This window comes from Polyodon spathula, chromosome 1 (assembly GCF_017654505.1).
Source record: "Polyodon spathula isolate WHYD16114869_AA chromosome 1, ASM1765450v1, whole genome shotgun sequence".
NCBI classification, from domain to species: Eukaryota; Metazoa; Chordata; class Actinopteri; order Acipenseriformes; family Polyodontidae; genus Polyodon; species Polyodon spathula.
The window spans coordinates 71,529,950-71,774,949 of record NC_054534.1 but is presented as its reverse complement, the minus strand read 5'-3'; the positions used below and the strand labels follow the sequence as shown (position 1 = coordinate 71,774,949).

Below are 245,000 nucleotides of genomic sequence, written 5' to 3'. Positions count from 1 at the left end.
TCTTCACAGCTAGCATGGAAATCGGGGAAAACAGTTCCGTCAGCGCTTCAACTACAAGGGGGCGAGAAACATAGCTCAGCTTGGAAGATAAAGCATTCCATGTTGAGCGATTGTCAACAACCTGGAACAAAATACAGTACAAAGATCTATATCGACACTATAAGATTGAAATACATGCCATGTATTGTACAGTGGTGTAAAACCCAAAGATAAACCCAGTTTGTGTATATTATTTGGGACTGCACTACAGCGATTAACTCTATCTCAATTAACATCATGAATTAACTGTTTAGGCAATGTCAAAAAAATCCTATTTTTTTGTATGCCATAGTGATTCAGGAGATTATACAGCTATATTGCTATAATGAATCCATTCACTGAGATATTTAACATTAATTGAATCCTCTGTCTGGCTTTATTGGTTGCAACAGTATCTCACCATAATTAATGAAAGAAAAGACTGTTCTAAGCTCAAATACCAATATAGAATTATCCTTACTATCCTTAGACCAAAGATTGCAGGTTGGCTATCACCATAATGTCCAGTCAAAATCATTTTTTGGGTCAACGTGGCATGACCTAGAATATATAGGATTTTCATGTTTGAATATTCCTTCAAAATTTACATTTTAAATTAGTTGGAAAACAAATGTATAGTTTGTATCATATTTCATGATAAAATAAACCCAGTACCCAATTAAATTACCAACTAAATAAGAGACAATATGTGTTGTTTCTTTCAGATGTCATTGATGCATTGGCTTAATTTTGATAGCCATTTATAAATTCTGTTACATGAACATGGTCAGTTTTTTTTTTTTTATTTAGCTAGTAATTGGCAATTGATTTTGACTTGTTTTTTTCTCCCAATTTGAAATGGCCAATTGTATTTAGGATCAGGTCACCGCTACCACTCCCGCGCTGACTCGTGAGCAGTGAAAACTAACACACACTGTCCTCTGAAATGTGTACTGTCAGCCGACCGCTTCTTTTCACTTTGCAGGTCCGCCATGCAGCCAACCGAGATCTACAGCATCGGAAGACAACACAGGTCTGGGCAGCTTACAGGCAAGCCCGCAGGTGCCAGGCCAGTCTACAAGGGTCGCTGGTGAGCCACGACACCCTGGCTGACCTAATCTGAGGATATGTTCCAGCTGCAAGTATGCAAGCTACAAATCAGACAGTGTACAGGGATTGCTTGCACAAGTTATGTACATTATAATTCAGCCTTGCAGTGTGCACATATCTATTATACTGCAGGAGATGGAGGTGCTTTAGACAGTTATACAAAACACCATATATCTGAAAATAATGCAACTAGGAAATTGTGCCTTTGAGAATTATATAATAATTCAACAGGCCTGACTGATCGTTTCTGAGTTGCTGACCCTGGTAAATGTGTCTGGACTTGATGATTTGGGGTGCTATAGCTCATGGAAGAGACTCTCACAGTACAAACTGGGGCTGACGATTAAAGTCCTAACTCAAATTGGTTTGGTCTGGGTCTGCAGCAGAAGGAAGCTTACAGGATGGATTTCAGAGAGATTTCAACATAGTCCCAGTGGAAGATGGAAACATAGCATGAGACCAGGAGGAGAGCCTAACTGTAAATCTGAGCTAACTGAGGATGCTCCTGGGAGAGGAGGGTTGAAATATATGTATAGAGTTACAGAACAGTAACAAGAAAATTCTGCACTGCCAGCAGAGTTTACAACATTGTATTGCAGGCTTGATGTTAAAATTGTAGGAAACAAATATCTTGATACTTTGCAATGATGACAAATTTCTAATCAGCATGCAATAAAATGGTTCCACAGAGCAGTGTACCCTTTCCTCACAGTCATTTTAGTCCTCTGTTCTTCCTAATCTACATTAATGACTTAGATTCTGGTATAGTAAGCAAACTTTAAATTTGCAGAAGACAAAAAATAGGAGTTGCAAACACCATTGCAGCAGCAAAGGACATTCAGAAATGTCTTCATCTAGACAATGTGGGAAAGCTATAAATTACACCTATCGATAAGATACGAGCCTATAATATATATATATATATATATATATATATATATATATATATATATATATATATATATATATATTATGTGAAAAATGTTGAATTTAAATCAAAGGAAGCAATGTGAAAACTTTACAATGCATTAGTAAGACCTAGAATATTGTGTTTAGTTCTGATCAACCCTGGAAAGAGTGCAAAGAAGAGTGACCAGAATTATTCTGGGTTTAAAAGGCATGTCATATGCAGACAGGTTAAAATAATTGAATCTATTCAGTCTTGAACAATTGATATGCGGCAATCTGATATAAGCATTCAAAATTCTAAAAGGTATTGACAATGTTGACCCAACTGACTTTTTTAAATGGGAAAACAAAACAAAACAAGGACCAGGGGTAACAAATGGAGATTAGATAAAGGGGGTAATGTTGAAGCTGACACCCTGGGATCCTTCAAGAAGCTGCTTGATGAGATTCTGGGATCAATAAGCTACTAACAACCAAACAAGCACGATGGGCCAAATGGCCTCCTCTCATTTGTAAACTTTATTATTAAATAAAGATCAGCTCACCTGCATCTCCCACAGTGAGGTCATGAGGAGCAGCACCACTGCTTTCAGTTCAGATGTGTTCCCCAACATCTGTAAGGCGCACAGTATCTGGGAAACACAAAACTGAAATACGGCAGTATTTTACTAAATCCAAACTTTTCTCCATACTTGCCTTAGCAAATTGCAGGAAAGCACATTACTTTCCTGTTAAGCCAACTATGAGTAAGTTACCAGAACACAATAGAAACATTAAGTACATTCGAAGTGGAAATACCCCGACAGAAGTTATTATGATATCACAGCACTACCCTGATAACAGCACTAATAACATTTGATTTTGAACCAGTATTGCTTAGTGGACCAGATATTGTAGCACAGTAATACCAATATGATGTGGTACTACTACCCTGCATTCTGCATGTCATCCCTGTTTCATATGATGGATGTGCTCCTTGACCTGAAGAATCACCTGAAGAATAACCAAGGCTAATCAAGGTGCAGTACAGGAACACCGAGTCTGAAGCTTTGTGAACTAAATCCTGTTGGCTTTGCACAAGTGATCTGCATAAACAAGAAGGAATGAATCTAATAAAAATATATTACCTTGAGCTTTGCAGTTATACTAAAAGGGGAAACACACCAAGTAATACAAGAGTTTCATTCAAATCACACATTAAATTACACAGACAGTATATTTTAACACCACAATTTTCAGATTTATTTCACACATTTATTTATTTATATTTTTCATTGAATTTACATATTGTGGATTTTGATGTTTTAATTTAAAGAAACAATGTAAATGTAAAATAATAACACCATACCTGGGCATGCAGTTCTTTTTTTTTTTTTTTTTTTTCCCCATAACGTTTTATCTTTTATTACAAACATGAACTTCCTTATAAATGTTTTTTTTTTTTTTTTTGTTTTGTTTTGTTTTAAATAAAAATATGTATCTGCATTTTCCTAATTGTGTGTTCGTTGTGATTATATGTTGTTGTTTTTGCTTAGATCACTATTTGCTAAGCTTGATACATTTGCCAGCAAAGTTTGCTTCTGAAAAACTCATCAAGGCTGATTGTGGGGACACAGCATTAGAAATATGACCAAAAATCTTCAGAAATTCAATGACAAACATTTCAACTAGAAATCTTTCTCAATGAATGCAATGTTTAAATATGGGGAAGCATATTAGCATTGCACATGCTTCAATAAATAATGGATCACCTTGAGCTTCAGTGCAATATTTTACTAATATAGTTTGTAAGTCTTGCACACAGTAAAGAAGAAAATCATATAGAACACACATATTAGGTTAAACAGGTAAGAAATAAAACATTAGTAAAACATAGATGATATAACGTGCCAACATTACATGCCAAGTACAGTGGTGTCATTATTGTCTATATTTTCTATTACTGTATTCCCCCCCCCCCCCCCCCCCCCCAATAACCTATACACAGATAAACTAGTTTACTGAGAAATGTAAATCATATGGGCCTACAACACATTTTTAGTAGGGATGGGTCAGTGTACTCGAATACGCGATTACACGAAAATAAAAATAAAAAATATTTAATAGCATATTCATATTAGATATTCGGGTACCGGTACTTGAAAAAGACTTATATGCTGACGCTTGACAAGTGTTCAACCTTGTGCGTTCATGTGGATGAGGACAATGCTTGTAACAGCAAAATTCTACAGTAAACGTATTCTTTTTTAAATTGTTGCCAATTGTGTTGCCTTGTCATCAGCTAATGTTTACAGATACCCCCGCTTGAGTTATGACGGCACACAGCCAGGTTGCTAGGCAGTCGTGAAACAGCTTCCGGCAGCACGGCACCAGCTAACTTTAAATTTGTAAACAGATGGATATAGCAGGTGCTAAAAAAGGAAGCCTAACTTTAGTAATATTGAAATTAGAACTCTAATTTAGCTTTATGTTGAATAAAAAGCCATACTAAATGATAAGCAGAACAACGCAATGACTAGTGAGAAGACAGCGTGAAAATAGTTAACTGTGGACTGCAGTACAGTACAATGTAAAACATCTGTTGACTTTCTGTGAATTGATGGAGGAACGTCAACATTTGCACTGACCATTAAAAGTACAACCAGGTATTATACTTGTTTTTAATTATTTACAGGTTATTGAATAAACCAAGTAAATTGAACAAAGAAATATCGAACATTGGTTACAAATTATTCACTTTGTGAACCTGGCCGGCTCCTCTGAAGAGTGAACATGAAGTTTAGTGGCTTACACTTTGTATGCTGTCGGCTGTAGTACACATACGGATTTGCCTTTTTATTCATTATTTTGGGTATTCGAATACACGAAAATGTTGGGCCCCGCGTATTCGAATAGGAAACTATTCGAAATTCCCATCCCTGATTTTTTAGCAACATTAGCTTGGATAATGGATTATTTACATAAAATGCTTATCTGCCTCACTTGATGCACCTTGCATGTTGCTTAGCAACAACAATATCTGCATCACTAATCACCCATAACATAAGGAAGTAAGCAAGCTGGGTCTAGAGTCTCATCAGCCCCTGTACACCTATTTTCTATTAAATGTTGTGTGTTATCAAATGGAACGTGGTTAGGCACAGCTGCATTTTAGATATGCAAGATACTTTTGGCAGCTTTTGTGGAAGGAAATAGTACACATCACAATAAGTGACTCAAGCTCAGATGTAATAATGCCACAATGTCTCACAGTGATCACTTTTATACTAAAAGCCCTTTTTCAGCTGTTTAAAAAAAAAGTAAACACAGTGCAGTAAGTGTGTTGTCATTCAAGACAACCTTTTAAATCTTTTGTGTAAAACCTTTTCTTTCATATACCATCAGCTTTGTTCACTGCAGTTATATACAGTGCCTATAGAAAGTCTATACCCCCTTTCAAAATGTTCACCTTTTGTTGCCTTATAGTCTGGAATTAAAATGCATTAAAACAGTTTTTTTTTTTTTTTAATTCATTTATCTACACATCCTACCTGACAACTTCCAAGTGAAAAAAAAAATTCAAAACATTTGTAGAAAATCAATTAAAAAAAAAAAACTGAAATAGCTTGGTTGGATAAGTGTCCACCCCCTTGTGGTAGCAATCCTTAAATTAGCTCAGGTATAACCAATTGCCTTCAAAAACACACATCAAATTAAGTGGCCTCCACCTGTGTTAAATTGTAGTGATTCACATGATTTCAGGATAAATTCAGCAGTTCCTGTAGGTCCCTCTGCTGGGTAGTGCATTTCAAAGCAAAGACTCAACCATGAGCACCAAGGAGCTTTCAAAAGAACTCTGGGACAAAGTTGTTGAAAGGCACAGATCAAGGGATAGGTATAAAAAAAAATCAAATGCCTTGAATATCCCTTGGAGCATGGTCAAGACGATTATTAAGAAGTGGAAGGTGTATGGCACCACCTAGACTCTGCCTAGATCAGGCCATCCCTCAAAACTGGATGACCGAGCAAGAAGGAGACTGATCAGGGAGGCCACCAAGAGGCCAGTGGCAACTTTGCAAGAGCTACAGGCTTTTATGGCCAAGACTGGTCAAAGTGTGCATGTGACAACACTATCCCAAACACTCCACAAATCTGGCCTGAATGGTTGGGTGGCAAGGAGGAAGCCATTACTCAAGAAAGCCCACCTTGAATCCTGTTTGAAGTATGCAAAAAAAACATTCAGGAGATTCTGTAGCCATGTGGCAAAAAGTTTTGTGGTCTGACGAAACTAAAGTGGAACTTTTTGGCCTAAATGCAAAGCGTTATGTTTGGCGTAAACCCAGCACAGCACATCACTCAAAGAACACCATCTCTACTGTGAAGCATGGTGGTGGCAGCATCATGTTATGGGGATGTTTCTCATCGGCAGGGACTGAGGCACTTGTCAGGATATATGGGAAAATGAATGGAGCAAAGTACAGAGAAGTCATTGAGGAAAACCTGCTGCCATTTGCAAGAAAGCTGAAACTGGGACAGAAGTTCACCTTTCAGCATGACAACAACTCAAAGCATACAACCAAAGCTACACTGGAGTGGCTAAGGATCAAAAAGGTTCTTGTCTTTGAGTGGCCTAGTCAGAGCCCTGCCAAAGGTGCTACCACCAAGTATTAACTCAGGGGGGTGGAGACTTATCCAATTATGATCTTTCAGTTTTGTATTTTTAATAATATATACATTCTTTTCTCAATAAAAACTTTTTTCCCCTTAACAGTGTGGAGTATGGTGTGTAGATAAGTGGAAAAAAATCCTCATTTAAATGTATAAAACTCTGAGGCAATGACACAACAAAATGTGAAAAAAAGTTCAAGGGGGTTTAGACTTGAAGTTCAAGGGGTTTTTTCTATAGGCACTGTCTGTGTGTGTGTGTCTATATATATATATATATATATATATATATATATATATTTGTGGCAGCACGGTGGCATGGTGGTTAGTGCTGCTGCATCACAGTGGGTTCAATTCCAGCTTAGGGGTCTGTCTGTGTGGAGTTTGTATGTTCTCCTCGTGCTCATGTGGGTTCAAAGACATGCTGTTTAGTTTGACTGGTCGCTCTAAATTGCCCTCTGTATGAGTTTGTGTAGTGCCCTGCGTCCCATCCAGGGTGTAGTCCTGCCTTGTGCCCTGTGTCTGAAGGGTTAGGCTCTGATTCACCACGACCCTGTAAAGAATTAACCGGTTAATAATAATGGATGGATGGATATATCCTTGAGTATACAATGGAACTCCCGTGTGCTTGGGATGACATATGTCCACAGATGTGTGAAATCCATGGATAAATGAGGTGTCATTGCATGTGACTAGAATGCATTAATAAAATACAGAAACAAGTAAAGTAAACCAAAATAACATTTACTGGAGATGTATGCAATACAATATATTACAAAGACAGAAGAATGTTTTAAAATTACTTTACTTTGACAGTGGTACTCCTAGCAAAATCTTTTCAAAATGTGATACACCTCCAACCCCGTTTCCCTAGCTTTTTGTTACCAAAATAAATACATATATTACAAAAAAAAAAAAAGTACAACACTACAAGATCATTTTATGATGGGGATAAGCCATTCAGCACATCAGAGCTCACAATTTTCCTAGAACCGAAGTTGTGTGGCTAGCAGCTAGAAATATCACAAGGTATTATCGCTGATTTATTCCACGCATTAATATTAAGTAATGGTAGCTAAGTGTTGGTAGTTTTCTGTGATTTAAAACAAAACATTAAATTCTATTACATTTGTTATTCTACTTTAAAACTAAATAAATAAGCCTGCTGTGTAATTTAAATTTGTCTTCCATTACAACAAAATACATACCAACTAAAGAGTTTTTTTTTTTTTTTTTTTTACAAAAAATTTTACACGATTCACAGTTGCAAATCGTTCTTTTGAACCTTGACAAAGTCCATTATAGTCTTTTTGTTTCAGTGAGGAAAAATATGTTTGCTGTGCATCACGAAGTAATTGCCTCAGGAGAATAATTTTACAGAATCCTTCTGCTATTCATACCAGGACATGAATCCTCACATCTGTAGCACTGCTGTCTTGGATTCAATTCCACAGGTTAGACTGACGCAGGCGTCTTTGTGTGTTTGTGTGTGTGTGTGTGTGTGTGTGCACCACATTGGCAATAATGCACTGTATTTCAGAGATAAAATTTATCAGGGAGCTGCAGATAATTGAAGTCGCAGATGAACGGAGTGTGGATAAATGAGGTTCTGCTGTACATGTTCCAACATCATGACGCTACCTGGTCAGTAATTTCAACTTCAGTAAAAACAAACTGACACCATTATTACTCTACAACAAGCACAGTACAATGGAGAATAAATAATAACTTCCAAATAAAGATATGGATATATAACCAAACAATGACAAGAACTTGAAAACAATGAGGTTAAGACCAATAACACAATAATTTAAGGAGACATTTTTTAAAAGAGCAAGAAAATGAAAATACATGGAAAAAAAACACTTGCTGATATAAACCTCAAAGTTGTATTTGCATTCAGCAAGCAAAACAAGATATACCCGAAAAAGACTTGTACAAACACATTTCGAATTTCATCTTGTCAGTGAAAAAGAAAAATGGGGATGACTTTGAACAATGTCTTTATTTGAAATGCATTATTTCTACTCGGTTGTACTGTGCTGGCTGCAATGAGAGCGATAATGGTGCAGGTTTGTTTTGAAATGTTATTCACTTTTGTATGCTTTAAGAAACATAGAATACAGTATATAAAATAACATATGGGTCAGAAAATATTATTAATCACACAATAATATATGTCTCTAGTTAGTTTTGGACTGTGTCACTCATGCATTACTGCCCAAAACCAACTCAAGACATTACTGTGTGATAATATATTCCGACCCATACATTATTCTATTTATGCACACACACAAACAACTCCTGTTCAATAATCATCCACATCTGGAAGTCTAACAAAGGGAAACAGATTTTTTTTTTTAAATCTTTACAAATAACATTGGCAGACCGCAAAAATAAGGTTACCCTTCAAGGTATTTTTTTCCCCCACCAGTGCAAGTCTGTAAACCTATGTCATTAAGGATTCAAGTTAAAAGTACAGTATAGTATATAATTTAACTGCCAAGTTCAAAGAAAAAAATTCTCATACAACTGGCAATTAAGAGCTCTTGACAACGATCCAGGGAAACATAAAATTTTAACACAGGATGCAAACCTTCTGGAGAATGCAATACAGTCAGTGCCAGGGGCTACACAACAGTGTTAGAATATAATAAGCTTCAGTGCTTCAGATAATTCTTTGTCTTGCTTTAATTATATTGCCATGTAGGGCAAATAGTCAAACAATTTGTAACCAAATCAAATTTTAGGTCTTACTTTGCAGCCATGAATATTGTACCATCTTACATTTTTCAGATTTACCATCAACTTTCTAAAAATCTATTTAACAGTATGAGTGTAAAAATACACTAAAGCCACATGATGCAATAGGTATCACAATATGCAGCTCACAATAAAAGCGATGATCCTGATGGACTATTTTTATGTGGCTCTTGGTGCACCCTCCCTTGGCTTTGGTCACTGCCTGGCACTGCCTTGGAAACAAGGTAGGCTTTGATTTTTCCCTATGGCCAATGCATGATACCATACCCATATCTGCTGGGGCTTACTTAAATAGTTTTACATACAATGGTACTGCAAGTCAATGTTTGAAGTTATTGTGGCTGTTTGCATGTTGGTGTCTCACTGCCAGTGGTATTAACTTTTAAATCCTTCCTTGTGACAGAGAGCGAAGGAATCCAAGTCAACAATCTCCGTCCTGACCTGTGAGGGCTCTGTATAATAGGAACAGTGTGCCCCGGACTAGATAGTTTAGATGTTCATTCCAGGGTCAGTTGGAAGTTGGCCATCCAGAAAGGGGGTGGAGCCACAATAACACCTGAAGATTGCATGTTTGTTTACCTAGCACACCAAACAAATGAAAGAAGCACCAAACTTTGGTGTCATTATCTCTCTCAGACTTCCCCTATAGTCTACTACAACCCACAAAAAGATCTGACCAAATTCAATGTGAAAAATGCATCAGACAGGGGGCAAATACTTTTTCATGGCACTGTATACATATACCATTAGGCACAAGGTGGCCTATGGTATAAGTTTATAACCAACTAACTGCATTGTGGTGCCTTGGCGTTCATTAGTTGCTATAAACGACTCCTGTTATGAATGGACATTTTGGACAGCTCAGATTTTAAGGCTTTTTTTTCTACACAGGAACATCACCAAAAAAGTGTATTTAAGATGCTTGTTTGCAAAATCTTTTTTTTTTTTTTTTTTTTTTTTTCAGACTTACATTAAGAGCTAACTCTTGGTCTAAATTATATTTTCACCTTCTTGTATTAAGATGCCAAGGATGACTCATGGCATGCCCTACCATAATGCACCTTGAAATATTATTATTTTTATTGGGGCAAATATATTCTCCACATCCAGACAGATTAAATATTATATCTGACCTGGGGCTAATCTAAATAAATTACAAAACATCGTAGCATAGCTTGTGTAGGTGTTTTGCTGATATTGGTGCAGTGCTTCGCAGAAGACACAAAATGTAGACCTGACATCTTTGAGGATTATATTCACTTCACTGTCAACTGGGGCAGTAATCTCTATAGTGGTTCCCCTACAATACTCTTCAAAGGAGACAGAACCCCTTCAGGGTGCTCTGCTGCATACCACTAATGGCTGTAATAATGATATTCATAGTAAAGTGCAAACACGTTGCTGACAAAACAGTCACACACCTGAGATACATCCGCCTTGGCCAATTCAGCAGCAGTTTTCAAGGCAATTTCAAAGCATTCTCCATTTTTTCTAGGAATGAAGTAGGCAACGAAGTAGGCAATAATAACAGGAGCATGTTATAAACCGCCAGATTCAGACAGTGAGCAAAATAATCTGTTATACAATGACATTAGAAATGCATGTAGCAAAGGAGAAGCCACACTAATGGGGGATTTCAACTTCCCAATATGAAATGGGAAAACCCGGTGGGTAGCACGACAGACGAAATTGAAATGGTAGAAATGACAAATGACTGCTTCCTAACACAATTTGTCAAGGCACCGACTAGAGGGGAGGCATGCCTTGATTTAGTCTTTTGAAATAACAAAGACAGAATAACTAAAGCAGAGGTCAGAGAACCACTGGCAAACTCAGACCACAACATGGTCTCATTTGAAGTGCTTTTTAAAACCCCAAAAGTAATGACTAAAGCTAAGGTTTTCAATTTTAGAAAAGCAAACTATGAAGGTATGAAACAGAGACTAACAGAAGTAGATTGGAGTAAAATAGAGAAAACATCCACAGAAAAAGGATGGCTGTTCTTCAAAAATGTAGTACTAGAGGCACAAAACAATTACATCCCTAAAGCAGACAAATCTATATGTAAAACTAAATTGCCAAAATGGTTTAATAGATCAATTTAAAAAAATATTCAGTGAAAAAAGGCACTTTACAGAGCATTTAAAAGGGACCAAAAACTAAGTACACAGAAAGAGTACACGGAACTGCAAATGCAAGTCAAAAAGGAAGTTAGAAAGGCCAAGAGAGAAATAGAAATGAACAATGCCAAGGGGGCTAAAACCAATTCCAAAATGTTTTTCCAATATTACAACAGCAAGAGAACATTCAAAGAGGTGGTTAAATGTCTAAGAGATACAAATGCCAAAATCATAGATGAAGAAAAAAAAATAGCAAATATATTAAATGTTTACTTTTCACAAGTTTTTACAAAGGAGGACACGGACATGCCCCACAGGTCAACCAGTTCCTATCCAGTTTTAAATAACATTAGCATAACCGAGGCAGAAGTGTTAAAGGGACTAGGAGCTCTTAAAATAAACAAATCCCCTGGGCCGGATGAGATCCTCCCAATAGTACTCAAAGAAATGAAATAAGTTATTTACAAACCTCTAACCAAGATCATCCAACAGTCTCTTGACACAGGGGTTGTACCGACAGACTGGAAAATTGCAAACATAGTACCGATCCACAAAAAGGGAAACAAAACTGAACCAGATAACTACAGACACTAAGCCTGACTTCTATTATATGCAAACTTATGGAAACTATAATAAGATCCAAAATGGAAAATTACCTATATGGTAACAGTATCCTGGGAGACAGTCAACATGGTTTTAGGAAAGGGAAATCGTGTCTAACTAACCTGCTTGATTTATTTGAGGATGCAACATCGATAATGGATAATTGCAAAGCATATGACATGGTTTATTTAGATTTCCAGAAAGCTTTTGACAAAGTCCTGCATAAAAGATTAATTATCAAACTGAACACAGTAGGGATTCAAGGAATTACATGTACATGGATTAGGGAGTGGTTATCATGTAGAAAACAGAAAGTACTGATTAGAGGAGAAACCTCCGAATGGAGTGTGGCAACCAGTGGAGTACCACAGGGATCAGTATTAGGTCCTCTGCTATTCCTATTCTACATTAATGATTTAGATTCTGGTCTAGTAAGCAAGCTTGTTAAATTTGCAGACGACACAAAAATAGGAGGAGTGGCAAACACTGTTGCAGCATTCAAAATGATCTAGACAAAATGATCTAGATTCAGAACTGGGCAGACACATGGCAAATGACATTTAATAGAGAAAAGTGTAAGGTACTTCAAGCAGGAAATAAAAATGTGCATTATAAATATCATATGGGAGATACTGAAATTGAAGAAGGAATCCATGAAAAAAGACCTAGGAGTTTTTGTTGACTCAGAAATGTCTTAAGCTAGACAATGTGGGGAAGCTATAAAAAAGGCCAACAAGATGATTGGAATATATTGTGAAAAGTGTTGAATTTAAATCAAGGGAAGTAATGTTAAAATTGTACAATGCATTAGTAAGACCTCATCTTGAATATTGTGTTCAATCTGGTCACCTCGCTACAAAAAGGATCTTGATGCTCTAGAAAGAGTGCAAAGAAGAGGGACCAGAATTATTTCAGGTTTAAAAGGCATGTCATATGCAGACAGGCTAAAAGAATTGAACCTCTTCAGTCTTGAACAAAGACAACGTGCTGCATTCAAAATTCTAAAAGGTATTGGCAATGTTGACCCAAGGGACTTTTTCGACCTGAAAAAAGAAACAAGGACCAGGGGTCACAAATGGAGATTAGACAAAGGGGCATTCAGAACAGAAAATAGGAGGCACTTTTTTACACAAAGAATCGTGAGGTTCTGGAATCAACTCCCCAGTAATGTTGTTGAAGCTGACACCCTGGGATCCTTCAAGAAGCTGTTTGATGAGATTCTGGGATCAATAAGTTACTATCAACCAAACAAGCAAGATGGGCCAAATGGCCTCCTCTCGTTTGTAAACTTTCTTATGTTCTTATGTTCTAACGAGCAGAGTAACATGTTCATGGACTCTTTTGTTATAAGGCAGTGTTGACTGGACCTATAGGCCAGTCACAAGCTGCAGTTTGGTTTTGGCTCAGTTTATCCAGTATGTCCCAGGTAATTAATATGTTTCTGTACCAGCTACTTACTGGGAATGAAAGCTGAAGAGGGTTCTAAAGGGATAAATAAGTCACATGTGTAAGAGGCATACAAAGTGAAGTGAAATTTTAAACAATTCCATAAAATTCATATGCACTTGGAAAAAACACATCTATATCACATAAATAACTTTAAAGAAACTACAAGTGAATGTCTAGTGCAGATAAGTAGCGCCTGTAGTTTTTCACACTTTGTCTGCTTACTCGCAAATTAGTCCTACAGCCACTTATTTCAGAGGATTCATTAATAGAAAGTTATATATATATATATATATATATATATATATATATATATATATATATATACACACACACACACACACACACACACACACACACACACACACACACACACACACATATATATAGTAGATTCCACTTCTAAGACATTGTTGGCATGCATGCAGTAAACTATGCGCTGTTCTCGTCTTTGTGAACTTCATATATAAAATTATATACGTAATTTAAAAATATATATTAATATCCTGAATGATCATTCCTGGTATCCTGGTTTTATTTGCTGCAGAAGGGACTCACAGTAAATCACAAGACCCGAGAGGAGCAAGTATACCATGAATGGCCATTCAGTATTCTGATTATACCATATTGTACTTTTTTTTTTTTTAATAGATAGAAATAAAATGTGTACCTTTTTGTATATAAATTAATTAATTCAGGTATTATTTTACCTGCCGGATCTTTACTTTCATTGTCAATATGGGTTCATTTCGGAAACCTTGTTTATGGCCTTTTTATTGGTAGGAAAGCTTGTACTGTTGCTACTATATATACACGCATGTTTTCCTTGTGACAATTAAAAAATGTATCAGTTACAATGCAATACCAAAATACTGTATTTTTTATAATACTTATATTTTCACAACACACAGGATTTGGTACAGTGTACTCAGTTTATAAGAATCACATCCATCCCAAATTATTTGATTCATAAGCGGTTGATTCTTAAAAGTGGACCGATATGACCGATATGTATGGGATGCTGTTGCTACTTTCTGGTTCCTAATCTCCACAAGTGCTGGGAGTTCAAACTCATGACAAATAAATAAATAAATAAATAGATTCTGTATGACTGTTAGTAGGGATGCAAATTTACCTGAAAGAGTTGAGTAGGGAGGTTTGCAGAGATTACAGAAAGTAACATGTTGGCGTGCAGCTCCCAATCTATCATCAGTGAAAGTACTTTCATGCTTAATTTGTGCTCATGGAACGTGCTGGATTGGCAGCACTGGAGATTGAAGTCTTATATTTTATTTCACAGAGCAGTCTTTGCACAAGCAATGGTAAATGTGATGTTTTCCCACCCAGCCTCACATGCTTGGCTCTAAGGGATTAAGATTCAAACTCAGGCCTCCAGATGTATATACAAATAAAAACAAGAACATCTGGGTTTTTTTTTGTTGTTGTTGTTGTTGTTGTTGTTGTTGTTGTTGTTTTTTTTCCATCACTTAGACCTAAATAAGATATTATGGAGGTCTTGAAAATTAGTGGTTGTATACAAAATCATCTAATAAATAGTTTTAACTCTTCAGATCAACTTCCAGATGGGAAAGCCTGGTACTTTATTGTTTTCGAGCTGAAAATAAAAACAAAACACTTTCTACTAAGGGTAAAACCAAGTTCAACAGAAACAGGCTGTTCAGATAAGTCAGACGTAGGCAGATCAGTAACTGGCATTTCTTGACTAAACTTGTTCTCAAGTAAATCGGAGCCCAAATCAAAACATAGCACTAAGGTAAGTTTTCAACATAATGACATAAGTAGACAAGGGATATGTAATGCTCCATTTACAAAACTAGAGCTTTTGACCTACAAACTCATGTTTTCAATTTTAGACTGTAAATGCACTGCCAGTAACTGACTTCTGTGCTTCATTCTACTATATGCCTTTTTCCATTATCTTCTGTTTGGATGCAGTAATTATGCTGAAAATAGCTTACACACTTTAGTTTTTATGAGACCAGATGGACTAATTAAATCACATGAAAACTGTACTGTGGAATAATAAAATATTTAAAAAGCATTTTCTTTCCTTTCATAAGGATAACAGTATCACAAATCCTATTCTGTTTTGCTGTTTATATTTTCGTTATCTTTTGTAGGTTTTTTTAATTTAAACACAAATATAATATTTACAGTTTGATACTTAGAATATTACATTTACAATCATTATTTCTTTATCTAAAAATTGATAATGAGGTCAGGAGCTTGCTGATTCAAATGTTGTTTGAGTCAAGTTCCCGATATTGGCTAGCAACCTACAACAGCCTTTGTGCTCCCACAGGTTAGAGAAGACCACATTGACCCCTGCTGGTCAGGTACCAGAATGATCACCATTCAGGTTACCCTGGGTTCAAAAGCTTGGCAATATCCATTGCCTAGGTGAAAATAGGCTTAATTGGTTTGTGCGTTCAGTGATGAGGTGACATTCAAAATATGGATTGGGCACTTAGGCTTATACCGTCTTCATTGTAGTCTATAGTTAAAGTTAAAAAATTTGACCTTTAATGTCATAATGCGGGGGGTTGAGCAAAATGGTAAACAAGAGCTTTTAACTTTAGCACTTGTTCCATGACTCACCTCTGAAGGGGCGTCTCTATTTCATTCAATGAGTTCAATCAAAGCAGAGCACTCCCCTGTGATCCTCAGGCTAAGCGAGAAGGCACATAGCAGCTGGTGCTGCACCAGGCACAGCTCCTTCCTCCAAAACCCAGTGTGCACCAGAAAACTCCAGGAGAGCTCTTTAAGGAACATGGCAGACTCCACAACCTGCGTCACATTGTTTACCTGGAGGAGAAGAAACATATCCTGACTAACCGAGTCAACAAACACCCAAAACCAAAATCATTCAGACAGGGAGACAGGATGTTCTACAGACATTTTTGTGATTATTGTGAATTATAAAAAGCTTTTACTTTCCAAAATTAAAAAAAGACACCTTTTTTTTTTAGTCGTTGCCAATTATTTTTTATTTTCTCACAATTTGAAATGGCCAATTATTATTTAGGCTCAGCTCACCGCTACCACCCCTGCGCTGTGATGAACACACGCTGTCCTTCGAAACGTGTGCCATCAGCCAACCACTTCTTCACACACTGCGGATTCACCATGCAGTCACCCAGGAGCTACAACGTGGGAAGACAACGCATCTCCCGGGCAGCTAAAAGGCAAGCTGGCAGGCGCCCGGCCAGACTACAGGGGTAGCTGGTGCGCGGTAAGACGAGGACACCCTGGCCAACCTAGATCCTCCCCACCCCCCAGCGACACTCAGCCAATTGAGCGCCGCCTCCTGGGAACTCCCGATCACGGTCGGCTGTGGAATAGTCCAGACTCGAATCGGCGACGTCCAGGCTATAGGGACAAGACATCTTTTTTGAGTCATCAAAGAGGCCTTCTTTTATTCTCAGTAAGTGAAGTTTGGAGCTAAATACATAAACTCCCATGTGCAAGTCTTTATTTTACAGATCCAGTAGATCCAGTCAAATCCAATGTAATTTGTTCCAGGGGCCCATAAATGAACAATGTCAGGTACAGAGGGTCAAAAACACCAAAGTATGATACTGCACATATACTATAAAAAGAAAATCATAAACATTATTGCAAAACAAAGCACTGTAATACAATATTTGGCAGTTTGCAAAACAGCATTCCAAAAACAGTTCTTACCATGCATTTTCAGAGACAGAAATGGCTTTCAAAAACAACAAGAAAAAAGCACTTACACAAACTGCCTTTGGAGGTCAGCAAAAAAACCTTGTTCCAGCAGTTTAACAGGACAGACATTATATGAATCCCTCGCTTTCTTGTTCTGTTCTACATAAACTTTGTGACAGACAGCATGTAAAAGATGAAAATGCATCCCCAAATGCATCGTCTTTTCAGCTGCCTCCTGGTCTGCAGCCACCTTCATCTTTTCTTTTTTTCTTTTTTTTATAAATATATATTTTTTACCTCTTTGAATTAAGTACAGATCAAAACCCACAACCCATACCTTCTTAATTAGTATATAACAGGAACAGTATGATAACAAATGTTAACAACAAATAATGTATTTATCTATATAGCGCCTTTCATATCATGGTATTACAGACAGTGTGTATCATGATCAAGAAACAAGAGAGAACAGTATAATCACACAATAAACAAAATACAATGATATTAATGAGCAAATATCTAGATAGGACAAAAATAAAATAAATAAGAATAACAAATAAAATACAAAGTTAGCAGATAAAAATAGATAACAAACAGATTAGGTTAAAAAAAAGCTGATCTATAAAAATTAGTCTTTAATCTTTTATCTTTTCTTAAAATCATTGTAGTAACCTAACATTAGTAAATATTATATACTAGCACCTGCCTTTTATTTGCAAATTTATTGTGTCATGCCAAGAGCTTTATTTACTGTCTTAGAACAATAACAAAATGTGCATTGATCAGTTTCAATCTGTACCGTTCAGTTGGTGCTAGCATGTATAAATACCAGAGGTCCATCTGTTAATAGTGGGCCTCTTTACTTACAGGATCGGATATGATAGGTTTGACTGTACAGCCTTTATTTAATACATTTTATACATACATACATATATATATATATATATATATATATATATATATATATATATATATATATATATATATATATATATATATATATATATATATATATATATCAAAAGTATTCAGACCCCTGACCAATTCTCTCATATTACCGAATTACAAATGGAAGATTGAAATTTCGTTTTATTTAATATTTTATTTTTAAACACTGAAACTCAGAATCAATTATTGTAAGGTGACATTGGTTTTATGTTGGGAAATATTTTTAAGTAAAATAAAAAACTGAAATATCCTGCTTGCATAAGTATTCAACCCCTGTGCTGTGGAAGCTCCCAGTTTGCATTGATTAAAGAAATTGCCCTAACGAGGACATAATTACCTTACCATTGGCCTCCACCTGTGAACCATTAAAGTTGCTGTCACATTTTCTGGATAAAAACCCCACTGTTGAAGGATCATTGGTAAGGCTGTGAATCTGAAGGAAAATTAAGACCAAAGAGCATTCTACAGAAGTTAGAGATAAAGTTGTAGCACTAGCTACATGAATGCAGCATAAGTAGTTTGCTGCCTGCTGCTCTTAATTGAGTATCATTATACCTGGCCAGGTTAATTTAATTCTCTGTTCAATTGCTAAATAAGTAATTTTGTTCTCATTTTTAAAGTGGAACTTTCAGATTCCATAAGGTAAATTTAGGTGAAGCTATTTCAATTTACTGTTAACTTTTGGTAGGGGTTTATCTCTGCACTAGACTATCTCTCTTGTTTTAACTGATGATCTTTTCTTTAATTGCCTCATGGACATTCTATTTAGATTCAGGTGTTTTCCTTAATTGCCTTTGCAAAGGTCTTATTGGGCTTGATGTATCATTAAGTCTAAGTATCTTAATTGGTGGCTCTTTAAATAGGACTATTACTTCCTGGTGGAGAGGTTGGTTCCTTTTTTTTTTTTTCTTCTTCTGGGGGTGATTCTTTTTTGGGTGTGGGTTTTTGTGGATGCAGAGTGTTTGAAGAGGGAGTTTGCTGGTCTGTAAAGGAGAAATCAGGAAGCAATAATCTTTTGGTTGTTAGAAACAGTATTTTCTCTAATCTGCCATTTTTCCAGTTTAAATTAACCAGTTATCTAATCTCCTGCCAAACTGAAACTATCCACATCATTCAAATTGTTTATATGGATCCGAAGAACAACAACAGTGATTAATCCATTTATCATCACTTTTTGTCTTCTTACCTGGTTGGAAACTCCAAGCTCTACAGGACCAATGAAGAACTGGGTGCGATCCCCTAATGGGGAGGAATCTTATTTTTTTTCTGCTGGATTATCTGGGCTGTTCCAACTGTTTAGGAGTATTATCCTTTTTATTTATTTATTGGGGATTAATGAGCACCCAGCACAGAAGTTTCATTTTTGTTTTGTGTTTCAACTTTTTGATATTCGCAGTATGGATTGGATAATATTTTGGGACTTTTAAAGTATTGGTGGTTGTTTCATGGACATTTTTTTTTTTTTTTTTTTTATAAGGACTGCCTGATGGACTGTGGTAAACATTTTGAATGGTTCAAATGCTGTCTGTTTAAAACTCATGTACTCCAAATGTTTGATACATCTGTCTCAAGTATAATTTTCCACACATATTCAATAACATCTGCTATTTGAACTCTGCTGTTGTCTTCTGGTATAATTTTCTTCCTATGTTCTATTTGTTGTAAACAATCCTGACTTACCCCGCAATTTTTCTTAGTTCTGTCACGCAATCCTACTGCTGTGGAGACTTATATTGTTCAGGGTAGTTTATTTGTATTTCCGTCAAAATCCTAGTTATTGGACGTTGCTTAAGGATTGGGTTTGTTACAAAGTAATAAATGCACAGATTAGAGAAAGGGTACAAAATAATATCCAAGTGTTTGGATATCCCAGTGAACACAGTTGGATCAATATTCAGGAAGTGGAAGCTGCATCAAACCACCCAGGCACTGCCAAGAAAATGCCGTCCCTCAAAACTCAGCGCTCAAACAAGAAGGAGACTTGTGAGAGAAGCCACAGAGAGGCCAACAATCACTTCGAAGGAGCTACATAGTTCAGTGGCTGGGAGTGGAGTAATGGGGCACCAGTCAACCATATCAAGAGCTCTGCATAACACTGGCCTATATGGGAGGGTGGCAAGAAAGAAGCCATTACTCAAAGTAGCATCTGAAAGCACGTCTGGAGTTTGCCAGAAAGCATGAGTGACCCAGCTGCGATGTGGGAAAAGGTTTTGTGGTCAGATGAGACCAAGATAGAGCTTTTTGGCCAAAACTGAACGTGCTATGTATGGCGCAAACCTAACACTGCCCATGCCTCAAGACACACCATCCCTAAAGTGAAGTATGGTAGTGGCAGTATCATGCTGTGGGGATGCTTCTCATCAGCAGGGACTGGGCATCTTGTTACAACTGAAGGAAGAATGGATGGAGCAAAATACAGGAAAATACTGCAAGAGAATCTGCTTCAGTCCGCTAAAAAAATGAAGCTTGGGAGGAAATTCACCTTTCAGCAGGACAATGATCCCAAGCACAAGGCCAAAGCAACATTGGAGTGGCTCAAGAACAAAAAGGTGAATGTCCTACAGTGGCCCAGTCAAAGTCCTGATCTCAATCCCACTGAGAATCTGTGGCACTATTTGAAAATTGCGGTCCACAAGCATCGTCCAACCAACCTGAACAACCTGGAGCAAATCTGCCAAGAAGAATGGGCCAAAATCACTCCGACACTGTGTGCAAAGCTGGTACATACTTACCCCAAAAGACTTAAAGCTGTTATTGCAGTGAAAGGTGGCTCTACCAAATATTAATGTGTGGGGGTTGAATACTTATGCAAGCAAGATATTTCAGTTTTTTATTTTTCTTAAATATTTCCCAACATAAAACCAATGTCACCTTACAATAATTGATTTTGAGTTTCAGTGTTTTAAAATAAAATATTGAACAGCATGAAATTTCAATGTACCATTTGTAATTCAGTAATATGAGAGAATTGGTCAGGGGTCTGAATACTTTTGCAAGGCACTGTGTGTGTGTGTGTGTGTGTGTGTGTGTGTGTATGTATGTATGTATGTATGTGTGTGTGTGTGTGTGTGTGTATATATATATATATATATATATATATATATATATATATATATATATATATATATATATATATATATATATACATCCCTAAATATCTCTCAAACTGTGCCACTTCACTGGCAGCACTATCCCACGCTGCCATTGTGTTAGCAGCTGTGGATCTTAACAAAGGAATAATGTCACGTAAATTATCTAACCAGATAGAAGAAAATGATACATTTGTTTAATAATTGAGTAGTTTTAGGAGAATGCGTGGCTGAAGAGTGAGATGTGTCTAACAAGAAAGAGACTCGGAGGCAAGGAAGCTGCAGTTTAAAGTGCAAACAGCAATTTAATAAACAAAATAGCACCAAACAAAAGGGCACAAGGGTCAAAACAAAATGTTCAAACAAACATGGTTCACAGGCTGGGGATCCGCCTTCACTACTCACAAAATGTACAACACAGATTAACAAAAAAAAAAAAAAACTCAACAACTCCTCTCTCCCAGACACAGAATTTCTGCTTGCATTTATGCAGGTGGCCACTCCTCAATTAGCACCAATCTGCACTAACTGGCTAGTGGCTACATCTGTGGTTGCTGGACATTAACCCTATCTCTGCTACACAGTAAAACAGGGATATTCCCCAGTGAGACCAATGCATGTTTCATTTGGCCTAAAAACTGTGCATTTAAGATATTTGGTGTATAGAGAACGGTAATACAGACCTCTAAGTTACTCAACAGCGTAGTTAAACAGCAGAATCTCCCCTCCGAATCATCACCTTGGATACTAATTTTAAGGTTCAGCTGTCAAGAATAAGGACACCCCTATGTTTATTCTGGACAGAGGAATATGCAATTACCTTGTAATGTTTATTTTGAAAATGAGCAACATCATTTGAAACAAAATGAGTTTCCTCCAAACATGCAATATCAATATTTTTCTTAAGAGATAATCTAAGCACTGTGCTCTCTTTATAGGATGATTGCCCCTTCGTAAATTCCAGGAGACAACACTAGCCATGGTCCAATATAGGAATAAAGATCAGGGCAGTGAACAAGTAACATACATAGCACTCGGAAAACAAAGATATGTGACATGGAGCAAGATCACTGGCTCGGCACTCATCCTACGGCAATATCCTATAGGACAGCAGCATAGCAGTGACAAAAAACAGGAAATAAACTGAGAAGAGTATGTGGTTCAAAAACTTGGGATAAAAAAAGAGAACCAGAGGGAGGACTCTGCATATTATAAATCTCAAGCCACAGTTAACATCTGCACTCCCTCTCACTCACTGATTCCACTCCTTATCTAACCCCAAATACCAGCCTCCCCTTCCCTACTTCCACCTCCCCAGCCTCCCTCCCCACACCCCAACCAATCCAACAATTGTCATCGTGAACCAGACTACCCTGAGAGATAAACCATCTCTAGAACAGGAAAAATGAACTGCAAATTGAACTGTAAACAGCACGCATATAATCTAGTAGCTCATGTATTCAATGTTTAGGGAATGAATTAGAGTACAGATTGTCACCAACTATAACATTAATGCCACAAATACTAATAAAGATTGTTGAACTTAACACAGCCATGTATTCAAATTATCAATAATGAACTACAGTAGTATTCTTAATAGGGTTATCATACCCTCTGCCGTGAACATTTCAGACACAGGGCCCATTTGTATTGTTCCATACCCATAGTTAAATTTGACTCAGAGAAGCACAGCATATAGCTCTGTAGATAGACACCTCATACATTGAACTTGGCTCAAGTAAAGTGGGTACCCAAGAAAACAAAAGACACAATGTCTTATTGTTACAGCACCACCTGTGGTGAAAACGTATGTCTGTCATTCTTAGCCTGCTGTGTTCAAATGAATGAAAACTTTGCAATATATGAATTAATACATTTGCTTTCAAACTAGCATAAATGCATAGCAATTCCTTTTGGGGACAACCTCAACAGCATAATGCCAACCCTTCTTTATAATTTAGGAGTGCTTCTCATTTTAAAGTAATAGCAAAGATAAATTCCAATTAAATTTACAATTTGAGAGCACCCCAAACCTTTTTTTAAACTAATCATAGTTTTTAAAAAAAAAGGGGGGGGGGGGGCTTTGCGCAGTTGAATTATGGAGTGAAGAAGAAAAGCAAACTATAAGCACGCAAAATTACCAAAACTGAACTAAGCCCCTATTTCTGTTGCACTGTAAATGAACTATAAACATTAACACCCGGATTAGAGATGTCATTACTTAAGACCTTCATAAATCTCCAAGCTCGCTATCAACCAGGATCTCCCTGGAGGTCAAGACTATATAGAGAAATTGGTCACGTTCACCCAGAGCCTGTCAATCAGCGAAACAAAGTGACTGTCTCCAATCTGAACGACCATCTTCTTCCTTCATAGTTTCCCACACCTTTAGGTACTTCAAACTAACCTCCAAATAAATACTTGCAGTCTACCAGATTGGTCCAACAAATAGGTATACCATGAGTTTATGAAAGACTTTATGAAAAATGAAAAAAAAAGCAGGTACCTGACAAGTTAACCTTGTAAGATTCTAGGTCAAATGCAAGTTCAGGAAGCCCTGGCTTTGAAAAATTGAACCAAATGAGATGTAAAGCTAGGGGGGGGGACCCTGTCTAAAAGCTTCCTTACCACAGTGAAAAACAAGCTGATTAATATAACACAATATAATGCACGGCTATCAATGTAAAAACTAACCTAGGATGTAGCAAAACGCTATCCACAAACTGCATAAAAACTCACACTACAAATAGGATAGATTTTGGGGAAACTGACATTGGAGATTTACTGCAGTTATCTCCAGTTAACATTCATGCTCCAAGATAATCTGAGTTAATTAAATCAGAATAGCAATACATTTCTCACAATATTTTCCAAGCTTAATTTACACAGCAGAAGGAAACTCGTTAATCTCAAGTCAATAAAAGTATGTAAATGATTTTTCTTTCTGGTTTATTTTTATTGTTTGTTTAATATATAAAGCATGCCAGAGGCCATTTTCATAACATCTTATTTGTCACATTATCTTAAAGTGCAGTAAAGGTGATTATTTTAATTTTAAATATACATGTAAAGAATTTCCACGTCATTGCACTATAAATAATATATATATATATATATATATATATATATTATATATATATATATATATATATACACATACATACATAGTGGTTATATATATATATTATACACACACACACACACAGTGGTTTGCAGAAGTATTCACCCCCTACCAAATAATGTCACATTTTGTTGAACTACAAATATGCAGTTATAAGCATACACAATTTTTCAAGCAAACTTTTTTCTTTCATTCAAAGCTGTAGTGGTTAAACTGAACACTGTTATATGAGGAGGTTATATGTCAGCAAAACTTGCAAAGAAAATGTATAAAAAGAAATTTACTGGTTGCATAAGTATTCAACCCCTTAAGTCAGTACTTGGTAGAAGCTCCTTTTGCAGCAATTACTGCTATCTGAGTCTTTTTGGATAGGTCTCTACTAGCTTTGCACAGAAGAATGGACAAAAATGTCACCATTCTTCATGAAAAAATTGCTCCAGTTCTAATAACTTTGTTGGGTATCATCGATGGACTGCAATCTTGCTGAAGTCTCACCATACATTTTCAATTGGATTCAAGTCAGGACTTTGACTGGGCCACTCAAGAACATTAATTCTCTTCTTGTTCAACCACCCCAGTGTGGCTTTGCCTTTGTGCTTCGGGTCATTGTCCTGCTGAAAGGTGAATTTCCTCCCAAGCTTCAGTTTTTCAGCAGACTGAAGCAGATTCTCTTGCAGTATTTTCCTGTATTTTGCTCCATCCATTCTTCCTTCAGTTGTAACAAGATGCCCAGTCCCTGCTGATGAGAAGCATCCCCACAGCATGATGCTGCCACCAACATACTTCACTGTAGGGATGGTGTGTCTTGAGGCATGGGCAGTGTTAGGTTTGCGCCACACAGCGCTTTGAGTTTTGGCCAAAAAGCTCTATCTTGGTCTCATCGGACCACAAAACCTTTTCCCACATCGCAGCTGGGTCACTCTAATGCTTTCTGGCAAACTTTTGGTTCATTGTACTGCTGAAATGCGAATTTCCTCCCCAGTTTGAGTCTTGGCTGACTCAAACAGGTTTTCCTCAAGGATTCACCTTTACTTTGAACCATCCATTCTCCCCTCTATCCTGACAAGCTTCCCAGTTCCTTCTGAAGAGAAGCATCCTAATAACATGTTGCTGCCACCACCGTGCTTGATAGTTGGGATGGTGTTGACTGGGTGATGTGCAGTGTTGGGCTTGCGCCAGACCAAAGACTTGGAATTTAGACCGAAAAGTTCAATTTTTGTGTCGTCTGACCACAAAACATTTTCTATATGTCTGTAGTATCATCTATGTTTTTTTTTTTTTCTTTCCCCCGCAAACTCCATATGTGCTTTAAGATGAGTCTTCTTGAGTAATGGCTTCTTTCTTGCCACCCGTCCATACAGCCCAGCTTTGTGTAGGGGCCGGCTTATTGTTGATGTGACTCCCATCTCGGACACAGAAATTTGCAGATGTCTCAGGGTGATTGTTGGCTTCAGAGTAGGGTTGCCACCTGGCCCCATAATTCCGGAACACTTTGGGACGGGACATGGTTTTTAAGTTGCCCTTAAAATGAAAGCAATAAACTCCTGAATTGAGCACTAAGCACTTGCTTAATTTATACTGCTTCTTAATTATCCGAATCATTGTGATAATACAAATCTTACAAAATAAAATAAGCATCTTGAATAAAGTTGTGTGTAGGTTTATTCAAGATATTTATTTTTATTTTGTACAAAATGATATTTCAGTTCTCAATATTTAAAAGATGCTATTTTATATCCTATTAATTAGTAATATATAGCCCTAATTTACATTGACTCTCCCAATTAAATAACACTGATCCAGTGTTCACGCTGTCTGGTGTCAGGAATAAAGAACAGCTGCTGAGTATTAATGATTTCGGTGGGAGGTGATATACTATTAGAAACTATAAAGAAACTTTAAAATATATATTTTTAAAACTATTAATAAAAAATAAATATTGATGATGTACTTATTTATTTCATTTGTTAAAAGCTATTATTGTACTGTCATGCCGTCTCAAGATAATTAATCACCAGAATCAATTTAGCAAAGGTTTAGGGCTCAATTCACATGTTGATTTCCTTCAGTTTAAAGGCAACTTCAAAATCCTGTTCTGTCTCACAACGTTCAGGGATTTTGGGGCCAGGTGGCAACCCTACTTCAGAGTGACATCCGGAACCAGTTTCCTGCTTGCCCAGCTGCTCAGTTTGGGAGGTCGACCTGATCTGAGTAGTGTCTGGGTGGTATAATGCATCTTCCACTTCTTAATGATGGACTTCACTGTGCTGAGAGGGATAATCAGCGCCTTTGAAATGTTCTTGTACATTTCTCCTGCTCCGTGCCTCTCTACCACTTTATCCCTGACTTGTTTTGAAAGTTTCTTGGTCTTCATGGTTGCTTTGTTGGATCATTATGTGAGTTGCAGCTTGAAAGTCTTTATATACCTGAGGTAAATTATCTACAAGTTAAACCACTTTGAGTACACACAGGCTGAAACCATTTCACTAATTTTGTGACCTTTCAAACAAACCGTTTGCACTTGAACTGATTTAGGGCTGCAGTGGGGGTTGAATACTTAAGCAACTGAGATTAATCTGTTTTTCTCAGTAAATCATACTTATTTATATTCTATATGCATTTTTTTAAAATCAGTGTGGAGTAGTTTGAGTAGATTCTACATGTAAAGTCTAATTTGAAAGCGTCACGGAGAACGCTCCGGTTGACAACAAAATGTGAAAACTTTGCAGGGGGGTGAATACTTCTGCAAACCACTGTGTGTGTGTGTGTGTGTGTGTGTGTGTGTGTGTGTGTGTGTATATATATATATATATATATATATATATATATATATATATATATATATATATATATATATATATATATATATATTTTAACACATCTTCTGCACTAGTGATGTGCATCACTCAATGATATTGGAGATATAACTATAAAGGTGTTGTTTGTATTGTGAAATGCCTTTGAGGTGTATTCTCCAGTGGTCAGGATACCTCATGGCAGGGCTGTATCAAGGGCTGAGGGAGAGCTGAACTTCATTTTAATATTACCGTAAGGGGGATTCCCCGTATGACATTCATACATTTCTTGCAGAGTAAGCAGAAAATTAATTATTTTGCAACACAAAACACAATTCAAAAGTAGCATACTTTTTTTTGTTTTTAAATGCTTCATTGCGTTATGACAAATTCAATGAGAAATGGCACTTTCCTACACATACAGGAACACAGAAAAACATAAAACACAATTTAAAAGTAGCAAATATTTTTATTTTAAATGCTTCATTGTGTTATGACAAATTTAATGAGAAAAATGGCACTTTCGTTCTGCGATCAGCTTTAGAACACCAAGTGTGATAGACATGACGGTGATACATAGGCGGTCCTCCAAAGATTCTTGTGTCAGCCTGTTTCATGCAGCTGTTTCATGCGTTTTTTTTTATTGATGAGCCGGTATGCCTTGCTGCAACACATTTTTTGGGCGGGGCTGTGTGTGTGGCCCGCTCAGCGTCTGCCCGCTGGTAAATTAAATTGCTGACCACTGCTCTATGCTCTCTCCAAATGTGAGTCTTGACATGACTATTTTTTTTTACGGCATTAAATTGGGATTAATTTCTGAGCATACCCAGAGCGTAGGCTGAAATCAGAATATTTTATCATACACTGAACAAATATACTTACTTTAATGCACTTACTAAACAAAGGAAATATCTTTACTTATGAATGTATAAAAATAAGTAGAAATCATAGATTGGGATTTGACAGAAAAGTTTCTAAAAAGTAGAAAAAGTATGAAAAATATTACCCTGTTTCTGAGTTTTCCTTAAGTGAATTTAATCTGCACACAACTCTGGATAGTATACCTTATGTATTTTTTTTATTTAAAAAACTGGCAAACTAAGATAAGGTGTAACATATTTTACATGATAAATGCCTGCAATGTAGATTATAAATTAACATATGGCATGTATCAAATTGTTGATTTGTTGCATTCTCTATTTCAGACATTTCTATGATAAACCCTGGTGCCGATCAGATCTTCACACAGCTTTAACAGAGTTGCTCATTTTAACGTTAAATATTTAGAACCCGTATAACCAAACAAAAAAAAAAAACCACCAAACCCTCGAACTGTGTTTTTTATTTTTATATTACATTTCTGTGCATAAGACTACATTTGTACTGTACAAGATGAGGGGATAGAAAAAATATTGAACACAAAAATATTAGCATATCCTTGCTAACATTGATATTGAAAATGGTTACAACAGTGGCCAGTGTTCAACACCTCTATTTAGGTCTTGCAGCTGGAGTATTTTAAGGCAGGACAAAAATGAGAAAGATATATTAAGCAGAAACATATAATCGACACAGAAATCGGCCACTAGTCTGAAAACTTTGATCTTTAAGTAAGAGGGCAACATCAAAGTCCAGTAAGCATTGCACCAAAGTGTGTAGAATGAATGGTGACCCTCTGGTTCTTAGCTACAGTGCATCGACAGCTTGACCTCAATACCAAGAGGGTCAGATGCCTTACTGTAATTGTACCATCACTGCACTGACACTCAGCATTATGATCACGGCATAAGAAATTATGCTTGAAAGAGGTGCTTAACCTTTGGTTCACCTTAACCTTTGGGTAAATCTCATAACCCAAGAGCTCTTCAATCTGATTTACCACATGAGTAAAACAGATAGAGGTTATTTTCATAGCATTTCAACATAATTAATAGGGTGAGAGGGCTTGCAGGCGCTTAGATAGCCGTCTTCACAGCTGAGACCCTTCAAGCTGTCTTTAGGTTCTTCAGCCATATGTGTATGAATGGACAGACTTCATAGAGAACACATTCTTAAAATCAAATTACTTCTATCATTACAAACAAATTGTTGGTTATATTTCTGAATTAGCCATATTAACACCATGTGTCACCCCTAATAAGATCACAGACAGATACCATAGAAAGGAAAAATGACAGTATATGAAGGTCAGAGTTAGTCATCATTTGTTCTCCTTGTTTTCATGTACCTTCATTATCACTGTATTTTTGACATCTTTCCACCCACATCATTAACAAATAAGAAGAGGAAACAACCTACATTACTGTAAATGGGCAGGAGCATTTCTCTTTTCCAGTTTCTGAGGAGTCACATTAAACATTCCTGTCAAAAAAAAAAGGAATGAAAACAACATTGTTTGGCTCTGCAAACCACAGAAGTTTTTACAACAACAACAACAACAATTATGTGTGTCTGAAATGGTTTTAGTTAACATTTATTTTTCAGAGGACAACCAAATTTGACCAAGAATACCAAGAATACAGCTGTGACAGAATTTGAAGAAAATAGGTCCCTAATTTCACAAAGTTAGCTAGCTTTGGACAGATTAAATAAAATGTGATACTGATGGAACTTTTGCAGAACAACACCCACCTGGGTGAGACGCATGAGCCACACCCAAACAAAAGTCTAAAGGAAGTCTCAAATTCCAATGCACACATAGAAGAGCAGGCTTCCTCTCACCATTAGTTTCTTGTGTTACAGGAAACCACACCTGGCCTCACATATTTTTTGTAATGAAAATACATAACTGAATATATGTCAAATATTCTTTAAACTTTTTTAAATTGTACTCTATTACTCATACATTGAATCCTCCTAAAAAGCAGGAACACATGACATACACACTGAAAACATGAACGCACGACATTTTATATTAGCAGTTACAGTATGAAGAACTGGCTGGTGAATGCAAGCAAGTAGCAGCAGCACATCTCTCCAGTACAGAATAGAAAAGGAAGGCAGAGTTGAGCTGATCTGTCTCTCACTGGATTGTACTGCTGCTACTCTTACATAATAAATCAATTATCTGTGGTGTTGGGTTGAGGTTTCTTTAATCTTCATCTTTTATCATTTGTAACTTCTGTAACTTTGTATTATTGTAACTGGTTTTGATACTGGTATCTTTATAAAGTCAGGATAAAAATAAATATATAAATAAATAAAAACTTTTTATCCTTTTTATTACTACTCTTACAAAGATAATAAAATAAACCTCTATTTTAATAAAAAATGCACTTAACCTTAAATCAATCAAAGTTTGTAAAAAAAAAAAAAAAATACACCATTTTATATAATATCTCGGTGTCTAAGAAAATATTAAAGCAAAAAAAAAAGATCACAAGAGGAGAAATATCATAATTATGTTCTTTCTTGGATTAGCCAATTGTAATTATACATCCCTAAGTTTTTTTTTTTTTTTTTTTTTTTTTTAAGTAATTGTATTTTAACGCTATATAGTGAAATGAATAAGAAACACAGAACAATTCATTGTTCTCTGAAAACAAATATGTTGCTTCTATATTACTTCATTTAAAACACTACTGTCTGGTTGCACAGACCCCAATTAGAACTAATCTTGGACTACCTCACATAGGACTAATCCAAGATGAGTTCTACGGGTCTGAGAAGCAAGCTGTATAACCCATATTGCTATAGTCCATTTTTTTATTATTAGATTCATTGTATATGGTTAGATTCGGTAGGTGAGCCCAACCCCAACTCATTGGTGATATGGTCATTTGCTAATTCCTAGTCCTATTAATACAGCTGGTGCGGCTACAGTTCTGAAGTGGACAGGTATAGACTGTGTTCTACCTGGCAGATGGAATGAGATTCAGAATGTTGCTGAGCACATATTGACAGTCTGCATGGTCCTGAGTCACAGGTACCACCAGAGCACTACAGCATGTAGCCCGCACCACCACATTGTCACTGCAGCACTTCTCACATAGCAGCTCCAATGCAGGGTTCTGAAAAGGAACTACGTCAATTATAAAAGGGCAAGAATCGTCCTCCTATTCATTCCAAACTATATTTCTTAATGTTACAATGCCAAGGATCATCCTTCTATTGATTCCAATGGGCTATGTGACATCATAACCATGATAATATCTCAGTACATTAGAACAGTTATCTTTTCTAAGCAATTACAACCTCATAGCCATTATATTATTCCAATATGACTCTCCATGGTGTGTGTCATAGTAGGATATCACCACTTCTTGAGTTGTGTTTAAATTGCTCACATGTCTATCTAGGGGTATCAATTTAGAACTGAATTATTTATTAAAAAAATAAACTCAAGATTATAATTGTGTATTGTGATTTCTATTTAAAAAATCAATACTTCGGTTCCAAATGTTTCTATATGTTTAATGTACCACTTGTGGCTAAACTAATTTTAATTAAAAAATGTTGAATTGGTTTTGGACTTCTTGGCCTGTTTTTTTTTTTAAGCTACTTATCATGAAACCAATTGGAATGCATCCCTTCCCCATGGCAGCAACCGCTGCTTCCCAATCCAAAAATCCTTTACTCCAAAGCCCTGATGTGCAAAAAACCGGGATGGTACTTAGCTTGTGCCTAGCATCTTCCAGTGACCTCATTACATAAAAGGGGGAGATCTATCAAGTATTATTCATATTTGTACTTTCATTTTGCATCCCACAAAGCCAGACTGCCGTGTACAAATTGATGCTGCTCCACATGGTAAAATTAACTGTTGTTAGTATCACTCTGTCGCAGGACACATTCTTGAATAAGGACATCACATTTTCAAGTCTCTTCTTAGGAACTAAAGCCTCCACAATGTACCAAGCTCTGTCTTCAGGCAATTCCTGACAACTGAATACTCTTAAGACATGTTGAATGTAAACATGGAGACTGCCATGTTTACATTCAACATAGTATACAGCTACTGCATTTGATACAGATATAAAACTCAGCTACTAAAGTTAGGGTGGGCAACATTATGAAAATTGTATATCAATATCGTGCATGTGTTTTCATATCGATAATATCGAAATCTTGCAAAACAAAGAATTATAATAACACAATTGCAATATCAAACATATATACAGATAGACATTATCAGATATTTACATATGAAAAGCAATAACTTACTTTAACTTAGTGGTGTCTGGTTTGCCACATCCATGGAGAAAAACAAGACCTTGTTATATTGTTTCATTATTATTCCATCATCAGCCATCTCAAAACCGAAATATTTCTATACTTCACTGTGCACAGACTTTCTAGCCAATTTGGAAGTAACTGAATCTTCAGCTGCTCTGTGTGTGTAAATAATACTCACAACACCTCTAAAAGTATAAAGAACGGTGTCATGCCAAATTTTGCACTATTTTTAAGAAGTGTCTTGATGTTTTAAAAGTACAGCTTATTTATAATACCAAAAGTTCACATTTTAAAAATGCATTAATAATAGCGTAAGTAATGAACCGCTGACGAGTGCACATATCTCCAAATAATGCAAAACGAATGGCCAATGGTGATTATTGCAGCATGAGAATAGCTTTTGGTACCTAAACATCAATCAATGCAATAAAATGGTTAAGTAATACTTTAGTTCTCACAGCTTGGACGGAGGCAGTTTGCGTCTGGGCTGTGCAAAGAGGCCAAACTTTGCTGGGGACTCCAACTAGCATAGTCAGAAGACTGTGATCTTCTCACTCAAACTTTTTTTTTTTTTTTTTTTTTTAGCACTGCAGTGGTTAGACTCCTTACAGCCAGAAGGAAACAAATATTAGTATTGCTTTTTTAGCATTAAGAACATAAGAAAAGTTTAACAATAAGAAAAGTCCATTTGACCCATTTAAAAGTGCACAATCTAGTCTTTTTTTAATGTTCCCAGTATATGACATCTTACTTCTTCACCTGGTAGGCTATTCCATGTATTTATAACTCTCTGTGTAAAAAAAGTGCTTCCTACCTTCTGTTCTAAACTTACTTTTACTCAGCTTCCATTTGCGCTCTCGTTTTCTTATCTGTGCTAAATCTGAAGTAGTGTCTTGGGTTAACTTTATCTGTACCATTTATGATTTTACAGACTTCAATCACGTCCCCACTTTCCCTTCTTTTTTCCAGGCTGAAATGATTTTATTATTTTAACCTGTCCTCATAGCTCATCTCATTAGGTCCTGGGATCAGCCTAGTTGCCCTTCTCTGTACCTTCTCAAATGCAATGATGACTTTATTTATTTATTTATTTATTTTTGTGTAGTGAGGTGATCAAAACTGCACATAGTATTCCAGGTGGGGTCTAGCTGTGGAATTGTTTAACCTCTCTAGACTTGTATTCCATACTTTTTTTGCAATATAGCCTAACATTCTATTTGCCTTTTTAATTGCCTCACCACACTGGCGAGATAACGATGACTCCACTATAACCCAGAGATAACCCAGAAGTCCTCCTTTTCCATCTTGTTCATTTTATACTTACAACATGGATTTTTATGCCCAGCATGCAATACTTTACCTTTCTTAACATTAAAATCAATTTGCCACATGTTTGCCCAGTTACAGAGAAGATACAAATCTCTTTGAATTAGCTGGGATGCAGATTCCACTACTCCCCCAAGTTTGGTATCATCTGCAAATTTGACAATCCTGCAATGTGTATCTTGGTCCAAGTCATTTATATAAATGAGGAACAGTAAGGGGCAAGTACAGACATTAAGAACATATATATATATATATATATATATATATATATATATATATATATATATATATATATATATATGTTTAAATGAGCACTATACCTGGGCCTGAATAAGGGAAATAAAATTCCAATCTTTTCTTTAAATCTTCATTTTAAGAAGGATATTGCTGAAAGAAAAAAAAAAGGAGAACAAAATAAATAAACTTACTGGGCCTGTAATAATCTTTACACCAAAATCCAATGCGTACCATTTAAAAAACATACAGATGTGAATGTTACAAAACACCAACCCATTATGGGCACTTTTAAATCATTAAATAAACATATCTTTGTTGCTTAATACTTGTTTGATAATATTTGTTTAATTTGGCTAGATCAGTTCTCCAGTAAAGACTGAATAAACACTCTAGAACGGTGACACAATGTATGAATGTAAGTTTCGTAAGTGTCTGTGTAAGGGCTGTTTACTTCACTGCACTTACTGTGGAGTACATGTTTACAAATAAGTGTGGAAGGCCTAGGTTACAAGGATCTCAGGGACACGGGTACCCACATCCTTTATGCACGCATGGTTTGTTGGGACTCTCAGGTTTGCAGTTGTCTGCGTCCCCGGGACATTCCGCTGTGGTGAACTGGAAAACATGGACCCCAGTATGTCTTGGATCAGAGTGGACTAAAAGACTGAACACTATATTGAATTGCACCCTTTTCATGACCTCAGGCATAAGCTTTCTTGCTGACTGCTTACCAAGCATAAGCAATTGTCCCTGAAAGATGTTACTTAGCAGCTGCTAATGGAAAGAAATGACTCAGATGTTTAAACTGATTTTTTTTTTTGCTGTCTATTTGGCTGTACTGTAGTTACAACACAGCTACTGGTTCATTCTTGGCAGAATTAATGGTAGATGTTGGGTACCAATATTTTTTTTTCCCCCAAAATTACTGTAGCTAGATATAAAGAGAATCAGTCAATCATATAAAATGTTAAAATTAGCTCCCCTCAAGTTAAGTTTAATATTAATTATGTTGATATAGTTTTAGGAAATGTAGCGAAAGCAGGACTTCACCTCCCACTTTCCTAGAGCTTATGTTCTCCCAGAATTTTCTCCAAGTGCATGGACACAGTTCTGGCACCCCTGGTCAAGGTCCTCATTTACGTGGACAGCTGGCTCATCTATGGCCAGTCGTGGGAGCAAGCTGTGTCTCACATGGCTCTAGTGACGGAGCATCTTATCGGCTGGGGCTCACCAACCTGGAGAAGAGCTCCCTGCAGCCGGCGCAAGTGACGGTTTTCCTGGGGATCCGGTTGGATTCCCGCTCCATGTTCACTTCCCTGTCGGCCAACAGGGTAAGTGCATTGCAATCCCCTCTGTCCCTTTTTCATCTCAGACAGTCAGTGCAGATGGTGCTGTGCGAACGGTTGCTAGGTCTGCTGGCCGCAGCCTTCTCTGTCCTCCCTTTCGGTCTGCTCCATATGTGCCACTTGCAGGCATAGCTCAATGCCCATGTAGTTCACCCAGCTCGAGAAAGACACCACCAGCTGACGGTGTCTCGGTCATGCTGGTGTGCCCTAAGCTAGTGGAAGAATCCTCATCACCTCAGCGAGAGAGTAACATACTGGAGAGAGGTGCTGACCACAGACGCCTCCAATCTCGGTTGGGGGGCGGTTTGGAACGACAGGGGGACCCGAGGGGTCTGGACTGGCAGGTGGCAGTCCGCCCAGATCAATGCTCTGGAACTGTGGGCAGTGCACCTAGCCCTGCTCCATTTTCAAATCAGTGCTGCAGGGCAGGCATGTACTAGTGCGCTTAGACAATACCACTGTCGTGGCATATGTCAAGGGGTTTCAAACCAGGCAGCAGATCTGCTGTCGAGGGGGGCTCCTCGGCACGTCGAGTGGCACCTGCATCCCCAGGTGGTTGCCATGATTTGGCACAGGTTCAGCAGCGCGACAGCCGACCTGTTTGCCTCGGAGGAGTCCACACATTGCCCTTTATAGATCTTGATTCAGAAAGGCAGGTGCCACATCACATCCGTTTATAAGGTTTTACCGACTGAATGTGGCTACTTCAGGTGCACCTTCTGTGGGGTCCAGAGTCCTTGATGCAGCTTGCCCTCTTGCGCAGCAGCTTTCCAGTTAGGCTCGCGCCAGGGCAAGGCTTGTGGCTGCTTTGGCTCAGTGCCACAGCTTGGGTATACATTTCCCAACTCATAATGGTTGACATTTCGAGATCGAAAGGGAACATTAGGTTACCTACTGTAACCCTGGTTCCCTGAAAAAGAAATGTAGACCATTACATTTGCGAGGTCGCTAGCTTGCCTTTGTTGCCATATGGAATCAAATGGCGAAGGTTGCTGTTTGACATTGCGTCTTGTTCCAGAATGCAAGAGACATGTGGTCACACCCGGCTTATCGGGCATCTTTTTAAATATGTGCTCAGGTCATGTGACATGACAGTCATTTCCCAACTCGTAATGGTTTTTTACGGAACCAGGGTTACGGTAAGTAACCTAACGTTAGCAAACTACAGTTGCGCAGACACTGCATCAAGAACAACTCCTTTGACCAATATCTTTATCAAACTACTGCCATGGTTAAATCTTCAGCCAATTTGCCTAAAATATCTTTTAAAAGTTTCCCTTCACTGACATCACTTATTTGTGCTGTTGTATCACTTAAGACTGTATCTAAGCCTCTAATCTAATCTATGTATTAGTCAGTGGTTTATTTTTTGTCAAATTACCCTTTGTATATTTTCATTATATAAATTTGTTTTTAAATTACCATTTTATTTTTACAATGGAAAAGTGACAATTAGTGTGTGAATCACTCAGAAAACATGATTTGTGTTTGTTTGAATTCATATTTCATCAACATAACTGGCTCGCTGTATTTCTTTTCTTGTTGTTTTATGAATAAGTATAAAATTGCCTTGGTGCCTTGGGTTGGATTTATAATTTTGCCTTATTCTGCCCCCTAGAACTCCTACTAAACGCAATGAAAGAAGTGTGTATTGTAATGCTATAGGATTGTTTGTCACTGCTTACTGTTATTGCTTCTTTTGTATTATGCATTGTTGAAAAAAATGTCAACTACAACAATAGCAGTGCAATAGAACATTCAGTCTGGAAAGGTATTTTAAGAAAGTAATTTTAGCTAAAATGTAACTTGTAATACGACATGGGAAGAGCATTTTATTGTATCAAACATTTACTTTGGGATTTTTTTTACATTTAGACTTTACAGATTTGGCCTTTTCTTTTTTGTGCACATCATTGTCTCACTGGTGAGAATGTCTGTCTCGCCTCCGGGGTTACAGTGCTATCAGATACTGCACTCAGGTTCTTCTTAATTATGGAACATCATCATCACAGGTCTAATATAGCTACAGGAGGTAGAGCTGGAAAAAAGAAAAATCAGGGAAATCTCTTTTTTTACCTGTCACACATTATCATAGCCATTTGTTATACTACAATCCTTCAAATGTACTAGCAAAATTGCATTGCAATTTAGAAAATGTAATTTGTTGCATTACAAGGGCCTTACCTTTCAACATGCGACCATGGCTATACACATCAAATACATATGTTCTTGCCTATTCCCCCAGGGCCATACATTTTTTGGTTCATATTGGGCGGGTGGCAAGTATGATGAGGGTCAAGGTACACTTTCCCAATACTATACTATATGTCAATGTACGTTGAATATTACTTTGAGAAAAAAATGATGAGGGAGCTTAGTCTGTTCTCTGCACATAGCAGCATTTACTAGTTAAAGACCTGGGCATGAAAACTGGGTTCAAAATAATTTTCAAATCCACCTGGAGCGCAAACAGGGCCTTAGCAACCTCAAGGGTAGAATGCAGCAAAGCTTTATATTAAACTTTTTCAGTATTCAACAGTCTTGAAAAGAACATTTCACTAATATAAATATATATATATATATATATATATATATATATATATATATATATATATATATATATATATATATATACACACACACACACACACATTAAAAAAACTTAACCACTGACAAGTGCAAAATATATCACACCAATGCATTATTAATTTTGTTAATTATCTGACATGTTACACATTATAATATACCTTTAATATAAGGCGTCACCTACAACTATTTATTCTATAAAGCTTTTGAGATAGGCTAATTCCCAAAAGATAGCAAAATACTGGGGTAAAGCTGTTACCAAGCTGAATAATGGCAGATTGCAAGTCTGCTGTGATGAGGACCCAGATCTTTGAAATGGCAACAATACATGAGGGAAAGCACACCCATCTTGACCTGATAATGTAAGTAAGATACAGTACATTATCTGCCCTGGTCCTACTAGCGCCCCATTCATGCTTCAGACAAACAGTTGCAACGCAATAAAAGGTAAGAACACCTTTTTTTCTGAATTTGGGATAGAGAAGTTTAAGACTTACTGTTTTTTGAACAGTTCAATAAAAAACAAATTAGGTTTGCTGAGTGCATTTCACAGTACCCTGAGCGCCATGGAGGGGACATTCAGAGGCAGTTTTTTTATTCTCATTTTTAAAATTGTCATTTATTATTCATAATTGCATTTGTAATATAACTCAACGTACTTTACTATATGTGCAGTCAACAAAAAGGTTTTATTAGTGTCACAGAGGGGACAGCAGAAAAAAAAAGGCCTTTTAGAGTTTCAAACAATTAAAAAAGTCTGTGAAGTTAATATAACTATTAAGATAATATAACTATTTAAATCATATCAACAGGACTAGACGAGCGAATCCTTCCTCTTCCACCAACATGACAGTTCACTTTCTCAACAATTTTACCTATAGATATCCAGCTGATATCCCCCTCTTTATAACTGCATACCTTTCCACATATATCTTTTTTTTCTCATAAATTGCACATAAAGCTCTTCTTGGAGATGCTGGAGAACTTCAGTGCATCTGACTTCTGCTAGGCAAACATTTTTTACATATGTGACAGGGACAAAGTCTCCAGCCTTGATCACCCAAGCGGGGGCCTGTTTATGATTTGCTGTTTTTATTTCTCTCTGGCTCACTTGGAGGTGCAGTTATACCACTGGCATTAGCGCTACTTTGGAGCTCAAGGAGCTGGTGGTCAATACAGATATCTTGCAAAATAAAACACACATTTCTTGCTATTGAGATAGTAGTGCTATTTGTTTTTTGAATAAAGTGCACAGAGTATATGGGATGGCCTTTACTCTTTGCCATCTCATGGACAGCATTTCCATTGTGCTTCTTATCTGAAGTCTGGAATAATACAGGACATGGATCTTCTTGTACTTAGCCTGTGCAACCTTTGCAAAATCTTCTGTGTTCTGAACAACTGCACGGTTCTGCAAGATGGCTCTTCACTCAGATCACTTGACTTCAACTGGACCTTTCCCATGTGATGTTTGGAAGAAGCTCTGTGTAGCTGATGATCCGAAATCTAATTAATGGTATAATTGGGGCTTCTAGTTTTCGGTTTTATTTTCCATCTCTCTCCCTCCCTTTAAACCTTAATTAATAGTTGTTAACTGAATACCAGATTGTTTAAATTAGCGACGCACTACTAAAAACTAATGCTGTGGAAATTAATAAGCTGAATTTGGCAATTACAGCCAGAACGAAATGCAGGCTCAAACTGAATCAGGTGATGTCAACTCACATAGTTTGTTAACTCAATCAAGATATGAGGGTAAAAAGAAACAACTTGCTTCCTTTGTTAACTAGTGTTTAATTAAGAAAATGAATCGGCTCAAAATAAGGTTTAAAGGGAAATCACGTGATCAAAAACAAATCCCGAAAACTAGAAGCTCTAGGTATAATACATTATTCAGATTGCACCGATTTTTTAACTGGGAATCAGCCCCATCACTCCAGTATTGCACTTTGTTCACAGTAGTTTATTACCATAATTGTCATGGGACAATTAATCTGAAACGACTGGAAATGACTTGTGCAATAATTCACTATCATTTCTGCAGTAAATTACTGCAGTAAATATGATTACAGCTTCATTTGACCAATATGCAGACATGACCTCTCATTTGGATGTTTTCATTCAGTTGGATGTTTTCAGAAAAGAATTATTTCTCCCAGGTTCAGAACTTCCTTTATGTATCTTAGCTCCTTATGTTGTCATCTAGCATTAAAAACATGTCACGCAAAAGGCTCAAGCTGCCACTGGTAATAAGATATAGCCTTATCTTCACTTAAATTATATAAAGGATCCACTGCTGCATCTGCTCCACAGTTTTGACAAGTTCTTTCAACACATGAAGTAGATTCCATGCTTTAACATGTTTATGAATATGCTTTATTATACCTTACTGTTCTTTACAAAGCTTATCTATGCGTTACCATGCTTTCACTTTGTTTTATTGCACTTTGCTATACTTTTACAATGGCAAACTTGTATAAGGGCATTTAAGCATAGTGTTGTGATAAAATGTTTTAACTGTTGTTTTTTATGATTAGGAAATTAACTAAAAGTACTGTAATTGAAAAAACTGAAAATGACGCCAAAACAGTAGAAAACAAGAACAGCAATAGGAAACACTCTGGCCTGGTTTGACATGCCGAACACTAGTGTTACCCAATGCAACATTTGTTACAGTCCAAGATCAGTGCAAAAATTCAAACAGGATATGGCTTAAACTAAAGTAAATTTGAAGGACAGTTTGCTAATGAAGACAATAACGACTTGGGCCACATTACCTATGCATTTCTCCAACAAGTGGAGAAAGTGCAAGCTGCAAGCTTGTGTAAATTACTGAAAAATTATTATGCAGATTATTAAAACTAGAATTTCAATTATTAGCATTTGGTGTTTATTTGTAATCATTTAATGGTTAACCATATTTAGCGCCCATATGAGAGCAAATTATAACAGTTTTAACTTAATACCTTAACGTATCCAGCATTTATAAATTGTAGCAATATCAGTTAGATATTATTGTTGTATACGGTATCGTACAGTATCTAATTCATAATTAAGACCTTGTTGATAATCAGGCTAGCTGGAGTTACTTACATCAATAGGAGAAATACTTTATGTGAACTGTATGTGTAGAAATAACATTAAAACAACTTTAAATGTACGGTACTGTACCTTGAACTTGACATTGTATTTATAAAAAAGTGCAATATGCCAATTATACCAGTCTTGAATACAACCTGCTTTAATAAAGAATAGTTGAATATTGTTTACCGTCTGTGTTCCTTGGTGTGGGTTGTCGGTTGGTTGCTGTTCCCCTCCGTTGATGCCGTAGGTGGTGTAGTCAGGCTATATTCTTTATCACTGGGTATTGGGTTGTCTTACCAACCCCCTCTCGCCGGTGTAGCACGTTTTTGGCGTAAAGTTGGCAAAATTAACGGAGGCTAACAGCAACTAGACACCATGCCAGGGACAGATCCCCAAGTTGCTAACCTGTCTGTAAGGATGATGCCTTTCTTCATGGGGGCACCTTGGATTCCCAAATATAAGGGTACTGGATCAGAGATTAGATTAACAGAATGGAAGGACCAAGTACAGATGATAATGGGTATGCAAACAAGCAGATTTTGTTATTGGGGCACTAGAAGATGAGGCCAAACGGGAGATATTATTATAATTTGGAGATCAAGATAGGCAAGCTCCAGAACAGATTTTTAAGCAGCTTGATCAATAGTATAGTGATAAGGTCCTACTGCAGTACTGCGCTCACGTTTTTTCAAATGCACCCAAGGAGCTAATGAGAGTTTACAAGCATTTACCCTCAGTCTACGAGAATTATTCTGCATGTTCCAGCGTCAAGACTCCCATGGCCTGGATATTGGAGATGCCCTCCAGCATGACCAGTTTATCCTGGGCTTGAGAAGAGAGAGCCTGCGAAAGGAGCTACGGAGGCAAGTGAGGAGGAATGAGCATCTGCCATTTAAAGAGATCCGGCAGGAGGCTGTACTGTATGAAGAACAGTGCAGTGAGGAGGGGAGCTTGCTTGCCTGTCAGACAGTAAGTAAGAATGTTTCAAACTCTGTAGGAAGCCATGAAGAGCGGGGAAAAGCCTTTAGAGAACAAATGCTCCAAGAAATGAAAGGTCAGTTTCAAGCCATGACGCAGGACCTAGTTAAAGAGCTATAAGTGGAACATAGTGGACGTCACGGGAATCCCGTTGTAGCTCCAACCCCTCGCGGTGCACCACCAGGACGGAGACAGAGAGGCTTCGAGGAGAACTGCTCTACTGAACCCAGCGACATCAATGGGATCCCCGAGGTAGGCCAATCTGTCACCAGTGTGGAAATAGTGGGCATATAGAACAACAATGTAAAAATAGAGGGCAGGAGCTGGCTTTAAACTAGAGGAACCTGTTGCTGTGGACCAAGTGGTGGGTGACTAGTGCAGGTCCCTCCACTAGAATTGTAGGAACATGCCCCCGGGTGGAGATACTAGTGGAAGGAGTGCCAGTGCGATGCTTGCTGGACACAGGTTCACAGGTCACGATGTTAACTGACAGCTTCTTTAATTGTCAATTTAATGACAAAGTGATCCAGAAAGGCAACGAGAAGTGGCTAACTTTGAGGGCAGTGAATGGCCTGGCTGTCCCATATGTGGGCTATGCAATTTTGGATTTCGAAGTCGAGGGGTGAGGATTCTGGTGCCCCTAGTCCGAGGTGACTGCTTACCATCTTATGCAGTAATGAATGTGATTACATCCTGATGGACTGAGTGGTTTCAAAATGAACAAACTAACTCTACCTCCTTTATTTCTCTGTGATCCTGTGAGTCGGCAAGTGTGGGATCAGGCATTTGTAGATTGCCAGCGAGTGACCGTTGGCAAAGCCCGGGATGGATTTATGGGGACCCTCCAGCCTGTGTATAATCAGCCAGTTCGAGTCCCTCCACAGAGCGAGATAGTTATATGGGGTAAGACTGGAGCTGTGAAGACCGGCCGCTCGTATAATGCCGTTGTGGCGCCTACTGGTGAGGTAGCATCCGTGAAGGTAGCCAGCACTGTGAAGAATGGGCGGGTTCCAGTTAGAGTGAGAAATGTTCATTCCTATCCTGTGTTTCTGGGAAAGTATCAGAAGCTAGCGAATGTGTATGTGATAGATCCTCTGGAAGTGAGGGAGAAGACAGATCTTCAGCTGACTGAACTGGAGCTGGGTGTCATAGAAATTAAGGTAGTTGAAGCTGAAACGAATAGGGAAGGTCAGAGTGATTTACAACCACCTCAGCTTTCATTACAGGGCGATGGGCTGACATCTCAACAACATGAACATCTGGATGCATTACTGCTCAAGTGGAAGGTCTTTGCAGAGCACGAGGAAGACTATGGCCAGACTGGGGCTGTACAACATCACATCCTTACTAGAGATACTGCTCCAACCCGACAGAGGTACTGTCCTATCCCGCCGATGTTGTACAAGGACCTCAAGTCGCTACTAGGAGGTATGTTGTAATCTGGAATTATGAAGGAAAGCTGTAGTCCATGGGCTGTGCCCATGGTGTTAGTGAGGAAGAAAGATGGTGCTTGGTGGTTTTGCATCGAATACCATAAGCTTAATGCTGTAACCCACAAAGACGCTTACTAGCCTGAAGAAAGCAGAATGGTACTCAACACTTGATCTCGTCAGTGGCTATTAGCAGGTGGAGATGGCTCCTCAAAACAGAGAGAACACTACCCTTGTAACACCACTAGGTTTTTATGCATTTCAGAGGATGCCCTTTGGCCTGTGCAATGCCCCTTCCACCTTCCAAAGGCTGATGCAGCGATGTCTAGGAGGAGAGATCTCTGAGTCTGCACTCATCTATTAATTGTATACTCTGTTAACTTTGCAGCCCATTTGAAGCAACTTGACTCCATCTTTGAGAAGCTGTGGAGGAATGGACTTAAACTCCAACCAGAGAAGTGAAGCTTGTTTCAACAACAGGTGAAGTTTTTGGGCCATTTAGTGAACCGAGAAGGGGTTTCCCCAGAACCAGCCAAAATAGAAATAGTACAACACTGGCCAAGGCCGAAAACTGTCAAGCAAGTACGGAGCTTTCTAGGGTTTGCAGGCTACTATAGACGGTTTATTGCCAGGTTAGCCCACATTGCCAGCCCGCTTCATGGATTGTTAGTAGGGTCTGCGTAAGAAGGGAAGCCGAATAATAGGAAAGAGGTCCAATGGACTTCAGAATGTGAGGCCACTTTTGATTGTTTTAAAGGGGAGTTGATTCCAAGATGGGCAGGAGCGTGTCACAGCCTACGCAAGCCGAAGCTTACACCCAGCAGAGAGGAATGATGTGAACTACAGCTGTTTCAAGCTGAAGCTTCTGGGACTGAAGTGGGCAGTAGCAGAAAAAATTAAAGAACACCTATTTGGAGCAAAAGTAGCAGTATACACAGATAATAACCCTTTAGCCAATCTCCATACAGCAAGACTTGGAGCGGTGGAACAACGTTGGGTGGCACAACTTTCAAGCTTCCAACCTGAGGTGAAGTATCAACCTGGAGAAATTAACATTAATGGCGATGTTCTTTCTAGACTTCCGGAAGTAGGTTATGTGGAGGCAGGCGAGGGAACCAAGGTTCTGCAGTTGCGTTCCCAGGCAGATGACCAGGTGGACAATAAGCAGAGTTGGGGTTGGGACCCAAGTAAGTGGCAGCGAGAACAGGGACAGGACCCTGCATTACAATGCTTGCGAGTATGTGAGCCGTGGAACTGCACCGACTGGACAGGAGTGGAGACAAGACACTAGTCATTAGCTATGACCTGACTGCAACAGTGGAAATGACTTGAAACGCGAAATGGAGTGATGTGCAGGAGGACACTGGACCAACACCCATGAGGTACAGTTACAAGTTCTTGCCCCTGAGCAGAACAGAAAGCGGATCTAGGAGACTTGCCACACCCACGCTGGTCACCTAGGAGTCGACAAAACCTTGTCCGTGCTGAGAAGACGTTTCTTCTGGCTCAAGATGGAGAAGGATGTGCAGTACTGGCATGCAACTTGCAACCGCTGTAACCTGCAGAAAGCTTGACCAGAGGGTAAGGCTAAGCTAGTTCCCATTCAAACTTCTGCTCCTTTCGAAGTGTTAGCCATGGATTTTTTTATCTCTTAGTAGACCAGACAATACCTATCAGTATATTTTAGTAGTGACAGACATGTTTACAAGGTTTACTTGGGCTATCCCTACCTGGGATCAAACCGCCATCACAACAGCTTGTGTATTATGGCAGCATATAATTCACTGTTTGGGTGCCCCAGTAGGTTCCATTCGAACCAAGGTCCAAATTTTGAATCAAAGCTAATTAAGAGTTTGTGTCAGTACTATGGGGCCCGCAAGAGTAGGATGACCCTGTATCATCCTCAGGGCGATGGGCTCTGTGAACGATTTAATCAAACCTTGCTAAATTTGCTGTGCACGAGACTACTGGGTACACGCCCTTCTTCCTGTTTGGAAGACATGCTTGCTTCCTTACAGATGTGTTGTTTGGTACTCCAGAAGCAGAGAGGGAGGGAACTTTAAACGAGTGGGTTGCACAGCACCACGCAAAATCGTCCAGAAAGCAGTCGGGACAAGCTGCTGAGAGGTCCAAGAACCACTATGACCGTACTGCTAGAGATGCCCCATTATTGCCTGGAGAAAGGGTGCTGGTATCTAGTAAACAAAGGAGGGGTAGAGGGAAATTAGCTGATAGGTGGGAAAGTGGACCCTATGTAATTGTAGGTAAAACTGGCCCGCAAGAGTCAAGCCAGAAGGCAAAGGTGGTCCTATCCGGGTTATGAAACTTGTTGAGGCCCTGTATTTTGAATCTCCAGGAAGTGTTTGATAGACATCCTGAGATATTAACCCAGAGAGAAGAAGCATTCCAGTCAGTGTGGGGCTATTTTTTCCCACACCGTGCTGGTGAAGAAGCCCCTCCCCTTAGGAGATCCGAAAGAGAAAATAGGGGAAGGCTTCCTGCAAGGTATTTGAAGTAGGCACTTGTACTAATAAGGCCGCTGAGGACAGCGACCAATGCAGCAGGGAAGTGTGTCATGGGTGACAAATGTGTGTAATTATTTATTTATATTACTGTGATTTTGGAACATTTTATTTAATTTTTTTCTTTTTCTCATGATGTGTTATTTGAATGATTTATTTCATTTAAGTGCATTTGATGTGTGACTATTGATTTTCGATGTGTTTTTGTGTTTAGTACACACACTGCTGTTAACTGTTCCCATAGCAAAGCCACTAGATGGATGGCCTGGAACTACTGACTATGTTTGGATCACAGGTGTAGACAAGAATCAATCAGCCGTGCACTAGAGAAGGTTGGAGCGGGGAGATGTAAGGGAGAAAAAGAAAAGAGAGCACAGATTGGGGCAGATCGGGATGCTGCAGGAAGCGAGGAGATAGAGAGCATAGATTGGGATGCTGCAGGAAGAGAAGTGATTGAGAGCAGAATTTGCATAGCAGATCAGAACAGAGGAGATCGGGGTGTTGCAGAAAGCAGCACGAGACCAGGAAGAGAGGAATTTGTGGAGCTGCAGGAAGCTACACGGGACAATTGTTGGACTGGGAACGAGACCAAAGAGAAGTCAGGACGTGAGGAACTGAATACGACCAGATGAGTGGCGCTGACTACAGAGAAACAGAGAGCACAAGCACTTTATGAGAGAGAGCCACCCAGAGAGACGCTGGAAGTTGTGGGGCGTTACTTCTATCGACCAGCTAAGTGTTATTGTTTTGTTGTGATGCACTACGCTTAAACTACACTAGAATTACGCACCTTCCATTGAGTTATTGTTATATTGTGTTATAACTGGGTGCTCTTTACCTACTGTTATATGATCCTATAATTGAGTAAATTCCTACCTATTGTTATGGGTAATTATAGTTGATAACCTAGCGATCATCGGTCACTGTTTACAATATACTGATACTTTATTAAATTAAAACTCTTGATATCAGCTGAGTCTTTTCCCTGTTCCCTGCCTTACATTATAGCCAGAACTAAACTGACGTTGGACTGTACTTTGCTGTTAGAAATATATTGTTAGATGATAGTTGGCTGCTAAACTATATAATACTGCTAGGTTAACATTTGCTACTAGATTATACTGTACTGTTATATATATATATATATATATATATATATATATATATATATATATATATATATATATATATAATATAATATAAATCGTCTTGCTGCTATAGATATGCGTTATCTTGCTGCTATAGATATGCGTTATGCTTATTTTAATTAGTAATTTTACCAATAGTGTTATTTCTGGGTTTTATTATACTATTTTAATTGGCCGTGTAAACCAGCAGATAAATTGAAGGTGTCTTGAAGTGCCTGACTAACAACAGATTGAAACTTCTCTCCCCATTCAATCGACTTAGGGCTATTAGTCTGTTGGCTCGGACTCGGTGATGGAGTGGCACCCCCTGCTGGGAAAGGGATAATTAAGCAGTCTAAAATTGGAACTGGAACGGGAACCACATCCATTACCGACAATCCAGCTAGGGCAAGTGCAATATTAAGCCAGGACTGGTTATGTGTATTATTTACTACTGCTTCTTGTATTTTATTTCTCGTTAGAGTGAGGTAATGCTACATTATCATAAATGCCAAGTCTTGAATACAACCTGTTCTAATAAAGAATAATTGATTATTGTTTACCGTCTGTGTTCCTTGGTGTGGGTTGTGGGCTGGTTGATGTCCCCCTCCGTTGATGCCTCGAACCTGTGTACCAATAAAAGTAGAAGCTAATTATAATAGAACAGAATTCCTTATTTTCTCTAAACATAATGTGGTGTAGTCAGGCTATATTCTTTATCACAGGGTATTGGGTTGTCTTACCCACCCCCTCTCGCCGGAGCTATATTCTTTATCACCGGGTATTGGGTTGTCTTACCCACCCCCTCTCGCCGGGGCTATATTCTTTATCACGGGGTATTGGGTTGTCTTACCCACCCCTTCTCGTCGGTGTGGCAGGTACAGGGGCCAGTGTGGCAAAGTGGCTGCTGATAGTGAACAGGTGTATAGCAGGTGCGATGCTGGTGCAACAGTCCATAGAAACCAACAGACAACAAAGTACAGGTGAAAAGGTTTGTTTAAGATTTGTTTATAATCCAAGGGTCTGATGATCAGACAGTAAATAATAACGAACTGGCAATACACAGACGTGTATTGCACAGTATTGAAAAAGGGTTGCAGCCCCGTAAATAATATGCATAGTACTTAAACACACACAATTAGACACACACACGATCACCAGTCCAAAGTGAGTGCTCTCAGTGCTTGTGGTGCAGTACAATGTAATACGTGCTTTATTTGTGAATGACAGTGATAACAATGTTAATCTTGACTGCAGTGCAGTGTTGATCTGGTTTGTGCTGGCCCTTGGCTGACAGCTCCGGATTTGTGTTTAGCCATCTAGTGCTGTATAATCAGAAAACACAGACAGTTACTAAACAGAGACGGACAAACAAACAAAAAACACTCACAAATATTTCCAATACGCTTTATCTGCGTCTCTCACAATCCTTCCAGTTTCTAACCAAAAACCAAGCGAAGGAAAAGATTAGCATTTTTCTGGCCCATTTTATGCTATCCTGCATGACCCCTTGGTAAACGATTCCAGCTGCATCTATTGCTTGCGGTTGTACTTTGTTTTCCTTCCGGGTCAGTACGTTCCTGCAACAGTGTCTCGCTTACACCCAAGCTGACCGACTTCCCGACCTCGGAAATGAACTGTCAGGCCAGCCCGACCAGATACTTCTCCTTTCGCTAGTTAGCACCCTCACACGTTGAGAGGGAGATTTACAACCAGAACTCATTGTGTTTCTGTCACAGTCAGTTATTGCGTTTGTCGATCCAAACCTTACCTACCGTGTAGTTTTATCGCAGGATAATTGGATTTGGAATCTCAATAAAAGTGAATGGCGTTGAAATTCATCACAAAACGAAATTTATAACTAAAGATCAGGAGGAGGGAGAGACGCCAATCTCACGTCACCAAATCGAATCATTCAATTTACACATTAGCTAATTAAGATTGTTAGCACTATAAATACCCTTTTCACTTAGTTGCGTTTCGATTTCATCGTAACCCACCACCTCCACCTTTCTTAAAAACAATTTCTATATAAATGGAGGTCTCCACCTCGTTACTTGGCCAGGCAGTGAGCCCTCAAACTAAGTTAGGTTTGATGCCAAATTAATGTGTATATACAACATAATTCTCTGTAAAATCGCATACTCTGCATTCTCCACAATAAATAATTGCACTAAAACATTTTGTGATTGGTCCTTGTCCCGAACTACTGAAGTTGGGAACTATATGATACCTATGCGCCGAGAGGAGGGTTTTTATCAAAAAAGACCTTACATAACAGATCTCCTGAGCCTAACACTTTGGCTCTGCGCCTCGATAATTATCAATTACAAAGTCTACTTTTAAATTAGTGTTACTGTCACTTAGTTTTATTTTCACTAGGTGCAGCTGTCGCTGTCAATAGGACATCGTCGTTTTTATTTTCCTATCATCACCAAACATCTACCCCAATGCTACCTGTCAGAAACATCTATACTATGGTGTATTTAGACAATACAGTAACTTTTTTTAATTGTACAGTGTAGTACTAAATTAAATTCATAACACTGCATAGGAAAACACACAATTGCTTATCGTAAAACATTTATTACAGGCTTAAACATTTCCAGTAAACAAAAAAAGCCTTAAAAGACACACACACACACACACACAAAAATATATATACTGTATTCACATTTTAATTGTTACTCCGATGAATAGTTTCTACAGGGAAAAATAAAGAGTTGCCATGTTAAATGCAAACGTATGAATGTTTTGAATAAAAACCTTTGACTTATTATTACTTGAGCTCCTAACAAATACGTAACAGACCTATTAGGGCCCATACTTTACTGAGATAGTTATCCCTGAACTGTAAACAGAAGTGTTCAGTGTGTTATTCGGATTAGCGCTGTTGTATAATTACCAATTCCACAGGCGATGTGATTTTTAAAAAGGAACTTTTCATTTGCAACATTCTTATTGCTCATGTTTTGTCTATTAAAAACTAACAATCCATAATACAGATTATTATTGATTCCTGTACATCATCACAACCTATCTGGCCAATAAAACCACTTCAAAATATAAATAAAACATTCTTAAATATAACAGGGAAGGGAATGCCAATGGTGCCCTCTTAGCCAAAAAGAAGAATGCATTTAAATAAATGAATCGCCACATAACCTATTGTACAAATGAGTGACATTCGACATACAGCATTATAACCTGGATAACCCTGTACCTGTGCTTTCCTGCACGTGAGAATGACCTCATGCTTGCAGCCCCACACCCCATTCTGCGCTACTGGTGCAACTTTTCACCAGCGCTGGCCCCTACCAATCGCGGGAAAAGGCACCCCGGTGATTGAGCGCACCTGGCCAAGTACTAGGGGAGGAGGCCGATAACAGCCGAAGGATTAAAATGGGGCTAACGAGATTGTTGCAGTTAGGGTCGGCGACCACAATGTTGCAGTGTTGATTGGTTTGTGGGCTATAAAGTAGATGGGGGATTCACTTGAATAGACAATCGTACTTAACATACAAACGATATTTTTGACACTTTCTTTGTTAGATGGACGCATATATGTCTCTTTGTGTGTCCGTTGTATGAACATTAATTAGTGATAAACGTATGACTGGCTTGCAATCATATACATGCACCCCTGTTAAATATTCAGGGGTACTACAATTGCATATGTTTCTAGATCAGCGTAAATGATCTAATTAGATATTTCATGAATCAATTTCACACGTCATCAAGTTGTTTACTTAGTGATACGACACCGTCTGCTGGTAATGAGTAAATAGAGAGCAATACAACCATTGATGTCAGAGCAGTTATCAGATTCGTTCTGTGTAAGTACATGGTTTTGCGCTGCCGTCCAGTTTTATTTTATCCAAAGCGACTTACAGAGACTAGGGTATGTGAACTATGTCAGCTGCAGTCACTTACAACAACGTCTCACCTGAAAGACGAAGCAAGGCGGTTAAGTGACTAAGTGGGTCACACAAGTGAGTGAGCCGGGATTTGAACCGGGGACCTCCTAGTATCAGGCCATTTTCTTTAACCAGCGGACCACTCGACCTCCTATTACCGTTATAGTACAAAGTATCCCTACGAGCCTCGCTAAAGTACTATTTGCACGTGGGACAAACTCAGGGGGTCAGAGTTTGGGATGTGCAGTAATCTCTCAGCTGTGGTCTGTTTTTCTTAAAGCAATGTTTTATAAATTCAAAATTGTGGCCATAGGAGGCGCTTTTGCACGTGATCTGTGAAAATGAACCGGCTGCAAAACTCGCGTAAAATGTAATGATGTATATATAATGCATTGTATTTTGATACTGCAAGCCTGTGTGTGGCCTAAGATGTGACCAAATTAATAAATAATAACAGCATAAGCTTTATTTTTCTGTGTACAATTAACTAAGGTTTGACATCTAAAATGTCTTTGCTTTTAGTTAAACAAGATTTGCAGAAAAAAAGATATTAAAAATGAAAATAAAAAAAAAAATCCAAACTTACCTCGTGTAGTGAAGAATGACGCACTTCGCATTCAGCAATCATCTTTTAATTTCTCTTCTTTTTTAAGAGTATATTGTCGCCATCATATAATGTTTGTTTACATCCAAACATTTTCAAACGCATAGCTGAAGCACCCATCACTCTCCAAAAAGCATTCAGGGGAATAACCCGGAAATACTGATTAATTCTAAAATACCACGGGCATGACCGATTCGCACGGGACTACAAAAACACATGACGACTGAGTTTGGCAGATTTTACAGGAGATCCCGATGCCCTGTAAAACAAACGGTCCGATAGAAAAAGTATCTGTGGTAAAACGAAATGTATGATTAGCACGGGACTACATTTCTGTGATGTCAGTAAAAATTCCAGTCAGTTGAAAATCTGGTAATTTTTAGTCTCGTGCGAATAGTACCTTTAGACATGTGAGGTCTTGCGTTTTGTATCTGCTCCGTGGAATATATCCATAATCAATTATGATATCGTTTTGTAGATTTGGATGGTTCATTGCCTCTTTTATTGACCAAAAATTGTGCCTGCATTGTTCTTTTTCACTGATAAACTATGCGTAGCTCATAGGTGCAAGTTTTAACACGGTGCCCGATTTAACTTTGTCTTCTCTATTTTTAAAATCTCGTGGATTCAGTGTGTAATATAGTATTAAATACTGAAAACTCTGGATTTAAAAGGTTCTCTGGCATAGCGATGTATGGCTACGGTTGGTTTGGACACCTGTACATTTTCAAGTGTTTTTTGTGCGTGGAGCACCAGTATTGGCTGAAGGAATTACTTATCAACACGTATCAGCTCTTTAGTAGGCTAACTTTCCTGTGTTCTGTTGTCAGAGTTGGTCCTAATTATTTTTCTCACAGCACACCAGCGTGGCCACAGCCAAGTTAGCCTACTAAAGATGCGAGGAGATGAGACAGCCCTCTTAGTTTCGGAATTCCAGGTAGCTTATAACCTTTCAGTACAAAAAAATAACAGTCAATTAGAAGAACTATATTATAAATGTGCAACTTCTTGTTAGCCCTTTTTCTTTTTCTGCTAATCTGAGCAGTAGTTGCGCTCTGTGGTAGCGCTTCTTAGGTGGGTAGTTAGGTACAGCATGACATTGGCTGACTGATCAGTTAGTTACCTCGTTTCATTGGCTCGCCTTTCTGTGTTATGTCTGTCTCGCTGTCAGTGTACACAAACAGCGCATGCGCCTCGCCTCCAGTCTTCAGCCTTTGGAACTCGGGCTCACTTCAATAAGAGAGACCATGTCCGCCATCAACCTTAGGCACTCTATCCTTTCATTTAAACCAACTTCTTCATGAAATAGCAGTAACACACGGCCTCAAGCATGGCCACATCGGTGAGTATGCAATTTCCCGTGTATTCCATACAAATGCATGATACTTTTTTGTGCTCATACAGAAGGTGATACCGCACAGCTCATACTGGTGCAGTTTTCTAGCAGTATTTCTATACAAGTACCGCAGAACTAGTTAAGTAGAGGCGCGTCTACAGTGTTGCATTTAAAACGCATTACAACTTGTCTGCAAAAAGTAGTTGTATTGCAGAATTTATTAAAATTTGAGTTAATATTACAAGCGTACTTTGCAAAGCATTTACGACCCGTGCAACAGACATGTCATGCCGTGCAATAAATAGGTAGGTTATAATAACGATTGTGCAAATGCTCTGTGACGGTGCATTGCTATTTTTATTCTTTACCAATGTTTTTGTTTTCTTGAATTACAAATACATGTAAAAAATAAATGAGTGCATTGCAAAATTGCCATATGCGTCTGTTATTAATTTTACATATTAGGAATTGTTTGTCCAGAATTTGTATTTTTATTTTTGATTTGCGCATTGGGTTCTTAGATTTGTTAATCCATGCAGAACGCTTTTGTGCTGATTTCTCTAGATTATAACAGAGTTTTAAAGGGACTGTTTGCCATTCTAGGGTGCAGTTCAGGTGAAACTGGAGCTCGGTCACCGAGCCCAGGTCAGAAAGAGACCTACAGCGGAAGGGTTTACTCACGACTGGATGGTGTTCGTTAGAGGACCGGAGCACAGCAACATTCAGCACTTTGTGGAAAAAGTCGTTTTTCATCTGCACGAAAGCTTCCCAAGACCAAAAAGAGGTCAGAAAAAATAATATATATATATATATATATATATATATATATATATATATATATATATATATATATATATATATATATATATACGTTACGTTAAATATCCGAAAATTACATTATCGTTGAAAGTTTTAACATGTTGATTCTGTGTTTTTTTGTGGTAGTTCATTCACCATGATTGCTAATTTTGACTTTATTTATAGTTTTGTGTTTTTGTTTCTGTTAAAATGGTGTGTGTATTTTTAATGAAGAAAAAGCCAACGTGTTTGTATTGGGTTGGATTCCTTTTTTGCATGCTACTTCGGGTCGATTTGATTCATTCACAGATCATTTATACAAGTCTAGGCTATATGATGTGTTTGCGGAACAAAATTGTGTTTTATTGACTATACATGGCTACCTATTTGTGAAAATATAAGATTCGCTTGTTTGAGAATTCATTTGGAAGTAGCATAACGGTGTGTTGTTCGATGCTGTTTGACAATCAAGTTAATTGGTGGGGAAACTTTGCACAGATAACTAATGTTGTTTGTACGCTCTCTAAACATGAATCCGTTTATCTTGCTCGCTTTCCCGTACAAATTAGACATGCTGATTAAAGTAAATGTGTCTATGTAACCTGTTCTGCCGGTAAATTGGTGTAATGAATTTGTAAGTACACAGTATAGGACTAGTCAGTCGTCATCTTGTTTCCAATCTACATTTTCATTTGTTTCTCAAACGTCTTAGACTCAGCACTTATATATGTGTGTGTGTGTGTGTGTGTGTGTGTGTGTGTGTGTGTTTATATACACACACACATATATGGCAGTCGCTAATTAATAAAATAGTGAGTTTTCAGTTACTTTTCATATATTTATATAAAAAAAAAATGTTTTAGAGAATACATTTTAAAACTTCAAAGCATGTCTGTTGATGCAAGTAGCATATTAGTAACAACTCAACTCATTAGTTAGTGTATAGACCATGTCAAAAGCCCATTCTCTGGAGTTGCCACAAAAGTGAAAAACACTAAAGTGTATAATAAAACGAGATTTAAATGGCTCCCCTCTAAATAATTTGATCAGTGTCGGTTGCTGTCAGGGTAAGGCTACAGGAGGAGCATCTGCATGACGTTGGTTGCGTTTATTTGTGCCAGTCTGAGTGCCAAATGGTATGCTATACATAATGATTGTGTGTACAGCCTTAGGAAACGAGAACACTGCTAGGTGTGGCAGTGCTTGTTTGTTAGGTACAGTTGGCTTTTTAAATATGTGTATCTAGCAAGAGAGACGTAGGAATGCGCTGTCTGTTTTGGGGTTAGGTCTCACGTTGACTGTTTGCGTTTGGTGATCTTGGAAGAGATCAATTAAAATGTTTGGTTTGGGGATTTAATTTTTTTTTTTTTATAGCTGGTGGTGTGTTTTTTTTTTTTTTTTTTTTAATTTTATTTTCCTTGAGTGACAAGTGCTGGGAATGGTGCCAGCTCCAGTGCCTGGGAGAGACCCTGTCATATTGTAATTACACGCAACTCGGATTGCAAGAGAACACTGATTTATTGGCAACAGTTGTAAAATCAGATTATGCCAAACATGTCTCTCACTTCTCTGATTCATTTAGGACTGTGCATTTAAAACATGTAGACGTGAAGGGAGGGAGATAGCAGGGATGTCTCTAAGCTAAACGTAAGGGGCAGATTTATAATTTACTATTGGTTTCACAGACCCTGATGTGACATCTGAATGGTACTTTAGGTAAGGTAGATCAAAACAACAAGGGTCTAAGAATTATACATTTGAGATTAAGAGATATTAGTAATTCTTTCATTTTATAATATACCGTAGTGCTGTAGAATACATCAGGTTGTCAAATTAAAAACTGGAATTGTCAAATTTACTGAACTGGAGTGTAATGAACATTATTAAACCAGGCACATGTCGATTTAGTGATGTTTTTGTTTCAGTGGATACATGTAAAACAATTATTGAATATCTATACATTTTAAACAGTTTTGTAAATATACTTAATGTATTTAAAAAAAAAGATTCCCTTTCTTTTGAATTGGTTCTGTAAGTTTAGGACTTTGTCTTTCTCACGCAGACTTGTGTGTGTTTTTTCAGAAATCAGAATACACTGTAAAAAAAATGTCCATAAATTCAATGGTAAAATTATAGTAAACAGTGAAGGTAAATTGCCTTCTCTTATAAAATGACAATTTACCTTTAATTTAACAGCAAATTACCTTCATACTAAAAACATTTCCTTAAAAACAGACATTTTCCGTTGTTTTAACAGACCACATCTTTGGATGGTTAAATACTGTAGATGTTACATCTAATTACGTTAAAAATGTAATCCCAGAATCCATTGCAGGGCTGATTGAAAATAGTATTCTTTAGCTGTTATTTGTGTTATTGTGTGTTAAATGTGTTGTGCGGCTGCACAATTATATGTAAATTTATATGTCCTTTGTGTTCCCTCACCATTTTATTTGTGTTGTTCATGGTTTGTGTGGTCACCATCTTGGAGTGGGCTAACCCTCTATTTGTATCTTTATTTTATGTTGAGTTTAATGCTGTTATTGTCGTAGCCTATGAGGTAAATCCGAGGCGCCATTATTGTCAATTGAAACTTGCTGTAAGAGCAGCAGCTCTCTAAAGCATATAAGCTCTTTTTTTAAGAGCTAATTTGCTAAACTTTACTAATCTTTTTTTTAAATAGTATTTTACTGTGAATTTATGGTTTTCAAAGTTTTTTACAGTGATTTTTACAGTTTTTTTTTTTTTTTTTTTTTTAGTGTATGTGAAGTTTATTTGAAAAAAGGCTTTCAGAAATGTGATTTCCCTTTTGAACAGTCTGTGTGTGGTGAAGGGGAAAGCAAAATAACAAATAGTTTCTTTCAGTGTAGCCTCAGAGTACAGTCTGTTCTGTCTCCATTCATTTGTAAAATGTGTTGCTTAACCTCTCATCCACAGTATGTTAAATTAGCTGATATGCAGGCCTGATTTATTGTCTTTTGAATCCAGTGTCCTCTGGGAGTACAATAGCTCAGTAAATCAGCATGATGGCTTGACGCTGACTCTTGTGTTTATTGTAACCCAACTCCTTACTTTTGAAATTGTGTCAATTGTGCCCTGTTAGTGTTTATAACCCTTGTCTGATGTTCTATCACCTGATGTCACAGTGATGTCATTTTGATCTTGCAGCAGAAGCACTTTCCATTCTGTTTGTAAGATATATTACAAACACAGTACTGTAACTTGCTAAAAAAATAGCCTTAGGTCAATACTGATCAATTTTATATACCATTTTTTTAAATTTAACTCTCTCATGCTGAAAATCTCAATTGATTTGGCTTTTTAGCAGCCTGGAAGAGATGTAATCAATAATGCAATATACTGTAATATGTTAGGAGCCTTATTTCTTAGTGTGTGTATATACTCAAACCAGTAAAGGTAAAACATGTCAAAATCTGTCTGTTGTTAAATGAGAATTTAAGGTATATTATAATTTAAAACACATACAATGTTAGTTTAGGCACCTGCCATAATAAACACTACTGGTGCAACTTTAATCCAAGAGCACGTTAGTCCTATGGGCTGTTTGAATCACAGCTTTCTCACTTCAACATGGCAAGAAAATGTTGTTCATATCTGTAAGGTGTGATGCATAGACTAAACCTATGGTATATTGATTAAGGTGCCAAGGGTTCTATGATGTCTTGTTAGGAAAAGCATTTAACAATGTATTCTATTTTATTACATTTCTCTAAAGTGGATTGTTTTGAAGGCATTTAATAAGGTGAGACTTGTGTTCCAGTGCTGTATTTATTTATTGAAGTGTATCTAGTCTTCATTCATCATAAATTATGTGTATTATATGTACTGTGCAGGACTGTTTAGTGGATATCATTTGTAACTGGTTAAGACATTCTGTCTGTGCACCTATGTTTTCTTTTAATGAATTAATTGGACATTTTGTGGGTGATGGTATATACAGGGTGTAAATACAGCTGTACATCTGCTGCTACTGTTTGTACTGCAGCAGGTAAAACAAGAACAACTAAGACTTTTTTTTTTTTTTTTTTTTTTTTTTTTCTTCTTGCATCCCTCGTCACTTGGCTTCCTGGTAGGCTGTGGTCATGTCATGTTTTGAAAACCCTGGCCTGTGTGCCCGCAGGATTTGCATTGGTTGAATTGAGGTTTTTAGAAATGTGGCGTGAAGAATCTAAGCCATTGTCTTCTTGCATACTCAAGGTGTTATTTGTGAGTGTTACCTGCCAAAGATACGATGATTGAAATAGAGGACTCTATAGATGAAGTCCCTCAAATTATATGTTTTAATAAAAATACCCTTTGCATTCCTGCTGGGAGATCTTATAGTTTCCAAAGATCATCTTTAGATGTGTAATGTGTGAAGAATGTTATCGGTATACGTTTAAGTGTTTTTATAACACACATTTCAGTAGAGTGCTTTTCATGTGAGAACTCTTAATTGTGCCTAATTTAAAGTGAAGCAGGTGTTCATTCAAGGCTGCGTACCACCTCAAGTTATACATCCCTTGAAAGCTGGAAGTCTGCTCTTTCAAGAGACGTTCAGCTAATTGCGAAGGCAACTTGAAGGATGTTGCTACCATTTGACCGAACGGCGGCCTCTAATTGGTTAAGCACACCCTTCTGACGTTCGCACTTTCATCGTTCCGACAGACTCAGTGAGGCTTGAATTTGAACAACATTGAGGAATTCTATTCGGTAGTTTTTATACAATCTGTTTTGATAGGTTTTTTTTGTATTATTAATAATTGGGCTATGTTAAAAGCGAATATTCTTGCAATCACGGTCACTATTTTTTATACTTTCAATGTATTGTTATACCATTAGCTAGCTACCTAGCTATAATTATTTCTTACCTGACGCTCTTACCCAGGGCGACTTAAACAGTTATTTAATGTGAAGTGTTCATTTATGGTTCAAATAATCACGTTGCTTCACGTTAAATGAGAAAGTCAAATCAGGAGAGTGAAGTTGCTAGCAATGCGCTTAAATCTTGGAAAGTTACATTTTTATCTGAAGCTATAGGAAGTGGAGAGTGGCATTCTCGGAATCTTATTGTGGATTATTTTGTGTCCAGAATTGCGATTCAGAGGACACCGTTACAGATTCATCTGGGGTTATACCAGTCTGATTCAACAGAGGAAGAAAATGTAATGAAGGGAGTAACACAGAGATAGAGGTTGTAAACACAGATGAAGTGAGGGAAGCGCTCTGGTCAGTTATTCATTTCAATTTTTTTTTTAAAGTAATTGTTTTATTACTGTTTAACAAGAAGCAAAAAAAAAAAAAAAATCTAATCTAGCCCCTTGTGCTATTGCCTGATTTTTCCCCCTGACATGGCTTGCTCACTAAACTATTATGTAACTTCTATTATGAAACGCAACTGCTTTGTCAATCAGACCCATGTGAGATATTTAATGAGTAAGCCGTATTACACTTGCACCAACAGCCAAATAGCTGCCCTGACAAAATCCTGTAGAATCCAATGGAATCCCATTCTCAACTTTTTTTTTTTTTTAAATGGCCTGTAGGTTGCAAGGTAATAAAATAAAAATACAGATGTGTCTCACTCTCCACATTAAAGTATTAGATGAGACCAATCTCTTAAAGCCTGCCAAATTAAGTGTAACATAAACCTGAATATGCGTTGCTAAGGACATGGCAAATGTGCATAGTTGCTTTGCTTTATTCTTGACTTTCTCAGAATTAGGATTTCTCTTATGTGAGACTTTAAAATGTTGTACATTTTGTCATTTTTAAAGATATTTGAATACATTTGGTGTCATTTGAGTATATATTGAATAAATGAAGTTTAGGAAATCTAATCTTTCCAAAAAAAAAAAATGCTGCTATTAAATAATCATTTTGTGGACTATTGCAGTGCAATAAACTACAGTGTGTGTGTCTATGTATATGTATGTGTATATACATATACACACATGTGTGTGTGTGGGTGTGTGTGTGATGTGGGTGTGTGTGTGTGTGTGTGTATATGTATGTATATATATATATATATATATATATATATATATATATATATATATATATATATATATATATATATATATATATAAATTATATATATATATATATATATATATATATATGTATATATATGTGTATGTATAATACTGATGACTGATATAAAAAATTATGGGGTTAACTGTATTGTTTTGAATACCCGCTAAAAATATATAATTTTTTGTATACATTTTTGCTTCAAGTTCTGCTGAGTCTATTCAAAGAACCCCTGAAATAAAACTGACATAGATTTCAGGGTGCGAGCATAAAGCCATAGCATTGTTTGAAGTACCATGCATGTGTGAATTTGTGAAGCATATGGAACCAGTCTTTGCCACCTAGTATGACCTCACAGGCATGACCTTGTCATTGCAGTTATTTGGTCAGTGTGTGAATCAGTTACATGAAGCTAAGGATCTCCTGATTTATCATAAAGACATTGTCAGACTTCAAAGTACACCTAAGTTTTTTAAAAAGTACCATACTATAGTGTGTTTGAAATTGGCTAAGCCTCAGATCTTTTAAAAATCAGTCATGGGTTGTGTGTTTATTTTTGCAAAGCTGTATTCATAGATATAAATCATGCTAAGTTCCTAATAACTACTTAAACAAGTGTGTAAGGTGTTTGAAGGCAGAAGCACACTGAATGAATGAAAGTTTGTCTTGTTTTGAGGAATGAGTGTAGTGTATTAAGGAAATGTTACGTATACAGCGGGCACATACTTACCATAGAAAGCACATCATCTAGCCTGACATCCATAATGAGGTATGTTTCCATTTAAATACGAGGCTTGTTTCAACTGCATTCTGCATCAAACTACAGTATTTTAGTGACAAAAAATACAAGGAATGGATAACTCTCTGCTAAATGAAACTTTAATGTATAGCCTAGTTTTATAATGCAAGTCATAGTTAAGTAGATGCAGTACGATGGTGTGGTGCACCTAATAGATAAGCTGTTTTGTGGTAAATCAGTGCTGTATACTGTGGGAACATTTTTTATATCACCAACAATTATTTCTGAAGCAGCAGTACTTTCAAGCTGTATAATTTGGTGCCACACTGTGGTTGCCAGTTTGTGGCTTTTAAAATTGCGGTCTGATTTATTTGTTTTATTTAATTGGTCTGCCAAAAAATGTCTTGAGGTAGTTGCATCAGTAAATAACCAGAAAAGGAAATGACAAAAGACTGGAACTTTAGTAGGATAAATGGGTATGAGGCGCATATTGTCAAGCTGCTTTTTGTAATTTTAAAGAATTGTCAATTTTATAATAATAATAATAAGTAAACCACTGGGTTTGTGTTGCTGTTTGGGGACTTCCATTTGACACTGAGGCTAGAATGTACTTGGGGTTTAAGTTCAGTTTGTCACAACATCCCTGACAATGCTTGATGCCTAATCTAGCAAAACAATACATTGTTTTTAAGCTCTCAAGATTTCGGAGAGCACTGAAATGGTTTGAGGTTTGACTGAAGCTGTGTTGGGCCTTTTTAAGATACAGTCCTGCTTATTATTTTCTGTTCAGGGGCCCCAGACACTTTGATCAGAAGGGCTGTTTTACTGAAGACTGTATCTCTTTAAAGGAAATGTAAAACCATGTGTTTTGACATTCTAATGTTAATAGACTTTCAGAATTGTTTTCTGTCAATACCCCTCATGTGATAAAGCCCAATGGTCTGGTCTTTAAATGTGGAGCGCAGCATTAGCTCACTTCCTTTGCCTTTTGAACATATGTATTGTTTAATAGTCAAATTACCAGCTGCTGGAGATTGCACTGGTGCCCTTTCAGGACATACACAGAGTCATTTACTTACTTTACTTTGAAAACACAAGTCTTTATAAATAAATATATTTTCAGTGTTAATATAAATATTTTAAAGTCCATCTCTGGTAGACCACATATTTTGTTTATGTTGACCTTGACAAAATACATTATAATCTTTTAACAAAAAAAAAAAAAAAAAAAAAAAAAAAAGTTTGTCATTAAGTGTCTGGTTTGCTGTTCATGTGCCTTCACATATATTTAATCATATGTTCTTGTTATATATTTATGTATTAGTTGGCATATACATTTCATTTGAACCAATGGATGCCTAACAAGAAACACTTACAATTCTCCAACATGCTGTGCAGCCTGGGAAACCTGACGTTTAGCATTCTCTGCTGTGAAGGACCATCTGAAACTAAACCAATTGTAACATGTTCATTGTTTGTGTGGGGGGGGGGGGGGGGGGAGCCACCCGAGCTCTTGCTCTTGCTCTTGCTCTTGTTCCTGATTCTCTTCTCCGTGAAGCTGGCTTCTCCCTGTTTCTCTGTGCTCCATTATCCTGCCACTCTGACACCAGTGTAACGTTGCTGGGTTCCAGGATGAAGGGAGTCAGACAAGGTAGGTATTTTAAAGGCTTGAGTATATATTTGTTTAAATGACAAAATAAATAAAAAGAAGAGTACTGGGAACCAACACAAAATAGTGATTTAATATTTTTCTTTTCATTAATTTTTTTCTTTCCTTCCTTTTCCTCTAGTCTTATCTCCTCACTCTCTATCCTGTCACTTCTTCCGTTCACGCCAAGAATGGGGGTCGAGGGCAATGCATCCTCTACTTGAGCCCTCGCTTGACCCCTGTTCCCCTGCAATCACTCGCATCCCTTCCTCCCTACACCCCGTCTCCCTCTTCTAGCATGCACTCAGTCAGTCACCCCAACTGTGTTTTCCCTACCCCTCAGCCACTCACCCCCTCACACAAGTTAACCCCTGAGGGACCCCCACCCTCCCAGCGATCGTCACAATATCATTATTTTCTTAATGTACACAATGAAACTAGTAAGTTACTGAGTTGTTTAATGTTTTTACCTTGAAGATAAAAATTTGTCATGCTTGTGTCCACGCTAACTGGGTACAGTTTTGTTGTGTTACATTAAACTCTTTATAAGACTAGTTGGTTAATGATTCAGAAGTTGATTGACCAAAGTCTGACTGGAACTTTTTAATTACAAAATTGAGCAGCTGTTAAACAGTAATTATTATTGTTGTTTATCTTAATGTAACATTTAAAAAATAATTTTCAGTTGTATATCTGAAAGCATTCAATTATGGTAAATTCTTTCACTTCTCCAATTCTGATAAACGCACCCACTGTTCTCCCTTTCTCTTCTTAATAAACTAAATGTTACATTTTTAAATGATCATATACTAATTTGTAACATAGTGTTAATTTAAGTGTTTGCCCTGCTGACTAGCAAATCTGGCGATGATCACACCGTGATGAAAAATCAATTGAAGAAAGTGTACAGTATGTGTAACACTGATATAATTCCATCATATTTCCTCTTGTTCAGCCTTTTCAAAAGCTTTTTTTTTTTCTTCTTGGGAGTAGTTTATGGTAAATGATATAGACAGAAACAGAACAAAGAAGCACACATCATATGTCAGTGTGTGATAAGTAAGAAGTACAAAAGTAAAAATGAAAATGGTGATATATGTTCTAATCCAAGGCTATCAGTGTAGCATGGCCGCGTCCTGGTGTAGGTAAGTACCCAGGGTCTGGAAAGTATGGGGAGGAATTGTTGTCTGTCGATTATATGTATGCATTTTAAAAGTATTTAATCATTGGCACTAAAAGGAGCTTCTAGTTTTTTGTTCAACCATGTATTAATTAATCATGTTCTATAACATGACTCAGTCATTTACTGGTCCTGAATTAACTTAACTATTTGTTGCTGATAAAGTTCTCTACAATAGTGGTAACCAACATTTTACAACATCTGTGTTGCATATATGGAGGTGTTTGTCACTGTCTACAAGTCAGTGTTGATCAGCAAAACTAGTTATGAACTGTTACTACGTCTGAGTAAGAGTGTGACACCCCCCCACCCCTGCAGGTGTCCGGGTCCAACGTGAATCCGCTGTAATCTACAATATACAGAGACAGAAATAAAATACTGTAGCATTTATATTTGATCTACATACACTTTGTATATTAAATGTTCTTTTAATATACAGGCCAAACATCCTAACCCAAACTATCAAAACAAATCAGTCTATTAAACACTGTATGTGACTGTGAAAGACAATCTGGTACGAAACACTGAACACTGTAACACTATGTTAATATGTTCAATTGTAGAGGGTCTTATGCAGCAATCTGCAACAGAAGGGAGCCAGATCTATGGGGTGTCTGCTATAGAGAAACATGTGTTATTGTGTAGTGTTTAATCAGAATAGGCACGAGTTAAGTCAGTGACTACATCCTGATGTTTAAAATTCTGGAGGAGCAGAAAAACCAAACTACTGTAGCATTTTCATTCTTATCTTCTGTAAATTTCTGCTGATTTCAGCTGGACCCAGCGATGCCAAGTTTTATGGGCAATGCATCATTAATTTTTATACAGTAAAGTCACTGGGAGAGTAGAGTATCGTTAAAATGGTAAAATTGCATTAGCCTTTCACAACACATCACAGGTGTTAGATTAAATACTATTGCCTGTAATTGCATCATTTTCTCTAAAGAGCATGCACAGATTGGTTATCCTATCTTAAATCCCTCTCACTGTTTTTTTTTTGTTTGTTTTTAGTAAGATATACCTTACAAGCTTATACAGTTTTGGGCTTTTAGGAATTTAAGATGCACAAGTACCATTTGCTTTATTAAAAAAAAAAAAAAAAAAAAAGCATTCAAACATACCAGTATTTTAGATTCCATTTCAGAATATAGTGTGTGTGTGTGTATGTATATATGTATATATATATATTTTTTTTTTATATGATTTGAGTAGACAGTTAGGCTTTATTGAGATGTCAATCCTGGCCTTGTCCAATTTTGACAAGCTGGAAAAAAGGGTAGATTATAGAAGTCTGTAAATTGATCACTGTTTTTGATATAGATGCCTTGTCTTTTATAATTGTATGACATAAAACAGCCTTGTTCATGATATCCGTTTGCTGTCCGTCATTCCTCTTTTTTGTCGTAACAAAATGCAAAACATATTCATGTATCAAGGTTTATTACATTTGAGGGAGTAAAAAAAAAAAAAAAAACACTAATGATTAAATCAATATGTTAACCTCTGGGCTTTTTTTTTTTTTAATTTAAAAAAATAAATATTGGAGAGTTGTATATAGCTTCTTTACTGAAAGTATTGATATTTAGAAAGCCTTCAGAACCCCAGAAGGGAACTTTTGTAATTTGGTTTTGTAGTTAGGAGCCTGATCTTTACAAAACCTATCCAGAAATATTTAAAAGAAAGGTACATTTTCACTGGTAACCCAAAGTAGTGAAAGTATTGAAATTAAAGAGGATTGAAGTCATTTTAACTCTAAACATCCAGTTTTGCTAACGCAGGCAGTTGTTTACTCTGTATGATAACTGAGATTTTCCACACTAAACTGAAGTATGTTTTCAACATAATTGTTTCTTTTGAAAGATTAATCCACACCAGCCATCTCGCTGGTGTTTTGAAGCAGCCTATGCCATTGTTATTATTGTGAAATATTTTGGCAAATCTTTACTAAGCTGTTTGTCATTTGTAGTCATGAAATCCCTTTTTACGCCAAAATTTTTGGTCTATACTAGTTTGGGTGTACTGTATTTCTCTTATGTTCATGTTTGTTTGTTTGTTTGTTTAGAGATTGAAACTATCCTCCGTCATAATTACTAAGGGGAGCCACAGAAGCAAAGTTTTGGCCTGAAGCAATTTTTGGTTTACGTTTTCCATACTAGAGTGTTTAAATGTGAAAATAGTATAACCTGGACATAGAGATGGCATATCCCCTGTGATGTCAAAATTCCTTTTCATAGCCTAATCAACTATAGTGCCGCTACAGGGGCAAGGCTTCCTTTAGAGAACATATCCGCTCGGTTCAATAAGAAGGAAATGGGGCTCTGCATCATGATCATAAGTGCAAAGTTATTTCATTACAAATGATATTAAATGACTTAACAACATTAGAGGAGTTTAACGATAACTGTGTCTCTGGAATAATTTGTCCCAAGGTGACCTGGGGGTCTAGTTAACATGACGAGGACCACAAAGCCTGGGGCACTCGGCCCTCTGTATTCAGTGACCTCTTCAAGTCTGGAAGTGACTACTGAAAGGGAAGTGGGGTGTAACATTTAGGGGGGAAAAGCCGTGTCGGGTTTGCAGACACAATAGCTGCAGTGATCCAGCAAATTCAAATGTCGGCTGCATAGACTTTTGTTATTAATCTCTTTTAACTTGCTGTAGGCTTAGAACTGAGGGTATCTGCTATTGGCAGCTTTCGGAAATCTATGAATCAGGTTTCTTATGGGTCTAGTGTCTGTCTCGTCTTTTACTGTTAAATCAAAATTACATATGCATTATCCAATTATGAAGCAGGGCCACATTTCAAATGTCTGGAACTTTTGGTGCAGTACAGTAATATTTAGGTTTCTGTGGCTATTAAAACAAATTGCAGCAGGATTGTATTTTTTTGAAACGGTAACTTTTTATTTTCATGACAGTCAGGTGCGTATTGATAAGATTTTAATTGTTTTGAAATACATAAACGCATCTTGAAGTTTGATACCCTGAATGATATGCTAGTGTGGATCTAAAACAAGAAAATGGTGCACAGTAGATTTGTTTTTGGCATGTCTCTTGAGTGGCTGCATTTGCAACGCTATATAGCGGCAAGCTTGTTTCATCTGACAAAAGCATTTTTCAAGAATTATCAGTGCCTCGTGGATTGAATTGTAAAGTTAAAAGTGCTTTGAAGCCCCTCTCCCCAGGTCAGGCAGGATATCAAAGAGCTCCAGGAATTCACCAGTAATTGTTTTATGACTCGCCAGAAATCATACCTACTTGTATAGGTAGCACACAAAGGGAAAGCTGTGAAATGACAGGCTGTTGCTGCTGGCATGAAACAGAAGAAAAGGGGAAAGGGAGTGAGAGATAGCATGAAACAGGAACCGGGCTGTAAATGCTTATTCTCCTACAGTTGTGTTTTTTTTTTTCCTCTCAATGAAAGGGGGGTCTGAGGAAGCAGTCTGTTGAAGCAGAGTTAATAAGGGCTGTTTGCTGCAGGGACATTTTCTGCTTAAGAACATAGAGGGAGTAATGTTCTCTTTAGTTGGTTAGAAATTGCTTAAACTGTAATTTTTACAGGAAGTAGGGCTAAAACTTCCTAAAGATGTGAAACAAAGTGTGGCTCACTATTTATTTATTTATTTATTTTTTACAGAACTGTTACAGGTCCCAAAAGTTACTGTCCTGTTAAGTTCAGTGATACTTGGATCTGTTTGATTCTAAATCAACATGTATGATGCATTTTGTGCAGCTGGTTCCAAGTTTTAGGAAGCCTTAGAACATTTGTTTTATTTTAACAAACTGCAGTGCTTTGTTTAACTAAAACACACAAAATCTTAATGCATGCGGCTTCATGCACACGAGACAGCTGTTAGTTTTCGCAAAATGTATTTTTTTTCTGAAACAAAATTACTTTCAAGTGTCATGAAACAGAATGCTGTGTTAGATGAACTGTTCAAAGGTATGTAAACACAAATATTTGCAGTTTTAGCAAAACTAATCCGCGCTTTTCAGAAAACCTTGAAGTATAAGCAAGTGAATACCCAGAGAAGCAGAAATGGGAAAGTGAAACAGCTGAAATGAGCCCTGTTTGCACACAGCGGGGACTTACAGGGTTAAGCGGTAAAGCGGTTTTGATTGACCTAATAGGGTACTATAAACTGTAAACCTGGTTCATCTGATAACCAGAGAGATGATACAATTGTATGTAAAACCTTTTTAATAGTGCAGGTAATTTTTTTTATTTTGACAATCAGATAAGTAAGGTCTTCACACTTAATTACACGATGTCTCAGCAATATCCGCTTATCGTTTTAACAAGCAAGTAGTGTTTTTGATTGTTTGAAATGCTTTGTTTTACTTATTCAGTACAATTTCTAGATGGTGAAGATTGCTTCTCTGAAAGAGTAAATTAGCGACCTATAAAAGTCATTGCACTTTATTTGTTATTAAATAGTTGGTACAGTTTTGAGTTTCTTATTGTTTATGGTATAAATACAAAATAAAAATAAAACATTTTTATTTTTTTTTTTAAAAGTCTGACAGTTCCAGCAGAAGGACTGTAATGCTGGCCCTTATAAATAACGCATTGCATCTCTAAAGAGTATTTTGGTAATACGTTTAAGAATATTATTTTGCTGTGTATTCAGTTTTAATGTCAAATTACGCATCCTAGCACTCAGGGTTAAATGTATCACACACATAGCTGCTCATCAGTGGCCTGAAACTCACAGCTGTTTAACCCAGAAAGCAGTCTGAAACCAAGAATTGTGTTTTAAGAAGTCAAAATAGATGGCCTTTTGGCCTCTGTTGGTTTCTTTCTTGAACTATGGCTTATAAATACATTTGTTTTTCTTTCTTATCTTGTCAGCTAACTGCTTTTGAATGTCACTAGATGTATGTTGATTATCATCATCTGTATTATTTATATAATGCATATGTATATCATATTTAGAGAGAAACATTTTTTTCAAATGAAGTCCAATTGTCTTCGAGCCATGTGCCAGAATTTCTGCCTTTACCTGAAAATTTAAGTCTGGAAAACTAAAAACAGAAAAATGGGACTTGCAAGAAACTTGTTTTGTTAATGAGTGGTAATAAAATGTAACATTTTAAAACACTGAGCAGGCTACATCCTCTGAAAGGAATTTTTTGACAACAAGTATAAATGTACACATTTATTCCAGTGGTTTCCCAATATACGCTACATGTGACATGAAAAATCTGCAATTTCAGTGTGCTGTTACTGTACTGCTTTTACATAAATGTATTATTGAGCTTTGGAGTTAGTACTGCAAGTTCAATAAACATTAAACATTTAAAACAGAAATTGGTGCATAAAACAGTAACTAATTGTCTATTTGTAAATTGTGATGCAACATCAGTCAAGTCATTGCTTCCATAGGGCACCTCTCAAAATCCACACACTAATTTATGTGACCTAGGGCTGTACTCGTACAACAATTACAAGTTCTTGTGGTATTACTATGCTATGTGAGTATGGCTCCTACGCCCACACTGCAGTGTTTCATTTCTGAGACAATCCGTTTATAGTGTTTCCAAGAAGTAATGAGTGATTTGTGCAGACTGAGGAAGTACAGTGAAACACGATCAAGTACAATTTCTACATTCTAGGAGTCTTAAAGTAGCATTGTGTCTGTTCAGCCAGCTACCAGGTGTTCAAAAACAAGCTGTATAGGCGGTCTAACCATTCCATCATGTTAGGTTGCATATAGAAACCTATTTGACTTTTGTAACAAGAGGAGATTGAGTTTTATAGTGGCATATGTAAACGGGTAAAACATTTATAAAATGTATCATTTTCGTGAAATTTCATGTCAATTTCCACCATATGTTTGTTGCCATCTACTGTGGTTTCGTAGCAGTTTTAAATAGGTTTTTAACCCACTAATTTCAGATCACATATGATACTATGCTTAGCCACCCTTATAGTATTATTTTTTTAAATCCAGCCTTGCAAGCCAGAGTTTCATTTGCAGTGCAGAAAAGTGTTTTGTACAAGAAACAGAATTTAGTTTACATTTTCTAATTTCAAATATGCTTGGGCATTACAGGGTTAATCAGCTTGCAACTCTGCAGTCTGCCTCTAGAGTAATGCTGCACGCCTTCCAAGTGGTACACGGACAGATGTTGTTTTAAAAGGATGCATTTTCCATAAGGTGTTGAATCATGCATATGCCTTTTAATGAAGATGTTTACTGTTAATACAGATCTGTTCACTTCAGATTTGCATTGGAAATTGAAGATATTCCTACAGTTGCATTTGAACTGGAATAATTAAGTCTCTAGTTTTGATTGTGTTGAATAGGTTTTCAATATGTTCAGTAGGTTGTATTCATATTGTAAAAGTGGGCAGAAGGCGAGGGATGAGATTTTGGCAGCTTTGTCACTGCTTGCTTGTGTGTGTGTGTGTGTGTGTGTGTGTGTGCTGGTTTGTTTTTCAGGCTGCACAAAGGGTAATCCCTGCTGGTTGCCACCGATACCAGAGTGAGAGATTGTCTGGGGAGCCTATTGTTTCAGTTGTAGACCATATGGCAACAGTGGAGATCAAAGCATTTAGTAAATTGACGTTCTTCATTTTGAAGCTGTTATTAGTTCTAACACGTTTCGTAATAATGTTGTGCTTTTGTGTGTGTGAAAGAGATTGAATTTAAACTGAACCATTGTAGCTATGCTGTTTTGATTTAACTGATTTGATAGTGATAAAGACCTTGTTCTTTTTTTAAATGTTGTTTTTGTATTTGAAGAGATATTAGATGCAGCATGGTTGGTGTAAAACCATGTGACCAAGCCTCTGTCAAATCAAACAGTTCTTTGTTACAAAAAGTGTTATCTGTTTTTGCTACATAATTCCAGTGGATTCTCATGTGCAACCAGTCTCCATAGGATGTCCCAGTAAATCAGATGTAACGCACACTTTCGTGAAAAAATTACTTAAATAATTCTAACCCTATGTTGTTAGCCTAGAAGCCTATGGTAAAAAGATGGTTCCAGTGAAGGTTTCAGTGGGCTTTTTTTAACGATTACTTTTGAATCAACATTTTGCAAGCAAGTTTAGACCTCATCTACCACATACTCCTAGCCCAATTACTGTACTGTGCTAAAAGGTAGCTTGTGGTGGCACTTTCCTGTTTTGCATGTAAAGGAAACTATTTCTGTTGCAACGGCTTGAGAGACAGAATGACTTAACTGTGTAAAATGTATTTGTGTTCTGCGCTGCTAGTAATTTATGAATCGGTCCTCTTGAGTTTAAGTGCCATTCAAACAATGTGCATACATGTTATGCAGCTGCTTTGCAATGACTTGATGCTTTATATCAGGGGTGCTCAACTCTGGCCCTCGACATCCAATCCAGTCCAGGTTTTTCCTCCAAGCAGGTTCTAATGTAGTTTAATTCAAGCTGGTAAGAGGCATTTAACTAATTTAGGACCTGCTTGGAATAAAGGTGTATGTGTTTTCCAGAAAGTTAAAAAAAAAAAAAATAATAATTGCCACATTGTATGCTTACATTGGTTGGGTACCTTTAAGTACTCTTCGACATGGCAGGGACTTGAAGTTACCATGAGGAATACGTTGGGATTTAGCTTTCTTATTACTGTGCAGTAGGGAGGATGAATACAATGGACCACAGAGGCATAAAGAGCACAGATTAGTGTATTGGCTAATGTTAGGCTGCCAGCGACAAGGCTCCATAATAAAATATTGCCGCAATTGCAGTTTTAAGCATTTTCAAGCGGAGTAGATTTCAGAGGTGAAGTGAACACAGTACTTTACAGGAAATTAAATCATTAGTCAAGGAAGTAGAATTGGGCAAGACTTCTGTCAATAATGTTCTTTTTAATGAGGCCATATAATGGAATGTTACTCGGCAACCACCGTCTCCCAAGTATGGTGCTAATTAGGGGATGTGAACGAGAAATTTCAAACCAACATCTAGCGCTTGCAGCAGAGAAAAAACCTGACTTCTCAGGTTGTCAATCCTAGGATGATTTGTTATTTCCAGGGTGGTGGGAGAATTGGATAGCAACCTTCAAATGTCTAGGTGAATTATTTTGGCCTCCATTTTATTTTACTTCTAAATAGCACTATACTATTGTAAAGAAAAAACTTAAAATACCACATTTACCATTATTATTTCAACCCTCACATAAAGTGAAGGGCAGATAAACCTTTAGGAAAGGAAACTATAAAAAACATCATTCATTTGCAGTTCTTGCTGCCAGCATCAATAGACTTTAAAGTCAAGTGGTATAGCCATTGAAAGAAACTGCATTAAGTAGGCAAATGCATTGTCAATAGTGTCCACGTATCAGCATTTTTTTTTTTTTTTTTTTTTTTAAATTTAATCCAGGCCGTAGATATATTTCTTTCAATGGCAGTTGTAGTTTGGTTTCCAAACTGAATCTTTTTTTCCAGTGAATTAATCGATGCTTTATTTAACCATGTAGGTGACAAAAGATATAACAAACAGGATAGACTAATAACCAAAAAAAAAATTCAAGCTTTCAATATACAGATTTTTGGTACATTTTGTAGAGCATTTTTTATACAATGCGATCTTCAGCATATTGCTTAATTATAATTAAGTCAATAGTGTGGATTTTGTATTCACTTTTTTTTTTTAAATCAGTTTGTTGCTGGGTTTTCTTACAGCAAAACCCATAGCACATACAGCACCTACTGTATAACTGACATTTTCTAAAGTTCTTTTAGAATCAGTAGTCCACATGTCGATTCTTGGCATCAAACCAATCCTCTTCTTGGGCTGCATTAGCTTTCATCGCTGGACAAAGAAGGACGCATTGTTGCTGTTTCTAAGCCTGCACTTGCACTGTAGACTTCCTATTAGAACCCTGAAAACACCTCCTGATTTGAGGCCTGAGTGTAACACTCTTGTCTGGTTAAAAGCCCCCTACAATTATCATTTTGTCCTCTAATTGTTGAGCAGAGTGTATGTACTTAGTAACTCAAGAGTCAACTGCTGTCTGCACCTTTTTAGTGCTTTTTATTATTTATTATTCAAAGATACTTTTAAAACTGCCAAAGCTTCTTTATGTATGCATGCATGCATGCTAGTTGAGAGGTATTGTCATTGTTAGGCGATTGGAGGAAAGTGCAGGTGAATTTTATGTATACAGAATTATCTTAATTTGCGTAATCTCTTAAACCCTGGACACTGCCCGATGCGACCAATGGAGAAGCATTTTTTTTTTTTTCAGTCGCATCGGGCGGTGTGTTTTGCTTTGCGATGCTATTTTACAGGATCGGCCAATCGACTACAAAGTTTAAACATGATTCCCTTGCATCGGGCAGTGTGTTTATAACCACTCGCAAGTCTCAAATACCCCTTCTCCACTGGCACCTCTGACCCGTGAGGGCTCTGTACGGTACAGGTACGGGTGGTTCTCCACTAGGTATTTGTCAAGCCGAGCGAGAACCAAACAGTGAAACTTTGGCCTCACAAGACATCTGAATCCAGCTGTGAGCTGAGCAGAGACAGGGGCGGAGTTAAAGGTTTTTCGTCATTACGTTGCATCACTCTGTACACTCCAGAAAGAAAAACAACAAACAGCAGTGTGATGAGAGAAGTGTAGCCTTGGGACGCTGAGGAAGTGCAGGCTCTAGTTTCTCTGTGGGAAGATAGAAGTGTTCAGGAAGGTCTGGAGTCAGAAATGAGAACATTTATGCCCAAATTTGACGATTTGAAGCAAATGGACATACACTGCAGGTACGGTACACAACTCGCACACTCAAAAGCACAAAATTCTACAAATTTCTCATCCTTGACCTATATTATATGCAGAAAATTAATTTACTTTATTTACAAAAATAATCAAACGAAATACTATACAGCTGTATCATGCATACAATTACAGCTCTTGTTGCACTCGCACAGCTTCTTTTTTTTAAATTTAAGCACCCAAACAAACTAGAAAAAACAACTGTCCTTAAACGGGATATCTTTGGCAAATCATATTTTTAACCCCCCCCCCCCTTCAACAGAACTAACTGAACTATAGTAAGTTGATATAATCAGTAAAATGTGTGGATTATAAAGACATTCCTAAATATGTTTGCAAAATAGATACAAGCTATACACCATTACAGTATAATTGTAAATCTCGAAAAACTACTCACTTCTAAATCTTTTGTAGTCATCTTTGTATTACTTTAGTATAAATACATGTTAATTTGGATTCATATGTTGTTTTTTTCTGACTATGTGAACGAAAAGACACATATTTGCCCATTTTCCCATTGGAAATAGTGATATTTTGAAATATCACTGTCCTGGTCACAAAAGCAAAGTTTGTGGGGAATAATAGCCATGTTCTATACTTTTGAGGCATAAGCAATTAGGAAATAACACTTACTACCCAGGAACAAAAATTGTGTTGCATAGTGTAATTGATTGCATAAGTATTCACCCCCTTTGCTAGGACACACCTGAATAAGCTCTGATGCAACCAATTGTCTTTAGAAGTCACATAATTAGTTGAATGGAGTCCACCTCTGTGCAATTAAGGTGTTTCACATGATTTCAGGTTAAATTCACCTGTTTCTGGGAGGTCCGAAAGTATGGTTAGTACATTTCCTAACATAAACTACATTGTGAAGACGAAGGAACATTCAAAGCAAGTCCGGAATAAGGTTCTTCAAAAGCACCAATCAGGGGTAGGATATAAGAGCATTTCCAAGGCATTGAATATCCCCCGGAGCACAGTAAAGTCCATTATTAAGAAATGAAGAGAATATGGCACAACTGTGACTCTGTCTAGAACAGGCCCTCCTCAAAAACTGAGTACCTAGGCAAGAAGGGCACTAGTCAGGGAGGCCACCAAGAGGCTTATGGCAACTCTAAAGGAGTTAGTCTTCCACAGCTGAGCTGGGAGACACTGTGCATACGGCAACAATAGCCCGGGTGCTTCACAAAACTGGCCTTTTATTGGAGAGTGGCAAAAAGAAAGCCATTGTTGGGGGGAAAAAAAAACTCGCATCAAATCTCGGCTAGAGTTTGCCAGAAGTCATGTGGGAGACCCTGAGACCAAGTGGAAGAAGATTCTATGATCTGATGAGACCGAAATAGAGCTTTTTGGCCTCAACGCTAAGTGCTATGTGTGGCGCAAGCCTAACACCGCACATCATCCTGAGAACACCATCCCTACCGTGAAGCATGGTGGTGGCAGCATCATGCTATGGGGATGCTTCTCTGCATCAGGGCCTGGAAAGCTTGTGAAGATAGAGGGCAAAATGGATGCAGCAAAGTACGAGAAATGCTGGATGAAAACCTGCTGAAGTCTGCAAGAGACCTGGGACTTGGGAGAAGATTCATCTTCCAGAAGGACAATGACCCCAAACATACAGCCAAAGCTTAAAAACAAAAAGGTCAATGTTCTGGAGTGGCACAGTCCAATCCAATTGAGAATATGTGGAAAGAGTTGAAAATTGCTGTTCATTATGGACTTTTTTTGTGTTTGATCAGTGGCAAAAACTCCTAATTAAATCCATTTTGATTCCATGTTGTAATACAATAAAATGTGGAAATGTCCAAGGGGGGTGAATACTTTTGAGAGCCACTGTAATTAATAACATTAATTAATAACAACTGTCTTTGGTTGCATGTGACATCAGTAGCACAGCTCGGCTTTGCAATGTAAAAACAACCCAGGCTCTCTAACCACCCCGTGAGGGCTCGGTATAGCCTGTTGCGGCTTGGTTGTACAGTGGAAAGGAGGCAAGTTAGCAAACAATGAGTTTGCCTTGTTCAATCATATGATTGAAGACAGACATGCCTATATTCTCATTCTCAGAGAGAGAGAGAGAGAGAGACACAGAGAAATATATGTATGTATGTATGTCTCCCGCCATGTACTTACTGCATCCAGGGCAGGTCAAACTTAAGGAAAAAAAAGTCACAAATTGCGTGTTCCTTCATGCAACTTCATTTGGGCAGTGTGTGATGCCTCCATTGATATGCGACGGTCGCATCAGGCAGTGTGTTCTAGACTTTACAAACTACTCTGTACAAAGCTTTTAGCAGGGTTTGAATTTAAAAACTTATAGCAATTATCAGCACCATGCTTGGTGAATCACTAACTTTGTATTTGCAAATAATTGTTTAGGTTTACTTTTGTTTTGTAACTTCTAAATATACCTGCATGCTAAATATCCCTGCATGGGTTTTAGTTTTTTTTTTTGTTGTTTGTGCTCCCAGTTCAACACGTTGTTTTTATATGTTTTGTGTAAAATAGAAATGAAAAATGCTCAAACAAATCTACAAAGGCAATGCCTCACACTCTCCTAGCAGCTATACAGTTAGCATTGCTGTTTAGCATCAGTAATGTAAGCAAATGGGGAGACAAGTGACAAGTTCCACTTAGCTGGGCCACCCAGGAACAGAGAAGCGAAAGCAGACCTGAAAACAAATCGCGTTTATTCAATATCACACCAGAGATGTCCATTTCAGAGCTCGCAGCAGCGTAAGCTTAATTCTTTGGCAGTCCTTGCCTTTCTAGATTGGTGTTCAATGTTAATATAACCCACACCTGGATACCCATTATGACCTACAATAATCTTTCCCAGATCCTGGGAGGAAATGGTCTTCGAAACAAACTGTTACAAGAAATGTGAAGACTCCTTGGGGTCTTCTATGAACAGTTTTTTGGAAACCACAGCTTCAAATAAAAAGCATCTGCAGAAGCAGATCCACTGGTTGTCTCAATTTTATTTCTCGTAGGTGACCACAGACAAACTACGGTATAATAATGGAGATTTCGTGGGGTTCAGCTCCATATCATGACATTACCACTCCACAGTATTAGTCAGAACAGCTGTTTTAGGTTTCAAAAATGTGCGCTGGACTTGGTGACCCTATGCCAACTGTAATTGCGTAAGCCAGGTTTTTTGTCGTGTTTATCTGTATTATAGGGATATTCCTGTTTTGACCTGGTTCTCTGGGAGATTGATTTTATTTATGGATCTTTTTGATTTACTCATGTGCCTATATATTTAAGATTTCAGGCTACAGTTGAAGAAATGTAATGTATTCAAGGCAACTGGGATGGGTTTATGACTTGCCTTGTTTTGTGCTTTTGTTGGCTGATTCATAGATTTTCCAAAGCTCCTCCTTATGATTTCCTGGCTTTGGGTGAAGAGGGTAACAGAGGAAAACTGTTAAATTTTAAATCCCGATATATTTTGCACTCATCTGTGTCTGGTACCAATTACTAGCAAACCAATTTCATGCTGAAAATAGTTTATTATTCTATGTCAGACCAAGCTCTGTCTGTTTGAAGATAAATGGGTTTGTTCATCTTTGACCCCCTCCACTATCACAATTGTCACAACCACTGATTTTGCTCTCTGCCTTCCCTGAAAATATTATTCATACCTGTAACAGTTCATGGTCTCGTTGTTCAAACTTTTGCAATAGAAATCCACTTTTTTCCTTTTTCTTTAGTTATACAGTGTTAAATGCTGTTGACTTCACTCCTGCAGAAATTACTGTTTTCAAAGTCTACGATTATGGCTACTACACAGCTGCATTTTCCCGATAAAACAAGCTTACTTTTTAGAGGGTCGTAGAGACCCAAGCTTGTTGTGGCAAATTGTCCTTAAGACTGGAAAATATGTTTGCTTTTTGCGGAATAATGGATTTCACATTTTGTAGGTAAATGGTGTTGAAGTTAAACCATGGCCAAATCCGCTTATGTAGAAATCTAATTGAAGCCATTGGGACAGGTATTTAAACATCATAGCTGGTGATGTATGATTTGAATTATTGTCGTCCCCCCTTTAAGTCGATTAGTCAGGCACTGTGCAAATAAACTTTGCGCTGAAACTCTGACCTGTACTGTATATGAGTGTATGCTGTTGAAAAGGGCCATATATACTGCATGTTACTGGCACATTAGCACAGAACTGTACAATTTTGATTATCCGTATCTTATTCCTTACTACATTTTCTGTTTTTGTTTGTTTGTTTTTTGTCAATGTGGAGTTTCTTATAGTTTCTTCCATTTTCCTTCTAAGTGTTTGAAGGCCTGTGTTCTGTTCAAACCATCTGAAAATATATAAGGCACGTATTTGTTCCAGAACAGTTGACAGCAAGGCAGGTTTTTTTTTTTTTTTTTTTAATTGTCTTTTATATTATACAAGTGGCATTTGGCAGTGTTTTATAGAAAAATCCAATCTGATAGAAATGCCATTGTTTTTCTCTTCCTGTGGGCTAGGTCCTCTCTAGTGGACTTACCTCTGAACTCTTTCAAACCAAGGCATATCGCTGTCTTATAAACAAATGAGAAATCCCTTTGAAGGAGTATGAAAAAACAAGACAAGATAAAGGGAGTTATTGTGCCTGTTGCACTTTTTAAAAAGCATGACAGTCTCCCTCTCTCCTTTTAGTAATTGTTTACAGAAGCTATTTGACAAAACAAGCCTCAGAAATTGATGTCCTAGGAAGCAATAATCCTGTGGTACACCAGTGTGTCACTGCATCTCGGCATGCTTTTCAAAACTGGGTTAACTCTCATAGACCCCATTCACACTTGGGATTTAAGTGCCGCCTTTTCTCATATGTGAACTCTCCCAAGTAAAGATGTAGGCCACAGTTTCGATGTGGCCCAGGGCCTGCAATCCAGGACCAGAGCCGGCCTTTACACATACACTGCTGTGCACAAATCTTAGACATGTTGCATTTTTCTACTCTGATGTATTAATAGCATCAGCAATTTACTCAAAACCTCCACTAGTGTTTTCTATTATTATAACTGCCTTGATTTACATAAAGAAGGAAAAATATTGAGTGAAATAGCTCACATCACTTGATTTTCAAGGTGTGGTATCCAAAGCATCATCAGCAAATACAGAGAAACATCATTTGTAATAGACATCTTTTTGGGTCTTCCAGTCCTAGGTTTGTCAAACAAACAAGGATGTGCAATACTTGAAGATAATATCCTTAAGGAATAGAAAGACGACAACGTTGAATTGACAACAGAACTGGCAGAAGGCACAGGTGTCCATCCATCAACATTCCAAAACGCCTTTGACCATCGTTCCACTGTCCAATTTCTTTGTTCTTGTGCATATTTAATCCTTTTAGTCTTGTTCTCCTTTCTTAAGAGGTATTCTTACTGCAGCACATCCTTTAAGCCGTGATTTCAAGACTGAGCTTCGTACTGTTGATTTGATGGACAATGACACCTGTGCCTTCTGCCAGTTCTGTTGACAAGCATTGAATTGACTTCTTTCTATTCCTTAAAGATATTATCTTCAAGTATTGCTCATCCTTGTTAGACAGCTTTTTGGGACTTCCAGTCCTGGGTTTGTCAATTACAGATGATGCAAATGTCTAAGACTTTTTGCACAGCGGTGTACATGAACGCAAAGCAGACTTAGGGCTGCCTTTTTGTATCGCATGACCAGTTTGTACATGACTCAGTACTCCCATACTCCCACGTGCGTGAAAGTTAAGTAGAAAGGTGAATGATCTGCTAGCCAAGATGGCAGTGGGTCAATATTGAAATGTAATTATTTCTACATCATACCTCTTATAAAAATATAACAAAACATTCTAGGTGGTTAATGTTCAGGTTGTTTCTTTCACAATATATGAGCTACAGTGCATTCATAATTAAGCTTAATTTGTCACAATTACCTCTTCTGTTATTTAGTAACTAAGCGATAAATATAAAAACTGCAGGATTGTGGATCTCAATGATCAATAATGCGGCCATCGTTGTTCATTTTGCACACAATGATATACATAGCTACATAAGTGTGTGTCTTACTTTAAAATGCTGATCATTTATTTTAGCTGCTTGCTTTTACACATACATAAAATACTGTTCTCGTCCACCAATATTAAGATCGTTGATGCACCATGTGCCTGTTAATGTTATTTTACTGGCGATAGAGCAGTGGTTTATTATGGACTGTGCATGTTGTTGAGCAAAGTGTATTTGATATATGACTGTATTGCTGTATTTAGATAAGGGCGATTTTCCTTAATGAAGTTGCCGTAGCTATACACGTGGGACAAGAGTTTTGTTATAGCCATGTGTTCAGTAATCTTCCAAGAGAAGGGGTAATGCTAATACTGTTCAGTCTTTACTGGTGGCAGTTAGGGACTAGAGTGACAATAATGATGATAACGAGTAAATGGTTTAACGATTGTGTTTGTAAACATGCAGGTTAAACATATGTTTCTTTTCATTTATACATGTGTAATGTAAAATATATGAATGTTTATTGTTAATGGAATGAATGTTACGTTTATTTTTGTAAAATAATTCCAGGTATAAGCAGTTATTGAATCATCCATCCTGTTAGGTAGGAGTAGGCGTGGCTGTGGATCATTTAATGCCATGTCTTTCCTTAGGAGGGAGGAGCAGTATTAGATTTTTTTTAAATATATACCATACAATTGCTACTGTGCTGCATTGAAAATATATGAAACATCTGCAACAAATCAAGGCTTACTTTATGTCCCAATAGTTCTTCCATTAAGAGTGCAGGCTATCGTTTCATTTTAAAAATAAACAATGTGTCACAATTTAGGCCTTCTTTTCAGTCACATGTGAACACACAAAGGCCTCTTAAACCGCAAATGTGAATGGGGTTACAAACCTAGATATGCAGTGGCCAGCACAGTAGTGTGAACGGGGTCATAGTTAACAAAGTCTGCATTTTTAAATTTTATTTCTCTCTTGGCAATAACTGAGTGATTTAAAGCTATCCTGTATCCTGGATTTGTTCCCTAAAGTCTGCAATGTCTGTATTCAAGAAGGGCTCATTAAAAAAAAAAAAAAAAAAAAGAAACAAAACACTGTTTTAGTCTGTCTAATAAGGATTATTGTCTTTCTGTTTGGGTGATAAATAATGATATTTAACCTGGCACCCATTGAAGAAAAAGGGCTGTGCTAAGAAAGTAATGATCCTCTTAACACTACTCCCAATGGTTTACAGTAGCATACAATTTGTGGATCTCATTCCACTCTGTTTAATATGTATGTATTAATGTGTGGGTCATAAATCTCCTCTGTGGGGTGATGTGGATAAAAAATGAGGTGGAGTGTCTATTTAGATCCACCGCTGTTGATGATCACTAAAGATCCCAATTGTCTGGGTAAACAACTTGTCAAGTGTGCAACAAACATGTTGTTGAGAATTATCATGGAGCAATAAAACTCCTGCTTTTCTCTGGTAAAATGGAGCCCTATTTGTTTTTATATTATTGAGTGAGGCATAAAATGTGTTCTCCTCCCAAGTGTCTGAAAATTAGAGCTGTATGTAAACAGTTAGGCTTAAAGTTGGGCAGGGAAAATACTTTCTAACAGAGTGAACTTCAAAATCAAATAAGGTTTTGGCAACTGAGCTGATTTTTATTAGCAATCAGTTGTCAACATATATCATAATTGTGTATTGGAGCAGTAATATATAAGCAATAAAGCCCGTCGATGCGGGCTCTACCTTCGTTGTAGATGACCGCGACAGGAGTTATGCGTCCTGAGCCGAAGGCGAGGGCGCTAACGAAAATCAAGGTCATCTACCACACAGTTATTATTATTATTATTGCTAATACATGTATTTATTGGGGTCTTAACTGTTTTTTATTATAATTTATCTGGACATGTACTGTTGAATAGTCCGTGTAGAACTGAGTCGACTCGAAACTTGTTGTTGGAGGCGGGGCGTCATTCAAGCAGGCAAGGAGTGGATTGACTGTTGTGGAAAGAACTGAAACAGGGTTGGCAGTTTTAACTGGCTGGTTTTGAGGGAGGGTGTTTGGATCCAGCCGATTGATAGAAGTGTGGACAAATTGTGTCTTCCCTGTTGATTTACTGTCCAGTAACTGCAAATTGAGCCATCATTACGGTGTCCTGTCAGACATGTTTTCACTTGTCTCTAGACCAGTGTCAGAAAGTATGGTTTAAGTAGCTTTTTATGTTATCAGGTTAGTTGTAGATTAGAATGTTAAGGGAAAAAGGCAGTATTTGTGCATGGATTAAAATTTAATTCACAGTTAAGCACTTCAACGTTCCAGCAGGCATCAATGCAAAATAGAAATCCACTAGATCTGGAAGCTGATTGGCTGTTCGCACTCAATATCTTTCTAACTATTTTTATTTGACCTGTATTCAAACATATATTTTATACTGCTCTTTCCCTTGTGGTGGTTTTTTTTTTTTTTTTTTTTTTTTTCCTTTCAAGAGACAGGTAGCAGTTTCAATGTATGCTTATCTAAACCAAAAGTATAAATATCTTCGTTACACCTAAAGCAGATGAGTCCGTTATGTACAATGTAGAATTGCAAATCAAAAATAAATGCAACACATTGCACAATTCACTTCCTTTTAAGGCACATGTCTGCTGATTTTGGTAAATAGAATGTATTGAATTTATAAACTAACCAAATCAATTGATCAGTCCTTGTTCTCGGTGGTAAATATGAATTGTCGTCTTTACATTTTTAGGGTCCTCTGTTAGAACTGGGGGTCTACCTAAATCGCGATTTTGCGGAAATCGGGAAATTCACCTCTTTAGGGACCAATGTATACCGGACAAGTATGGAGAGAAAAACCAAGAAACCTCTTATTAAATGAACTACTGCATGATGCAAGTGACGCAAACTATGCATCTTCCTTCTGTAGATAGGCTTTTTTTATTTATTCCTTCGCCATCCCAAAGAAACTCTACATGCAGAAGGAGGTCATTGTTTTGCACATCTTGTAGTGTGGAGAAAATATGGTCGATGATTATTTAGCTTCAGAATCACACATTTAAACAAAAGGCTACTACAGAGGCTGCTGAACAGAATGTAAAATAAATGGCTTCAGAAAACAAATTGGAAAGTCAGCCCAGACAAAAAGTATTCCTGTCGGTTGTAGCCAAGTTAAATCAGTACTACAGGAATGATCCAGCACAGCCCCCTCGCTTAAAACATCCTGCTGCTTACTTTGTAAACACAGTTTAGAATTTTAGACCCGAATAGGCACGTTTTCTTTGTTTTGACTCGTTGCTAATAAAATAAGTTATTGGATGGGACAAATAACATAACGAAAGTGTTGCATGTATTGCCTTTATTAAAGCATGCCAGCTGGCCATGGTTAACAAAGTTTTGGGACTGTTTCTGATCGATGTCCACATCTGAATAACTTGGCAAAGCTTTGCATTACACTTCCAACCAATTCAGTGGATGCAGAACGTGCAGTCTCAATGTATGGGCAAGTCCACACCAGACAGAGAATGTGGGCAGCAACTGCTTGGGGGATGTTGCATGCTTGACTTTAACATATGACAGCACTCTGTTTTAGTAAGGAAGTAAGTACCAATAATTTTAGTCTTATTATGCTCTGAAATATTGTCTACTTTAGGTTTATTTCATGTTTAAACAGGTCTGTGAAATCCTAATTTTATTCCATAACTTACCTGCGAAAAATATGTAAATTTAATATACCTCTAGTTACAGTTTTAATCAGAATTCGTTCTTGCAACTTTATGATCTGCAAATTGGGTTGTTCATTAACCCTATTGGGCCTGCAGCACTCTAACTGGCACTGGTATTGTCATAAGCACTGAGACTGAAAGAAGCAGCTGTGAATGTGAGTCATCAACATTGTAGTGCCATTCATTTCATTTTGTTAGAGGGTTTCAAGTAATGCCACTTGTGTCATTGAATAATCAGAACAATGTCTGTAAAAAAAAAAAAACTTGCTGGTCATATTTTCCTCTTCACTCTGATACTGAAAGTGCACTGCTGTGTTGATTTTAGACAGAAAAGGGGTTGTGGTTTTACTCAAATGACTAATTCATTTTCTTAAGTAAATGGTTTGCCCTACACATAGGGAAAGATGGAAGATACAGAGTGATAGATGGATGCAGGCAGTTCTACATTTCTACGTCCACTGTAATTTTCATCATGGATCTTTGTGAAGACCCCAGCTCTGCTTTACATTTTGACTGCTAATTTCAGGAGGTGGTAATTATTTGAGGAACGCTCCAGGGCTGCATAGTGTTCACGCGAACAAAGTTTTTCAACATTTGCCGGCATCCGATAAGGATCCGAAGGATTCACCACCACAACCCCCCAGGTTATTTTATTCTACGTCATATTTACGTAGGATTCCCGCCCAATTGATTTTTTCCCCTTCTTTCCCCTCCACTCTATTCTCCTATTCTCAGGTGTAATTTACACAACACATTTACATTCACTCCCTTCCAGAACACATCAATTTTTTTGGTAAATTACATAACTAATAGCTAACTAAGATCTTTTAAAAAAAAAAAAAAAAAACTTTTCCATAAATTTAGTAAAAATATTTGATTTGGGGTGGGGGTGGGGGGGACTCAAAACAAGTGGCCTATTTTACATTCTTTCCAATAAACCAATAAAGAAATGTTTGTTTTAAAACAGCACTGTGTCCAAGATACAACCAACAATAATGTTCACACAGGATTTCTCTCCCAACCCCTTGTACCCGACCTAGTGTCTGGTAAGTTTTGTAGTCTGTGCCTCGAAGATTTTGGACATTCTGCTAACTTGGAATGGTCATGTATGCTTCAGACACTGTATGGGGTCGCATCGAACTCCAGTGGTTTGACTATGTAATGCACTGCTGTGTGACTGGGTATGTGTGATTAGTAAGAGAAAGTCAGAATTGTGTCCTGTGTCAATGCATTGAAATTACTATAGATAGGAGAGAGCAGAAGGGGGCCTAACAGCTGTCTTTCTGTTTTAATAATGTGTTTTAATAATGTCCTCTTTCTCGTTAAAGTAACCATCATGGTTCCATTCATCTTGGATTTAAGTTAACAATATATGTTGACATTGTCATTATTTTGTGCTAAATGGCTTACATTCTTGTTGACAGGTCTGTCTTTGTGTGCTGTCAAGTAGCAGAAAGGTACTGTAGACTTTGTATCCTGTGTGTCCTATTTATTTAGCTCTCAAATAAATAAAGCATAATAGAATTGTCTAGATATTGACATTTCGGTAGGACTGTCATTAGAGGTAAACATGTACAGAAGGTATTGGTAAGATTGTATTTAACCCAAAATGTCCTTAACCCTTGCATGTAAGTTATTATTTATGGATGTATTTATGTTCAGGGGTGCACATCATTATTAACAATCTGTACTTGGGCTTGTTCATTTTCCTCTTCATGTTGTTTTTGCTTGCTGGTCTGGTCTATGTATTCATCTTGTTTAAAGGTGGGTGTACGGTTCAACTCCAAACATTAGCTTTTTCAAATTCTACTGGTACCATGGAACTTGTAACCTTTTAGAGTTGGATCTGTCAGGGTGGTGAATGGAGCTTTAGTGAGTGGCATACAGTGCTGGGGAATTCTATGTTGTGCAGGTTTAAAGAGCTATTCATGCACTTGAAAAGGGCTGATTTACCGGAAGTCAAATTGGAAGTGTCTTTTTAACAACTTGTTTTATTGTCTGAAGTGGGAAAATGTTCTTGCTATAAAACACTATAAAGAAACGAGACTGAATGGTAATTGGTCTACAACTATTATATAAATGTATTTTAGGGCAAAAAAAAGACTTTTCAGTAGAAACCAAGTCAACCAACACAAAATGTATATATTAGGTTTGTGTTCTGCCTGCTTTTGTTTACTTTTTATATCTGGGACACCATGCAGTTAACTATATGTAAAATTAACAAATGGTACTTGGTGCATTGCATAGTATTACATTCCTGGAAACCTCTATAAAAATGAATCATCATAGTGGCAGGGTAGAAGACAAAGAAAATAACTAATTATACAGCTAGTTGATGTATAGCTGTGGCAAAACATTTTGCATCACCCTGTAGACTTAACAAATTTTGCTTCATAAAGTCGAATGAAACCTGCTGAATTAATATTATGTTAACAAACTGAATTGCATGCCACTTTGAAGTTTTCCATATACTAAAAAATAACATGCAATACTGTACTACTATTATGGCTTCCGGTAGACTTTTGGGCTATCATTTTGTAGTTTCTTTTGATTTACATGATGTTCAATAAAAGATTGAAATCATGTTCAGATAGTGTTTTTTAAAGTGACCTTAATCTAAAAATCTGGGGCTCTTGATAAAATGTTAAGAATACTTGTCTCTGCCACGAGCCTACGTGCAGTTGTGTGTCGTCAAAATTACTTTTTTTTTTTTTTTTTTTTTTTTTTTTTTTTTTTTTGTTCATTGAAATTATTTGAGCTTGTTTAGGCTTGTTAACCAGTCTTAAAGAAAGGCAAATGCATCGTGACTGGTATTGTTCTGTGATTGGCATCCCTGACCTGCTTGTTGGAGCAAATGCTTTTAGCCAGCCAAATAAAAGGGTAGCCCTGTCATTCTTTCATTTGCTGTTTGCTGTAATCGTTGGCCAAGTTCCTGTTACAGGTCAATGAATGTACCGTGCACCTATCTTGTTGAATCGAGAATATGTACAGTGACCTTTTAAACTTAAACTAGAATACAAGAGGCAAATTACAAAAGGGAACTTACATTCCAACCTTTTTGTCTGTGTGCATTTTTCAATGGCATACAGGTCTATATACTAAAAATGTTCTCGACTGCAGGGGTCAATTCTGTTGCCATTGCAGAACTGAGGACCACCTTTATAATGACATCTCACCGTTTTTATCTGGGTAAAGGTGTACCGATTTGCAATGGAATTTACAAGGTGCGGTTTCTTTCTTCACCTTTTTTAACCACTACAACACATACCCTCCTCCCATCAGTTTTCACAAGTGCTTTTTAAAAGCTGTCAAAAGGTTTGAACTGCAGGCAATGGCCCAGAATGATCAGTTGCATTCCAGATGGGAAATCACACTTGCTATGTTTGTAAAGAGGTTGGTATACAGCAGTTCCACCAGCAATCCAGAATTGAGATGTAATGGGAAGATAATTTGTTGTTTTATTACAGTGAGAGTAATAATACATGTGACACTGTGGCAAAGTGGCTTGCAGCGCATAGGTGATGCAGTGCTCAAACAACAAAAATAAACAGTGTTCACGATACAAACAGTTTATTTTATATTTGTTTTCATGGTCTAGCACCATTAAATAATAATGCTGGCAACTACACAGCAATATGTAATTGCACAGCCAAACAATACAGGGGTTCAATCTGGTAATAATAAAAACAAAGGCAATGTAATCTGGGTTGGATGCTGGCTTAACAGTGACAGCTGCCGCTTTGCTTAGCCGTCTAATAATTACAAATAAACTGTTAATAACAAACACTAATACAAAACTCACGGTTACTTTCAGTTTCGCCCGTCGTTTTACAGGTCTTTCCATAACCATAACAAAGGAACAGATTGCATTCGCAGATTGCATTTGCAGTCACCAGTCCCCTAAAATACCCTTAGTCATGCCCCCTCCGGTCACGTCTCCTGCAATCCATGACTGGCACATTGCTTACCTTACTAGGGCAATGACTTCTGGCATTGTGACTCCTATAATCAGTCATACACATGTACAGAAAGTTCTCCATGTCCCTACTAAACAATTACATGCCTCGGATTTGCTGTCCATGGTGACCACCACTGACTCTTGTGGCGGGTAGTTGTAACTGGCATTTATAAAACGCTTTCTGTGTGAATGTAGTTATTGTTACAGCTGTGTATAATAGTATTTAAAACAGGATTCATTCATCTGACTTTTTACAGATCCGCCCTTACTCTGGTACCACCGCAGTCAGATATGTGACGGATTACTGTATTTGTTAAAGCAGAAACAAATAGCGTTGCTACATTCAAAATGTATAATGTTCTCCTAGAGTTATTATACAACAACATATTCCTAAATATTTAAACACTGACTTGAAAAACAGTAAATGTTGAATTGTAGAATATTTTGTTTAAGCCCAGTGTTTTAAAGGCATTCTATTTTAACCACCAGCAAATTGTCAAACTAAATAAAAACCTAAATAAAAAGTAAAAATAAGATCTGTGAACTGCTCCCTTTCTGTACTAGACTGATATTTCCAATCTTTGATGCAGTTGGTGTCTCTTTCGTTAAAGAATGTTCAGTAATTTTCCAGAAGCAAACTAAACCGGCTGCCAGGTTCAGAAATGCAGTGTAACAGTAGTGCGTCAATAAGGAAAATGTTTGCTGTATTTATTTTTAAGTGAGATTTTTATAGATATATAATATATAAAATGTTTTTTTTTTTTTTTTATTTACAGGATTCTTTTAGAAATGGGAATGTTCATGGGGAACTACACTATACATGCCAGTGGGTAACTTTCACAGAAATCTGTGAAAAAATACAGCCTTGGCGATAATACTAAGCAGATTATATTTGTGTTACCTATGCAGTATTGGCATGTTTTCTATTTATCCATATTGCGGAATCTGCAGACTAGACTAGAGTATTTGATAGTTCTGCAGAGCAGCCCCTGGAAAGAATTGTAAACATGTGTTATATTGGGGGAGGGGCTGGGTACAGGAAAGTCTGAGGGGAAATCGTTAGCCTTTTTTAATATGCAGACTGAATCATTAATATATGAATCCAAACAATATACCTGTCGTGTATCAGGTATTTGTACTAATGCACTTTTTTTGAATAGAACTGAAAAAATGCAAGTTTACAGAATAAGGCACTTATTTTTCTCTGTATATCCTGTAAATATGATGCTGTGTATTTACAGTTAAAACGCTGGCAACCAAGCTACACGCTCAATAAAAATAAAACTTGTAAATTAATTTATGGCTTCTCAAGTAAATGTTAATGGCAATTCTCATTAAAAAATAATATAACACAGTATTGAATGTTCATTTGCATTGGTCATAACAGTGAATTTAAAGCCTGTTTGTGGAGTTTGACACTTAGGATATATTACTGCGTATTACAGTTAGCATGCATTTTGCTAGCTAATTAAATCTAGCAAATCTTACTGAAATATGAACTAGTCAATTCAAAGATCTCACATTATGGCAACAGTGTATTGAAGTGTTTTTTGGTTGCTTTTTTTTCCACAAGTTACTGAAAACAATCAAGAGATGCCAACTCCTGTACACGTGTATTAATTGCGGCTTTTAATATGACTCATGTTCTCCACGTCCTAAAGTGTGACATCATGTGACTTCTACTGGAAGTGAAAGCATTTTTATTAGTGTGTTTGTATTTGTTTTAAAATGTTTTTACTTAACATAGCAGCATTTGAATAGTAACATTCTAGATTTGTGAGTGCTGCACATAAGTTTGTCAATTGCATCAATGGCAAGACTTTTACTGTTTCAAAAGCGGCTTTTCGGTGGTTCATGATAGATTTCTTTTGTCCGATTTTTTTTTAATCATTTAGTAGGCCTGATACTTGTGAGTTTAGGTTGTGGATCATCTTTATTATCATATTGCCATCTGTGGTGCGTTTTCACACTATGACCAGGTCATCAGGTTGTGTGTTTTCACGATGCGGTTACTGGACCTAGTGGTTGCAGTTTTGTTCAATGGCTTTCAGCACTGACATTTATAAAAATTTGTTTCAGTCCCACTGGTCATGTATAATAATTATGTAAAATATAAAGTCAGAACAGGTACTGTGTAAAACTTTTGTGTTTGAAATTACATGTAAAAAGATGTTTTGCGATTGGAAAATGGCTTAGCCGTCCGATTTGTAGAGAGAAAAGGTGTAGTTAGAATTCCTTGAAATTTTAGTTTTTGTTTTTCTGTAAATAATAAAAACAGCATGAAAGTGCTTGACTTCAGTTTCTGGGTCTGCTGAAAAGGGGCAATCAAACCTTCGAGACGTGTGTGTGTACACCCTCCAAACAAGTGATTGCTTGAAATAGATCTTGATAACAACTTGAAACACACTTGATCACAACTTGAAACATGTGAAATGCAATTAAAGCACTTGGAACAAACTACCTATGGTCCGTATCCATAGCAATGCAGTCTAACACGTTTTGTCTAGAGATATATTTTGCATTATGTATCGGTATAGAACTTCCGACAGACATATCTATGACATTAGTCAGTGTTATATGTGCGTGTGTGTGTGTGTATATATATATATATATATATATATATATATATATATATATATATATATATATATATATATATATATATATAACCAACTTATTTTGGTTCATCAATAATACTGAGAAAACTGCTGTAACTATGACTTTTTAACCTCCGCCATTTTCAATGGGACTGGGGTCAAAGTTACTGCCTTGTGCTCAACGTTCACGGGTTCTTGGTCGCCCAACCCGGTTCTGTTGCGGTCAAGAAACGCACCCCTAGTTGGCTGAGCTGTTGAAAGCTTCTAACTTTCGAAATATATTTTTCTTATTATTTTTTACAATAATATTGTAAAATATTTTATATTAGAAAATATATGTCTGTAAAACTTTTATATCCATAACATTTGTATATATATATATATTAAAAATTGTTTCAAATGTCAGGTCTTGACCTGGGACCACCAGGGATGATACTCGTTGTTGACCAAAGCACTTAACTTAATTACATATGATTTCATAGGCCCCAGTGCACAGCTATTCAGCATGACCCATAATATTTATACAGAAGTATCTGTTGAAGGAACTGTTACCCAGGCAACAAGTTGGACTGTGTGCCAGAGACCATAGCAGTCTGTCAATATAAAACTTAAAGCAGCAGGAACACAAACATTGGCAACAATTGTAAGATCTATTTGTAGATATGTCTAGATTACAGTGACTAGTTGTTTTGCTACTACAGACATTTTAGTAAATTGTTACTTTTAGGGCAAAGTAAATGCATCCATTGTCCTCTGTTTTTTTAAGTGCTCATTAATTTTCTGTTGTCAACTTCCCAAACAGTAACTCCATAATATAATAATCCAAATCGATGTAATTGACATGCTTTGAAATGCACTTAATCTTGAAGCATTATCTGGCAAAAACGTAAACAAACTGTTTTTAACAGAACATTTTTTGCCATTTGCAGAAGACCAAGTATATTTAATGTTAAATGTTATTTGTCATATTAGTGGATAAACGTTATGAGTTGCTTGTAATAGTGTTAAAGTAGGATATAACTAAGTTAAATGCCTTCGTGTATGTTTGTGTTTATGTGTGTGCGTGCAAGTGTATGAAATCCCATGAGGACGTCCTTTAGTGTTGACTTGTCCAAGGTATCGAGTTAACCACGGGTGCACAGTATTTACAAGTTTATATTTTAGTTAAATGCCCTTATGAAAACGGTTGAACGAACTACAGTGAATGAATCAATTACAGTATACAGTAATGTACAACTGGTATAGTTCGATTGAAATAAGAATTTATAAAATAACTACAGCATTATTTTTATGAAACATAATCCTACCACAAACTATGCACAAACTGTTGACTATACTTTCAGGTATTGGCTTATACTGTCTAATTTGACAGCTTAAATATCAAAAGTTAACAAATGTACATTAGACAGAGCTAACTCAGGGAACAAAAACAATAATAAACAACACAGTTTCACACCGAAATCAAGCATTGTTGATTGTTTCGCATGCAAAAACATGCGCTTTGAAAGCTCTGCTGACAAGCTTGTTATCCTGAATAACCTGAGCATTAAAGCCAACTGAATGAGAACTCATTTTTCTCTTATCACCCATTGTGAACTAACACTGTAACTTGCTGCGCATGGCAGTTTCCAAAGAATGAATGATCCGTCAGGGGTCAGTCACGTGAAACAAGTGTCGAGTTATCCGCTAGTCTGTTTTTAATAGTTTTTATTCCTTCGGCACCAGTAATAAGTGTCGAGTTACGAGTAAAGTGTGGTGTTGAATAAAAAAAAAAAATAATTAAGAGGCATGATGCATACATTTTATATGGAGAAAATCCAGGACCAAGACTGTCTGTCGAATTAAGCAAAGGTGTCAGAATTAACTGAGGTGGGATATGTGTCTTTTTCTCTCTCTCTCTCTCTCTCTCTCTCTCTCTCTCTCTCTCTCTCTCTCGTGTCTTCATCAGGTTCACATTAATGGAATAAAAAAACTAAGTTGACGCTACAAATAATATATTAATAAAATGGTTTAGGTTTTTTTTTCTAGCTAGATTAGATTATTCTATTTGCATGCCTTTTTCAACTTGTCTGTTGCTGTCTTTTCTTTTTGGAATTCGAATACAGTTTGAATGTTCCTAAAGTTTATAGATATGATTTAAGTTTGATAGAAGCCGTGATCTGGATCAGAAAAAAAAAAAAAATCCTTTTAAAATCCTGTTATATGTATTCACAGGGATGTAAAGGCTAAATAAATGTCAGTCGCCATCTGGAGCGTTCTGCTTATTATGGATGTTTGCTTTTTATTGCCATCTGTAACTCCATCCACAGTAATTTCTGAATGTTTTCATTTCAAATGGTGAAGCATTGAACGTGTTTTTGTGGAACAGCAATTTTATTGAGCATAATTCTTTACATGCTACGGTTTTCTAAGCCCAGTTCCTCAAAATACTTTACACGTGGCTTTGCCTCGTTCAGTTATTCAATGTTTAACCACTTTAGAGTTTATACATTTAAAATTCCCAATCCCTAGCACATTTGCCATTAATTTATACATATTTTTTGCAAACTTAAACTGGAAACAGACAATTTCTCTAAAGAATAAACAATTCACAAAAAGACCACCGCATAGTTGCACAAGTAAAAAAAAAAAAAAAAAAAATGTACATGACCCATTGTATTGCATATGATAAATATTTGCGTAGTGTTTCTTAATGGTGTAAAAATATAAATTAAAAGGACATAAAGGACTAGAAAATATGAAATTCAATTATAAAAAAACACAAAAGACAGAAAACAGCTTTCCTGCTTTCTTAGTGGAAGTTGTTTAGTCATGTGCGAGCAAGCGCAGTGCTCAGAGTACCACTTTTAATGCGTACCTGAAAATAACCGATAAGAAATGAAAGTTACTTTCACCTCTGACGATAGCATCTACTGTGACTTCAATGTCTTAAATAGTACATTTACTGTTTGTTTTGCAAAACAGAAATGTTATGTTTCACTTTCATTGCATTTGCACTTTTTATTAAGTCTGTAATGCAATGATGCGTTTTTGAGATTGTGCTTCAGTTCATATGATTTCAGATAATGTGTATTTTTTAGATTTTCTCTTTTATGCAAAAATATATTTATGTATTTCCCCTTTGTGTAGGTTCATAATAGGAAAAAAAATGAAGTTGACGCCGCACAATGTACTGTTGTTTAATGCGTTTTCCCCGCATTTATGATGAATAATTTTCATTTTGGATGATGGTTATATTGCAGTGGGAATGCTGTGTATTGATTTTTTTTTTTTTTAAATGATTTATTTTTTTTTTTTGGCAGGATTGTCATAAAAACTTTGCCAACTCAATTGCTTGAAGGGAGTATACTATTTCATTTGCCAGAAAAATCTTATTGCTATTTTAGATAACACCTGTAGTGTTAAGCATTTCAACAGTAATTAGTTTTGCTGATGCAATTAAGGGTTTTATTGACTGAAAAGTATGCTATTGGTCTCAATATTGTTTAAGGATTTTGTTTTTGTTTTATTTTTGGTCAGGAGTGTTTAATTCAATGTTAGTTTTTCTAATGTATTAGTGAATGTTGACTTGTGTGTAAACAGTGCCACATTTTGTTTTTTAAACCTGTATTTACAGTATGAAGTTTACAACTGGTAAATATTAAATATGATTTGAATAATTCTTGAAAATAGGCTAAATACAAATGTTTGTGCCCTGTACATTTCTTATATGTACAGATACTTTTGCATCTGCCTTTTGTCTAGCCATGGTTGCCCCCTATTCTTGACAACCACCCCATAATTCTGACCTAATGTAATTTATCCCATGCTCCCAACTCCTCCTTCCTTTCACTGTTCCACATTGCTAACCTAGTGAGCACTTGAGAGGTCCAGGGTTACCATAGTGACATCGGATTTGAATCAAAGGTGAAACGTTATTTATATTTTCTACTGCCTGCAAGTCACACTATTACAAATTGAGGTACTTGAAATGATGAATGTAAATCGGTGAACACTGCCAAGATTGTAGTCTCAAAACAAAGTAATTTGGTGCTGATATGTGGGCGGGGGTATGCATCAAGGAATCCTCATCTATCTCTATCTATCAGAGGATGATTCAGAATCAGAGCCACAATAAATATTGTCTGTTAAATTTAAAGTAAATTGTAAAATTGTTGATACTTGTGTTTGGAATATTGTTTCAAAATTGTATAATGCAACAAAAAAAGGGTTAATGCGTGGCCAAAGGTTTTTCACTGATAATTGACTCTTTCTCGGTCAAAACGGCAAGTTTCTCAGTATCTAAAAAGCTTAGAGGGACCGCTGACAGTAAAAATTGCCCACTTGCAATGCCTCATAGGTTTCTCTGTGGGGTAATTATATATATTTTTGCTTGTCCCTTTTATGACCCTTTTTTATGTCCTTCTAATCCAGAATGAACGGTTCCCATGTGAAATGTACAGAATCAAACTAATGACTGAATCATTTAAGTAACTACACGTGGTACAGTGCACATTGTTTTGTGTAAAAGCACCATGCAACGGAGACAATTAATAGTAGAGCAAAAATGCACCCTACTTCATTTGATTTTTTTTTTTCTTTCCTAAATATTTTAATTTCCAAAAAGAAGGCTCCTGTGGGCCCTATTTTCAAGAACAATGGCTAATCTTCTGAATGGAACAAAGGAGTATAGCGTAAATGCAGTAATAAGAAACAATATCGGTTCTGATTTTTAAAATGACTGTTCAGAGCAGTTGATACTAGTAGATATTTTTTTTTTTGCACCTGCTTGAGAATTTGACCCTTTAGACTTGCACATTTTATCTTTTGTAGAATTGAGGCCTTTGTTCCTAAACATGCTCCTCTTGAGTTATACCAAACAGCAGCTGTGAAAACCTGTCTTTGTCAATGTTTCCTTCAAGCTGCCTATTTTGTTTATTTCTTTTTATTAAGCCACATACAGTATCTTAACCATTCAATATTGTGACCACCTTTTCTGCCTCTGGCTTTTTTTTTTTTTTTTCTTTAAAGCTTTAGACACCTGCATACTGTTGCTGAGGGCGCTTGAGCAATGCAAACATGACCTCTTGTCTAGACTGACCATCAGGGTGGAGTTTGACCTGTATTACAAAGGTTGCCCTCTTTTCCTGAAGGGCCTAGCAGCAGTGGAAATAAAATACGTGTTGAAACTGCAGTGTTTAACTAAACATTTAATTAGTGTCCCAGTCTGCACTGAATAACTGTAGTAAACGATTTCCACCTTACCTAAATACTGTTTGTGTTTACATTATCTTTGGCATCTTAAGTTGCTGTTCTTTACTTTAACCATAGCCTTAGAAATAGTCAAAGAAACCTCTGTAAGCTAAAATCTCAAGGCCCCGCTCTTCATGGATTTTCCAGCCTTTTGACTGAGAAGTAATGGCTGTTAACTAGACTTGGTGCCTCCATCAGACAACATCCATAACTTAAACACGAACATAGATTATAAGGCACAACTTACATGAAACTGTCATTAGTTTCCATCAGACGACACATCTAGTTTAGTAAGTCTGTCGTATACAGTTTTTAAAAAGACAGCTCTGTTGTAGAAAGGTGGTGTGTGTGTGTTTTTGTTTTTTTTATACCGCAAGTTGCATTTCTGAATAATGAGGTCACTGGAGATTGCCTGACTGCTACTATGGAAAGTGTTGCAAACAGTATGTTGACTGGTGCATTTTAAAGTAGAGACTTGGATCAATAGCACTGGAATTGCCACTGTGCTCGCTGACTATAAAGGTAGTCTGTGTATACCAAAATAAGATCTTTGGTTCAATAGTGTAATTGCTATTGAGAAGAAACAAGACTGTTTCGTATGAGGAGAAAGGCAAATGTGGATTCAGGAATTATGGTATTTCTACAAGTAAAACACAGAACACTAAACCAGGTGAACAATATCATTAAGTGGTGCATTACATACAACGTGCACAGGGGAGTTTGTATGTTAAAGCTAAGCAAAAGGTATGAAAAACAGGACCAGAAACTACACGTTTTTCCATACAAGTGGCTTCCCATTCCGAACTGTGTAACACCCAAACAAGAACTTGTTCTATCCTACAATCCATGGCATGTCAAACTGAAACCACATTTTTCTCGGTCTCGCTTTTTTGAGATGAAGTATTTGCACTGATGGTTTCAGTTCCCCCTGTTACTGTCTAGTTTTATACTTGTCTTGAGAGATGGTTAGGGCTCTCTTTGGTTTTTATTTTTGGTTACGTGATGCCCCACCCACCCCCTGCCAGAGTATTGAGCCAACTCCTTTTTTTAATTTAAACTTGGGAAAAACATTGATTGTGAAACAAGATACATTTTTTGTTTTTTCCCCGTAACTTGAATGGTAAAAAAAAAAAAAAAAGATAGCTCCTAATTTTTTTATTCAGACTGAACACAGAAAGAGAGTTCAGATAAAATGCTTTTTCTGGCTTTAAAATGTTAATGACTTGTTGCCTTTTGTTATGATTTAATGAAATCAATTTAACTTAACTCGCTGTTTTGCGTTCGGTTTCAATTAAAAATAAGGATCATTATCCATGAAACAATCATAGTCTTAGTCGATTTACAGGAGAAAAAAACTAAAGTGAACTTGTTTCACAATCAACACTTTTCCAGTAGTTAAATTGAATGGCTTTGGCACAAAAAAAAAAAAAATGACGTGATCAACAATAAAAACCAAAAAACGAAGAGCCCTAGAGATTTGAATAGTTGTCTTATGACCATTTTTTTCTCCCTTTCTCATTGCAGTTTGCAAGGATCCACCTTACAAAGTTGAGGAGTCGGGGTACGCAGGCTTTATCTTGCCAATTGAAGTATACTTCAAAAATAAGGTATTTATTGAAAACGCATCTCAGAAATGTTTTAATTTGGCTCTTGTAATGAATAATCTGCCCTTTCAAGTCTGATTTTTACTTAAGATAGTATAACTGACATGTTTAAAATGCTATAGTCCTTGCGTGGTAGCAGGCTGACTCTGTAAACATGCTTTGTGACAGTTTCACACTTTCCATCTTTTTTTTTTATGCCTGTGCCTCCCCCACTCTACCTGTTTAGGAAGAACCTAAGAAAGTGCGCTTCGACTACGACTTATTCCTGCACGTCGAAGGCCACCCACCTGTAAACCACCTCCGCTGTGAGAAGCTCACTTTCAACAACCCCACAGAAGAATTCCGGAAAAAACTGCTGAAAGCGGGAGGGGTGAGTCCTGTTCTCTTGTCAACTAGGGCAGCAATAACCTGGCTTCTGATTTAGTGAGCTCTCATATTTGTAAGCGCAACGGAAAGTCTGTTCAAATGCATAAAAAGCCTTTTAAGAGTTACCTGAGTATTTGCTCACCTGTGAGTGAGTCTTTAAAGAGTTCTGTCACAGGGTTGAACTTCCAGACAGAATAAATAATCCTCCCTAAAGCTGATTTTATACAAATACAGGCTTTGTCAGCCAAGAGGTGGAAGGCAATTAGAGCGCTCCAGTGAAGGCAATAAGTAACCTTCCGGATTTCATGTGAACTAGTCAGAGCTCAGTCATTTATCACAGGAGGATTTTAGTCTGTCCTTGGCATTGGGCCGAACTATCTCAAGGTAATTTTTTTATGAATGGTTTATGAGTGCCTTTTTGTTTACATTCATTCCAGAGTGCTAGCTCGGTTAAAGTATGTGCTTGCAGTGCATTTATGTTAAGTGCTGTTGTTTTTTTTTATAATTCTTATTTTAAGTCATTTTAATAGGCCCTCTTGGTTTTAGTTCTGATGGTGTGCTTGCCTTTTTACATTTGTTGAATGTGGCAGCTTTTTATTCAGAATGGTTTGGTAGTAGATTTAAAGATAATGGTGTGTTTTTTATATATTTTTTTTTCTGCCATAATGAAAATGGCTTGGTAACCAGTCGTTAAAGTGAATAATGGCAATTTACTTGTTTTTTTTTGAATATATATATATACATATTATATATATATATATATATATATATATATATATATATATATATATATATATATATATATATATATATATATATAATATTAGTGAGTTGAGTTGATTAGAATTTGAGGAGAGTTTAGTTTATATGTTGGTGGTGGTTTTTGTTTTAAGAGTAATCCATTTTTTAATTTAATTTTATTGTTGGATACTCTCCCTGGGGTTTCCAGAGACTGAAATGATTGTTATATTCTAGTGATGGTAACAATACATACTAACTTGTATGATTTCTTTCACAGTTATTCTAACTAATATATTTTTCTGTAATACCCCTAACAGCAAAGAGATCCTCACAAAAGGTTTGCTGATGACCCAAAAGTAAGTATTGAGCAATGGCCCCACCCCATTTGTTTCTATTTTTGGCATGGCGGCTATAATTATTTCCCTAAGCAGTGTTGCTAGTGTCTTTTGAAATATCACATTTGTATGTGTGAAGAGGGGTAAAATAACTACAGTATTTGATTGATCACATTGCCAGTGTAAATAAAGTAAATCTCTCTTTTTTTTAATGAAGTGTGTGATCTTCCATTTTGGTCATTTTTTCAGTGAGCATGATTTACTGCACTCGAGTGACAACAGCTTATTTAGCAGCTCTGCCATGTAAACTCTGCCATGTTAAGAGTCAAACAAAACTGATCTATTAGTGCAGTTGGTGTGTCTCTTATTGTTTTCATCTCAATTAAAAAAGCTTGAACTCATTTAGTATTTTTTTGTCCGTTTTTATATTCAAATATTGTTTCAAATTAATGAAACTGTTCTGCTGTCTGTACCATTCTACAGCCATGGCCAAAAGTTTTGCATCACCCTATAGAATTAAGAAATTTACTTCATAGTCAAGTGAAACCTGCTGAATAATGTTACGTTAACATATTGAAGTACATACCACTTTGTACTTAACAAAAAATGACAAATGAAAAATTTGACATTTCAAAAACATGAAATACAGTACTAATGTTATGGCTTCCGGTAGACTTTTGCGTTATCATTTTGTAGTTTCTTGGATTCCATGATGTAAAATAAAAGATCTACATTATGTTCAATTAGTTATTCTTATTTTTATTTATTTTTTATATAAATTGTCACAATCCTAAAATTAATGGGATTCAAAACCTTTGGCCATAGCTGCAGTTTCATGAATAACATTTCATGCAGTATTTATTTATTGTCAAATTTAAAGCGGAATATGGCCCTTTTTGTTTCAAATGAAATTAGTATTCTTTATATACTAACCTGAAAAGTCTGCCTTAAGACACATCTAAATGTAGTAATCTGTTTGTCTTACTGTTTTAGAATTTTGAAAAGTGCACAAATGGTCATGTTATGAACAGTTATTTGTTATGATAACCTACTGATTTATAGCCAACCTTTTAATACAATTTCACATTTGTAAGGTATTGAAACATTCTGTACTGTCAGACTATTTTCACTTTAGTGTTTCAGTGCTCTTCCCTGACCTTCCTACTAAAATTTGCTTTAATATGCATTAAATATGCAATATTGGTGTAATCTGATATTTAACTGGGCATCATTAATTCATAACAATTACTGTCAATGAATACTCCTGCAGATATGGTTTTAGGGCACAGTAAAGGATCACAGTAAACTGTTCTAAATATCTCTTGCCAAAATATATAAATTCCGTAGCAAATGACTCCTCAGTGGTGGTAGCAAATAAAATAAATCTTACACATTGTCCACTTCCATTCACTCTTATCTCAAGTGTGCTGTTTTGAAGGAAACATTTGTTAAAAGTAAACATGTAGTTTTATTTTTAAATAACATATCTGGTACTGCACTAGATTGAAGAAATCTTTGTTTGCAAACTATGCGTTCAGGTAGTGTTGTACTTTCTTGGCCATTTCACCTGAAGGATGAAATGGTCCTCACCCCACAATGGCTTGTATCCTGTCCCCTATTGAGTGACATGCATTTTGCCAGACATTGCTGAGGTGAAATGTCCTGAGAAACGCAAGTATATTTTATGAGAGTGTGATGGCAACCGATAACTTTTCTTTTAACGCAGTGTAGTTTCAGACAGAGGTGTTGACTCAAGGTGAGTGACTTTTTTGGGGACTTGAGACTTGAACGAATTGACTTGGGACTTGATGAAAATGACCTGACAACAATAAAAATTAAAACGCTACACCAGTATTACGGCTCGTGTTGCACGCTCTCTCTCTCTCTCTTTCTCTCTCTCATGCTGCACACTAGTGTGTGTCTGCCTGGTCCCTGTCTGTGCTGCCAGATTTTTTTGCAATGTACCCACCAAATTTTGGAAATAACCAGCCAAAAAGTAGCCAAATTGTGTTTTTTAAACCAGCCAAAAAACGATTTATGAGGTCATCATCAGTGCAGGACTTCATAATGACCCTTATTTATATCCAGTGTATAACTTGTTCCTATATTTGCTTTAGAGACTGTAGGATATTAAAGTTTTGAATAAGGCAGTTGATATTTTAATATACAGATGTGCTGGATGAGAAAACACTTACTTTGAATAATCCTGTAAATCACTTTGGATGAGGCGCCAGCTAAATTTATTAATAATTAATAATAATAATAATAATAATAATAATAATAATAATAATATAATAATAATAATAATAATCATAAATTCAGTCAGAGTGGCCATTACCAGACTTGAGACCATTGTGCCTTGAGACTTGGCTTAGGACTTGGCTGTTGGGACTTGGGACTTGACAAAAATGACTTGTTTACAATTCCAGATAGCGTGTTTTAAAATGAAAATGCATATTTTTTATAGAATGTGTTTCTTTAAAATCCGCACAAGACTAACTTTGCTAATGGAATTCCAGTTACGTTCCATCATTTTGCTCTTGATCCTTCTTGTTTTCCCAACTTCATTTTCACAGTGGTGTTTTTTTTTTTTTTTTTTTACTTTCCTGTGTTTCACACAACAGGGTTCTATATAGTGCATTCATAAAACAATATGGGACCTTATTACGTGTAACAAGAAGGAAATGGGCATGGGAAACCAAGTACTTCATCTGACTCCAAGTCTGGAAATTAAATGACAACACAAACATTTGTGTTTTTTTTTATGCCTTAATAACAGTAATTCTTGTTGTCCATTATACTCTTCTGTTTTATTGTTTGCTAGGTCATGGTCATGCAGGAAGGATCCACGTCGCTCTTCGGACAAAGCCTGCAACTCCCTGTACTCCCCAGTAATGCTGCATCTTTTTCGGACACAAAGAAGATCAAGTCCTCCCATGGATCAAAGGTTGGTCTGGGAGAGGTCTTTCATTCACTAGTTTGGTTAGAATGATGGTTGCTAATGGAAGCCCATTTACCATTACAAGTCTAATCCCAGTTATCAAGTAACCACAAAACGTTTGGAGGAAAAAAACAAAAAACAAAAAAAACACTTTAGTCCGATTGGGCATTATTTAAGTAGGTAGTTTCCTTTCTACAATTTATTTGATCTTTATAAGTGTACAGGAATTAAAGCCATATGTGCAAGTCCAATGGGGCTTTCCAGGTAATTTAAAGCAGAGGTCCTGTCATACAGGCTACACATCAGTTATACCTCTGTATAGTTGTAGTACAAAATAGAGTAATACAATAAATAATACTTTTAATATAAAGAACTGCTATGCTCATCTTAGACATCAAAAAGCAATATAAAATTATAAAGTTATCATTATGCTGCCTTCCATTACACTAAATATGCTTAGGTTCGAGAACTGACATATTGCTCCCATTATGTGTTATTTTATGGTTTAATGAGCTTGTTTTTGTGTAAAAATCCGTAAGTCAAGTGAGTTGGAGGTTAAAATGGTTTAGAGCACATGGAAACATTTTGAAATCAAAACAGACATAGGCAGTGATGGATTGTGTGCTGGTTAGAGTTCACATAAGATATGAGTTGACTTTGTACAAAATTTCTGCTTTTTTAAATTAAATGACTAGCAGTTTATGTTAATTCTTGAAGGAAATGGATATTTTCATATTAGAGTATGCGAGTACGCTATTACTGTTCCAGCTGTGCTACAAAATGTGTATTAAAAATAAAGAAACTTGTTTTTTTATGTAATGTTTCTAATTGCATGGATGCAACTATAAGCACTAATTAAGTATAGTGTGCTACCACTATCTAGTATACAAACAAACCTGCTAACTGCCCATTCAAAATGATAGAGCCAGGGTCAGCCTTAAGACTTAGGGGGCCCCGTGCTCAGCTGGACTGCTGTAAGATTTAGTGTGTCTGTTATGTGCGCGCAAAACACTCGGTTTACACCAGGGTACCCCATATGACTCCAGCAACATTAAATTATGGCACCAGTAGACATGCTTTAAAAAATGTATTTTATTTTATTTTTTCCTTAGCAACCGTAGATGATAGTTTCATATTTAATTCCGGACTACTCGCATAACCCTCATACATAGGAGAGAAGGTTTGTGTCGTGTGGGGAAAATGGTAGCAAACATGTTGCAGCGCACTTTTAGCCTCTTCATTTACTGTGAAAGTGGCTTTCTTGATATAAAAAAATATTGCATGCACAGATCTATGTTAACACCAAATCAGGTGTTGCAGCTAATGTAAATCTAATCCATTAATACAATTCAATGTATCTGAATTCATGACCTATTGTTTTGTTAATATGTCGAACGTTTGGGCTACTCCGATCTGCTGTCTTAGGTTTCTTAATATAGTAACAAACCCTTCTTATACCAAACATCCCTTTTAACGATCTCAACAGAAAGAACAGATTTTTTTTTTTTTTCAGTGCAAATTAGCCCTATTAGAACGATCAAGTACAGGATCAACCTGGAAATCTCAGACATTGATAATGTAGTACCAGTTGGCGCTCTGGTGCTAAACTTTCAAAACCGTTTAGCACCAATTTTCTAAATGATTTGCACCCTTGAGGCTCTAGCTGCAGCTCATCATGTTGCTTCTGGCGAGTGCAGCATACTGTCAAATGAGAGCAAAGCTGTGAAGAATTTAGAATACTCAGATTTGATAAAAGGCTTTGCTGCCACTAAAGCTAGGCAACTGTCTTTGTAATTTATGTTCTTACGTAATTTAGAACGACCTGTCAGAACCCACTAGTCGGGCATTGCAGTATTTTTCAATAGGCCTACTGGGACATGATCATTTTGTAAAAAGTTTAATATGTGAAATGTTTGAAGTAGACTGGAATTCTGAGTGCTTTGAAGTTATGAATTATTATATAGAAGTCTAACAAACTAACTGAAACAAGTATTCAATAACATTTTAATATAATTTATTTACAGTATCTTAATGTTAGTGTATGTAGGTACATATGGTTACATGATGGACCTGTATACTAACTTTAAGATATGGTTGCTACTGTAGCATTCATTTGATGTTCTGGACCCCGCAATTAATCATCACCACCTAGGGCCCAGCACAGGCTACGTCCACCCATGGATGCAGTAGAAATTAGTATTGGAGGTGTACGTAACATTCATGTTTTAAAATTTGTGCAAGTACAATGAACAGCAGCATTTCAAATCAAAACAAAGGCGAATGCATTTTTAACTGCAACTAAATATCATTGCATCCCCGAACTCTTTAAAAATAATCAAATTATTTTAATAAGCAAGACATACCATAAATGAACTGGTACCTTTACCCCAGAGGGGACAAATGAACAGAAAATGCAATATGTTGAATTGTATATTAAATAATATGATTCTATTTTGTTGTCCATATAATGTGAGCTTTTCTCTGGATAATGACATTGTGGGAAGCCTCCCAAGCTGAGCTGGGGGCCCAGGATACAACAAATTAGATGTGTATGTAGTTTAGGGTTTCTCAAACGCAGTCTCGGTCAATGCTTATGCCCACCCACAGATTTTTATGTGGCCACCAGTGCAATGAATTAATGAAAATCTTATGTTTTGTAAGCTGTGGAACAGGGAACATCTTGTTCATATCCAGATTTTACATTTCAAATCTTTTGATATTGTGTTTTTTTTTCATATTTTTTTTCTCTTAAGTCTTCTGTTTAACGTGCATAAAATGATTGCCGCCGTCAGAGGTTTGGCACTCTCTTTAAGAATTAGCTTTTTTAATTTCCCCATCTAGTTTTGTAGCATGTAAATTGACAGTAGAACCATCCTGAGACTGCCTGTGTGTGTTGTTTGAACAATAAAGCCTGACTCTCAGATAAACAGTGAGCATTGGCAGCTCCAGGCATTTGAGATTCTCACGGGGACATCTGTGGCGGCTCAAACTTAAAGCTGTTTGTCTGAGGAAGAGGGCACATTATGAAAAAGGTCCAGGGGAGTTCTGCCAGACAAAATAGTAAAGTTTTAAAAGTGGTTAGAAAAGGTCGTAACTGACCGTTTTGTCTAGACTGTCTAATGGCTTTAGACTAGTATTGATGAAACATTTGAATGGGGGGGAGACAAGTGCGACCCAGGGAACAAACAGCATTGCCTGCTAGGAAGATTAAATGCCGTTTATCTACGTGAAGAGCCATGCTGCTGGGTTGTGTGGTCAACCACTTGCTTTGTGGGTCCACTCTGAGCTTTTGTGCTTTGACCAGATTTGTTTTTCCAACACTACAGCATACGCTCTCTTTTTAAATGTGTGTATGCATGCATGTTTGATTTTGTTTTCACCATCAACATGCAGAGAGTTCCTCTGCATACAGCAAACCACCTTTTATCTTGTAATTATCCAGTTCATAGGACATAGAGAAATGAAGAATTTATATATAAACTTAGTTCAGACTTGACTTCAAACACACTTGCTTTTCATGATTTCTGGTCAATTCACTGCTCAATTAAGTGCAAGTCAAGGTAGCTCTGGATATATGAATCAGTTTCTGTAGTATGTCAAAAACCCTTCCCTGATCATTTTAACATTGCTCACTTATACTGGATATCATATGCATGAATTGGAAATCCCATAACAAAAAAATATAAATAATGAAATAAAAATCCTGAAATGTTGGATGACACGAGTCATATTCTGGATAGGGCAACTGTAAAAACATTTCTCTTCTAAAAATGTGGCAGATTAGAGTATCCTTTTATCTCATTTCAGGACCTGGCCAAGTGCAGCACCCTCACCACCACCACTACCAACAGCAGCAGCTCATCAAAGCACCACAAATCCGCGAAAGAGCACAAAGACAAACCTTCAAAAGAGCATAAAAGTGCCTTTAAAGAACCTTCCAGGGAACTCTGTAAACTTTCCAAAGATTCCAAGAAACCCAAAGAAAATAGACCACTTAAAGACAACAAGCCCATTCCGAAGATGGCGTTTAAAGAACCCAAGCCCATGTCCAAGGAATTAAAGTCTGACACGAGTAGTGTCCACGTCGACAGGGCGGGGGGTCTGCAACACGACATTAAGGCCACCAACAAAAGGGAGCCCAGTGGCAACCCTAATGAACTTGTAACCAAAAAGAGAAAGAAGAGTAGCTTGGAAACTGCGCTGAAACCTTTATCCAGCTCGTCTCCACCGCACCTTTCCTCGGACAAAAAACAGACGAAGGACAAACCCCAGATCCGATCAGCAAAACTTAAAATAGACAGCGAGACCCCAGAGAGAAAGAAACCCACTTTGCCTCATTTTGAAGATTTTGTGGACCCAAATGAATCGGACATAGAGGACAATATGTCTACCAAGTCAGAGGTGAGATATGTTTTCCTGTAGCGGTGGTGCAAAAAAGTGCCTTTTTAAAGCAACATTTACAGGAGGGTACAGTATGTATTGTTTGCCTTCTCTTTTGAAAGCTGGACAATGGGCACCAGTTTAATATAAATTAATACATTGGAACCTGAAGTACAAATAGGCACAAATGAGGTGGGTGTTTCGGAGGATGGTGGGGGTGGGGGTGGGGCAAACTTCAAGAATTCAAATACAGAAGTTAAGTTTGCCATACGGTAGTTTCAGGTAAAATTCAGTAAGCATTTATATCACATTGGTAATGTTTTTGTGATTTTACTGTAAAACTTACTTTTAAAGAAGCTAAGTGAAGTTGACAAACGGGTGTACGTATTTAGTTTTATGTCCTGGCATTTTTATATCCATTACACTTTTTATTTATAGAATATGGTTGCTCTTGTCTATCAAATTTGGTTTGAGGGAGCAGTTCTTCCTGGCTGTTTTCATGTGTGTGCCTTTCCCTTGTTTTATTATGGATGGTCATATTAGCCTGTGAACATCAAATGTACGGCAGGCATGCACTGAAAAGATTCCTTTGTAATTGATGTCTCAGATGTGTTGGAATGAAGTGCTATTAAACATTGTGGGTGTCCAGCAAGCATGTACTACATGGCACACTGTTTGAAATGTCTGGGCTTTTTATGGAGGTTGGGGATTGATGGTGGCTATGGAGGTTTGCTGTCCTACATTTTGGTATTGTGGGGGGTATAGAAAAGCAGTTAATTGCAACCACTACTGCTAAAAATGTGGCCCCAAAATTTCTTGAATATTTTTTTTTATTGTATTGCTTTTACTCTCTGAATAATCCTTTTTTCTTTAGTTCATAGAGGAGAAAAATATAATTGTAGTTGTGGGGGGGGGGGGGGGGGGGAGTTTCTGCACAATCTACATTTAAAGCACCCTAAAGGCACTGCTTTTCTGAAGCTCCAATCAAGGCGGCTTTAATCACCAAGTCTATTTTGACAAGATTCTGTTGTCAAAATGATTGTAACTTTCCTTCAGTGCAGTGACTAATGGTTCCAGTGACCTGCACCTGTTCGATGGCCCATATCTGTCAATCTTAATTTAATGGGGCTTGGCGAGATATGATTAAGACAAGCACAGCAGGGATGTGCTGTTTAGCCACAGATTCTCTAATGGGGAAATGCCATGTAAAGTGAAATACTGAGAGTGGGGGAGCTATCCAGATCAATCTTTCTGCAACTTCAGAGGTTCAGCTTTTTAACCTCTTACGCCCCCCCTGTTCCACGGGAGGAACATCTACTTCAATTACACATTATATTTCAAAAATCATCTGTAATATTACAAAAACAAAACAGCAAAAAAAACGGACTCACTATCAAAAACGTTGTTTTCCTACCATCAAACAGCGAAGGAATTTTTGAATTCGCCATTTCACCGCTGAGATATTCCCTTCGCATTGTGTCTAGTACCTCATGGTTCAAAAACAACTCTGATCGACTAGCTGTGCGTTTCGCTGCTCTGGCCTTACATGTATCTGTTGATGGTGAAATCTCCCTGATCACGTTGTAGAGGAAGTCACAAGCTGTGCATTCAGACCTTGACTTTGTTTTTAACCCTAATCCATTGAAGAGTAATTGATGTGCATACGTAAGCAAGACACATATTTGCACTCGAGCGCTGCATTACGCACATAGGATCAAGGTTTCTTACCGTTTTCTGATCATTTTTCAATTTGTAATATTTATAAAATCGAACGAAATGGCGAGCAGTGTTCCAAAGCATCCCAAAAGAAGTCGATTCAGTCTTTTTGAAGTTTTGGAGGAGATGGATAATAGTGAAAGTGACGGTGAAAATGACTTTCTGGGTTGGAGAGCGCTGATTCAGCATCTGTGAAGCAGCATTTGAAGATGGTTTGGAGCATCTTCAGGATTTGTAAATATAATGGATCCACAGTACTATTATTATTATTATTATGCGTAATTTTCAATATGCATTTTTACTGTAAATGTTATTAGAAAATGCAACCATTTGACTCTCAAGGGGCACATAAAAATAACATTTTTTAAAATAATTTATTGCATAGTAAGGAGCAACACCATGTCTCATCTGTGCTGTGCTGCTGTATACGGTTCCTGATCTTTACAATGCAATACAAGTTGCAAGAAGTAATTGTTGCTTCCTGGCCGTCTTTATTATTTTCTCATTGATGTTCATTGATTTAGATTATTGCATGGGCGTGTTTAGCAAACCTTTTTTATATTTCACCTAGAGACAGTGTAGGTTTCTTAGCCTTTTCAAGATGAGCTGTCTGCCTGCTCTAACAATCACTCACTCAGTGCCTTTGTTTAGCACATGTCAATCAAAGTAAAGATGAAAGGAACTGAGGTGTTTTCAGTCTGGCAGCCTGATTTAGAGCAGCAAAGGTGTCTGCAATCTCATTATTATTATTATTATTATTATTATTATTATTATTATTATTATTGTAGACATTTAGCAGATGCCTTTTATCCAATAATCAACATGTGTTCATGTGTCAGCAGTGCTTGAATGAGTGTAACTACTTTATTTTGAAAAAAAAAAAAAAAAACATTATTTTGCTTCTTGACATTTACATACTTTCAAGCAAGTGAGTAACAAAAATAGTCAGGTACTGAAAATTCAGAGCTACAGAAAAATCTCAGTAGCAACATTCTCCTGCACAAACACACAGTTATGTGAGAGCAATGTGCCTGACAGTTGTGGCATATGAACTAAGAGCATTTGTCATGCATACTCATCTTGGATACTTTTCGGGCACCCCAAAGCTCTCCAAAAAGGCCACCTTTTGAATGAAATATTGGACAAATAAGTAAAAAAGAGGATTACAAAATCTAATTTGTGGCAATGTATAGCATGTGAGGTGCCAGAAGGTAACCTCCCTTTTAGATCTTGCTCAATAAAGTAGTGCATGACTGGCCATAAAGATTTACACAATATTCATTTTTGGAGAGGTTTGGGGACCCTTGGGCCTAGCTTTGTGAAAACTCGTGTAGAATTTGATCCCTTTATTCAATCAGTTTCAAATTTGTATCCAGTATAGTAGACATGTTTGGGAAGCACTGGAAAAAAAATCTGGCTCTCTTCATGTGCTACAAGGTGAAAAAATGATGATAGAATATAAAGAAATGAAAAGCGTTTCTTGTTTGTTTTTAATTTTTTTTTTTTCTGGATATCTCCTTCCAGTGTGGTACTGAGTAAAACTTATATAAAATCTGAGGTTTTAGACCTAATGGCCTGGGGGTTACCTTGAATTCAAGCCCTGAACCATGCCTGTGCTGTCTATACTTTGGAAGATAATGTGATTTATTTAAGGCCATAGCCCTCCAGGTGGAAATTGCTTGGGGTTTAAGAGGTTAAGCTATAACTTTTAGATCTGACAGAAAGAGAACTATTTTAGCGCAGTATACAATTACTCATTTAAAAAGTGGTCAACAAACCAGCTTGCGTAATGTCATGTGGATCGTAACAAGTTTATTCAGGTTACCTAAAGTGTAGTATAATTGGTTGAATACATATAGAAATAAAATTGCAAATATGAGTAAATGTACTATTTCTATGCCAGCTATCCTACTCAAGCAGCATTTAGGACTATAAACGCTTAGTTTTCACGAAACTGTATGCGTGCAGTGCAGTGAAACTTTTCAGATCTTGCTCTTTTTTTTGTCTTTTTTCCTACTTGTGTCCTGTTCCCTTAGTCCCGCCTCTTCTCAACCCCTATTGGCTTTCATCCTCCCCAGGTCTTTGTAAAGCCGAAAGCTATGGCTGATCTTGACATAAAATTATACAAATGTGCCAATTAGACATCCTGTAATTGACACATTTTACTTTCCAACAATCAAAACTTTAATTTGACAAGCATTTTGTTGAAAATCAAGGAGGACAAATTTTCTATGTAAATTTTAAAAATGATTTCTCTAAAGTGTGTTTTCTGTAAATTGTGCACTAAGTAGGCTACAGTAAAAAAAAAAAAAAAAAAAAAAAAAAAGCACTAAAATCATTTTGTTTGAATTCAAAATGATATTTTGCTATTCCCACTGTGTTAGTAATGTGTAAATGCAGCAGCATGATTTATTTTATGTTACCGGTGGGTGTTCATCTGATTTTAATACTGTATAGGCCTACTGTACAGATTTTATTACTTTTTTTTTTCTACAGACATGCCCAATTTAGTGAGGGACTACTGATTATGAACCCTTTTGATGGAAAAATATTTGATTTTGGGGGAGGGGGGTCACTTCAGGTCCATGGACCAGGGCCCACAGAAACCTGGCAATTGCCCTGTCTTTACATGCTACTTATTGTAATTTTACATGAACAATCTTACTTGGAAATGTAAGGTATATTAATATTGGCTTGCAACTCTCCCCTGAAAATCAATGTGATAATATGCAAAATTATGATTTCTATTGCTTATGTAAAGGTATATCTTACTAAATTCTTGACTAGCATTTCCGTTTTGTATCTATCTCAAGTTTGTAGTTTTAAAAGAAGCTCATGTCATACAAAGTTTTTTTTTTTTTTTTTTTTTAAATATCTGATACCTTTCTAGGTTAAAGAAATGCCTTATTGTCTGGGTGGTATGGCATTATATATAATCAGCTTGGCTCTGGAAGTGGGATTACTATTTCCATGTACCCAGAACAGTTTGGATCGTGTTTCTACTGTAATTTGAAAACATTTTAAACCCAGTGTTGAACTAAGCCAGTTCCTCTTTTAAAGCACAGCTTGTTTTGCATGGCATTCAAGCTGTCCCCTGCAGGTGCTAGCCTGAAGACAGTCTCTCCCTCATTTCTCTGTTTGTAGCCAGCAGGAAACATGTGGCATCACTAGACGTGTTGAGATTATTGCAGCCGGCTCGTCTCTGTTCCTGCATTGCAGATTTGATTGCTTCCTGTTTGTGTGTGTGTTTTTTTTTTTTTTCTTTTTCCTGTTAACATCTTGATACCCTTTTCCCTTTATGAAAATGGTTTACATGTCTTTTTTTTTGTTCTTCTGGCAGAAGAAAGTCCCATAAATACTGTGCTATAATGTAGTGTATATATAAAAACATAAAACTACATTTAAAAAATGAATGGAGCTTAATAATGAATTGGCAACACTAAAAAAAAAAAAAGTTGCCAGGTCCTCACATTTCAAATGGAAACCCCACACAAAGGGAGAGACAGGTTTACAGGCAGAAGCAAGAGGCGAAATGATTTATGGTTTTATTGCTGCAAAGTAGAATACTATAGGCTGTTTGAAAGCCTGAGGCGCTTCTTTCATCTTCAGGCCTTTTTAAAGAACAAAACCATTTTAAATGCATCTGCAATGACAGAATGCGTAGAATTCCAGAACACGTTTCCCAACACTGTTGCACAGCACTGTGAGATCACAAAGAGAGGGACTATTTTTGTCTTTTGTATTTCTCTTATATTTGAGTGCACCAAGAGGCCCATTTTTAATTCGCTACATTTGTACTGATGATATTCTGCCCTTGTATAATTGATTTGAACTTTGAATAACTGGTATCTTCTTATTGTCTTGAAGATATACAGAGAGACTTGAAGAAACTTGTACCCCACTTTTATAATCAATGAGCCTGTTTTTGAGGGTCTATCACTTGTGTACTATATGTTTCTATGTTTCGATTTTAATAAAGGTTCTACAGTACTTCAGCAGTGGTAGCAGGGAAATATGGGAAACAGACAAGCAAGGGACTGAAATGCAAGTTAGACTTGTCTGGACTACTGTCTCAATTAAGATCTCTTGAAAAAACACAGTTTAGATAGCGTGGTTGCAATGTCAGGATATCTTCTACTGGCTTGAATGCCAGCCAACTCAAAATATTACTATAATCTGAAGTAGTATAAAAAGCACTGGGCCAGCAAATCGTCCTTGCAGAATAGTTATTAAAATGTACTGAAGTAGATAAAAAACAAACAGTAAAATAGTTTGTCATTGATATGTAGTTACAAAGCACTTTTGAGATGCACATTATATCATTTCAATTGAATAGATGCATGAAGGCTTTTGACTGTAGGGGTGGAGGGTAGAATTTTTAGAATACTGAACAAAGATCCAAAATGATCAGTTTTCACAATCCTGAAGTCAAAAACGTAATATAATATGTTCCAGTTAATACTGGGGTTACACACTGGGTCCAAGCAATCTTGAGGAAAGAGATGTGTACCACATTAAACACACAAACTTGGCATTTGCTAATGGCTTTATACTGCCAAAGTGAAAATAAACATGTGGCTTTCTACTGAGGAAGCTGAATTAACATGCCAATTTTTACAAGATCAGTGATGCCAGGTTACATTAAAGAGTTTGTGTCAAAGTTGCCATGAATCCAGGCAGTTTAGCAATATAAAGAATGCATGTAAAACTGCAGTGATTTGAAGCAACTGGAAGATTGTCTGGAAGTTGTACAATATAATTGATACAGTTGACCACAATATTGGTATAGTAACTGGATATTTAAATTAATGTGTTGTTGATCTTATCTGTTGTGGTTGATGTTTCTTCTGCGTATACCTACACGCTGAGGATGTACGCCATGAGGAACTACTTTGTCAATTTTTGACTTGGTTCTAATGTACTGACCAGGAGGACTAAAGATGAACAAGTGACCTCCATTCCTACTGTCAAACCAATCTCCTGTTTTTTCATCCCACAGTCACTGAAGCATAATGAGGTGAACTATCTAAATCCCAATCCAACGGGAGCACATTAGCCAACATAGTGGTTCCTGTGGGTCACCAGCCAAAATTGACAATTTACAGCAAGCAGGATTCAAACAGATGTACTTCTGTAATGGTAGACACCTGATTGGCTGTTCTTAAAGCTAGCTTATGAAATGCTTGTCCAATTTAACTTGCATATGGGCATTTATTTTAAGTTTCTAATCCAAATCTTGATGTGGGTTTTCATGGTACTGACACCTGCTGTATGGTTGTTTCAGATTCAGGAATATGTATAATAGTCGTGTCTTGTTTCACTACATTTAATAAAACGTCATCAGGAGCAAAGACCAATTTGTAGTTATCTCTGAAAACCTTTGAAATAAAGCAAAATATTAAACGGTAGCATACACAACTGTTTTAAATGACTCAATGCTGAGGGTGTTATGTAATGTGTTCCAGTCTGTGAAGGCCCTTACAGTATAGCTATTTAGTCTGATTTTGGTAAGTATACTTTTGACTTTTTTTTCATGGTTGAAACAGGCCTGTCTAGCCTTGGTCAGTCTGCAGTATTCACTCACAACTTTATTTGGGTCTATTTCCTCGGGGAAACTGTTTGTATTATGTTAAATGTAAACTACAGATTAATAGACTATTTTATATGTTACTGAGACCAGTATTTTTAATGCTACTTACTTTCCCAGTATAGCATAGAAGGAGCCATACGTTAATATACAACCCTTTCTCCTGGTGTTGCTATTTTTTATTTGAATATAGGAGGCATAGAAGAGCGACAGACCCTGCAGTTTTTGCTACAATTTTCTGCTTCATGTGTTCATCCTTCTAACAATTTTTAAAAGCACCCTGTTTCTATTAAATACTGTCCTAAAGTTCATAAAAGGTAACAAAGGAAGTGTACAATTTCACTGTTCTTGGTCTGTGTAAAATTTACTTTGGCACTTAAGCAACTGATAAAGCATCAAGAGTCATGCTTGTGCCCAATGCCAAGGAAAACATTTTGTACACTTTTGAAGCTCAGAATGATTTATACAGCGACATGCAAACTTTTTCTTCTCGTATTGGACACAGTGATCACAAGATTGATGTATTGTACAATCATGTGGAAAGACCTTTTAAATGACTGCATCGTTAGTTATAATGGGATTTAGCACAACAGCTGTAAGCTGTATAATTGCATTGTCCTAAATGTTTTGATTTCTAGTATTTTAGCATGTCTAGGATTGGAGTTAACAGTTGGTGGTATTTGCTGCAAATTGTGTTGGAACCCTTACTCAGTGTTATACATTTGCAAAAATAAATTGCCTCTTTTAAACATCGGCACATAATGTGGAAGTTGGCCAAAGAAGGTTAAATTCCGTTCTCCAGGTTAGACACATAGTCAAGAACATGGATGTAAATTAGCAAGGTATTCATTTTTGACCTGGCTTGAAGTAGTTTTGTTAATTTTAGTTCTGCATTTAAACATGTTAACTGTAAGTTGTGCAGAGTGACACATTTTTGAGAAGTAAAGGGATAATGCTCATTATTTAGGCCCCTAGTTTACAAGCATCTAATCTGGTTAGAGCTTGTGGGGATGGGTGCATGATTTATGAGGGGGCCCTTGACCATGTGTTTTTCAGCCAGACACCCAGACAGACAAACAGGCTGTAAATTGCATGAAACAACATCAAAGTGCATTTCATTTTCTACGGGGCCCTACAAGCTCTAACGGCGTTTACCACCCTGGTTGCTGCACTCTCTTTTAAGCTTTTAGTGGCATCTTTCCCTTCCCCCAGGGAACAAAATATTGCCACGGAAAGCTGTGCCGTTAATTTGGGGTTGTATTGCAGGGGAACAGTGTTAGAAAAAATCTGTCTGTGCTTCATTCGCCACCATTATGAAGCTGTATAGAAATGTTTAAATCAAGAAAAGAAACATCCAATGAAGCAACATGTATAAACAGTATGTAACTTGCACACATTAATTATGAAAGTTATTATAGGCATAATTTACATGGGGGTTGGGGGGGGTGGAAATGCAGACCTGTGTTGCACATAGTTGAAACACCCCAGCTGTCATTTGCATACAGCCTGAGGTCACAGTAATGTGCTATGTTGCAGTCTCCAAAACACTTTGTTTTATGTTAACAGGAAAATGGTCATATGTGATTTACAATCTGCGTTATGATTTATAATCTGCACTGCCTCAGAGGCCTGTTGTTCTAAAGGGATCCAATCCTGGATCCAGGCTCCAATCCGAGAGGAGCTTCAGTGCTCTTGAAAGACAAAAGTCATTGCTTTGTAATTCCATGACAGAAGCAACCTGAATAATGTAGCTACTTTATTTGCCACACTCGTCACTAATGCCAGCAATTTCTGTTTTGAATGATTACCGCAGGAATGTATTTGGAGCTTTTAATTAGACATGCAAGGGATGCAGCGTTTTATTATATTTGTTTGTGACGTTATTTTTTTTTTATTTCAGAATAATCTTCATGAATGCTCCAGCTACAGAACCCCCCTGCCCCCCCATTTTAATACCAAAGTTATGCTACCGTTCACATTTCCACCACTTAATTGTTCGCCTCACATTTACAAGTATTCAAGGTGCATTACATTTGTTAAGTAATGTTTAATAGTTATTTGTTTCAAAAACTGTTTGCCAGCTTTCCCCATCTATTTTTTTGAGTGTCCTGTATGTTGGGGAATCCTATTACTCCTAGTAATCCCAGCGATGTTCCCATTGATGATCTTTACAGACCACTTTACTCAATCCACAATACACTCGTAGCTATGTCCGTCAACCTTGTGTGTAATTTGTGTGTGAGGTCATGTTTTCCAGTTTGTGTTTTGTTTAGAAATGAATGATGGACAAACATGCTCTCTGAGTTTTAGTTGCATATTCCATGATACACTGCGTGACATGTTGTGTTGGTTTGTTTTAAACCTCAATTTTAAAGTGCTTATTTCAACACTCTTTAATGTTTGTTAAATATATCAAACAGCAAACTATTGTATCATATTTTACCTTTCTGTATCCATTCACATGGTACTACCAGTTAATAAATAAAACATGTTCTAGTTTAAGACCCAGATTCATGGATTTATATTTAGTACATTTGTGACGAAGCTTGTAAAGAACCTTTAGCACAAGTTATTAAGTGTAATAATAACCTGTTGATGCATGGAGCCTGCTGTCTGTGTCACACTTATGTCTATGTCGCATTTTTTCGTAGAGAAAGTTGAAGAATCTTGGCAAGGACATTATTTATTGCTAAAGAGCGTATCATAAGCTGTGTGATTTTTATTTGGAGATGCGCTTATCCAGTTATGACTAAAAGGACAATGAATAGTATTAATATCTAAATCTGGTGGCATGCTGTCTCTGACCATCCTTATGTCACACTAAGTTTTTATCTATCTATCTGAGAAGTGTTTTATTCAGTTGTGAAGGACATTTCTTGACAAGTTATTGACAGTATTGTAATCTTTTGGTATATAATAAGGCTGTCTGTTCATATGTCAAGCTTCCGTTTTTACGTAATGCCTATAGTAGATATAGATCATGGTGATCTACTTTTTAGTTACTGCCTGGTAGCTCTTATTGTGCATTCACAGCCTTGATGGTGCTTAACCATCTGAAATCTGAAATTTAAACCAATGTAATCTACATTTCAGTCTCTGTCCAGAACAACATTCTGGAATTGATCGCAAAAAGGATTGACATTATAGCATATGTGCTTTTAGATTAATAAGTATTTTAAAATAGTGAACTTTTAAGGATAAACCCATTCGTAACCCAGGGCTATTGGAGCTTGCTCAGCCAAGCGTCTTCTAAGAGATCAATTTTACTGCAGTTGAAAGCTTCACATAACTTAGGTAGTTGTTGGAACAATTATCATTGTTGTGAATTACCTGCTTGTAAATAATGCCAGTGTGTCACACACAAGGCCACAATTATCATCTATAATGATACCTCTTTGAGTTGTTTGTCAGCAGACAAGTATTTTGTTTTTGATAGAAATTGCTTTTCAGTGACATCTTACCGTATCAGCACATGCAGCAAACTTTTGCAAAAGCAAAGCCGAGTTGGAGGTCTCAGATTCAAGTGTCATGTTGATAGTTTGAATTAAAGCCTTGTGAAAATGGGTGGAAGAAGTTTCTTTATGATAGATATGTTTAAATCTTTAAGCGTTTAACATTTTTGGAATATTTTGAAATCAATAATAAAACCCATCGAGAGAATCCCTCCAGTCCGCACTCCAGATAAGCTGCACTAAATTTAATGCTTAAAAACAAGCACAGCAATTTTGATGCACAGCTTGTCTGCCTCCCCTAAAACTTCCATTAACAACTTTACGTCCTGTATTTTACTTTTTTTTTCTTATATTCCTCTATTTAAACTTGTGGCTAACATTTAACACCAGTTATCTTACCCCCCCCCGACTAGGGGTGTTAATAATTTAATCATAAAGAAAAATGGCTGTAACCAGGAATGACTTAAACCTGATGTCCTAACCTTGGACTGCTCAAACTTACCCAAGTCCAAGGACAGTACTAATCAACTGTAAAAATGTCTGCGTGCAACTGCAAAATAATAATCTTGTGTACTCTCTTTATAACTTGGTAGTTTGTGGGGGATACCTCAGTTCAACACATGAATGTGGCATCTACATCTATGAATTTATTTCCTGAAGGCTAGACAGGTGACTCGTAACGCTTCCCTTGGACAAAATTCTACCATTTACCAAGCATGCTGCCAAGACATCTAATTTGTTGTATGATGGCCATTGAAAGAATCCTCATCAGGATGCCTGGGTTTCCTGTGCATCAACAGGAGGTGACATGGGAAGGTTTCCCTGGACTACCATACATCTTCTCAGGACTATGAGTGGTATAGATATAGACCCTTATTAGCTAGTCTGGGAGGCCAGAAATTTAGTTAAACAGGAAGAATACAGGGTGGTGTTTGAGGAATTGGCCCAATCACACCCTTTGCTTCTTTTGTTCCAGGACCCCTTCAAGCAAATTTCAAGGCTTGAAGTCTTGATTTAGTGATTAGTAACTGGAGGATAAGAGAGAGTAGCCCAAGTGAATAATGCCATAAATACCAGAGTCTTTGGAACAGCCTGTAAAACTATCAGACAGGGCTTTTTAGTTGCAGAGAGACTATAGTCTATACTGTAGACTATAGCATGAGCTGTAAAATCTCAGTATGCAGTAATCCATACATTGCTTGGAACAGAATAGTTTTTATTAAACATTTATAATAAGAATTATGTAAAATGCCATTGGCGAATTTATTGCTACTCTGGAACAATTAGTCTTTATTTTATATAGCACCTTTCATAGTGGACAACCATCACAAAGCGCTTTACAAGAGAAACAATGCATAAACTTTGAGCACGTGTTGGTTGTTTTATGATTAGTCGTTTTACAAAGACCCTGAATTTAATCTATTTCGTTTTTTTCATTCCCCCCCCCCCCCTAAGTTTGAGAGTCCTTCATAGTTGTGTGCAATGGTTGCTGATTTAAGTATCTAAGTATTTGTCTGTAATTTTTTAATGCTTGGCACCCAGCATTAAGATTGTAAAGATTATACATTACAACTTGGAACATACAGAGGGATTTTAAATTAATAAAAGTTTGTGCAGTGTGCACTAATATTTAACAATATAGCTGATAGCTTCTAGGGTGTTCCCTTCAGCTTATCTATAAATCTACAGGATGTCATTGATACTGTCTTTTTTTCTGAATTTTCTGGCCATCAGCACTAGGGGTGCCATTAATTTCAAGAGAACAGATGTTTGAGGTTTTGTACACCCTGCAGTGAATAGAAGGAAATCCTGATATTGGCAAAGCAGTCATTGTGTTAGCTGGAAGCAGGGACAGTAAAGGGCTATAAATCACTATGTTCATTAGGACTGGCAAAGTAGATTGATTTATGGGGGGAAGCAACTGTTAAGACCATCAAAGCTATCTATGTGGAAGAGGAACTTTAGATAATGGTTCCATTTACATTCGAAGAAAATGTATACCTTTCCAGGGACACTGTGAATGGCATACAAGCCCTGTTTGACATGTCATCACAGCAGCATTTTTTAATCCTGCAAGTAATTTTAAAATTTAATCTCCTTAAGGAGGGCATGGCTTAATAGTGATTAACTAGGCTTTTCTCATTGAGTGACAGTACAGGGTTTGTTAAAGGTCACTACAAGGTGTGATTTTGAAAGGTAGGGTGTACATATTTCTGTATGCACATTAAATTATGAGTAGTACACACTTTTTCCAACATTTTATTTCATGCGATACATGTGGCACCTCATTAACTTCTATATCTAAACTGGATACTCTGCGTTGGTGTTGCCACGATGTACTGTAGATGGCTTCAGTGTTCCAACAACCCATTTCAGAGATGTGCCAATGCTGTATCTCTATGCAGACTGTTCACTGTGGTGGAACTTGTCAGCTGGGAACCCCATTCAGTGACTTTGTTTCCTGGGAATTTTCACGTGGAAGCCTTTAATGAATGTAGGAGTTTTTGAAGTTGGTAAAAGTTGGAGTTCCCCATCGCTAGAATAAATGCAGCAGTTAACTAACTTTTGTTCCCGTTTTATTACAGTTGGGACAGCCCAGTCCAGCAAGCTCCAGTACCAGTTCCAGCTCTGGTTCTAGTTCTCAGAACACACAAGGTAACTATTCTAATTCAAAGCCCGCCCGATGGTATAAATTGTTATGCTGCAAAATGTTTATTCTGAACCCTTGTTGGTGTTTTTACATATCATTTCAGGGAGGTATTTCCTCTCTAAGGTGTTTACCATTGGTTCTAAAAGGAATGATACTTTGCGATTGTCACCACCTGGTGGCCAAAGATTAAACAAAACCATTATAAAATGTTCAATGTTTGTCCATTTTTACAATATAAAAAAATAAGAATATATACTATGAAGTGTTTAAAGTAACATTTAAACCCCTTCCTGAATGTCCCTATTATGAAATCAATAGCTTATCGGTTCTATTGCCCATTTTAATTTATTCAATAAAGAATGTTGGTCATTGGATTAACGAGGTGTTTTTTTCAGAATGCAGTAGCCTTTCAGATTAGGTCACATGTAAAACATGAGTTTGGTGGCCTCATTTTAGTGACCTGTGTATAGAACAGCACAATACAAAACCACAACAATTCAGAATAGCAGAGGCCATTCAGATAACAAAGTGCACTTGTGGGAAGGGGTCTGTCTGCAATAAGACTTGCTGGAGGCAGTGGAATTAGTCCCTTGTCTTTTACAAGAAGAGACCTAGTTTTTCAGTCATCCCATCAGTCATCTCTTCATATTATATCTTGTGCTTTATGTTTTATGCATGTCCAACAAAGTGTTCCTGTATAGTTTTACAATAAATCAGATTACTTACCATTGCTCAGTGCTGGGTTGTACTGCAAAATCTTTTTTTAACGTGCAGGTCCTTGATGATTTAATTAGTTTTCAACAGTTATTTTGTTTCGCAACAGTGTCACAATAACCTCAGTTTGTATAATTTAAATCCTGACCCAGTCAACGTTTTGATTGTCCATCATCTTTGCCAGGGTTCTTGCGAACTTGTCTGCTGTCTTGACAGGTTTATGAATATGCAAGCCCCAGACCATGGTGATAACACGTTTAATAGGATTTGTCATACTCTGACCTGTGTCGGCTTCTGCTGTCAGAGCCTGACGGCTTAATGAAACCATCCCCAGCAGTAGATTTTGTCATGTCCATTTTCACTAAGGAATTCAAAACACCCATGGATTAACGCACAAATGAAATGTTTTATGCTGTCTTTAATGCTTTGCTGGACTGTCAACTTATATGTACACCTATAGCCATGTATATAATATACAGTGTGTATGTCTATATACAGTTTCTATAGTGCAAGCATTCAGAAAAAACTAGGAAACTACTGCCAGTCACAGTGACTGGTCCCCTAAAAGTTTTACTATAATATCAGGACAGTGATATTTTGAAATGTACCTATTTTCCAGAACATTCCAGATAGATTCAGTGCTGAGTAAACTTGGAGTAACTTCTAGAACTTTCCAGTAATATAAATAGTAATATAAATACAGGGGCCTTAAGCCCACCAGTTCAGTTTAGTTCCAGCTGCCTAAGTGGATACATATCTGCATTTTTCTGAGATGGCATCAAGAGGCTGCAATGGTGGCATTTCTGATGGGTCTCCAAGGCGGTTTTACCAAGTTTCCCTGCTGTCTTTGCCTTTGCCTTTGCCTTTGGGACAGCAGGAACACCAAGGTGCACTACCACAGGCGGGACTGGCCACAGCGGACCGAGTTCTCTGTGGGGAGGAACAACGTCAAGTGGGAGCCACTGGTGGACCCCCGGAAGGTGCTGATGCCACCACTGCACATCAAATTGGGCCTTATGAAACAATTTGTCAGAGCTCTAGATAAGGAGTCGGCAGCCTTCAAGTACCATCAAGACTTCTTCCCTAAGCTGTCTGAAGCAAAGGTCAAAGCCGGTGTCTTCGTCGGACCACAGATAAAGAGGATCCTGGAGTGCAATGAATTCCTCAAGAAGCTCACTAGTAAGCAGAAAGCGGCTTGGAACAGCTTTGTCGCAGTGGTTCGGGGCTTCCTGGGCAATCACAAGGCCGAAAACTATGTGGAGCTGGGTGAGACTCTGGTGAAGAACTACGGCACAATGGGCTGTAGGATGTCGCTCAAAGTCCATATCCTTGATGCTCATCTTGATAAATTCAAGGAGAACATGGGAGCGTACTCGGAGGAGCAAGGCGAGCGCTTCCACCAGGATATACTGGACTTTGAACGCCGCTACCAAGGACAGTATAACGAGAACATGATGGGAGACTACATTTGGGGGCTGATTCGTGAAAGTGATTTACAGTATAATCGTAAATCTCAAAAAACTACTCACTTCTAAATGTTTTGTAGTCATTTTTGTATTGCTTTAGTATAAATACATGTTAATTTGGATTCATATGTTGTTTTTTTCTGACTTTATGTGAACGAAAAGACACACATTCGACCGTTTTCTCATTGGAAATAGGTAAATTTCAAAATATCACTGTCCTGGTCACAAAAGCAAAGTTTTTGGGGAATAATAGCCATTTTCTATACTTTTGATGCATAAGCAATTAGGAAATAACACTTACTACCCAGGAACAAAAATTGTGTTACACAGTGGTATCAAAGCAATGTTCAAGAAAATTGAAAATTATCTCTAAATCTTGGATTCCTCAAAATCGACACCCTTTGCCTTAATAACAGCCTCACAAACAAGAGGCATTCGGTTAACAAGTTTCTGCAGGAAATCATCCGACATGTCTTCCCAGCTCTTCTGCAGCAATTTGTACTTGTAGGTAGCTTTGCTTTGACTCTTCTGTCCAGTTTGTCCAGTCTATGGGATTGAGGTCAGGAGACTGGGCAGGCCAGGTCATTAGATTGAGTTGTCCTTCACTTTCCTTCTTCGCCAGATAGTTCTTGTACAACTTTGAGGTGTGTTTTGGGTCATTATTTTGCTGAAGAATGAAGGACTACCCAACTAGCCGTAATCCTGATGGAATGGCGTGCCTCTGAAGTATGCTATCATAGCCATGCTGGTTGAGCTTGCCATGGACTTGGTAAAGATCACCAACTTTGTCACCAGCAAAGCAACCCCAGACCATGACACTGTCTCCTCCATGCTTGGCAGTGGGAACCACGCATACAGAACTCATGTTTTTTTTGGCCCAGGCAAGTCTCTTCCTCTTATTCTGCCCTCTGTAACAATGGTATCTTTGCAGCAATTCTTTCAGTTAGGCCAGCTTCACTCAATCTCCTCTGACCAACTGATGTTAAAACATCTGTACTTCTAGTAACATTTAGCTGAGCTTGTATTTCAGGGGCAATTAATTGCTGGTTTCGTTGACTTGTGACTCGAATGAACTTGTTATCCGATTCTGAGGTCACCCTTGGCCTGCCTGACCTTGTTCGGTCCTCATGAGTGCCAGTTTCTTCAAATCATTTGATGGTCTTAGCCACAGCAGTTACAGACACTTGCAAAGTTCTTACGATTTGTCTTAAAGATTTGCTTAACTGAGCATATTTTGCCATTTTCTGCTCCCTTACATTCAGGAATAACAAACTTGTGCCACTGCTACCTATATTAATAGTAATCATGGACCCTCACCTGTTAACAATAATTGGTGACAAAAGGTTAATTAGGTAACATGCTAGTTAACTCAGAGAAAATCTAACAAAGACACTTTTATACTTAGGTCAGTGTTCTAACACCGTGTTATACACATTTCAGACTTTTAACTGACTTGGGCTTCAGACTGAAATCCCCTTGCTTTGGGTGACCATTTCATTGAAATTGACAAGATTTAAATTTTCATTTAAAAATAAAATTTTTGAATGCAGTTCACTTATGATTATCAGCTTATATAAGCACATGTATCATATAATGAAATATTAAGTGTTTTATAAACAAGTTTATACAGTTAAAAGCATAGATAATCATGAAAAACCTGGTTTCAAGCAGGTATACTCAAACTTTTGACTACTGTATGTAGACTAAATAGAGCAGGGAAAAAAACAATACAAAAATTAAATGCAACTTATGCTTTCATTTCAACGAACACACCAGACACAGTCAATCCGAATCATGAATTCAAGCAAAATAAACAAATCCTCCACTCCAGCAGGAACAAAAGGATGGTGGCATGGTTCAGTGACTTGCTTTAACAACTAAGGCAGGATCTGGCAAATCGCTCGCTCATTCAATTACCTGTGCCTTTTTAAAGGGTGTAGTCTAGAGCAGGGGTCACAAACCCAAATGTGACCATGGGCCACCAGGGCGGCCCATCAAAAGGTGCAAGGCTGCCACCAGACAATTGAACTTTGAACTTCGACTAGGATTCCAAATATATAGCAACTACAAGGTCATAAATACATACGTACATACACACACACACGTAGTCAAATGTTTACATACCCTAATGGAAATTTATGATTTTCTAAATTTCTCAAAAACAAATAATTTTAGGAAAAATCTTTTCTAGCAAAAGTTTTGCTTTTGTGAATGAAGAAAAAGTTAGAAGAAATAGTACACTTATTTATTTCAGCAATATTTTTGCCCTTTGATGCTATGATGGTATTGTTTACAAGGTGCTAGAAATTTCAATATGATAATGCAGAACCTAATTCCAGAAAAATCTATAAAATGCTTGGTTGTAGGTGAACATTCTTAGAGTATAAAAGGGTTAGGCATGGGAGGGGAGGAGTTAGAGCTATGTGATTACCTTAAGCAGAACATTATTTATTGTCATAAAGCTGGAGAAGGATACAAGAAGATTTCCAAGTATTTGAGTATCCAAATTTCGACTATTGTTTCTGTTATCAAGAAGCATAAGACTCATGGTACTGTCACAACGCTCCCTCAGTCTGGAAAAAAGAAGGTTCTTTCACCAAGAACAAGTAGAAGAATTGTTAGGAAGATTAATAAAAATCTCAGATTGACTGACAGATATTCAAAGTGAATTAGCTGCAAGTCGGACTGGGGTTTCCATTTCAATCACAGGTCGAGTAACACATGGTGAAGGCCTCAATGGTCGCAGGCCAAGGAATAAGCCATTCTTAGGAAAACGTCACAAGGACAATCGCTTAATATTTTCAAAATGGCATTTGAATGATGGCTATGAGTTCTGATCAAATGTTTTGTGGAGTGATGAAACAGAAATCGAGCTATTTTTGTCATGCTAATAGTAGTTAGATTTGGAGAAAGTCTGGTGAGGCATACAAAGAAAAGAACACCATACTTGCTGTCAAGTATAGAGGTGATAATATCCTTATATTGGGTTGTTTTTCCTCTAATGGCACAGGACATTTAGTTCCAGTACATGGTAAAGTGGTTCTATAGCATACCAAAAGATATTGGCCAATCATCTGAAACCCTCTGCTACAAAATTTGATTTAAAGCGCAACTGGACGTTTCAGCACAACAACGATCCAGAGCACACATCAAAATCCACTTCAGAATGGTTAAATAAGAATAAAATCAAGGTTCTGTAATGGCCTCGTGAAAGTCCTAATCTAAATCAGATTTGATAGTCTTTGGTATGAGTTGAAGAAATTGAATGAACTGGGACAGTTTTGTGGAACATTTAAAAGAGGTTGTTATGGCTAAATGTGCTTCAACTAGCTGTTTATTTCCATTTTCCTTGTCAGGGTATGAATACTTTTGAATTGGCATTTTTGGAGTTTTGCAAAAAAAAATGTTGAAATAAATAATTTCTTGTAACTTTTTTTTCCTCATCCAAAAAAGCAAAACTTTTACTTCAAAAGATTTTTCCTATAATTTGCTTTTCAAGAAATTTCTAGAAGTTATAAATTTCCATTGGGGTATGTAAACCTTTGACTACATGTTGCATTTTTTTTTTTGTTTGTTTTACTGTGATGCATTATGAGTATGAAAAATGTACTCAAAACCTCCACTAGTGTTTTCTACTATTATAACAACCTTGACTTGCATAAAGGAAAAACATTGGGTGAAATAGCTTGCATCACTTGATTTTCAAGGTGTGGTATCCGAAGCATAATCAACAAGTACAGAGAAACATCATCTGTAATTGACAAACCCAGGACTGGGAGACCCAAAAAGCTGTCTAACAAGGATGAGCAATACTTGAAGATAATATCTTTAAAGAATAGAAAGAAGATAAGCTTTGAATTGACAACAGAACTGGCAGAAGGCACAGGTGTCATTGTCCATCCATCAACAGTCCAAAGCACCTTTTGACCATTCTCCATAGTCCAATGTGATGGAGAAGTTTTAAAAGAAAATCACGGTTAACAAAATTCTGATATGTCAGCGTCTTTACAAGAAACAAAGCAATGTAGGGTATTTTATTAGTAATAATAATAATAATAATAAATAATAATAATAATAATATATTTCAGTGTTTCCAGTACTGAAAAGGGTTACAGTAGCTGAAGGGACTAAATATTATTTAAATATGTATGATGCACTTAAAACATTAATGTGTTTTTTTTTTTTTTTTTTAAATCATTACCTGAAAAAGATCTTTGTACCCAGGTATTTTTCACGGCGGGAACCTGGTCCTGGATTTTTTACCTGTGTTGACCGCATGCATTTATTACACACACACACATACAGTGCTAAAAGTGTACAATATTTAACAACAAATAAATAACTGGACAAGTTTTCTAACATAACTGAACAAAATATATATATATATTTTTAAACATTTAACAGTACTTCATTTAAACAAATTTGTACATTATGAAAAACAAAATGCTTCCAGTGTCTGGGAAAATACGTTCTGTACTATCAGTGCGAAATCTGAGAATTCTTATTCTGCACCAGTAACTGGAAATTAGGAGTCAGTGAGTTGCTCACTGCACAGCACAGCTGTGCTTTCAGATTGACTTCACTGTCTGCGCCTAAACTTTGATTTGAGAACTTTAACTGTTGAAAATGTGGCTTAGCAGAGGTAACCCGAACATAGACAACAGCCTGGCGCCAACAGATTTGACTTGAGCATAATCCTCAGACTGAAGTATCAGGCCAGGTGCTCAGATTGTTTGACTGAGCAACGTCTCCTGAGGCTTTCGGAGAAAGCCACATTCAAATTGCTGTTGATTTCAGTGATAACAGTTCTTCCAACTCTTTCACATTTCTGACTGTAAAAGAGAAAGGGTCTTTTATGATTTTCTTTTTGTTTCAAGTTTTCATTGGTTTGAAGCTTCAAGTTGAAGTTTGCTTAAATTGTCAAATGGTCAAGCTGCTTTTTTGGTGGGAAAAACAAACCAAATGTATTCATTTAGTTTTTGTTTGCTTTTGCCGTTGTTGGTATTTAATCCTAGTGAATTAAACTGTTAGTGGTATATATTTGAGTTATACAGTCATGCCTGCAATATCTCTGAAACATATCAAGTTAAATGCTTTTTGTTTCGCAAACACAGTGCCTGACTTCATCTGCAGGAAGGTTGTAGCTGTCCCTGCAGCAGCTCATACAGGTAATTCCATGTTATTTGTAGAATAGCATTAAAGTTCAGCCCACAAGTCTCTGTCATCAAACTCTGTAGCACTATGTGTAGTAAGTTTTTCCTGAAATGCATTGCTATTAGCAGACCAATGTACTTTCTGTGACAAGGCAAATAGAGGTGGTTAAATATACCGCCTTTTTTTTTTTTAAAAAAAAAGTGGTTTGTGCTTAGATGGTGATTTCCGAACAAACAGGGTCTGGCTTTTGACCCCCTGTTACAAGAGCAGGTGTTTTAATAAGCATATCGCTGTGAATGAAAACCTTTCCTTTCCTTTTGTTTGTAGTTTTGGCCCCTTTGTCAATAATGCAGGACCTGCATTCTGATGACAACGAAGAGGATTCGGAGGAAGAGGATGACAATGATTCAGACGTAGAGCGGCCTGTACACATGCACATGACCCACAGAAATCGCAGGTCAGTCTCGCTCACTTGCTGTTGAGAGAAACGCTAAATCAGTAGACAAACTGAAAATGGGACTCGGATCATTTTATAGGTTTGAGTTCCATGAAAATGATTTAATAATAATCATACACATCATATTAATACATCTTTCATCAGTATGTGGTTGATGAATAGGAGTGTTCCTAAAAATAAAAAGATTGCAATGTGATTTGCAGTTTGTAGTTGTTTCACTCCTGCTCTCTCTCCTTCACTGCATCACTTTTTATTCGGCATTAATTTAACTGACAGTAGATCATTGTTATTATGTTAGATAATGATGTTATAGTACATGAATACTGGGAATGTATAGGTTGTGTCACTTTTTAAATCCATTTGATTAAAAAACTAGTGAAAGAGCGCAGCCACACTCAGGATCCTATCCTTAGTTAAGTTGTACTATAACAAAGAATACAGGGGTATTAGGGTGTCATACTGCAGAGCAGGGTTTCTCAATCCTGGTCCTGGGGATCCACTTTGTCTGCTGGTTTTCATTCCGACTAAGCTCTATTACTTTACTAAACCCTTAATTGAATTGATAATTTACTTAATGAGACCTTTTACTTGTTTTCAGCTCTTAAATAGTTGCAGAGTTCAAGTTAGCTGTAACATTATATGTAACTTGAACTCTGCAACTGTTTAAGAGCTGAAAACAAGTAAAAGGTCTGATTAAGCAAATTATCAATTCAATTAAGGGTTTAATTTAAGTAATTGAGAATGAAAACTAGAAACCAGAGTGGGTCCCCAGGACCAGGATATGGAAACCCTGCTGTAAAGTATGCATCCTTTACCGGTGTTTATTAATCATTTGCATGGAACTTGTGTTTCCAGCGATAACTATTTAATGAAACCACATTAGGGAGTTTTCCTCCCAGTGTTTCAAGTTGGTCTGGTAACTAAGATGCCCTATTGTTGTAGTTGGGGGTGTACGTAGATTCTAGTACATGTACAAATTTTGCACACCCTTGTTTTTGTACCTAACTGTCTGTTGAGCTATTTAAGGTTAAATTGTTTTACAACTTTGACAACTCTGCTACGAAACTGTACCCACTTACTGGGGGGAAAAAAAAATGAGATCTGACATCTCATTTCAGTATCCCCAGTTTAAATTTGTTTGTACAACATATCATGAAAGCCTAACCAATAAATGTAAAAATGAAAGTGCCTGTTCAGTACAATCCATCCCATTCTGATCTTCAGTACATTCCATTTCTACAGGGTGAGCTTAAGTGATGGCAGTGATAGTGACCATAGTGCTGCTTCATCACCACCAGCACACCGTGAACCACCACCCTCACTAAAAACTAGCAAGAACCAGGTAGGAAACGGAGCTGCTTGTATTTTACTTTAAGGGAGGCAACCTCACATTCATGTTTTGAAGCACTTATTGTGATACCTTTCTTATCACCGTGCACCACCAGACGTTTTACAGGCCTTTTCATGGAGAAAAACAAAGAATGTGGGCATATTATGGAAAGGGGGGGGGGGGGGGTGAGTATTGACAGTATTATTCTGATGTAATTTAATTGCTGTATGTCCATAATGATCATTGGCTACTGTAGTAAACTCTTTTTTTTTTCTCCCTATCTGCGGGACAGCTGTTTGTGTGTAGTAACAAGAGAACTGTATTTAAAGCAATTAATAGTAAACTGTTTAGTAAATAATGTACCAAATTTAATATTGTACATTTACTAACTTTGTTAAACAGTCTAAAACAAAATCAGTTGTACTGTATAATTACATACATGTGTGTGTCTGTGTATATACTAACTGTGTCAGATGCTCATTGTAGCATACAACTGTTGTGTCTCATCCAGTTCGCCATGTATGCTTGTGTTTCTGTGTATCATTATCTAATTAGTATCTAGTAGAAATGCTTGGCAACTTCTACTGCTTGTGCCATGTTGTAACTTTGGGGGAGTTTCCATGTGTGGTTCTTTACACGTGAAGTGGCGATGCGTGTGCATGTTTGGGAGCTTGAGAGGATCAGGTACGTAGCCGAAAATAACCACCACAGACAGGGATAGGGTAAATCTCATTTAGTCGTGAGCATACCTCCAGGTTAATTGTTTTCTTTTTTTCTTTAATAAGTCGTGTGATAAATTAGTTTAAGTATTATTCACTACTAACGAAATGCCACCTCATCAGTGGGTAATTGAAAAACAATTTGGGCAAGAGCAGTAAAACACAGTATTAAACAACTAGGCACAGCTTTATTACATGAGCTTTAGAGTTTCACTCAAACAAGATGTCACCTGACAACCATGGATTTCCAGGTGAGAGCCTCTGGTGTACCTGTTCTCTGTGCATCAAAACCACATTTTCCCAAGCGGCCTGCGAAAATTGCATGAGAACACTGCCAATGGCTAATTTGCATATTGACCGCCTCCTTTTCCCTTCACTTGCATGATGAAAGGTGAAAAGAGGGTCTTGGCGAGTAAAATAAACTGAGCCAATGGAAACCTGAAATGTAGAGGGTCATTTTTTCAGTCTCGAAAAATTAGAACACACATGGAAACTCTCCCATTGTGTACGTACATTCCTGTATTGTGTGAATTATTGTATTGTATGTTGCGCTGGCCAGTCTTCCAGGAGAAACTTGTAAGTGAGATGTCACATCACAAATTACATTTTCCTGATTTTAATATATTTTCATAAATCATCTTCCATTCACAGTACAGTTGATTAGCATTCTTGTTTTATCATAATATATGCATACAGCAGTGATCAGTGTGAACTGTTATTTGATCATTTGCCAACCTTTTTATGTCAGTATATCATTATATCCAGTTTAAAGATTACAAACCAAGGCTTATAATCCATTATCTTTTATTAGCACAAGACACCACGCTATTCCTGTGCTGAAGACAATGGCTATTACAAGACACTAGCCAAAACATGTTGTCTACTGGGCTAAGTTCCATCAGTTTTAAAATATATTACAAGCAGGGTCAATTTCCTGTTTTTCAATTCCAATTCCAGGAATTGAAATTGATATTTTAGAGAGAATAATTCTTGTGATTTGTTCAACTGCTTTTATTTGAAGCCAATTTAATTGACTGACAGTGGCTTAAGTTTAAGTAATTTGCTGCCACTGTGAGAAGCTTATTTTAACAGAATACTGCTAATTGCAATTTTGGTAACACAGTACATTTCAAACATTTTTTTTTTTTTTTTTTTTTATAGATTATAGAAGTAAAAAGCCCAATAAAGCAAACAAAACCTGAAAAAACAATAAAGAATGGGGATTGTGATACGGTAAGTATTTTTTATTTATTTATTTATTTATTTATTTATTTATTTATTTATTTTTAAGCTTCAGTTTATTGAAATATCTACAGGTATTTTAGTTTTTTTATGTTTTGTTTTTTTTCATACTTGGCCCAATAGCTTGATGTGTACCAAATATAATTCTTACAAAATAATTTGTACAAATACAGTTGAGTACTGTTGAATTATTGAAAGGAGCCAAATGCTTTTTTATTTATTTATTTATTTATTATTGTTGGTGGCTATTCATAAGTGGACTTTCTGTAGTTTTATTGTCTTTTAACAAAGCACAGGATCAAATTGCTCTTGTGATTGATTCACACTCTTTGTGATGGTATCGGCAGAACTCCCCCAGTCAGCCACAACTAATCCCCAGCAAAACCAATGTCTGTTCTGATTTGATCCAGAACCTAAATGCATAAAATGCCCCAAATTTGGCAAACAGTAAAACTAAATTGATAAAACCAAGAATAATGAACAAGTTTATTATAACCATGTTGTGTAAGGCTGTAATTTGTAAAAGGTTTTATTGTGTACAGTTTAAATGAAAATTGAAGAACAGGTCCCATATATTGCCATTTTGTTTTGTAACAATCGGGAAAATAACTGTGCCTGAGTTGATTCAGAACTCTACATGCTTTTTCTCTCTGGTGAAATGTAAAACTTTTTTTATTTTGTTTTTTAGGGGCAAAAATTTTTAATTGCTTTTGAAACATGGCTGGCAGGCTGAATTTGTTTTTTGCCATATATTAAAATGGGTCTTTGTTCATTCATTGTTTGGATTTTCTTCCAGGACATTTCTGGTTATTATCAGAGGATTGGCAGCTCCATATGCACAGCAGTAGACAGGACCAGACAAAAGCAGGTGAGAATAGCACAGATATTCATTCAGTCGAAACACCAACAATGGTAGAGTAGACAATATAGCTGTCAGAAATCTCAGCCTGCAACTGTGCACTACTTGAGGTAATAATCCAAAATGTCTCGGAAGAAATTCTAAACTAAGTACGTTTTTCTTTTTTTCTATATTTGGAGAAGGGGTGTCAGTATAATGGTTTGCAGTGCGATTCTGCATTTGTCCCCACCAGTGAATAAGATCTATAACCTGGTGGGCAAATATATGTATTCTGTGTGTGTGTGTGTGTGTGTGTGTGTGTGTGTGTGTGTGTGTGTCTCTCTCTCTCTCTCTCTCTCTCTCTCTCTCTCTCAGAAGGTTTCAGTGAGGAAGTGTCAGTGTCAAGTGATAGGCTTGTGAGTAGATTTTTTTTTTTCTCCTTTCTTTTCAAACTGTTTTAAACAGATTGTTTAAGTGTTTAACTGACTTTTGTGACCAGATGTGGTCGCTATGGCTGTCCAGAAGGATGCCAAGTGGTTTGCGGTTTAGGTTTGAAAATTTAACAAGGCCAGGCATTAAAATATAGTGGAGCTATAGTACCTGTGCAAAGGTGTGTTGTCGAACTCGGAAAAGTAGTTGGGTGTGGAAACATTTAAGTCGGCTTCGAGGATGAATAAAGCTGTCATTGTTTTTCTCAGCAATGAGGAATCAGTTCAAAAGGTAGAGCAGCAGGGACTAGTAATTAGTGGGGTTTTAGCTTCTGTCTTGCCTCTTGCGGTCCCTGCTAGAGGTTACTGTTTCTAATGTTCCCTCTTATTTGAAAAATGATCTGATTTTAAAAGAACTGAGCCGTACAGGTTGTCAGACATTTCCATGATTTCCTTTGGGCTGTAAAGAACCATAATTAAAAAAAATAAAAATAAAAAGTTGTTTCTTTCAGTCCATGTGCTCCTAAATAATACTAAATAAACATTAACTTTTAGGCTTCGTATTGATGGTTCTGACTGTGTAATCTTTGCCTTAACAAAATTGATTTAAATGCTTCACTTGTGGGTGTGAGGGGCATGTAGCAAAAAATTGTAAAAAATAAATAGGAATATGATGGTGAAAAGGGGGAAACTACTGAACAGAGAGCAGAGAGGCGCCGTGAGTAAGGCACCCGGCACGGCAGCTTAACACACAGCAGATGTGCCCGGTATGAGAGAGACATGTATAGACCGGGGAACCTGTATCTGTAGCGGCAAAGTCGATCAGTGAGAAAGGAGGGGGAGCCCATGGATTAAAGATCCCCAGAAACTGAAAGATGTGGGAGAATCTGGGTCTCTTAATGAGGCTGCTGATGATTCTAATCTTTCCAATGCAAGTACAAGAAAGGTTAAAAGTGCTGATACTGAGAACATAGAAATAAATCTTAAAAGCAATAACAGAGCAGATATGCAATCAAAGGAAGAAATGGAGGAGGGTGGACAGGTGATTCATGTAGATACCAGTTTTAAAATGCCTGAGGGGGGAAAAAAGGAGAATAAATAGTAAGGAGATTCATTCAATGAAACACATTCTGGGCGCAGAAGCTACAGTCTCTCATACTGACGATTCCAGGAATGATTTGTGGTTGTGGTGCCGCTCTCTCAGCGCCTCGGAGTACAGTGAACGGCAGCGAAGACACTGACAGTGATGTGAGTGAAACCTGGGAAATGTCTGCTAGTTAGTTGGAGAGAGGTGGGTACAGTAATGAGAGCATTCATTTTTATTTGGTGGAAGTTAATGGTAAAAGAAGAATTAATGTAGTTGAGCACTTTCCTGATTTGAAATTAAGTTCTGCGCAGCCACTAATGCATAATGCGTCGGTTTGAGGAATGGAAAAAAAAAAGACTAAGACAGACTGAAGAATTTAATGAGCAAAGTGAGCGCTTCTTTTAAACTTCGTAATAATGATTAGACACACACAATTGTAGTTTTTGTGTATTGGTTTGTTGTGTATCTTCTTTCACTCCTATTATGCATACTTTTAATCTGGATACCTCAAATGTCAATGGAGGGAGAGATGTGGGAAAGAGAACAGCTGTTTTGCGAATATTTAATACAGAAGAAAATGCTTTAAAAAAAAAAAAAAACACAGATGAACACAATGAGGCAGACTGGTTTAAACAATGGGAGGAGGAGGTTATACTGAGCCATGGCACTCATTTCAGTGCAGGAGTCGCTATTTTATTTTCTAAAGATTTGAAACCGGATTTTTTTATTTGTGAGAAGAGGTGCAAGGGTGGTTATTAATGGTTCAGTATTGCTAGTACGACTCTTGTCTTTTATAAATGTATATGCTCCAAATGATGGGAGAGAGATAGTGTGTTTCTTTCAAACTGTGAACAGAGTACTTGCAGACAACTTGCAGATGAAGACAATTTGCTTAAACATTAAAAGTTTAAAAAATTTAAAAAATGTGGAATTGATGATGTGATCAGAAACCCAGAGGCAGTGGAAACTGCCTGCTAGTAGGACTGTTCTTTTTTTTTATTTAGAAGGGTTTAAGTAACAGCCAAAATTGTTAATGTCAGACTTGCTGGAAGTCTGTAACAAAATTGTTGATTGTTATTGTCAATACGTTGTAGATATGACTATTAATGCAGTCATCGTGCAGGTAATGCAAAGCCCAGAAACAAAACGTTAAAGTTTTGCACCGTATAAAAACTGTACTTTTGTCTTCCATAGCTCAATAACCCAAGCAACAAGCTTCCTCAACTCGTTGGTTCGTAGTGTACAGCTGTAAGTTTGTGTTTGGTTTCAGTGGATCGCTTTGTGTGTGAGTAATAAATTATGGGCGAGAGTCTTCTGTGCCTTCCAATGGTACCGATTTGAATGACAATATCCCAGCTGTTTCAAAGAAGTCAAAGCTTCCACCAATGCATTACATTAATTAAAGCTGGAATTTGCCATTATGTTTTCAGCACTGACACAGGAAGCACAGGAAGCTTTCTGATCAAAATCTTGAGGCTCAGCTTCGTTTTGCTGCCTGATCTAGAAAAAATGGTAAAAACCAAAGCGTGCAAAAGATCACACTGAACTCTAAGCATTTGTGCTTTTTTATGGCTCCTTGCTTAGTTTTTGCAGAAAACAAAAAGGGGACACATTTATCTACTTGACTAAGATGTTTCTTTCATTTTAATAAAATGTTTATACCACCCCCCCCAGCTATGCCACTGGCTAATTGTTACTTACAGGCAAGCCCGCAGGCGGCTGGCCAGACCAGACGGATCGCTGGTGTGTAGTGAGCCAAGGTCACCCTGGCCCTCCCGTCCTCGGGCGGCGCTTGGCTAATTGTTGTCCGCACCTTTGGAGGTCACGTCCGCGGTCGGCAGTGGAATAGCCTGGACGCAAACCGGTGACCACTAGGCTATAGGGCACATCATGTACTCCACTCCATGTGGAGTGCCTTTACCCAATGCACCACTCGGGAGACCCTGGTTCATTGTTACATTTATGGGGTGATTTTTTTTTTTTATTGTACAAAAATGTCACAGGATATACAGCAGCTTTCAGGACTACTTTTCTTTTGATACAAAAGCTTAAGCTTCCATTTGTTTATGTATAGTTTGTCCTTTCTAAAAGTTGAATATGCCAATATGTTTGCATTCTGTTTTTTTTCCCCATTACTACCTTAACATATTGGCCACCACTGGCTTAAAGCTAGATAATCCCAATTGGTCAAAAAGGATTTTCTTTATTTTACGCACGTTCACTTTAGTGCTGGTGGATCACAAAGCCCATTGAGATCAAAACGTATCTCAGTACTTGGTGTATTGGCCACCACTGATCTATACGAACCCTGATGCTCCTCAGTATACTTGGGTTAAAGGGAGCGCTGGACATAGTGCTCTAGTTAAACTTGATAAGGTTTATGTTTTTTAGGCAGCATTTAAATGTATTTACTACCAGCGCTATATGTCCTACTGGTTTTTCTAATCCTAGCTTGGTTAATTTGAACATGATTATCCCTTCTCCGTGTGTGTGTGCGTCAAGGATTTCTGCTTCCTGGGATCCATGATCGACCGAACTGGAGACTACGGCCCTGAAATCAGGCAACGAATTGAGTTAGGCCGCAGTGCGATGCTGAGCAAAGACATCAGCCTCACAACCAAATGCAAAATGGTCCATGCTATTGTGTTCCCCATATCAGTGTATGGGTGTGAAAGCTGGACGCTGAAAAAAGCTGACCGAAAGAGGATTGATGCTCTCGAGCTATGGTGCTGGAGAAGACTGTTACGGATACCATGGACAGCAAGGGTCACTAATAAAGAGGTTCTGGAGCGCATCAAGCCAGAAATTTCGCTTGAGGGAAAGATCACCAGACTCCGGCTCACTTATTTTGGTCACATGATGCGATCAGATTCATTGGAGAAAGCAATGATGCTTGGAATGGTCAGTGGAACAAGAAGACGAGGCCGCCAAAGAACGTGGTGGCTCGACGCCATCAAAACGGGCACTGGCTTAGGCATAGAACAGCTGAAAGGGAAAGTCCAAGACCGGAAAGCGTGGCGAGAGATGGCCTATAGAATCGCAGAGAGTCGGATCCGACTGACTGGATAACATCATCATTCATATATATATATATTTTTTTTTTCATATTGGCATTTAAATATTAAGCTCTTAAATGATTTTCATTTCATTAAATGTTTTATTTTTTCTGGGAACGGTGGAGAAGGCAACAAGGCACTTTCTCATCGTTAAGGCAATGGTGGGATGTCCCAAGTTCAAGATTAAATTATTTTGTCAATGGTGTACTAAAAATATTAAGAGTACTAGTTTAGCAATGAGAGAGCTGGAGGAGGACATCACTGAGCTCCACAGAGCTCTGGAATCCGGCTGCAGTGACCACCTGTTTGAGGACCTGAAAAAGCAAACTGGCTATTCTGCTGGATACACAAGTACAAGCGGAGTTAGTGCACTCAAGGTTTCTTAACTTCTCCCAAATGGTCGCTCCCACACAATATTTCCTCTAGAAAAGAAAACCTCTGAGTAAACGAATTCATTGTTTACGGACAGATCAAAATCAACTACTGAGTGAACCTGAGGCGATCCGAGAGTATAGTGTGGGCTTTTACACATACTTGTTCATGGCGGAGGCTGGGGATGAGTCTGGTGAAGCTCAGCATTTCCTAGAGGGCCTGGTACAGGTTCCTGAAGAGCAGGGGTCAGTTCGAGAGAGATTGTACTTTCCAGAAGCTATATTATGCTCTTGTGGGACTGGACAATGATAAAGCACCAGGGATTGAGGGTATACCGGTGGAATTCTACAAGGCTTTCTGGTCTACAGCAAAAGAGAACTGGAATGGGATGTTGGACGAGTTGAAAAGTAGACTGCACAACCTGGTAACCTCCATGTTATGGCACATATTAAGATGTGTAGACCCTAATTTGACATGACCCCTTTTAGAGTCAAATAGTTTTAAGCATTTGCTAATTACTAAAGGATTGATTTAAAATTTCACATTTATTAGATCTTAGAGCAGGGTTGGAAAAGCCCTGAGGTCCTGTCATCTGAGTTGGGAGTGAGATCAGTGAGGGTGATAAATGGGTTTTTAATGCAGCTGTGGACCGCCTTGTCTAGCAAGGGCTTGAAGGTTATGAGTCCATTTTTCAAAAGGGACAGTTCTCAGGGTTTCGAGCCAGAGGTTTTTGAGCTGCAGATGCTGTTGGTTAGAATGTTGACTCCCCAGGACACCCTCTTACCAAAAATAATCATAACACAGCAATAATGATCCATGATGTGGTACAGAACAGAAAAGCCAGAGCACTTGTTATGTTTATTTTTTATCGCTCTTACTGCAGTGACAGATCTCAAACCTCAGTGCACTAGAGTGGCCATTTTGAAAAGATCTGTAGCAGCAAGCGCGGATGGATGACACTATTTTTCGGAACCCTGCTACTTACTACTTAAAGCTGGTGACAACTTTTTGTAAAGTTTATTTTACTGTGAGTTCTATTTTTTCATTTGAAAGTTAAAAATGACACAAGTACCTATCAAATAATTTTCTCGCTAACTGCACCATTATACCCTTTTAAAGTACACACGAGCTTTTAAAGAAAGTGTTTGTGTCCAGGGAATCTCAACTGAAGTGTCTTTCACCACATTCAAGGGAAAAAAAATTAGAAAGCTCACATGTGACATGTCAGACTCTCTGACCTCTCGTGACTTGTATCGTAAAGCACCCCATGTAATATTATGTATATGCATGTACATTTGTGGTGTGTCATTTTCTTGTATACAAAATTTCTTTTTGAAATGTGTTTTGTCAGCTATTTATAGATGCCCTACTGTACAGGGCACTTTCATTTTACAGACTGTGCTATTTGCACTGTACATTACATAGCATCGACCAACAGGTAAACCATTTGGTGGACTTGACTAACGTGTCACATTGTTTTTTTTTTTTTTTTTTTTTTTGGTTCCTGGGTAGTAAGTGTTATTTCCTAATTGCTTATGCCTCAAAAGTATAGAAAATGGCTATTATTCCCCACAAACTTTGCTTTTGTGACCAGGACAGTGATATTTTGAAATTTACCTATTTTCCAGAACATTCCAGATAGATTCAGTGCTGAGTAAACTTGGAGTAACTTCTAGAACTTTCCAGTAATATAAATAGTAGTATAAATACAGGGGCCTTAATCCAACCAGTTCAGTTTAGTTCTAGCTGCCTAAGTGGATACTTATCTGCATTTTTCTGAGATGGCATCAAGAGGCTGCAATGGTGGCATTCCTGATGGGTCTCCAAGGCGGTTTTACCAAGTTTCCCTGCTATCTTTGCCTTTGGGACAGCAGGGACACCAAGGCGCACTACCACAGGCGGGACTGGCCACAGCGGACCGAGTTCTCTGTGGGGAGGAACAATGTCAAGTGGGAGCCACTGGTGGACCCCCGGAAGGTGCTGATGCCACCACTGCACATCAAATTGGGCCTTATGAAACAATTTGTCAGAGCTCTAGATAAGGAGTCGGCAGCCTTCAAGTACCATCAAGACTTCTTCCGTAAGCTGTCTGAGGCAAAGGTCAAAGCCGGTGTCTTCGTCGGACCACAGATAAAGAAGATCCTGGAGTGCAGTGAATTCCCCAAGAAGCTCACTAGTAAGCAGAAAGCGGCTTGGAACAGCTTTGTCGCAGTGGTTCGGGGCTTCCTGGGCAATCACAAGGCCATAACTATGTGGAGCTGGTTGAAACTCTGGTGAAGAACTACGGCACAATGGGCTGTAGGATGTCCCTCAAAGTCCATATCCTTGATGCTCATCTTGATAAATTCAAGGAGAACATGGGAGCGTACTCGGAGGAGCAAGGCGAGCGCTTCCACCAGGATATACTGGACTTTGAACGCAGCTACCAAGGACAGTATAACGAGAACATGATGGGAGACCACATTTGGGGGCTGATTCGTGAAAGTGATTTACAGTATAATCATAAATCTCGAAAAACTACTCACTTCTAAATCTTTTGTAGTCATTTTTGTATTGCTTTAGTATAAATACATGTTAATTTGGATTCATATGTTGTTTTTTTCTGACTTTATGTAAACGAAAAGACACACATTCGACCGTTTTCTCATTGGAAATAGGTAAATTTCAAAATATCACTGTCCTGGTCACAAAAGCAAAGTTTTTGGGGAATAATAGCCATTTTCTATACTTTTGAGGCATAAGCAATTAGGAAATAACACTTACTACCCAGGAACAAAAAATTGTGTTACATAGTGTTATTTACAGAAATTGTATTGACCTGAACTTACTTGCAAACATGAAAAATAAACCCCAAGACAGTGTTTTACACACAGTAACTTACTAGTTGTTGTGCGTTTTTGTTTTTTCAGGCTTATCTCGATGAGCTGGTGGAACTTCATAGAAGGTTAATGACTCTGAGAGAGAGACACATACTACAGCAAGTAAGAGTTCTGTTTCACTATTATTCTCCCTAAAATCAACACAACTTCTGTTTTCTGCTCATTAACAACGCTGCATGTTTTTAAACACCGATTACCTGCATTTTGACTGTATTTGCTTCCACCTTTAGACTACAGATTGCGGTCTTTTCAAACCTATTAAACTGAAGTGAGATACTTCTGAACAGCCATATTGTGGAGCTCAATGAGGCATTATAAAGCTCAAGAGTCAACCATTGGATTTTGATTTGGGGATTAATCTAAATTAGGCAGTCGAAGACATTGTCTCTGAAAGTTTTGAGTGTGTCAGCACAAGTGCTTCTGGGGACTGAAATCAAAAGATACATGCAGATTTTGAAATGCATGTATTCAATGAATTTGAATACAGTTGTTTGTCAGTGTTTAAATAAGAATTTGAACAACACGCAGAGCCACGGGAAGAAAGAAGTGCGTTTTTCAAGTCATCATCTCCAAATGTAATTTTATTCTAGTCTAAAAGATGAACGGTATAATATTTATTTAGCAAATTTCATAATTTGTTTCATGCAAGCACAGTTTTTCATGGACATACCTGTTAATGTTAAACTGCACAGGAAACAACATGTATGCATATAGTATCGCAGGTTTATTAATTCAAACTATACTTTTTTTTTTTTTTTTTGCATGTTTTTTATGCTGCATTCCCACTGGGTCTGTTTCAAACTGTCTGACTGGTTTTTGGTTGTCAATTTGCTGTTCACATTTATCTGTGAGCAAAAGGAACAAGTTTTTTGGATGCTAACTAAAGTTTGATTATTTATTTTTGGTTCTTTTTCTATTTTTTTCAGGACCAAGTTCGTTTGTTTTCCAACTCAGTTTGCAAGTGCACTCATTTCGTTTAGTTATGGTTTGTGAACCGGATGTTTACGGTATGCTGCAGGGTATCATGAAAGATGGCAGCTGTTGATGTAGTGCTCTGGTTTTTAATAGCATGTTTTAGATTCTTACATGTTGCTATGGAAGAAAGCCATTATGAACACGCGAGGAGAGTTCAGGAAATCAAAGAGAGCATTCTCGCCAACCAGGATGTGTTCTTCAGAGGCCTCGCACACACACACACACACACACACACACTGCAGTTAACGCAACAACCGTACTAATAAACAGCACTCGCTGCAGTTGTTTGTTGTACACACACGCCTTTCATTACTGAAGTGAGTGCACTCCCTGCTTAAACACTGAACTTGGGCCATCATTACACTACATTCGATAAGTTTGTATGGAGGCAGCATGGAGGCTGTGTTTGTGTTCATGTTTTTGGAAGAAAGTACAGTATGTAATCAATCGAGAGCTCGTCAAGCACAGCTATGCTCTTCTGCAAAACCAGTGGAGACACAGTTTTGCTTTTTCTGCACTGCTAAATAGTGATGACCAGTGAAGCTAAAACTATTCTATTTTTATTGTATATTTGATACTAAAACAACCTTGTTTGCAAATCTAATAATTTTTTTTTGTGTTAGTGCAATATAACATTTTAAAAAACAAGCACAAAGGCATTTTTCTCTTAATTCCAGCTGCCTACATTGAATGTTGGGGAATAAAATATGTAAAACAACTGATTTAATAAAAGACCTTACTGTTGTAGAATACATGTTGTGAATGTATGTTCCAGAATTGTGTGCTAAGTGCATGTATTTAGTGGTATGTACTTCATGTAATGTACTTTTCTGCAAACTGCAATGCATACATAATTTTTACCAGGTCAACGTTTGCGTTTTGAAGCTCTGGTGGTGTTTTCTTGCTTGTGTTTTCAACACTAATGTGTATATTATACAAACCAGAGACAAATGCATCTGTGTTCATCCATAAAGCATATCCATGCTAAAAAAAGATTTTTAAATCCAATATTGTATTGCATTTAACTATTCATTTTTTTATCAAAGCATCTGATGTGTATTTTGAATGTCATAATAGCCCTCTGGCATTCCTAGTTTTTGGCATTTATCCAAGAAATTTTACATTTAAAATGTTTTCCACATGGAGAGCTGCTTTGTAGTTGAAGAAGAAAGTGAGTCAGATTCAGCCCTGTCACTTGAAATGGCTTCATCAGTGTGGGCTATCTAGGTCTTGTTTAGTAATGTTGAAAAACCGTCATAACGTAATTGTAAATGCATTCCCTTTTTATCTCAAATTCTGAGGTGAAACTATATGAAACTACCACAGAACCTTAAAGTTACACATGACCCAAACATGCAAACTGTTGAGCCAATTAAACGCACTACTTAAAAGTTGAAACTGGACTTTTGTAAATGACAATAAGATTTGACAGTGTGAATTAACAGTTTAACACTGTTCTCCTCGCTTATTTATTTTGTGTGTTCATAACATTGGCGTTCTATTGTATTTCAAGTTGATGAATATTTACATCAAATGGCTAACAGTGAGGGGGAAAAATGCCTCTGAAACTGTCTGGACTTCTATATCTATTTATTTCCTAATCATTTACAAGTAGCTCCTACCCACCAGACAAGTACCTACCTTGACAAAGGATAGTCATTTCAAAACTGCATCTGGGCTGACTATCCAAAGGCACTTATTCTACCCAATTTACAATTTGATTGGCTCATCTGTTTATTAAACTAAAAAAAAAAAAAAAAAAAAAGTTTCCAGTGTTCTTCATTTCTAACATCTCCAATTGAAAAACCTAAGCCTGTGGCTATGTAGGAAGTCTTTCCATCACAACCAGCCAAATATTTCCCTAATGGAGAGGTCCCTGTTCATGGGTTTGATATCATGTTTCTACTTATTAGTCTCTGCACTCTGTATGTTGTGTTGACTTGTGGGGAAATATGAGCCACATAGCCCAATGATCAGCGCTCAGTTTTGATACTATCTTCTAACATATAGCAAATGGTCTTTTGTCGACTCAGTAGTACATCTAAAAAAAAAAAAAAAAGTACAATTACTGAGCAGTAAAACTATCAGGGACAACAATACCTGCAGGACCTGATACCCCCACCACACACACACACAAAGGAACCTTGTTTTGTAGTAATCAGGTTTAAGATGTAGACCACTTTGTCTGTCTTTCGGTTGATCACTGCTTTAAGTGATGGCACACTGCAATTTTTAATTTTCTCTTGCAATTGTTTAATTTGGTTCTTCCCACTCTTCTTTCAGATTGTTAACCTCATAGAAGAAACAGGACACTTTCACATTACCAACACCACCTTTGACTTTGACCTTTGCTCACTGGACAAAACCACAGTACGAAAACTACAGAGTTACCTTGAGACTTGTGGAACTTCCTGAGATTACAGCGGCTGGCTGCTTCATGGAAATGAGAAACACATACAACAAAACTTCTTTTTTTATTTTTTAATAGAAATATTGCAGTGATGCAACCCACCCACCCAGCGGGCCCAAGAATACAGCTCCCTACAGCTTTGTTTTTTGAAGCCAGTTGTAGATCTTGAACCAAGCGAAGAAGAGTGAGGGAGAAAAAAGAAACGAGAGACACAGATTTTCTTTTTTTTTTTTTCCTGCCAAGGAGATGTTCACCTGGAAAGCCTTGAAGAAAAAAAAGGAAATAAAATCTTGCCCTTAATGAATGTGTATAGGGTTATCATATGTCATTGTGTGAAACTGTTCTTTGTGATGAATGCATTTTTAACACTGCCTTATTACATTATTGGTCTATTTATTAAGTTTCAGATATCCGGGAATGACACTACCACATTTTTTTACAAGCCCTCAAGTAGCACAAAAAATAAATAAATACATTAATTCAAGGAAGAGTGAGTAAAGGGTTAACTTGGAGTTCTGGTGCTGTTTATGGATAGTTTATTATTCTAATTTATTTCATTATTATCATCAGATGTTTTTTTTTTAGGCAAATATTGGCAGGTCCTAATAGGAACACTAAAGCCAGAGGTCTATGTTTGCACTAGCTTTCATTAAACAATACTGGTGCAACTTTAATTTATTGGCTTGTGCAGATTAATTAGAAACCATTAAATGACAACCGAAGATGAACTCCCAGGTTAGTTCCCAAACATGAGAGCAGCAAGGGAAAGGCAATTGGTCTTGAGATTGGGAGGGTGTTTAAAAGATACTCTTGCCTGTATAAGGAATGTTGTAGAAAATTCTTAGTTTGGAGATAATTGATTAATTTTATGATTTGGCTCTCATTCATTCCATTTTTCTTCAGTGCATTAGTGTGTGGTTTCAGAAGTATTGCATAGGCTTTTTTTATGTAGTTCAATGAAATCATGTTTTAAAGAGCTGGGGCTTGACCCCCCCCTCCTCAGCTACAAATTAGTGTTTTGTGCTTAGGCTTGTTTTTTTTTTTACATTAGGTTGCTACCTTCCCAGAACTAAATCAGTCATCATTCATTCATTTTTCAAGTTTGTTCCCACAACAAATATACACAGTTAATATTACTGTTACTAGATTTTCTTTGATAACATATTCTGCTCATTTATGACAGAAAATGACATTAATTTTTTTGCTACTGTAACTATTCAAGGACTGCTCTTTTTCTGTACATGTTTTCTGTTACTTTCACCCCAAAGATCTATTTTAGTTTGTTTTAATTTAAGTGTACATTTACTGTGGTTCAAATCCAAATCAGCATGTGCATTACTTGAAGCATTATAACTTTGTAGTACACAGTGTGCAATTATTGTTAGAGGAACGATGTAACATCACAGATTGATGTCAGAGCCTTATTTTTCATTTCAGCCATGGTTGTCCATGTAAAAGGAGTGATAACTGACTGCACATCCTTTGATTTGTGCAGACTTCATGTGGTACTATTGTTCGTCTGTTTTAAATGTGATTCAGGCAAACCTGGTTGTTCTAATTTACCTTGTGGTAGAACTCTTAAGATGTGAGTGAAAATCATTTGGTTTCAAAAGATGTTGGGAACTTGTTTACTGTGTGAACAGTGCTACTAAAGTAGCTAAGACAACAAATCCTTGAGGGGGATGTAATAAAAAAAAAATTAAAAAAACACCTGAGTAGTTTTCACACAGGTTTCTCAGTTTGCCAGAGCAGAATGATGATGCAGATTTTGAAAAAGGAAAAAGTTCTCGCAAGTACTGCGATAACCAAGGTTTTTACCACAGATTTAAATTGGAATAGCTAACTTTTTGTGTTAAACTCCTTGAATATACATTCATTAATTTCATATAATTGTTTTGTATAAAGAAGAAAAATAAACTTTTTTTTTTTTTTTTTTTTTCAAAATAGGAGTTGGTTATACTTCTGTGTTAGATTTCACAATATAAGGACACTAGTGGTTAAGTGGTTCATTTCCATGGTTTGCAGTCTTTGAAGTATGTGCTCCTACTGTCGTGTCTTTATCTAATTCTGAATAGGCTTAGCCATTTTCAATGTGACAGTTATTCACATGTTCTACATTGTTCCCTTTTCAGGTCTTTTGAGCACCTGGTGTTGAATTATAATGGAAAGACATCTGTTAATTGTATAGGCACAAAGGCACAAAAGAGGTAACTGTTACAAAGTCAATTACAGTGTGGATTGATTGAATTGGCTACCGTATAGGCTGATTCTTGGAGTGGTATGTTAAGTAAATGGCAACTCAAATGCTACAATGCCGAGCTGACAACACTAGCGTGCCGTGGCCAGCATTTCTTGAAACTTATTCTCAAAAAAGGTGAAATTATGTGGAACACACAGACCATACGTATTGTTGTCCCCAGATGCATTTTGTCTAGCAATAAAATTATATTGCTGATCTACAATCGCTGGTGACACTCATCAAATTAGAAAATAGGTGTAGGAGGAAATGACTAACTTTATGTAGATGAGCACAGATTTTTACTGATCTGAATTTATATTTTCAGGGCTCGCTTCAACAGTCCTTTTGCTTTCATATTGAAGAAAAAGGGTGTCTCTCAACACTTACACTTACTCATATCCAGTTTTATTGATATTTTCATTATACAGTATGTCTACAAGTTATTGAGACTTAACAAAAGTTAGTCTGGAGCCAAATAGACATTGTATTTGTTAAAACCCATTAGGTTACAACAACAATGAGGTTTTAGAACTCCACAGGCTTTCTCTCAGCTTTTCAACAAGGCATAATAAACATTACCCTTTCCACATTAACACGTGCTACAGTCAAATGGCTATATACGTAATTTGGTTAAATTCCTTACTTGGCAAAAGAGACTTTACTGTAATATGTATATATATATATATATAATAAACTGATTAATTGTATTATCTGTTATCAAGAGAATGATCAAAAAGAGTAGTTTAGGTTTAGTTTAAGGTTACTACTTAGTAGCCAGCTGTGCAACCTTCAATTAGGTTTTATTATTCTATCATTTATGTATTAGCAACTACCAAATGTGTACATTTTACTTGAGGCTTTTTTTTTTTTTAAGCAAAAAGCAGCTGGTTGCTACTCAAATGAGCTAGTCCAGGAATTGAGGCACAAATTGACACTTTAGTTGACTTAGGCTGTTTTAGATAATATACTGTACAATCACCTAGTTTATACACAAATGATCTAAGTTTGAGCTTTGTCTAATATTCAGTATGCCATATTTATTTATTTTTTTTTTTTTTTTTTTTAGTAATATTCAAAACTAAGTTACAGGGTTAATGTGTTTTAAGTTTGTCTGTTAAATGTAGAACATAATTGGACAGCCCCTGCATATTACTGTGTGTGTGTGTGTGGTTAAAATTTAATTTGTATTTAGAATCTATTCTATGTGAGCAGGAACTAAGGGGGTGTGGCAAGGATTCGAATGGTGTGCATGGCGACATCAGCGTCCAGGAACAGCACACAAACAAACAGGTATGGGGCTTAAACTGCCGCAGCAGTATATTTATTAAATCTTTAAATAAAACACTTTGACAAAAACACAAAAGAAAAGGGCACATTGGCCAAAACAAACATTAGCTGTAGGTTACAAAAATGAGTATCTTTTGAATCTCACAACTGTGGTAACATTCGCTCTCGCTCTGTTCTCCTTTGCTCTCTTCCTTTATGAGCCCGGGGTGGGTCCTTTTTATATTCTGTGCCTGGAGCCTTAATTACCCATTAATCAAACAATGACCTTATTAAGACTCCAGCCACATTCCCACAAGGTTTATAGGGATGGGGATTTAACCCCCTCCACGCCAACTAAACACTAGAAGTAATTAATAATGTCGGACAGTTTTTGTCCATCCATATAGAAACATAATATAATGATAATACAAATATTAATACATAAAATTGACAGGCACCCATGTTCCCTGTAGACATGATTTATAAATACATCAGTGCCCTAATCCCAGATCAAATTAGTCTAAGAAGCACCATAAAAAAACATTGTTGTGACTTTTATGACATAACCGCAAAATGGCATTTAATTTTATTAAACTAGTGCTAATAAACCAGTTTGTTTAGAAACCGGTCACATAAACTGCATAATTGTAAGAAAAATGTTCTATAATCACTAGCCTGCCAAAAGCTCCAGGAGGATAAAACAAATGATTTTTTTGTCTAAATGCTATGGTCTGTGCAAGCAACAGGGTCTAATGTTGATATGGATTTCAATTAGAAGGCAGAAATTCCTAGCACATGTGGTTTGTGTATGCATGCCTGCGTGGGTGGTCTAAAGAAGTGCTAAAGTCCTTTTAGAGACCATGGTGTTTTTTTTTTTTAGTAATTCAGGGAGGGCACTTGGAAGAATTAAGGCAATGCCATCTGAAACTCTTTAGGCTTCCGACATCTTCCCCTCTCCTGTTTGTTACAAACTAGGCAAGGGCCTATAAGTTATGTTTCTGCACAGCCTCACTACTGTGACAGCTTTATTGGTTTTGTATTTATCCAACAGGGTTTCCTTTCTGACATGTTTACATTGAAATTATTTTGGTTAGTTAAGGACAGTGCAGTTTATGGTGCACTTCCTTGAAGAAAACTAGTTTTGTATGTGTTTTATCATGGTTAAGTATACAAGCATGATAACTTTTTAATTTTATGTTTTGGCATTAAATGTCATTCTTTAGCGTAAATGCACTTTATTTTGTAAAGTAAGGTCATGATATACTTTTACACAACGTATTGACACAATTTGTTGAACTTTAAATGATCCAGAGTTTGTTTTAACATTTAAAGCACTGTCACAAAAACAGCCTGCAAAAGTCCAATTTAAACCCTGCATAACGCATCAACAAAATCAATCCTTCTAAACTGTCACGTATCAGACAGACAGACATACATACATGTCTTCATACTTTTGAGCAGTTTTTTGTGTTGAGATTTTTTTTGTTTTTTTTTTAGTTACCTTTTACTTTTTTGCATTGAGTAATTGCACTTATGTTTTAAAAGGCAATTCCAATGTTTTATGTACACTAAAGACAATCATATCCAGGAAAGGCTGTATTTTAATAAAAATTTGGTAACAAATAATTTCTTACTACAAATGAGATGGGATATAGCTGCGGACCTGAGCTAGGTTATGACCGTTACTACCTTGAAAGTTATAATAAATGTATCACAGCTAATTTTAATGTAGCTTATTGCATTGTTTGTCGCTCTAATAAGGCAAAAAAGATTTTAATAGGTAACAGCAGCAGTAATTGAGAATGGAAGTTTTGCTTTCCAATGTAGTTACGGCTGCTTGTAATTGGATACTATTGGAAGTGCAGAGAGTGTGCCAATATGCGCATCTGTTGGATTCTTACTTACAACAACAAACAGAATAGCATTCTGCATAATAAAAAGTCCCAAAATGAAGTAAAGAAGTGTATTCTCTTATTAAACAGAAGCAGAAGCAGAAAATGTCATATTCAATAAAATGTATTTTTGCAGCCATGAACAATCTTGGTTTGCATAATTTAATTTGGGAGTGCATTCCAATGGGAAGGAGGCAAAAATCCAGCATTTATACAAATGAAATGAATAAGGCATTCTTTAAAATCTTAAACACTAAATCAAAACTAATACTGAAGTAGTGTGTGTGTGAAGGTGAGGCCAGCACAGTATTAGTACCACACACTAATTGCTGCTTGTTCCTTGCTTCCTTTAAAGATCAGCTCCAAAGTGTCTTGCTTCTGGTGGTCGTGGTTACTTTCCATATGCATTTACTGAACCAATTTACCGAAATTACAAATGTGTTAAGGAATGAAGTGTTTGAATGCAAACAGTACCACATTAATTCACTGAGATGTGGACAGCACTTTAGCATTAAGTAATGTCTTACTTCTTCTTGTGTAAACATCCAGCTCTTCTGGTAATTGTACTTCTGTGCAGATCATTGGTGAAAGCCACTTCTAGAGAGCAAAGGGACAGAATCTTCTCACCCATCATCAAGTAAAATAGTAACTTAAAAGACTGAATTTCTGCCCCCTTTGTAACTGGGCTTTTCGCATAAGTATTTTCTATTTACCAACTCACAGTTGCCACAGTTTCAGTGGGGACAGAAACTACTGTTTCACACCTGTAGTGTTCATTTGCTAAACCTCACTTCACATTTTCAGAAGCAGCCGTGAATAGCTAAGGGCTTTAGTTAGTAAGCCTGGTAAATAAGAATGGAAACAACAATAGAATATTCTACAAAATACATTGCAATAGGATATTAAACAGGTGTCTGTGCGTTGCTTTTACCATGCTACAAAAAATAAGCCTCTATGTGTCTTTTAGTTGTTACTCCATTTTAGAAGCTGGCAATGTTATCCACAGGCAGCATGTTAGCTCACTGAACTGAACCAGGGAATACATTTCATGCAAAAATTATACCCAGAAATGAAATCTCTTGCTACTACAGATTTGGTTCAGAACATTTATCATTTGCAAAAAGTCTGGCATATTCATTTTAGCATAAGTTAAAAAGAAAATACATTTTCTTCCGTGTTGATGTACTTATCCATTGCAAATTTTGGAGATTTGTAGGGATCCGCTCCTGACCCCTAGTGAGGTGTTGCTTAAGCTGTTGGTGTTGTTTGGAAAGCAATTGTAACAAATATACTAAGCTACACTCCTTAACACCTGATCAATATGCACAGTTATCAGACAAGAAGGGGAACAGCTGTGTTTCTGATACCAGCAGATGGGTATGCAGAGAATGTGATACACTTCAAATCATATTAACATGCTTGTCCCACACTCGGAATATAAGGCAGCTATATATAGGAAGGACAGCAAAGTCCTCTTGTTGCACAGAAAAGAAAAGTTTACTGAGGAGGAGCTGAGAGTTCTTACTCATTAAATTGAGTAATTTGGAAAAGTCTCGGCCAACATCAGTTATGCTACCAAAGAGGCCATGTGATCGTCTATAGTGGATGAAGTCAATGCTGTTTGTTACCAGGAGGAGAGTCAACCAGGTGATGAACAGGTGAAATTCCGCAACTAGGTCTAGGATAACCTACAGAGTGAGGCGATAATGCCTTATCACCGCATCATCTGGCATCCCAAACAAAGTGACCTTGGGTTTGAATATGCAGGGTCTTCTCCATCTTGCCCTTCCCCCATGAAGGTTTTTGTTTCTGTCCTCAACAAGAGCCAAGCATTGTTGCATCAGGAAGTGTACCACAGCAGCCATCCTGAGGCCAAAGACAGGTCTCTGAAGGTGTTTGGTTTTATACAACACCTTGTAAGAGGTGCAAAGTTTTTGGAGGGTCAGCAATTGCCCAAGTGCAAGGCAAAATACTTCTCATTATAATGTTTGCACCCTGTGATGGGGAGAGAAGGAATCAAAGCTGCAACCCTACCTCTCAACCAGGAAGGATGCTTGGTAAGGTGAGCGGTGCACTTTCCCTGAGAAGGCCCAACTCGATGCTAGAGCGAAACAGCAAGCTGCAGAGTGTAGAAAGCAGGCTACAATTGCTACTTAGATTCTGTGTAAAATGGCTTAAAACAGCAATAGATTTTTTTTAACTTAGAGGAAAGGCCTTTCAAATTTTTGAATATTTTTTTCATCTAAATCAAATCTGTAAATTAGTCCAATCCTGTCCAATCATGATGGCTTTTCTTTTACATTTAAAAAAGAAAAAATCTTCAACATGGCTGTCTTATTAGGGAGGTTATTTGACAGGTTTGGTCAGCAAATCATGGCCATTAATACTGAATTATGGAGTGGCCTTAATTCTGAAGAAAACTTTTTATATTGTTGTTAATTGGAACAAAAAAAAAAGGCTTTAATTGAGGTGGTCTTTTTACTGAGGTGACTAAAATGTGATGCTTTACTTATTTCTTAAAAGTTGTTTCATTGACCTTGATTAGCCCCAGTCTTTGACAACCTTATGTTACTTTAAGCACAGTAATGTGTGAGCTAATTATGGATTTTTTTTTTTGTGGGAATTTTAACCATCTGAGTTCTAAAACAGTGTGAACAAAAACACATAAAGATTATATAGTCGGGAGACAGTTTACGGAGACATTGTAGTTTTAAAAAAAAAAATAAAAAATCTTATTTTCATTTAAAAGAGCTTACAAAAAAAAATAGATGTGTTGACATCCTGGATTAACTTATTTCACATAGCATGTGCAGGGAAAACATAGAACTGTTCACAGCCAGGGACAACAGCAGGACATCCTGTTTGAGTTTAGAAACAACCCCTTTCCTCCAATAAAAAAAGGAACTTGAGAAATAATTTCCAACAGAAGAGACATGCAGACATTGATTGTCATCCTGGCATGGGTCCAGGGCTAGAGAGAAAGTCCTGGAGAGTGACTGGAAGTCAGTCAAACAGTCCCAAGAGGAAGTAATTAAAAAACTCATTTATTTAGCTCCCATTTTATGATACTTTGGCCCTACAAAGACATCCTTCAGGCGGTTTATAAGTTTCTGGTCCCTTTTGAAGAACGGGGGGGGGGGGCAGTTTTGCTCAAGTGATGAAAACTTTGAGTACATGAGGCCCAGATGAGATATACTGTGTCCCTTGTTGTTGTTCATTTTGTCATCTCAATTCTTTCCTTGGTTACAATGCTAACAATTATTATAATGGCACATTTATCTGGAGAACCAATCATTCCATTTTTTTAAGGTACTGACACCTGATTGTCAGTTATTTTTAGTTTTGGAGAAACTCTTCAGAAGATTAGCTCCTTTTCAATTTGAAGACAACCACCAACAATTATTTTGGGATATGCCTGCCACAGGTCAGGTATTCACTGAGCATTTTATATGAGAGCTGCCAATAGACCCCTCCGGGGAGTGATGTCCTCGGTCCTGCCTTCCGACGGAACAAGCAGCCACTCCACAGTGCTCACTTAGTCTTTTTTGCTTCTTACCGCGTTAAGTTAAGGTACTAACCCAACCCAGTTGCTGTGATTTGAGTCTGTATGAAAGAGCTCTCACTCGAGTTTACTGGAGTTCCCCTAATTTATTTTAAAACAATATTGCTGAAAGTTGGCTTGCCACTTAACTGGAATCAGTAACTCAGCTTCTGTGAACTGAGATATAATCGTTGCGCAACTGCGCTTTGTTAAATCTTTCTTTCATTCACCGGTCTGCATCGCTTTGCATCACAGACCACTTTTTGCATCTCTTGTGTGTGTTTTTCTCCTGCTATTTGCAGCTTGGGTGCTTGCCACCGTACACACTGGTTACGAGATTCAGTTCTGCATGGGTCCTCCTCCCTTTCAAAGGATTGTGGTTACATCCGTGAGCTACCCTCTCCAGGTCTCAGCCCTCAAGTAAGAAGTAGCTATATAACTTCTCATACTTCCCAAGAGGAGGGGTTCTACTTTAGGTATTTTCTGGTGTCGAAGAAGAATGGCGGCCTTCACCCTATCCTAGACTTGAGACACCTTAACAGGTTTGTGAGAGGGTGTGAGGAATTCACTGATGCAGGAGACAGAAATGGAATTGAACACACCACTGGGGTGCACTGATTTATTTAGTCCAGCAGAGGGCACTGTTGCACTAATTAGGAATGCTACCAACGATGGTAAAACGTTCCTTTGTTATATTCAGTTTCAGCGCACTTCGCAGGTGCGGAAATAATAATCAAAACAGAATGCACACAGAGAAAAGGGAAAATTAAAACACTTAACAAAACTACGATTGAAAGTTGCTGTGTCCTGCAGCTTCCCACAACCGTCATTATCCGATGCGGCTCGGGTTTGTTATGCTTTGCTATTCACTTGCTGTACTTTCAGGGTTGCCCAACCTTCCCCAGCTACCTACGCATGTCCCACTCGAGTACTTAAAAATCAGTAATATTTTATAGTGGCTGTCTTCCTCAGCCGCGCTTGCCTTTTCGGTCTCTCGCTCCAGACCCTGGCGTTCTTTCTCGGGTTTGTTTACTCCTGCTTTTTGAATCCAGCTTCACTGTGTTTCTCCTACAAGGGCAAGAGTGATGGAATAACAAAGTGTTATTTTTATAGGTCGAGCAACCCTCCTAAGGTCCCCCTCCTGACCACTCAGAGAGAGGGAGAGATAACACATCCTCACCCAATCTCTGTGTCATTGCCATGATTGACAGGCAGGGTCTTACAGGGCTCCCAACTTCCCCTCTGCAGGATCATTCAGTGTTAGATAGCCAGCACAGACCTTGCCTTGTTACACGGTTCTTGAGGGAGAGGTGCCAGATGGTCACACAGTGTCACATTCTGCAGTCATTCTGGCCAGCCAACTGGTTTACCAAATATGGATTTAAAGGATATGTATTTTCACGTCCCTGTTCGTCCCGTACACAGGAAGTGTCTCCGCTTCGCCTTTCAGGGAAGCGACTGAGTTTTCCGTGCTGCCATTCAACCCTCTGCCAGCTACTGCAAGGCCAACCCTGGGAGATCCCACTACGCCTGGGTCTCGTCGGTCAGACGAGAGGCACCCAGAACTAGGCAGTCTCAAGTTATGGGTCTGGCCCCTGAACGGGACTGTCTGTCTGCTTTAGGGCTCTCGGACACAGTCGTAAGTACAACGCTAGGGCCTCCTCCACAAGGTCGCTGTATGCTTACAAGTGGAGGTATTTTCAAGACTGGTGTCTGACCTGGGGCCATGACCCTTTCTCTTGCCCTATAGCAACTAGCTCCGATTTAAAATGCTCAGTGAACACCTGACCTGTGGCAGGCATATTCCAACAGTGTTGTTGGTCGTATTGTCTTTCAGGTAACCAGGATTACATCCGTAACCTAACGTTCTCCCTAATTTAACTTTTTTTTTGTTAGATGCATTATTGAGCAACATGAAGATCACCCCACTCGCCATCTTAGTAAGAGACAGTTGACATATTTGACAAATGTAAGCATATTTGGTATTATTTTACTACTCATGGATATGGTGCAAGATACATTCTGATAAATGTATATTGAATGAAGTCTCCAAAGGGTTAAAAAGCCATTATGCAGGACACAAAAAAGCATTTAGTATCTTTTTGCAAATACTGTAACCCTTTCTTTTTCAAAACTAGATGCCATACATGTTAGTGATGGACAAATGCAGGTTTTTCTGTATTTTAGTTCCACATGGATAACATAACTATTCTAGAATATGGTAATAATAACAGTGTTGTGCATTTAAAGACAAAACCAACAGGCCTCCCCATCTTTGTGATTTCTTTGAGAATTCTCTGAAATTCTGTGTGGCAGCTTCATACAAGAACTGCATACACATTTGCTTTTCAAAAATCAGATCAAGTTATGTAAAGAACAAAAGCAAGCAGACTTCAAAGAGGAAAGTAGTGCAGGGCGGTGATCTACAGTTGTAACATAGAAGGCCTTTTCCTGCAAATGGGTCTGGCTTTTAGAGCAAATCACAATCAAAACCTGCTCTTTGATTTCCTTCTATGACTGCTTCTAGACCTACTTTGTTCCTCTGGACCCACTGAGGCATGAGCATTCCCTGCCCACCTAACAGACGCTCACACTCCAACCCCCCTCCCTCTGGAGTGACTTGCTTTTTTAATCAAATCTAGCCCTCCTCACAAAGATTACAGACATTGCCATGTACACCCATGGATATACTGTACAGCTGAGTACACTATGATATGCTCCCAGGAAGTCATGTGTGTCAGCTTTGCTGTTCTTGGACAGTAACGTTCTATCTCTGAATAATATGGATTATATGAAATAAAATGTATTTATTGGAAGGTTGCCTTTTGAGTGCTCTCACTTTCTTGCCTTCGGAGGAATGTGAATAGTGAAGTCTTCATGGGTAAGCAACCTGTTTTGAGAGAGATATATATATAACAAAATCAAAACTTTTGTAGAACAGTACACAATGCTATTAAGTGTACTCCATCTGTTTTACATAATGGTGTAAATTCCAATTAATACCTTAAAATTGGGATAAAACCCTCTGTTTTAATTGTCTCTCGCAAAACATTTAAATGAAATAAACTGTGCCCGCTTGCCATTTTACAAGCTATATACAATTAGAGAACCAGAAACTGCATGTAGACTGTAAATAAGGCAATGCCACTTCGCCAGGCTTTTTAATTTATTTATTTAAATTTTTTTTAACATATCTACAGAAGTACAGTATATAAAAGTAATGTATATGTTAAACTCTCTTGATTCCAATCTACAACAGGCACTTTCAATTATAACCTCATAAACCTGAATTACTCAACCTTTTTTCTTGGCAACAGATGCAGCTAATTACTTGTCACAGAAAAGTATTAACACCCCTGCTATACAAGAGCCTGAAGGTACGGCACAAGTTCCCTTTGAAAATATTGAAAGTAAATGAACCACACACATACATTGTTCTTTATTGGTCTAATGGTTTAATGTGTCCCTTAGTTGTTTTGACAACAAGAGTTTTTTTTCTTCCAATCAGTAGCCTAGCAGTAAATTACTCCTGCAGATGTTTTGCTGTTTAATTATGCATAAAAAGTGAAAAGACATACGATGATTAAATCAATGTTCATGAGTTTCATTTCTAGTTAACATACTGCAATTTTCATTGGAGAAATCCAGTTTTAGGTTTGTGAATGACAGAAGGCAGTCCGGCGATTGTAGACACTGCATTCCAGACAGTTTCAGTATGTGCTGTACATCGTTTGGCAGGCCTGATAATAAGACAGCTTGGCTTGCCATCAACTAACCCGGGTCACACACTAAAAGTCAATGTCTGGGAAGGAAGTTCAAACCGTCTCATTCTGTAGCTTGATTAAGAAAGAAGTGCTGTATAACTTTGAAAAAAACAAACAAACAAAAAAAACGGCCTTGTTCTGGTTAATCCTCCTTTGCTGTTATCAGGTGCATGCAGTGGGATCAATTATTTTCAGGCACAACAATCCTAGATACTGTGTTATCAGCTTCTCTGCTTGTTTTGGGCTGAGCGTTTGTCCTCGAAATTAATTCCTTGTATGAGATATTCAGTGTTTCACCTGCAACAAAGGTATACAGCTGTACCATTAGTGTGTATGTGTATATATATATATATATATATATATATATATATATATATATATATATATATATATATATATATATATATACACACACACACACACATACAGTGGCTTGCAAAAGTATTCAAACCCCTGACCAATTTTCTCATATTACTGAATTACAAATGGTACATTGAAATTTCGTTCTGTTCGATATTTTATTTTAAAACACTGAAACTCAAAATCAATTATTGTAAAGTGACATTGGTTTTATGTTGGGAAATATTTTTAAGAAAAATAAAAAACTGAAATATCTTGCTTACATAAGTATTCAACCCCCACACATTAATATTTGGTAGAGCCACCTTTCGCTGCAATAACAGCTTTAAGTCTTTTGGAGTCAGTATGTACCAGCTTTGCACACAGTGTCTGGATGATTTTGGCCCATTCTTCTTGGCAGATTTGCTCCAGGTTGTTCAGGTTGGTTGGACGACGCTTGTGGACCACAATTTTCAAATAGTGCCGCAGATAACACTGTGTAACAATTTTTTTTTTTTTTTTGTTCCTGGGTAGTAAGTGTTATTTCCTAATTGCTTATGCCTCAAAATTATAGAAAATGGCTATTATTCCCCACAAACTTTGCTTTTGTGACCAGGACAGTGATATTTCAAAATATCACTATTTCCAATGGGAAAACAGGCAAATGCGTGTCTTTTCGTTCACATAAAGTCAGAAAAACACAACATATGAATCCAAATTAACTGTATTTACAGTATAATCGTAAATCTCGAAAAACTACTCACTTCTAAATCTTTTGTAGTCATTTTTGTATTACTTCAGTACAAATACATGTTAATTTGGATTCATATGTTGTTTTTTTCTGACTTTATGTGAACGAAAAGATACACGTTTGCCTGTTTTCCCCTTGGAAATAGTGATATTTTGAAATATCACTGTCCTGGTCACAAAAGCAAAGTTTGTGGGGAATAATAGCCATTTTCTATACTTTTGTGGCATAAGCAATTAGGAAATAACACTTACTACCCAGGAACAAAAATTGTGTTACATAGTGTAATCAATGGGATTGAGATCAGGACTTTGACTGGGCCACTGTAGGACATTCACTTTTTTGTTCTTGAGCCATTCCAATGTTACTTTGGCCTTGTGCTTGGGATCATTGTCCTGCTGAAAGGTGAATTTCCTTCCAAGCTTCAGTTTTTTAGCGGACTGAAGCAGATTCTCTTGCAGTATTTTCCTGTATTTTGCTCCATCCATTCTTCCTTCAATTGTAACAAGATGCCCAGACCCTGCTGATGAGAAGCATCCCCACAGCATGATGCTGCCACCAACATACTTCACTGTAGGGATGGTGTGTCTTAAGGCATGGGCAGTGTTAGGTTTGCGCCACACATAGCACTTTGAGTTTTGGCCAAAAGCTCTATCTTGGTCTCATCTGACCACAAAACCTTTTCCCACATCGCAACTGGGTCACTCTCATGCTTTCTGGCAAACTCCAGACGTGCTTTCAGATGCTACTTTTTGAGTAACGGCTTCTTTCTTGCCACCCTCCCATACAGGCCAGTGTTATGCAGAGCTCTTGATATGGTTGACTGGTGCACCATTACTCCACTCCCAGCCACTGAACTCTGTAGCTCCTTCAAAGTGATTGTTGGCCTCTCTGTGGCTTCTCTCAAAAGTCTCCTTGTTTGAACGTTGAGTTTTGAGGGACGGCCTTTTCTTGGCAGTGCCTGGGTGGTGTGATGCAGCTTCCACTTCCTGATTATTGATCCAACTGTGCTCACTGGGATATCAAAACACTTGGATATTATTTTGTACCCTTTCCCTAATCTATGCATTTGTATTACTTTATCTCTAACTTCTGTAGAATGCTCTTTGGTCTTCATTTTCCTTCAGATTCACAGCCTTACCAATGATCCTTCAACAGTGGGGTTTTTATCCAGAAAATGTGACAGCAACTTTAATGGTTCACAGGTGGAGGCCAATGGTAAGGTAATTGTGTCCTCGTTATGGCAATTTCTTTCATCGGTGCAAACTGGGAGCTTCCACAGCACAGGGGTTGAAGATATTTCAGGGGTTTAAAAATATTTCCCAACATAAAACCAATGTCACCTTACAATAATTGATTCTGAGTTTCAGTGTTTAAAAATAAAATATCAAACAGAACGAAATTGCAATGTACCATTTAATTCAGTAATATGAGAGAATTGGTCAGGGGTCTGAATACTTTTGCAAGGCACTGTATGTGTGTGTGTGTGTGTGTGTGTGTGTGTGTGTATGTGTATATATATATATATATATATATATATATATATATATATATATATATATATATATATATATATATATATATATATATATGGCAATGCATATTTTGTAAGTACCAGTACATCTAAAACCCCCATTTTTTTTTTTCTAGCCTAGATACAATATTTTAAGAAAAACATTATGAAATAAATCAACAGAGAAACATTATGCAATAAACCGCATGCATTCACCACCGTCATCCATCATAAAATCCCTTCCTATAGGGTCTTGGATAATAAAGTTACTCTGCGGTGTCAATGGTATTTTGTATCATTATTTCAATAGCTTTCTGTTAGGGATTGTTGTTTGTAAGACAATTAATGCCTAAAAATAGTGTATTTTTTTCCAGAAATCGAGGCAAAGCTTACAACTATTTAGTCTTAAGCTTCTTACTTGGAGATACTTTTAACAAAGGAAAAGGCCCAATTTCCCTTACATTGCTTCACATTTTAGTGTGCACTTTTTTTTTTTTTTTTTTTTTTTTTTAATGATTTTGACAAAACTAACTTTGAGTAAAAAATAAAATAAATAACTAAGAGTAAAATAAAACTTATTCATAATTACATATTGTGTGGACACACATTAGCCAGATCTTAGTACTACCACTGATAGTGTGTCTCACACTGAACACGGAACGCAACATGCAGCATTAAAATCTACTATGCACCATATTGTTCACGACCAGCAGATGCAGTATAGAAAAAGGAAATGTTATTATTAGGTTAGTTTGATTGTTAACAGTATACCGGTAGTCTATTATATATATTTATAAACCTTACAGAATCACTTCAGAATCTAAAAACACATTTAAGAAATGCCTAAAGAGCACTTGCCTTTGGCCTGGAACACCTAACTGTTGCTACTGTCAATTTTCTAACAGGTAACAACCACTGCGTCAGACATAAATGCCTTAATAGTACATTAATAATTTATTAATTTCAAGGAAATAAAATTAAAAAAAGACATTTGGTAAAAACATGTTACTGCTCCTATAGTAAATATTCTGGACTGACAATTGTAATCTTCCTTTTGAGGATTATTTTCATAAATGCACAACATTTGTCTGTCCAAAGCAAGATTATGTGACATAAATCAATTGTTCAAATGGAATGGAGATAAAACAACCCCATTGTTGTTATTCTTAAACGATCATTATCACCTCTCGCAGCTTGATGACATTTACCTAAGCGATCCCAACTCTTTTCTTTTAATAAACCAAGGTAATGCATTTCAAGCAGCAGGCTTTCAGACTCATCAATCATCATTATTCAGCTGCCTCCCTTCACTTGTGTGCTGAGATGACAACTAAGTAACAGATTTAAACATCCTGACACCTATCTACCCAAAGGTCAGAAAGCATTGAGGATGATTATAGAGGAAACAAATAGTTTGTCTCGTTGAGAATGGCGTGTGTGTATTCTTGTGTTCGTAAGGATATGAGTAATTGAATTCAACCTGACAACAGCAGCACTGTCCTGTTGACAGCTGGATCCTCTGTGAAGGCCTAGTCAGCTCGCATGCATCAGCGACTACAAACCAGGAGTATATTTTAATTGTTTTACATTGAAATAATCTTCATTATTATTTATTTATTTCTTAGCAGACATCCTTATACAGGGCGACTTACAATTGTTATAAAATATCACAGTACAAAGTATCACATTACAGATAAGAGCAGCTACAGTAAAATCGGTAGAAAATAAGATATAATTCAAATTAGAGCAAAATAAAGAATACAGTAAATAATTACAATAGAGTGAGTTCCACTAAAAGCAGTTAACTAAGTTTTTGAATGTTGTAGCATCAGAAATTAATTCATGGAGACCTACTTCTGAATAATTTACTGGCTGTCGATTCGTTCGGTGAAAAATTTTCTACGGTTCCTGGAACATTCATGCTCAAAATGAACACAGCAGTATTTAAACTACCTACCAATCACATCATGTCACATCCACCTCCTGAAATAGGAATATTAACCATTATAAATGGGTGTTTCACCTTTAAGACACCCAAACCTGAAACTTTATACCAAAGACTCTCGTCCGAGCAGTGTGATGCTGCTGCTGCTCCGCCCCTGAGAGCATAAAGAAGCTATGTGCACTGACAATGATGTCATTTTCCTTGAGAGGATTGCGACCATGAACGCCGCGACCCCCAACTTAATGGTTAATATTCATATTTCAGGGAACCAAAAAGGACAATGGCATCGTTATCGGTGTGTGCAGCTCCTTTAGGATCTCTGGGGGGGAGCAGCAGCATCATACTGCTCTGATGAGAAGTCTGGTATAAAGTTTCAGGCTTGGGTGTCTTAAAGGGGAAACACCTATTTGTAAAGGTTAATATTCCTTACTTGAAAGGGAACCTGAGTTTCATCTATCCCATATCATTTGCATCTCAACGATATATCATAATGTTCATTGTTTTAAACTTTTTGAAATCATGCAGCAGCTGGAGAATACATTTCTCGGGAGTGTTGACCAGGAGAGACAATTACAGTAGACATAATGCAGGGTGTCCTGTAAAACTGTACATAGATTTTTGTATAAATAAATAAATAAATAAAGATTGACCACATAGTTATTAATTTGTATTTTGATATAAAAAATGCTATAAATAAAAAAAAAAAAAAACAGGGATCGATATTATTAGAACATTGTCCTGGTTTCACCCGAATATATATATATTTTTTTATATTGTCTGGAATTCTAGGTAAAATGTATTAGTTAAGATAGATACTGTGGAAGTAAAGGTATATGCATTTACTTTAAAAGTGCTGGTCATATAGACTAGTAAAGAGTGAATGCATTAGATTTTTCTGTCATTGGTGGCTCTAAATATTGCTGTAAATCATTAAAAGGGGACTTTGAGCAATTCAGCCTCTCTAGCAGTGTGCATAAAACTGTTTTTCTCCTGTGCTGCTTTTGTTGACCATAGTAATAACCAGCAGCCCCACTTCAGAGTGCAGTTTGGAAGACAGGGAGTCAGTAACTCCTGCAAATAACTAGGTGCTAATCCATTCAGGGCTTTGTAAGTTAACAGCAAAATCTTAAAATCAGCTCTATACGGCACAGGGAGCCAAAACAGGGGTAATATGTTCTCTCTCCTGGTTTTAGTCAGAATTCTAGCGGCAGTATTCTGAACAAGTTACAAGCGGGATACCACACGTTTTGGGACACCGGACAAAAGTATTGTAAATAATCAATTCTAGATGAAACAAAGGCATGCATTAGTCTCTCTGTATCAGATACACTAATAATTGGTCTAAATTTGGCTATATTTCTCAAATGGTAAAAAGATACTTTAATGACTTCCCTAATATGAGTCTCAAGTGAGAGATCAGGATCAAAGATGACCCGCAAACTCTTGATTTCCAGTTTAAGTTTTGATGAGAGACCGCAAGGGTCAAGCTCATGTAATCCCACATTTCCTTTTAGTTGGTTCTGTGAGCCCACTAACATAACCTCTGTTTTATTTTAATTTAACATTAGACATCCAATGCTTGATGTATATAAGGCAAGTAGCTAATACCACGTAGGCATAAGAAATTCCTGGCTTTAGGGACAAATATAGCTGGGTATCATCAGCACAGCAATGGAAGTTCACTCCACGTCTGCGGATAATGTCACCTAACGGTAGCATATATAATGAAAACAACAAGGGACCTAGAATGGAGCCCTGTGGAACACCACGGACAACTTCTGATGATGCAGATTTTACCTCCCCAATAGAGACGAACTGAAACCTATCAGAAGATCTGAACCAGGATAGGACAATGCCGGACAGTCCCACTGTGCTTTCAAAATGATTCAGCAGGATGGAATGGTTTACAGTATCAAAGTCAGCACTTAGATCTAGAAGAATTTAAACTAATGGAGAACCAGAGTCCGAGTCAGCAGATCATTCAAAACTTTAACAAGGTCCTCTCAGTGCTATGTGCAGCACGAAAACCAGCTCGAAATTTCTCGAATATACCATTAATAGTTAGAAATGTTGTAATTTTAATTGCAACAACTCTCTCTAGAACCTAGCTTATCTAAGAATGGTAGGTTTGAGATTGGCCTACAGTTATTGAGGACTTTAGGATCTAAATTGTGTCTCTTAAGCATAGGCTTTACCACAGCGAAGTTAGTGCTGAGGGAACTATACCAGAGGAGAGTGAACCATTTTAATTTTTTTTTAATGTGGGTATTATAGCAGGTGGTGATACTGAGTGTTCGAGGCTGGTTAAATTATTTTAATTTCTTTAAAATAGAAAAAAAAGCAGGTTTAATTGATTTTTTTAAAAACCTACTGTCTTAATCCACACACAAGCTCTGTGTCCTTGAGAAATCAGCATGCCTTAGGTAGTAATAGAGGGTACATTTCATGTATCAAATTATTGTCATGAGCACCTGAACACAACACACAGCAGCCTTTCCTTAGATGCCAGCCATTTATAACAGGCACGTACATGTAATCTTCCAAGCATCCTGACTACACACATTCATTTTGTGAGGAGTCAAGTCCACAACCCCCAAGCTGCAGAAAGGAGAAAATCCATTCATCATCTGGAGCATTAGCATTCAGAAACAAATTTGACTTCCACTCAGGTCGCAAAAGCAGACAATGATTCAATAAAAAATCAATTTAAAAAACACACACATTTGCAATGAGCATTTTGTTACTCAGTGGCTATGGGAAGATGTTTTAAAATGAGAAATGTAAAATGACAGCTAATTCTATCAACAGCTTAACACATGAGCTGAAACTAACACATGGTGGTCTATAGGGGAAAAGAACCAACAAAGAGGTCCAGTTTCCAAAGAAATAAAAAGCAACCAAAACAATTATTAAGAAAAATGACTTAAAAAAAAAAAACTTGTCAAATTTAACTTAACTTTTAGAATGCTAGTTAAATTAGACATAAGTAGACATTATTTTGGTAAATGTACAATAGGAGGAAATTCCACGCCTCAGTAGGTTCTAGAAAGGTGGGACAACCAAACTTGTGTTTTGCTTTAAGTTTAAAGGTGATAATTAGTACTACATTGAAAAACAAACAAACCTGCGCTTTAGTAGTGCTTTTATTGGGTAATAACGACCCCTGTCGGTGAAATGTGGTAAAAAGTTATAAAATTATAAATCTCATTTGCATAGTGGTTAAGATGCTTGCTTTTTGTGTGCATGGTCGCCAATTCGCGTCCTCTGCACTGTTTCACACTTGAAGCAAGCTGAAATTCCGCAACTGTAAACAAATTAAAAATGTTTCAACATACCTAGGTTTTGACTGAGCTGTAAAGAGATGTTAGTTAAGTAGCAGCAGCAAGTCGATGAGTTAGAAAGCAACATCACAAGGTCATTGCTTCATGTTCAGTTCTACTGATGTTGAAATTCTGCCAGGCTGACACAGGCTGAGAAACACTGCACACCTGTGTCATTACCTCATCCCAAACACCTGCATGGGGAAAACCATTTTCCAGAGTCGCTGCAGTGCTTTAAAGTAATAAAAAATGATAAGCTTGACTTTGCTTCAGGCTTTGGTCCCTGTCCTCCAGCCTAGGTGGCTGAGAAAACAAGCACTTAATGAACTAACAAAGATATATGTTATCAGATGGGTGGACATATCAGAGGGGTTTGCTTTCAAATTAAGTAACAAATCTTACTGTGTAAATAGAATAATAATAATAATAATAATAATAATAATAATAATACAAGATAATAGTGTTTGTGATATTTATTTTTTAACTGTCCCCTCCAAAGAGAACTCTATGCATGATCCAGCTCATAATTAGCTGTCTTTGTTTTGTTTTTATCACCTGTTAAAAAAAAAGTAGTGAATGACTGACATTATCTTAACAACTTATTTACTTATTTATTTGATCCGTTATTATTATTTGGTCTCTGTGAAGTGCTTAAGGGCGCATGTACGTTGAAAAAAACTGTGTGATTTGAAAGCATTAGCTAATTAAATTGTTAATAAATGCATTAATATACTGTCTTTTATAGATGTGATACTCAATTACTAGTATTTCTACTATACAGTAGATGTACATATCCACCAACTCCCATTTGTATCCAGTACAAATTGAAATTTAAAAATAGAGGACATTCTTTGGAGGCAATTGCCAATCAAGCAACTTTCCAATTTCTTTAATTCAACTTCTTTCTTTTTAACTAATAGTGCAACTGGAACTGTATACAGACCATATGTATTGAGCTATGTAGTGTGACATTTGTGGACTTTGATTAAATGTTTTAACACTGGTATGGAAAGAGCATCTCCAGTTAATCGATTTGAGCATTGGTAGATCAAGTTGACGAGGCTGGTAAAAAAAAAAAAGTAGTCTCCAAATACTGCTCTGTTGAGAAGAGAGCAAAAATATATCACCCAGACTTGTGCAAAACAGTTGTCTAAAATGTGGTTAATTTTTATTTTAAACAAACAAAAGTATTATAAAAAATCCATTTAGTGGCACTATCAAACTTTTGCAACTGTGTGTCCGAGTTACGAGATCACCCTCCCTAATCCAGTTCTGGACCAACTGCATGTCACCTGAGCACCCTCTAGTGAACAAATCTATTTAAACAAAAAAAAAAAAAAAAAAAAAAAAAAAAAAAGCACCCAACATGATCAAACAAAATAAACTGGTATGCCATGGTTGTCTACAACAAAAACATATATTGTGTGTGTATATATAGATTTTATATGGCAATTACAGTATGTGTTTTAAATGTTTTGGCACAAAAACACACAGTACCTTCCTACAAAGGCATCCTAAAAAAAGCAATACAATATTTTTAAAGCACTTTCAAAATACATTGCAATTTCATATGGATAATAGCAACTTTTTCTGGGGCAAGACAGCTTTTAAATAGAGGCATACTGTATGTGCTTTGTGCAATGCTTTTTATTTGTGATATTGAAAAGTTTAGCCATTTGTCCTTGTCAAACCTCTGGGTTATCTCAGATCAGTACAAATGTCTTGTCCAAACCTTCACATATTCATTGAACTTTCTTGGTGGTAATGTTGTGACATAGTATATATTTTTTACAACTTTAAAAAAAAAAGAAAAAAAAAAGTGAAGGAATTAAACAGAACTCTGAAGTTGTAGGTAAATAAGATTATTTGATAGTACAGATATTAACTGTTGGAAGATTGATTAGGTGCCTAAAAGTATTGTACTAAAAAACACTAGTAAACCTATTGTCAAAATGGGTGTTTCAGTGCCTGGACCACAAAAAAAAAAAAAAAGAAATCCCTTCCCTACTATATTTAGTTGACTGTAGATGTCAGTGACATCTGTAAACTTTATAACAATACATGTGTTAGTTTTGTTCTAGACATTTAAATGCTGTTAACACAAAGCAATTTCCTGTCTAACAGTCCCCATGACAGTAGCAAATGCATCTGAAAATACAGTTAAAGATAAGATTGAGGTTTGGAGTTTATACTAGTAAGGTTTTCACATACTCATGTATGGTATTTAATTCATTCTTCAACAGCTATCGCCAATCATACATTTTATATGGATCAACAACTAAAAGATACATTTTTTAAAAACAGAATTGCATGGTTTAAACAAAAAAAGAAAGTCTTAAGTTTGTCACAGGTTTGATTACTTTCAGACTTCATTCCTAAACACACAGTTGTTGGAGGATTCCCTACAGGAATATGGATTTTGTATTGAATTAATTGGTTTAGGGATCCGATGCAAATTATATGCAATTTGCCCCCTTCCAGGGCAAACATCTAGATTCAGCCAAAATTATAGAAGGAAACCACAATACAGGACTGTGGCACAAATTCTCACATATACACACACAAAAAACCCAACAAAATCTGCTATAGGACAAAACATTGGTATAAAATAAGGGACTTGGATGCACAATGTTTAAACATTTATTGAGCTTTTGTCCAAGATACAAGTCAGAACAAAAAACAGCAATTGATGCAAATTGGAAACAGTCAAGTCAGGTTTTGAGTGTTTGATAATGTATACACAAACTTACCCTCTGAAACCTACCACAGTTTAAGAACCAAGCTTCTTTGAAGCCACACTTGCATACCTCAGAAGTGAGTAAATGCACAACTCAGTTTAAAACAAATTCTATTACAAAAGCAGAATATCCTCCCACCCATTTTCAGAACAACTTGGAACAAGTTCAGTGTCCAGATATTTCTTGACCCAATAAAACCAGGTTGTTCTTTATACAGTCTTCTGTTGTCCCTTTTTGCCAATTAGCGATTTGTGGATGTGAGGAATGACACCTGTTAAAAAAAAAAAGAAAAGGTAAGAAACTTAAGAACTTTCTATAGATTCCAATATGTACCCAATGCTTGCACCAAGTATTCCAATACTTGGCCCCAATATACTAGAATCCAACTTTAACTCCAGTTTATAGCAGCAACACTTCTCTGGCTGAAGTTACCCTAGAGATAAACTTTAACACACTATTCTAAATGCCATGTTAGATATGTTTTATAGCAGACACAATACAGATTGGCACTTACCACCACCAGCAATTGTTGCCTTGATAAGGGAGTCCAACTCTTCATCTCCTCTAATGGCAAGCTGCAAGTGGCGAGGAGTGATACGCTTCACTTTCAAATCTTTAGATGCATTTCCTGCCAATTCCAAAACCTGCAACAAATGAGAAAGATCAGACACCTCTCCCACCAACCTTCTCAATCTGCCTGCAAACTCCAACTAATCACATGAATCAGCCAATACATTAGAAAGGGACCGTCTCTCTCGCAAGATATGCCTGCCTATGAAACCGTATTTCTTGGTAGTTATAAATTAGGTTTTGAATTTTTCGGTTTATTAATCTGGCATAATCTGTTAAAAAAAGTCAGTTTGTATAATAAATTGCACGTACATTTTATCAATACATATACAAATGCTAACGACGTGAGGGTGTTCATTTAGGATTCAGGCAATTTAGGTAGAACGTGAAATTCTGAACCCGAGTTCTGTTGGATGCAGATATAATGTAATAGTTTTATTACTGCCGCTCATGTGTCCGCGCCCCTCCATGTCGCAGAAATCCGGGCTTATCCGTTACATAAATAAAAAAAAAAAAAAAAAAAAAAGTGTCTCGTTGGTGTTTTTCTGTTATCGGTTGAACCCGAAAACGTCCAGCCCTATTTATAAATGTAACGTCACATGTTTGCTGTGTCATTGCTCCACCACCAGGTTTAATGGAAACTGCTCGAAAGGCAGAAGATGGGAACTTCCTGCCCTTAGTATGACCCCAGCTTTTGGGGCCCAATTAAAAAAAAAAAAAACCCACACACCTCGGCAGTGAGATACTCCAGGATAGCTGCACTGTAGACGGCCGCTGTAGCGCCTACGCGACCGTGGCTTGTAGTCCTGGATTTCAGATGTCTGTGAATTCGACCAACTGGGAACTGCAAAGGAAAAACACGGTCGAGAACCGTATTACTAATCGATTGAAAATCCAGATTTACCTGCAGATGCCCATTAAAAAACATCTAGTTTCTAAAACAAAGCTGTTTTAAGTTGCTACCTCGCCCTTGGAGAAAGGAAGGCCGCGGTGCATTTTACCAGAGAATCTTGTATTTCTACAATGAACTACTAAATACATGAATACTCCCGTTAAAAAAAAAAAAAAAAACACACAACATTTAAAACACACCCGTACACAACAGTTTCTCATGCACTAACCTGCAAACCTGCTCTCTGAGAGCGGGAAACCGACTTTGTCTTGGTCTTTCCAGAGTCCTTCCCAGCTTTTCCACCAGCCTGGACGAAAAACGTTGAATTAAAATGAATGGAATGAAAACGGAGATCTACTGAATTAAATACACTCTGTACACTATTTAGCGCCGTTTCAAAAACAATGTAAGAAAATTGCCATTTACCATAAGGATCTCCCACCACGCCGGTAAGAACAGTTCATTAGAAAGGGTGTTGGTACATTCCAAACTCCGGCTCTATGACTACTGCTAAATCCAAACCATGACATTATTAACACTACGTCTATTTCTGTGAATTTTAAAGCAAGACGATCCAACATCCGTAGCTTTACATATGACAAAAAAAACAACACTTACCATTTCCTTCTTGATAAGCTTAACTTTGCAACACTAAATAGATTATTTAAAAACAAAAAAAAAAACCTCACTCCAAATTTCAAACTAATCTGATCCCCGCCTTCACTCTCTTATATATGGAATGAACAGAGGAACATCCGGGGCTTTGGAGTCAGTCATCCACCAATAGACTGAAGGCGCAAAAAGTCTTCAATATATTCACATCCACTGTCCAATCAAATTACACAGATTTTTCAAAAGGGCAGTTATGAACATTTCCGCGCGACTGTGAGCTAGGTATTGTGGTAAATGTAGTTCGTTCACTTTGGGCTTTTTTTCTCCGCAGCATAATATTCCTGAGCCATAATTTCTGTATAAATGTCTTCCTTGTGTACTTAAAATGAACCATTTTAGCCACTTAGAATAGTAGCAGTACAATTATATACAAAGTTGGCGTAACTAAGGATTTTCTCAATCCGTTTGACAGTATCTGGATACATTTTAACCTGCTTAGTATTAGCATGGGAATTAATTTGCTCTTTATAATTACCCACAGCAACATGTATCTATCTATCTATCTATCTATCTATCTATCTATCTATCTATCTATCTATCTATGTGTGTGTGTGTGTGTGTGTGTCACACACACTTAATTTGTACGTAAGTGATTACGTATATTGGTAACATCTCATTTTGTTTGTGTGTTCAGGGGGGTTTGACTTGTATCATTAGATACATTTTGTTAATACTGTTTTTCATTATGGTGAAATTAACCCTAAAACAACTGGAATGGGACCATAAAATTGGTAAAAAAAAAAAAAAAAAAAAAAAAAAAGTCAGGGAATAGTCTGCTGTATTATGATCAGAACTTTGAAATAGCTGTGAATAAAGTTAATATTTTGCAGTTACTATTCAGAATTTAAGCACATTAATACTGTTTTTCATTCTTTGTGTGCCATTCAGATGTGCAAGCCTCAAGAAGGTGGTTACTGGGTAAATAGCTGATGGATTAGTAGCCTGAATGGCCCTTAATCACTTTGGAACTGTGTTAAATCCAAGGTGTCAGACATCACTTACAAAAACAGGAGCTTGGCAGAATGATCAAGATGAGACCATTTGAAATCAACGTTAGCTTTTATTTCAGAATTAAAGTGAAACCTGGTCATATCATATGAATATCATTGATTGATTTGTCTTTATGAATCTAATTTCAAGAAAATTATGTTTGGTATGACATAGAACTAGACAAACATTTCAATAAAATGTATGTTTTCAATCACAAGTAATAATAATAATAATAATAATAATAATAATAATAATAATAATAATAAAAAAATATTTCTCTGTCTGAAAAATAATTGAGATATAGTAGAACATATATAAATATTCACTACAAGTTTTTTTTGTAAACAGCCTTTTGGTATTCTTCCCTGTCCCAATATTGTTTAAGTAACACAGGAACATTTACTCCAGTCTGAACATATGCCTCGCACTGCCCACTATACTGTCTCATGAGAAGTTAGAATGAGCATACTTAATGTTATCAAAGTATGAGCAAGAAACAGTTTTTATTGTAACACCCAATATGCAAATTACCTTCACATTGCTCACAGTTCAAAGTATAAAACAACATGAGAAGTAATCAACCTCTGACACATTTTTACACATCCTGCAACTAATGGGCCACAAATGACCAAATATTGCATAAGTAAAAGACACTTCTGACATTTTCTCTTTTTTTCCATATTTCAAACACTTTGTAAATAGTGTACTGGTATATCAAATCTACTTTGTCACAGAGTGTGGAGCCTAGTTTTTTTTTTTTCTTTTCTTAAACTTACTGGGTAAGCCCAGGGTTGCAACAAAAATCGTTGTTCTAAAGGTTATTGTCATACAAAACATGTGCCACCCCTGAATATTATACAACGTTTAAAAATAACACACAGTACACATGGACAAATAATCTAAATGATGGCGTATCAAAAGCAGTTATTTCAATAATTTTACAATAATGTCTTTTATATAATGTTGTTGAAGCTGACATCCTGGGATCCTTCAAGAAGCTGCTTGATGAGATTTTGGGATCAATAAGATACTAACAACCAAACAAGCAAGATGTGCAGAATGGCCTCCTCTTGTTTGTAAACTTCCTTATGTACATTAAATATATATAGAAAACCTTTTTTTCAACATGGTTTTTATAACATATTTTTTCAAATGTCACATATTTCTGTTAATCATTCCAAAAATATATTAATATTGTATGCATTTGATGACTCTAAACATTTGCCTCAATATATATTTAAATATCTGCTATATTTTTTAACCGATACAGCGCTGAAAGGAAAACTGGAACACAATTGCATTTATATTAAAATAAACTAACAAGAACATTACAAAGCTGACCCATGTATAGCTGTATAATTATAACGATAAATCTGTCAAATGTTTTTTTTATTTTTTTTATCATATTTAAATAATGCTAATAATTTTTTATGTATTTTTTATGTTATTGTCATTCTAATAATTACATCTTTTTGTTGTCAATGTTTTTTCTCTTCTTTCATACTGTGTATTTTATAATTGAGTGTTTATGAAGTTAATGATTCCACAACAAATCTGAAAACTGAACATGAATCATATGTTTTCATATTTTTATGTTAGAAATTATCAGTATGTCTAATTTTGGACTAAGTAGTGTAGCTAATAGACTATACATTTTGTAATATCTTAAATATATTTTATATAATGTCACAAATATAGTGCACATTTTTTCCCATATATTTTTTTTGCTTCCCTCTGATTATGGAAAAATGTCCAACAGACATTTCTTTGTGAAATATTGGATTAAAAGAAATTAAACTATGAGGGATTCAGCTTGATTGTTCTCACATTGGAATATTGCAAGCTGAATCTGGGTTCACAAAAGACATTGTAAGAATACCAGCATTTTACACAAATTGCAATGCAAATTAATGTAAACGGCTACAAAACAGAACTCAGCAGGGCTTTTAGAGCAAGACAGCCTGATTGTGTTACAGCCTGTTTGCAAGTTTTTAGCACTGACATGTACATTCATATTTCTGCAGCTGAAATACAGTATTATCCCTGAATACAGTCGCAGAGACACAATGCTGTAATTTAACAACAAATTAGAATTTCAAATGAAACACACCGTGTTGCTGTTAACTGGAAGACAGTTAAAAAACTTTGGTACAAGTATAGCTCTAATCAGTGGTTTGGTTTGGAGGTGGGGGACACCTTCACTGTCCAAATTGTAGCAGGAGGAGCCAAGTAACTCAAAACAGTAGACAACCCCCCTCCCCTCCCCAAAAAAACAAACAAACAAACAAACAAAAAAATAGCAAATATGTGTTAGTATAATATGCAAAAGGGAGAGAATGAGCAGTTGTGAGGCATAGTTCACCCACTAATCTCTGTAAGTCGCCTTTAATAAAAGCATGTGCCGAATTAATAATAATAATAATAATAATAATAATAATAACAATTTCTCTGTCTGAAAAATAATTGAGATATAGTAGAACATATATAAATATTCACTACACATTGTAACCCAAACATTAACAGAAATTAGATTTGTTCCACATTTTGTTCCTGGCCGCTTATATCAAAAGTTAAAAAAATAACAAATGTTTGTGGTCAATACATCTGTAAAAACTACAGGTTCCCGGACTAAGTGCACAGCACAAGTCTATAATCTTCCACGTATGCACACTTTCAGCCTCAGACCCTTGCTTCTCTCACTCCTGTCGTGCCAAATTCTGAGTTTTTTACTACTTTGATATATGCACATGCATCATTGCTTCATTGAAGTTTGTCCGACGTGGTTTACAGTGAAGCTTAGGTATTACAAATCGTAGGTACATTGACGACACCTTTGGAATTGTTTGGAAATGTTTAAAAGATTTAAAAACCTTTTATTTTCCGGACGTTTCGGGCAAAAGCCCTTCTTAAGCTGTTTAAATAGAAAAGTAAACACAGTGCAGTGAACTTGTTGTTGTTCAAGAATTGTATTTATATAAAAATTCTATGGATGGTGTCATGATTATTAAAAAAGAATGTTCATTCTCAGAGGTTGCAAAGTTCCCAGTTTGAAGATAAACTCTCGTTCCTTTTGTTTCCGAGCAACATTTGTTCCATAGCACTGACTGATCACACAGACCTGTGATGTCTCCAGCAGTGTGATCATCACTGTTGAAGTGGTGGGCTACTGGAAATGCAGTGGTGTTAATGTGAATGCTTCTACAAACTGGTCAGCTAAATGCCTTTTAGTTTCCTCAATATACAATTTGTTGCATTTCTTGCAGATAATACAGTAGACTATTCCTTTAGATGTACATTTAAAATGTTCATGAATGTTGAATAAAGATTTAATGCCTCTAATCTCTGTTTCAGAATGAATGTATTTACAAGTATTACATCATGGTCTATTACATGGATATGTGCCTTTCAAAGGAAGAATAGCACTGTGTACCACATATTCTCTTATATTCTTGTCTCTTCTATATGACATTAAGGGGGGAGTCTTGAAAATAGGCACTGTAGATGGGTCTTGCTGTAAAATTGTAAAGTTTCTTTGCACAATTGTATGTATCTTTCTGTTGATGGGGTGGTAAGTGAGGACCAGATGGATTCTATCATATGTATGTTGTATATTGTTATTATATAACATGTTTTTTCTATTTATATTTAAAATGCAGGATTTAGCTTTAGTGATGATCTTGTCCGGGGAGTTACAATTTCCGAAAAACACACACATTTCCTTGGTTTTGGTGAAGAAATCTTGATTGTCGCTGCAAATACGTCTGAGTCGTAATAGTTGTGTCACGACTCGAGTCACGGCAAGCCTTAGGGTGTGAGGAGTCATACTGCAGATATGAATGAGAGTCTGTTGGTTTGTAATAGACAGTGCTGTTAATGGTGGAATTCAAAACAGTGATGGAAATGTCTAAGAAAGATGCACTATTGTCTGTTTCTGATATGTTCCATGTGAAATCCAGGGCTGGGTGGAAATTTGTTACTGACTGAATGAACTGTTTTAATTATTATTTAGAGTTGGTGAAAATTCCAAAGATGTCGTCAATGTACCTAAGATATAGTTTAGGGGTATTTCCATTGTATTGCTGTAAAAATTAGTTTTCAATCGATCCTACAAAAAGGCAAGCATATGATGGTCCAATTTTAGTTCCCATGCTAACACCCCTTAAGTGTAAAAATGACCATCAAAGGAAAAACAATTCAATGTGAGCACATGTTCAGCCAGTCTCAGAAGGATATCTGTTGGAGTCTTTCACTATCCGTTCCTCAAGTGTTTGCAATTAACCCTTCATTATTTATTATAACAGTGTACAGGCTTTTAATGTCCATTGTAAAAAGAATAATGATATCACAAGGGTGCTGTTCTTTGAAATTATCCAATTGTTTTCAAATGAGTCTTTAACATAGGAAGGCAAGGGGTTTGAAGATTTCATCAAGAAATCTAGAGATCAGTTCTGTTAGAGAGGAACAGGCTGATACAATTTGGCGGCCTGGACTGTTTGGTTTGTGGATTTTTTATATATATAACACACACACACACACACACACACACACACACACAACACACACACTTGTTTCTATACAGCAGAAGGGCTTTTGTCCAAAACGTCATGAAATGTATTTTTCAGTAATTTAAACCTTTTGTGTACATCCAAAAACACCTTTTCGTTTTTCTTATTCTTCATTTTTGTACACTGTAGTTATACTTTAGATAGATAGATAGATGGATAGATAGATAGATAGATGTGTGTTGCTGTGGGTAATTATAAAGAATATAACCAACGATATATCAATAATAATATAATATATATATATATATAATATATATGATATATTTCGATAGCACTGTGTGTCGACAGGACAGACTAAGTGGTGGACACCGACTGTTCCTGCGATTACAGGAAAACAGAAAATGTCCGTGACGGTTTCTGACGTCTATTCCACGTTACCGTCGTTCTTCATTATTTGATAAATAAAATATTTGAACAAAAACAAAACACTGCTCACAGAGCAAAAATAAATAATTAAACAAAAGAAATCACAAGCACTAAACATTAAGAATCATCGGATGAACTCAGGATACTTTCTAGGGGACATTCCTGTTTGCTGCTCTCACCCCCGCAGTTTCTTCCTGGTTTGACATCACCACCAAGCCATCATGCCACACAGCCCAAGAATGAATGGTACTGTCTACTATTGCTAAGATACTGTAAAGGCCAATAAGTCTGCAAGGCGCAACACTATAGATATGACAGGCATTGATAGAGGGCTCATCGTAAAATCCAATTACCTGGTGTTAACTACGTTCTTCCATTTATTAGACTTAGATTCACTTCATTTTAACATTGAATGGTATATAATTATATATATATATATATATATATATATATGATATATATATATATTATATATATATATATATATATATATATATATAATTTCAAATTATTATTATTATTATTATTATTATTATTATTATCAGGGTGCTTATTTAACTGTGATATATGGAACATATCATTCTTTAATTATCTAGATGTATGGTTTTACTTGAGCTGACATATTGAGCCAGTGCACCTCTGCTGTGACCTAGCTGTCAGTCAATTCTGAGCCTTCTTTTAAAAAATATTGCAACAGTCTGGAAATTTTATGGTTATCTCATTCACCATGTGATACATTTTGAAAAGTATCACATGTATTCATGCAGAAGGAATGGCACAAACAATGACAATGTGAATTGCCCTGCAAGCAGGCCTCTAGCTTGCTGTAATGCATTTTCTCCAGTAGTTGACTCAGTTGAGTAGCATAATGTGACTGTTTGCTGAGCAAATGGAGCCTAAATGTTTTGACAGATGGCACTATTGCCTGAACCTGGAGACAGTTTTGGTTCCTGGTGTATGCTTGCATTGTCTGCACATCCCCTGGGTACACTACTGGCTTTGACTTACTTTTTTGTACACAATATTTTTCACAATATTAGCATGTCAGAATATCACATTACAGATAAGAGCAGACTCAAATAAGAGTAAAACATAGAGAATACAGTAGATAATTACATGTAAGAGCAGGTTCGACTAAGAGCAGTTAACTTTTAATAAAACTATTTTCTTATATGAATATATCCTGTATGAGCACTTAATAAGTACTGTGAAAGGATGAGAATGATTTCAAATAAAAGCAATTATACCAAAATGTGAATATGGATACCTAGAAGTGTAAAGTCAAATACAAGATAGAGGAAGTAGTTATAATTAAGAGCAGTAGTAAAATAAGGCAAGGTATGGAGTAGTTCAGTGCAAGTACAAGCTGATGTGAGTACTGGTACAACTGAGTGCCATATAGTCCAGTATAGTCAAGATTTGTAAGGGTTACAGATGCTGTCTGAACAGGTTTGTCTTGAGGAGGTGCTGGAAGGTCATATGTGTGAGTAGGTTGTTCCACCACTAAGGGGCAAATGTGGAGGAGGGGGCTCTGGAAGTGGTGGAGCGGAGGGGGGGCACAGCTAATCTGCCAGTGGTGGAGGAGTCGAGGGGGTGTAGGGAGAAATGAAAATCTGGAGATAGGAGGGAGCAGAAAGTTCAAGACAGCGATAGGCAAGTTTTGAATTGGATGCGAGCAGCAATAGGGAGGCAATGCAACGAGAAAGAAGCGATATTGTCAAGGCAATTCATGGTTAAATTAATTTTATTATAAGAATTTCTCAGATATTTAATTTCGCTGTCTGTGTGACATGCTGTGGTGGTTGAGTTGTTAACATCGATTCCAGAACAAAAAATTTGAAGTGTTTATTGTGTTTTAAATGAATATTATAAACTAATAACTATTTTTAAATATTATCATTTGATTGTATTATGATATGTTTTATATGCTTGTAATCATAATTTTGTATAGAGAATAAAACTGAAAGTTGTATGCTTCTCCAATAAATGTAACTAAAGTTGAATAGGAGGTTTAAATGATAAATGTAAAATTCTTTGATAATAAAATAGGCTGACACATTCCATTTCTAACACACCATGTTGGTGTGACACACAACTGTCTATCAAATACTGTGAACCAAAGGATGGACCGACAAGGATTTGTTTACAGTACAAGGGAACGCCTATACACCTTGGTATTTAAACTCAAAACAAGGATTTTCACTCTCTCTGCACTTTTCTCTGGACGCTGGACTCTCTCTGGATTCTCGCTGTATTTGCTCTTTCTTCAAAATATCTCAACGCTGTCAAGTCATCAAACTGAAGTTCTTCAACGATGACGCAATGATGTAATCTTCAAAGTTGTCCCAGAGAAGATGGGCTGCCTTTGGAACAACGAAAGATTTTGCCTACAGTACAGATTTCACAGAGATACTGCATTGTGCACAACTAACTTCTACAGAGAAGATGGCTGTGTTAAGAAGACTTTGTTTTAAACATCGCACCAACAGAGTAAGTATCAAACTTATATTGTGTCTTTACAAGTAACTGAACTGAAGCCATGATATTGCTATCATCACATGCATGCTTAGCCACTTGGAAGCTGGTGCATGTATACGTAATGTGTGACTGAACCAAACAATCCGTGATGAACAATTACGACTGCTTCATTAATGAACTCTATGATCAGAGAGCACATCAAGGGTTAATTCTGAACATTTAACAATGCATTACTTTTCCTTGAATGTTTTAATTTGTTTCTTCTTTATACATATGTTTTTAACTATGAAGCCTAACCTTTATTCTTCTTCCTTTGAGAATATGAATAAATGTAATAATAATTTGGATTGTTAGGTTTCTTTTTGTCTTATAACAAATACACATGTATGATTTATTTGAATTACTGAAACATACATATTATTAATTGTTATCTCTTTTCATCATGAGTCTAGGGATAATTAAGCCAGAATTGCTAGTTCTTATTGAGGTATTGTGTTTATTATGGTTAATAATTACATTATGAGCTATAAAGGGTATTTCTTTAATGGTAATTGGTGAGAACACAGTTGTGACATAAACCCTAGATATACAACGTGAATAGGCACGACAATAGCAGCGTGCCAGAGTAAAGATGTGCTGACAATAAGAGAAGGAGTGGCACAGAGGTTCTTGGTGGATGAGGCGGGAGAGAGGGTTGTGGATTCAAGAGGAATAGACATAGAGAGTTCAGCAGTGAGGGAGAAGAAAAGGTAGTCTGATTTGGAGAGGTTGAGTTTGAGTTGATGCAAACGCATCCCGGAGGAAATGACCAAGGGCAGGAAATGTTTCTGAAGAATAAATGACCTTAAACTAACAAACTGAGTGCTTTCATTTTAAATACAAACAATACAATGAAAACTATTCCATGATTTGTAATATTCAGTTACCATCCAATTACCATCTCAGTTATTATATATCTCGGCAACTCTTTGGGTGTACATTAGATAACTCTACGAGCAGGCTAGCAGTTGTCGGATCAGATTGCTCTTGTAAGTAAATAGCTATTGGTTTGTCTTAATTGTAAAGTGAGTTATTGCAAGTCTGATGCTGCAACGTGAGTGAGTTGTTAAATCAACAACTTAGCATTTTGCAAAGGGCATGGCTGACTCGATTAAGGCTAACTTGCAAGCAGTTGTCTGCCGCAAACAGCTCTCTACCTCCAGGGCATTATATTAGCACTGACGGCAATCTAGTGTGCCAGCACTCCGCGCCAGCTCACTGAAGGGCCTTATCACCAAAGGGCCGGTAGTCTACACTGTGGTAGTCCATATGAGGACAGGCCAACGTGACCAACTGCAAAATGTTCTATCCAAGCATCGAACTGAAGGCTCCAACTCCAAAACAGGGTTGCATACATTTCTTTCTTTTTTTTTATTAATTAATGCTTTTGCTCCTTATGTACCTGTCTGTTTTCACCTCTTTCTCGGCGCCATAGCCATTTCTGCTTCCTTTTCTGGAAATAGAAGATTGGAGTAGAAAGGAAAGGAGACGAGTGATCCTCAACCCCCCCCCCCCACCCCCCCCCCCCAACGCTCTCTCTGGCACCCTCTGGAACTGTCGTTACCTCTCTCTTGACTTCCTAGCACTCACTGAAAACTGGATCTCCACTGGTAACACTACCACTCTGGCCACCCTTTCCTCTCTCTATGTCCTCTTTCACTTTCCTTGCCCCCCTGGATGGGGTGGGGGAACAAGACTTCTGCTTCCTCCCTCCCTGCTCATTTCTGTTAGCACCTTTAAGTTTCACACTCCCATTCCCTCTCCCCCTCTGTCTTCTCCTCTGCTGCTCTCTCACATCTCCTCTCTATCGACTCCTCCCAACTCTTTGTAGACTCTACCTCCAGCCTTTCTCTTAACTCACCTCCTGTCTCGACTCCCTTTGCCCCCTCACCCCTCGACCTACCCGCCTCTCCCCACCCTAGCCCTGGCTCTCCTCTGTGCTCCACTTGGCTCATACCAAACTATGTTCTGCTGAAAAGAAATGGGAAAAAAAACAATCTCCCTGCTGCCTTGGATCTTTATCACTATCCCCTCTCTTCCTTTTCTTCTACACTCACCTCTGTCAAAGACTCCTACTTCCACTCTATCATTCAGTCTTCCACTAATAATCCCCATAAACTTTTATCTACCTTCTCATCCCTCCTTAGCACTCACCTTCCTCTATCTTGGTTGATGACTTTGCCTCCCTCTTCTTCTCCAAAATCACAGACACCACGTGTGCTCTAGACCCCCTTCCTGTTCACCTTTTCCAGGCTGCTGCCCCTGCGCTACTCTCTTTAATGTCCTCTCTTCTCAACACCTCTCTGCTTTCTGGCTGTTTCCCCCCTGCCTTCAAATAGGCCTGCAACACACCATCTTAAAAAAAAAACCTTCATTGATCCCTCATTCTTCCAGAACTACTGTCCTGTCTCCCTTCTCTCATTCCTCTCTAAAACCCTTTAGCGAGCAGTACATCGCCAGCTCTCTGCTTTCCTGTTAACACATTCTGTACTCGACCCCCTCCAGTCTGGTTTTCGCCTGGCACACTCCACTAAAAACACTCTTCTCTCTGTCACTAACTCTCTTCCTCTCCTCTGTCCTAATTCTCTTCGACCTCTCTGTAGCCTTTAACATGCTGTATTTTCCTGTCCACTTTCGCTGACCTGGGACTCTCCAGCACTGCTCTTGCCTGGCTCTCCTCCTACCTTGCTGATTGCTCATACTGGGTGTCCCCCTCTGACACTGATGTGTTTTGCATGCAGTAAGCCCCTTTACTATGTGCTTTGTACACCTGCTGTATTCACTAACCGGTGGCAGGCAACCTAACACATGGAGAAAAGCGTGTGGAAAAAGTACCATGTTCAAGCCGTTTAAATATAATAAATAATGTTAATGGATGGAAATGGAAGCAAATTATATCACAAAATACCATGAGGGAAGTATTTGATATGCAAACCATATTCGTTTCTGGGTGCTAACTTTACTAGGTGCCTCAGCATGTGTTAAAAGTACTGCTTATTGAACCAGCAGAAGAGTCAGGGAGAGAGTATTTCGAACCAGGCAGACGTTATTAGGCTGTGTGAGGAGGAGGTAATAACTAGATACAGACTGCCTACCATGAAAAATATGCATTTTATCTTTCTTAAAGTACTGTATTTTACACTACTCTTCACCTCCCCTGCTCATGTCATACTTTTATCAAGTAGAAGCAGCGCTATATTAGCTGTCCACGGTCTGGCATCAATACCAGTTTCATTACTGCTGAATTCCTCATACTATACAATACAGAGGCGGGAAGTTTAAAATGGTTGTTTAGATATTGTTGATTTATTAGCTTGCAGTGTATGATTAACATTCAAAATGGGCTCTGGAATCCAGTGCAATGTTGCTGAATGTATAGTGGTAGATGTTTAGCCAACTAGTACCCAAAAAAGCTAACAACAAATTTAACTTATGATTTAAACTGGATTACAATCCAGGCCTCAGAGGTGAAAGGGTAGCATCCCACTTTGCCACCATGCCCCCCAAACTCAATTAATTTGAGAAGGATTTTATGCCTATGTATGCAGACCATATTTGAAATTATTGAATGTCCATTACAATTCATCTTCCAATATTAGTCTCTCTTCTACTACTCATAAAGCTCTAATATTTCTGTTCAGACTTCAATTGTTTGCCTCTGGCCTTGATACTTTTCCAAACTGCTGAAATTTAATTTATTCTGTATCTCTGTTGCTTAAAAAAAACAATACTTTATGTACTTAAACTAAATGTAATAACATTTTTAATAAATATTGTGTCTGTTGGGATTATGCCAGAGACCAATAATGCATAAAGTTTTCAGTTTACACAGAACAGTTGTGGACTTCAGTTTAGCGCTTTGGCAGCTGTTAAATTGTCAATACATTTTTAGACAAAGTTTCAATTTAAGGGCAACACCAGAGAGTACAATGCAAAGCACCCAGTCTATTTGGATATTTTGGAAAATATTAAAATTAGCAGTATTGATATTCATGTAGTCCAACATTTAGTGTATGCTTAAAATAAATGCTGTGAAATGTCAGAGCTTGATTTGAAACAATAATTAGAAAGTCAGCTGTATTACCAGATCAATGGGATACAATTTAGAGCCGACATTGATGTCAGGGTCAGTCAATTCTCCACTGCCAATATGATAGGACTAAAATCACTAAGAGATCCTCGCCAAGTCCTTGACTGAGAAAAACAATGTATAGTATGAGCTGTTGCATTACATACCCAATGCTACTTCATACAGTAGATATACTTTAGTGATGTTGAGCCTCAGCAGAACATGAGTAGTTCAAAAGGTACTAAGATATGTAGATATGAATAAGTGCTCACTGGAAATGTTCGATAACAAATATGTTTTGGGGATTTGTTTGCATTGTATCTATTTATTTGTCAGAATTCTTCCTAATAATTAAAAAAATGAAAATTCCTACAAAGGCAATTTAACTTTCAGGCTAATAAATTATGGTAATTGAATACATATGGAAAGCATGTTCAGTAGTGGCCTTTATAAGATCATTACAAATTACCGTACTATATGTGACTGCTTTAAAGTAAAGAGAAACTTGCTTTTGTTAGTTGCAGCTTAAAAAGGGAAAGGGTAAAAACATATAGTAACACAACTGCATTTCACCAGGCTGCCCAGAGGATGGAGCAATACTCTATATTACAGCAAAGAGACTGAGGCATGCTCCCCTCTGAGAGCTAACAGACAAACATAGCTCTTGAATCCCATTGTTTCTGGTGAAGGCATCTTTCAGAATTCTACAGAATATAAGAGCTTAGGTAGTGTCTTTAGGCTCTGTGTTACTGGTTGGTAGTTCTATAAAAGTGCAGGATCAAAATCTCATAAATCACATGTGGTCATGCAACCACTAAGATAATGTCTAAGTTGTCCACTGTGTGCTGTTCGGCAGATCACCTGATTTCAATGATTTTCACTCCTGCCAGCTTTGGAACTGGAGAAAAGTATCGCACCACTGGAAATAAAAGACCTAATTTCACATAGGCTTCTCTTCTAGGTGAATACTGAAAACTTAATTAAAAAGAAATCTTGAAGGACTGCTTTTCTAAGAGCTAGTTTTTTAAAAAAATGTGTTTTTAATATCTTTTCTTAGACAGTGCTTTCTAAAATGTGAATCAGCTAATACAAACTCTAAAACAGTTTAAAATGGTTTCATGAAATTCAAACTTGATTTAAGTCTTGATTACTGAACGAATTAGTAGCACACACATTGACTGATCAGTTGTCTGCCTTCTCTCATACTACAAAATTTCAGAATAAAACTTCAAAGGTACTTTAGAATTGCCCTACATCCGCCATCCAAAAATAATAGGATTCCTTGGGTCTATAGCTAGTGTATTAAAATGGGTCATCATATTTATTGATGCAATAAATAAAAGATCAGCTGTGCATATTTAAGAAAGGGGTCACAGTGCACAGCTGAGGGACAATATTTTATTAATTCTCTGACTAGATACAACCACAACCATGCTTTTCACTCTTTCTGGAAGATTTGAATGTCAATTTTGTTTGACAGTTATATTTCTATAGCAAAATCCTGCATTTTTGTATGGTAGTTTTTCAGTGATAATCCATAAACAACAATTTAGCAATGTTATACAATACAAAGTACTTTATATTGCATTGTTGTTAAAAAAAAAAAAAAAAAAAGGTATTTTTTTTAGCAATTGATGAGCTCTGGGAAAAATAATGGTGACCTGCATTTCCCTTAAAATAGAGACAATAATATCAATAGCATGCCATATCACAGCACCTTTATTCATCTTTAGTCTATTGTCAGATTACACCAGAAAGTGTCACTATTAAAATATATATATTTTGCTTTTCATTTTTTAAGGCGACTGTTTGCATTAATAATATGTTTTTCCTCAAATGATTAGGTACTATAGGTTAGAATTGTATTGCTTATAAATTAAGCCTTTTTTCTATTTTGCCCTACTGAGATTGGAACTGCTAACCAATATTTTACTAAAGTGGGTGAATTTATGAGTCAAAGACAATTGAAAAAACAGTTGCACACTCTAATTTGCAGTTTAATTAAAGTATTGTATAGATTAAATATTAGCTGATGACTGAATCCATCTGATCCAAGCAAAGATCAGGTTTGTGTTTTTTTTTTTTTAAATGTTCACAGTTGAATTAAAAAAAAAAAAAAAATCCCAACCCCTTAAGCCCTTTGCAGTCCATTTATTCAGCGCTTCTCAAGCACATCAGGTCCAATTTATTTTCACATGCGTTGTTTTTTTTATACACGCTCTTTATTTTTTTTTTTTCTAAGGAAAACAGGTTTAAAAGGCACTGCATAGCAAAGGACACTCAGTTCTCCAGCCAAGCCCCACCCCTTGTTCACTGTATTTTTCACATACGTCTTCATAGTCATGCATACTGATAAATCCTCACCTGATCACTCGTTTTATCCCCAAACTCCTCAATAATGCGATCCAAGTCATTATTTTATTACTATAACATCTCAAAAAGCTCTGCAAATGTCTGTGATATTATTTGAGCGCTGGATGCACAAGCAGCTATCTTCTTTGTTTGTGTCTGTGTTGTCTCTGTGGTGCAGGGGCTATGTGTATTGCTCAGATACGCTCCTTTTTTTCTGGCTTAATTCAGCTCCTATCGGTCTCATTCGGCTATTGAAAGGTTTTCTCGGCTTTTTCCAGAAAAAACAACTAGAGACCTGTGAATGATGTCTTCTTGATGACTTTTCAGACTGGAAAGGGAAGATTGTAATGTTCGATATGGTCCGACATAGGACGGCAAAGGGTTAAATACAATGGATTTTACTTTCATTTTTAATTCGTGAAAAATGTTGATTCCCCAACATCCAATTTACAAGTCCCAACAACTGTGGGTCATTTCTACCTCAAAAATATTCTCAGTAATAAATGCTAGCTACTACTCACCACAACTTACTCATCTTTTTACTTAACTGTTTTGTTGTCTTCACCCGTTTCCATCCATTTGACCTTGCTCCAAAATGGCAAAGGCATTGTTGTTAAATCTGCTGCAGAGGGCCTGTGATGTCATATCTTTGTAACAAAATCAATCTTCATAGATTTTCTGTTGTTTCTGAAGAGTTGCTAAAAAGACTAAGCACTTGGTAAAAGCTTTCATGTATTGTCACAGTAACAGAAAAAAAGTTAAAAGGTGGGCATTATTGTAAATGGTCAATAACCTCTGTATGTTGGAAATTAAAAAATAAATGACTTTAATGTCATTGTTTTATTGACTCTCCTTTAAAAATGCAAAGCAAAATTAATTAATGTTAATTTACAGATTTATAAATTTAATTGTTCAGTGATTCTGGTTTCAACCTTTTATTGCATGAACATATTTTAAAAACATACACATATTTCAATATTCCATAATGCCAGGAGTGCTATAGATTCCCATACAGAACAGCAGTAAGCAGCCAGAACCCCCCTAATAGACACACCCCAATATAATAATTGAAGTAATTTCCTTGTTAATTAGTTTTAATATATCTGTTTAATTCAGTGATCTTCTGTGCACACTTAAGAAAGTGCATGCTATTATTTGGACTGGGATTATTTTACAAATAAAACGAAGAGTTAGATTCACCACCGTCACTTAACCATCAGCTGTGAGGAAATCCTTGAAAATACTGTTTGAAGGCTAAATAAGTTACACCTCAGACATTTTCACTATCCCTCAAAGCAAGCACTGAATTAATGCCAAGAGTGCAGTATTTGATACTTCTGGCTTATCCCCCCTGGATCTTCCATAATCCTGGCTGGTCTGAGTCTGCTGACTGCAAAAACATTCCATCAGGTCAGGAGTGCAGTGTTCTTAAAGGGACAGTTGACTAATTTCATGAATAGGAAGCCAAATGTTTTTTTTTTTTTTTATTTCTCCTGTTAAAACATGTAGTCCTAGTAAAAATAATTAGGAAATGATAACCTGACATCTTTCCTGCAAAATGAATTAAGCACAGTCTTTAAGAAGCTAGAAACATGAAGGGGAAAGAGGTAAAAAAAAAAAAAAAAAATGAAAATGCAAGTTGAAGCTATTTACTCTTTACATTTGTGTCCTTACTGTGATATCAATTGATAAAATATACAGTATATGGCAGACGGCTGTATGGTCAAATTAAAGACATATATTTAAATGTGTTTAATAAACAAAGTACATTGTATAATTATTTTTTGAAACACGTCATTTTTATGCACAGGGTCAATTCCTCTGGAAACAATGATTTTTATTCTAAAACAAACAAACAAACAAAAAAGACTCTTATGGTATCTTGCCCAAATTATTTTATGATTTTATAGATAGTAGATAAAAAGCAAGCGCTGGGAGTTGACAGCATGGTGTCTGAAACATTAGAAATATTGCCATGACAATAATGACTAATATGTGTTAAAACGGATTCTAGTTTTGAAAAACTACCTGTTATTTTGTATTGCTCCTTTGAAGCAGAGGTTGCTCACTGAACCAAATTGTATTGAATTTTATTTATGTCATATAAACACCTTTTTTAGATACCCTACTGGTGTTGTTTAAGATAGATTCCGTACCAGCCTCCAGTGTTGAAAGGCTACAATACTGACCCTCCTCCATTCAGTTGGCACAAGTAAATGCATGCCCTTTCTTTTTCCAGTGAATCCTAAGTATAGTCTTTGAAAGGAGGTCATGTCTGTTTCAAGGCTTGTGTTACTGTATTATCATGCCCATTATAAGAACGCTGAATTTGCATTATATTGAGTGATTTGCAGCCTTCAAGGTCTCCAGATAACTGGATATGCCACCCATTGTTCTCTTCTGACAGGCTGCCACTTTCCTCCTTCTGGTCTTCTCTATGACTGATAGCAAGACATGAGATATCAGCAAAATGGTGAGATATAATAAGATGTACACACCAGTCAAAACAGAGGATATTAAAAATGCTACAATAGTACAGTGTATGTGGTGTCTTAGCAGAGGCAGTTCCACTGTTTATTATCCTGGTAGGAACTATAACTCAAATATCCCTGGCCTTTTTGACATGTTGCATTATTAAATGTATTATTACAATGCAGATATTTCAAAGACAACAACATAGATTAAAAAAAAAGGTTTCTTCTGCATCCTGATACATAATCACTTCATGTAATGTAATTCAAACCATGTGACCTACATCAAAGATACCAAGAAGTGGCAGTTTGAAGTTGTGAAGAGCCAAAAGGTTACAAGCACACAAAAAAAAGCGAGGTCTGCAATACTCTTAATACAGCTAATGTGTTGTAAGAAAGCATTGGGCAGCACTCCTAAGTGAAATGTTGTTGTTTTTTTTTTGGTGGGTGGGGGCATGAGTGACTTCAATTTTCAATCCTGCTGGTCCTGGATCCCATGACTGCGCGGATGAATGAACTGTTCTAAATGGAACCAGTGCTGTTGAGCAGAGGTCTTTCCAAGACAATTCTCAATCAAACCTGATGGAGTAATTTCATGTTCTTCCACAGAGGGGCACAGGAACAGCTGTTCCATGCCTGGTTCACAAGGAAGCAATACTTGTGTGTGTCATAAATATCAGTATGGGTTAGGAGCAGTAGCTTCCTTATTGGCTCTGGTATTTTAGCCTGTGACCCATAGTTAATGCTGACATAAGTAAAAGCACCAATAACTACCCTAGAAAACTTAATAGCAGTGTGGCAGGAAATGGCTTTGCGGGGACCCAGACCAGAAGAAGCACAACCAAAGCAGAAGGTACGATGCAGTGGCACGTGCGCCGTTTTATTAAAGAATAAAAATAAACAAAATATTTGAACAAAAAATAGCACTTGCTCACAGAGCAAAATAAAAGGTTTGAAATAAAACAAATCTCAAACACAAAAAATAAACCCTAAGGTCAGGCGGAGCAACTGCCTTCACTGATCCTTATTTTCTTTTTTAAGTATCTTTCTTGCCTCTCGCTCTTCCGCTCTCCCGCTCTCCCGCTCTCCCGCTCTCCCGCTCTCCACTTCTGAACACCCCCACCTTAACATGGAGAGAGCTGCAGGTATTTATACAGGTGACCATCTCCTGATTAGCAATAAATGAATCACTTAATTAATTCGGGAGAAAGCCACCTTCTGCACGGGTTTTAATTATTAGCATGGATGGGCTTCATCCACGCTGCAAAACAAAAACGCACGGCGGTTTGCCGTCAAATGCATTTTAAAAATAATAACACAAAAATGCACGGCTGCGCCATCATACAAAATAATAAACAAATACAAAATAACACAGGAGGAGGGGAAGACCCCATTCTAAAATAAACACTGTACAGGGCTACTCGCCCTGTTACAAGCAGACACACACTCAACTGACATTGGCAAGACTCCAAGTCTCTGTCGACATCCGTAGTACTGGAAGAATGTAAAACATGCGGTTGATGAAATAAGACTATGGAAAGCAGTACTAGTGGATGGTGGGTTATGTGACATCTCATATGTATTCTTAAAAGGTTTGTTGTATTGTTCATACAAGTGATATACCAGTTTGATCCTGCGACTGTGCATGTATGGCATTTTTTTAACTATTAATGGAACAACCACAGGGTATATTTTTTAAGTGAGCACTATCTCTAAGCAACTTCAATCTTCTATATGTTGTATACAATCATGATATGTATAAAATATGGCACACACATGAGCTTATAATTAACACAATTGCACAAATACCTACATAGGGTTCAATAAATATAGAAAAAATCTGAATGCATATTAGTTCCATTGTAAATACAGTGCTCACCCTTTATAACTCTATAGTGGGAAGCCATAGTTACAAGACCATGCTGTTTGTGTTCTGCCTTATAACGAGTATGAAACGGCTACTGTAATGGTAATATGGAGGAAATGGGAGCCACGACCCTACCATGTTATAACCGATTCCACCCTATTTCCGTCCTGTGTGACAAAATCTGAGGAGAACTGTAATTTGGAGTGATTTTATATATATATATATATATATATATATATATATATATATATATATATATATATATATATATATATCTAAATCTTGTACAGTTCTCAAATCATCATAAGACAACAGTATAAACAAACAAGAGATTATAACGTTTTACAGAGTTTTCAGAGTAATCAATGCTATTGAGAGGTTAAGGTCAATTAAAACAATCCTAAACAGATGGGATTTAAATATGATTTAAGAAACCATGGGATAGCTTCTGAGAAGACTTTTAAAATTCAGGTTTGGAAATTGCATGATTATTTTAATGGTGTTCAGAAGGTTCTGCAATAGTTGTCAAATTCAGGTTGCTATTACACTACCACATGACTTTACACTTTTTTATTTTTTCATTGTTTTATAGTATTGTTTTGTTGTTTGTGGATATTAAATTCCACGAGAAATCAGACTACCCAAATGACCATCAATGATTTTGCCATAGTCCTGTATTAATGAATAAACCAGTTAACATGGTTAACTTTTACTAGACCATGCCTAGTATACGGCACCACCCTTATATGCTTACCAAGCTTTACCATATTTTTTATATGCTTAAACTATGCATTTAACATAGTTTATTCCGGTTTGCAAAGTTTATTAATATGCTTTACCATACCTCACTATTCTTAACATTACTTACCTATGCTTTACCATGCTTTCACTAAGCTTTATTATACTTTGCTATGCTTTTACTATGGTAAACTTTTATAAGGGCATGGCCAAAATATGTTTAACTCAAATTGCATGTAATACCATGGTGTTTAGAGTATGGTAGTAAATCAAGGCCAGTCATTATAGTGTGGGAAACCCCCCCCCCCCCCCCCCCCCCCCCCCCCCCCCCCCCCCCCCCCCCCCCCCCCCCCCGCTGACTTGGGAAACGGCGGCTGGAACACATCCTCCGAAACGTGCTCCTGTCAATCCGTCATTTTTTGCACTGCGGATCCACAACAAGGCCACCATACCTATAGTGCCAGAGGACAACACAGATATGACGGCTCCACGTGGAGCGCCTTTACTGGATGCATCACTCTGGAGACCCCATGTCATCATTTTTAATTTCTGGGGTTCAAATGCATCAAGTACATGCTGAGTGGTTCTCCTGTATGGCTGATGAATGTGTAGTTAAGAAGAAACTGTATCATTTTACTCATATATCTGGGTCTTGTTAAATGAATGCACTCCTGTTGCATCAGCTGTGCTTGGAAGAGATCCAGCAGTTTTGCCCTTCTGACATTAAGCACAAGACAGCTTTTCGCTGCTCGGTTGAAAACCAATAAAGTGCTAGACACAATATTAGAGTATTGTTTTGTGGACTCAAGACATCACTTTTCAGGCTCGAACTGTACATACAATGCTCCAGATAGACCACTGAATAGGGTATCTGAGCCGCCATCTTTAATCAAGTGACACTGCTTTAAAAACAAGGGAATCTGTAACACAACCATTTACAGAATCAGTTTTACATAGAAGGGAACGGGTTTGGCTTTGCTTTGAACATGTTGGACCAAAATATACCAGTGATGGAAGAACTTGTTGTTGCTTTGTACTTTGTAAAATGTAATAGTGGGAACTATGTAAGTACTGTGTGCATTGCGTAAATCAAATAAAGCATGAATATCAAATATTTGATACTTAGACAGTTTGTAGCCTTTCTGCGTAATATAAACAGGCAGCAAGCCAGTGCAATCAAGATTTGGGAACATGCCATATTTTAGCACAAGTCCCCTGCCAAAGCTCAAATTCTCTGCATTTGGGCCAGGGTGTTAAATAACTGGAGAATAGTTATATATATTATATATATATATATATATATATATATATATATATATATATATATATATATACTTTTTTTTCTTCAGTTATGTATGTTACCATATGTTACCAGGCTCCTCTAGTTATTGACAGAGTTTTATTAATGTGTCAGAGAAAAGTGCCTCATAAACAGGAGATTAGCGGTTTGAGCTTCTTTGTACTGCTTTGCCTGTGACATGTGCATTAATGATCTGTGAAATGTTGTTCTTTCAAGCCTTGGCATCCCATTGAAGAGCACATAGGGAGGTTTTTTTAAAACTGATAAATGTTCTTTTATTTACAAAATATTAAACAGGTCTGATCAAGCCAGCTGTACACTGACAGCCATATGCATCAGGACAAATAATCACTTAACAGTTTTTAGATTGGCCTGAATTAGTTTTGGAGATACTATTTTTTTTAGGTCTGACTATCTTGAATTCTTTATCAACAGAAGCAATGGATAAGAGCAGGTTGTGTCTGTAAGCTAGAAAGTGTAGGCTTCCTAGATGTATACTAAACAAATCATATCTTATAAAATAAAATATTGACACCCTCATTTCTTTTCAGTGCAATACCTTTTGGAATGTTTTGCACTTAAATTCAATTTCAATATTTGTATTGCGTTTTGGGGAGTTAATGTTAACAGTTGTTGTTTTTTGTTTTTATTTCACATAAAATAAAGAAAATAGCACTTGGTGGAAAAGTCCTTTGGCCTATAGTGTAAATTTGTCCCATAGCTCACACTTAGGTAGATGACTGGATGTGCTGTATTTCGAGGAAGGGAGGAGGGTGTTAATTAGTTTATGACTCTTTAGGAGCATGTCTCTCAGCAGGAAGTGCTGCCCCAGTGATTGATGGGATTGTTTACTAGTTCTCTCTTCTGCGAGTGAAAGGGGAGACAAAATTTGGTTTAAATCAATGTTTAGAAGGAGTTTAACTGGGGTACAAAGCCCTACCAAATCTTTAACCAGAGATGCGTTCATACTACACTAACACCTAGGCTGTTTTGGTTCTAAACCGTATTTCTAAGTTAAATGACTAAAATTAGGGCAGTACAGCCACTGGTTGTTTTTAGAACTGACCCTTCTGTGCGAACTTCTCAGCAATCCCAGCCAAGCCATTTTAAACAGCTATGAAACAGTTCTTTGAAATGGGCTACTCCTCATTTAGAGGTCAGACATGCTGTTGCATTTGCCAGATCCTCCCTTTGTTCTCTTCTGCAAATAAAGAGGACACAATTCAATTCCGCCAAAGCTTTTGAAAGCATGAAGAAGGTGTGAGAACAAATGTGGGTTTTGCAGCAACAGGACTAACTTTTCATGGATTGTAAGAAAGATATAATTAGACTTCTTCCTCTTTCTGCCTGATTTTTATTTTAACTGGGCCATTCACAGAGCATTAATTTATGTTTGTTTCAAAGTTTGTTATTTATTTAACTGTTTACAACAACATTAAAGTGTAATGAATATAATCTACTGGAAAAAATTGGACATTTAAAATAAACTTGGCATAGGAAAAAAAAACAAAAAACCAACAGGCTAATTTATGGGACAGGGCTTTAAAGAATTAAGACCAGTGACAGCTAATCACAGCTGCTTGATCTTGTGTTCCAGATTTCTGCTTCAGTCCAGTCCCAGAGGTCATCATTTAGTGATAAAGTTAACTTACTTGGGCCAAAAAAGCAGAATGTATATCTGAGTCTCACAGCTGGAATACACTGTGTGAACAGTTTCAGATTATAACTCTGTAAATAAAAACACCTTTATTTATCTTGTTTCAGAAAAAAAAAAAAAAACTTAAAAAATAATAAAATGTTATATTTCCATTTAATTTAATGCATTTGTGAATAATGGGTCCTGTTCATAAAGCTTTCCATCTATAAACAATAGTATTATCCAAAAACACTAATGTTTCCTATAGTATTACATAAACTGTACTTTTTTTTGTTTTGTTTGTATATATTTTATGGGTTAACATATACATTTTTAACATTTTAAAGAATTCAATTAAATGTCTGAAGCTGTTCTATTCTGTTAAAGGAGTGATAAGCAAGGCTTTAAAATCAATTTTCTTACCTTACTGGAACTAGTAATATTATCAGTGGCCCTTCAGTTTAATATATTTTGGTACTAATGTTATTATACAGTACGCAGTTATTTAAAATACAATGTGATTGATGAAAAGCTGCTGCTGCTGCCTGGTTCCTGATAACCTGTGCAAACCCAGTGAAGTTGAAACCTACAAAGAAATGTACCACAATGCAGCATAAACTGGTAAACCGGATACCTTTGGTGTGGGTCAGATTTTAATTTTTAAAGTTAAGTAATAAAACAAAACCAAAAAAAAAAAAAAAAAAGTTTGTTTGCATGCAACGTTACTTAAGGGGATAATATATATATATATATGAATATATATATATATATATATATATATAATTTTTAAAAATTCTAATTAGCCAAGATGTGAGCTTTACAACTGATCAGGATTCTTAAATCAATTTTTGAAATAAGCATTTATTCTTTTCCTTTGAGCGTATGACTTAAATAGAGCCAGAATAAATTTAAAAACAGTGCAAGACAAAACATAAAAAACCCCGTATATAACGCAATACTAAAAAAAAAAAAACCGTAACGCATAATTTTTATGGATGCATTCCTCTTGATCAGCTTGGAAATATACTGCAAGTGGAGCATTCTTACTAAAAAAAAACAATTAAATATAACTGTTGGTGCACACAATTACACATTTGTCCTACATAGTGTGATTTTGATTCTGACAAGTAGTATAAATAACTCCAGATACTGTACAGTTGATGGTTTATTTGACTGCACAAGTCGTCTTTGTGGTTATCGGTGACTGTGGTGATGTTCCCCCCCCCCCCACACACAAACATGTGTACCACCTGTTTCACTCAAAGGACCAAGGAGAAATGAGTGTTAGTAAAGAGGGAAATAGTTTTTGTAAGCTTTGCCAGAAAAAAAAAATACTGCAATTCATATTAAGGAAAGGTTGACTAAAATCTAGATTATGTACAAATGACACTTAAAAGTAGATATGATAATTTTGGACTAACCAGCAGCTGCACAGTTTTGCTATCCAGATGTTTATTGTAAAGCCATATTTCTTTATAATATGCACTAAATAGGTTTTGAATTAAAGGTGTTTAAATTGTTTTTTTTTTTGAATTTTTGGAAATCTGGGAAGCCATATATAGTTTGCAATAAATACAAAAAAAACAACAAAAAAAACACACACACGTATAAGGAGTACTGAACCCACTCTCCCCATTTACATTTAAAAAAAAAAAAAAAAAAAAAAAAAGCAGCAGTTTCGTATTAATGGAACACTTGTGCCATTCAGTTCCACTTGTTTGTTAGTCACATGAAAGAACTGCATTGTGCTACAAGAGTGAAATTCTGAACAACAACTCTGCATCTATGAAGGCTCGAGTCAATTTCAGCATCTGCTCTGCTACATGAATTATTTATATCCAAGGAGCCTGCACAAAAACAAGCAAGGTGAAAAATGGTTTTTGCAATTACCCCTGCAGCCAGACCTGAATCCTGCCTTGTGTGAATACATTATGTACGCACACATGAAAAGTAGGTTTCCTTGGAGCGGATGCATTTGGTCTAAAAATACAGAAATCTATTTTTCTTAATTATCTTGTAGATAGGGTATCAGGTATATGAATAAATACTTTACTTGGTAAAATCTGGGCTAAAATATATATATCACCAGTATGCAAAGTGAATTTTTAGATTGTTTCTATACAAGTGAAACAGATTCAAAATCTGTATTAACCGTACTCTCTATCATAAAAACCAGTCTTTGGCCACTCAGCATCCATGTATACATATTCAGACCATACACTCTGACATTGATGTCGTCTACTATTTCAACATGTTACTATAACCAATAACTTGTCCTACCCACAGCGCCACTGGTTCTTGTAGCTTGGCTATAAAATCCCCCTTTAAAAAGGGAAACCAAAATAGTTAACTCACTTTAAAAACCTTTTTTGCAGTTGGTATTGCCACCCAAGATGTTAAAGAAAAGAAACGAAACATGGGCGATATGGATAATGAAAATAGTGTTTGTATTGAGTCTAAAGAAAAAAACACAAATTTAAAAATATTTTTTATTGTCAAAAAGACAAAAAATTGTCTTCCTTTAACAGGAATTTAAGCATAGAAGGCTCCAGCTGCAGAGTAATAGCACTGCAGCAGTAAACACCTTAGAAAGGCATCTTGACATTTGTAAAAATGGAAAGTGTACAAAAGTCTAATAGGGCACTATAGTGACAACAAACCATAATTAACAGTGTTCAAATTGTGCAATAATCGTCAATGCAAAAAAAAGTGCAAATAGTAAAACAAAAAAAAAAAAAAAAAACCCACTACAACCACCCAGAATCACAAAATTAATCTAGTCTTTACTGACCTTAGTTTTAAAAAAAAAAAAAAAAAAAAAAAAGTTGTTTTAGAACTGGGGGGAAAAAAAAAAAAAATGCAAGCATCAGAAGGATTAAGTGGCTGGTGACCCAAGGATTTGTTTAGGGTGACCCATGTGCTACCAGTTTAGAATTATGTAAAATGCGTTTTGCAAGTCCACTTGACTACTGTGCAAGATACAGCTATCTTGCCCAATATTAAACACTAATTAGCAGCATCGCTAGCAACATGGCTTGAGTGGGTGAAAAAGAAAGAGAGAAAGAAAGAATCCACACACTTTCCACTGTTGCAAAACATTACTGTTAAAACACTGGAAGCAGCATTATCAAGCTTCAAAAACAAAGTAATGCTACTGACCACAATTACTTTTCTGGCCAACCTGCAGCTTGCATATTCCAATGCTAAACTTAATAACCCAAGCCCCCCTCCTCCCATCAACTCAATTGGTAAATCAGTAAACATAATACACATTTACCCAAATTCAAAGCAGTTAGCCAAGGGCAATTTTAGTCAAGGTTTGATCAGAGTGCAAGACTCTTAACACAAAAGAAAGATACACAGGTGTTAATAGATTAATGTTAATAGAAGCAATTGTCACGTACCAAATAACCAATTATTGCATCTTTTAATTGACGGAACAGACCTCACAATTTCACAAAAAAAAAAAAAAGTCTGCTTCCATTTGAATAAACAGTTAGCCACCTAAAAGTCATGGGGCGAAAACAGTAGTCTTCAAATCTACCCACTGAAGGATTCGTTGTATTGTGCTTAAAATGAAATGAGGAAAACAGATTTTGTCGCTAGAACATGACATTTTGATCACTTGTTATACCACCCATGAACATCTGTAGTGGCGACAAATGATAAAAGCGGCCGTACAAAAAAAAAAAAAAAAAATAAAACACACTGGAGGTGAAATCCATTGGAAGGCCCACCTTTTTAAAGTGACTACGTCTCTGCAATGCTCCCCACCCACCCCTCAAAATATGCAACACAAAACAATCTTTTAAAAGACCAGCAGTCTCAAAACACGTGGTTTTTACATTCAGATTTTGCCAAACATAGAAGTGCGTGAAGTTTCAGTACTCCTCTACAACGGTACCAGCCGACGGGGAATACAGTTTCTTTTTAACCAGTCTAAACCCGGGGCTGAGCTTCAGAGCATGCCGGAACCCAGGAGCGAAACAAGTGCCGATGAGGAAGAAGTCTCTAAGGCTGGGCCAAGCACTGCTGTCCTGTTTGAACACCAGGGTCAGCTCAAATGTGGGCACCACACTGGAGTCATAGATTATCCTGTCCAGTTTTTTGCACACGTTTTCGACCTCCAAGTTGATAAACAGGATGCAGCCCCGTAGACCACAGGGCTCGCCAGAAGAGAGCCGCAGGACGTCCCGAGCTATCCTCCTAGTGAGCTTCTCAGGGACCAGAACCTCCGAGCAGTGCAGTTTGGTCTTCTTAGCTCGGGATAGGCAGTTCTCAAACATTTTGGCCAGATTCTGGCAGGTTCTCTCCTCAAACACCTCTCCATTCAGATTGGGCTCAATCAGGCCATGATACCAGTAGTCCAGTTCTAAAAAGCATGAATAGTTACATTTAGATTTGCTAGAATATATACAATTGCAAACACGTGTAACTGTGAGCAACACAACCTGACCAAGCAGAGAAAGGGTGGCTAGATGATTGTATTTCTGGACCCTTTGCAGTGGGGAAATGAATAGGTGGCAACATACTGTGTATAAAGACAATGAATTAAAATCATTAACTTTAAAAATAGAATCAAAAGTACAGCTTTAGGAAAACAACTCAAGGTCATACGTTATCTTGGGCCAGTGCAAGTGTTTCTAGTGTGGTAAATGACAAAAAGAAAACTTTAGGTTTGCGTTACTATAAATCACAAGGAGTTCCATACCACAGAATTTGTCATCTCCAACTACAGCAGGCAAGCTATCAGGTTTCAAATGAGTTAGTCCTGCATATCGTCTAGGAGACAGCTGGACCATTTATTTAAAGAGACACTAGCCCAGAAAGCCTGAACTTTCAAACAGAATGGAGACATTTTAGAAAACCACATTTCAAGAACTAACGCTGAACTAGCTCAGCTAGTCTGATTTATTTCAATGAATGTTCTTGCTATTAAACGAGACTGCCATCTGGAAAGTTATACCTCAGATTCTTTACATTTAAAATTAGGATTACTGAGATTTAGGATTAAACTCGTTTGCCCTAACATAAGGACTGTTTTTGATGCGGTGGGGGCAATTCAGTATTCTTAAGGACTGCAATACCGGCATGGAGCAAAAGAAAATCCTTATCAAATCTTATTTCAAGAATTGCCCATTGATTGTGTTACCGTTTGTGTAGTCCATGTAGCAGACGAGTCCAGCTGAATTCAAACCATAGTTAAACGACCACTTCATCGTAATTAGAGCCCCCTCCCTCCCTTGTCATCTGTGCGCTACTCCTCTGCAGCAAGTCTTTGTACTTAAATACATGCCGTGGCACGTCTGCTTATGCTCGACTGAACACATTTAGTCCACACATTTCGATTGCATACAAACACCTACCTTCATCTATTTGTGCGTGGTCAAATCTCCGGTCTATTAGCTCTGAAATGCATTCTGCATTTTTGATCTTCATTGTACTGGTGGCAACCATTGTTTTAGATCTTCGTGCAAATTAGTTACGTTAAAGTGCTGGATTTAGAAAAAAACAAAAAAAACACGTGCGTTAATGTAATATTTAACATACATTTGCACAGCTGCATTTAAGCTTAATGATACATAAAAATATACCAATAAATTACAATGACTTTCAAAAATAACATTAAAAAACACATAAAGGCGTTCCTATACCAAACCGTATGTATTATCGCCTGGCTTTCATACTGCCATCTAAGGTTTAAGACAAACATATTTCACAAATACAAAAGCATCATTCCGCTTACCTTTTTTAAATATAAAAAATAATAATAAAAATAATAATAATTTGACGAGTAGACGTTCCCTTTCACACAGCCACCTCTCCCAGTACTGCAACTGTACCCCCCTCAAACACAATATCAGTACACAAACACCAAATGAACGCAAATGTATGCGCTTCTCAGAAACTTTATAGCCTCCTCGCTCACAGACGACTGCAGCGCTTCAGCCAATCAGTGCGCACGGTGGCATTCTGGAATTACAATTCCAATCTGCGCGCAGCTGACTTCTCAGAGACGTGATAACAAAAATCCGGAGATGTGATTGGCTACTGATCTCACAGAAGTAGCCAATTAAAGACAAAGGTAGTGTGTTGCTACCTGTTTTTTTTTTTTTTTTTTATATCGTTTTCCTGAGCGTTCCCTTTTTTTAAAATTTATTTTTCAGCTGGATTTATTTTTTATCTTTAAAATCTCGGTGCTTGATTATGTATTTTGTGTTCTTTTTATACTTTATAACAATCTTTTTTCTACATTGCACTTTTTAACTGTATTTAATTATGTTTATGTTGCGCTATTTGGGAGTTTGTATTACTGTTGTCTGTATTTCTAGAACAATCAAAATATTTTCACGAATTATACATTATCGTTTGTTGCTTCCCTGTAGTGCGCTATTGTTTTTATATTAGGCAAGGGTTCATATTTAACATGTGAATGACTGAAGTAAACAGGTTAACATTACTATTAAAACCCATAGAAGTGGTTAGGAGGTTATTGTTTTCATAGGTGAATTTTCAGACATCTCGCGTCTGTCGACTTTTGGGATGTTTTTTTTCTCCCAATTGTCAGCCTCATTCATAAGGTTAGGCACGATTTCACAATTCACGTCAATTAAGTATTTTAATTCTCTCACCATTTTTTGGTGCATTTACCTTGGTATCTATGAATATGTGAGTATGTATCCATTATGCTTTACATAGCATTTAAACAACTAATGTTATAATCCATGTTATACATTCTGATGATTAGGAACAAGCAGTCTATATTAGATTCGCATTTTTTTTTTCCGGCCAATGCTGATAAATCCCGCTCTGCTATGCATTGTTACACAGTACATCTTCTTACCAAATGCTAATGGCAGACAGTCAAACACGTCCTCTTTGTAAATAAAAAAAACCCAAAAAACAAAAAAAAAAAAACTGATGGGGTTCTTTTATTGATTTTACATGTAATTTAATTTATCATATATACCATAACATTATGGTAATATTAAAAAATTTAAAAATATTATATAATATATTATATATATCTAATATATTATAATATATATCATATATATATATATATACACACACACACACACACACACACACACACACACACAGATTAATAATTTGTATTGAAATATTATTGTTATTATTATTATTATTATTAGTAGTAGTAGTAGTAGTAGTAGTAGTAGTAGTAGTAGTAGTATTTTTAATAATTATTTATTTATTTGGCAGACACGGTCTAAAAAAAGTGCCAGATGTGAAAATGAAAAGCAAAGCAAAAAAATAAGATCACATGTTGTTTGTCATAGAAATTGTCCATTCATGACAGTATGTTATATTAGACAGGATTGTTAGTGTTACCTTTGTATTCTGTATTGGGAAGTGATGTTGCATTGATACTATTACTTTTTTTTCTTTCTGCAAACCATGTATTTTAACAGTAGTCTTTCTGAAATAGTGAGATTATAATATAGAAAATGATCCACTAGAATCCAGAACATTTACAGCTTTCATTTCTGTGTCTAACCACCTCCAGTCATTTCACCAATATAAGACCATTGTTTACTAAAACAGTTTAAGTAGTATAAAGGCTACTCTTAAACTTCTTCCAAAGTCATTGTCAAATGGCTAAAATATAAGGCATCACGTGTCATTGACAAAGAAGTATTCTGCCCAGTGAGTCAGGCATGAACAATGGTAATTACACAATAATGGCTTATAAATCTAGGCCAAGCTCTGTTGGAAAATCAGTACATTTTGTTGACAGAATGATTTCAGAGTTCTTTGTGGCTGCCACTAAAAAGGCTTTGAATATACTGAAACTACCCAATAGTATGTGGCAAGTTTGACTTTCAGACCAGACTTGCAGTCAGTTTAATCCCCATACTTTGCCAAAGAAATGCATTTACAACTGTTTACACTAAGTTAATCTCAGTGGCAAATAATTATGGCAATCAACATCTCAAAAATCCCAGCTTATTTGCTGTTGCTCTAACCCCCCAACACACATGACAGTCAGGGCCTCAAAAACACAATATGCAGACCACTGATTATCTTTTGATCAAACTGTAACTGGTTATTGTTTTTGGATTGAGGGAGAGATAAGCTTGTTGCCATAATATCCCTGAAGCAGATGGGTGCTTGACTTATAATATTAAATCTTACGGGTGAATGGAACTAATGAGTCCAGAAGGGGCCTCATGCTTTGTAAAACAACCACTCAAATAGTCTGAACATTTGTGTTATTGTTTCTGTCCCAACAGCTTAGCTGTGACATATACTGTAAAAAGAAAAGTCAGTGAGTCAAATATATAAACATATTCTTTAATACAAAATAAGATTTTGTTGATTTTCCCCCACTCAAGCCTTTAAATGAAGAGTAATCAAGTAACTTTTAGCTAGTGAATGTATTTTGTTTGATTGACATTGAATAGCGAACTACTACAGCATAAAACAGTGAAATGGGTGCTCTCCTTTTACACAGGAATGGAATAAAAAGCTGAAAATTATTCATTACACAATAAAATTATAGCATGGAGATTAGGTTTACTTCAAAGTTTACTATTCCTGAACTGTATTATATGTATCCAAGCCTAATTCAGTTAGTCCAATTTTATAATTTACAAAGAACATGATTGCACTGCAGCAGGTGTTTTGTGAAAAATTGGTAATGTTGCAAAACTAGAAATAAGCAACTCTGTTAATTAATTTAAGTTTTCAAAGATAGTTTGTTACCATTTTTTTTTTTTTTACAACTTATTTTTGATGTAAATTTTTGATAAAGCTCTGTACTGAGCAGCTTGTGTAGTATATTACTGTACATCTGATGGGAATTATTTATTACTTTAGGTGATTCCAGACATCGCTTGCAATTAAGTGGTACAAGGTTCACATAAACCACAAAACTGCACTGTTATAAACATCTGTTAAGATGATTTTTTTAAAGCACAAAAAGCATAAAACATGCCTCCCTAAGACCATTGTCACATGTTTAATGTGGAACTATTAATTAGTGAAGCACTAAGGCATTCCAGGGGATGGGTTGACATGGTATAACTACACACTTAAAGATTTATAAGACACGACACAAAGCGGAGTGCCTTTAACCCTTAAGTGTGTGGTTATGTCCTGCAGTGCCTTAGTGCTATCATAAAACAAATGTAAAATGATTAGACTTATTTACCTTTTAAAGTAACACAGCACATTTAAAAAAAAAAAAAAAATCTTTCCAATAATAATAAATATCATTACGCACAAGAAAATAATCCCAGTGAAAAGGTAACAACATTTAAAAGTGTTTTATTTTAATAAAAGAACATCAGTTTATTCATAAATATAATACATATTGATTAAAATATTAGTCTGCATTTTTCTTGGAGACAATTTTGTAGGATATTCACAGCTCATTTGAAAGCCTGTAACAATATAAAACCTCTGTAGTTGTAAAAAATAAGAAAAATATTGTAGAAAAACACTGATATGTTGATGTTGTAACATGCTGGCACTGATATGGTACCACATTTTTGTAATACAGTTTATAAGTACTCTGTAATATTTTTATGACATGTCAAAATATGAAAATGTTGACAATGTGGTACCATTTTAAGTATAACTGTATTATGACTATCTCATTGACTTCAAATAAGATAATTGTGTGATAAAGATAACTGAACGTATGTTATATATAACATGTTAAAGTAAACATGTTGTGTTTCTTTAAAATCGATAAGCCTCGTAATTTGTATCTCTTAATTTGCAAAGTCATCAACACCCTTGGTCCTGCAGGATCCCATTTTTACCTTGTTGGACAGTTTTAATCTGTTGTAGTAAAACAGGTTAGATGAGGCTATGTTAAAATGTATATTTATAGCAATCATTTATTGTGATGTTGTGGAAAAATGCTTCAACCATGATTTTAATAGAGCAATTTAAAATGTAACAGCAGGACATGAAGGCTTGATGTTGCAAGGGTTCTTAATGTTGACTGAGGGTACCATTAGCATTGACAGTTTGTATCTTTATCTTGGTTTTTCCAAACCCTGCTGTTTATCTTAAAGAAGCTGATAACAAACAGAAGTTACTCATTAACAGTAATTGAAACATAGCCATCTAAAACAAACTACACTCAATGGAAAGCCTTAAGGTAAATAGCTGCTTCAACACCAGCACCAGAATTCTACTCATCTATCTTGCCTTATTGAGGTATGATTCAAACCTAATACAGGCTCACTCGCTATCTGTTTTCACTTATATGATTAACTCATAGTTGAGAATCACTATTTGGTTTTGTGCATTATGCAAATTTTCATATCAGTATCATTATGATCAGTTACCAGTATCTAAAATTATATTCTTGCATACAACTTTGTCTCAATTTATGTGCATGGAGTGTCACAATTACTAGTTGTTTTCCTTGCAGGCAATTCCCAGGTTGACCACTCATTTGCGTGCTGATTTTTGAAAAGGGGAGAGATCCATTCTGGGCAATGAAATCCCTTCCAGGTTCTGAAAACCAGCAACCAAACAACAACATTTGTTTTAAATAAGCACTTAGGGCAAGCATGCACAGCTATTCAGTGGTATCCTGTGTGGCTCCATAGGAAGGTGCTACTATAAATAGGTGAACATCTCCACAGCAGCGTTGGCTGTGTGCCAGGTGTATCAGATATTTGCTGATTAGATGCGTTTGAAACATGTAGCAGCTTAATAGCTTATTCCTCGAGAGAAATCTTTTAAAAATAGTCAGATTATTCAATGTGCTACATTACTTCACAAGAATCCCCAGAATTTGTCTCATAGATGATAATCTTTTTTTTACCTCTTATCCATGGCTTCAAAAACACAGAAATGGTAAGGTAAAACATATTAACATAGTAAAATTGACTTGGGGGTTGATTAGGAAAATCAGCCTTGACGAGAATCAATTTTTGCTGGAATAGTTAGTAAACATGGCAAATAATGATCTAAGCAACAACAAACTAGAGTCATATAGAAAACACATAATATGATACTGTATTTACCAGGTAAGAAATAAAATATCTGGGAAATGCATATGGTATAAATGATCCATTTAACTAACCACTGTCAAGGTTTCTTTTTCCACCTCAGAAATATAGCTAGCTGCGACCTATGCTTTCGCAACCTGCTGCTGAAAAACTAGTCCATGTGTTTGTGTTTTCCAGGATTGACTGCTGTAATGCCCTGTTTGCTAGTGTCTCAATTTGCATCCTTGCCAGACTGCAATATGTCCAGAACTCTGCAGCCAGAATTCTGTCCAGGTCTTGCACCAGAGATCATATCGCTCCTATTTTAGAGGCCTTGCATTGGCTGCCTTTTAGGTTTTGAGTCGATTTTAAAATTCTACTGCTTACCTATAAGGCTCTTCCTGGGCTGGCCCCGTACTTTATTTATCTGATCTTTTATCATTTTATACTAATACCCACAACCTCCGCTCACAAGATCTTAGATTGCTGAGTGTCCCTCGTGCTCGCCTATGCACTACGGGCGACAGGGCATTTAGTTGCTATGCCCCTAAATTGTGGAACTCTCTTCCTATAGAGATTAGGGTCTCTGCTACTTTAAGTGTTTTTAAATTGAATCTTAAGACTAACTTTTTTAGAAAGGCTTTCTTATGAGTCTGCATTTCTGTGTTTCGGTTCTGTGTTTTGATGACTTGTTGTATTTTCTTTTGTTAAGCTCTCTGAGACGAATGCTTATATATAAAATAAATTATACGCTATATAAATAATAAAGTTTATTATTATATTATTATAATTATTATTAATATTATTATTATTATATAATAATTTATAAATACATCATTTGAAAATGTATAACTCAGAAGTGAGGAATTGTGTGTTACATGCTGTAGAATCTTTGCAGATAGACGCTCTAACCCAGGCGGTTTTAAATTGGGAGGCTTGAAGTAACTTTAGTGGGTTGTTACATGTTATTAAAATATTCAAAGTGTGCCCTTTGTGGATGGGAACATAAATAGAAAGGAAAAGGGGCACTTTATTGTAAAAAGTTTACCAGATACAGCTCCAGCCTGTCCACCAGTTTCATGATAACTGATAAAAGAGTCTGCTGGGAGCCAGAAGCTGATTGCGACCTTTGTGTTTTTTATCTTTAGGTGGTCCATCAGATTAGGATACAGATCATAATCGCTTGGATTAGAAAATAGACTGAGGGCAAGACAGGCCACTGTTTCTCATGATGGTAAACTGCAGCAGAGGTTATCAATGCACTGACCCCAAAGAAATGTACTTTAACATTGAAGTGATCATAATTACAGTAAAATGCATTAAACGCATTTTTGTTTCCCAGATTTTATAATTCTAAAGCACTATGCTGAAATCTGTCCTGGAGGCATGTGTTGAAATCCAAATACTTTTTCCTACAAACTAAAATCAAGTAAACACCTTAATTGCACCCCCCCCCCCACCCCCCCCCCCCCCCCAATGCTGCGTTTCCATGTTTTTGTAAAATTCGAGTTGGCCTCCAATTCGGGCGCGTACCCGTGTTCTTTGGTATCGATTCACTATTACCTCGTTTCCATAGTCAAGGCAACTCGAGTACACGCCCTAATTGCCCACTCCCCCAATCCTGCGTTTCCATGTTTTTGTAACGCGTTCTTTGGTACCATTGCACTATGCAGGCTGCCCCAAATTAATTCGGGACGAGCAGAAAATGCATTACTAATCATGGAATCCCTGGTCTTGGCAATAACCTCTAAAGCTAGTGTCAGTTGCAAAATATGATTAGCAAAAAACAAAATAATAGCTTACCTGTAATTTAACTTTAAAAAATGAGTAATTTAGTAATTAAGTAATTTAAGTAGTAATAATTAAAGTAATTAAAAAAAAAAAAAACGATTTAACATGACAGTACATTATGCAACGTGGAATCATGATCAAACGTTATGACTGATCTCTGTTTGGGGAGATCTGGTCATTCAAAGTCAGGCTCAAGGATCTTTTCGCAATAAAAAAGTGTTTCAAAATATAAATCAAGTTCTACTTGCCATGGGTGTGAGTGTAGCAATGTAGGGAAAAAATCAAGGACCAGAATATCAAAAGCGGAAACGATCTCAAAACATTCCGCTAGTATGACGGATTAGATGTGATTTTAGGACACCGTCCAATATCACAAAACAGTGTGCAGTGAAGTATTCATTGTCATGTTTGATGATAAAAATGTTACAATGTCAATAATGATGATACAGTAATCTGGATACCTGGTTACTATCTGGCTACCTCTCGCGATAACATATGTGACTTGTCCAGCACACATAATAACTCGAGAAACTCAGAAAACCCTGGAAACATTTTTTTTTTTTGCCAACTCACGTTGCACCTCAACTCGAGTTTTTCAAAATTCAGGCTACCCCGGGAGCACATGGGTGCACTTGAGTTGGCTTGACTATGGAAACGAGGTATTAGTATACATAGGTGAACTCCAAAATAGTTTCAAACAATTTGGTAAAGATTTAGTAAGCTTTTGCTCTGGAGCAGAAAAAGATACCCCCTTTACAGTATATCACCAGTCCACCAGGAATGGCCATATACAGTATTTTAACACAAAACTCCCTTTAAACCTGGCTGTCTTTCTAATGAGCATTACCTAGCAGAGTCTTAAAAGAGGTCAAAACTATTATATTACTCTTCAGTAAATGTCAGTAGGGCAACAGCTAAAGCAGTGTAAAAACATAACAAGTAAATGTAAGTGATTATGCATATATTCGGGCTCCTCAACCTTATAAGGTTTTATCACAATTTTATAAGAAGTTCTCTAAATTTAAAAACTCAACAATAGATGTCAAACTCAAAAGTGTGACAAACTTATATACCGTACAGAGGTGTTAATAGGTTGCTTATTTCCCTCTTACAGATAAATAGGCTAAACATTTTTTGTGAGTATTAGACGCCAGTTGTGGACCACACAAACCTATCTATAATTATAATAAATGCACACACACCTTTTAAAACAGTTGTTAGTTTTACACAGAGCGCTTGAAGTTGTTATTTGCTTCTCTCAGTCTCAGTGAGTGGTTATTAATGCAATGCAGGTGCTTTGATTTCATAAAGAGAGATAACTTTATCTCTGGATGGTACAAAGTGCAGGTGCAAGCTGGTAATCTAGAAGACATATAAGATGAAAGGTGCAGAATAGTCTAATAATAACTGTTTCATTTATGGGTTACTAGAAATATATATTTTGTTGTTGTTGTTGTTTTTATCAGCAAATATATCAAACACCTTGGATGAGTTGAGTTTATGTATAAAACCTGAAGGGAAACATTTTGATATGACAAAAAAATATCTTCTTGTAGCGCCATGGTGAAAGATTAGAGAAAAGATAGTTAAGCTTGGTTACTTTATTTATTTATTTATTTATTTATTTATTTTATTTATATGGCACTTTTTATACAAAAGTATTGCAAAGCACTGTACAGGTCATAGCAGAAAAATAACAAACCACAATACATTTGTATAGCATGTCACACATACAACTGCCACAGTCAGACCATTTAAATAACTGTATACGCATAATACAAAAGCAGTTTTAAAGTTACATTAAAACCCACTTAGAAAGCCATTTTATAAAAGTATGTTTTTAGTCTTGATTTGAAAACTGTAACGGTCCCAGCTTCCCTGACAAACGAGGGCAGAGCATTCCATAATTTAGGAGCTATACAAGTAAAAGCCCTACCTCCTGGGATTTTGTTGGCCCTAGGAATAACCAGCAGCACCGCATCTGTGATCTCAGAGTGCGGTTTGGAAGATAACGTGTCAGTTATTCCTACAAATAACTAGGTGGTAATCCATTCATGACCTTGTAAGCTAACAGCAAAATCTTAAAATCAAATCTATACGGCACAGGAAGCCTGTGTACGGGGGTAATATGTTCACTTTTCCTGGTTTTAGTCAGAACTCTAGTGGCGGTATTCTGAACAAACTGCAAGCGGGATACCACACGTTTTGGGACACCAGAAGAAAGTGCATTACAATAATCAATTCTAGATGAAACAAAGGCATATAAAGCAAGGCAAAACTATTTTAAGCATAAGCATATTCAAACTGCTAAATTGTACCATAGTAAACTTGTATATGGTAGACTGTAATAAATGCATTTGAAAGTGTAGTAAGGTGCAGTGAAAGATTAAGTAAGCAAATCTGTAGAAAGTTATTGAACAAATGTAAACTTTTTTTCCTTTTTTTTTTCTTTGGAGAATTAGACAGACGGTAATTTACCCAACAAAGAATTGAATTGACACTACCCTACTAGTATTCACTACTAGGGACTCTTACATCCACACAGTAGTTAATATCTTGGCTTAACATTTCATTCGAAGGATGTAGGCAAGCATATGTTATGGGAATTTTCTAAAAGTACATATCGCTAACAAAATAAATTCAGTACATTTTTCCTAATGAGAATTACCGTCACTTCTTAGAGCTCGCATTTTCCCCATATGTGCATTTTATAGTTAACATGTATTGTATTTTTAAAGGCATTTTTTCATCAAAAACTTGGATCTTTGCACTCATTTCAGAGCTGGACTTCCCTGCGATTGACATGTTTTCAGTGTTGACTGAACCTGAAGTGCAGCAGTGAAGTATCTGCAAAGAGTGATCAATAAAATAACACATGAGAGTGCTGCCAGTAAAATCCATGGCTTGTAAACATCTGCACAGTACATCAAGGGCAGTTTCCCAGCCTGGAAACTAATTTACATGTGCATTCTAGATGGACTGTTAGGATGATAAAATCCTAGAGATCCTATATACTCTATAAATGTACATAGCTGGAATCAAATCAGAAGTGCACAATCTTGTGTGTAGAAAAATGTGACTCCAGTTATTTTCAGTAGTGTCAGTGTCAACATGCAAGGGAAACAAACGTAATATTTAGCAATTTTATATCTTCTTATCATATGGGCACAGTTTTGCCCACAGGATTTTGGACAAAGGGGTATTGATTCTAAGTGCTTTGTCATTTAAACTGGATTATTTCATGTCGTCTGTAGAGCATCTGTGCATATACATATTCTACAGAGATTTTGGATTCACGTGTTTTAAAACCAAAATACACTGAACAAAAATATAAACTCAACATGCAACAAATGCAAAGATTTTACTAAGTTACAGTTCATATAAGGAAATCAGTCAATTGAAATAAATTCATTAGGCCCTAATCTATGGATTTCACATGACTGGGAATACAGATTTGCATCTGTTGGTTACAGATACCTTAAAAAAAAAAGGTAGGGGCGTGGATCAGAAAACCAGTCAGTATCTGGTGTGATCACCATTTGCCTCATGCAGCCGACACATCTCCTTCGCATAGAGTTGATCAGGCTGTTGCTTGTGGCCTGTGGAATGTTGTCCCACTCCTCTTCAATGGCTGTGTGAAGTTACTGGATATTGGCGGGAACTGGAACACTCTGTCGTACACGTCGATCCAGAGCATCCCAAACATGCTCAATGGGTATAGGAAAGACAGGCAGGACAGAAGAGGAGGAGGGGTAGCGCTATACATAAGAAACAGTCTTGAAGCCCAGGTGTTAAACCTGGACAAAGAAAATAAAACCGAATCAATATGGGTCAGAATAACGGACAAAAATTCAAAGGGCATAATAATAGGAGCATGCTATAGACCGCCAGATTCAGACGGTGAGCACAATAATCTGTTATACAGTGACATTAGAAATGCATGTAGCAAAGGAGAAGCCATACTAATGGGGGATTTCAACTTCCCCCAAATAAAATGGGAAAACCCGGTGGGTAGCACGAAGGATGAACTAGAAATGGTGGAAATGACAAATGACTGCTTCCTAACACAATTTGTCAAGGCACCCACTAGAGGGGAGGCATGCCTTGATTTAGTCTTTTCAAATAACGAAGATAGAATAACTAAAACAGAGGTCAGAGAACCACTGGCAAACTCAGACCACAACATGGTCTCATTTGAAGTGTTTTTTAAAACCCCAAAAGTAATGACTAAAGCTAAGGTTTACAATTTTAGAAAAACAAACTATGAAGGTATGAAACAGAGACTAACAGAAGTAGATTGGAGTAAAATAGAGAAAACACCCACAGAAGAAGGATGGTTGTTCTTCAAAAATGTAGTACTAGAGGCGCAAAACAATTATATCCCTAAAGTAGATAAATCTAAATGTAAAACTAAATTGCCAAAATGGTTTAATAGATCAATTAAAAAAAATATTCAGCGAAAAAAGGCACTTTACAGAGCATTAAAAAAGGACCAAAAAGAAAGTACGCAGAAAGAGTACACGGAACTGCAAACGCAAGTCAAAAAGGAAGTTAGAAAGGCCAAGAGAGAAATAGAAATGAACATTGCTAAGGGAGCTAAAACCAATTCCAAAATGTTTTTCCAATATTACAACAGCAAGAGAACATTCAAAGAGGAGATTAAATGTTTAAGAGATACAAATGGCAAAATCGTAGATGAAGAAAAAAAATAGCAAATATATTAAATGATTACTTTTCACAAGTTTTTACAAAGGAAGATACTGACAACATGCCCCACATGTCATCCAGTTCCTATCCAGTTTTAAATAACTTTAGCATAACTGAGGCAGAAGTGTTAAAGGGACTAGGAGCTCTTAAAATAAACAAATCCCCTGGGCCAGATGAGATCCTCCCAGTAGTACTCAAAGAAATGAAAGAAGTAATTTACAAACCGCTAACCAAGATCATGCAGCAGTCTCTTGACACAGGGGTGGTACCGACAGACTGGAAAATTGCAAACGTAATACCGATCCACAAAAAGGGAAACAAAACTGAACCAGGTAACTACAGACCAGTAAGCCTGACTTCTATTATATGCAAACTTATGGAAACTATAATAAGATCCAAAATGGAAAATTACCTATATGGTAACAGGGTCCTGGGAGACAGTCAACATGGTTTTAGGAAAGGGAGATCGTGTCTAACTAACTTGCTTGATTTTTTTGAGGATGCAACATCGATAATGGATAATTGCAAAGCATATGACATGGTTTATTTAGATTTCCAGAAAGCTTTTGACAAAGTCCCGCACAAAAGATTAATTCTCAAACTGAACGCAGTTGGGATTCAAGGAAACACATGTACATGGATTAGGGAGTGGTTAACATGTAGAAAACAGAAAGTACTGATTAGAGGAAAAACCTCAGAATGGAGTGTGGTAACCAGCGGTGTACCACAGGGATCAGTATTAGGTCCTCTGCTATTCCTAATCTACATTAATGATTTAGATTCTGGTATAGTAAGCAAACTTGTTAAATTTGCAGACGACACAAAAGTAGGAGGAGTGGCAAACACTGTTGCAGCAGCAAAGGTCATTCAAAATGATCTAGACAAGATTCAGAACTGGGCAGACACATGGCAAATGACATTTAATAGAGAAAAGTGTAAGGTACTGCACGCAGGAAATAAAAATGTACATTATAAATATCATATGGGAGATACTGAAATTGGAGAAGGAATCTATGAAAAAGACCTAGGAGTTTTTGTTGACTCAGAAATGTCTTCATCTAGACAATGTGGGGAAGCTATAAAAAAGGCTAACAAGATGCTCGGATACATTGTGAAAAGTGTTGAATTTAAATGAAGGGAAGTAATGTTAAAACTGTACAATGCACTAGTAAGACCTCATCTTGAATATTGTGTGCAGTTCTGGTCACCTCACTATAAAAAAGATATTGCTGCTCTAGAAAGAGTGCAAAGAAGAGCGACCAGAATTATTCCGGGCTTAAAAGGCATGTCATATGCAGACAGGCTAAAAGAATTGAATCTGTTCAGTCTTGAACAAAGAAGACTATGTGGCGACCTAATTCAAGCATTCTAAATTCTAAAAGGTATTGACAGTGTCGACCCAAGGGACTTTTTCAGCCTTAAAAAAGAAACAAGGACCAGTGGTCACAAATGGAGATTAGACAAGGGGCATTCAGAACAGAAAATAGGAGGCACTTTTTTACACAGAGAATTTTGAGGGTCTGGAATCAACTCCACAGTAATGTTGTTGAAGCTGACATCCTGGGATCCTTCAAGAAGCTGCTTGATGAGATTTTGGGATCAATAAGCTACTAACAACCAAACGAGCAAGATGGGCCGAATGGCCTCCTCTCGTTTGTAAACTTTCTTATGTTCTTATGTTCTTATGTAACATGTCTGGTGATTATGCAGGCAGAGAAATTAACATTCAATTCTCTGGCAACATCTCTGGTGGACATTCTTGCAGTCAGCATACCAATTGCAAGCTCCCTTAAAACTTGAGACATCTGTGGCATTGTGTTGTGTTGCAAAACTGCACATTTTAGAGTGGCCTTTTATTGTTCCCAGCACAAGGTGCACCTGTGTAATGATCATGCTGTTTAATCAGCTTCTTGATATGCCACACCTGTCAGGTGGATGGATTATCTTGGCAAAGAAGAAATGCTCACTAACAGGGATGTAAACAAATTTGTGCACAAAATTTGAGAGAAATAAGCCTTTTGTGTGTATGGAAAATTTCTGGGATCTTTTATTTCAGCTCATGAAACATGGGACCAACACTTTACGTGTTGCATTTATATTTTTGTTCAGTGTACAATAATGTACAGTAATCCAATGAAACAAACAGACAACAAAGTACAGGTGAAATGGTTTGTTTATTTGTAAGCCAATGGTCTGGTGACCAAGCAGTAAATAATAAAGTGCTTGCAATACACAGCTCCAGATCATGTTAGCTGTCTAATCTATTGAACAATGAACAAAGAACAGAGTTTTAGACAGACAGACAAAACAACAAAAAAAAAAAACGCTCACGATTCTCTATAACAATACACAGGTCCTTCCAGTTTCAAATGGCCGACTTCCGCCTAAACCTGGGAATGAACTGTTGGGCCATCCAGTCCAGGGTACTCTGTTCCCTTTACACAGTGCCCTCACAGGTCGGGAAGGAGATCTAACACCAAGAATCATTCGATCTCTGTCACACAGACACATAGTTCACCAAAGTTTTTTACAGTACAAGATTACAATTGGCATTTGACATGTTGTCAACTATATTAAGAATCGTAAGAAATAATAATAAAGTAAAATGTTAAGTAGACAATTGTTTTAGTGCCTATTTTACCTTTTTTCTAATTTACGGGGTCCAATTATGCTCCCTCACCCAATCAATCCCCATAGCAGCTTGGGAGAACTGAAGGCCTGTGGGCTCCTCCGATTCCATATCCGAGCCACCTCTACACCCTGGTGCTCCACAGAGGATATCAGTGAGCAACCAGCCACTGGAGAACAAAAGACAGCCCTGCAGGTGTCTACCGGTAGGTTCCACTGTTGTGCTGTGAGTATAAACAGCCAAAGTAACCCACAGTAGCACCAGAGCCAGTGCAACGCTTCATGTGGAATCCACAGAAAGACTGGAAACTTTGTACAACCTGGACACAAACCTGCCCTCCTCTGACTGTAGTAGTCTCCCTGTCCACCCCAATCTGGGATCCAAGGTTCTATTTTTAAGGGTCACATGTCCAAGTATAAATAGTCGCTGCCATTTTTCCAAAACAAATAAAAAATAACTTGAGCACTGTGCTCCTTTACCGTAGTACAGTACAAACACTTTGAAGATCACATGAGTAAATCAGATACTCCCTCACAGCTTCCCCCCTTTGCAATAAATACTATCACATGGGTGTGTTGGCTGGTGTGAAACTGCTGACATCAGAGTGCCAAGTTGTAACGAGATTCATATGAACTTAAGGTGTAACATAATAAGGCGAATCTGCTAAGATTGCAACAAGTGACTCCTCAGGCACCCTAAACATTCTGGTTTATAAAGACAATTCAAAATACTTTTAAACAGTACCACATTACGGCCTTAGTAAACACTCCTGGCTTTTATAGCCCTCTTGCTGATGATGATTCTTCCTGCGCACTATGTGTTGCTGCGTATTTCTTTTTAAACACAATCTTGTCCTGGGTTGTCCCTTATAAAAATGAACTGTGGAATATTAAAATGGTAATTTTTCAGTTTACCATCCTTTTTAAATGCTTATTCGATGAAGCAATTCTTCTTATTCTGATTTACTGTCGTGTAAATGAGCATCATGTTTGACTGTGCTACTCTGCAAACTGAAATCTTTTATGATAAGAGGCAACCTACACACAACTTACACTTATTATAAGTCACAAAAATAAAGAGTCTAGTCAGGACTAGAATTGTGCCATATGATCTATGCCCAGGTTGACATCTGAACAGAGAAACATATGTAGTGTTATTTTGTCATATCTGGAACAGTAATTGGTTGTTTTCTTAAATGTAATGTCTTATACTATGAATCTACTATCCCAGTAAACTTTCAAGGTTGCTGTGGTTACTTAGTGAGTATGAGGTTTCCCTATCAGCAGCAGAGACACTGGAAGCCTTGGTTAGTTCATGCATTAGGAAATGGCTTGGAGTTCCACAAAGCCATAGTAGACTGGTACTCTACAAGAAAGGGAAACTACAGCTGCCAGTCTCAGCTCTAACTGAGGAATTTAAGTGCGCTAAGGTCCATCTGGAAATGACACTGATCGCATGACGAGTGTGTGAGGGAGGTACCACTCTTAGTGAGAACTGTGAGAAAATGGGAAGCAAAAGATGGGGTGGAAGATGCAAATGCTGCAAGGTATAAGTGATATCATGGGGCAAGTACAACAGGGAAGAGGAGACTGGTCTTAGTTCAGCTCTCCCGAGATGGCAAAAAGCAGCTCCAGCTGAAAGGAGGAAGTTGGTAGTTACTGAAGTGCAAAAGCAGGAGGCGAGGATGAGATGTACCAAGACGGCACCCCTGGCTAAGCAGGGAGCATGGATGGATCCTAATCAGGTCTACATATGATATTCTTCTATCACTGTAGAACTTGAATGTGTGGGTAGGGGAGAAACCTGCATATCCTTTGTGTTCATCATCGGCTACGCTGAAGCACACTCTTACAGGATGTAAGATGGCTCTGAGGCAGGCTCGCTTCACTTAGTGTCATGGCCAGATACTGCAACGCTTAGCATTAGCACTGGAAGAATGGTGTAATAAGGTCAACAACTTGCCACCCATATCACCAATAACTGGCAACCAGAGAACGACATTCCTTTGTCATAGAGAGCAACCAACAAGAAAGGTTATTAGAACTAAGATTCGCCTGGGACAATTGGAGACTACTAGAGATTGGAGAATGCTGCCAGATGTTGTCCAGCACCTTATACCCCCCCTGGAGATTGCTACAACTACCTTTCGACCTAACATTGTCTGGTGGTCAATCTCAGCACGCCTTGTTCTCCTGGTGGAGCTAATGGTGCCATGGGAGGATTCCGGATATGAGAGGATGAAACTCTGGTATGCCGAGTTAGCTGCTGAGATAGAACATTGGAGGATGGAGTGTCTGGGTTTATCCAGTTGAGGTGGGTTGTCTGGGATTCATCATGCACTCCATGACCTGGCTTCTCAGAGATACTTCATTCAGTGGAAAGGACTTGCAGATTATAGTGAAGGCTCTATCCAGGGAGGCAGAGAGAAGTAGCAACTAGCTCTGGTTAAGAAGGGGGCTGATTGGGGACCTCAAAAGAGAGTTAATGGAGGAAGTTAACATCAATGTAAAGGAATGGCTGGCTAAGGTAAGTAAACTGGGCTGCATTGGGTGGGAGATGGATGGAGGTGCTGGGACGCCAGCTGCACTGTTGAGCCTTCCTGGGGTGTCATGGCTAGTCGATGAAACACTGAAGATTGGAGGTGAACACCTAATGGCCCCTGCGAGGTGCTCCACCCAGGCCATTCCAGATGGTTGCCATGCTATGGCACCAGGGAGGTCGCACTTTGGCAGAAATGTACAAAGGAGCTCCTGCTCTAAATGGGCACAAGGGCAGTTTTACTGGGTCCACACTGCATGTTTCGCTGTATGGAGCCTTTCTTTTTTTATTGATCTGTTTAACCAGGGACGTCGCTAGGAGTAGAGAGAGAGAGAGAGAGAGAGAGAGAGAGAGAGAGAGAGAGAGAGAGAGAGAGAGAGAGAGAGACCCCCCTAAATAAATCAATATATCAGTCAATATATTTTCCATCGCATCTTAAACTTCTTACTGGCCGGCCACTAGGACCCGGGGGAGGCTGCTGCACTAGTGACTGTTAGGGGGAGGCTGCTGCGCTAGTGACTGTTAGGCCTGCTTGTAGCTAACATTTTGGTTAACGTTAGCTACTTCTGTGGCTTGAGACTGCTAGCTAACAGTAAACGGACAAGAAAAGGCTCTGACAGGACGGATTCATGCAGGTAGGCTATGATGTGAATTTGTGGTAAGTTAGAACAGAGAGAGAGAGAGAGTATTCACTACTATAGACTTTGGTCATAATCAAAGCTTTGTTAACCAATACGTTTTTATGTGAGGCTGCCTGTAAGTTACAGTGTAACAGATGTTGCGAGCTAGCTAATGGTAACGTTAACAGTGTCTTTTAAATTCAACATAAGTTATGTGGTGATGATATCTAATTAACGTTGTATTTAATGTAGTTTTGCTATCTGTGCCAGGCTATAAATGAGACAGATGACGTAACATCATGCACATATCTTTTCATACTCAATTGCTTTCATTCAGTAGGCCATTGCAAAACAATTATCAGTAGGTCATGTGTAGAAAAGACAACATAGTGTTGATCACAACGTCATTGTATTATCCTCAATTTCTCAACTGTAGGCTAGCTAACGACTAACGTTAGATGGATATACGGAAATTCTTCAAGAGAGGCAGTGCCAGCAGCTCTGCCGAAGGCCAATCCGGTGAGAAATGAAGATTAATTGAGGGTGAAGTGCTTGAGCCACTAAGCCACAATACTGTCATTGACCGCTTTGCCACCTTTATAAATAGGAGGTACACTTTGATGCGTCCACCCACAAAATAAGCATCAAAAGAGAGAAGCAGGAGGAGCAGTTCTGTAATATAGGTTGTAATATTTGTTTAGGATCTTACTTTTTTATCAGATTTTATTTAATTATTTTTCTTTTTTTTTTTTTTTTTTTTTTTTTTTATTTTTTTTTTTTTTTATTTATTTTTGATTTATAAAAGTCGAGTAATTTAGTCATTAGTTAAAATTTCAAAACGGGGTGCCACCTACTGTGGATGATTCTACAAGGTTTAATAACTCAATTTAAAACTCGTTGTTAATTGTTTTCCCACTTTGTTAATTTCTAATAAAATGAGCAACAATTAACAAAAGGGTGAAACTTAAATAAAGATTTTTTAATACGAAGTGTCTAATATGACCTGTATGTTCTGAAAATACACTGTTAGTCTCTCTTCTCAGCTGAAGAGTGATAAAAGAGAAGTGAAATAATAAACCTATCTCTCTCTCTCTCTCTCTCTCTCTCTCTCTCTCTCTCAAAATAAAATCTAAAAAGTACATTGGCTACATAGTACATTTTGTGCCTTTTGTTGGTGTTGGATGGATGGGGACAGAGTGGACTTTATTTTCTTTATTTGGATAGAATTTAAGTAAGTCATATTAGATCAGTGTCTAACACAAACTATGAGACAGGTATACTTTTAGCCAACCTTGACCAAAAATAATCTTATTTTGACAGATTTTACACCCGTTGTTACTCTAAAAATACATGATGAAAAGACATTTTGGGGTCTTTAAAAAAAAATCCTGGGGGAGTATCCACAGACCCCCCTAAAAGAGGCTTAGCCCCCCCATCCATGAATCTCTAGTGACGTCCCTGTGTTTAACCATCTTTCCAATTACTTATTAAACTTGGTGTTTTTTCAGTTTTCGGTTTTGTTTTGCATTCTAATGTTATATCTATTCCTTTGAACTTCAACTGTCATACCTCCCATTTCCCCTGCACAGTCTATTCTCTCAGTTCCTATCAAAGTTAAGCTTCCTAAAATGATACACATTTGTTTGCAGATCCTTGTGTCTGGAATCCCAGCTAATTTCAAATTAATCACGCTGTGATCACGACCCCAGGGGTTGTAGTGCTTCTAATTTACAAGCCAGGAAGCAATTATTTACAGCATCCATAAGTTCAATTTCTACTTGACAACATCCCACAGGAATTTTCCAGTTTACTGTATGCTGGAAAAGTTGAAATCACCCATAATTACAGTATTCCTGATTATACCATATTACATTCATTCCAATGGTTGTTGTAAGTGAAAAATAAAAAAATAAAAAGACATAAAAAAAAATATATAATTATAAAAACTTAATGTTCATGTAAAACATTGCCCATCACTTTATTTATTTATTGATGTTTATGCCACTTTTTATGCTAATCAGCTGTCTGTATTCCAATGAGGCAACAGCCTAGAGTATCGGCTGGTCAAGTCCTGCAACTAAAAATTTCCACCAGGCTACATAGTTTCTTCAAGTGAAGCAGAAACAACACAGAAATGGATTAATGTTCCAAATCCATAAACCTAAAGGTTGCCAAAGTCGTACGTGAGGAAAAAGTTTCAATGGGCCTCATGTGATGTCCGTGCACTGCATAGGTTGTTTTATGAGTTCTTTTTGCTTTGAGGTTAGTATCCTACATCCTGAACAATTACCCAGTAGTTAACTTTGCAGTCTTTGCAGAGTTTTCTATTTTGTCACTTATGTTATTATGATGTCATCACCACTTATCTTACACAGTAAATATTACATCAGGGAAATATTCGCTTCAGAGTACAGAGCAATATAGAGGGTAGAATGCCTTGAGGCTTAGTCCATGCAAACCAATGACAGCAGTATGCCAAAGTGGCTACAGTCAAATTATTGTAGGGACAAGTGGGATATCACACAGATATTGCAGGTTCACAAATTCAGCTGTTTATTGCAGGCAGGGATTCTATACTCAGCAAGTAAAGTGTGCTGCTTTAAAGACGGTAGTAGATTACACAGACTGTAAAATGAAAGTAAAGCACACCATCGGCCATGTGCCATGCCAACTAAACAGAGAGTATCCCCTAGCACTCTACTCTCTGATCTCCTTCCCACCAACGCCCTCACTCCCTTATATGCCCTCATCCAATCCCCACCCCACAGCACATCACCCACCAATCCCAAGCATGCATGATCAGCCCCACCTCCCATCCCTTGTCCTGCAAAGTGTTCAGCCCTTTTCTCCTTGCAACAGGGCCTCTCTGTTCTGCAAGCTGAGCTCATGACTGGTGGAAATTCTTTCACTTCTGGCGTCACTGAACACCTGTACTAGCAACTAACTTGACTCTGGGCCAAATAATATTCTAAAACTCTGCAAACACCCAATTATGTCCCATGTAGTAAAGCAGACCGCCAGATTGTTACAGTATGTTAGATTTAGTTCACTTACATTATATTTAAAACAAAAAACATAGTCAATCTAATAAGGTAATGTTTCTAAATTAAAAAAAAATAAAAATCTGGATCCAAATAAATCATTTTCTTGGTTTGGCATTTTAATATGAATTGAGAAAAACATTCTTAAAATGTTCTTATCAGAAGAAATAGCAGTTTAAGTGAGTTAACTGGTACATATTTATCATTTATTTTCATTTTTTTGTTAAAAGTCTGTTACAGTTCTTACACATTTAAAAAAGAATAATTTCAAGACCAAAGTGCAAGACAACTGAATGTCCCCTTTTTACAAATTATGTTAATGTTAGTACCCATAAAGGTCAGAACAGCCTGTGATTTAAGTGGGATAATGTGTCCATTTACCTGTCATAGCCTTATAAATAATTGTACACCACATGCATGGCTATGTTTACAAAGACTTTTGGCAGGCAGGCTAGAAAGTTATTTTATAAAATGTTGATGCGATCATTGTACTAGGCTAGTGGGTAGGCCAGTGCCAGTTTGGTATGATTAACATAGTTTCATGGTTCAGAATGTGTCAAATTCAAGGGGCAAATTGAAGAATCATCATTTTACTGAGATAAAAATATAATTCCTTATCTCCTGTAATCCAGTTGCAAGTCTTGTGTGAAGCAATGTTTATCACACAAGTTCAATGTTTGTAAGCACATTTCCAAAATCTAGAAACACGTAGTACAGTAATGACATAAAAAAAAGAACATTCCATTCTGGGTCCCAGAAGTCATTGCAAACAAAGCCAATGAGGAAGTCAGTCCATCAAGTCATAATGATGTACAGAATAACTACAACTGGTTAGGTGTTAACCTAGGTAAGGTATTTGGATCAGGGTCTGTGATGCTAGCTGCTAATACTAGGAAAACAAATATAGAATGGGCTATGATGTTTACCCTTCCTCTTTCTTCAAAGTCATATAGTACTTGAATTAAGTGGGATTTAACAGAGTGCCAAAATAGCTAAGAATAAGACTGCTTCATAGAGTGATGGATAAATAGATCCTTACAAATCTTACATTGAGTGAGTCCTTGATCTTCCATTAGAGAGAATGCTTGAAAACTTTTGTAGGAGGAGATTTACAATTCAAAAGCATATAGCTATATTGTGAAGGCAAAGTCTGTGAGGAGCAAAACATTATAAATGCTCATTCTAGCCAGTAAAACTTGTTTTTCTTTTCAACAGCTCATAATTAGGTGGATCAAATAGAATTATATTATAATTATTTTATATTTATAGTTATTATGGGCTTGCGTGGTCACATTAATGGGGATGAATAATGGTGTTAAAAAAATAAGCGTTCAGAATTTTTTGTTTTAAATTATTTGAAAAAATAGTCTTATCAGTCAAATGACAGATATATGTTTTCAGCACGGAGAATCCACTATGAATGAATGGCAATGAAAGAATGAAGATGAACTGTGAAGGGCGCTCAGGGCCTGGTGACTGTAGTGGGCACTCATAGCCCGAGTGGAAGATAAATTTGGTCAGAGGCCTCGTCCGTGGGTGCCCGCTGGCTACCTGCCTGAGGCCGGCTGGAAATACATGAACAGTTACCTGCATCCCAGTGCCGCAGATAGGAAGTGGCTGTGGCCACCTCCCCCGAAAAGACAAGGCCGCCAAACCATGAATGAATGACTAATAAATTATTAACATGCTCCACAGTGGCACTCTGCCACCTAACCCCCAAATATTGAATTTAATGAAAATCAGCAGCTGAGACACGGTCCGTCCCCCAGATCATGACTGCACCGAGGGAGAGAGCCCAACCTCTCAAACCCGACCACAGGAAACCTCAGAGAATCTGTGGTTGAGGGTAGCCCTTCCTCAAGGCTCTAAGCGGTCAACTCCAGTTTCAGCCTCCCAGCGCTTGACTGAGCAGCCGAAACAAAAAGAAGCGACATGAAAGAATAACACACAGAGCTTTTATGAGCTTGCTGATGACGTATTGGTTAGGGGTGGATTCTCCTTTGCAGAAAAGCAACCAAGTTTACAATTTTGTTCTAAAAGTTTAACATTTTAACATGGATTTCTATTGGAATTTTTTTAATTCTAAACCATGCCCAGATAAAGTGTTTTGCAATATGTGCAATAACAGTTTTTAAATAGTCAATAAGCAAAGAAAAACCACATTTGAAAATTAGCCCCTGAATTGTATGTGCTGTTGATCCCTATAATAATTTAAAACATTTTTTTTTTAATTATTGAAACTTTCAAGTTTGTTGAGTGTGCACAGTAAATCCAAGATGGACTTTTGTGCACGTTAAAAGGCTTTTTTAATGGTTTTAAAAAAATTCTTAAAAGTTTGTTTAAGATATCTTTAAGTTAGGTTAAAACTGATTAATACAATCCAATTTGATTTATTTTCTGTTTAAATATAAAAATATGTTTAACCACCCTGCTAGCAATAGTACGTTTTTCAATTTATCCAACAGTACTCCTCTACTACATTTAAGCATTGATAGACATATCTGAGGAGCTCCTATTATTTTCTGGGAAGTTTTGACTTACCCATTCTTCAATTAACATGTTATTAAAAAGGTTGAAATTGACTTGAAATCACATTTTGTTACAAATAAATACTGGTGGAGTGATATTGTTTGATTTGCTTTTGTGATGTGGTTACAAACATTCTAAAGGCATATATTAGGAATTATATCCCTCTAGCTCAACCAATCAGAGTGCAGGGAATCTTTCCATTGAAGTGTATATGCAGTCGCAGACAAAAGTATTTGGGCAGTTAAAAAAATGAGAAAAAACAAAAAGAAAGTGATTTCTATAATTTCTCATTATTTTATTGAAAGATAGACTCAGCTTTCGATTAAAACAACAAATTATTACATAACATGCATAAAATGAAAAATAACATGCAAAAACTAATTTCATACTTTGACAAAAGTATTTGGGCAATCAACATATTCCATATGAAACCCATTCGTTGCTAATTATTGACTATTATCATGATTGAAAACCAACACCTGATGATAATTATAGAATAAATAAATACATAAATTGTAAATATGTGATTCAATAAAGCAACAATCTCAAAATGGCAGTGATACAGCTAAACGAAAAAGGAAAAATAGAAGAAATAACTGGTTTACTGAAAAGCATTGTGTGGGCTGTTATTGACAAACACAGGAGAATAGGAACTACTGCAAGTAGCTCCAGGTGTGGAAGACCAAGAATGTTTTGGACAAAATCAGGAAGAAGAATTGATCGAGCAGCCGGGCAAAATCCTTGGATTACTGCCAAAAATTTGACACAAGAATTGAGAGTATGGTCAAGAAATTCACGAGCGAACAATTCAACGATACCTTAACAAGACAATACACAAAAGAAAGCGATTGGAGTTTTGAAATGCATGCAGGGGAGGGTACATTTTGTGTGTGCGTGCAGGGGTTGCATGGTGTGTGTGAATGTGTGTGTTTAGGGGAATTTGGGGTGCAGGGTTGGCAGGAAAGACGTGGGGGCTGGGGTCTCAGTAAGGGGCAGAGGGAGAGAGGGGATATAATGAGGTGCATGGAAAAGACCCGGGAGATGGGGGGAGGCAACAGTGTGAGAGAAGGGTGTGTTTAGGGCAGATAGAGAGAAAAAGGGCAAGGTAAGGAAAAACAAATATGATTAATGATTTTATTTTATTGATTACCTCTGTAAAAAATGAACTCAACTCCATCACAGCCAAAGTGTCATCTTTGTCCCAAGAACTCGAAAACGCTACAATATCCAGATGAACCCGCTTTATATCATGATTGCCATGCAGGCATAACTCGTGATATAAAGTGTGTCATGATATAAACTCTGTTTCACGTTTGCCTATGACAGTACATTACAAGTGCGAGAAAAAAGAAAGAAAACAGTGAATTCAAGAGCAGTGTTTAACATTGTACATTTAGTTGTTCTTTACATTTAAACAAATACATATAGTTTACTAGATGACAATCACATTTTGTATCATTAACTGGAACGAAATAGTTTATGTCATTATCTAAAAATAAGCATGTATTGTCAACTAATGAGAGTTATCAATCAGGCGTTGCACTTGCTGTTGTGTTTTTTTTTTTTGTTGTTAATAAGACTATATTAAAGAAAAAAAAAAAAAAAATGGTGTTTTGTAACTGAACTGTGTCATGTTAGGACTGCCCATGCAGTTATTGGACCTTACAAAGATAATATGAAATTATCCTCTCAGGACACTGCATTCTGATTGGCTATCATATTATTGTTAATTAAATAATGAATAATCCTCTCCCTACACCGAAACCCTAGCATTAAGGTCAGAATCCTATACTGCAGTCATTACACATCTAAACTGGTCATGTTTGGACGTGAATAAGTGACCAGAGGTGCTGACTTCCTCAGTTGTCCTGACAGGAACATTTTGTGGTGCCTTTGTAAGCAATGCATATTTGACAGGCTGTACAAAATGCAAAATGTCAGTTTATCAGTGAGATGAATACTGGTTGTTAGTTGCAGGTTCATTTGTTCATTTGTTCGTTAGTTCTATCTGTCTATCTATCTACTTATTCTCACAAATAAATAAACAAACACATTCATTAACATATTCTAATAGGCTTAGTGGATAGCAGCAGGCCTGCATTATTAATAGACACCGCTGGTGTTATTGTGGCCCAGATTGAATATGCTTTCTTTTTATTTAACTCTTTCATGCATGAATTTTTTTTAAAGCATTTGTTTTTTCCATGTCCCCATATAATGACTAGAAGAAAGTTTTTTTTAAATCTGTCCCTATATTATTATTATTATTATTACTAAGGCAAGTCGTTACAAAATATCACAACACAGAATATCACATTACTGATAAGAGCATTATAAAGTACAGTAAAAACTGTAAAAAAAAAAAAAAAAAAAAAAAAAAAAAAAAAGACCAAATTTAAATAAGAGCAAAATAAAGAATATAGTAAATACTGTAATTACATTTAAGAGTGAATTCGACTAAGAGCAGATAAACTTATAATAAAAACATTTGCTTATAACAGTAAATTCCATTAAGTGCACATAGTAAATACGATAAATGTATAAGAACGATTTCAAATGAGAGCAATTGCAAAAAGCGTGAATACAGATACTATAGAGTAAAATCAAGTACAAGATACAGGAAATAGTTATAATTAAGAGTAGTAGTAGAATACCGCAAGGTGTGGAGAAGTTCATTGCAAGTATAAGCTGACGCAAGTACTGGTACAATTCAGTGCCAATACAGTCCAGTATTGTCGAGAGGTGTGAGGTTTACAGATATTGTCTAAACAGGTGATTCTTGAGGAGACGCTGGAAGGTGGTCAGAGACTGAGCAGTCCTGATATCCATGGGTAGGTTGTTCCACCACTAAGGGACAAGGGTGGAGAAGGAGCGGGCTCTGGAAGTGGGGAAGTGGAAGGATGGGAAGGAGTTCCTGGTGGATATTTCTGCAGATTTTTAAAGTAGGCCATCGAGAGGGGAAAAGATCATAAGATGCACTGGAGTACTGAAAAGAAATGTAGGAATAAAAGTAGATTCAAATGTCACTGTATTTGCTTTCAGATGTTCCCCTTACTATTTCATAGTGTTTGCAACCATTCGTGGTGTTGCTTTGTTCTGTTCCTCCAATACTGAGTTGTCACTTGGCATTAATCTTCCTTTGAGCTTGAGCTAGAGATTCCAAATCATGTGATAATGTGACCTTTCAACTCTGCCTGCCCCACCTACTTCCAATCTGTCTGGCAGAGTTGAAAGGTCACATTGGAATGAGGAATTCTGTTCAGTATTGAGACTTATGATACATCAAGCAGATGAAGCAAGAACAAAGGCAGATTTAGAGCCAAATTATACAGTAATAACTCAATACTGAAGAAAGAAAAATCAGAGTGATTGAAAACTATAAAACAGTAAGGAAAATGTCAAAAGGAAATACAAACAACACCTGAAGCTACTGAAGCTAAGAGAAGTGTTGTGGAGATGTAATTTTATTGGCCACTCCAACACCCTTATGGTTTCTGTAAATTTCTAGACAAAAACAAAAAGTAGTCTGCTGTATATTTATGATTCTTTTCTCCTATTTTTGAAAGGAAAGCTGCTTTTGATAACATTAAGCATCAAGAAATCAATGTTCTGTTTAGATATTGTGGTTGACTAATGCTATTCTGAAGCATGCATCCCAGGCTTCAGTTAGCTGGGACTTAATTTCTGTTGTATATATTTTCTATACAAATCACACTGGTGTTTTCTCCCATAGGTGATTCACAGTCCCTCTTATTAAAATGCCTAAATACAACATAAGTACAGTGAAATACAGTCTGGGATAGAACAAGTTTAGCAGTTTTAGGGTTGCGTTATATGGATGTACTACTGTTTATATCAGATAGACCCTAAAGGGTTACATCAGTGTTAAAATAATACACAGTTCTTGTGCCTAACAGCACTTATAACAGTGGACTTTTTTGTAAACCTGACATCAACCCCGACTACTTATAGCACTTGCTTGTAGTATTGTGTTTGTTTTTTTTTTCCTCTTGCGTTTGTGCCTTTACATATTCACAGATCCAGACACTTATTCTTTTTTTAATTTTTTTTTTTAAATATTTTGTTTCTTCCTCTCTCCCTCTACAAAAGCAGACACAGCTGATAAGAAACAATCATCAGTCTCCCTCACTAAAATCGCTCAATGTCATTCTGACCTTGCTTTCTGTGGACTGAAAGATAAGTAGATAACAAAAGTAGGCTACATACAGTATATACATAGATAAATATAATCACAACTGATTATATTAAGACTGATTCAGCAGTATTTAATCAATGCTAATATGCACTGGCTAATGAGCATCCAATTGAAAAGAAGCGATTTAATCAGGTGGTAGAAAAATAATGTTAGGCAGAGGTGCCAGTGAATATTAAACTGTTGGGGAAATATAGGAGTTTGGTGAATTAATTTATAAAGAGCATGCAATAAAAAACATGAAACACACAGGTGATCTTTGACGTTTGTGTGCTGACTGGATTGTAGACTACAGACGGACAGACCTATTTTGACATGACTTCAAAGGCAAGTTTCAAAGTGAAATATCGATTATCTTAAATAATATATTCTTCTTTTTGTTTAGATTCACTTTGTCTCATTTTTTCAATCATCACATCTTGCAGTTGCAGTTTAAATCACATCAGTGGCCTCAATATAGTACCCGTGTTTATTTGTATTCTTTTGTATTATTATCATTTAAATGTACTGTTTGGTGTTTGTTTTAAACAAAACAAGGCTTTCTTATTGTTGTTTTACAGCATGGATGCGGTTAAACTCCCCCATCCAACTAAGCTTGTTCATAATGTGGCCATCTCCAAATTAATTAATTACCAACTGAGAGATGGCCACATATATATATATAAAAGCGAAGCAGCCGCACAGAGGGTGGATGAGAGCAGAGAGTAGGAACGAGAGAGCAGAGAGAAAGTAAGAGAGAGAGACAAACTTTAAAAACAATTGTTATGTGTGCTGGGTTAAGACCAGCACAATACTTGTTTAAATTATTGTTTATTTTGGCCACCGTGCCGTTTTCTTTTGTGTTTAGTATTTTGTTTATGTTCAAATATTTAATTTTATTTTGTACTTCGTAATGTGCTGATTTTTTTTTTTTCCAGCAGATGGTACGGTTGCAACATATAATACAATCCTGCAGTACTTGTGCCTGTGTCTTCCTGGTCTGAAGTCACTCATCAGTCATATTGTTCACATAGAGTTCACATATATAAAATATCCTCTAGAATGAAATACAGTCTAGAATTAAAAATGTATGGCACAGCCATAGTTATACTTTATAATTACTATGGCGCTGCTATAATACTGACTTGGTCCAGGCCAGGGTCACACAGGAACTGTAAAATTTAATAATCAGTCATCTTTTTAATTGCTAGGAAAGACATTACATTGTAACATTATTTAGCAGGTTTCATTTGACTTTATGAAGCAAAATTAGTCAGTTCTATAGGGTGATGCAAAACTTGCAATAGCTGTACTTTTGTCAAACTCTGCCTACCAAGGCTTACAAGGGATCAAACATGTAACTTAATTTTAAACAATGACAAAATCAAAGACTCTAGTTCCAAACTTTTGCAAACCATAGCACTTTGAAATGAATAGTACATAGTAAAACAAATATACACAGAAAAAAACTTCATTTGTGAAATGGGGACGTTCAAGTAAAACTTCATTAAGTTTTGAATCATTTCACCCCCTCCCCCCACCCCCCATCCCTCTCCAAAGCATGCAAGCATGATTATACAAAAAACCTTGCTCCCTCCATCCACCATCCACCATCAAAGTCACAACCCCCCCTCCCCTCCCCCTCCCCCCGTGATTGAATTTGAACATCCCCTATATCTCAGCTTCCAGCTCCAATTTTTCAAACTTGTAGTTCATGTTAATATGGCATCATTTACAGCAGGCAATTATGAGCAGGAAGCGCTTGGTTTCAATCACGACCGTCAGTTTTCATCTGGCAGCTGAAATTTCAAACAAAAAAAGGGGAAGCTGTTAAATGCTTTTTTTGTTTTGTTTTAATACATCATTTACAAAAACTATATGAATGTAGTAAATTGACTTTGAAGAAGGGTGTTAATAAATAATACCCTCCACTAGCCAGGGGCCTCCGTTAAATCAAAGTTTATGGCACAGCAATAGCTATACTTTAAAATGGCTTTGATGCTGCCATTATGTTGATACAGCACTAGACTTTTGAACCAAGCTGAAAAAAAGCACAATCAGCTCTGGACATCACAAAACAAGGCACAGTGCTGGCCAGGTCAGGAACTCATATCAGGGAATGAATTATTATTATTATTATTATTATTATTATTATTATTAGTAGTAGTAGTAGTAGCAGTAGCAGTAGTAGTATGTTCAGTACTGATAAAGGCCATCTGCTTCATCAGCATTGAACACATGACAGCTCAGCTCAGCAGAATAAATTAAATTGAGTAACTCATCAACTGACCAGAAGATGTCACTCAAACCCAAACTATTGGGAGGTTTTTGGCAGGAAAGTTTTTGTTTTTGGATTACTGGTAGTTGTTATTCACAACTGAATGGCTCATTCTAAATGAATCACATAATTGGATAATGTACAAAGAAAGCTTGACGCTGAGTCACTGTAGAGGATAGTTTTGATAATGAAATCCAATAAAGCAACTTCCATGTGTTTTACATTTTAATCACAAAACTACTGGAAAATCAAATAGTTAAAAACAAAATCATTCTTGTTTCATAATTACAGTACTTTATAATCCATTTAGCATGATGTCATTGATTGACTATGCATTTGTTCCAATGCAACACTGTTACAAGATTAAAGAGAACTGAAGTATAAACTGGTGGTCTTTAATACAGGTTTACTGTATATTTGTAACAAATACGTACATTAGCTTCAAATTACAACATGTCATTCATGCTTTAAAATGTTCCTTTACCTTTCTATAATGTTTACAATCATGACTAGTTATTATTGCAATTACTATATATATATATATATATATATATATATATATATATATATATATATATATATATACACACACACACACACACACACACATATATATATATATATATATATATATATATATATATATATATATATATATATATATATATATATATATATCCCCCCCTTGCCCCCAGGATAGCTTTCATATTTCCTAATGTATTGCTGGTAATTCACAACTACTGTAGATGGTTCTGGTGCTTATTAATATAAGGACAATTTGATCTAATCTACATAATGTATGTCTTTGGCAGGAAACTAGAACTGAGTAGCATCTTCTGAACCTAGGCATAAGCACCTTGACACAGATTATACAAAAAGTACCAAACAAAAACCCACAGTAGTTCGAGTCATTGCTGCAAGAATCATGAAGAATGATTGCAAATATAATTTAAAAAAAAAGTATGACAGTAAAAAAAAAAAAAAAAAAAAAAAACGATGATTTTGAAGCTACTTTGAAGAACATGTTTGTAGCACCACACTTTAGTTTTTTAAACAGACCAGGCAGGTAATGGCAGATAAATAACTAGAGCATTTTTGAGAAAGTCTGTCTTTCACCGCATGCTCACTGTGGCATGGCCAAATAGCAGGAAACACCTCCCACGTGCTGAAAAGTGAACTACTGGCTGGACATTGCATGAAAAGTACAATAGGAAAATAAAAAGCCTGCTGTTTCCTTTGACTTAATGGGTGTGTATGCATTGGGGAATACATAATGAGAAAACATGAAAACATCATGGAAAAATGAGAGAAACTGTATGCAATGTTATCGCTGCAAAGAGGGCTAACATTTGTATAAAATAAGCTTAAATATATCTACACTACCGGTCAAAAGTTTTAGAACACCCCCATTTTTCCAGTTTTTATTGAAATGTAAGCCATTCAAGTCCAGTGAATAACCTGAAATGGTACAAAGGTAAGCAGTAAACTGCCAGAGGTTCAAAAAAAAGTTTAGGTTTAACAAAAACTGAAAAATAATGTACATTTCAGAGTTATACAAAAAGGCCTTTTTCAGGGAACAAGTAATGGGTTAACAACTTACAGCTGTTCTGCAGCAATGGAAGTAAATTAAGCCTTGAAAGTTGATCTTAACAATTCCTACAGGTGTCCCAACTTTTGCTGATTACTTACAAACCCTTTGTCTGTATAAAAGCAGTGTTGGAACAGACTGTGTTACTACACCCTCTTAAGCATTATTTGGACAGTATTGTACAGCAGGAAGTAATATATTGCTATCATAATGGTGAGAAAAAGGCAAATAACAAAGGAAGGCAGACAGACCATTATAACCCTTAAAAGCGTAGGTCTTTCCTTTAGAGAAATTGCAAAGAAAGCCAAGGTGTCAGTGAGTACAGTTTCCTACACCATCAAAGGCACTTGGAAACTGGAGAAAACTCTGACACAAAGAGGTCTGGCAGACCCAAAGCCACAACAGAATCAGAAGACAAGTTTCTGAGAGTCAACAGCTTGCGTGATAGGCGGCTCACAGGACACCAGCTTCAAGCACAGCTTAACACTGATCAAAGTAAACAAGTATCAGTTTCAACTGTGAAGAGAAGGCTTCAAGCTGCAGGTTTGACAGGTCGAGTGACAATAAGAAAGCCATTGCTAAGATGGCAAAATAAGAAAAAGAGGCTTGCCTGGGCAAAAATTGAGGTACCAGTATTGCTTACATATTTATATATTTGGTAAGTAATGATGTTTCATACTAAATGGTTTTCTTGGCACACTGAAAACTGAATTCCACTCCCTTTATCCAGCACAAGCCCTAGCGATGTCTATGCCTACCATTTTGAGGCTACTGGCAGTGGTGACCAGGTAATATACTAATAGTAAAATATGAAAGGGTATTTGTGAATGAAATCGCAGTACGATTATCATCAAAGAAAAAAAAAATCCTGATGCTGTGTAGACGACTTGCCAGTAGCTCAGCTTCAAAGTCATATTTTAAGCTTCTTTATCTGTGTTCTCTGTGACATCTTCCTGATTTTTCATAGATTTAATATTGCTTGCATTGCTCACCCTTTCTCTGACAGGTGCTTATAGTCCAAACTCACTGCCCTGGAGATGTGAAGACTGGCCTCCTGGCTATTTATAACAAAGCCTGCAGGCTTAAGCCAACACGGCCCGGCACCTAGCCCTTCCGAACTCCCCATAACAAAGAAACACAAGGCTTATGTTGAGATCAAGCCAGACACGAATGACCATGAAGTTAAAAGCAATAACTATGCCAGTATGATGAAAGGTTAAGGAAGGGAAAAAATGCTAGTTATGCCTGGATAATGCCAGGGGGCATAAGTATATGATGGGGGGGAGGACCCCCTCACATGTAAATAGTGGGGATTTTTTTTTTTTTTGTGGTTTATTTACGTGTAAATAACTTGTTTATTTTGTATTGGAACCTGTTTTTCATTCCCTCCCATTTTCCACAGTCTAAATGCATTACATTTCATTCAATACCCATATTATTTTTATTTTTATATAGTGTTTTACATTTTGATGTTTACAAAATGTGTTATCTGCACCCAGGAAAAGGTTACTTTTGAGCCAGTGTTTCCACTGAATTAAGGACTAATAAAATGCTACAGCTGAGGTGGGATTTAAACCGTGGACCTCCTGGTTACAAGCCCATTTCTATAGCCACTGGACCACACAACTTCGTATTTAGCGTTATTAAAAGAGTTTGCCCTACACTTAAAATATAATTAATTTGTGTTGACCGTGACCACTCATCCTTGCCCCATCACTGGGTCACGCAAGGAATATGGGAAAAAAAAAACCAAACAGTACAAAGATAATGCAAGGTAGGTATTACTCCTTATTCTTGAATCATGTGAGCATATTTTTTACTTTCATTTAATGGTCTTGCTTGATCCTACCATAATCCTTTCCTTTTTGTGGTATGGATCATTTTATCCAGCAGTCCACCATATATATATATATATATATATGAGTAACTTGCTGAATTGGTAGTCGAGTTAAACCCTGATTCTGTTTTATCCAGAAAATGTAACAATTGTCTTCATTATTTGTCAAAAAATAAATAATGCTTCATGCATTGTTAGATTTTCTTACGCTTTGGGATTTTCAAAAAGTGTACAATTAAATACAGTATTGCAATACATTACGACACTCAAAACAAGCCTGTATTACTGACTAGAATATGAACATGAAGAACGGGTTAAAACATTACAAATATTTATTCAGTAGAAACATTTTGCTATTGTCTCTCTTTGTTACAGAACACAATAACAAATGTCCACTGAACTAAGAAGTGTCTTCTGTGGTAGAAAACTATACACAGTGAGTGGAAAAGTAGAATGCATGCTGGCACTGTAAAGAAAAGCTAACACATGTGCCTACCAGTTTCTTCACCAGGTTTCTTCATTCTAAGAAGTATAACACCATCTTTAGAGACACTATAATTTAAAAAAAAAAAAAAAAAAAGTTTAAAAAAAATACATACATGTGTTCCTTGTAGTATAAAGGGTGGTTCAAAAGTTACTTGTTCAGTTGATGGACATGCCAAGGAACAGATGAATTCGATTTCTTATTTGTTTGGCTCTAGTTTCGTAAAATTAGCAACTGTATTCTCCTTTCAAAGAACAGGAAATAATTAAGGCAATGCTTGTGTTTTGTGCCATTCAGAAACTAACGGGACTTGTATATTGACCCTCAGTTTTAAAAATGATAAAAAGTCAGGCTCTACAGTGCCTATAGTAAGTATTCACCCCCCTTGGACGTTTCCACAGTTTGTTATGTTACAACCGGAAATCTTGATGCATTAAATTGGATTTTTTTTTTCTTTTGATTTACAAAACCTACAATCAACACTTCGAAGAGGCAACATCATTTTTATTGTGAAACAACAGTTAATGAAAAAAAAAAAAAAAAAATGGAAATGTCTTGGTTAGATAAGTAAGTATTCAACCCCCTGAGTTAATACTTGGTAGAACCACCTTTGACAGCAATTACAGCTGTTAGTCTTTTGGGGTTAACCTGGGTGATGTGCTGTTTTGGGTTTGGTCAGAGATAATGCTTTGCATTTAGGCCGAATATTTCAATGTTTGTTTCAGACCACAGAATCTTTTGCCACATCATTTTAGAGTCTCCCACATGCCTTTTTGCAAATTCTAAGCAGGATTTTACATGGGCTTTTTTCAGAAATGGCTTCCTTCTTGCTACTCTTCCATACATGCCAGATTTGTGGAGTACCTCAGCTACTGTTGACACATGGACAGTTTCTCTCATCTCAGCCACAGAACACTGTAGGTCCTTCAGAGTTGTCATTGGCCTCTTGGTGGCTTCTTTGACCAATGTCATTCTTACCCGGCTGCTCAGTTTGGCAGGACGGCCTGCTCTAAGCAGATTCTGGGTGCCGTATGCCTTCCACTTCTTAATGATCAACTTGACTGTACTCCAAGGGATATTCAATGCCTTTGAAATCTTTTTACACCCCTCCCCTGATCAGTGCCTCCACAACTTTATCCCAGAGTTGTTTTGAAAGCTCCTTGGTCTTCATGGTAGTATCTTTGCTTTGAATGCACTACCCAGCTGTGGGACCTTACAGAGACAGATGTACTTTCTGGATTTTCTAGCCCTCTTGGACTGTTTTGGCCTTAAGCAAACAGTCCATGCTCCAACTCACAACAATGGCCACATACTGGATTTAATTATCACTAACTGTCCTTCAGCTTCTTTCATGAGTAACTAAGATTTAGGAATATCTGATCATCTGGCCATTTTATTTGAATCAGAATTCACTGTCTCTCTTTCTGCTCCAAAATGTACAGTCAACTTTCGAAACTGGTGCTCTGTTGATCATGTTAAGTTCTCTGAATCTGTTTTTTCTTCACTCTCTGTCTTTCCTATTCCTAATACATTGGATGAGAAGGTGCAGTCTTTCAACAGCTCCTTAGTTAATACCTTAGACTCCCTGGCCCCAGTCAAGACTAGGTACGTCTCCTACACCCACTGTGCGCCATGATATACCATGGAGCTGCGCTCTCTTAAGGCTGGCTGTCGTAAAATTGAGTGTAGATGGTAGGATTCTGCTCCATCTACACTTCTGGAAGGAATCTTTGGTTGAATACAGGGTTGCTTTGGCAGCTGTCAGATCAAGCTATTTTTCAAATATTATTTCTAATAATCAAGATAATCCTAGACACTTGTTCTCTACTATTGATAGATTGTTAAAGCATAACTGTCCCTCCACATTACCGGCTTCACATCAGCTATGCAATTGTTTCTTAGAGTTTTTTAAGTCTAAGATTGACAATATCCACCTACACATTAGTACCTCTTCTCACACTCCTCCTGCAGTCTCTCGGTCTGTCTGGATTTGTGGGGTCCTTTCTATCCTGTTTTACACCTCTCACTCTTAATTCTCTTACAGACCTGGCCCTTCATATGAAAGCCACCTGTTGTCTGTTGGATCCTATCCCATCTGTTCTTTTTCAGTCCTGTTTTGAGCTACTCTTGGTGTTAATTATTATAAATGAGTCCCTGAGTTCTGGTGTGGTTCCGGTTGCTTTTAAAACTGCTGCAGTAATGCCTGTGCCTAAAAAACCTCATATGGCCTTGGATAATCTTAATATTTTTCACCCCATTTCAAATTTGCCCCTTCTAGCTAAGCTTCTAGAACTAGCTGTCACTAGGCAATTAAACCGGCATGTCAATGCTAACAATCTTTGTGAACCCTTACAATCTGGCTGCCGGCATCTTCATAGCACTGACAGTGCCCTGGTCAAAGTCACTAATGATCTGTTAATGGCTGCTGACTTAGGTACTTTATTGGATAGTAGTGTGGCATTTGACACTGTAAATCACAAGATCCAACTTGATAGATTACAGAGTTTATTTGGTCTCTCTGGCACTGCCCTTAACTGGTTTAGATCATACCTAACAGGACATCTCCCTGGGTGAGTTTAGTTCTGAAGTTGGACCAGTAATTTCTGATGTCTCGCAAGGCTCTATTCTCGGCCCCCTGTTATTTAGTATTTATATGTTTCCCCTCGGCCAAATTTTAAGGTCCCATGGCATACACTATCATTTTTACGCAGACAATACTCAAATTTATATTAATTCTAAACCTGATATCAATGTTGCTGTCTCTGCCTTGACTGCCTATATCTCTGATATAAAAAATTGGATGTCGCAAAATTTTTTACACCTTAACTGTGACAAGACTGAGGTAATGCTGTTAGGTACTCCCCACCAGCTAAGTAAAACCAGTACTTTAAATCTGTCTGTTGATGGAACCATGTTTGAGTTCAGATCTAAGATGAAAAATTTGGGTGTGATTTTCGATCCTGGGTTAACTTTTGAATCACATGTGCTGAATACTGTCATGGTGTCTTTTTTTTCACCTTAGAAATATTGCCAGACCACGTCCCATGCTTTCTCTCCCTACAGCTGAAAAACTGGTTCATGCTTTTGTTTTCTCCAGGATCGATTACTGTAACGCCCTGCTTGTTGGGTTGTCTAATAGCATCCTCACTAAAATTCAGTTCATTCAAAATTCTGGAGTCAGAATTTTGTCTCGTCCCACTTAAAAGATCACATCACTCCTGTCTTGGAGGCCTTCCACTGGCTGCCTATCAGGTTTAGAATTGATTTTAAAATTTTATTGCTGACATATAAGGCTCTTCATGGGCTAGCTCCAACTTATCTGTCAGATCTTTTATCTTTTTACTTGCAACCTCCACTCTGCTGATCTCAGACTGCTGTGTGTCACGCCTGCTCACCTGCGCTCTATGGGCAACAGGGCCTTCTGTTGCTATGCCCCCAAATTATAGAACCCTATTCCACTAGAGATCAGGGACTCAGCTTCTTTGAGTGTTTTTAAAGTTAATTTAAACACTTACTTTTTTAGAAAGGTGTTTTTATGATTTTTATAATTGTTTTATCTCCTTGTGTTTCTTTTATGCATAATGTTTATTTATTGCAGTACTACTAATTGTGAAGCGTCTGAGATGACTGCTTTTAAGGGTGCTATACAAAATAAAGATTATTTTTATTATTCTTACTATTATTATTATTATTATTATTATTATTATTATTATTATTATATTATTATTATTATTATTATTATTATTATTATTATTATTATTAATTTAATCTGAAATCATGTGAACCACTTTCATTGCACACAGATGGATTCCATTTAACTTATTGTTTTAATTCTGAAGGATACTGGTTGCACCTGAGCTTATTGAGGAGTGTCATAGCAAAGGGGGTGAATACTTATCAAATGAAGACTTTTCAGGTTTTTATTTTTAATTGATTTGTTTTTTCACCAACACCACCCCTGCACTTTAAAGATCATGTAGATTCAAATCATTCTAAGTTCTTTACATTTTCCTAACCATTTTACTTTGTAGTTGCTTAGAGACAGTCTAGATTATCCTGAGTGCTGAGACTGAGACCTCCTCATTCCATACAAACAATTAAACAGTGACTACATTTCACTTACATTAGACAGTTATATTTAATAAAATACATCTGTAGCAATTAGTAATCAATAAACACATACTGGTTAAATGTATTACATTTATACACATTTATTTTTGCCTTAATAGTTTTGAAATTATTTTGTCTCACCAGAAGGTGTTGCAGGCTGATAATTTGTCAAAAACCATGGCAGTAGGCCTGCAGATTATTATCTTTTTTCAAACCAAATGACAAAACTGTTTAAACGTACTTTTCTGTATCATTCTCTGATGCATCTGTAAAAAAAAAAAAAAAAAAGTATTTGGAAATGTATGATTATTTCAACATACAGTACCGGAAGGTACACGCTTTATATTTGTTTTCGATAAGTATCACAAATTTATTGTAATCACGTAAGATTAAGATATTATTTTCAAAGTGACTGCTACAATTTTCTAAAAGTCTTAAGGTTACAGTACTTATGAGACCTTGAATTACTAAAAACCACTTGCAGTGTACAGCTATGGTCAAATGAACTCAATTTGCTTCATAAAGTCGAACGAAACCTGCTGAATAATGTTACTTTAACATATTAAATTAAATACTGCTTTGTAATTGTCCATATAAATTATCGGTAAGGCAAAACTTTTAGCTATATCTGTAGTGTGGGTATGTTTCCGTGAATGCACACGGTAGGCAGAACTGGGTTTTATAAACCCTATTAACAACAGTTACCAAACAGCCTTCTACCGTTTTAATCTCAGTCCTCTGCTTGTCGCTTCCTTTTAAGAGGGTTCCTGTTGTGTACTGGATAATATGTGCAGTCCCCCTTACAGCCGTTGGTTCTATTTTTCTCTATTCTATTCTATTTCCTCAATTTTAACCATGTTCCTGCTATAAAAAAAAAAAAAAAAAAAAAAAAAAAAAAAAAAAAAAAAAAACAGTACACTGTAAAATAAGTCCTTTCTGACGGAAATGTAAACCCTGGCTAGTTAGTGACGATGTGATTTATTCCTAAAGTTGTAAACGTCATTGTTATAACATGAGTTATACAAGTTCTATTGGAAGCTTATACATTGGTTGCTGCTTGTTTAATATATCCAAGAAAACAAAGGTTGGAGATTCTACAATGTTTTTCATGGGTTCAGGTATTTGGAAACCAGAATTACACTAATCCCCACCCCCAAAAACGAAATACAAATACCTTGGTTGTTTGTGTGTGTGAAGCATTTAAATTTCATTACTATGAGAACAATCCCCACCAATGCAATCAGCACGGGCAGCATTACCCACAAGATTTTTTTATCTGCAAGAAAAAAGAAAAAACAAGTGTCACAAGATTACTTATGTGTCACATGTGTGACAAGAATAGTTAATTTAGCACTTTTTATTCTTTTTATTTAACCACTTAATTTACTTTGATTTATTTTTCACTTAATCAATTATGATTCACACATGAGACTTTGATTTTCTTTATTATTGTTTTAATTGACTGTGTTTTTCATTTGTTGTACTTTAATTTGTATAACGGACTTGCCACGCAAGAACTGCAACTGATCACCAATTGGCCATTGAAACTATTTCACAAAAGAGCCCGTTCTTTATACAGCGGTATCCGCAATGTGTTTTAGTGGGAGGCCCCGGGTTCGCGCCCGCCCTCCGCCTCTATGTGGATTGCCTCGCCCTGTGTGATGCGCCTGCCCGCGGGAACTGAGATTGCTACAATATATAATTAACAGCACAGACAACATTTTCATGTTAAATTACGTTTTATTGCGTTTTTAAGCTTAACACTGTCTATTTATTGATATATATATATATTATCTATATATATATATATATATCTATATATATAATATATATATATATATATATATATATATATATGCGCTATGGCGATTTTAATATTAATATTAATAAATAGCGTATCTTTTCGCTATTGTGATATCAAATCCTGCGACGGAACCTGAAGTTGGGGTGGAAAAATGTGTACGGTGGGAAATATTGTATACAACAACGGTTTTAACCTACAGATTCCTAACTGAACAGGCGGGCACATCTGACAGCGGAGCAGCTGCGGCACCACAGACAGACGGGCGGACCGATTGATAGAAGAGGTGTAGGGAACCTGTGTGCTCTAGCGGGGCTCTATGAATCTGTCAGGGGGAGTCGCGCAGTTGTATCGGTACGATACTAATACAGTTTATTTCGGTCTAGAACATTGGTCCTTAAAGTCGTGCCCGCGGGCAAATTCGTACCCGCGAAGCCAGGCGTCATGCCCGCGGCAGCTGTTCTTAAATTATGGGTCGTGAACACATTTCTGGCGGGTTGTAGCGTGGGAAAATAAAGAAGCTTTAAACACGTTTTCACACAAAAGCGCCACAGCAGTATGTTGATAGTGCTGCTCGCTTATAAGAACATAAGAACATAAGAAAGTTTACAAACGAGAGGAGGCCATTCGGCCCATCTTGCTCGTTTGGTTGTTAGTAGCTTATTGATCCCAAAATCTCATCAAGCAGCTTCTTGAAGGATCCCAGGGTGTCAGCTTCAACAACATTACTGGGGAGTTGATTCCAGACCCTCACAATTCTCTGTGTAAAAAAGTGTCTCCTATTTTCTGTTCTGAATGCCCCTTTTTCTAAACTCCATTTGTGACCCCTGGTCCTTGTTTCTTTTTTCAGGCTGAAAAAGTCCCTTGGGTCGACACTGTCAATACCTTTTAGAATTTTGAATGCTTGAATTAGGTCGCCACGTAGTCTTCTTTGTTCAAGACTGAACAGATTCAATTCTTTTAGCCTGTCTGCATATGACATGCCTTTTAAGCCCGGAATAATTCTGTGCTTGTACGTAGTCGACATTTATTTGTTTTTTCCGAATGGCTTTTGCGATACGATCAATCAATTGAATATCTGCATTGTCTCTGCGGTAACCAAATCATAAGTTAGCTGGGTGGGGCAAAAACTGTGTCTGTTTCAGGTGCAGGTAACGACTGTAAGTTTAGCCAATAGGAGAGTCAAATATCTACCAAGTTTTACGCAACTGTCTAATCATAAGCAAGCAGAGGCCGTTCACGGTATTCTGCATAAAAATTAAAGGTGAGTGGGTAGCCAAAGGGAAAATGAAAGATCTGACAGCTGTCCAATCATTCGTGAGCAGAGGTGGGTGTTAATATGCCGATTAAGCACTGAATTTCGCTGACTGCTATTGAGAAATAATACATTTCAGTATTTAAAATTTCTCTCTGTATTTTTTATATTCTCTGTAGTATATTTATTTACGAATCAACTTTCTCTGAATAATTGTACTGAAGACGAGCGATCTTTAAAACAGAGAAGTGCTGACAAATTTGTCAAATTGAAACAAAGGGAGACGCTATCAACACTTTTTTTTAGTTTATTCACGGTTATCTGTGTAAACATGATATTATTAGACATGCCTTATTAGAGTTAGCCAAGAATAACCCCACTAAAACTCTAAAGTGTGTGTGTGTGTGTGTGTGTGTGTGTGTGTGTGTGTGTGTGTGTGTGTGTGTGTGTGTGTGTATATATATATATATATATATATATATATATATATATATATATTGCGGTTGGCAAACAGCCAAGTGAGATCAATGCCTAATTTACTTTGAGGACCACTGGTTTGGAATATACCGGTACAAAAACACTTTCTAACTCACTTTTCAATACCGTTACAGTACCGATACAGTTGCGATATACCGGCAATATCCACATTCAAGTATGTTCACATCGACAGTGTTCGGGTTGTGAACTCGTTTCCATGACGACTGCTGTCACATCTGTTATAAATGTATTTGCTCTTATAGTACAGTGTTTTGCAGTCCAGTCCACGTACAGTATTTTGTTTCGGTGGTCAATCATTATTAAGAGAGGAGCAGAATGTGAAAGAATGAGACAAACAAATAGGCAAAAACAATTATCTGTCTTTAAAAGCATGAGGTTGCAAAGACAATGGGCTTTATCACGGCTTTGTGAAGGGATTTATTTATTTATTTATTTATTTATTTATTTATTTATTGCTTTTTGATATTCCCTCACAAGGGGTTTTATGTTAGAGTGGCACTGCTCTGCAGTATGTTTTACCTCATAGTCATCATCACTAATTTTGTGGAGATTATTTATTTTGGCATTTTTTGGTGTAGCCATGATAAAAGTACTGCAGCTCAACGTACAATGTAAAGCTTTTTAAAGTATTTAAACTCTAAAGCAAGACGTGCACATGCTTCAGAATATCGACTTAACTGTGTCAATACCATGTCGATAGCGTGTCGGTTTACCTATCCACACTTAAGCTATTCTGAGTCGTACCTGCTCTTTTTGAGTTTTGTACCGATACAGTTATATCGGTATGACACCGATAAGAACTCCAGTCTGGACAGATGTTTCGGTATGGTTCCGCAACGATACCGGTATAAAAATGCTAGTGTAATCAGTTCAGAATTAAGATTGGATTTTAAACTTTTTATTTATTTATTTTTTTGCGTGTGTTTTTAAACTCTTAGAGGCCACAATGCTGCATTTTGTTGTTGGTGGTTCTATTTTAGTTTTAATGCAACGCGTCATTCCCTGTCCCTGCTGAGACAAGAAGTGGCCTATGTGGATCGAAACGAGAGCGAAGACGAGCATTGCTCAGCAGTGCAATTTGGCCAGGACTTTAAATGTATTTTAATAGGTTGTAGTTAGTTGTCTATTTTAGGGTTTAGTTTTAATTGTTTTATTTTCTTATTCATTTTAGGTGACTTTCTTTTAATTTGTTTTGCAGGCATCTGGAATAAACTAAGTTCTAGATATATTTGTCTCCGTGTATAAATAACCTGAATCTAAACTATATATGCAGGTGACATTCCCAATTGCATAGTGGCTACAAAAAAATAAAACCTCTTAATTGTCACACATAACCAACCATACCAAAGATTCTTGTCATTTATGACAAAAATCTGTAAGAGAGTGTACCTAATAAGCTGGTTACACCCATTTTACTTTCATGTGTATAACCTGTTTTTTGAACATGATAACATTTTCATTTTTCTGGACTGAATTACAGGATGGCCTTACCATTCCCTTGCTAGTTTTTATTGCAGCTCAGCAGTTTTGAAAAGTATATAAAATACTAAAAATGAACTTAGTAAAAGCTTATCATTGCTTGTTTGAGTGTCGCTTGTCGTTGTTGAAAGTGTAGGATTGGGGACATTCCCTGCAATATATACAAAAAGAATAACATTCTGAATAACAGCAGCCTACCGATGCAGGTGTGCTTGTTGTAGATGTAGAGGTCACAGCAGTGTGTGTGTATATATATATATATATATATATATATATATATATATATATATATATATATATATAATTCCACTTCATTTAGTACAATGTATATAGCTAATGTAAAGTCAATATCAATATCTCAAAGCATTTGGTCTTCATCATGTGATAAAAAATGTGTACGAATCAGATTCGTACACATTCTAACTGAACTTAGCAGCTGCCACTCACTCTGTAGTTGCAGTTCAGCAGTTTGAAAAGTATATCAAAAATAAACTTCGTGAAATCTTAGACAAAAAAGTCTAAAATTATGGATTTTGCTTTCTTATTTTCTCAAATGCTTTACAACAAATTGTTAGAAAAAAAATTCTGAAAGAAAGACTATTTATAACACCCTACATTGAATGTATTTTTTATTTGTCAAAGGAGAAAAAACGCCTATCGTGGTGACAGCACTTCATCCCATTGGCTGACACAGTAGTGATCAAGACTGTTGTAGATACAGTATTGTCTCTGGATTTCTATCCACTCAGTTTTACTAAACTCATCAGGTTACGTGTTAAATGACTGACCACACAGTCTGTGTGTTTTGTGTCCCATTTAATAGAGACTGTGGGGAGTGACTAGTATTACAATTTGCTTTTCACCAAGGGGAATTTTGCTAATTGTTTGAGAAAGGTGGCTTGGTTACTGCAGTACCAAACAAAAAATCAAACTAAATACTGAATACAGGGTGGCCTTATTATTAGAGATTATCTTTCATTAATGTCAATAATAGCATGTTGAATCTGGACTTTAAAATAACTAGATGCCCTAATTGTGAAATTGTCTTAAAGCAAGGTTTTTTCTATGCAACAAACTGATTTGCAGTAATTCTAATAGTTATTGTAACTATGAAAACATTATTATTATTAGTGCCGCTGACATCATTAGTCCCTTCTTCCTACAGATCAGCCCTGTACCTCAGCATAAGTATCCTGTGCTCCCCAACATGGCTGATGGATTGCAACACCTATTTTGCCCTCCATATTGGATCTTTATGATGTATTTAGCGAGTGTAGCATCACCTGAAGTCATAAAACTTGGAATAAACAGAATCTCTACATACCAGTGTTTGCAGCGGGAGTGGTTGAGAGTGATGTAGGTTCAGAATTGTCTCTGTATTTATTACCCACAGCTGTATAAAAACATAATAACAGCTTTTCTTATTTCTTGCACATCCACCTGCTGTCTTTTTTAAAAATACAATAATAATTTGGGAAATACTAGATAGAAAGTACAAACAGAAAGATCACTTTATGCATTTTTGTGTCACATTTAACACAGACTTTGAGGAGTGACTGTAGTTTTACAATTCAGCTTTTAAACAAGGGTTAATTTGCAAAAAAATTATAAACTGCATTAAAGGGAAAAATAAGTTAACTATTACATGACACGTAACAAACAATAACAACAACAACAACAAAAACACAAACAAAGTGTAAAGTGCTTATTGGAGTACATTGGCAAAGCTTTTAAAACTTATTTTTAACCTTTAGCTTAACATCCTTCTCTTGAGTTCCTTTGGCTCATGATCTCTTTTGTTTTTCAGTCTTTATTGTCAGTTTGAAGCTAGGGGTATGCAGCAGTTACGACTGTAGAACCAAGCACCTGTCCACTAAGGCTTTTTGGTCCAGTTTGGCAAATAGCAAACTCAGCTCAATACGCTAAAACAATCAGAACCACTATTAAACAGCTACTTGGTTGATATTAACCTGTTACTATTAACCTGTCCCCCTGCAACACTCCCCGGTGGATGTAATAAATACATTGGCATGGAATACCACATAGAACACTTGTGGCATTTATTACATTGACAGGGAAGACTGTAACTATTAGCCTGTCCTCCTGCAACAATCTTGTGTAACATACATGTTCAAGAGCCCTTTTGAGGTCACCAGGCTTTACAATTTTTTCAGTCATCAGGATTTGATAGGTGCAACAAAAAAGATATACAGAGTGAATCTAAAAAAGAAGTATACATGCCTGTACCAAGGTGCTCTTTAAGTAACACAATTTCAAATACAGTGGTGGTATAGACTTCATGGAATTATCTGTAAATGGTTCATGGTTGGTTGTATCACTGCCACTTCCATTGGAGAACAAAACAGAAATTAGCAACTATATGTACACATTGATGAAGCAAATCAATAAGCACCCAGAATTAAGTGGACCTGTCTGTGGAGTCAGGTCAGTTAATATCCACATATTACATGTATTATTGATAACAAACTGTGAGTAATAAACAAACAAAAAAATAAAAAATCAGTAGTTAATTTAATGATACAGGTGAGATCTGGGTTAAATGTGTACAATGGAATTATTGGTGAAGGTACATGTTTATAAATAATGTGAAGTAAGATAACAAGTCTGATATCTATAATACATAAGGCCCAAAGAAGTCTGAATAGGTAGTTAGATCAGTTGACACAATTGTAGGTAATGTATCAAATATTGTACTTTTACAATGCCTTTACTGTATCACAGCCTGCTGCTATACTTTTATCATTGAATATAGAGCAATAATAAATCAAACCTACTAATTTGTGACACAGAGGCTCTTGTATTCAGAGTTATTCTGGCTCCAGATGTAGAAGTCACTGTGGTTGCTGTAGTTCCTAATGGCCAGACATCCACGGCGATTTAACAAGCCATCGCCGGGGTGCCTCCTCTGTGACCAGGACCATCTGTTCACCAACTGTCCCTTCCACCAGTATGAGGAGGAGGAACTGGCCCAAGAGAGGAAGGTGGGGAGAAGGAGAAGGCGGAGAGGAAAGCTGCAACAGCAAGAGGAGGTCAGGGACCTTGAAGGCCTTTTTCCAGTGCCTCGCGGCGGAGTTGTGTCCCGGCTGTGGGGTATATGGGCACACGTTGGCCCTATGCCCCACACAATATGCAGAGGGGGAACTAATGCCCAAGTGGAAGGAGCCCGTGCGTCCAGCGCCCTGACGGGGGGACCGTGATTGTCCAGCGCCCAGACGGGGGGACCGTGAGTGTCCAGCGCCCAGACGGGGGGGGACCACGGGAATCCAAAGCCCGAGGGACAGCTGCTTCCACCTCCACTAGCAGAGGAAAAATGCCTGCTGTTTCCATCACCACCAGCAGGGGAAGAATGCCTGCTGGTTTCACCTCGAGAGGGAGAGCCGCACCAGTCCCCTGCAAGTGAGGGAGAGCCGCACCAGTCCCCTGAAACAAGGGTAGACTACACGCCACTCCCACCTCCGTCGCCAGGAGGCTACATGCTGCCGCTGCCTCCGCCACCCCCACCAGCAGGAGCAGAGCAGCAGGAGCTGCCTCTGCCTCTGCCACCTCCACCAGCAGGAGCAGAGCTGCAGGAGCTGCCTCTGCCTCTGCCACCTCCACCAGCAGAGGGTGAATGCCTGCTGGGTCCCCGTCCACCAGCAAAGGGTGAATGCCTGCTGGGTCCCTTTCCACCAGCAGAGGATGAATGTCTGCTGGTATCACTTCCCCCACCAGCAGAGGATGAATGCCTGCTTGTATCACTTCCCCCACCATCACAAGGAGAGGAGCTGGAGCTGCCTCTCCCTGTACCAGAAGGACCAGGAATAGATGCTGGCAGTCCTCAGCAGCCCATGCATAGGCTGCTGAGGGGAGCACGGGGAAGAATCACCTGGCTGCAGTGGCTGAGAAGAGGGCCAACGCCCGCACCCCAGCTTGTCCTCACTCCCTGCCTCGCTTATCCCAAGGATGCCTGCCTCGCTTCGCCCAAGGATGCCTGCCTAGCATCGCCTGGGGTTGCCAGCCGGTCCGCATTGCCTGAGGTCGCTGGGTGCAGACAGCTGTGCTTGGCCGCAGGGGTCAGTGTGGCCGGAGCCCCACCAGAGGGAGCTGCCGGCTATGAAAAAGAGGGGAGAGGTCAGGAGACCACCCTCGCAGCAATTTCGTTGCAGGAGTTCTGAGAGCTGGACTCCCCCCAGAGGGAGCTGCCGGCTATAAAGGAGGAAGCGGTCAGGAGGCCACCTTCCCCTGCAGCAGTTTCGCTGCCCAGGTCTTGGGGGAGGTCTGGAGACCACCAACCCCAGCAGCTTTTCCGCTGCTGGACTTGCCCCGGCTGAGGGAGTCAGTCTGGGAGCATTTCCGCTGCCAGTGGTACAGCGGGAGGAGAGATTTGCCCCACTGTCAGCACGCCTGCTGACAGCATGGCCAGTAGCAGCCTGGCTACTGGCAAAATTGCCGCCCATCAACCCCTTAAAGTCCCTGTTCTTGGCCCAGGACTTTGAGCGAGACTTTTGGGATTTTAAGGGGGGAGGTGGCCATTGGGGGGGGGGGGGGGGATATATGTGGCAAAGTGCCCCACCCCTGTGTGTATTTTGTGTTGTGTGTTAATGCTGGTGTATAGTCATTGACACATGGGATATAAACGGGTCTGTGTAACACAAATGTTTAAAATGTATATTTGTATTTAGGCACGAGGATTGCACAGTACTTCACGTGCAAGTAAAATGTAATAATATGTGAGCACGGGGAATTGCACTTTATTAATTCACATGTAGTTGTACCACGCCTCCAATTGAATGACTGATTGCTAATCGAGTCTCGGTACAGCGGCATAAAAGCTGCATGTTTTCACCCACTCTGGGTTGTTGTGTGTTCGGTGAGTGGAGAACGGGATTGGAGATGGAGGTAATTGTAAAAGATAAGAAAAATAGAAGCTCACCGTGTTTTGTTTTGTCTGTTTTGTTTCTGTTTATTTTGGCTACCAGTGCCGTGTCCTGTGTTTTTGTTTGTTACCATTTATTTTCTGTTCTGTTTATTTACTAAATGCTGAGCGAAACCATTCACTCAACTCCACCAAACTCCACCTCTCTCTGTCGTTTGTTTCCTGTTTCTGGTCTGACGTCACCCAGTCCGGTCGTCTTTGTGACAGCTAGTCACATCAAGCGTTACCACAGATAAATTGTCTGTTACAGGACAATTATCCAAAATATTTATCATGTGCCAAGAGTCACAAATATATGAAGGAAGACCTCATACAATTGGCTATAAAAAAATAATCCACTAATTTAAAAAATTCCGTCAATGATCCCTTACCCGTAATAACTGGTCTACCTGAGGGATCAATGAATGATTTGTGAATCTTTGGTAGGATATAAATCACCGGTATACTTGGGTTTTTGTTAAACAAAAACTCAAACTCTTTCTGATTTATCCAATAAGTTGTTTTTTTGATCGAATGTTTTTTGGGGGGTTTTATTTGGGGGGGGGGGGGGGGGGGGGGGGGGGGGTGGGGGGGGGGGGGGGGAGTACAATAAACACAGTACAGTAATGTAACCCATATAGTATTCCCCAAGTTGTTTTTAGTTTTTTACCCTACCCTGCCTGTTCTCTCTCTCCCTCTTCCTCTTTACCCACCCTCTCCCTTCCTTCCTCCTTACTCTCCCTCCCTCCCCCCAGGTGACTATATTTCCCCTGTCTCAGGTCTCAGCTAGTGTGAATTCAGGGTGCTAATTCAGACAAAGATTAACAAGGATAGCAGCATCCCGCCAAAGTGGGCAAACAGGACTGGGAACAAGTTTCATTTGAAAGCGTCTGCTTGGTGTTAGATATGTTCTGTGAAGGAAATTAAATTGAATTAGTTGGTGATAAGAGTTTTTGGTTGCTAGGCCTACATTGCACCAGATGTTATCCCATTTAGTTTCTGTAGTATGGGGGGCTAGTTCACTGTTCCAGATAGGACAGATAGCTAATGGTCTGTATGAAGTTTTAAAAAATGAGAGTATAATGAAGTAACCATCCCCTTTGTTTTACCCCCTGTATCTAGTATTTTATGAATTGGAAGTGATGGTAGTATTGTCCCCCAGGGAACCCCATAGCTGAGTGGAGCCGAAGGTAAAAAAAAAAAAAAAGGTAAGAACCCTGTATGATGTGTGTCTGTTGTAGGTCCTGGAACGAGCGCAGATAGCCAGCCTCAGAAATATCAGCAAGGGTGTGTATTCCTCCAAGGAGGAAAAGAGAAGGGTCGACCCCCCGACAGGAGCACAAAGTTAAGAAATATAGGCATACACGAGTGCCATTTAAGTTGAGAGTTTGTGTGTTTTTCCATAGCATGCCAGATTGATATTAACTGATTAATTATTGGACCAAACTTTAATTTTCATTGCCTAATAGAGATGTTTGAGTAAATCAAGTCTTGTAATCTATATGGACTATTTTTTCCTCCAATAGTCGCCATGAAGCAAACATGTTGGGATTTAACCAAACAGTAAGTGGGCGTAATACAAATGACCAAAAGTACAATTTGAAATTTGGAAGGGATAAACCTCCTGATACTTTTTCATATTGCAAAGTAGAAGGTTTGATATGGGGTCATTTTTCTCTCCAGATAAATTTGGAAGTCAGGGAATGAAGTTTGTCCTAGTATCCACTTGGGGGAGATAAAGGGAGCATAGAGCTGGAAAAGTTAACCCGTGGGAGCACATTCATTTTAATTCTAGCGATGCGCGCCTGGAATGAATTAGTGAAGTATGACCAGTTGTCCAAATCTGATTTTACCTGAGTGAAAATTGTTTAAATTAGTAGATACAGTAAAGTGCAGACAGAGGTAAATATCAACATCTAGTGAGAGAACCGCGCACAGAGCGTCATTGTCTGTAGTAGA

General features: G+C 37.0%; 4 protein-coding genes and 3 long non-coding RNA genes across 17 annotated transcripts in view; 1 reads left to right on the top strand and 6 right to left on the bottom strand.

Annotated features, from left to right (window-relative positions):
* The window catches only part of LOC121298787, a 10,841-nt gene extending 7,557 nt beyond the window's left edge, over nucleotides 1-3,284 (bottom strand). For both annotated transcript variants that reach the window (XR_005947325.1, XR_005947327.1), the window contains exons 1-2: nucleotides 2,583-3,284; nucleotides 1-51 (exon numbers count right to left, since the gene is read on the bottom strand). The exon at nucleotides 1-51 is cut by the window's left edge and continues 14 nt beyond it. This is a non-coding gene — a long non-coding RNA (uncharacterized LOC121298787). The remainder of the gene's footprint in view (nucleotides 52-2,582) is intronic.
* A 10,772-nt stretch (nucleotides 3,285-14,056) lies between these two features.
* On the bottom strand, nucleotides 14,057-30,460 carry LOC121322080. The gene is made up of 3 exons (XR_005951003.1): nucleotides 29,558-30,460; nucleotides 16,233-16,439; nucleotides 14,057-15,228 (listed from the first exon to the last, which is right to left on the bottom strand). It is a non-coding gene; the product is annotated as an uncharacterized LOC121322080 (long non-coding RNA).
* A 3,643-nt stretch (nucleotides 30,461-34,103) lies between these two features.
* Nucleotides 34,104-51,752, bottom strand: LOC121322072. 2 transcript variants are annotated; one of them, XR_005950998.1, is made up of 3 exons: nucleotides 51,574-51,752; nucleotides 47,634-47,696; nucleotides 34,104-34,147 (listed from the first exon to the last, which is right to left on the bottom strand). It is a non-coding gene; the product is annotated as an uncharacterized LOC121322072 (long non-coding RNA). The 2 variants fall into 2 exon arrangements; XR_005950999.1 differs by lacking the exon at nucleotides 34,104-34,147 and adding an exon at nucleotides 36,869-37,381.
* A 1,023-nt stretch (nucleotides 51,753-52,775) lies between these two features.
* Nucleotides 52,776-141,532, top strand: LOC121322061 (protein AF-9-like). 2 transcript variants are annotated; one of them, XM_041261554.1, is made up of 14 exons: nucleotides 52,776-52,933; nucleotides 53,531-53,711; nucleotides 96,089-96,171; nucleotides 96,395-96,538; nucleotides 97,593-97,631; nucleotides 100,435-100,557; nucleotides 104,359-104,952; nucleotides 118,272-118,341; nucleotides 125,631-125,684; nucleotides 125,998-126,127; nucleotides 127,370-127,469; nucleotides 129,338-129,409; nucleotides 138,109-138,180; nucleotides 141,337-141,532. In XM_041261554.1, exons 1-14 carry the CDS (start codon nucleotides 52,922-52,924, stop codon nucleotides 141,466-141,468), a joined length of 1,806 nt encoding a protein of 601 aa, XP_041117488.1. In that variant the 5' UTR covers nucleotides 52,776-52,921; the 3' UTR covers nucleotides 141,469-141,532. The 2 variants fall into 2 exon arrangements, with proteins under 2 accessions (XP_041117488.1, XP_041117497.1); XM_041261563.1 differs by lacking the exon at nucleotides 125,631-125,684 and having other exon boundaries at nucleotides 52,777-52,933.
* A 23,122-nt stretch (nucleotides 141,533-164,654) lies between these two features.
* Nucleotides 164,655-166,959, bottom strand: LOC121322054 (histone H2A.Z). 2 transcript variants are annotated; one of them, XM_041261532.1, is made up of 5 exons: nucleotides 166,849-166,959; nucleotides 166,460-166,537; nucleotides 166,069-166,182; nucleotides 165,283-165,412; nucleotides 164,655-165,039 (listed from the first exon to the last, which is right to left on the bottom strand). In XM_041261532.1, the coding sequence occupies exons 1-5, from the start codon at nucleotides 166,849-166,851 to the stop codon at nucleotides 164,978-164,980; spliced, it is 387 nt and encodes a 128-aa protein (XP_041117466.1). In that variant the 5' UTR covers nucleotides 166,852-166,959; the 3' UTR covers nucleotides 164,655-164,977. The 2 variants fall into 2 exon arrangements, with proteins under 2 accessions (XP_041117466.1, XP_041117475.1); XM_041261541.1 differs by lacking the exon at nucleotides 166,849-166,959 and adding an exon at nucleotides 166,657-166,675.
* Nucleotides 166,960-192,248: 25,289 nt separating this feature from the next.
* Nucleotides 192,249-195,721, bottom strand: LOC121322048 (DNA damage-inducible transcript 4-like protein). Its single transcript, XM_041261517.1, has 3 exons — nucleotides 195,520-195,721; nucleotides 195,140-195,268; nucleotides 192,249-194,145 (listed from the first exon to the last, which is right to left on the bottom strand). The coding sequence occupies exons 2-3, from the start codon at nucleotides 195,228-195,230 to the stop codon at nucleotides 193,655-193,657; spliced, it is 582 nt and encodes a 193-aa protein (XP_041117451.1). The 5' UTR covers nucleotides 195,231-195,268; nucleotides 195,520-195,721; the 3' UTR covers nucleotides 192,249-193,654.
* A 28,711-nt stretch (nucleotides 195,722-224,432) lies between these two features.
* LOC121322020 (cell wall integrity and stress response component 4-like) overlaps nucleotides 224,433-245,000 on the bottom strand; it is a 52,754-nt gene continuing 32,186 nt past the window's right edge. For 3 of the 7 annotated variants that reach the window (XM_041261476.1, XM_041261494.1, XM_041261469.1), the window contains 5 exons: nucleotides 239,451-239,519; nucleotides 234,268-234,369; nucleotides 233,335-233,359; nucleotides 228,996-229,051; nucleotides 224,437-224,595 (listed from right to left, as the gene is read on the bottom strand). In XM_041261476.1, the coding sequence (XP_041117410.1) occupies nucleotides 224,585-224,595; nucleotides 228,996-229,051; nucleotides 233,335-233,359; nucleotides 234,268-234,369; nucleotides 239,451-239,519 (263 nt within the window). In that variant the 3' untranslated portion in view covers nucleotides 224,437-224,584. Of the gene's footprint in view, nucleotides 224,596-228,995; nucleotides 229,052-233,334; nucleotides 233,360-234,267; nucleotides 234,370-239,450; nucleotides 239,520-245,000 lie in introns of all 7 variants that reach the window. The other 4 variants (XM_041261504.1, XM_041261485.1, XM_041261464.1 and 1 more) reach the window with 4 other exon arrangements.

What these genes read in the sequence shown, in the direction of transcription:
- LOC121322048 (XM_041261517.1), bottom strand. Translation starts at nt 195,230, where the DNA reads ATGGTTGCCACCAGTACAATGAAGATCAAAAATGCAGAATGCATTTCA. An exon ending in CCACGCACAAATAGATGAAG is followed by an intron (nt 194,146 to 195,139) that starts GTAGGTGTTTGT and finishes CATGCTTTTTAG; the next exon opens with AACTGGACTACTGGTATCAT.
- LOC121322061 (XM_041261554.1), top strand. An exon ending in CTTCCCAAGACCAAAAAGAG is followed by an intron (nt 53,712 to 96,088) that starts GTCAGAAAAAAT and finishes TTCTCATTGCAG; the next exon opens with TTTGCAAGGATCCACCTTAC. An exon ending in AACTGCTGAAAGCGGGAGGG is followed by an intron (nt 96,539 to 97,592) that starts GTGAGTCCTGTT and finishes TACCCCTAACAG; the next exon opens with CAAAGAGATCCTCACAAAAG.
- LOC121322054 (XM_041261532.1), bottom strand. An exon ending in CTCAGAGAGCAGGTTTGCAG is followed by an intron (nt 166,183 to 166,459) that starts GTTAGTGCATGA and finishes TTTCCTTTGCAG; the next exon opens with TTCCCAGTTGGTCGAATTCA. An exon ending in GGCAACAATTGCTGGTGGTG is followed by an intron (nt 165,040 to 165,282) that starts GTAAGTGCCAAT and finishes TTTTTTTAACAG; the next exon opens with GTGTCATTCCTCACATCCAC.